This window comes from Cyanistes caeruleus, chromosome 8, assembly GCF_971803275.1.
Source record: "Cyanistes caeruleus chromosome 8, bCyaCae1.hap1.1, whole genome shotgun sequence".
Classification (NCBI taxonomy): domain Eukaryota; kingdom Metazoa; phylum Chordata; class Aves; order Passeriformes; family Paridae; genus Cyanistes; species Cyanistes caeruleus.
The window spans coordinates 23,221,043-23,509,400 of NC_141708.1; the positions used below are offsets into that span (position 1 = coordinate 23,221,043).

Below are 288,358 nucleotides of genomic sequence, written 5' to 3' on the forward strand. Positions count from 1 at the left end.
CATCTAAAATTAAGATGATGTAGAAAACAACTACTCTTATGAAAGCTTGTAAGGAATTGCTTGTTAAAACAGAGATGAACAATTCCAGATTAAGCTGGTACTTTCACCCTTAAGTAATAGGTTCCCCTATTCACCTGGTTTTTGGATTCATGCTTGCATCATTCATGTTGTGTTAGCAAAAGCATCTTAGCATCCTGCTATTCAAAGAGAATACTATTTCCAAGTATTCAAAGAGAGAAAGAAGACAAATTGAATAGCTAAAAGGTTTACTACCAAATGTTATCAAAAATGTACTTTTTCAGTGAAGAACATCAAAATATTTTCTAAACAAAATCACACAGAGTTCCCATTGGAAAAAAAAAAAACCACAACCAAACGAGTAAGAAATTCTCACACTCATGGGCACAACAGCCTAAGAAAATTTACAAGAAGAGGCCAAGCACCTTTCTTCTGCTGTTCAGCTTCAACTTCAGTTGCAGTTCTAGAACCTTCACTAGTTGCTGCACAAGACAAAAGTCTGCTCCATTGGGTATCTGTACTTTTCACAGTATTCTCTTTAGCTTCCAAGCCAGTGCATATTTTCCCAATGTCAGTCTATTTTAACAGAAACTGTCTATGTGAAGTGTAGGCACAGAATTGTAGAAATTACACGGAGCCTTAAACATAAGTCTAGAAAAGATTACAGGATTGTATTTTAACCATGAATACATCCATCAGAGACAGCCCTAGGAGAGCTGTTCAAGACTGCTTAAGGCAATGTTTGCATTCACTACAAAGGATTAGGATAGGGCCTCCAAATTTATCAGGCACTGAAAAAGAACCCTTGTCTGAGGTGGAGAGGTTGGCAGCTGTCACAGTGTAATTTTGGATCAGGCAAACACTTGCCCTGCAATTCAGGTCAATGTGAACACAATGCAAAGGTTTGAAAGCAAGCAGATGTTTGTCAACATATTAACAACAAATCATATATATGGGCTGCAGTATCTTCAACCATTTTGTGTCAGTTTAGCTGTGGAGAAATAAAGCTCAAATATTTTGGTTTCTAGTTAACTTTACCTGCAGACACACATGCTCAATTGTGGCTTGTAAGCATAAGGGCGAAATTTTCGGACTTCTTGTTTCTTACATTACTGCTTTGAAACTATCTTTAAAATTCCCACATAACTACATTCTTTATTTAAACACCTGGACAAAATTACTTGTTCCAGAACAAGGGCTAAATCTATCTCTGGCATGTAATCCTATAAAAGAAAATGGTATATCAGGAAACACCTGATCAGAGCTAAAGGCATCTCTTCCTGTAGTGTTCAATCACAACCTCAGTTCCACTTTGTTGTGATCAGAAGATGTGCAATGTGTGGCTGTTACTGACATGCCAGAACCTGCCTATTCTCATTTTCTTCGTGCCCTATTAGACGATGTTAGCACAGTGTGATTTTTTCAAGGGCAGGTAAGGTATAAGTCCTCTCTTATGTGCAGATTACAAGACCAGTCCATTCACCAGCTGGGTTCATGCAGAAGCTGACTATTTGGCATCTGAGAATAAAGAAACTGATAAAGCAGAATAATAAAGTACATAACAATTATCTTCCCTAAGCTTTTGGATAACTCAGTGAACAAAGGAGGCTGGACTGTCTGAAGTGTAAAAACTCAGAGCATTCCACAATGTGCCTTTGAGCTAATATTCTCACTTTTCCCTTGAAAATATCACTTTTTTCAAAGTGACACTTTTTCAAGTGACACTCCCTTGAAAATATCAGTGATGAACTCATTCTTCAGTTAAAGCCTCCATCCAATCAACTGCATTTCCATTTGAAACCCTTAACACCAATGGGCCAGAACATTAAAAATGTGAACACAAACAAACATCTAACTTCTCGTGTCCTACAGTTTGTGAGCATCTCTGGTATTTATGCATCAAAGGATAGGCACGAGCACAAAACAAACTCATTCTTCTCAGGGTGGGTATTTGGAGCTATCAGGTGGATATGCCAATTTCAGCCAGAAATTAAAACCTTATATGAGGACTCAACAGAGTCAAGAAGAGCATGAGCTCTACGCACCCATTACACACAAGTGAAGTTACAGAAATTGACCTTTATTTAGTAATCAGTTTCTTTAACTTTTTCTGATACAAAGTGACATTTTCATTTAGTACAGAAAAATCCATGTCAGAACAGTACCTGTCTGTTTCAGTTGTACCACTGGAGTCTACTCTGATCTCAAACTTTATAAAACAAACAAAACAAACAAAAAAATAGAGATAAACAAAAAACAACTTCTGTCCCTCACCATGAGAAGTTCTTGGACTACCAATTCATCCATATCATTTCATAATTATTAATTTATATATACAGTATTGTAATAGTATGGTATAATACTATATAAAATACTATATATATATTTTTGATGCTTTTATAGTTCAGAATACTCTATATAGTGTATAACCATATAAATACTATAAAAAGTATTTTGAACTGTAAAATAGCAACTGTAAAACAGAATTTAAATTTAGGACCAGATCTTTCTTGAAGAACTGTGCAAGAAGTATCCCTTTTTTTTTTAATTATAAAAGCTGCAAACAGAAGCAAAATTACAGCCTGTAGTGTAAAACTAGAAACCCTACATAATGAAATGTTAGAAACAGTGACTGAGAAGCAGGTCTATTCAAATATTTTAAAAACAATTAAAATACAGTACCCAGGAAACATGGCACAAGAGACAGAAGAAACAGGTACAAAACCTGTGTTAGGAACACAGAGTCAGAAGTGCAAAAAACCAAAAAAGGAACTGATATAATAGAGTTTGGTACAACAGGTAAATAAGTATTGCAACCAAAACTAAACAATCACTTATTTTTTGACAGTGAAAACACTAACAATTTAGTACCTTTCTAAAGGCTTTTAATCAAAGCCCTAAAACTGTGTCTGCTCTTAAATAAAAACAGTCTATGTGAATGCTACACACTGAAGTACAAAGCTTAAGAATTACCCTGCAAAATTGCACCAACATAAGCTTTCCATATTTACAGTATCTAAAAGTGACAGAACACAGCATGCTAGGCCTAGTTTATGACTCTACCCCACCAGTATTTAATCCAGGCCCAACAAACAAAAATTATTATTTGTCAACACGTTAAGCTCGGATTGCTTAGATACATTATGACGTTTAAATATTAGCTTCATGCATAAAACAAGAAACTATATCTTTGACAGACAAGCATTGACAGGATACAAACAGTGGTCTGCCCTGTGTAGGAGTGTACTTCCTTTTGAGCTTACTCCCAAGACGTACCGATTCAATCCCATGTTATTACCTGGTTGTCAAGTCAACAATGTGCTTAGAAATGGTAAAAATTGTAACTAAGCGCATAAACTGTCCGCTCATACTCAGAAATTTCACTCCATTTTGAAGAGTTACCTCATTAAGTGGAAGGACACAGAGTTAAAAAAAGAACAAAAAACAAACCAAAAAGACATTCAAGTAAACAGCAAGAACCAAATACTTTGAAAAGGTTTTTGTAAACGTGTCATTCTACAGGGTTTTGCAGCATTGTTAAATTCATTACTCATGGACAAGTACACGCAGGTCACACCCCTCGTGACAACCTGTCACGTGTACACGTACGACGTAAGAGACAAGCTCGGTGAAGTGATCTACCCCTTCCCACATGCCTTGTCAGGTCCTCATGTGTTCAGTGTTATCATTCCCCTTCATGAAACAGAAATCACTCATGGATATCTTTATAAAGACAGAAATGAACTGAGTCCATCGGATAGAAATTTAGTTGGTTATTTACATCTGGAAAGTAGTTTCACAGCAAAATAAGTCTACAGTGGGCCAGCTGGGATCCACAGGACCTTGTTCTGTTCTTGGTCGACAGTTGTCATAATCTGAGTGCAAATGCTTGAAAGGGCTCCTCCCTGGACAATGCCTGGAGAAGAAAAAATCCCAGATACAAATGAGACTGAGATAAACAATTATGAGTAATTACCAGGAGCAGTCTTCTGCATTTATCTGCAAAGTGTTTATCAACAGGTAAGAATTAAGCAACTCAACTTAGTATCTGACAGAAGAATGTCTCTATTAAAAAAAAAAAATAAACAAAGAGGTCAGGCATTCAATACACAGTTTCTTCTGCTAGCTCCTAAAACAATCCAGGAAAGTCAAGGAACTGATGGCTATAATCAACTAAGACAACTGTTTTGTAAGTGGCCTCCATGTACTATTTTAAGCGGCATCAGGTGGCAAAGTTTAAGTCTAAAGATGGTCAGAACCTGCTATAATAAACCTTCTCTGTTCAACATGTGGTGTTAAGAGTTTCATATTTACGGGGTAATATACATAGAGACTATAGCTGTAGCAACTAGACACTATTTACAAATATTAGAAGTAAATTATGAGCAGCTCACAGATCGCTGAGCTAAATAAAACAGCAGCGGTTGCTACTCCAATTCTTATTGTCAACTACATTCAAGGAACAAAAGGCCAACAGCAAGCAACTCCCTGAAAAATCAATTCACAAGATAAATGAACACCTTTTATTCTACCCTTGCTAAACATAAAACATAAAATGCCACCACTGACACATGAGAGAACATACTGTCTTCAATACTTAAAATCTGAGGAACTTCATGACTTAGGAAATATGTCAGCCAGCAAAGCCTCTGGCTACAGCCACCTCTAATGCTGAAAAAGTATGGAAAGTCTTACACAGCTTAAGGCATCATTTTTCTTTTTGAAAAGAGAAAATATGATGCCACATAAATCTATAATATTTGGCTCTGCAATATATACTACAGTTAATGATGTATAGTGACTTTGGATACAGAACACAGTAACTGAAAAGGTCTATGGAAAGTGATAAATGGCAGCGAAGAAGTGATTCAGATTACACACTGTGTTCACAACTTGGTAGAGGAAACAAAGCCAACCTGAAAGTCATTAGCCAAAAAGTGAACTCCATGAAGTAGTTAAAGAGCTCTTAGTAGTAGCTCTTACTAATTAAAGAGAAAGTGTTACCTATAGCTCCACGACTGACCTATCAGGTACAACATGCTTACATCTACCTACAGGCTTATTTTATGAACAATATTACAACTTCAACAGCCTTCAATGTCAGTGCAATTTGAACACCAACCCTCTCTGACTACCAGCATCTGGAAGTGTTGATGACAGCTGGAGTCCACTGCACACTGGCACCAACAGAAGGAGGCCCTTCCCACGGGGCATTTGAGAAGATACACATCAGACTCTCTTGGACTGAGTGCCCCTTCCACTGCCAGGGTGAAACTAAAATGCCACGAATGACTAAACAAGAAGCAGAAGACAACATGTGGTGATGCAATCTGGCCATGTGCATGTCAAGTTCTCCGTAGGTTCAGTATGTACCATGTAAAAAACATTTGTAAGGTTATTACATAACATTTTATTGAGAACACAGGGTTTCTCTCAGGATGCACTGAGAAAGCTCTAAACTAAATACACCCCTGGGTCTCTCTGCACTTGGCACTTATGCCTCAAAAATATTTCTGCAAGAATCTCATTGTTCAAGGGCTGAAAAGTTAAATTTTGGCTAGTTTAGGGTGTTTGTTCTTCTATTTAAATTTTATTGCTATGCACATCAAGATACATTCAAACGAGTGGGGATAAAATTCTAGGTATGTGGAACCACATGGAAATAAACTCTGAAATGAACAGTCTCCAAACACTGGTTTTTTTCCTCTAGTAAAAATACTGCAATCCAAGAATAATTTCATAATTTTATGAAGTTAAAAAGCCTTCTAAAGTTGAACTTAATTATTCCAAATTACAATGCATGCTGCTCAAGAAACCTTGGACTTTTTTTTTCCATTGTTGAAACATTTAAAGTATGTCTCACAAATCACAAAAACACACAGAATTACAGAAGGGTTGAGGTTGGAACAGACCCTTGGAAATCATTACTTGTTAGTTTAAACAACAAGGGGTTTCTGTTGTTTTGTTTGATTTATACAGTTAAAAAAACCCTTCTACTTCTTACATGGTATAACACTGACAACACTGTCAAATTGTCAAATCTTGACCACACTTTCTATACTATTGGCTAGTAATAAAACCTTCTCAGAACCATTTTAGATCATAAAATTGTAACATTCAGAACAAAGGAGATTTCTCTCTTGACATTTCCTCTCCTGGTAAAATAAAGTAACAGAACATGAGTATGTCAAAAGGGAAGGCAGAATGAAAAAAACCAAGGTGCTTATTGAAGGGACACTGATCTTTTGAATTAAAATGCAAATGGATTAAATAACCACTGTGTTCCTACTGAAAATATGATTAAATACTAACCTGTAAAGTACTTGCTATACTCCTGTTCTATTTTTTGAGCTGTCTCAAATTGTTCTTTGGAATGCTTCTGTGTAACTTTGTCCCTCAGGAAGATTGGGTCTTTTTGCTCTCTGAAAAAAACCCAAAAAACAAGCAAAAGAGAAAAAAAAGAATGAAACACCTTGTATAAGAGTAGGTTTTTTTAATGGACTTGAAAAGAGTGCCTCTAGCTGGGTGAGTACCAAAGGCTAATTCACATGCAAGCAGACTCCTAGGCCCAGAGTGCCATCTACTGTGTTTCAGCAGTATCAGCAGAGTCATCAGGATCACTTCAGTGCCAACAAAATTTATTTGATTTCAGACCAAGATAGTATTTATTTAAAGTTTCAGAGACTGGGGGGCAATTGATGAAGAAAGAACATAAGTTTTTAATATTGGGTCATCATGTCATATACATGCCAGTACTCCATACACAAAGCTGGGCACAAGTACTGCTCTTCTAAGGGCTTGTAAAATATCAAGCATCAAGTAAATGCAGTATTTCCATGTTATCATATCTATGACATATTTTTGAGATGCCTCTTTTTCTATTACACAAGCTCTTGAAAATAAAATATGAAAAAACATAGAGAAATACAAATGCTAAAATAATTATTTAAAAGCATCATTACTAAACTAACCTATTATTGCTGTGGAGCATTTCAGAGAAAGCCAAAAGAACTTGCCAATATCAAAAAGGGAGTTTGTACAAACTTTTGGTCCACACAACAGGCAGACACACTACAGCTTATACTTATGACTGCCAGAAATCCCTGCTTGACTAGTCTGACCTTTGTCACTTCCCAAAAAAAGCAAAAAGCTGTAATGGTCACCATTTCCTTTCCAAAGGGGGTCAAGACATGACAGTTCCATGTAGCATTTAAGTGCACAGTCCTACAGTGGTAATGAAATACACCTCATTGCTCTATATCCCGTTTCTACTTTAAAGCAGTGATACTTATCTTCTTTATTAAATAATAGTAATCAAATTAACCTACAGATCAAGAAGATAAGAAGTCTTCAACTTTAAATATGAAGATAGAACCAGTATTAGATCTCATAGTAAAAGTGTTTCTCAATATTCATGTTAGAAGATTATGTTCCTTCTTGCCAAATCCATCTATCAAAATGTGTGAAGGCCTTCTCAAACATCAGGGGAGGGACTGGCATTTGCACGTCCTGTGTTCTGTTCCTGGCTGTATTCAAACAGGAATTTCACAATTACTGAAAGAACACAGCCTGAGAAGACAGTACATGTACTATGTGGCAAAAAGGGACTTCCCTTGCTTTGTTTACTGGAGAATGAAGGTGGGGAAGCTGAGGTTATGAATCAATTGGCACTGCATCCATCCCTTGGACCTTCTAAGATGAAGAACAGCTCTTTGTCATGGTCAACACTTAATCCTCATTGGATCTCACCCATATCAGTCTCACACTGTACCACAAAGGTTAGCAGGAAAGATCCTCCTGAAGGACATTCAGTCTGGTCTCCATGGATTTCTTTGAAAGATTCACTTAATTGCCATGCAACCTAAATGAAGTTAAGACCATATACCTCACAGTGGGTTTTCTGAGGATTAATTTCCCCATTTTACAGAATCACAGAATGTTCTGAGTTGGAAGGGACCCAGAAGGATCATTCTTCAGTGAGTGGCCCATACAGGGACAGAACCCACAACCTTGGTGTTATTAGCACCAGGCTCAGACCAACTCAGCCATTCTCAGTGGCTGTTACAGAAGAATTAAGATGCCTAAGATAAAATAAACAATAAAGGTAAAACAGACTTATTTTAAGCTAGAATAAACATCCCTGAACTATACCCCTCACAGACTTACTTGATTTGTTTAGCATTTTTGTAGCGAATAAAAATGACAATAGGGTAGATATGAACACTGTGGAGCCGTTCGATGGCATGAGGAGCGATGTCAAGCAGACAATGACAATCCTAAGATCAAACGTAAATGCAAAACACTCATTCAGTTAAAGAGCACAAGCACACATGCAAATCCCCCGTTTCTTCCCCTAATTAAATCATAGCAACCCAACAGAATTTTGCCATACATGTAGCATTTTGGGACTACTGAGTAATTTGTACCCAAAGGATTTATAACAAAAGACAGAAGATGATAAACTGCAATAAATTGCATTCATAGTACCAAAAGATACCATGCATTGATAGAAAAAAAAGGTACTTGAAGAACTAATGAAATGAAAACTCAGAGTGAAATATATGCAATACATTTTTTCAAAGTTTAAATATTCCTATTAATTTTCTCTTTCAGAAATCATAAGCAAAGACAAGCATTAATAGGACTTTCCATGTGGTTTGATTGAAAACTGTAAGCAATGAACAGACTTGAGGTAACATCTGTCTCCAGGTTTATATAGTTATATTCTATATGACTGCCTTAAATGGAATAGGTAAAAAAATTAAATCCTTTTTTGGAGGGGGTACAGGATGAAACTTAAGAAAATTATTTATACTTTATTTAGGAATACTGTAGAAGAATATGTACATTTCTAGTTTCTATAAAGGTGAGCTCATTTTAAACAGTCACATGCAAAAGTAAGGTAAGTTTTATTTAGCAGCCTGGGGAACAGTTCTCTGAATGTCTTAAAGGATGACACTGTTAACATAATTTCCATCCCCCAACACAAGTATGTAAATTGTGGCAAGAACTACAGCATTAAAATTGACTCACCTTTTCTGTTATCTCTTTTATTGAAGCTACAGTTGTCACATCGAAGTGCCCACTCCTCCGTTTGTAATCGATAAACAGACAATCCTTCACACCTCGTTCAATGGCTTGCTGGGAAGCTTTCATAACCTCTGTTGCATAGAAGAGATCCCCTTTCATTACTACTCCTTAGGCACAAAACCAGGCTAAGAAGACAATGGCTGCAAATTCAGATTCTTGGGGTGTTATCCATCTTTGTGTTGCCATTTTGTGAATTTATACAGATGTTGCTATCATGTACTCTAAAGCATGAATAAGTTAGCTATATTTGCATACTTACCAAGAGGACATCTGCAAAATTTCCCAGGGGATTCTTTGACCAACATGTCTTTCACAGCATCAAGTAAAGGTCCTAGAATAAGGACAGGCCTAGGGGAGGTACAGTCCACTTTCTGGACACGCTGATAAGCCAAACTTGCAGAATCTACACACACAGAAGATACTTATTTGTTAAAGCATACTTTTCCTAGCATTCCTAAAATAAGCAGAAGCATCTTTATAGGAAATATGAGAGGACCTTCTCTGCAAGGGCAAAGGGCCCTTGACAAATACAAAATACAGTCAGTCATTATTTTTCCACTTGACAGCTGAAACTAGACATTTTTTTAACTGAACCTATTGTTCAATTAAAAAAAAATAAACTCCTCAACTTTCCTAATCATCCCTAAAAGTGCAAACAATACACAATATTCGATATCTCTGGCTTGATTTGTTGAGCTATTGCAAGGAAGTAAGCATTGTAACCAACATGATTTTTCTAAAGGAGTGAAGAAATAAAAGTGAAGATTTTAAGTGGTGCACAAGATTTCTGTCTAGACTAAGCAACCTGGACAGAAATTAAATAGTTGAAAGGAAGATCAAAACCATGCATCAAAAAGAGTCTCCCTCTCCAAATGAAATAGTAATGGTAATACGTCTAGGAAGAAATTATGAAAATATTATTTTGAAACACACTGGTTTGTAATTTAATACAAAACAAAAGTTGTTATTAGAGGTAATGATCACTATTTGTATTCAGAGCAATTAGAGAGTAACATCATTTGTTGTGCTGTGCTGCACCTGATTAAAAACAAAAGAGAAGCAAAGGCAAAGCCCTCCCAGGTATAACAGAGGTACTTGCCATCCAAGAAAGGAATTGAGTCTGTACTGATTGTATCTAGAGCCAATAAATCTTTTCCATCTTTGGAACCACTTCTCTTATGTTTATGTTTTCTTCTGAAGAATGACCTCCTTGCTGCTGCTGACAAAGTCTTAGATGAACTATTCTCATCTTTAGCCTCCGACATGCTGTGTCTCCTGTAGAATTCCTGATCCATCCTAGAATAAAGCAGACAAAAAGGCTGGTATTTAAAGTTAAATTTTTTTAATTTTTTGACAGTATCACAGCTGGTGATGCTGTGCCTGATGCACCCCAGGACATTGTCACTTCTAGTTTACTATTTAGCAGCATTAAACTTGATAGAGCAATATTTAATTCAATGTATGTTAAAATATGCCATCCCTAAAATGACAAATCTAAGAACTACTATCTCCCAGAAAGAACAGAAGCAAACAAGTCTTTTATACCACATCTCACTCATCAGTCACTATTTTAAAAACAAACACTTTTCAAAGATGAATACTGTAACTGAGGTTACTTACATATATTTACTGGGAATCTGTCCTCTTTCCAGCTTCTGAGCATTCTCATCCAGCTGCCAAGCCATCCAGCAGCCAAAATTTCCCTGTGGTAGAGTGTCATCTACATATAAAATGTCATCTTTCTTAAAGCTTAAATCCTGTTCCATCTCTGCCACACGGTCATAAAGTGCTCTGGAAAGGAAGACAAACAGGCTCTGCAACGGGTCTCCACCAACTCCAGGGAAGAACACACCTTTTCTGAAAAATGTTAGCACATCAGTGGCATTCTCTACATCTCAAGAACACATGAGTGAAAAGTGAAGACTTGCTATACTAGACTGTGTACTCACTCTCAGAGAATAGCTGGATAAATTCATAAATTTCAACTTAAAAAAGCATGGAAAAATTTGTGTTCTCTCATATGATGGACAGCATATTATCCTAACAGCCTTATGCTGCCATTACCAATCATACTCAAATACCTGATGTAGAATCCATCTCCAGGAAGCTCTTTTATCTTATTAAACTCTTCTATTCTGTATTGAGTCTTTATTTTGATGTTTTCTCCAGGCTTCAGCATTTCAAGATAAGCTTCCTCAGCTGTTTTATTTCGCATGTCAATGGACCCATACTGCAAAACACAAAAATAAACCTTTAGATGTGAAATTGTACTTTAACAAGCAGTAGAACTAGGTGAGTTTGTAAAACATGCAAAATGAGCTTGCTTTTCTCACTTGCAGGGTTTATATATAAGTCTTGTCACTTAACAGTAGAGTTTGCACCTTAAGAAAGTCTAGCAGGAGACTAAGACATTACAGTGGAAAACAAGTGCAAATAGCAGACAAGTACTGTGAGAAAGCACCTCTAGAAAGTTTTCCAAGTGTAATCTGAGAATCATAAAATTCACACTGAAAAAAGTTAATATTTTTAAGGATAGCAAGTGGTCTGAAGGAAGTCAAACATGATTACAAAGCAAAAATCTGGATACTAGAAGTTCAATGGAAGAGTCTCAGTGCTCACTTGTATCTGAAAAGCTCATAAAGATGTGTGTTTATCACCTGAACAGTCTTGACAAGTAGATAAATATTCTCATTTCAGATACAGAAAGCAGAGTCAAAGACACAATATATGGCTTTCCCTAAACTCTCTTTAGAATTTCACAGTGGTAAAAATCATTATTTTTCTCTCTTTTATAATACCTTTCATATCCTTGTCTTTCTCCTACATACAGCAACTGGATTCAAAGCTTCCCATTTAGATGAAGGGAGCAGGTGTTAGTAATTACAGGTATGTAAAATATCTATATTTGAGTCCTTCAAACTTTGGGGCATCTTGTGCTATCAACATTCACAGTTCTCCAGGTTGAAATCATCCAGCTCCTTGTGTGCTGCAGCTAAAATGCAAGTCTGCTTCCTGAACATTCTTACCCAGGCTTTGTGGCAAGAGCTCAACACTCACAGAACATTCCACACTGTGGGACAGCACAGCACTTGCCACCTCCCTCTTTATACCATCCCAGCCATTTCTCAGTACACTGCAGACATTTCTGAAGTGCTTACCTCAAGTATCATGTCACCCAAGACTAGTCCATCAGGTCCTTTTGCTGGGCTGTCATCATCAACATCCGAGACAAATATTCCATACAGATTTCCACCACATATCTGGATCCCAAGATCGACTTGGGATTTTTTAACAACAACAATTCTAGGTTCAGGGGTCCTTTTGTTTGTGTCCACAGGGCCCCTTTTGACAGAAAGAAATAACACGCATACTAGAATTGAAAAACTTGCTGTGCATAAAATCAGCTTGCCATCTGAAGAATATATATTTATAAAAATATTATTCAGAATAGGTCACCTACAGACAAAGTCTTAAATGACAAGCATCACCTTTCCAACTAAACCAATCTTGCAGAAAACTTCCTTCACTCCTTGCAGACATCATGTTTCAGCAGGTCTGAAAACATGTACATTTATATCCTGGGGTCCACTTGTCTGCTGACTTATTTCATTCAGACTCAGCATTCATAGAAGTACACTTCCTTTTTTCATACCCTCCATACCCACCCCTGACCATTTATTTTCCTTTAAGACAGAAGTTTCACTCTCTACCTTAAGGAATTCCGGGGACTGGTAGTTGGAGTGGTTTGTTTGGATGGGGGTGTCATTGTTCCTTCATCCTGTTCACTCACAGTGTCGATTACGGAATGATTGTCAGGCGTTGCAGCTCCGCTGCCTTGAGGGGTGGAATGATTACTCACAGGTTCCAAGCGAGAACTATGACAGGGAAAAAAACAGAAGAAAAGACTGGTGGGTTAATGCCAAATATCTTCCACTCAAAATTTTTAATTTGGCTTTAAGTCAATTTTAGAGTAAGAGAGATGAAACACAAATTCTGTAACTCGAATGGGCATACAAAAAAACATGCTCATCTTAAGTCTATGAAAAAGACAAAGCTCTGTTTTGAAGTGTGATCATGCATCAAAATAGGATGGGTAATTTCACCAGGTCATATGGTTCTATATTTAAAATTGGAAATTCAGATTTTGGAAAAAAAATAAAAAAATATTTAAAAATAAAAGACATATGTTAAAATGTTATTATCCTAGAAGAAGTCATCTTTGATTCTAGTTTAATATATTTAGTATATTTAGTTTAGTATATTTGGGGATTATGCCCAAATAGAAGAGAATATAAAATATATATATATATAAAATATATATATATATAAATATATAGATGCATCAAGCACTCTTCTTCTGACAAACACATATGCACACATTACTTTTCAAAGCAATCACACTTAACAGCACACATGTGCTCATGTTTGCAAACATATTAAGTGTACAGAAGTTAGATACTAGCTAAACAGTTGTGTGGACAGGAGAGCTGTCTTTTTCCAGGTCCAGCCAGCCTTACCTTGACCGTGAGTGATTGCCAAGCTGATACATGTGCGGGTTATACTGAGCCAGAATAGTGATGGTGTCGCACTGCTGCCCAATGATTAGTCGAGCCTGTTGCTCTGTAGCATTTCTCAAATTTATTCCATTAAACTATGGAAAAATTGCACAAACCAGAATGTCAAGTTTTCAAATGGAAGCTAGCAAGCTCATTCTTTCAGTGTCCTAATTAGTGTGATGTCTAAATGCTCACTTATTCTCACTGGAGAAAATAGGAGAATGAAAATGTTTCTATACAGTAGTTTCTAGGGTTTACTTCCTTGGAAGGAATCAGCATAATTTTCAAGTATTTTGTAACCTGACAAGGAGTTTAACAATATTTTCACTGTTGAAAGACATATGTATTCTGAGCTGTGCTATGAATATCACTGATTAAATATAGGTTGGTTCAGACCAACAATATAAGAAAATTCAGAACTGAAAGGAAAATTCAGAATTGAAAGATAAATTCAGACCTATTCAGGTCTATTTTAGTATCAGAAACACACTGTGCAACAGGTGTTTTAACATGATGTTACGTTTACAAAGCAGCTCTGTACTTTACAAAATGCTATTCCATGTGTTTATCTAACACAGTAGGCACAAACATCACTGAGCCTACATGTGTAATTTTTTAACCTGTTATCTTAGCTAAGAATATGGCACAGTAACAACAGCATGAAACTTGGTAAAAGCCAGCTGCTTGAAAATATACTCTTCTTACCAGGCAGAGTATGGGATTGGGACTATTTTAAGTACTGAAACAAACTAGTTTAAAATTTAATTGTACCTATATAAGACAGGATGCAGATATACCATCTATATATACATACACCAGATATATAATTATGGAATATTACAACAGAGGGTACTCTGTTACATCTCACAGTGCACAAACTATCACAACATAGTCTTTTTGGGGAAAGCAGTTCTGACTGCAGTCTGAAACTGATTTATTAAACCTTAGCAATAGTAAACAATTACCTCCAGTAACTGATCACCATATTCAAGGCCAGCTTGATGGGCAATGCTCCCACCTGTTACTTTAGAAACAAATATTCCACCATTTTCTCCGCTCACTATGGAAATCCCAAGTGGCTCAGAGCCCTTCTGCACTTTCACATGGCGTGGCTCTTCCATGTAGGGCCTTTTAAAGAGATAGTTAAAACTGAGTTGGAAAAAATTGCACTTGAACCATCACAAGATCAAAGTTTCATGCAGTATTTATGTCTGTCTGAACAGTAACAATAAAATAGCTTTGAACAGTTACTTTAAAAACCCCACTAATTGTCAATGGTCTTAAATGCATTCCTTTAACACCATGCAATGTACAGTGGCAGAAGTAAATGTACACCAGGTACATGACTGCTCCAAAAATGATGGTAAATATGAATTATGAATAGAATGGTCATGAAGTTGATAGGAAAGAAGCTTCTAGACGCATATTATATGAAAGTAATTGAACCACTGTATATAATATGTCATTGCCAAACCATATTCCAGAAGGGTATGTTACAAATACAAATGCTGGGAGTCTTCATGGCCAGTGAAAATAAACATAATGAATACCAAAGCGGTAAACCAAAGGACAACAAAGCACAAATATAATATTTGATATTTGTATGCTGGAAAACACAAATTAGTAATGAAAACTAAGCAGTTGCAAACTCAAGCCATTAAGACAGCAGTTTGCATGGTAGCATTACAATTACCATGCAAATTCTCCTCAGGGCAATTATCCAAACGTAAAAAAAGCACAAAGTGCGCAATACTGCTCGAGAAGGACAACCTTAGATCAGGCCAACCTCAAACTCCTTAGTGATGAGAACCTAGGCCTAGGAGCAACAGGGATTCTCAGAAAAGACCTATTACGGAACAGATATCTGAAAGATGTAGAAGATTTGAGAAGACAAGAACACTTAGAACAGGACAAACAGTAGTATGACACTAGTAAGTATAACAAGAAAAAGGCATATACAGAAGAAAACCCTGATCCATTCCCCTTTCCTCCCCCCACATTTGGGATGTATCCACCTGTACACATGGGGCTGGTCCATTCATAACCTGTATAAACAAACAGTAGACTTCTAAAAAGTCCTGGTTTTCATCACTATAAACTTAAGAATGTCTACACAGCAAGAGGCATCACCAGGTGTTGATGTTGAGCTCACTGTGAACGAAACATCTTGGGCACCTGATGTGGTGTATTTTTTATTTTAATACCATTATACTGCATTTGACATGCACTAATTTGAATGTTTTCTCTCCTAACATTTCATTATGCCATACAGATGTTCCCTAAACTGCACTAAATGCTTAAACTATTTTATTGTGCTGTTCAGAGACCTGAAGTTAACTGGACTTCACTCACAACCACTGAAGTGAGTAAGGCTGAGGAAGGGTATTTTTGGGAAAAGCAGGATTTGGGGCTGGGGACAGAGGGAAGGGGACATTGTTTCACAATTATGCATATTGCCAGTCTTTGAAGGGATCCTTTTGGTGGCCTTCTGCAGCAGAGGAATAATAGTTTGCCAGCTTATTAATGCATATGAGATAAAAACTGTTGGCTGCTGACATGAACGCAAGCCTGGAACTCAGCCATCTCACATCACTGTTAGAGGTAATGCCCTCTGCAACTGCTTACCAATGTAATGAACCTGTTCCTGATGCTCACATTTTTTGCATGTAACCTAAATTAAATAAATTCTGATAACTTGCAGAAAACATTATTTTATCACTTACTTATGTGCGTGTAAGTAATATTATATGAAGTTTCTTCATATCACAAAATTTACCAAGGTATATTTCTGCATCAAAAACTAAAACTGCATTTTTCAGAGCTTTTTTTATTGTACCTTTCTGCCTTTTCATCTACCATGACCATTTTTAATTTGTTTCATATTAAAGTAAGAAAGAATGAAACCTATACAAAGCACACAGGATCCTATCTGAGAATTCTAGTAAGTACAGAATGACAGAAAACTATTCCTGTAGAGCAAATCAGTAATAAAGTAAAAAAGAATGATAACATTAAAAAGGTGTTTTATTTGATAAGCAGTTTTATCAAAATCAAGTGAAGCACTTTTCTATAATATTCAGACTGCCTGCCAGAATCACTAGACATGGAGTAGAGAAAAAGTCTTAATTTATGAGATCTTTTAATTTTCATTTAAATTAAAATAAACATAACAAACAGAAACACTGAATTTTTCTTCATCTATGTAATTATTAATTTTATCTGAAGAAAGGCCAAGTGAATTCTTTGTATTTTGTGGGAAACAAAGTTTATAAAACCCCCCAAAATTAAACATTTCTTAGGATAGATTTAAGTAGCTACTTTCTTAAACTGAGAACTGTTTAACAGTTTGTTTTGCTTTAAAAGCCCATCACCAAACCTTAGAATTATACTCTTTTTAGAAAGTCAGTTCAGACTATGATTTACACATAAGCACAGCAAGAGCGATGGGGCTGGAATCTGGATGTACTTCAATAACATGATCAGCATTAACAAAAATTGTTATTTCCCAGAGATCAGAACATGTATCTTGTGCTCAAAGACACAAAGGTAGAGACTGCCAAAACCCCAGCTTGCTCAGCTGAACACTCACATCATTAGTCATGTGAAAGAGAAAAGACACTCTGACTTGGAATTTGCAAGTGACAATCAGAGGAACATTTATACGAGAACACGAGCTGAGTACATGCAGTACAAGTGTCACACTGAAGTAAGAAAGAATGGAAATTCACAAAAACCTCTTTACATTTCCTTTCAAAATAACACTGTTCATTGTATACAAGACATTCTATAATTGCTACAATAACTTAGTCACAAATTCTTCAAACAAGACAGAAGTTTCATGTAACATTTTATGAACAACTTTTTATTACTACCAGAAAAGTTAGAATACAGAATATCCTCATAATTTTATCATTCACATTTTTGTGGTCAGTTTTTTACATAAATTAAGCACACAAAGGGGTCTTGAAGTGGACATAAATGTAATCTAATTCAACACATCAGAGCTCCTTTACACTGCCAGAATGGCATTTAGCTGCCTTATTGGAAATAAAAGCGTGATTCAAATTTGTGTCTTACTGTTCTATGCTTTGAATTTGTGTAAACCTTTTCATATATTCAGTCTAGCCAAATCATGATAAAATGAAAACAGATGTCCAAGACTGATACTATAAGCAATGTATCTTTGAAATATTCATGATGAGATACAAAGTCATTAAACACAAAGCACATGTTTTTAAGAAAGCTATCACGTTAGATTCAAATTCTGCAAGCAGCTACACATACACTGAATGCTATTTCTAGCAGTGGTCCAGGTACAGCCAAAGGGATCAGTCAGAGCAGTAAAATTGCATCTGTACATGTTCTGTACTGTTTGCAATAAAACTGCATCTGTACATTCCTCCACAGTTATGTGCTCAATTTTTTATGTTATCTGGTTATATGGAATCAAGGCACAGTGGTTGGAGCACATATTCTGCAATGCTAAGGCACCTGATATTCAGCTATCAGATGTTACTAGGTCTTAATTTTGTCTAGATTTCCAGAGTACAGAACAAGGCTATCAAAAAGAAGCATGTGAGGTAGCTGAACTTGAAGGGTATATTCCAATTTAGACTGCTCTTACTCGGCGTAACCACTAGTCTGACATGGAAGAAACAAAACCTTAATGAAATCACTTATTCTTAAAATCCACAAAAAGATTTCTTACATACTTTCTAAAGAAAAAAAACATTCAGTAACAGGACCTGAGATGCACCTCTGCACCTACATATTTTTCATTTAAATTAAATGTTCATATTACTTCAACCTAATAAAAAAGAAACACAAAAAATTTCCTCAGACCATTTTTATTAAAAACAAAAAATGTGAGGACCTTACCTATCTTTTCTACGCTCTCCAACAGATACAGGGCTAATGGAAATCCTAGGTAATGTAGAAAGGGAGTTCTGAGACTGGCTGCTGGTGAAGGAAGACGTTTCCAAGTTAAGAGGTGACTGGGGAGGAGTTATCAAGCTGGGACTGCTACATTCTGAGTGTGACAAGGAGCCTAGGAAAAGTCAACAGTTGAGTTTTAGTATCCTGCATCTGTCATAGGTGGCAGATGTACCCAGACACAGTAAAAGACACCACACACATCTGAGACCAGAAAGAGGACTGTTCAATATCTATTAGTCATGTAAGGGGCGTAGGAAGACCAGGTAACTCATTTCAGACAGTGCAAACTTACTGTCCTCAATGACTCTGAGTTAAATCCACCCTCTCTAAGTGTGCAAACAATTACTGCCATTTTCAACAGGAGACAAGGTTACAGACAAGCTACACCATAAGCATGTCTGAAAAGCACATTAAAGAAAAATAAAAGTCAGGATAGAAGTAAAATAAAAATCTAATATATAGGTTTGTTTTCAAATAAAATATTTATGTGCAGGCCTTTCCTTTTATATAGGAGGTATATTATGCAACACCTGAAAAAAATAACAGAAGCCAATCATGAATCCTACACACAGAGACAGGAAAGCTCTAAAATTTCAAACAAGCTTGACATGTTTAGTTTGCATCTTTACCCTGGTTGTACCCTTCCTATGTAATCTACAGAACAAGTGCCCTGACACAGTTTGCTTCCTTTGAAAAGCTAGAGAAAATAAACCTCAAATTATTAATCACAAATGAAAGCTATTTTTCAGAACTGTATTTGCCCAGTTAGGATAAGCACAGCACACAATACATTAAAGCTGCAGAACATTTGAGTGATGATGGCAGTGAAGAGTTGCTGATTGCTGTCAGCAAACTCCTGATTCTACAGCACTCCAACTACTGCTTGTCTTTAAATATCTTCCACTAAGCAATTTTGAGTGAAGTACTGAAATATTTTCACTGCATTTCAAAGTAAAAGTTACAATCCATGATACAACAATACACAAATATACCTAAAGAATGAAAAAAAAAATCCAAGTCAGCTCACTGTTAAAATTTTCAAGGCATCAAGAAACAACAACTGTAAAACATACAGCAATGCTTATTTTTATTTTTATCTGCACTTTTACTCAGTGTGCCAGTACTTGAGCCAACTATCTGAAAAAACAACTTTCACTAGAAATTTTCTTTTTTTTTTTAACATTTCTCTGGCAAAATGCAGATTTTGTAACCTTATCAAAATTGTCCTACTTAGACTGTGGCACAACCAGATTTAACAACTGCAAGGGCTTTGATTTGATTATACTGAAAAAGTATGACTAAAATTACTTATTAAATAATTCACCTCTGTCAGAGCCCATCATGGACCTTGGATATCTTGGTGTTAAAGGGATCTTAATTCGTTCTGTTCTGTATTGCAAGTTACTTGAAGAACCTATTTTTAAAACAAGGAAAAATTAAAAATTTTTAATTTTAATTTTTTTTTTAAAAAATAAAATTAAAAAGACAGAAATAAAAGCAACTACAGTTAACAAAAAAGTCTGTTTAGATTGTACTTCTTAAATGACCATTAAAGTGGCCTCTAAATGATCAAGGCCAAAGACTTCACGATTACCCCCGTAATTGTGAATATCATAATTATAGCAAATTATCTTGATTAAACAGTCAGTATAAAGAGAAGACAATGCAGCTACACAGTAAACATGCACTGTTCATTCTTGTATGAAAAAATATTTTTAGTATTTTCCAACAAAATCAAACTTTACTCCAAGTCCAGGCAAGAACCTAACATCTCTGTTCACTAAGAATCCATGGGACTTTGCAAAGGGCATTTAAAATACTCTGATTATATTCTGCTTGGATGAATACATCATCACTGATAGTGGTTGCAAACTGCTATGCCCCTTTATGCTGTGCTTATAAAGCTACCATGCTCTACTGAATCTTTGATGGAACACAGGAACACAAACACATATAAAACCCCCAGTTATTACATAATTTAAAATTTAAATAAATCTAAAATAAAATAAAACATCACTGCTACAAAGCATGCATTTGCTTTGGTATCATTAGGCTAGGCATAAAAACATATTTACATGTCAATGGACTAAATGTAAGTATAATTTATTTTCCAAGAATACAGTTTACATTTGGCCATTAATCATCCTTGTCTTTTTGCTCAGGAGTTCTCTCCTTTTCTTTCTTCTCACCAGCTCACTGAACCTCAACCTTTGGCCCTGCTCCCCATCTCTCTAAGGATACTTGCAAAGAGTAACAGGCATGGAAAGGAGAACTCCTCAGATCACACACAGATCATTTCAAAAAAGCTGTAAAGAACAAATTAAACACAGCAACTTCCAGGGAACACCTTTAGTCATAAACCCACAAGAAATGCAGCAAAGGAACACCAGAAGCCTTTTGGCTTTGCCAGCCATGACAATCCTGTAACATGGGTGCTTAAGGAGTTTCCCATTTATAATTTTCTCCAATATACAGGAATCCCCACAGAAAATAAATCAGAAAAGCTGGTTACCAAGTCTGGCACTAGATGGCAACGAATTTGAGCCATGAGATGCTCTTGTACGTGAATTTTCAGAGTAGTCATTGGAGTGTTTATGACTTAGGTCCAAACTCAGGCGACCTTGATGCTGGGAACTACATCAAAAGAAAAGCAGAATAGGGCAACAGTTAGAACTGGGCAAAGAACCTCAGCAAACAGAAACTGGCCAACAAAAAGTTTTGGTTAGCCCATGTGCTGAATGAAATGAATGCTTCTCTCATTTCCACTTTCACATTGTCCCATCATTTTATGAATTGTTAGAAGCTAGAAGAAAAATAGCCTCAAAGTACTATAAAAAAGGAGAAAGCTTTGATTGTTTTGGCAATGACAGAAAAAAAAGATTAGAAATCAGTTAATTAAAAAAATAATTTCTTTGTCAGTATCAGTCAGTGGGCCAGAGGAAAACCTAATCCATCAGTTACTGAAAGACATGAAAGCAACTGGCACGTGATTTATATGCAATAAGGTTTTGAGACCCCTGGATCAAAATAACACACAACTGTAGCATGTTTCACCCTGCACTCTACAAAAACTAGAAACAATTTTATCCTAATGAAAACAAAATTTTAGGGAGATATAAATGTTAAAACACCTGGGATGCAGATGCTGATGACATATTTGGCTGGCAACTGATGGGCAATTGCTGGTGTGAACTCTATGGCTCCAGGCAGTATAGATTGGATTTCGCATCACAGCAGTCACTGCAGGACATGGTGCTAAGCTTCTTGGTACTGTTCCTGCTTCAGATGATAAAAGTATATTCTTATCAACATTATTAGCATATAAAGTCCAGATTTCAAATATACTTTAATATTTAAAATCATGTATTTTAACATTTCCATGTATGATAAATAAAAATATTAGCATACAAATACATTATTGAGCACCATACAACAACTTTTTGATAACACATGCATGTTTAAAATCTTGTTTATAATTCTGTAATGAGTCAGTAATAAAGTGGATTATGTTACCAAAAATGAAGCCATTCACAGCATATGATTTTAATATGAGCTAATAAATAAAAGATTTTCTGTTTTCAAGTACAGAAATTTTTTAACCATGAATGAAAATTCTGCATTTAGTCATTCAACCAGCATGCAAAATTTTATTTGGCACTTGAACTGACTGCAGCTATAATTATTTTGGTTCCTTTCTTCTCAAAGAGAGAATTCTCACTCTTCCTTCTCTCTCAGTGTCCCACTTCTAGTGTGACTTTAAATTAAAATATTTATTTCTGAAACTTATTACTCAAGCTGCCTTTTCAAGTATATTTATCCTTTAGTACTAAACCAAAGTCTATCTTAAAATTTCCTCTTGAATGAGTTGGTAGCATAGAACACAGTAGAAAAATCTAGCTCTCATTTCAAGACATGGACTCATGTTGTCTAATATAGTCTAAAGTAGCTTTGACTTGCCTCAGTTATTGTGCAAAAGTATCATGCAAAGATAAAAGTTAACTACAAGGTTAGAAATAATACTTTTTATATTTTTTCTACTGACATTAAGAGAGAAAGTGAGATAAGAGTAAAAGAAATCAAAGAATAGCAAAAGCTTCTTGGTCTGAGCTGCTCTCGTGCATGTCTTTTCAACAGACTGGGGCACCATTGCTTGAAGATGTCCATTGTTCTGGATACACAAAGCATTACCTTCATGTTCTCCAGTAAGAATAAAATCTTCCATAACACTTACAGGAGTTTGGGACTTTACAAGAAGAGAGGATAAACTCATAAAAATCAATATAATCTGATTCAAAATGTAAGATTAATATACAACTGCTGAAAACTGAAATCTACAACAAGACACTAAAGACGGAGCAATCTATCTGACAACACATTTCCCAAATGCTTCCTGACTATTTCAAATTAACTAGCATACAATATCCTAATTATCTCCCTAAGCACACCATTTAGTCTGTGCCAATTCAAAACCTGCTAACATGAACTTCAATACCAAGAACTGTTTGATCAACTGAGACAAAATGCTGTTTTATGTTCCACCTGATTATACTGATATATGTTGAGCTTCTTGTGAGTCCCCTCTTCAATATCTTAGTATCTCAAACACACATTTAACCTTTCACTTAGATTAAGATCACAGCCAATTTGGGCACTCAACGTCACCCCAAATGTTTCCAACAGGTAGAACTTAATATGTTTCACTTCCTGAATATCAGATTTTTTCCTTGGAAGAATTTCAGAAATGAAGCAGCTAAAGCCTGGGATACCTCCATTTACCTTCAAAAATACTGAAAATATTTTCCTCCTAAAGGACAGGCTACACCTTTTTCCACACTAATGTATTGAGAATTTCTCTGCACAGAAACTGATGAAACACAAATTCTTCAGCCAGAAGTTGCTCAGCTTCCTTAGTGATTCTTAAACAGGATTCATTCCTTTACAGTCCAAAAGCTGAGCACACCATGTTCAAACAACAACAGACCATGGAAATGGGTTTTGTGAGCTGTGTTTAACACCACTAATCCCCAATATTGTCCAATGTGGACAAGTGCCTTGGGGCATTCCTAGAAAGCAGTTTGGAGTTCTGTCACTCACCTGCTGACATGCTGCCAGGGTATAAGGCAGCAGGCACAAAGCCATCACTGTGCCTGGCAGAACGTTTTGGGGAATATGGTGCCCATTCCTGTAGCTCTGGAGACAGATGCTCCTCACTAGCTGGAGCATATTTCTGCACCTACAAGAACACAGAAATTTGATTACAGGAAATTGGTGATTCAAAAGAGTAAACCAGTCAAACTGTGGAACAATAAGCAACATCAAACTGCCAAGTATCTGTTCCAGAATGTGCCACCACAGCGCTTCTTACACATTGTCTTTCAATGATGTCCTTTATATCCATTCTTCCTTCATCCTACATTGTTACTAATTTTATTATTTGTAATCTTCTTAGGCCAATATTTGCAATTTAACTGATACCTTTTTATCAATGAAACATCCAGGATATAGTTACATTTGTTCTTTAAAATAAGGCTTTCACAGGGTATTTCAGCCGCTATTGTCGCAAGTGTTCGCTATAGAAAATCTGGCTAAAAAGCCAGAAAGCATTTTCCTCTAACCTGCATTTTCAGATACATGTGGAGTAACCTCTCTTCAACAAGCAAGTAAGGTTTTAGAACCTCACAACTGCTGTTCTGTATATAACAAGTAGACATGGTGAGATAAGAACATGAGAATAGCTCAGACATTGACAGTGATGCAGGAGAGCTGCGACTGCAGGGCTCAGCACATGGCGTTCACACATTTGAAATGTACAGCACAAAATACGTGACTGATGCACTTAAAAAGTGAAAAATAATTATTGAAATGTACTTACAGATTTCATGATAGCAGTACTTTAATTAAATGAAGAGTTACTGAGAGCACAAAGACTCTAAAAGGCAGAGGTGCCTTCTTAGAACCAGTACTTGACAATTTTCATGTCTGTACTAATAATTGTTCCACCTACTACTCAGGAATTACAGCGCACCTGAATGTATCAACTTATCAAAGTACACAAAATTTACTGTGTATATACATATCTAAGTAAAATGGCAACAGCCAATATGGCTACAAATTAAATACACTGTGTTTTGCTATCACAAATAGGAGTGAATCACTTCAGGAGTGAATGCATGCAGACTGGGCACTACTGCCACAACAGCCTGATGTAGTTGCAAAGGACAAGGACAGTTTCACCAGAAAAAAAATGTTCAGAGTGACTGATGTCCCCATTTTGAGGCACAGCATCACTTGTGCTCTCTAGCCAACAACTCCAGAGTTACAAAGCTCTGCCTATTTTCTGGGTGGACAGGGGAAAGAGAAGAGAAATAAAAAAGAACCACAGAGCCTAGTTTTAATTTAATCCTGGAAACAAAAATTAACTAATACATAAAGTAACCTTAGAAAAACAAAACAAAAGAAAAGTCATTGTAAATCTATTATATAATTTTCTTTGCTGCAAACCAACACCTACTTGCCACCTGTAACACAGATTGGGCAATGTGTCCCCATATATCCTTTGGTCTCCTCAACAGTGAGTGCCAAAACCACCCACTCTGTTCCAGCTAACAAATCTCCTGGGCATAAGTTCCCACCTACATGTGTCCTTGTTCCAACTGGCAATTCTTTACTCATTTCTCACTGTACAAATATTACTACAATTATGAGCAGGGTGGTGCATATGCTCATGACAATGCACTACAATGAAGAATGGAACTCTCACTGCTAATGGATCAACTTGACATTCTATATAAAGCAAACACCCCCTATTCCAATGTTCAATATCTTGTTGTTATATACATGCTAACATATGACATCGGAATATGCCCCCCTTCACTTCTTGCAGTGCAGCTCTTATGACCTTTCTCTTGGCCATACTGCTCCCCAGACCAAATCTGCTGATTATAGCTACAAAATTAAACTCCTGTGCTTTTCTGTCATTTGTTGTGCTGGTTTTGGCTGGGACAGAGTTAATGATCTTCATAGGAGCTAGTATGGACTATGGTTTTTTGAGTGTGCTGGAAGCAATGCTGATAGAAAGGTATGTTTTCATCTTTTGCTGAGCAGCGCTTACACAGAGGCCTAAAGCTCTCCATAACTATTTTTCCCAAAAAATGTTTGGGAATGCATAAGGAATGGAAGCAGAAAAAACAAAATGGGACCAGACAAGAAAAAGAAAACAAAAGGCATAAAAGCCTGCCAGTTGTTCTCTTACTCTAGTATTTTTGCAGGATATGGCTCTAATCCTGCACTACTTCCAATTCAGCTCTGCCATCTCTTTTGCTTCTCAAACTCTCTGAACAGGGTGGGATTCTCCAGGTATAAACAAGTACGGGAAAAGAATATGAAAATCTAAGTCATTATGATGTAATTACATTTAAAAAAATAACACTCCTATAAGTTCTGGTTTTCAGTTGGAAAATTAAAACAAAACAAAACAAAACTCTATCTGCTCTCTATCAGAGCAAATCTGAGCCAGTGGATGTGAAATAACACTATTGATTGTGTCACTTTATATAATGCACTCATCGAAATAGATCCTTCCCAGAGCACAAAAATTTTTCTTCTATCCACTCTGTCAAGATATGATCCACCATCTTCTCAGAAGGATTGTTTATTCTAACAAACTACATGCTGATTTTGAACTTGCATCTTATTCTAATAAACAGCTCACCTTTATAGTGTGAACACCCTTTCAGATAAGATGCACAGAATTATTTTGACACATAGAAAGACTTAAAAAGCCAACACTATGGGTGGTACATCTTCTTCCATTAAATTGTACAGTGACCTGGACAACCAATCTGATTTTTGTGAAACTTCAGAGACCCTATTTTCAGTTTTTCTAAAGCTGATGCTTTTCATTTTTATTTATGTCTTTTCAGGTTGTCAAAAACATACAAGAGCCCAGATGTTCCAACAAGCAGCATTAAAACCCAGGTATGGAAGCTAAGTAGAACACTATCTTTCTGTTTGGTGGCCACCACTTCCAGTTAAATACTGGAACTCCACATATTGGTTTTGTATTTTGTGATACTGCCAAGTGGCAACTGATCCCGACTTCAGAGGACCTGAATTCTGAGGATGGGCTATGCTTCTCCTGCTCTGGTACGTAACTGGGCACCCAAAACCACACTGCTAATACACTTCAAGGTTTCTAGTTTTGTGCTTCAATATACCAAGCTTCTACCTGAAGTGCAGGATTAGGAATGGGCACAGGGGTCATTTTATGTCTCAGAGCAGGAGCCGATTTTGGCCGCGGTCTTTTAATCTCTGGCTCTTCGACTCTTTGAAAGCCAATGTCATCTTCACAGGATTTCCTTGAAGATAGGTGAGTGCAGTCAATTCCCTCCTCCCGATAATAATGCCCAGCGTTCCTGCTGCGCCCCTTGAGAGTAGCAGAGTCCTGTTTAAGTGCCAAGGAAACTGGAGCTTGGGCAGTGGCTGGGCTGGTGGGTGGTGATCCTGTTGTTACCGTGGACTCTGATGCAGAGCTTGCCTGCTGTTTATGTTTAAATTTGATGGAGTCACTTCTCTTAGGAGGAGTTGGAGGAGTTGAAGCCACTTCAGCTTTTGATGGCTGAGGTGAATGGCCTGTCACCTGATTAGGCGAAAGGTAGTCCAGTTTTGGAGGAGTTGGTGGCCTTTTGAAAGTATCAGGGTCAAAGATAGATTTCCTTTGTTTTGGCTTTTTATACACAGAGAACTTTTCCGCTTCTGTTGCTGAGATATTAACCACGACTTTTGGCCAGGTACCGCCACTATGCTTAGTTCCATGTCCTTTGTCAAATGCTGTCTCAACCACCATACAGTCTGTTCCTGTAGGTTCATAAGGCAGCCTCCTGTTGTCCAAGTCAACAGCCCCATAGCTTTGGTCCCCATATGTCTCTGGGCTGAAGGAGCTGAGACTGTGTTCTGAGTTACTGTGGCAACTGTGCACCGTGTTCCTCCGAGAGTCTACTCGCAATGTGTTACTAGGGAAAGGTTTGTGATCGCAGAATGAAGTGCTGCCCTGATCGCCCTGGTCCTTCTTGCCATCCATGATGTCTGGATTAAAGATATCGGTCTGGGTTGAGCTGTTGAGTTTCAGATTTCTTTTATTTTGTGCTTGTATCTCTGATGCATGAACTCTACAGTTTGGTATTTTTTCTGAATCCTTCAAATTTTCAAATATATTCTGACCACTCCAAGATGAACTCTGAGGAAAAACCTAAAACAAAAACCACAAGTGATCACCTTATTATTGTGTCTCATTTCTGTTTAGTATGAGTCATATCCTAGCCTCCTTGATTTATCTATACCTGAATATACACTTAATAATCTCACAATTCAAATCACAGAACATCAGATGAAATGAAGCTAGAAAAATTCTTGTAACGTTTTCAGAACAATTCCAAAAGGGCAATCCCACATGGTGGCAGAAGTACTCAACTGTAAGTGAAGGGACATGCATTCTACTTCTGCCTCTGACAAATGATGCCAATAAGATAACTTTCATTGCCCATTTCCCCTCAAACATTTCATCTTCTTACTTTCTTAAAACCTCAAGCTCTCTAGATCTGAAGTCACAACTCAAAATCCATGTGACAGGCCCAGAACAACGGGATCCTAAACTCAAAAAGCAAAAGAGAATAAATATAGATAAAAATAGATGAAATAAATTAATAGAAATAAGCCTGAAAATCAAAGCCTTGTACTTAGTCTTCATGATAGCAAGAGTTCAGTTTTCTCCACAACTCTCTCCTGAGTAAAAGCTAACTTTCTTCAGCCAGTAGGCAGTTTATCTTTCATGTACAAAAGTGCTGCAGTTCTGAAGCAAAACCCAAGAAGCATCAAGCAATTGTGATAGCATTCATTTCATCTGATCAGCAAACAAATGGGAAAGAAGACAGTAAGTTAGTCTCATATCCTACTAGATGGCACAAGAGCCTTACTTTGGAAATAACTGTTGAAGAAGTGTACCACCAGAGAAATGCATCCAGATGGTTGTCTTTTTCCCATTTTGATATACTCATTTTTTTCCATATACTCCTCCTCAAACAACTAGAATAATTCTGCATAAGTTCAAGAGAATTCTGCAAATTTAGCTTCTGCTACTCACCTTCATGAGTGACAGAGTAAGGGAATCCCTACAGTTTCGTAGCAGAGCTTCACATTCAGTAAGCGATTTATTATCTAGTGCAATGCCATTGATCTGCAGACAAAAGAAACCACAACAGACATCTGTAAGTCAAGGGTAACAGGCAGGGAGGATTTAAGGTAGATTCTCTCTGAGACAGGGAAAACACCAGTCTACACATGTGTATGTGGCTGAAGTCTGGTTGATGCTTGTGCATTTTCAAGAGTGGAGAATGGAAGACTCCTAAGTCCAACCTGTGGCTCCTGCAGGACACAGGGTAACACCAGCAGCTCTCTCCCCCCGCCGTGCAGCTGTACCAGCAGTGCACAAAGCACACCCATCCCTGGCTGCAGACACACCCAGGGACACACTCCTTCCCCAGAACAGATGACAGCTGTGGAGCCAACAGTTACAGACAAGGAACCTCTCATCCAATGAAGGCATGCCTTTTTGGAACTGACCATTCCTAGTCAATATAAGAATCACAGATATCATTAAATATATGTTTATACATATAAATTCCAAGTGTGAAGAATAAGCTAATGCTTCTGACAAAAATTCTGAAATGAACTCAGGAAATAAGCTGCACATTATATTCATTGCTTAGCATACAAAAACATTAATTTAGAATAAATATTCAGTGAGTTTACAAAAAGAACTTAACATTGTGAAAGTGAAAAATTAATTGGAATGGTTGGCATCTTAAAGAGTAGCATTAATGATAACACTTCAAAATAAATAAAAATTTAAAAAGGCAAATGCATTTTTAAGACTTACAGCAATTATTCTATCTCCTACAGTAAGGGAACCCTCTTTGGCAGCTGGGCTTCCAGGCACAACAGCAGCAACAAATACGCCATTTTCTAGACTGACCCCACTATCTGAAATACACAGAAAATAATTTTATTTAATTCAAATATATATGAATGCTCAAATGTATTTCTGATATATGCTCAAATATATTATTGCTCAAATGGCATGTCTGACCTGCCTGCACAAGAAAGAAATATGACTACCAATCCAGTTGAATTTCAATTTCTGAAAACCTTTTCAAAGAAATAACAAGACAGGGAAAACAAGGATTTTGAATATCCCAAAAATTAATATAATCACATGAAGATGGGGTTTAACAGACTTGCTTACACTCCCATGACCTTTCCAAACAGGCAGTTAAAGAGACAAGTATTTAAGAAAAAAAAAATTAACGAAAACCCACCCAAGGACAAAAGGAAAACTTGTACTTACAAGATAAAGCTATTATTAATAACAGCATTCTTGGTTTGTTTAAAAAAAATTAATGAAAACTCCTCTCTAGGAGGCCACTAACATGTAAATGTGATTTAAGCAAAGGCCCAGAGAACATGCACCTTTATGTCAAGCCTTATTTGGCTAAACAAACATGTGCCATTTACAGCCATCCTTTATAGTCATTACCTTTATGTCCAGAAACATTGATGTGAAGAGGAGTTATCACTCGCCCACCTAAAGACTTCCTTCGTCGAACCACCATATTAATGACACCTCCTCCATTTAGAACAGCTTTTATAACTTGCTTTTTATCCTTATTGGTAAGATCCACATCATTTATCTTCAGCAGCCAATCATTCACTCTGGTAGATACACAGAATTAGGAAGGTCAGTTATAAGCACACTTTGCTGGACACAGCACATGAATAACATTCCATGAAAAGGCATGTAACAGAGCTGATCTCAATTTCATCCTTCATTACCTGGAGTCATCCGTTCCTGAAAAAGCTTTAAATAGCAGCTAAATTAAAAACAGGACTGCTAGTCTGCACTTCACTAGGAAAAGTATATCCTCAAATCACTGATGACTACTTCTTGTTTAAAAGCAATGCTTTGTACTGAGAAGAGTTACTAAAAAGCTTCTGTCAACACCAAGAACAGCAGATGTTCCAAATGATCCCTTGCTCTACTCTCCTTATCTCTTGCCCTCCCTCAGTAAATTACTCTCACATCTTTCCCAAAATTTAAATAAATAGATCTAGGTTTGAGGAGACAATAATGGAGTAAATAGGGCAACAAAAGAACATTTCAAATTCTTTGGATTTTAAGTGCTGAGTCAAACAGTGTTTAATTTCTGCAATGCTTTCAGGCATCGGTCTTCTCAGTGCGATTTCCTAACCAACATTAATAATACACACATGGCAAATGATAAAGAAAAAAGGACTCCAAAAAGTGAAAGTAACAAAGACTATGTCCAATATGCTCATATTTAGTTTATTATGATCAAAAAACCAACAGGTATCTTCCAAAGTCAAAGCCTACCTTAACCGACCATCAGCAATACTTCCTTTGTCTACTTTGGTAACAAAGATCCCGCAGTCTCCAGGGAGGTACGGCTCATTCACACCTTCTGCCACATCAAAGCCAAGGGCTTTCAAGTCCATATCATCCTAGTAAATATTAATAACAAATGATTCCACTGCACTGGCAAACAGTGTCTGTTAGCAAGAGGCATTTCTGCATGTTTGCACTATGTACTTGTATTTACAGGGTTCCTGCCTCAGGTAGGTTTGTATTTTTTTGGTACGTAAATATATAAACTCCCATTTCTATTAGTCTTCTGGCATTAGAATGATCCTTCTCTCTCAGATTAAGGCTTAAATAATACAAATGGGGAACTTCACCAAAGAGAAACAGAAAAGCAGCTGAGCATGTGAAAAAGCCCATTCAGACCCATATAACCCAATTCAAGGTACAATGTTGGTTGTGTAACGACAAAACAAGATCGTGTCTCGCAAGAAAGGGGGAAAAAACAATTGCCAAGGTAAGAAAACAGCACTGGGTCTTAGTGGTGAACTCAGACAGACCTCTGTGGTATGACTAGAGACCAGAAGTAAACAGGAAAGACAGCTCTAACATTATGGGGAACAATTTCTAAATACAGATTTAGAGGTGATATTCTACCAAGCTTGACCCAAACCAGACCATTCTTGATGTGAAAAGCGACAAAAGTCTTTAAGAGATCATCCATTGAACAAAACATGGAATTTTAATGTAGTGCTTGCTTTGGTAAATTATAAGGTCACTGTAAAGAAAAAACTGATCCAAAAAATAGTAATTTGGTATCAACTGACCACAGATTGATTTATTATTGCTATTTGCACTGTTAAATAATACACTCCTAAAAATTAGAGAACTCTGCTTGAAGCTGTCCACTGGATCAACCATCTCAGCATGCTAAAGGGTGATCATACTTGAAATTTAAATCCAACATAAAAAAAATTAGTGTCTAAAGCAGATTGTGAGTACAGTTCAAGTTTCCTTCTCAAAATCAGAAGAACATAATGCCTTCAGGGAGTACAAAAGATGCCTGATAAAAGCTGAGGATAAAACATGCAAAAAGATCAACAGATTGGATTTACAGAAAATAAATTGAGCTAAAGCTGACAAAATTGTATTAAAATCCTTATGATTCTTCGAAATGCCCTGTGTAAGACAACAATTTCACAGGGAAGAGCATGAGGCTGCCATAAAATAGGGACCAAGTAGAGATCACAGTATCATTACACAGCATCAGAATTAAAAAGTGAGTATCATTTCTCTCAGTTTTGAGCTGAGTGATTACGTATAGCACAAGTTTAATCAGACAGATGAAGTTTAAGCAAAAATAAAAGGACTGAAATATATACAACTCTATAATCTTGACCCTGGAATTCAAGTGCTGGTAGGTCAGCAAAGATTTTTCCCTATATTTGATCAAGGTTGGCACAATATTATTACTATAATTTGACAGCAGCAAGTGTAGTCCCTGTGTTTAGAAAAGGGAAACACATTCAAATGACAAAGTGCACATATATGATCTCAGTGATGCAGACATGTAGAGCAATCTTTGGAGCAAAGAAAAATTCAATAACTGCACATGAATGGAAAATTCATCAGGCTGCAATGTTGTTTGTAACAGGCATATCATATGCTAGACTTGCTAATTAAATTAACAGACAATGGAAAAGCAAAATTTTTAGTTTTCAGTTAAAACAGAGGAGATGGCAAGGAACAAAACTGTTGGAGTTAATCAGAGGTGCTGAAAAAGCTTGGTGAAAGGGGAATTATTATTTCAGAAAGAATTTGCAGATGGTGATTCTGTTGGATCAACACTGGTAGTCAGTTCATACTTTCATTATGTATTTCAAATATAATAATGCTAAATAATATTTTTGTGTCAAAAAAGAAACATATTAGTGATTTTGTAGGGATGCACTGTCAGAACACAGATTGGAAGAGCATAAAAAAAGATGGCCCCTGAATACTGCAGTAAAATAAAAGGGATTTAATTTGACAGTATTTAATCACTAGAGGTTGTCATTCAGGAATGACAAAGAAATCCTGGTATATACAGAAGCTGTTATAAAAGAATCACAAACTGGAAGACTACCTGTGTATTTTATGTGTTAAAAAAAGTTACCATTAACAATGGGATGTACCAACCAAACATTTCATATAGAAGAGCATACAAGAATTACATACATTGCAGCAAATTAAAAATTTTAGACTACAATGAAAAAAAGTGAAATTATATGGAGAAAAATACTAGTAAGATAATGAGAGGAAGGAGCTGTTATCTGGATTGCTAAACTTAAGAACTTTACTTAATATGCCAAAATAGAAAAGGGATTTATTTTTCTCTAGAGACAAGCAAGAGATTAGCATCTCCTTTCATCCCAGATTTTCAAACTGATCAGTAATGTTGCCCTAAAATACATGTTCACCATGAATAAGTACTTTTAATACTTTAAATTTCAAACCAGCAGATCTGAGCAAAAGTAGGAGAAATAGCTTGGTGTAAAACATTAACTATTTTATGTATAGATTTTAAGTGTTGTTGCCAGTAAAATATGGGCCTCTAATATCACTGTTTCCTTCATATTTTAAGTTTTGACTGCCTTAGCACTGCAATGAACAAACTTAAAGACCACTATACTCCATGGACCTGGGTAACCTGCAACATTAGATGTAGAAGCTATTTCTATTTATGAAGCATATGAAGAAAATGATAAAGCTTGTATATAACAACTTGGTTTTACCAACTACTTTCATGTTGCTGTAACTTCACGTGGTGCTTTCATGTGCACCTACACAGTTCCTTGCCAAACAACAAAGAATTAAAAAGACAAAAATCATATTTTTAATCTTACCTAGTATTTAAAGACTATAATTAGCTTCAGAGTTATCCAATACACAAGACAATGCAGTGTGTGATTTTACTTACTCTGTCTTTTTCAAATTCTACCACTTCTGTTTCCCATTCCAGAGAATCTGTATCTATGGCTGAGTCATGGGAACTATGGGCCATCAATTGACGAAATCTGGCCTCCTTTTCCAATTGATTTTCCATCTTTTCTCTAGGCAAAGAAAATTATTACTTGCAGACACAGACAACCCCCTTTTAAATAAACTGAAAAATAATGTTATGACTGTGATAGATATTATATTTGGTTTTCTAAATCAAAAATCCAAGCTGGGTTGAAAATTTCCTTCAGCTTCTGTCCTTTTGGTATTATTGGTCTGCTATCAAATTGACTTTCCATTTTTATATATTGTCTTAACATAATCTCATATTTTTGCAATACTTTTAAATGGCTAAGTGCACGACTAGGTTTCTCACATCTTCTAAAATGCATTTAATTTACCCTCAGATGATCTCTATCAGTATGTAGGGCATGATAAATACCAATGGCAAAACCTCTCCCATAAACCAGTGAGTAAACAGCTGAGAGGAATTGAGCTGCAGTTAATATGATTTCAGTGAAAGCATCCCAATACTGCTTAAGTGCATCTCCACAGCACAAAGCTTACCCTGAGTCTCAATAATAAGATAAAACTGACACTGTCCAGCATAATAATTTCCATGATAACTAAAAAAATAGGCAATGCTTCCACACACGATAACATGAAAGCCTGCTGCCTACAGCTGTAACAACATATGGTACACTTAAGAACACAGCTAACAAAACACAGTGTTCATCACAAACTTTCATTTGTTTCATTTCAGTTTGGTCATTTCTCTAACATACTTCAGTTCCTTCAGTTCACGAACAGCATCGTTTTTCTGCTTTCTCATGTCATCCAGATTGCGAAGAGCTTCAGCCAAGTCACTCACAGCTCTGTCTCTCTCCCTCCTTAAGTTGTCACACAAAGTTCTTCAAAAGAAAAAGGTTTCAATCTAGTTACTTAAAACCTTATTAAAGTAAACTGGTTTTATCACATTGTATAGTTAATATAAAATTTCAAAGAAGAAGGATAAGGAAGAAAAAATAGAAAAAAGACATATGCTAGGTCTTAATTCTTCATCCCTTCATCCCTTTCAGAACTTTATTTCTACTTATCCTCTTTAAACTAGCAGAAAAAAAAATTATTTAAGTATTTTTCTTAGTTCTTTAGATATATTCAGTAACAAATACGGTGGATACTTTTTATGCATGTCCCCACAGGCAAAGAATTATGTGCAGGACTAGAGCTACAGCAGGATTATTAGTATAGCATGGCTAAAAGATGGCACGATTGGTTTTCCTACACAGCAGTGCTGTTAGACTCAAGGGTATTTACTAGAGACACTCTGGTTATGAAAGCACAGAAAACAACAAAGACCTTGTAAGGTGCCCTCAACATTTTTTTAAAAATGTCACATGGTGATGTGACAGCTAATGCAGAGGAAGTGCTGGCAAAACCCAGCCATGCTAGAACCGCATCAGCTGTGCAGCAGGTGTTACAGAGATCACTCAGGTATCATCCAGCAGTTGTTTACCGTATGCTTTCCCTTTCTGCAACAATCTTATCCCGCTCTTGAAAGGCCCAATCCCTCCTACACTTGGCTACTTCTGCTTCCTGGACAGCTTCCTTTAGTTCTTGTGACATTGCCTCATATTGCTTCCGAAGCATTTCAATTTCTTTGTTTGCTCTTTCTATGTCCAGGGTAGCAGAATCTTGTATCTAGGAATTAAGAAACACAGATAAGTATTTTAGGCACAATTTTTAGGTACATATGCACAAACAGCTTTTACTATCTGTATGTTGCCTGATGTATTCAATTATTAAGATTTCATGAAAAATACTCATTTATTTTAGCTGCAACTTTGGAGGGTGGGGGTGGGAGGAAAGATAAAACCTACTGTAATGCATTTCATCCAGTAGCACACAAATTTGTTCAACTACATGAATAAGAATCCTCACTTCAAAATAACATCAGTGAATGTTTCATATTTCAGACATGACATTCTGTGCTTCAATCTTGTTCTGCTTAGCAGACAGAAAAAATCTTCAAGTGTACTTAGAAATCAGATGCATATAGAATATATAGACCACACATATTTCCTGCATTAACATCTGTTATTTACCCTGAGACAACAATCCCAAGACTTGGGATTCATACAGGTCCCTTAATTCCAAAGCAGTGAAATTGAAGAGCAATGGAATTGAAAGAAAATTTTTATTTAATGCTTCCTGTTTTAGATAAGAATTACTTCATTCTTAAGTTAACTTGGCCCTCCAAAATTCCCTATTTTGAACAAGAGCGATGGTGACAACAGTAAGACAAATACACAAAGAAAACTCCAAGCTTGCAGCACAATAACATAAGCCAACTACAACAGTACAGCTCACTAGAAGCTGTGGGCCTGCAAAAACTGCGTGTGGTTAATTCCAAGAGTATAAATGAAACTAATTATTCTAGACTCACGGTTTTACAATTTGATTAAAATGCCAACTTTCTCTATTTGTATTTACAATCAGAATCTCAATATGAAGCACAACTGCATTTCCTCCAAACAAGAATTTCTGTCAGTATGTCTTGAAGAACATACATGCATGTGTTTATATTTTAGAGTGACTTGAGGAAAAGAGGGGAGACTCCCAATGTGCCCAGATCTTTAATCTCTTGCAAGTTACTGACCAAACTAAGCTAAGAAAGGAAAAGGCATCAGTAAAGACCTGCAATACCTGACGGGCTTGATAATATTCCCTTAGCAGATGGTCTCTCTGGATGATAGCTTCTGTTCTCTCTTTCCTGGCAACATCTCTTTCTTCCTTCACTGTCTCTATATCCTTGCAAGCTTGATCAAGTTCCTTCTGGGCCTCAGCTTTGTCCTTCACTTCATGACAGTATTTTTCCAGTAACTCATTCCTCTCACAAATGGCTCGATCTCTTTCCACTAGAGCAGAGTTCAGTTCCTAAAACAAGATCCATTGTTTGCAGTGGGTTAACTTCAGAAGGGAATAGTTCATTTTTCCAACTGAAGACATGTCATGACACCTTAAAAGGCTAGAGTTTACCACTAAGTTCTGAAAAATGGGGGCAGATCACATTACATACAAGTACTAGCAAAGAATATTAAGTGTGTTATTAAAAACATCACACAATCACATGAGCACAGTGCTTTGTCAAAAGTAAGCAAGATTTTGGGAGCACTGATAACGCTGAGGAACCTAAGTGAGAAAAAGTTATCAACCCGACTTGGTGTCTAAAAAAACAAAAAAAGTTTTCAAATATGGCAAAGGGTAAAACTATATTGCAAATATTTTCAAACAACTGCTTCAATTGTACAGGACTGAAATAATTTATACAACCCAGCTACATAAGCATATTACAGCTTCTCCATAAGTTTTAAAGTAACATTAAAGTTATATGCCATTAAAATACCAAGGTGCAATAGAATGTTGAAGATAAAACTACAATATTCTATAAAACACAATGACAGTACATCTACAGTGGAATTCAACAGCATTGTAATAAAAACAATAAGGCAAACGTAGAAGTGTTCTAAAATAAAATCTGCCCTTCTAAAATAATTTAAATTAGACTTCCTATTAGAAGAATGGGTCATTGGAACAATCCAGTTTCATGCCACTACATTTTCAGATGGCTCAGGTCTCTAGAAGCATTCAGTCAATGGCTACAAAGAAGTCCTCTTAAACACAGGCACTCCAAGCTGGAAAATACTGATGTTTTGATTGCTAAAAGCTCACCAGAGACAGCTGACATCTCAAAAGCAAAAGAAAGAAAGGGTTGAAGTGCTTAAGGATAGAAAGACACCATGTCATTAACTTGATTTTCATTCTATTTACCTTTATAGTTTGCAAAGAATAAAATTGAATATTTAAAGCACAGATGACAATTGCATTTTGCTGTACTAACAGAATCATTTGTGAGATGTGTATCTAATTAAGGCTATTAACAATGACATCAAGAGTGCCATTTTTGCTGTAGAGTAGCAGACAAGCACTGAATTAATGACTCAGTAAGTGAATCTCAATTACCATCCAAGTGCTTTCAACATCAGTAAGACCTTCCTTGCTCAGTAACTCTGAAGAGAGAAAAATCCCTGAACAATCTGTTGGTGCAGACAAGTTTTAGTACTGAAAACAGCATTTTGCACAGTTTAACTACAGTTTGTATAAAATGTGCATTCAAATGTGTGCATAAAACTTACACAAAAATATTAAGTCTTTTCCCACAAGCACCTGAGATGAAAATCTCCAAGGCAGAGGGAAAGTTCTCAGCATGACCTTCACTAAACAAGAATTTACAGTCCTTTAAAGTGATTGGAAAAAATACACACTACCACAGTTTAATTCAGCATGCTCAATATAAACCATCTGAACAGGAGCAGCAATTGCCTCCTGTGGTCAGTGGTAAAATTTCACCTCTTTTTCCTACAACATTTGCACAAAATTACAACTACACAGCACAGGGGAACGTGCCATTTGGTACTGACTAGAATAGCTTCTGTTTGAAAACAGTAGAGCAGTTTGAGTTGAATGATTCTGAATTTGTGAATTATTTTTATGTTTTAAGGAAGTTCTCACATCTGAAGATAACATAAGGACAAAACAGAACAGATCTGTTAAACTGAGGGGAAAACCGACTACCACTGAGATGAAACATAACATTCTAAGTATTTCCCAGAGTAAAAGATTATGCCAAACAAAAAATCCACCATTGGAGAAAGGAGAGGGGGAAATCTCTAACATCCAGTCCCAGTGGGTTAATGAGAACTTACTCCAAAATTGTCCTATAGTGCAATATAGTGCAAAATTAGTGCAAAAGTAATGAGATTTCTTCTATCATTTATAAATACCAGAAAAATTGTACATTTTAGATGTCTACTGAACCAATAAGTTTGGGCACGTGTGACCAATAAAAGCTTACATGTCTAACTTGGAAATGAACTGTCTGACCTCATCAGTAGCTGCTCAGATATAATGCTTTAAAAAATCAACCTCTTCTCCATTTCAGTTGCTTTACAATTTCTCTAGGACAGCAAAGGTACACTAGCAAACACAAGCTTCAGGGAAGGAACTGCATTTAAAATTATGTAAATGGATTCAGTGCTGTTTTTAAGCAATCAATGAGCACTGCAAAATTGGGCACTTAAAAGTGCCATATATCCCATGGAAAGTGAGAGCCACTAAGTTGCCTTTTCAGAGAGCACCAGAACAGCTATGCACTGAGAGGACAAGCCCATTTACAGGAGACATATTTCAGGATACTGTTTCAAGTGAATTGATACATTGGTCAATACATTTTTTTTTAATGTTTCAAACATTTTTCCCAACAAACCTACAAAATCCTTTATGCACTGAACAGGGCTGCAGCAAGCCAGCACTATGTGACATAAGAACATACCTCTTCACAAGCAAAAGAGCCATAGCTACAGGAAAGAAAAATGGGAACAAAAAGACAACTCAGGTATGGCTGTTTTACACCTTTTAGAATATTACAGCAGCAGGTATTTCTGCTTTCTGAAGGGCCAGTTCTGGGGGTGAAGAAAAGTACATGTCTCTGCCTTGTCAGCACCACACTCCCCAGTCCTAGGCTCTTGCTGATTCTTGTTCAAACACCCTTTAAGACAATACCCATGTATTTAGAATTTTAATTCCCTGCCCCTTAAGGCACTTTGGCAAATTACTCACAGTGCCACAATGACAGATATAACAAATTGGAGAAGAATGACTAATTGTGGCCATTTCCGTGAGTATTCCTAACTAACCCTGATCCCACTGAAATCAATAGACATTTCAATTGGCTTAAAAGCTTTGATAAAAGTAGAAGAGGTATGAAACATACTAAAACCTCACTCACTGTAGAGCTGAATTACTGAGCTGACAAATATGAAGGGCTGGAAAATATGACTTCTTAAGACCAGAATTTAGTCATACTTTGAAGCTCTGATGCCACATGTCACAGTCCACTTATGTTCCTCAAAAAATGGTGTTATTTATTTAAAAGAAAGCTCCACCCTTAATTTTTTGTAAGAATATTTTGTTCAGATGTAATGCTGTGAAAAGAGTAAAGTAAGATTTATAGGCAATGAATACATTTGCTTGTAGCTATTTCATGCTGAATTAAGTATTTGTAAACCAAATAGTCAAGTGAATGCATGTCAGCGGAAATGAAAGTGAGCAGAAAACTGTGTTCTGCAAATCATAACAGCTTCATTCTGGCAGGGCTGTGACATAAGCATTTCAAGAACATACTGCTGAAAAATAGAAAGTTCTGGTTTCACACACTTTAAGGCATGCCTGAATTCTAAAGAAAAAGTCTTCAATATATCCTCTTTAACTTAGAGGCAGTAGAAGGGCAAATGAGTAAGAGCATGCATGTCAGCACAGGCTTTGCATAAGTGTTTGAGATGACTTGATCATGTGCCATCCTAAGCCACAGCAGATAGTATCCAGTGGTTCCTGTAGAGGTTAAAAGTTTAAAATAATGAATATTTAGAGCTATATTATTATAGAGAGCATTACTTAAGAAGATATAAAAGACTAACACAGCAAAGGAAAGGATTTATAATATGCAGGACAGAATTAAGTCAAGTGTATAGCACATTTCAACTGGCAGGTACTCTGTTCAAACATGGAAATTGACAGTAAAAAGAACTGGTATAGGAAAACATCAGAATACAATTTCCTCTTTGCAATGCATTCTTATTTTCCACTAATCAGTCATACATTCCTGATCCCAGCATCAAGAACATATACTCATTTCCTTTCCCCACTAAAACAGTAGCTTCATACCTGTCTTAAAGCTTCCAGCTCTTCACTGGCCACTCGCTTCTCAGAAGAAGTGTTCTTCAGCTTGGACTCGGCGAGCTCCAGCTCTGTTTGAAGCTTATCTACCTCTTTGATTACTTGATCTCTCTCACTCATTATGAGGCGGTACTCATTGAAAACCGAATCCCTTTCTTCCTTGTATTTTTCTGCATCCTTGGCTGCTTTCAGCTGCATTGTTTTGAACCTTGTCACCTCTGACTGTAATCGCTCCATCTCTCTCTGCAACTCTTTGTTTTGTGCTGTGGCGTTGCTTAGCTCCTGCTGTACCGATTCAAACCTAAAACCAAGCGGAAACACCAGTAAGACACTTGTTACTCATTTTCATACATTAAGGATTTGGCTGTGTAAACAAATGTGTCCATTGGTAAAACATAACCACAGAAGACTTGTTAGGAAATGTATTCTTTGTGCTGCAAAATACCCATTGCTTTAGGAATGTCAGTGAACCTTAAGGAATGTTACAGAATCTCTTAAAGGACTGAACCGTAACAGTTACAAGGAACCATTTATGAACGTGGAGAAAACCATTTTTTGTCTTTGGTCTGTGGGAGTTGTGTATCCCCCCTAACAGTCAATGAAAACATTAACACACCCACAGATGCTCTTTGCAGTCCTTGTGTGTGCTGATGTGCTCCCTACCCCATGTGGTTAATGGTGTAGGCTGGGTGTCAAGGAGCAGAGAGGGGTAGGTGTGCTATGAGTGTCCGTGCCCTGCTGTTTTAACACATGTTCTGCTTGTAGCTCCCTCTCAGTGAAACAAGACTCCCAAATACCTGCAGCCAGAGAACTCTGCTGCCAGCCCAAAGCCCTGTCTCACAGCCCCCCACAGTCTCCAATTCTAACACCATGAAAAGTTAACTTAAGCTTGAGATGATCTTCGTTTGCAAACATTCCCTTATTGATTTGCACTTAGTATTTAAATAAAGAGATATATATGCGGGCTCACCATGAGTTAAAGAGTTTGTTTGGAACAAAGTCTGAGGTTTAACAAAATTCTGATTGCATTTGACTTCTGTGCCTACAACTAAAAATAAACATAGGTCCCTTTCTCACACGAGTTAAACAATGGTTAAAATTTCTCATACAACTCCAAAACTGTAAACGGGAAACCCTTTTCGTAAGAAAATGCACCATTTCTCTAAATTAGCACCCCCATCACACATTCCAGAACCTTCCAGAAATTTTTATACAAATACACATGCTTACTCATCACAGCAAGATTACATACACTAGAGGAAAATTTTAGAAAAAAGATTAGGAAGGTATTTGTGATTCTAGCACAATGGAAATAAGATGCTACATTAGAACGGATTAATCAAAGGTATCAGAATTCAGTTATACCTCCTAAGAGAAGATGAATATTGCTGTTGGAAATGAATTGCTGTGTCCCTTTGCTTCATTAGCATGTCAATCTGTTTCTGAAGACGTCTGTTCTCCTCCTCAGCCTGTTCCAGACGGCTCAGATCTGTGTTGTGACTCGCGATCTTCTCGTTGTACCGTTTCCTCAGGGCATCGTAGTCCTTCTTCACACCCTCCAGCTTGTCCATTGCGGTATCATAAAGTTTATTTAGTATCTCTGATGATCCATTTTGCTTCATAACCTTAAAAAAATGCCAGAAACTCTATCAATAACATTTATTATTAACCAGTTCAAGAAGTCTGATTTAAAAATATATACATATGAAACAAAATTAGAACAAAAAAAAAATATAGTGACTTGATGACCAAGATGGTAGTGGCAATTTAGGAGATGCCCACGAGGTGGCATTCATGATAGGTTCCCTGTATCCTCTGAATGAATTAAATAATTAAAACTTAATGAGAATAAAATCTGCCCAAAATGTTATACACTCAGGCATATTATTTTAATATTCATACAATATTTCATCTGAGAACTTCCCACAGAGGTTTGTGTTTCAAAAAGCATACATAAAAGATGAACAGGAAGAGAAAAATCCATTTAAACATGAATAAAGCCTGACCTGAATCTTAGTTTTAAATTAAATTTACATCAATGTAGGAATCTTGCTGTAAATTGCAACACTGATGATACATGACCAGCAACAGCATAAGAAAGCCCTAATGAGTGTCAGCAAATCTAGTTCTTATTCATTCTCAAAAGGCAAAAAATATGCCTGAAAGAAAGCCTAAAGCTTTTTTTTCTTTTTTTTTAATTCTATGCTCCTTTTTTTCTGGTTTTGTCTTTTAAATTGAAATCTGGCTCTGATGGAGCAGTGGGAAGAAACAGGAATGCTCTCTATACAGAGAGGTGTCAGGGATTATATAATACTAACATTAGCCTACAGAGGTATATCCCTAACTATCTCAAAATAAAAAGCATTCAAAAACTAGAAGGAAACACGAGCTCTATAAAAATTTGAAACCCAACATGCAGCAGCTATCCTGCACAAATTAGGTCCTCATCTTTTGTGTCTTATATTCAGAGTAGGGAGCAGTTCCTGAGCATGGAGGAACCTGGGTGGCAGCTGACCAGATGGGAAGGGGAGAGCAAGAGGCTGCCTGCCCACTCTTCATTGCCCAGAGGTAGAGGCTAACTCCTGTCATTGTTAATAAACCACTTGGCTACCCAGGCAAGAGCAGAGACAGAAGTTCTGCAGCCTGATCCTGGTCTCCTTTAACTAAGCAGGATAGATAAAAGTGGCCCTGGAGCAAGACTGCACTTGGGCTATTTCCATGCACATCCCAATCCTCAGTGGATTCAGCAGCACGACCTGCACAGAGCTGGGCACATGATTAGCCAGCATGCTTCAGTGAACCATTTCAGATAAGCTAAGCACGTGGTAAACTGTAGGCATACGTAACATGTAAATACTCAAGAAAGCCATTTTCCTGAACACTACTTCCCAAATGAGTTTAAGAGCAGGTTTGAGAACAAATTATTTAGGAATTCAAACAGAAACAAACCACTTCTCACTGTCTAAAGCATATGAGGAATGTATTTATGTCGACAACACACAAAATAATGAAAGAAAAGCAGGACTAACACACAAGACATTGGATGGAATTTAGCATTAACTTGTTAACACAGATTTGCCAGGGGAAGATGGACACACCAGTAGAATAAACATCTCCCATTCAAAACCCCAAAGAAAGAAAGTAAATAGTCCCAGCTGGCCCAAGGAAGACAGCCATGGCAACATGAAACTCCATATGTGAGCAGCAGAAACTTAAGCTGGTCAGCTGCTACACAGCAAATCCATGACAATCCCACACAAAGAGTAATTTGATCAAAAGCTTTTACTCTCTGAGGCCAAGATGTATTTTGTTATGGCCTGACAACGAAACAACACGTCAGAGGGATCAACACAGAGTTAGACTAACTCATAGGAGAAATTACAGGAACAAGATAAGACTTTTGGCACCACGTCAAGACACCATGAATCACTCTGACAAGCTGAGAAATAGAGTTACACGATTTTCCCACTAAGAGTCACATACATAATTTTCTTTAAAGGTTTAATCATGATGTTGACATGAGACTGGATTTCTTTAAATCAGTCCTGACAATGACACTTCAGCCTCCTCCTATGCTTCCAGATAATTCCAAACTTCAGGTCAGAATGGCAAAATAGAATAGCCTTCACTCAGAGGTCTTGCATCCCTGCTTTGCAGACTGGGAAACTGAGGCACAGACCAACTATTTGCCCAGGCTGACACAGCAAACCATTTCTGTTATCTTCTGAACCAAACCACTACGTAGTTTCACAGCAGAACTTGCAAGACAGTGTTAGAAAAATGGATAAAAAGAAAGAACAAACTTTCACTCCTCTTTGCACTACCTTCAAGCACCTCCTAAAGCACCATTCAGCACATCCAGCTTGCTTTGACCTTTGCCCCTCTTACCCTAGCAAATAATTATTTTGGCTCGCATAGATTTCTTCTGAAGCCTAATGTTTGACTTGCAAGTTTGCCCTGTGAATCAGCCTACACAGTGAACCCAGATACTCTGTTTAACCATTCCACATGTCACTGTAACAATTCTAACTAAAGGAACAGACTTTTTCCTAGGTGAACAGCGGACCTGATACAACCAGTTGCTCCCTAGCATTACTCTTCTTCTGATTTTCAGAGTATGTGAACAAAACTAGCCTGGAGACAGCCTGTGATATAAAGCTCTGAAATGTCCAACCCCTCCTTTCCTGAAAATTCTGTCATTTTGTTTCAATTTCAAAAACATTAATCAACCATTTGTGATTCTTCCCAAAAAATCAACAACCATAGCATGCAAGCTTAAAGTAAGCCCTGCTCCCTAAAATACCCTAGGAAAAGTCATATTTTCAATCACTTTGCAGCTTCAAGTTAGATTTCTGATGCCTTTCTACCCATTTTTTATAAAATATCATGCAAATACCATCTTCATGTATACTTTTTCACCTCTGCATTTAAATACTCCTTATTCATTTCTTCCAGCTAGACAAAGAAAATCAATTAATAACCAAGATGTCATGGTCTCCCCTAACACTGTCCAAGGTGAAGAGGCTTTTTGGGAATGAGTGAGACACTAAAGGCAGCAATGCTGCACACTCAGGTCTCTCTGGGGAAGGAAGAAGCCCCGATCCCCTCCAGCACAGGCGCTCCAGGCCGCGGCTCACCTGCTGCTGCTGGCTGCGCAGGTCTGTTATCTCCTTCTGATCCTCGTCGTGCAGCCTCTTCATCTCCTCACAGGACTGCTGCAGGTGATTGTGCTCCCGCACCAGCTGCGTGTTCTTCCTCTTCAGGGTATCCATGTCCTCCTTCAGCTGGGACTGGTCGCTCAGCAGCCGACTGTGCAACGTGCTGTCGCGGCACACAAAAAATGCTCTTAGGGTCCAACTTGCAAGGACAAAGTCCTGGAGTAATTCATTTCAAGCACGAGTTTCCTACCAAGAAAGCAACTAACTAATTCAATTCTGCATATCTGTGTATTGCAAGCATCAGGAAGCAAAACCAAACCCAGAAACAAACAGGGATGTAAGTATGAAAATACATGGATGTACACAGCACTCTTAAACCTCATCAGAAGAGATGATGGATTTATGGCACATGTCAATGCAATTTCCTAGCCATTAAAAGCAGGCAGACAAACAAAAACAGAATAATATGATGATCCTTGAGATAATAAGAATTATCCCACCAGTAATTTCTACTTTCTGCTGAGCTCCTCAGCTGAGCAGTAGCTAAACAAAACACAGATGAAAATGACAAAATTCTGTTGTGTGATACTGTTGTAAAAACAACAACAAAAAAAAAAAAAAACCCCACCAAACTACCAAAAAACCTCCACAACCAGAAAAACACACTATGTATGTTTCAACTACACTCAAGATAAAAATTTTCTCCAAAGTTCATTGTGCCAGCTATAATTACTGAAAGAAATACACTCTTACTTAAACAACTGAAAGCCACATGAGGAGGCAATCATTCAGATTAAAATTCAAACTACAAGCCTAAAATTAGACTACAGCAATGCTGAAAAAGAGCAGATAAGTCAACGGGACGTATTTTACTACTGCAGATCAAAAAAGTAACTTTTGGATACTGACAGGTATTCCTATTGTTGAAACAGAATGATTCTACATAAACTCTCATACTTGCTGGTAAATATTAGAACACGTATTTATATAGAAAAAATTTGCATCTAAGATATGTTACATTTCTTCCTTATGAAGAGAAATACCAACGTTTCCTGCACTGAATGAACAAAGCATAAAAAAAATTTCCTTAAAATTAAAACAACCTGTTAAAATAAAAGCATTTTCATAAATTATATTGCCACAATTAAGCATATGTAATCTTCACATGTAGGTTATTAATCTGCTGTCATTCAGATTTCAGTGGAAGTGATAAATTCTTTAGAAGGCAAATTTTATATTTTAAAAAGAACACAGGTTTTTAGCAACTATTGCAGGAAAAAATAACAGTAGAATTAAACCTGTGTTAAAACTTCCACAGACTGTCACAAGAGCTATCACAATCACAATATAAGAGAATAAGGAATTCCATTCTCTTGGATTATATTCTGTTCTCTAGCCTGACAGTAAAATTGTTAGATTGCAACTTCAAATGAGTAATCAGACTTTCTTTTTTCCCAGGAAGACACTGGGAACTTCTGTCTCAAATTCCTAAAAGTAAAACAGGCAGTCCATACTTGATCATTTCAAATGGCCAGAAATATTTTATCTGATGCAAACATCGATCTTACAATTTAAGAGGAAAAACAGCATTAAAAAATTACTTGATTACCATGTTCTAATGCTATTTGATCTAGCACTGGTACTGGTGAACTCTTACCTTGTACAGCTTTACTAATACTTACTGATAAAAATCTGCCTCTTTTGCTGCTTCTTCACACCTTTTCAGTGTCTTGGTGTGTTGGTTCTGCAGAGACTGTAGGTCTGACATGGCCTTCATACACTGAATCTTCAGCCTTTCATAATCATGATTTGGTTTTGGACTAGGCCTAGCATGGGAAAAGAGTATGAGGTCAAACATCAAGTACTAAAGTGAATGGGAAATTATTATCCAATAAAAAATGCTATCACACAACTGTTGATATTTAGGTTATAATATTTATTGATTTAAATATTGACCAGTTCCCATTAAGATGCAACCACTAATAAAAAGTCACTGACTTGAACTTATATTAGTTTTATATTGAGGTGTAACATATAATAATTTTGTCTAATTATCACTAACATGGCCAAAAATAGCACTGAACCTGCATGCCCCTCTCTTCTGAGCAGCAACACTAGCCCAGAACAGAACTCCCACTGACACAAGGACGGGTCCATCACAGCAGACTCGCTTTCCTGTGCCACCACAGTCCAGTCCCAGTGACAAAGCCCAGAGCTGCAGTGAGGACAGAGCTGGAAGAGGCTGCCCCAGTCAGCTGGGCGTGCTGGGAGGCCTGGGCTAAACAAAGCTTCTCACAGGCAGCAGCTGGAGGACCTTGTTCAACTCCCTAGGAAAACATGCTTGAGAGAAAGACTTCCAATGGGATATCAAACACACACTTCTGTGCTGGCAGAGTTTGACTTGTTTGACCAAGTCATTGTGCTGAATTACACACCTGATTGTGTGCTACCATATTCTTTTAAGCTACTATAAATAATGAGAAATCATGTCAGACTCTACCTTACATTTTCATAAGATAATTATTTTTTAAAAATTTGGGTTATTAGAAATCTCCAATGCAACATAATCTCCAACAAGCATTTTTCAGTAAACTGAACAAAATAAAAGCCAAAATGAGTCAAAATAAATTTTTTACTCAAATTTCCTTTGGATGATAGGGAGAGAAATTTTCTAAAATAGTCTACGTGGTCAAACAATTGACAAGCATAGATTATATCTAGAATATAATCTATGTATGGTGCTTGTACATGATACCTTTATTTGTAGATTAGAGTTAATTAGATTTGGATATTCTACTAGAAATTAAATTAGCAGGATTATATCTTCTTTCTTTGTAGCACTAAGCATCTAAAAGAGACTCTGAACTGAACTGTTTCTCCTCTGTACAGTCATTGGATTTTTGCTCCATTGAATTTTCTAGTTTCAAAATGAAGCTTCTGACATCTGTCCCTGTATCATCTCCTGGGTTTCTTATAACCCCATAGGCAATGTGAAAAAAACCAAGCAAACCACCAAAAGAGAAAACTAATGGCTCCAAAAGAAAACAATTGTTTTCTAATTTAACTCTGCTTGTTCTCATATCAGATTTGCTCCACTGCTGCACAGATGACTCTTCCTCCCTCAAACCTCAAACTCCCCCAAATGGCTTCTCTGGAAGCACAGCCTGAAAAGCAATCAGAATTTTCTTTGCTTCATACAAAAAATAGCAACATGGGTTCTGGAACTGAAATGCAGCTGGCAATTGAATCAAAATGAAAATGGCTTTGCACTACTGCAGTGGTGAGAGTTGTTAAAAAAATAATAATAATAAAAGAACAAAACTTCAAAAAAAGAAATGCCAGCCACATCTGTTTCAGATTTTCAGGGGTGGGGGAGGTATGATATAAGGTACTTTTTGGCAACTCAGTTGCATCTGGGTTGCTGAATAGTGAGACCTTCGATTGTAATTCCTCCTTCTCTCCTTTCTCTACAGAAGTGCTTCGGGGGAAAAACAAAACAAAAGCCTCTTCCTTGATTAATAAACTTTACCAACAAATAAAACCTAAAATCATGTAAAGTTACCAAATGCTCAAGTCATGTCTAAAGGGGTCTCTTTTAGGGTATTTTTAAATTAATTCTTGAGAGGTACCAAAAGTAATGTATTACTCACACACTATTACAGACATCACCACAACTAGTGAAGGGCTATTCCTTTAAAACACAGACGTAGTTAGCAAAAGTTAAACTTGATTTGAAATGTTTACACCCTTGACAGGATCATTAAAACACAAGTTATTGATTTAAATTAGACCTTAGGGTGAAATGATTGAAAGTAGATACCATCTGTCCACCACAGTCTTAAATGACAGCATTAATTGGAGTACAGTTTAGCTCTCAGCTGTAACATTTCGTTTACTGAGATCTATTAACAGATGTTCATAATTAAACTATTAGGGCAGTCTGAAAGCTATGGTGAAACTTGTTCTACAAGTCTAACATCTATCACATGTGTTTCATATATTGCTCAAGTAACACTGACACTATTTTTAAAAAATAAAACAAACAAAAAACCCAAAACAAAACCAAGCAACCAAAAAAAAGAAACAAAAAAACCCCACAACCAAAACCAACCATTCAAATTGCAAAGCAACATTTAAAAACCCAACAAACCATCTAAAAACATGTGGAGACCATGTTTATTAGTTTATATACAGAAAAAAATATTTATTTATAATAATAATTTCTTTCTTATTTAGTTTTTTTATTTAGGGATTTTTTTCTCCATTTTTTAGACCGTATGGAGACAAGTTAGCCAACCTACACAATGAGGAAGGACCAACAATACCACCAATAACATTCTGCATTCTACCTCATCTACATGAAATAAAAGCCACATGGATACCCAAGGCCATATGTTCCACACTGGTGTTCCAAGGCTTTATTGTCTCAGCAAGAAAAACAGGAGTAAGGGAAGGAATATTGGTCAGAAGTCAAGAATCAAAACTGTTGCAAGACAACAGTTCAACTGCATGCAGTAGCTGACTCTTGTTTAAGCAAGACCACCAAACTTTTATGCTAAAATGCCCCAGAAAATACCAAAAATTATGATTTCAATAAAGGAGAAATATCAGTTACTACTTTGGAAGCACTTGTTCAAACATTAACAAAATTTAAAATGCTAGTGTCAAAGGCCCAACTGTTTTTCTGGTATTTGTATAAGAACTTCAAAAATCCTTTATGCTATAGTGGAATTACCCTGGCCATAAAACAAGGTCACGGCAAGACTGACATTTATCTGATGCTCACAGAAAAACTAATGCCAACCACGGGTCCAATTTTATGGGCAATCCTACCTAACAGCTTCCAAGGACTTATCATTTACTATTATAATTGCAATAACTAAAGATTACACAAAAAACAGCCTCTTATGGAAGACAATTTTCAGGATATTAATTTGTGTTGTGGTTCTCTTTTACTGTTACTATTATGTGAGTAATAACAGCAGGTTTGAGTCCATAACATGCAACTTGAGCATGCTAAATTATTTTTAATTAATTGCTCATTAATTATGTGCTTAATCTCCAGCACACATGCACACACACAGCCACTGTCAATCCACAGGCACAGCATGAGCAATCCTACTCATGTCCAGCAGGATGGCACATGCTGATCTGATTCAGCACATCACAATCCACTGCTGTGGCTCCTCTGCCACTGCTCTACACTTAGTCAACATTTGCTTGGAAAACAGCTCTCTGTTTTGCAACCTCCTCAGCCAGCACAGCCCAGACTGCAAATGTGCTGTGAGCTGTTGTGAAGCATCCAAGGTGACATGTCAAGGTCTGCCTCTGCACCACCTGTGCTTGGTACAGCCATAGTTACAGCAGCACACACAGCCAGGAAAATAAAGCCAGGGTAGCAAAAGTCACCATCCACATCATTATCTCCCAGCTTGGACACTTCAGTATTAAAGTTTACCAGGCTTTGACTCCTGGAAGGATGAAGATTATAGTTTTAGAAGAGGAAAGAATTCAAAAAGTAAAACAAATTCCAGTAAGATTTCAAAAACCATAAATGTGTATGCAGATGGGACCAGTGGTTGCTTTCACACTGAAGGAAAAGAATGTCAATAATCTTCATTCATTTCTCACTCTTCAAATACTTGATTGTTTGGAAGTCAGCATTCTCCATCTAATATGTATTGTCCAGGGACTTCCCAAATACAAGGTTTATTTTGATGGGTTGTTCTTGGAGCTGTAAACATTCATGCTTTATACAACACACAAATCCTACACTGAAAGCAAAGGATTGATTTGACAAAGAGAAAACTAGGGCAGTCTAGAGGACAGCTCATCAGAACTTTATTAATAGCATCCTGGATTATGCAGAAGATTGTGAGCTATAAAATCCTCCATGCCTAAGCTCCAGTAACTTCAAAGAAGAAATCCTTCTATTTAACTAAGTAACTGGAAGCTGTGCAAAAGATGTTGACATTTGACAATTTTTTCCTTTCCCATCCCCACAATGCTTTGAGGTGGTTACATAGAACATGATGCTCTTAAAGGAGCCCTCAGAACTCAAGGAGGGAGGAAGGGGGCATTAAGAAGCTACTGAGTTTATAAAATCCCCAGGTTCTAAAAATGTCAGTTCACTGGTTCAAATCTTAAATACAGACAAAAAGTTTAATTAACCACCTGATCACATACAGACACAGCTGATGAAGTAACAACAAAACATTAAAGTTCATAAAAGGTACATGATGGCAACACCTCCCAGAAAAACTGGTCTTTGCTCTTATTCCAGATTCAGTGACATAATTTTTTTTCCAAGGTACTATACATATACAGACAAAAAGTGCTCAGCGTACCCAGACAGACTGAAACATTAGCAGATCTTTAACCCTTCAAAATAAACTAATTCTATTGCCTACTCAATAAAACCCTTTTTTACAATTAACTCATACTCTGAGTACTGTCTTCCTCATAACATCAGCCCCCAAACTGGAATGAGCTAGCCAAGCCTGCTGGCTGTTAAATGACTGAAAAAGCATGCTCGGTGAAGAATTCCTTATTCTTAACATATTTCTGCTACAAGTTTCCCTGCATATGTATACCAGAAAGCTGATTTTCCAAAAAACACTTACTCCACTCAGTGTAAATCCAAACCCCTCTCTCCTTGCAGAAGCATAAAAATAGCTGAGATATTTTTCCTCTCCTCATTTCTGTTCTCCAGCCAAGTATTCAGAGCTATTTCTCTTTCTTCTCTCTTGTTTTCCAAACACCAAATACTTCATCCACTGTCTTTTTTCTCTTCCCACAACAAAACCCATGAAGTCTTAAGCAACTTCTTTGCTTTCTTTTCTCAACACAGAGATGAGACCTTCATCCCTCAGTCCCACAGAAAAATTGCTGGACAAAGTGGGAATAGGCACTCAACAGGAAGCTCTGAAACATGGATGTGGGCACTTCACCAGGATGCAAGTAGGTTACAAGCAACATATAGACACTGCAAGCTCCTTACTGTTTTCCAGGCAAGCAGGTGTCAAGACACTTGAAAACACTATTGAAGACTAAATGAAAATGCTACATTTCCTTTCTGTTTACCTGCAGTCATCAAAAGTTGACCCTGGAGATGAAAGTGCAAGTTGCTTGCGCAGCTCGTCCCTCTCTCGAGTCACCTGACGGAGCTGGTACAAAATAGTCTCCAGCTTCTCGCTCATTTGTCTCGTGTCTATCACGGGTGGTGGAGATGATGCTTTACCAGTCGTACCTGATGAAGAGACACATACTTGGCAGTGAGCAAATGCCTCAAAACAACAACTCAACTTCATTAAAGAAATTAATGTTAATTTTAAAAAAATCCTGTATGTCTGTCTGCAGAATCCTGTTCAAAAAGAAAGCAATTCATCTAAGTTTTCATCAGTGAGTTGAAAGAAGAATAGCTCCAGTCATATCCCATGCTAGCAGAATGGCCCTGTGTTGCACGTTCAGTTTGCATGGGTAGGTTCCTTTCTTAGTCAGGAATTTACAAGCAGCTTAAAAGGCAAGTTAGCAGCAACAACTGCAAAGACCTCAGAAACTGACATACTGACAGGAGTCATAGGTAAAAAAGTTATTTAAAATAAAGAACAATGTCCATGCTTAAAAAAACCCCAAAAAAACATGTAAAATTCACCCACATCAACTTATTCCAGTGATAGCAAAGAAACTGCTACAGCACAGGGGCTCTTTTTCTAGCAGCACAGAAATACCATTCTGTCATGGGTTACAGACAACTTTTAATGCAATTCTATGCTTTCACATGTCACAATTTTTCAGTCTAGTATGTGAAGTTAAGGATTTCACTGACCAATAAATCATGAAAACTGGGCTTCGTTTTTAACAACACTGGCTAACACAAGCACATTATAATCACTGCAACTGGACTACACATCATATTTCCTCTAAGGGGCAGTCATACATTTAAAAGAGACTTTTCAATTCTCAGCTTTCCTAATATCAGAGCTGAACAATGATGGCTACTGTCCTCTCAGACAACTGTGAGAGCACAACAATGTTTCTTTCCCAAGAGAGGAGAGGCTGGTATATCACTTCCTAACAACTGCTGACAAATAATTCAACTCTAATTTTAGTTCTGCTCATTTAAAATTAAGCTGTAAATGTAGTTTTGCTCACATGTCTCACAGACACATATGAGCAGACTCAAAGATCCAAGTCACAGATGTGAAAGTTAAAGGCTTAAACATATGCAGGTGATTATTTTCTACCCAAAAGAGAAATTTTAGAAATAGTTTGCAAAATTATACAACTGAAACAAGTTGCTGACATATGCATTAACTTGTTAGGATGCATCTTTATTAGGCCTATTTTTACTTAATTAAGCAACAAAAGAAAATGCTCTCCATTCATTGTCTTTCAAAGAAAGAAACTCCAAATTATTTCACTGGATCAAATGCTAATGAATTGCAAGGATTGCCTTTTAATCCCTAAACACAGTTCATGAAGGTATTACAGAATGTAAAAACCCACTCCAACTTTTCAGCAAAACTACCTGAGCTTTGAAGTTCCCACACCAAAATAACTGCAGCGTCAGGGCTATCCCATGTACAGCATCTACAATAACAGGATCCCTCCTTTTATACCTTCCAGCTGCTACTGCCATGAGAATTTATGAGCACAGACTGTTCTTTTTAATCTGTTGCCTAATAATGGATGGAAATGCTCTAATAGCAAACTGAAAAAACAGAAATTGCAGGAAGAACGTGCATTCTGGAAAAAGACACAAACTCACGTCACTCTGAAGAATTTTCAATGGAGGCTGCTTTTCCTACTATTTTGTTTCACTCCTGCATCCAGACAAAGCCCTTTCATCCATAAGGACACAGATTTCACACTTCCAACATGGAGTTATCCTTTCTTTTACATGAGAAATATTCTAGATATTTTTATGGCAAGAAACCAGTAATACATATGGTACAGGGGATACAGAGAATAAATGAAGGAAATAACTAAATAGATCCAAAAAGTCAGAATATGTATTCATCTGAAAGAGTTTGGACTCATCAATGAAAAAGGAATTTCATAAACAAACTAAAAGGTAAAAGCAGGCAAATCAAATTCAGGTACCTGGAAGCTGCATGGTCTTTGATAAATTCAGTGGCAACCTGCACATCATCTCACTTGAGCTGACACATCAGAGGATGTGCAACATGGAAAAAATCCCTTTCTCATCCTTACAGAGAAGTTCAAAAGCTTATGTCATCCTGGGGCTGCTTGCAAGCAAAACAGATGGACAGGATGCAAGAGGTCAAGAGGAAGGAGGAAATGAATCAGGAAGGCTGCTGTGCTTTCCAGGAGGAAAGGGCACTGGATCTACAATGTCCATCTCCGTGCTAACCCCGCAGCAGTCCCATTGACCATGTCTGCAACACAAGACCTAGACAGGCACGCAGCAGCTGCCCTGGGGATCTTTAAGCACTGTAAAAGCAGGCCAGAGATCTACCTCTGCTCCTCAGCCTCCCTCAACAGCTTTAACAACATCCAAGTGACAATATTCTCCAGGCAAGAACATTTGTGCACAGCCCCAAAACTGTGCCAAGAAAGAAAAGTCAGCTTTAAATAAAGATGGGCTAATTAGCCTTAGGAAAGAAGCTTGTTTCACAATTGTGAAACCATTTGTCTTAGTACCAAAAGGGGTTATTTTTCATTAACTTGTCAATTTTTACATCAACTTTCATCTCTAATGCAATCAGATTTTTGACACATGTACACCTGTTAAGTGCTGTAAAAACACGGATCAATATGATCCAGTTCTGCCCACCCCTATCCTTAGTAGAAGACCAAAAATTTACCTCTGCTTTACTTCCTAACAGATTTTCATTTTCAATAGCTGTACAAAAGGTCTTATAAAGCTTAAATCAGATTTCTGAATGCTCAAAAAATAAGCACACACATTCAGTAAAACCCTTTTTCACCAGAAAAATTCCTGTCTTGGTTTCTTTTAAAGGAGCTTTTATAGCTGAATGCTAAAATCCTTTTATTGCATCTGACATCTTGATGCAGCAGAAGGAAAGTGACCTGTGCTTCCAGCTCCGTATTCTTTTTCCATCTGACTGCATATTTTACACAAAAGCACTTCCTTTTTGTACTTCAACCAGTCAAATGGATCTTAAAATGCACAAGCCCAAAGGCTAAACCTCCATCACCCAAATTATGCCACTTTTCAGTAACTCATCTTCTTTCTCAGACAACCTGGATTTCTGAAAAGGCATTTATTGCAGCATCTGCTTTGATAAGCTTCACAACTGATTTCTGAAGTGAGCTGCAGTTGTGTTGTGAGGACTGGGCAGGCTCCAGGTGAGCAGCCCACAGCAGGGATGTGTCGTGTGGAGAGAACGCACCTCACCCCTCACGCAGCACAGTCCCTAGGTCCTCAATGTGCACTGACTCAATCCTAAGTGAGGTTTTACAGGATTTCCATCACAGGTTGTATAAAATAAATGCCTTAAAAACAGAAGCTGGAGCAATCGTATTTCCCTGTTATAGCCCAAATGCTGGACTTCACAGAAACCACAATAATCTACTCCTGTAGCACATACTGAATATAATCCTTGATGATTACTCTAATCAACAATGACTGCAGAGATAATATGTCCATCCAGAAACTACTGCTGAAGAAGTTAACTCCATATGTGGGGAAGGGGTAGTATATTTCTTTGAAGAATAACAGAACATTTTAACAGAAAAAGGGCTCCAAAACTTATTAACCTGACCAAAATGTACTATAATGCCAAATGAGAATATTGTTGAGATAAGAAAATGGGCACCAAGCCATAAACAGCCAATTTTAAGAAATATCATTAACATATTTTGAGTTATAATAAACTCCTTGGTCTTTGAGAAATACACTTCTATGACAGATTCAACTAATTCAGAAGGCAATCTGTCATACAAGCTAACAGAAGGCCTTAATTTTACAATTATTTTTCTTAAACTCAAATTTGTGGTCCTTTCTGCTTGAAAACAAACAGGAGACTACTCTTTGTACAGTCAAGCCTTTTACGTTGTTTTCTTTCATAAAAAAGAAAATCAGCAGAGATATGCAGGATATTCTTTCTTCATGGCCTCAGAAGTCATGACATAAAATGTTAAAAAATACTTGCATGTCATATTGCAAAGCATGATCAACAGGGTTTCTCCCTAAGCTAGGGAAGGTGTCCAGAGTAAAGACTTATGCCTGATGTAGGAAAATGCATTCTAAAATATTTACTTTCTTTCAATAATTTATGAGCACAAGAAGAGGGTTACATTCTAAATTACATTCTAGTTGTCATTTAGATACATTTCTTCAGATGTATCTTTTGAAGTGATCACGAAACAGCAGAGAGCACAGAACAGAGCTGCAGGTGAAATAAAACATGAGGAAAAAAAAGCAGCAGTACACTGAGGAAAGAAAAATGAGAGGTAGAATAATGTACTGTAGAAACTGTTTCATCTGATGGACAGAAAAGCTAATAGATTATGAAAGCAGTGACAACCATGTAACATGCAAGGACAAAAGGATGGGTATAACATTTCAGTATATTGTTTTAATTCAGAATATAAAAACCTAAACAAAGCCATCAGCATCTAAAATAAACTTTCAACTTCAGTTAATTTAAAACTATAGAAGGAACTGAGCAGTGGTTCTAGGAAGGTCTACATAAAAAGAAATCTTGAGCCTAATATTGAAAAATAGCAGAGGAGATGTGGGACAGCGGGGAAAGGGCAGACTCATCATTTTGAGAAGTCCCTGCAGAAGTTTGCTGAGCAGAAATACAACTGAGTAAAATCTGTTACCATGACCAAGGCATGTACAGCTGGAGCCTCTGGGTTCGAATCTACAGAAGCTCCCTGGCTCAAACCCTACTTTAGTCAGGCTTAAAACTGTGCACAGAAAGTACAACCCACATTGAAGTGTCCACACTGAACCCAAAGGGGACAGTGACTATGGGCACCAGCTGCACACCAACCAAGGGGACGAGCCTCCTCCAGCACTCCATCCTTCACATCCTCTCCTGTAGGTGTTGTGGGCACTAACTCATCACATCAACTTCACAGCTCCAGCAGAAAAACCACTGTCACCAAAAGGATTCCTTAAGTGCACAGACTGATACAGGGGCTCAAGGAGCAGTGACAGATCCCATGCTCCAGAGGGGCTCTCTGGAGTGCAGGAGATGGGCATTCACATACGCTATTTCCATTCTAATCACTGCACACCAACCAAATCATCACAAATTCCTACACAAAGCTGCCAAGTGTTAAGAAGATACCATAACAAGCAAAATACTATGAAGTGGTTGGCTCTTATTACTGGTTCTCTCACCCCCAAAACCCCATTGTCCCTTCTTCAAAACTGTATCAGTATAAATGAGCAAAGTTAACTCTTTTATTGTTATGTTCCTTTGTTTTTGAAACAGCATGATGTCCATGGAGTAAACTCAAGTACCTTTGAAGAGAAAGAACCCTGTGCATGACTAATGCAGAACTGCAACTGCCTGAAAATGGACACCAAAGAAGACAGCAATAACACATCAAAGTCATTCAGAATGCTTATTACTTAAGAGGAGATGTTTATTAACAAGCACACTGAAAATCACCTAGAGATTAAGGATCAATCCTAGAGAATTACATGATTCACAGACAGTAAAATCAGAGAACAAAGTTTACTCTAAGTGTGTGGAAGAGCATTTATTTCCAAGTTAAAAGTCTTGTTTCAAGCAAACTAAATGGATAGTTTACTACATAGGAAATAAAGCTAGATGAAGAGTTTTAATTGAATCATTCAGACCAAATTTTACAGGAAGATGACTTCTGAATAGAAAGAGTGATTGGTGAGGAGGCAGAACATGGAAGACAATTACTGCTGTAGAGAAAAGGACTATATGTGTCCTTTTATAGGATCCTTTCACTAGTACTAGGAACACTACCAGTACACCACATCCTTTTATAGGACCTTTCCTTATTCATTCATGGCCTTTCAGCAAGTGTGATATTGTCACTTCTTCCTTGGGCAAGAAATACAATGAGAGACTACCAGAGGCTGTCAGGGTAAAATAAATAACTCTTTCAGACAAGGATAGAGTGTTTATTTTTGACTGAAAGAGCATCATAAACCACACCTGCAACTAAACAGTTCCTTCGAACAGTGAAAACAATTACTTTGTTACATCCAGCTGCAGAAAGTATGAAGCAATAAATTGAAATCACAACAACATGAAAGGACATAGTCAAAATGGCCAACATGAAAATGAGGAGTGAAAGACTAACATTGTTGGGAAGGAACTGATGAAGGGTGGGAATGTTTGCTTTGGAGCAAGAATTAAGGCTCTCAGATTAAGCAACCTGAAATGTAATTAGTGAAAAACTATCTGTAAAGAGCCTGTCAAGCTGATAAGCTAAAGAAGTGTTAAACAAGGAAATACTGTCAGCTGAAGTCAAAGTTGGACAGCTTGGTAAAGACAGATCTATGACCACCTGATGGCTGCAAGGAAAGGCATAAAACTGTAGAGCCAGTGCTCATTACAGACTGCTGTCCATGGCATGGGGCTTCAAACTAGATGATGTGTAACATCCCTTCCAGCCCAAACCATTCTATGGTTCTGTGTAAGCTCCCACAGCAAAATGTAGCAAAGTGATATGAACAGAGAAGAATAAGAAAAACACTCTGGATGAAGAAGTGATACCATTTGCAAAGAACTGAACAGTAATAGCCTGTTAAAAGAGAAAGGTTTCTCTGCTAATACACAATGCGGAATGAAGATGCTACAAGATTGACAGCTATAATCAAAACAATGCAAAGAGGTCTTTCTCTGGAAAGAAGAAATTTATACACTTGAAAAAATAGAAGGTCTTTTCCATTCCAAAATTCATCTAATTAGGAACTCAGTATACTTTAAAAGAATGGAAGAGTATGCAATGCCTTCCTGTTAAAGGAATCCTATTGTGGAGGATCTTCTCAGTGTCACAGCTTGTCACCTGCATGCAAGCTGCTGCGTTCCATTAAAAAACATTTCCTAAAACCAAACCAGAACAAAATCCAAACATCTGTGCATTGAGAAGGGGAGGAAAAACCATTTTTAAAGCACTAAAGAAAAACTCTGAAGCTTCATTATGATACTAGGATAGGTGAAAAAATGGCTTGATTCTAGAAACCATAATCCTGTCACGACATCAAATGTCAAATTATTAAGTGCTCTATACAAACTGACACTTTTAAAAATAATTTTTTAAGAAGGAGTCTTGATTCTGTGTTCTAGTCCTCTCTGTTATCATGACTGGTCAAGTGGGAGGGAGACTTGCCAGGGACTGTCACATATAGCTGTGTTACTGGTTTCTATCCAATTCCTAAGTGACACTGTTGTTCCGTGCTTGGCACGACAGGCACTGAATATCCATAAATAATTGTTCTGATATCAGAGACACAGCACTATAGTTCCGTTCAGAGAGTTTGCTGGGCACAGGGAGTGGGCAGATGAAGGATGCTTTTATTTACACACAAAAATCTTTGTCATTGGCCAAGAGCAAAGAGAAAGGAAATACAGAGAAAGACCATGACAGTTTAATGAGGATTTGTTCCTCTGAGGGGACAAAGCTGGGGCTGACGGACAATGGTGTTATTACACCATTACAGCAGTTTATATTCTACCTCTTTTGGAAATAAATTGTGAATATTTGCTCTCCATACTCTCAAAACTACCTGTTTTAACATGCATGGCATGAATTTTATTAATACATCAGAAAGAAATGGGGGCAAGCAAAAGAAAAAAAAAAAATATTGCCATCTAAATTAATTTTGAACAATGAGGAAAATACACAAGAAAAACCTGCTGTCACTCTGTATTTTTATTTACATATAGAAATATGTATACATATACAGATACAAATGAATAAAAAGGCAGTTTCTCCTCCAAGGCTGCTAACCTGCCATTACACAGGGGGAAAACTGGCTTCCACTCAACTGCGTATGCTATCACATGCCCTTGAGGATGGAAGTTCATTCTTCTTGCATCCCTCAGGCTCTGCCAGCCCCACAGAGGCAGGGAAAGAGAAAAAAAGCTTAGATGACAACACAGTACTCAGAATAGACTAGCCCTAAGTTCATCTCTCAGTCACATTATGTAAATTGCATCACTCCTTGCTCTGCTCTTATATTGACATTACTGAAGACTGGGAGAACCCCAGAATATCCATCTGTTCCCCATACAGAAGCTGCTGGATAACTGTTCATTCATCCATGCTGCTGCTCTCCATGCTTGTTGGACTCTTGGCTTTCAATGACAGAATCAGAACTGCAAATACACCCAAGACTTGGGTACACCATGGGTTTATATAGTGATCAAATGATGTTGTATGATCTCTCTTTCCAAAATCCTCACACTATGTTTTATTCATTGCACTGAGGCTGAGCCCATATTTTCTCAGAACTATCTTTTAACAACAAGCTTAGTTCTATTTAAGATTAGTTCTTAGATCAGTCTTTTTCTGGAAAATAAGGCCATTGTTCTACATCTTAGCTTCATAAATTTACTCAAACCCAGGATAGCTGTAAAAAAGTATAGCAGCATCTCCATTTCACAACTTCCTGACTTACTTGGAAGTATTTCAGAAAAAGATCATTTAATTAAAAATGCTGGCAGCAGAAACCATCTCTAACAATAGCTAGGGTAATTAAGGTTTAGGAAGAAAAGAAGAAGCACATGGACATACGAGTCTCTAGTTACATTTATGAACTATGGAGTCTAAAGACTACATATGAAAGATGGTATTATCTCTCCTAATTAGACGATGCTAAGCTTAATTATCTGAAGATTTATCTGGGCGTAATTAGTGGCCCCAAAACCTTTTGCATTTCCCCTAAAGAGTCAAATGTGCCAATCTGTTTCTGAGCTACTCAACAAATAGAATCAAAACCAGTGTTTTGAACACAGCTATAATAAAATAGATCCCTTCTCTTTCCTGTGAGGAAGGTCCATGTGAGTGGGGAACTAAAAATACTCCTTTATATAGATGTGTGTGCACATATAACCATCCATGTCAAACTGAACATATTTGAAAGCTTGTGCTGTCTCCAGACCATGATGTGTTTACCCTTTTTCACAGCTGCATTCATTTCATAGGTTAAACTCACCATTTCTACTGCACAGAATTACCCTTGTGGAAATTATCTCAGTGAGATGGGGCAGAGTTGGGGGGAAGATGCATGTGAAATTCCTCAAATGCTACAGCATTGCAGAATTTGTTAGGATTCCATTCAAACAAGTCATATGAAGCCTTAGGGGAGCTGGCATGCTGGCAGACTTAGTTATGATAGTTTGTCATTCAAGGAATCAGTCAGTATTAAAATAATCTTTGAAGTGACTTGCAGAGATGTCTATTAGTATATGTCAGTTATTAAGCAATTTTTCTACTGATACTGGATCACAAAAAATATTGTCTCTTGTAGAACAAGACGTGAGGCTGAGAAACAGTTGGAGCAAAAATCAGACTCATTAATAGTAAGTCTGTAATCATACCATAAAATAAACATGCCAGCTTCAAACAAAGAATTCCCCTGGCTGATACCCTCTTAAATATTAAATACCAAGCTCACATGAATAATTTGAATAAAACAAAATTACAGAGAATAGTAGATCACAATTTTTGTTTAATAGCAGGGCACTTAATTTTCAGGTCATAAAATAACTTTGATCACTGCAAACTCCGAAGACGTAAATCAATTCTGAGGACAGCCTCTTATGTCAAGTGCACAGATCCAAATTCAGTATAAACTTCAGGATCTTAAAATACGAACAAAATGTAGTTTATGGCAAGGAATGTAAAAAAAAAAAAAAAAAAAGGTTAAACAAAATTAAGATTTAAGTGTGCCACTTCTTTTTAAAATGAGAAACATGGAACTAGACAGGACCACCTGCATTTCTCCTATCTGAGCCATCACTTCATCCAATTATCCCACAAATTAACTGGATTTCATTTTAGAATAATTACCTTCTTTAGAAGATGCAGACTCATCTGGTTGTTCTAAAAACTTAGGAACTTTTTTCTTTCTATTTCCAGTCCCCAGTTTATTCACAGCAAATTAAATCTACCCTTCCTTCAGGAAGCAGCATACAAGTGCGGTTTTGAATAAAATCAAACTAATTCACAGCTTCCAGTATTTTCAGTAGATAGTTCATTCAGGCCTAAAATCTTGTTCCTGCTTGCTGGAGTTAAAAGTTCAACTCAGTGACTACAACAGATGTCTACCCACATCCTTAAAAAGACAACTGACTTGCCTGATGCTGTTGGGGAAGTCTGCAGATGCCTGACACAACATTGGAACTTTAAATATGCAAGAGGCTGCATTCCCTGTCCAGGGAAAATGACTTTTACAGGGACTTCACAACAGAAGTAAAAGTAAAGATGAGGAAAACTGACAGCTAATAGAGCTGCTCCATGATCACCTTGTGGTCAAAACACCTCTAATAATGCTTCTTATACCTCCCAAACTTTTTCTGAGTATTTTGTCTTTCACAAGTATTTTAAAACCAGAGAAAATGAAGCAATTAATGGAACACAGGAAAAAAATGCTAAAGCTTCCAGCCACTGTCAAAGGTTTAGAAGGCTATGGCCTTGGCTAACATCATTTATAACTTCTATGGTGCTTTTGACTCTGACCACAATTTTCAAATTTACATAAATATATACTTACTCATATACACATGCTTATATTTTTTTTCTTATGTCCAGACTCGTGTAAACACAATGTTGCCAAGTTTACATCATTTTACTAAGTAACACAAAGCATAGATACATCATTTAATATATCCAAATGCAGCAGATTTTACATGCAGCAGCTGCAGCCAGCCCTGAAAAGGCTTAGCTTGCACTGCACAAAAGAACACTGGTTCCTGGTAAAGATGGATGGTTACATCTTATAGTTCAACTTCTTTGATTTTACGACCAGGATCCCTCTATCCTTCCCAGAGGCAACCTTAAAAACTTGTTCTCCCAGTTCCCAAAAGACACACTCATCAAGTTCTTATATTAATACTTTACTCACCAATGCTGCTCAGAGAACTGCTGCTTTCAGAGTCAGAAGGCATTATGGACAACACACTGTAAGTAGACCCTAGAATCAGGAAAATAAACAGTATTAATTCTTCTCCCCCTTTTCCTCTCTCCAAACAAAGCAATGAATAATATCCTAGATATTGTAGATGCCAAATAAATTTACTAAAATTATTCAAATTACTAAATTAGAGAGAACACACATCACTGAAACATAAAAATCTAGCAGGCGAAGTAGAATTTGTAAATGAACATTGCACTGTGCACTAGGTAGAAAACCATTTTGGATAACATGGTAAAAATGAGCTCTGCAAAATATTAAATACATTGGCTATTTCACACAGACTGAAAATACAGAGTTTCAAGTCTATAACAAGAAGATTAGGAGTAATACTTGGGACAAGCAGCAATCTATTTTGGTTTCTCATGTCTTTACATGTACCAGCTCCTAATTCATTGTGTAGCTGATTTGTATTCTTATTCTCAGACTTCATTCAGACTTAAAGATTTCATTTAATTTGTAAATACAATTTGCTTACATCAATTTTCAACTTTCAGTATCTGGTCTTAAAAGCAGCAAGTTTTCTCATTTATTAAGAGATCATAGTGAAGCCCTTCATTTTAGCTATTTTAGAAGTACACAAGGTTTTAGTTACCAGAAGAACTAGAAGGACAGGTCCTACTTCAAAACATTAACTAAACAGCTCCAGCATCCTTCAGAGACATGATAAACACACCATAGTAAAGGCAGGGAATGATTATGTACGAATCCATTAGAAATCCAGCCTGTTTTCAGCACTTGCCAGGATGTGAGAGCTGTGCTCACAACAGCCAAGCTCTAAGGCAGTTTCAATACTTCCAGGAGCTCACTTTCCTATAGTCCCTCCTTCTTATATTCCAGTATTTCTTTCTTCTAGTTTCTTTGAAATTCAGAAATAAAAGCTGAGAAGCAGCAGGAGTAACTGCACAGAACAGACTGAAGGAAGGATAGGCTAGAAAATAAGAAAAAATAGTTTTTGTTCACCTCCTCTGCCTCTTACTAGAGAAAAGCATGACGTGTAACTACTATGGTGTTAGATGGATGAAAGAAAAGATGTAATAAAACAACTCTACTAACACAAGTAATAACAGAAAAATCAATTTAAAAAAGAAAAAAATTGAAAATAAGAAGAATTGCCTCTTGAAGTAGACTGTTTAATCTGATAAATCTCTGTGAAAAATTATTTAAAATATATTGGTTAAAAATAATTCTATTCAGTTGTAGAGGATGTAATTTTTTTGTTCAGATCTTTAAACAAAACAGACAATGAGTATGTCACTGACTGGCTTCAGAAAAAACCTGCTGCACATTTTTGCTTCTATTTCAGACATTTTAAAATAATAATAGTTTTATCTGCATTCCTATTTAATTAAAACTTATTACAAGCAAAATAATTCCACATTAGCTATATTTAACCTCCTTGCATATTCTAAACTCATACGGACTTGCAGTATTTCTTGCAGTCTGGACATAGGCTGATTAGAATCAAAAGGAAAGTTGGAAAAAAACCAAATCAATATATTAAACAAAGTAGGACATCTTTATGACAGACAATGTGCACTGAGATTGTATCAAAACTGTGTGGGACACAGGCACAACAAAATCTTGTGCCAGGAAGTGACACTTAATTATGCTCAGCAATTTAAGGCAAAATCACCCAGTTCCTCTAAAAGATTACACAGGAGTTCCACACCTAAAGAAACTTGTAGTCATTGTTAGCTGCTTTTGCTTTTAAGAGTAAAGAAATAAAAGACTCTAAATCTCATCATCTTGACTGATCTTCATTTTATTTATCTTCGCGATACTGATCCTCTCTGTCTCCTTGTCCTGCATTACAAACCAGAGACAGGACTTAGAATGAGTTAAATTCTACTCTCTGCACTGGACAGAAAGGGTCTGTGAAGCTGACTTCATGAATGGAGAAATATGACTCCCCACAGCAATGTTCTTAAAACATTAGCTCATATTTGTAGACGCAAGATCCGGTATGCATGGCATGCTATCAAGAAAACCTACAATTGTGAAGAGGGGAGGAATCATCTGACCCGTTCATAATTAATTCCTCATTCCCAACAACAACAACAACCTGCTAACGTTGTTTGGTTTTGTTTTGTTTTCAAACTACACAGGGTACAAATTCATTATCTGTAACAAGTGCCACCTTTGTCATCAGAAGCAGCATTAGTAAGCATCAGAAACAACAAGCAGAGGTCTCAACACAGCTGCCACAGTATTAAAATGCATCTTTAGCTACTGTACTGACACCCATCCTTGTATTAAATCCTGGCTGAAGTGGCATTGTGCTCGGCGTATTTTGCTTGCTCGAATTAGCAATACGTCATTGGTACCTGCAAATGCTCCAAGAAATATTTCCCCACTCATTAGGATGCCTCCTAACACAAATGAAAACACTCAAAATCATCCCAACAGCAATTCAGATATAGGTAAAAAACCAAATAAATAGAAAAAGGCACAGGCTAGTTTCTACAACCAAAGGCACTAGAACACCCTGCTTATTTGTGAGCTGCACAACCATGGTATTCTAATAAACTTGTTGAAAAATCACACTCCCCCAAAAGAATTTTCTACTTTATTTCCTTTTTTTTATTTATTCTTTTTTTCTGACTGTACATCTTGTCAAATTGCATGAAAAAAAAATAAGATCAGAACACCAAACCCAGTAAGAAGCCATAAATACCTTCTTAGATAAATATTGAAAGTGCTTCACATCTAGTTCACATGCCTTTCACCACACTTTTCCCAATAGTTGACTTCAATATTTTTCACTTTGCATACTGAAATCCCCCAGTGGTAAAACTTGCTACATTTGATTTCAACAAATCAATTTATAAAAATAGATGACATGTTACTAAAGTTCAAAATTACACCTTGCAATGACAGGATTCTGAGAAACACAGTAGAACCTGTGTTTCCTTAAAAATAAAAATAAGAAAAAACCCCAAACCAAACAATTACATGAACAAAAAAAAACCCAAACCAAACCAACAAACAAACAAAAAAAAAAACCAAAAGCAGAAGCAAACCAAAAATCAAGCATATCTTTTACAGATACACATTCATATGGAGAGCAAAAATACATAACCAACAAGGCAGACTTGCTTTCTCTTTTACTCATCCAGACATAAGCTTTGGATCAGCTCCTGGCTGTATTAAACAGCTTTGGCAGAGCACAGGGATTTAGAAACTGCTACAGTATATACTTGAGAACCTTAAGAATCTCATTTCCTTCTGTTTTCAATAACTAGAGCAAGTAAAATTTCTTTAAGTTATTACTGTCTGTATTAATCAGATTACAGGAAGGCCACTTAAGAACTCACAAATTCAGGAAAGGAACTCATTGCTTAAGTGTGGAAACCACCTCCAGGGACAGCAAAGAACTGTGTTCCAGTTTGCCTTCATCTTTCACACAACAGCCACACAGAAAGAGTGATGTGTATTTTATTTTCTAAAAAGACAATGATGGAAGAAAGAGAAAAAAACCAAAACAAAACAAAAAACAAGCAAACAAAAACAATCAGAGAAGAGTCCTAATAAGGCAGCAACTGTCTAAACCAGCAATATTGTCATCAGCAGTACCAAATCAAGACTGGTGGAATTAAACTAGTCACACAAAATTAAAACAAAACATTTCTCTCTTCTGTCTAACTTCTGAATTGTGAAACACCACATAACACTGGGACAGTCACCTGTTCTTCAAGGAGAAACTAAAAAAAGCCAAGTCAGCTAACCTCCAAAACAAACTTACACTTGGCACCTCCTGTAGGAAAGTAGTATGAAGGATCAAGTATGATGTCTTCTATGACATTATTGAACGATTTGTGAAAAAAAAATACAGTGTTCAGATTCAGAAAGATAAGCTGCCAATTGCCAGTACAACATAGACGCTTCTCATCCTCCTCAATACAAATACAAATACGCAGGCTCTGCTCATAGCTCTAAAGCATAGTGTATCCAAGGGGACTGGAGTGGCAAGAGAAGGGATAGGGATTCACCTTTACAAAACTCATTGCACATATGCTTTCAATCCTCTCTTTTTTTCTCCCCTCTTATCTATAATTTGACTCAGAGAAGGCTGTTTCATCTTCCAAACTTCATTATATGAACTCAACTGTGCTGGAATAGCTCTTCTCTCAGATAAACACCCTCAGCACAGAGCCAGAGAGACAAGTATACTGAACCTGCTTCAGTGTGTGAAGAACAAGGGGTTTATTCAAGGAGCACGAGCTGCTTTATCCCACAAGATGGGGATTGCTCAGGTCTTGGCTGCACAGCTCTTGGGAGGTCATCCATCTTTGAGGACTGCATTAAGATCTGCAGTATGGCTGACTCCTAAATTAAGCATGTTTTCTAACTAGGAACATGTAGCTTATCGTAGGACCAAGACTAGAAGGAGCATGCAAATTTCTTTTGCTACTTCTCTGTGTTTAAGGATGATGTTATAAAACCCTCCATGCTCCTCAGCTGCAAATTTCCATTGTTAATTAAATTCTGCTCTTCCCCACACTTCCCTTTGCAGTGCAGCGACTGCCAGATGATTCAACTTCTTGTCAGCAAATGATTTTTCTGATGGAAATCCAATGCACTGGATGAGAGGGCAGCACAACAAACATTGCTTTATCCACATCTCCATGCACCAAACTAAACTGACATTGGCAGGACTCCCACGTGCTGGGGGGGAGCAGTTGTTTGATTACAACTGGCAACGACCCAGAATTCAGTGTTCCCTTTGCCTTTACAACAACAAAAGTGCCCAAGGAGCTCCAGACCGCATGGATCTGCCATGCTCTGTCTCTGAAGCTACTCCTTCCTTGGCAGCCTGTGTGGCCAGCTTTGTCACAAACCACAAGACATGGTCACTGCTTGCAAGCTGTGTGACATTCAGACCCTGAATCCTCATCTCATACAAAACCTTCAATTGCTTACTTGCTTCCCTCTGTGTCACACTTATTTCAGACATTTCACAGTCATTTACCTTGGAGGTTATGAGCAACTCCAAGAGCAAAGGTACAAACTTAGCAGTAAAGCTCAAATAAAAGTAGTTGCCATTTTGACAAAAGTTTGCTGTTTCTTCCCCATCTGCTTTTAAACACGGCTTTGTAATTTATATTCTGTATATCTATTTTTAGGACACCATGAAAACTAAATGAACATGAAATGCCTTTTTAAATAATTAAGAAGCTAAAAAATCACATTTTTTATTTCCTAAATAGCTGAGTATGTAAAAGTTCTACAGAAATGGTGAGGGTCAAGAAGTTTATTTTCCTTTTCAATAAAAAAAGCTTTTTGTAATGAACTATTAATGAAATATTTAGATATTAATATTAAAAGCGCTGTTTGGAAAAATATAAATGCTTTATTGTTTAAGTCAGTCTTGAATTCTAAGTGATTAAAAATACACTCTTGTTAAGGACAGAACGCTCCACACATGAAAAAGGACTGAGGCACCTTTCTCTGGAACATTTAGTAAAAATGAACCTAAAGTCATATTTCAGTGATAATTATGATTTAATATGACAATTTATGTTAAGGCCTAGATTAAAAAAGATTAAGTAACCTGCCAGAGGCCAGAGACATCAGCAAAGATGCCCTGAATTCAGGTCCTAGCTGTCAGTCAGTAGAGCATCAGATCTTCAGGTACTGAAAACAACACTATAAAAATACCTGCAAAATTCCTATTTTCTTAACATCTGAACAAAATAAATAGTCACTTTTATAGGCTCATACACAAAAAGCAAAGAAAAGAATAATTGATTATGGATTCTTCAATCTCAGTATTTAGTACAGATGGGAAAAATTTACATTTAAAATCAATTTTTAGTAAAAATGCAGTGCAGGTAGATGAAACAAATTGTCCCACATTCCAGCTCATGTGGATTGCACAGGTTATACAGCTTATTGTCAATGCAGCAGTGCCGTCCCCTGTTCTAAAACATGATGTGGCATTACAGCTGACTATCTTTTCTAACAACTACAGATATTTTTATGAATTATTTTTAACACAGATGCTTTAACAATTCCCATTAATGTATTTGGAGGAATCCATTCCACTTCACTGGTAAAAAGGCAAAGGTAACCATTTTTTCTTCCTTCCAGCTATCAGGAACATTTTAGTTGTTTGCTGGATTATGTATGATAAGCCAAAGATAAAAAAATAAAGAGAAAAATGATAAAACATAATAAAAAAAAGGCTTTTTTTACTCTCTGCTGATACTATTTACATTTTCTAAACTCACCTGAATACAGGTTAATCTCATAAAGCTATCTATCTGCTCTGAATACCCTGATTTCTACAACCCTAGCACACTGACATGGGCCAAACTTCTTTTTCTAACAAGAACCAGAAGAAAGTATTTGGATCTGCTCTCAGAAAGCAGCCCATTACTACTGAAGAACCAAACCAGCAACTGATTGAAGGAGTTACTTACACAATCCCTCCTCATCCGAGCCTCTTGGGAATCCCTGTTCTGCTACAAGTTACAAAGCAGTTCACATCTACTCCTCTCAGGACTGCATGAGATATATCAACACAACCCATCAAATCTGAACTATGTGGGAGTCACTGCTGAATGTGCCTCCTTGGAAATTACAGTCATGTTGGGAGATTCGACTTTTCCAAATCATACATCTCTCAAAAAGGTGGTTCATGTTACTTGATGTGAAATCTGGCATAATGCTGAAGAAACTTACTTGCAACCTTGAAAGGGGATACACACTCCACTCCCCAACTAAGCCCTAAAAAAATGAACTCTCTTTATACTGCTCTTCATAGCATGCTTCAATATTAAACCCTCAGTCAGAAAAAAACAAGGGGAAAAAATGTCCCAAGATGGTTTCATTAAGGTATGTTACAGAAGGGTTTTAAACTCAGCTTTGTATTGTTACAATGGAAAAAAACTATACACACTTTCATACAGAAGAGCACTCATATCCAAGCTTCTCCTGTCTCTGTTTACAATTGTTACTAAAAATGCTAAGAGAAAATACATATCTAAGCTAAATAATTTAATTTAAATCTTCTCGCCACCTTGGCAAGGTAATTTTACTCCTCAACATGCAACTTCATTTAAGATAGCAAAAGTAAGGAAGAACAAAAAACAAAGCTTTTTTTCCCTCCTAGTGCTGTAGATCAGGAAATCCTACTGCCAGCAGTAATTCCATATTAAATACATATATATTTATTCTATAGGCACAAAGTACAAGACTATGCTCAGTAAAAGAGGTGTCAGCCCTTGTTACCTACAGACTTCAGGCCCAAGTCCTTTTCAGGATATCTGCAGTTACAGGAAGGTCATCAGAACTGTGTGAATGCTACTTGCACACACCAAGTACCACGGACAGGAAATGTCCAACTCATGGCAAAGTGACCAAGAGCCCTCTCTAAACCCAGACAGATTGGAGCAATCATTCTGTGTGCAGCTATACAGGATCCTTCCAGAAATGGATTCGTTTTCACAAAGCTAATAGCTTAACCAGACAACTCTTGCAAGTTCCAAGCACTGCTATGACTTAAGAAGGAGGGGTAGAGAAAGAAACAATATCAATTAAGAATATATTCCACAGACTACTTTTTCAGAAGACAAAAACACAGATATAAAAAAGAAATTGCACATATGCTCTCATCCAAACAACACAATGAAATATGTCCTTAATTGCTCTATTGTACTGAGTGATTATTACAGGAGTCTATTACCTATGAACTATTTCCAAAAACAGTTTGCTGCAGAAATCCCCAGGCTGAACTTCATGCCTCTTCTGGTTACAGCTGCAGCAGCCACAGGAACTTCCCATCCCTCACCAGAGGTAACCTTAGGCTGTGACGAGGCAGTAACACCACAATAACCTCGTCCACTGGCACAGGCACCGCCAGGCTGTGGGAGAGCAGACCTCTCCCTGACACACACAGGGAATACACAGAAAAACAGCACTTAAGCCTCCTAAAGGCAAAAGTAACACATGTAACTAAACAGAGCAAAAAGTCATCTTCCCCCAAGTACCAACTACAGTGCTCATGCATAAAATGTTCACTCTACCTGGGAGCTAAGAGCTGAGAAGGCTGGAAAAAAAAAAGGAACTCATCTGGAAGCAATTATAGCTCAAATTCCCGCTTTTTGCCTCTTCTCTGGAGGAAACAAGTGCTGCTACTTTTCCTTCTCTCTCGGTCATGGCAGGACAAGGAGGAGACAATGTTCTCAGCCTCTGCTGTGGCTTGAGAGAGCGGGGAGGCAGCAGCCACCTGGTGCTTTGCAATGCCAGACGAGTTTCCTTGCTAAGACATAGATATTCCTAGTGGCTTCTTCTTGTCTTAATGACAAGACCCTGTTTGGACACTAAATTAATTTGCGTGTCTAGAGAGGATTTGCCTACATAGCAAGGGTATCAATGTGCTAGATGGGCCTCTGAGCTTTTTTTTTTTATTATTTTGGGAGAAAGCAACTCTAAGTGCAGCAAGTGCATCAAGTCACCCATGGCTAATGACTTAGGACCTTTTAAACCAACAGGTTTGGGGTACCAAGCAAGCAGCTGCAGTGCACTTACAAGGAACAGGTGGGAACTTGAGGTCTTAGTGACAGGCAGGCAGATCTCACTAAGGGGAGGATTTTTAATTTTCACCCAAATTTTCACCATAAGAACAACTATAAGGGGGCAAGGGTGAAAGGTGGGAGGCAGTGCCTGCAAAACAGGCAGCCAAGTGCTATTGGCTTTATCAACTCTGGCAAAAATTCTAAAGCTTATTGCACTGGCAATGTAATGATAAAAGCCTGACATTGCACTCTGACAGGAAGCAGTAGCATTAGCATTACGTGATAGCACACACTGAGCTGTATGGAGTGGAGTGCAGCTGACTGCCTCAGAGCCTCTGCAAGAGACACAGGCTAAAAATGCAGCAAATGCATTAGATGTCCAGCATGCTACTCCAAATGCAAATATAATGCCCTAGTCCACTAAGATAGCAACTGGGGAGAAGAAAGAAAGAAAACAAGACTACAACACAGAAGAAGTAGAACATGGCATATTGGATGGCTCAAGTCAGAGCTGTTGAGGGGAGAAAGAGTGGCCTCTCACCCAAGAGAGGTGACTAAGACAATAAATAAGTCAAGGCTTGTCATGACTGGGAAGTCACCTGCCTGTCAGAAAGATCCTGGTTTCTCCTTAACCATCTCTCACCTTCATTTTGGAGCAGAGGAACAAACAAAGATGCCTCCCCATCAGCACCACTTGTCAAGCATGAAGATTGAATGGGGACAGTTTTAACATTCAGGTTCACCTACTGATGGAAGCAGAAACATGCCCTAAATAAACATGCCAGGTGGTTGAGCATAGCAGACTGCAACACTTTGCAACCTCTTCACTTAACCAAATAAACATCCATATTTCACTGATTCCACATCAGCAACAGAAGAGGCAGTAAATACTGTGTCTCCAAAGGTAGCCTTGAACAGGCTTTGCTGTGCAGACTTCATGGCTGGCTTTGACACCCCTTTCTTCATAATACTGGCATTCCCTTACATCTTTTTCCTTGAACAGGTTCTGTAGATATTGGGGATTTTCCTAAAGGAGATGGTATCAATAAAACCAGCTGCCATCAGGATCGAGTGTTCATTCCAGTGTGATTCCCATTTCAACAATAGCTATGAGAATAGTGATGTCAAGGGTGTGCAGAGGACAGAGAAAACATGAGGAGAATGGTAGTGGGTTTAAGGAAAAAAAAGGCTAAACATTCATTACATCCATTGTTTTCCTCTTATACACAGTTTCCAGCATGAAACACTGACATACAGTTAAACACAGACTAAACTATAATCAAAACCAAGTTCTATAAACTAAGAAAAGGTTTCTCCCTAAACAAAACCACCAAAAGCCATAAGTGGGATGAATTACAGTGCTACTGTACCCATACTACATCCATAACTACCAAATATTTGAAAGATACTACAATAAAGATGAAACTCAACTACTCTGTAACATGAAAAACTGCTTAGGAAATGACAATGAAGACACAGGTTGAGAAGGATCACTGTTTACCGCAGGATTAAAATTTCCTGTCATGAATTACAGCCATCTTCCACACTGCAACTCTTCTCTACAAGACCTATTCACTGCTTTTTTTCTTTATTCTCTCATAGTACTGCTGCTGTTACAGAGATATTCTTATTCTACATTGCCAATAGATAAGTCAAGAACATTCAAGATATTTAAATCACGAACAATTAGGTTACATTCAATCACAATTTTTTCCACATCCACCTATTCTTATGTTGCTGCACAATTTTTAAGAATACAAAGTAGGGGAAAAAAAAAAAAGAAGTCTAATTGAGTAAACTGAAGTATGTAAAAGCAAAAAGATGACTGGAGCTCAGCTCAACAGTTCCACGCTTTCCTAAGAGTGCTATAAACTACAAATTCCTCGTGGGAAATACTACATCTTCTCTCTCTGCTTGGATAATATCTTCCAAAAATCGACATTTTGAGTACATTAGAAGATATGTCAAAAACAACTGTGAATATTAGTTTGGAACCATTAAAAAGTAGTTCACATTTCAAAATCCACAATGCAACAAATCCCAAAAGGGTTTTAATTTGTACAAAAGCATATAAGCATCTATTCTCTTTCACAAATAACATCATAGGAAGACTTCAAAGAAAATTTAAATTCTTCAACTGAAAAGAAGATTGATAGCATGTAGCTCTTTAAATCATTGCTTTCCCTTCCTGTGCTACCCTTTATCCTGATGGGAAAATAAATCCTGCAGCTTTTCAGTTAAGGGCTAAATTTCCTTTTTAATTAGAGATGCTTGTGCTGATTCTGTTTTATTTAAAATGCAGAGATCCTTCTAGAAATACTTAATAAATCAGTACTTAAAGGAAAAAAAGAATGCACAAAATTAAGATAATTGAAATAAGTGGGGGACAAGAAACCCAAGTTTCTGAAAGTAAAAAAAAAAAAAAACCCAAACAAAAAAAGCCAAACAACCAACAACTTATTTCCAGCCAGAGGAAACATTTACAACTTCACAGACTTTTACAGAGGTCCAGACTTTTTTGATTAAGAGCAAAGTCAGATTACCTACATCGTCAGTATGAGAACAATGGGATGAACCAGAAATATTTCATCCCATGATCACTCTTATTTTTGACATGTTCTCTGTAGGTATCCAGTTACATATCCTGACAGGTGAGAGTTTCAGGTTGATCATATTTATTTATCTTTTAGCTTCATAAAGCATGCTTTTCTCCATTCTAAACAGATTGTGAGAGGGAAGGGTCTCAATGCACAAATGTACATTAGCACTTGAGAAAACAAAAATAAAACCCCACACAAACCCTCTTCAGCCACCCAAAGAGAGCTCCTGTCTCAGCCCCTTGCACTATTAAAAGCTCCAAGCATCAGAGTCCTATAATATTATAAGCAATGCAACAAAGCTGTTGCCTTCAGGTAGGTGAACAGGGAAAAATATAAAGCTGGTGACTTGCCACCAGCTCCACATATGTAAAAAGCTGATCAATATTTGCAACTATCCAAGACACACTGGGCAGAAACACCCTCCCAGGCATAAGAGAAAAGCTTTACAATTCAAAACTGAGCTCAGTTTGTGTATAAGAACCTGTTCATTCTACACCAAGAAGTCTGCCCATCAAAAAGCACAACTTTGAGTGCTTTTTGGTGATGCCATCAGACAGCAATTATGACATGTCAAGAGCAACCATCAGGAAAGTTTTGAAAAATTAAACCCTGAATATCTGAGCTACCATGGCCCTTTGAAGAGATGAGTAACACTACTTTACTAAAAATCTGCATCAGGGAAGTCTGTTGTTTTGAACAAGTCAGAACAAGTCCTGCCTGGTTACAGAACTTACCTCCCTCCTGCTACTTTTAGGCTCAACCCCTGTAATCATTCCTAGAAGTGCAAATACTAAGCACTACTATTAATCACTTGACATTTGGGCACAGCAGATCAGCATCATCTGGTTTTCAAGGCAGGATGATTCTAGTCACAACTTAAGTGTTTTTAGAATGTCACCTCTCCCGTTCCTCAGCTCGAGCAAAAAAAGACAAGCATTTGCACAGATTAAATGATCACTCACTGATTCATGCCTGCATGGCAAGTAGTGCTCTCTGGCCAGAATTCATCAGAAACAAAGTGTTGGCAGACTGGGAATTGGGATGCTTTGTCACACACAGAAACACAATTTCACATTTATCACCTACACAAATAAAGAGAAGATACAAATAAAAGCAGTATCCAGCAAATAAATACCAGTGATAATGGACAGCTAAGAAGAACATAAGACACAAAACAATTCAAAGAAATTGTGGAGCTAAACATCCAAACTGAAAGACTATACACAAAACAACCATTATATTTTACTGGCACATCTAGTGAGGCACTGGAATTTGCTTTGTGTTTTCAAAAGTACAATGGCTCTTCCAAAGCATTCCCCTTCTATTGGATGGGGAAAAAAAAACAACTACTAGAACTAGTAGAAACAGGATAAGGAAATCCACGCTGGCACCAGCAAAGTTATTCTTGGTCTATTAGGACAATGGAAAGCAACAACCACACTCCATGCTTCCCCTACCAGTAGAAATCAGAGCCCTAAGGAACTTGCTGACCCCGGTACTATTCTCATCCCTCTGAAATAAAGGCGTATTCTGTCTCCTTACATCTCACTGCAGAAACAGATCTCTCCTAGCTCTTCATCATCATCTTACACAGCTTTCTGAGACACAGTTCATCTTTTTACTGAAGCCAACCTCTAGAATTTTCCTACCTTTAATTTTTAGTTTGAATTAGCACAAAAAAGCCAAGAATTTTCATTACTGCGGGGAGAGGGAGCTCTTACAATTTGTATTTTTGGAGACAATAAAGAAAAGTTGTATTCTGCAAACAGAAACAAACAGACCAACTTTCATAGGACCAGAAACACCCTGTCATGTCCTTGGCTCCAAACACATGTATGATAATCTTTCAAAGCACCCATCACCTCACCAATAACCCCGTTTCCTACCTAGAAATCCTGTATTCTATTTTCAAAACCAGAAATCATGCCTATCTTTTCTACTTTTCAAGCAATGAGGTAAGGAAAACACTTGCATACTTTTGGTTTGTTGATTGTTTTTCTTAATATAGAATACTGTACCTGGAGGATGTATGTTCATTAATTGGAAAAACTGAAGTATTAACTGGCAGTACCAAGACAGGTGGATTGCATGTTTAATTAAATTTACCAAGGTGGTTTTTCTGTGTTATGAGTGAAACAAAGAGATGGCACTTGGAACAAATGACAACAATTTTCTGATGCAAACCTTGGCACAGAACAATAAGGTAGCTTGATTAATTTCTTTAAAATTAAATTTAAAAAACCATTAGGAGTGTCACTCTTGATACACAGAAGCAAGATTATGTTTAGGCTTACCTTCCCAAAACTATGAACTGATAAAAACCATTCTAACCTCCATGCCTGAGGTCAAGATCAACAGTATCTTATGCCAAGAGCTGTAGCCTACGTTTATAAGACCATGAATACGGATCTAGTAATGACTGAAAGTATTATTACTGGTTTTAAAATTTCAGATTAAAATTTGTTAAAACACACTATATCCCATAGACTATACATGCATTGTTCTTCCCATAAACAATGAAAATAAAGAAGAGAGACAACAGATGGGTTTCAACAGCCAAAAGTTTAAGCCAGCAATATTAAACATGAAAAGAATAGAAATCAACCTTAGCAACTGTTAAATTACTGTGTATTTTTCCCAAAATTAATGGGAAGCAGAAAGCTTTCTGAGAAACAGAATCACTCATAGTAGCTCAGTCTGTTCTCTAGTGGCTATCCATAAACCATTGCATTTTAGTGAGTGACACAGGCATGGAAAAAGAGGATAAAAAAAAATGGGAAATAGAATATTTGCAATACTACATGCTAATTAGCAGCAGGAATAGGTCTGGAGAAAATGCTGTGGTGTGCAAGGAAATGTTCAGCTATTGAGGAGTAACACCAATGTTAACACATTCTTTAGTGTTTTGCTCCCTATGCCAAACTTCCAGGGCACTTGACGGAACCTCCTGTGTCCCTGTGAATAGAAGGTCTAGGCACAGATGGCACGAAGTGAAAACAATGCAAAGAACAAGGGCAGGAGGGATGAGTGGGGAAGTTTTCTCAACTGCACCCTGAATTGTGCTGTGGCACAAGAGCTCTCCTGCCACTGTGACTGCTGTTGTCATTGCGACAGCTCCGCCTGAAACACAGCTCCCAGCTTCACACATCCAAAACAAGAAGCAGGTATAGCATAAGAAAAATCCAGACACCAAACCATAGTCATTTAAGGCATGATAAATCTTTAAATGGTTGTCACCTTTTTCATGTAGTTTGGTATTAAGCTAAATTATGTTAACACCCAGACAATAAAACACCTGTCTGAAATCCAAAAACTGGTCAAATACATTGACTTTTTTCTACCAAAAAACTTCCAGCAAGTCTAAACAAAAACATATCCCGGATAGAACAGCCTGCAGTTGCAATGTAGCATGCATAAGCTCTCTATGGATCTCGTCAAGCAACATTGAAGCTCTAACAGTGTTCTAAGAGGAAAAAGATTCATGACCCAGAAGCCCTAAAGAACAAACCACAACTTCTGTTTTAAAAAGTCCTGTTGCCTCTGTGTTTAGTTGTGAACAGCAGAAAATCTGTCAGCATGGCTCATACATACAAAGAAAACTGGAATGATAAAACCCATTCTTGTTACCAGGACAGACACTCCAGTATGGCAGTATTGTGGTTGTTAAAAAGGCAGGCCAATAAAATTTTGCTTATTGCCTGAATAGAAATACTACAGAGGAAGTTGCAAAAATTTTCTGAGAAGGATATTTAAAAGTGCTTTTAAATTGCTGGACAAAGGGATGAATTTGAGAACCTGGAGAAACCTGAGCTACAACTGGAACCAATGTTCATTTGTCTCAATATTCCTGTTTCTGCTCAAACAACAAATGCTGTAATGTGAAACATAGCAAAGGCAAAATTTACTTCCCACATAAATTGTATGTCTCACATAAATTAAGTTCTAAGTCAGTGAAGCAAAGGCACATTATCCCTGTCTCTGCATTTCCCTGCAGGCTGAAAAAGCTGCTGACCTCAAATCTTAGTCTTCACACCAAGGTGACAGAGATCCTCATTCTGTTTATTTTTCATCAAAACAGACAGAAGACCTCTTTATAACTTGTAGGAGACAAAGGATCCTCAGAAGCTGAGCCTCAGCACAGCACCAGGAGAAGACAAACACTGTGCACCATCTAATGCTTATTTTCATCCTTAGTGATTTTTTTTTTGGTGTGGAATAAGAAGCAAATATGCAGGATGAAATGCTACTCATGTTTCCAAAACTTTGAACCTTGTTAATTTATTGCAATTTGCTCATTTTGAAATCTGTTCTCACTACCGAAATACAATTTCAGCAATTATTGCACCAGTGAAAGAACTGAGAATGGGTATTACTTCAGTTTCATACATCCATTAAAAGCATCATTTCCTTGGTCTGAATGTCTCGCATTGGTGTGTACATTACAGATGTGTCAAGGAACCTGTGTGTGTACACATAGGTACAAAAAGCCCTGGAAAATGCTTCAAGCAACTACACATCTCACTTTTCTCATTAGAAGTATTTTTTTTTTTAAAAAAAGTTCAATTATGAATGACGGTTTCATAAAAAAACAACAGCTCAGAACTGCATCCACATTTATGCCTTCAATAGACCAAGTCTTCTAGAAAGGCTTGACAAGCTTCAGAATTGATGCTTTCAGCCATCCCCCACTTCTGCACTCTGTGCAGAACCAGCATTGTGACAATAAATTAAGTTCCACAACAAAAGCTATGCCCCTCACTTCATCCAAAATATAGGCTGCAGCATGTCCAAAACACAGCCGCTTCCACCTGATTCTACAGCTGCAAGCCCAAGAGTTCCTTACATACACTGCCAATACAAACTCTCCCATGGGATTTCCAGGAAAAGTTTCACAAGATTTTAAAACAAGGAATAAAATAATCGAGGGTGTGGGAATGATGATACAGAAAAGAAAAGACTGTGTCTCAGGAAAGTGAGTCACAAGACCTCTGCTTACATACAAGTCGCTTGCAGATAGCCCTGATGTCAAAGCCAGGTTTGCAATGCTTTTATTTTCCAGCCTCTCCTGCTGCTAAGACCATCCTCCATACATGATCATAAATGGAGGAAGGTATAAATTGATGTATCACAGTTGCACACTCAGGACTTCAGCATCACACTTGGAAGGATCTTTCTATCAAATTCTATATGACACACATGCAGACCAATTACATGCTTGATATTTTTTCGCCATGCCATTTTAGTTATTGGCAACCTGTTACCAGAAATCACTTAGTTTGTCTCTAGAAAAGCTGACTGCCTGGGAACCCACCTAAGACCTGAAAAGCTATCCAATTGCTCCAGGTTCTGTACAAAACCAAAAAAGTAATGTGGTTCAAGAAGAAATTACTTCACAGCACATATATGACTCTATAACATGTACCTCGGATTGGTGATGGCATGAACACAACAAAACCACAAATATTTGTCTTGGAAGAAAAAAAAAAATAGGTCTTTTCCCCCACATTTTGCTTTTAATTAGTATACACATAAATACAGGATGCCCAGGTTGTTGGGACTTCAGCTGAAGAGCTTCCCATGCTGCTGAACGCTGAAAGAGGGAAGTAGGTTATGACACAACCACAATGAAACCACTAGGAAACTCTGATTTTGGCCACAGAATGTTTCACTTCCTCATGATGCACAATTCTTAGCTGGAACCTTATAAAGTAAAGGCTAGATTGAACATTCGACTTTGATTTGCCTGACAAAATGTTTTTCCTTCTTTAAAGGAATTTTGGCAATTTATTTCCATTAGTTTCTGCTTGTAAACAGCAATTTGCTGTATTTCACAGCCAACTTACTCAAAAGAACGGCTGAAATAAATCTATTCACTGTTCATCTAACCACAGATCAATGCTATGAAAAATCAAATCCCTCAGAAAAGGAGTAATATAAAGGAATTACAAAAAAGGAAAAAAGAAATACTACCCCAAATTTTTCACAACCTTTAACCATTTCATTTCCAAAACCAAGCAGAAAGCCAGAGGAATACTGACAAAGAGCCCGTAAAGATACTCAACACCAATGCAACCACTCCACTTTCCAATACCTTTCAGTGAAGCTCTACAGTAATCCATTTCTGCTTCTGCTCTCTTCCAACTCATCTTCCTTCTCAGCCCCAAAGATTACAGGTTGATTGTACAGACAGTATCTCATATAGGCTGCTCCCAAATCCTCCCAACCCGGCTAAGCTTTGTCATTATCACGTTGTTATTGTCTCATCAAGTCCATGTTCCACAAACAGGTCTCTGATTAAAGACAGACAAGTTTGCTTAATAGCCATAGCTATTATCACCTGGTTTCAGGTGCTGCCTGCACAACACTTCATTTTCCTTATTTCTACTATGTTATAGCTATAATTGTACTTGTTGCCCTCTTCAACATTGCTTTCGGGATGAATGAGATCAGCAGGCAAGCTCATAACATGAAATAAATCTTAAGCTTAAATTAATGCAAGCTTGAAAACAAAAGGTTGGAATAAGAAACTGTGAAAAAAAAAAAAAAAAAAGCTACAGGAAGCGTTATTACAAGCAACTATATTACTTTTGCCAAGCACTGTATATGGACCAGCATATATTCTGTGACTGTGACCAAACAATTGAGCTCAGCCCCTGTGGTTTGAAAATATAAGCTAATGCTGTGGGGTGGGGGTGGAGGGGCTAAAGAAATTATACTTCTGTATGCTCAACAACCAAGTATTACTGGAACACTGCTAGTCAAGCTGCAGAATGAATTTATATTAAAGTTATACAATCAGCACTAACAATCCTAAGAGCAGTGTCTGAATAAATGAAACACAAATTCATGTCTTGCATGCCAATCAGTTTAGATACAGGTTCAAAATACTTCATGTGCTTCCTGGCATGGCAATATTCTTCTAAAGCAACATCTCTGTAACCACCCAGATTTTTGGTTTTCCAAATACTTGGAATCATAAGACAGTGTGCACATATCAACATTTTTCTGTTTAAAATTTTATTCTTGATAATAGAACATTTATCAGCTCAGGTCTGGAGAAGACATTCCAGTATTAGCTTTAACTATAAATGTTAAATATAAATGAGTAGAAGCCTTTGTCCGAAGAGAAGCAGTAAAAAACAAAAAACACAAACAAAAAACAAACAACCCCCCACAAAAAAAAACCAAACAAAAAAACCCACAAAAACAAAAAAACCCACAAAAATCTCCAAAGAAAGAAACAAAACCCCCACCCTAACTAACTAACCAAACCCAAACCACTTTCTAATCAGCTTTTACAAGAAACCCCACTGGTATAAACTCAAACACAGCAGATTTCCTGCAATAACACAGACTGAAAGGTCTGCTAACTCGCCCAGAAACTCCTGCCACATTTCAGGGACACATTTCTGTGCACAGAGCAGACGCTTTCCCAGCCAAAAGCAGAGAACAGGCTGCGAACATTGCCTGGCCTTTGCGGCGGGGCTGGGAAGGAGAGGCGGGGCTGGGAAGGAAGGTGAGGCGGGGCTGGGAAGGAAGGAGAGGCAGGGCTGGGAAGGAAGGTGAGGAGGGGATGGGAAGGAAGGTGAGGCGGGGCTGGGAAGGAAGGAGAGGCGGGGATGGGAAGGAAGGTGAGGCAGGGCTGGGAGGGAAGGAGAGGCGGGGCTGGGAAGGAAGGTGAGGAGGGGATGGGAAGGAAGGTGAGGCGGGGCTGGGAAGGAGAGGCAGGGCTGGGAGGGAAGGAGAGGCGGGGCTGGGAAGGAAGGTGAGGAGGGGATGGGAAGGAAGGTGAGGCGGGGCTGGGAAGGAAGGTGAGGAGGGGATGGGAAGGAAGGAGAGGCAGGGCTGGGAAGGAAGGAGAGGCAGGGCTGGGAGGGAAGGAGAGGCGGGGCTGGGAAGGAAGGTGAGGAGGGGATGGGAAGGAAGGTGAGGCGGGGCTGGGAAGGAAGGTGAGGAGGGGATGGGAAGGAAGGAGAGGCAGGGCTGGGAGGGAAGGAGAGGCAGGGCTGGGAAGGAAGGAGAGGCAGGGATGGGAAGGAAGGAGAGGCAGGGATGGGAAGGAAGGAGAGGCGGGGCTGGGAAGGAAGGTGAGACAGGGCTGGGAAGGTGAGGCAGGGCTGGGAAGGAAGGAGAGGCGGGGATGGGAAGGAAGGTGAGGCGGGGATGGGAAGGAAGGTGAGGCGGGGCTGGGAAGGAAGGTGAGGCGGGGCTGGGAAGGAAGGTGAGGCGGGGCTGGGAAGGTGAGGCAGGGCTGGGAAGGAAGGAGAGGCGGGGATGGGAAGGAAGGTGAGGCGGGGATGGGAAGGAAGGTGAGGCGGGGCTGGGAAGGTGAGGCAGGGCTGGGAAGGAAGGAGAGGCGGGGATGGGAAGGAAGGTGAGGCGGGGATGGGAAGGAAGGTGAGGCGGGGCTGGGAAGGAAGGTGAGGCGGGGCTGGGAAGGAAGGTGAGGCGGGGCTGGGAAGGAAGGTGAGGCGGGGCTGGGAAGGAAGGTGAGGCGGGGCTGGGAAGGAAGGTGAGGCGGGGCTGGGAAGGAAGGTGAGGCGGGGCTGGGAAGGAAGGTGAGGCGGGGCTGGGAAGGAAGGTGAGGCGGGGCTGGGAAGGAAGGTGAGGCGGGGCTGGGAAGGAAGGTGAGGCGGGGCTGGGAAGGAAGGTGAGGCGGGGCTGGGAAGGAAGGTGAGGCGGGGCTGGGAAGGAAGGTGAGGCGGGGCTGGGAAGGAAGGTGAGGCGGGGCTGGGAAGGAAGGTGAGGCAGGGCTGCGGACCCGGCGGTCCCTGAGCAGCGCCACAGCCCGGGCACAACAAAGGGCTCTTGTTCCACGGCAGCGGCAGGCGGCAGCTGAACCAGTTGGCCCGGTACCCCACCGTGGTCTGTGGGACATCAAAGGCTGCCTGTGACCTAAGCAGACAATTAGGATGTGTGGGTGTAGAGTTACAGAGTTGCAAGAGGTCACTCACGGATGAATTTTAGCGCTGCAGCACAGCCCCTTTATAAAGCAGTATTACTGGCTTTGCGCAACCAGCCTTCGGGCTGACCCCACATCTAGGCAAGGGACTGCAACGCGGCTTTATTTTTTTTTTTTCTGTATAAAGTTTACTGCAAAATTAAGGCGCAAATCATGAGACGAGCTAAGTAACTTAAACATATGTGTAACAATTTGAGTTTGCAAAGTATAGATACTGTGTTACCTTCTCTTACAGAACCTTGTAACCAAGTTCACCGAGACCCTGCCGAGGGAAGGAGGAACAGCCGCAGAGCAATTAGCAAGGACAGCAATCACACCCTAGTGACAGACACTCAGGACGCAGCAATAAGGTGCAACACGCCAGCACAAAGTAAGGCTTGTCAGTTCTCTCCGGTGCAAACATAAATTCAAGAGACACCTCCTTACAGAGAAACTCAGCTGTGCTTTGTCCTCTGTTGAAGACATCACCAGCATCAACACCATCGATCCCACCCCACAGCACTGCCCTTCTCACCACCTCAGTCCCAAGGTGCTGTCACAGGACCATTTCCTCTCTCAGTGCTGCTGCTCCCCAAGACACAACTCTCCTGATTTAAACACCAGTTCCAAATGTGCATGCCAAACTAATAAAGACAGACCTGAAGCAAGAAAAACCTGGGCCAAGATCACAACACCTCTATACCATACCAGTCATTTAATCACATAAAGATGAAATGTTCCTAGATGATGCAGTAATAAAAATATCAGAACATATTTCTTTCTTCTCACTCTCTTGGCTCCAGCACTACAGCTAAAGATCACTTTCTGATCAGAGATTAGTTTGAGCCAGGTACTCTGAACAGTCACACAGATAATAGAACATTTGTGGCAGACCTTCATGCAATCCTGTACTTGGGGACTCACAGTGACAACAATCGGTATGCTAATCTGCATAGTTTTGTATTTTCAAAATATATTATGTCTGGGGTAAAAAACAACTTAATTTTCCCAATTTTTAAAGGTTCTTAAAAATTATTATCCCATTATTCAGGTGCTTAACAAAACTTTTAAATAAGAACACTGAAATCTTGAGGTTTGAAAAACATCTTCATGCTTTTGCTTCAGTCCAGCATCTTCTATCACATTTAAGATGATTTCCCTGTAGGATATTCAATAGCAGCAAGGAATCACCAAGCCAGGGCATTTAACTTTCAAATGCTGCCAAACTGGAATGCAACTGACACTATGAGAAAGCAAATTTTGTTTGCAAATTATCGCATCAGGAACTCAGGCACTGGTTTAACAACATCAGGGTCATACTTAATCATCTTAACTCATGCAAGCAGCAAGAGCTGAATACAACCCAAGAGACAAAGTGTTCTCTTGCTAAAGAGGAGCATATGCTTATTCACCTTGTTAAACTGGACTGAATCTTTCAAGTGATGCTCTTTGAGGAAGGTCTTTAGGATTTCCTCTTTTTTTTTCCTTCCTCCTCTTTTCTTAAGACCTAAGAGGTTATCTTGCTGAAACTCACTTCAGCTGAAGAAAAATCTCCAGGTACCAAACCACTATTGTTACAAGTTGAAAAAAAAGCAGCAAAGAAATCAAACAAAAAAAACCCCAAAGTTACAATGTACTGCTTGACACAAAATTAATCAAAATTAAATGTAAGTGTGTACTTTTCTCTTTTTCTCTTTTTACACCACTCATTGAACAGTCAGAATTTTCTCTGTTTTCATCAAAATGCATCCTGAGAGCTTCCAGAATGTTGCAATTGTTAATTCCTGCACATTTAATTAAATACTTCCAAACCACAACTTAGTGGAACAGATCTATTTCAGTCAGGACACTATCAGAACAAGAGTTAAATGTAACAACCTCACCGTGGATAGTTCAATCTCCGTATGTTAGTTCAAGAACTGAACCATATATTTCTGAAAAACATTCTATTTTGCAGAATAAAATTTGATTAATTACACTAATTAGAATATTACACACCCAACTCAAAGGGATTATGTCAGAGCTATGTTCAACAGCAGTAAATCTCAAAAGATAGAACAGCACTATTTTTCATAGCATTTAATAACCTTTGAAATGTTACTGTGATCACAAAAGTAATTTCTACTGCTTTTTCCTTTAATTAAAAAGCCAAAGAGCAATAAGCAAGATGACAGAAGCCAAGAGTAAGATGAAGAAAGAAATAAACCAGATGGCATGGAAATATATTTATATATACTTAAGTTATTCACAAATTATGAAAAAAGAAATATCAAAATCTTTTCATTTGCCCTCTAATCAGTGTTCTTTTCTAGAAGAGTTTTCAGATATTTTTATGCAAAGAGGATTGTGAATTCTAATTAAGATATAGCTGTAAGCCAGGATCCTCCATCACACAATTAACCTTAAATCCAGCCTCCAGCCGAGCTGGGTACAGATGGAGATAGACAGATGTAATTACAAAGTCCGTCAGCAGTAAGCCACTGGGAGAGGTTGCAGGCTTTCCTGTATTTCTACTTTGTGCAGGGTGGTAGGCTATTTTTATCAAAATATACCAGGAAGACACAGCTACTGTGACATAGTCACAGCACTTTTATATTTGCTTGAGCTTGCATTGTATACTTTAAGGAACTAATTTCTTAAAAAAATTACAACTGCATTCTCATTTCTGCAGGCTGCACTGTCTCACAGAGTGCTGGAGTAGGTATTGCATTCCCAGCTTCATTTCTGTCCTTCAGGATCAGCTCCTCCCTTCTGTTTCAAACCTCTCCAACTGTAAAACTCTATTTTACCACCATTCTGAACCTGTAAAGTGAGATTAGTTGTTGAAAAAAAAAAAAAAAAAATTAACCTAAATTCTAAAAAACCAACCAACCAAACCCAAAAAATCCATGCATTCACGGAAATTCACAATTTTTCTAAATTTTGAGATGAGACAATAATATCATGATCCATCTATGAATTAACTTTTCACAGGAATTTTGTAATCCTATGTCTAAACATGGTAAACAAGTAGAACTAACTATCCTTCTATAATTTCTTACAGCAGGAGTATTGGAGAGGAATACCAAACAGCAAGGTGCAAGATGTAGTTTGGCATATTCCACTAATCACAAAACCATGAAGAGTTTCTGCTTAGTGTCTGAAAACAGTAGTAAGATTGCACATTTTGAATGTTATTAAGTTTCCATTTAAGATCTGCAAGTAGCATTTAAGCATAGCAAAAAAAGAATATCTTATCTTCATATAATGCAGTCAATTCACATCCCACCATCATACGTGAACCATTTGCTTATCTGAAAGCAGCAGCAAAGATTAAATTTGCATTAACCATTTTACCAGTTATCCCATCCAAGCTGGGGAAATCAGCTACACCTCCCATGCACTACAAAGGGCTTTCTTTAGGAGTTTTACACAGGAATTGAGAAAGGAATGACAAAATTGACGGATGTAATGGCAAAATGTTCAGACCCAAACTCTTAACTCTAGGGTCAAGAAGTGACAAATTTAAAAACGTGAGAGTTAAGGTATTCATGCACATTTTTAATTACGAATCACTGAATATCTGATCATGCCAAAGACCTGGACAACCAACATCCTGACCTTTATGTTCAAAATGATATGCCAAAACCAGATGTACTTCACTAGAGTGGCAACTACAACAGCAAGTAAACAGCTTTTTTAAACATTTATTATTATGTGTGGAAAGGAATTCTTCGTGCAAACTAACTTTTAGCGAAGACAGTCTCAGCTATTTTACTGACTCGATATCAAAGCACCCCAGAAAAGCTCACAGCCACTATGGCAGAGGAATTTCAACAAGTTTGCTCAGCCACCTTCTCCACATCACAGCCCTGAATCTCTAGGAAGATCATCATCACTCCACCCATGCCACAAAGCTGAGAGACCCCAATCCCAGGCTGGCTGGTGTGTTCTCCTCTGACCCTGAGCTCATGGAACACTTGATCTGCATGGCAAGTTGAAAACCCCTAAATCTCACCTCAGCCTGAGCCCATGAAAGGTCACTTAGGTCTCCCAACAAACTCAGGGCCTAAGCAAGCACATATAATTTCCCATTATGCATTTTTTCTCCCCCTTAGAGAACTCCACCTGATTTTCATCATGAAAGTAGTCCTTGCAATCAATTGCCTCATACTTCATTAACAATGCATTATTCACATCCTGCTCTGAATAGACACCCTTTCCTTCTTCCCCATGGCAGAGAAGTCCTTTGGAGATGATCATCCTGAGAACAACATTCTCACACTTACCTCCATGATGTTTGTTCCTTACTTTTGCACTAGGAAACTAATGCAGAGCAATTACCATCAGTAATGCTGGATGTTCAGCTTAGACATCCACAAAATGGCTGAAAAAAAATCATCAGAAGGCAGCTGGCAAAGAAAGCTTCTCTCTGAAGCTTTTTTTTCCTCTCTGCCATTTTTAAAGAGCATTACTTGATGCTGAAATTGGTTTTTATACTAAGATGAAATGAGCATTTTTAGCTTAAGCATGATCAGGTTCACTCTTAATGAAGCTCCTAATGAACACAGATGTAGAGCTCTTTCAAACACTCAGAATGGCATTGTTTCCCCATGATGCCACTTCCAGACAAAAATGCAGATAGACACTATATCTTGTAGTGCATACAGAATGAAACTTTCCAAGGCTCCACATTACTTTATTTAAATCCTAATCTTGATCTGAAGAAAAAAAAAAAATTACAGGGAGAATGATATATATTTCATTGTTTTAATTATGATAATTAGTCTATTCTTACTGAAAATTAGTCTTTGGGTAATTTGTGTTTAGGAAGAAGTATGTAAATTTCTTGATGCTGATATAAAATTAAGACAAAAAAGCACTACAAAGCATTTTCTTTGAATTGTTTTAAAAAAGAAGGAAAAAAAACTCCTGTAAGTTCAGCAAGATCCATGATAGGAATAAACACTTCGGGAAACTTAAATTTTACATTCAGAATGCTGCAGATATTAAGATGCACTTATTAAAACACCCACACAACACAAAAAAACTGGTGGAGCAGAAAGACTAACTTCCATCATTCACTTCTGTTCTCTTATAAGAGAACTCAAGAGAAATTTTATTTCTTCAAGGACTTTCAAAAAACCTTTCAGGAAATGCCTAGCTCCTTGTGTACCCTGCAATCCAATATCAGACACAGACAATTTGTTTCCCCTTCCCAACGTACCACACCATTTACTACCTTTATTTATAAATGTTCAGAACAACTTCATTAACTAAAACAAGTCTGCAACATGAACATCAGAAATTGGTGTTTTATGTAATTTTTGCAGGTCAAAACTGCTGTAATTTACAGAAAATTATAATTTCTGAGTCTCACTGAAGAAGCTGTGCTTAACATAAGGATCTCTCTTAAGGTAATACAGAGTTACTTGTCCTATTAGTCTCTTTCTTATACGTTTATTTTCCACAAAGCATATAGGTAACAAAGATAACATGTCCTCTACCACAGCCATCATGAACAGATGCTGAGTTCTCAGTGGGAAAGCTGAGAAGCCTGTCTTCACAATACACCACATGTGAACTGAAAAACACATGAGGACAGCAGAAAATGGAGAACAGAGATTAGCCAGCCAAATGAGACTCTGCTCCATAAGCTATCAATGTTCTGTTGAAATCAAGCAAATGAAGCACTCTTTTGGTTATTTTCTGAAACAGATCACATAAAATGCAGATACTAGCTATATTAGACACTACTTAGAATTAAATCAAAGACCAAGGCCTCATGATCTAATCCATAAGGTCAGAAATCCTACAGCCTCAGTGATCCAAATTCACCTCTTCTCACTGTCATAAGACCAGGGAATTATTCTGAACATTTATTATCTCTCACAAGATACTATTCCACCACAATGGTTTAGAATGGTTTTAGCTATTGCTGTGCATTTGCATTTTACACAGTAACAAAAACGTATGCAACCATACTTCAGCAAAGCCTAATTTAGGGGTGCACTTAAAGAACACATAAAAATATTTTGATAGGGATAAACTAGTTTTTAAAAGTCTTATCTACTTTCAATATATTTTTTTTTTTTTAAAAAGCATTTCTCATTAAAAAAGGAGCACGTATTTAAAATTTCCACACATGAATGTACATATACAATGCAATTGGTGAGATGAATTAATAGAACTTTTTATGTGGATTTCCTCCATCGGCTACTACAACCCTGAGACAGGATCTGGCTCATGTGCCCATGAGAAAGCTAAACAGACACAGGGCAAAGCCAATAAACTCCACACTGTATTGTTGCAATGCAGAGTTGCAGAAGAAGAAAAAAAACTTTCCAGAGATGCTGAGCAAGGTGCTGTGTAGCACCCTGAAATTCCTCACAGGAGAGCACAGTGCAACAAAGTGCTCCTTGCTGTAGCTGGGCAATAGCCACTGCTATTCCTCCAGTTCCACCAGTCTGCTTTTAGCTTCTGCTTATCACTGGTACGGAGGAAATCAAGGGCCCCAAAAGAAAAGCTCAGTATCAAAACCATACTAACAACCTGGCATTTTGCACCACTTAAGAAATTTGCTATAGTTGGCTCCAAAATTAAGTTGAGATTTGACATTCTAGACAATATAATGAGGTACTCCCTGACAAATGAAATTTTATGCAAGTCATGTATGCACAGCATATCACTGAAGATCAACTCAGCCAGAGATAGAAAAACAGCTCAGCATTTGCACTGTGTTTTCTTCCAGTCCAGCACACACTACACAAGGGTTTCAGCCTAACAGTGCTGTACAGAACAGGACTGCCACCAGCCTTGACAGAGAAGTTTTTCTTGTATCTTTTTACTGATTTTCATATTAATACAAATGCTTCTGACTCCTACCAAGTCCCAAAATCCTGAGGCAGAAAGTACCTCTGACCTTAGTAGCTGACACTACTACTCCATGTTATCAAGGAACGTTCTGCCCAGCCAAAACACTGCTCTGACACTTGTAGCAGCACAGCCACCCTTGAAATCAACTCCTGATTACCTCAAAGGTGCCAGGAAAATAGGAAAGGTTCATGAACCAGGATAACAAATGAATGTATCTGAAATACAGCATACTTTTAAAGTGCTGGCCTACACATTTTCAAGGCCAGAAATTTAGAAAAATATCTCACAATATATCTCTCAAAGTTCATGTCTGCAGTCTATGCCTAAGTCAGCCTTGGGTTACTCAGTAGGGAGGGAGGCAGGGTTAACCCACTAAGGCAAACTAATCAGACCCTTAACCAAAAGTAGTCAATGTTACATGTTACAGAAAGAGTCCCTTCCCAATATGCTTGAAAGTTAACTAGAAGCCTCAAAACTTTAGATTTCCCCATCAAAAAAAGCAAGGACTGCTTGTGCACTGTCAGAGCAGCAAAGGAATCTGTGGCAGCATATCTAAATAGAGAGAGGGAAATAGGCAACCTGAGCATCCTGAGGTTGATTGCCACAGAAAGCAGAAAGAGATTGAACAAGTTAGATTTTTAGTACACACTTCATTAAAAGAGGGGAAAAAATACCAATACCTCAAGGTAAAACTAATATAATTGAAAGTGAATGCCCTCTTGAGAATACTTCTTTTGTGATCTTAAGAGGGTTTAGTACTGTTTTTTCTGCTTTCATTATTACTAAAATTCAGGTACCTACAGAGTTTATTCAGAGGCCAGCTCTACATCAGAAGTACATGATGGAAAAACTGATGACAATAACAAAACAGTTCATCAATTACAAAGGAAAGCCTACTTTTACTTTTTTTGTTTGTTGGGGAGTTTTTGTTTGTTTTGCTTTTCTTTAAGACCTTAGCATTTTATATTATTTTTAACCACACCTACTTAAGTTAAAGGGCCCTTAAACTGAAAGAGCAAAAACACGCCCTACATTCAATTAAAGCTTAAGCAAGCTCTCAAATAACATCGCTCTTTCTCATAAAAGAGTTCAGGAAAGAAAAACCAGGCTGGAAATTCATGACTACTTTGAGTATTGAGAAGTGAAGTTAATAACTGGGTATTTTTGTTGTGCTGATGCACTTAGCCTCAAATAAAACCTTTAGATAACCTGATGTCACCACCACTAAACACACACACTTGCTCATCACCTGAAAACAAATCATCATGACCTAAATTAGACTTAGACTTTCTTAAAAATCACTGCAAGTGTTCACAAGATTATGCATGAAGTGTTTAAGAGAACTTTAAAACTGAATATCAAAATTTACTGAAAGAATTCATTAGAACAACATCTGTCAATCTTCTGTCAACTTCTAGTTGAAGAACTCCCAACAATTCAATCAACTCCTCTTTCTGCAAGAGGATCGTAACTCTGGAAGGCAAACTCAGATTATATAAGATTATATAAGTGCTCCAAAAAGAGCTTGATCACATGGATACCCAAGTCTCAAAATTCCCCCTACAGTGATTTTTCCACAAAAGCATGCAACAGAGGAAAGCTATCCACAAGAAAACCAAATACAAACAAGAAACAGAAACAATAAAGAAGATAAATACAGTTTTATGCTGATTAAAAACCCCTATGAACATCTATGTAACAATTTAGACAGCTTGGTAATTTTGATAAGGATACGTTCTACACCAGCTTTATTTCCCCAACCCAAAAGTTCTGATTCCTCTACAGAAAACCATACTCATGCTTGTCACCTGGTCTGTTTCAGAAAAAGAGAATTTATTTGAAAAGGGATTTTGGTGCACCAGCATTGAAAGAACACAGTTCACTTAGACCAAAGGTGAGTTCACAATTCCCACTACATTTCACATCCATCCTCAAGGGAAGCACCTTTCTTCCTACACCACAGCTACCTCTTCCCACACAAACTCCATTTTGAGCACTACTGAGCAGCAAACAACCATCAGCCTCACTTTCTGAGGTACAAGAGGTACTTTACTGATGACATTGTTCAACCCAGAGAGCTCAGTATGCAACACCTGGATTCTGCCAACATTTGTGCATGCCCGACCTGATACATATAAACAGGGATTACTCACATGCTGGAAGGTAAGTACAGGAGTAATAAACATGTTCGTGAATCAGCAATTATGTGCAGGTAGAATAAAAAGCCAAAGCAAAAGGAAATTTTTAGGAAAGCTAGCTCTGAAATAAATATAAAGAATGTTGTCTTTGAGGGTTTGGAGGTGGGGAAGAAGAGTTTCTTGGTTTATCATCCAATACATAATAAATTGTCAACTACATAAAAAGTCTGCAAAAAACCAACCGCTCAACTCTCCAGTTGAAACACTTAATGATTTTACATTCACACTTGCTTTTTTTCTCCAGCTGCAGGTCAGCAAATCTTAATCAGGGTGATACAGCCTATTTAAAATACAATGCCTTCACCAGACAAGTAGAAAAAACCCCATGATTTTCTAAAATACAATGAGCAGCTCTCCAGAGCAAACATATTAATGCTGTGAACAAGCAAACTGCTGAGCAGCTCAGCCCATGAACTGTGAAATTAGAGTTTTTGGAAGCTGTGAGGAAGATGAAGGTGGCATTGTATATATGAAATAGGCTGCCTGTAACTTCCTCTGACACAGGTTTGGGCAAGAAGGACCTTCCAACTCTCCTATGTTATCCTGTACTGCCCGGTTATCACACATTGTCGAGAAAAATATTGTTCAGTGTTCACCCCAAGTGGCCAAGTGCTTCCATCATCTTCAAGGGCCATCAATTCTCACTATCACCAGCTTCTGAAGCCTGGAAAGGGTGCCCCAAGGAGATCAGACTCTCTTGAAAAGGGATTTTGGTGCACCAAAATGTTCTCTTGAACAACAGCTGACAACAGGAGTTGATGGTGGTATTACCCCATCAGCACCAACACACCTGCTAGTGCACCACAACCTGTGGTAAGCATATAAATACACCTATTGCACATCACATGTTGTGCTCTGGCTATTTTGAATTGTTTTTTAAGTAACAGCATTATGGTCCTTCTTCAATATTTTAGTAATTATGTTTTCCATTGACAAGATTTAATATACCAGAGTATCACTGAGAAGTCCAAAAAATGGCCCTTTCAGAAGAGCCAGGCTCCAATATTTGGGGCAGACTAACACTGGTCTCTTGATAGGACAGCATCCTTCTTGTCTGCTTCTATTAGAAAAGCACTGCTAGCCTCAAGCCAAAGCTCAGCCACTGCAAACTTGCCAGCTCCTACATCAGAATGATTCAGTTCTAAATTGCCACCGCTCACAAAAAAGCAGCCAACAAGACTCTCATCTTGAAGGTCACAGGTAATGTTTCACCATGAACTGCTCAATATAGCTCAGTAGCCCAGATGTCTCAACTACATGCCTACAGCTCTTTCCACAAAAAGCTGTATCTACAAACATGTTTTTCTGTCTGCATCAATCCTATGAACAGCTTACATGAAGAAAAGTTTTAGCATTACTATATGTACAGCATTTTACGATTCTTCTTATGAAAAAAAATCCACAACAGAAACTAATTGCTTCACACTAACACCCAATATGTGCTGGTAATTTATCATGGCTTAACCCCAGCCAAAAGCAGGACAGCACTGAACAGCTCTGAAAGATGCCTCTGTCCTTGGGATTTTACAGCGTAAGGAATTGTTACAAGTAATTTATTTAGACTTAGAATTTATCTTTCTAACGACTGAAGTTTTGAGTAAGGAATTTTAATGCCAGAAAATAATAATTAAAGTAACAATTAACAGGAGAGCAAGGAAAACTAAGAAGCAAAAACTAGGAAATGAAGGTTAAAAAAATCCAGAAAGTGGTAAAAGAAAGCAGCAAATGGGGGGGAAAAAAAAAAGAATACTTAGCACATACTTAGCTCATATTACAGACTGCTGAGAGAACTGGAAAGCCCAAAGTCTCTACCCTGTGTGGTGGCTTGGTTTTCAATAGCTAGACAAGGGGTCCAAAAAATCTGGCAAACCAGGACTGGTTACAACTGCAGGAGAACAGTGAGACTGAGAACGGTAGTTAAGCTAAAGATCTGAAACCTCTGAGACAGGCAATCTCTAAGTTACAGAAAGCTGTTGGCTTTCTTTAGTGATCATGTCTAATTTTGTAAGACACCAAGTCCTGCATGTGTCCAAAGCAACTTGATAGTTGGATGCACCAACACCACAAAAATGATTATTATTCCCTTGACTTGATGAAAACAATGTCCCCGGGAGTTTACTGTGGCCAGCTTTCCTTCCACTCCCTGCCTGAGCACAGCAAAAATGTAATTGAGAACTACCACCCTTGGGATTTATGAACTACTAAAACATGCATTTCCTTCTTTGGAATTGAGAGCCTACTTCCATGAACTTACTATTAGACATTTCATTGGGAATACCCATTTGGACACTTGCCAGAATCTTCCTGAGTTTTTTCAGCCTGGCAATTCCATGAGATACCAAAAATCTGAGATCATCAGAAGACACAGGTACTGCTAAACAACCACTGAGTATTTTATCGAGTTTAATTACTGCTCAGTGCTGCTGAGGAGCTGCACTCCTCCAAAGGTGACTTCTGAACGCTGCCTGCTTTTTCATCAACACGACTTAAGAAATCCTGCAACAAGACTTGCGTAGCTACCCTGGGAACTAATAACAGGTCTGGAAAAACCCAAACATACTGCTCTACTTCTCCCACTCTCCAATTTTCAGTGACAGAAGGGAGTATAAATTGTACTTAATTGCAAAATTGTCAGTTCAGTCCTTGAGTCAGTAAATCGTGATTTTACAATTTTTCCCCATTCTCCCCTCTGTCCTTCCCCAGGGAACGCACTAATTCTCATCCCCTTGAAAAGGGTGTCTTCTCCCCTTACCTCACCCACAGCCTCCTGAGCTCCCCTTTCTTCCACCTTGCTCCTACAGGAGAGCACATCCTGCCTCCCCATCTCACACCCCTCCTCCAGAGTCTCTCAGCTCCTCACTAGCACAAACTCTCCTTTAGCCACCCACCGGCCGATGCTTTGCAGGGCCCAGGCAAAACTATGTGAGAGATGGGAAAGAGGAAACAAAATGTGGATGTCCCAGCACCAGGTCCAAGCAATCATGATTCCAGCTCTTCAAGGTCAACCCTGGAATTATTGCATTTCCTGTGGGTCTCCTGTGATGATGTCAGAGAAGCAGGTCCCAGCTGTTATCTCCTATCTCCTAAATTCATACTTACAGAGCTTGCCTTTTGTGTTTGGTTTTAAACATGCTGAAAGACTTCGAAGTATTTAAAACTCTGTGATTTCAAATCCCATAGTTTGAAACAACTCAGTTCATTTTTTTAATATACAAAGCAGACAGAGGAAGTTGAGATAATCCCTCTAAAAAGAGGAAAAAGCTGAAACTTTCTTCCCTGCTCTTAAACATGCTCACATTTACTTTTTGACTCAGAATTAACACTTTATGTCTGACCAAACACAGAAAAAAATAAGTCTTAATAAATAATATAAGAAAACTTTTCAAAGTCAATCTACAACCATCTTCTTCCTTTCTTTCCTGCCCCTTTTAAGATCTTTTTAATTATGCAGTCAATTTTGAGCTCTAGAACTTAAATTCTCATCTTGAAACTGTTAAAGAAAACACATTTAAAGCCTAACACATGCTAGGCTGACTGCAGCTGGAGGGGTACAGGAGACAAACTACTAATACAAAAAAAAACCTGTGAACCTAAAATTTTGTTAACTGTGCAAGCTGTAACGAAGCTTTTGAGTTCCTCAATCTACTCAGTTTCAAGATAAAGTGCACCTCTGTAGCCCCACAAGCTCATCTCAAAAACAAATTCCAAGCTCAACGACCAAGCCTGCCTTTTTCCCATCTTTGTAGTATCATAAAAATGCAAGTACAAAGCTCTACATTATCTGAAGAAATTTGAAGACTTCATAGGTTCCTCAGATTTCTATTCTGGTCTTTTAATTACATTTAAAGAAAACACATCTTCATAGCACTTGTCACAATGAAGTACCTTCCACTGCATTATTGTCATGGACACTTTTTATGAGACAAACTCACAGCAATAGTAAGAACGAAACATTTTCTGGTTAGCTAGATATCTAAGAGACAACTGAATGCTCAGAAGTAATTGATTTTCATATTAAAAAGGATATGCAATTCCACTGGGATAAGGATTTCCCAGATGCATGATGGAGGTCATTTGCCAAATCAAGTATTTAATGGTAATCTATAAGTTCAGCCCCAAGTAAATAAACAAAAGCAGTTAGCACATTATTTAAAGAATTTATCCATGTGCAAAATAGGAGGAGATTTTAAATCAGCCAAGCAACCACTCTCACATGAGCAGAGTCAATTTCTCTCAAATGTTTACAAAGAAGTGCAATGTAGTAATCAAAGGTTTTACTCAAGGAAGAACTAAAGTCTCCAAACATGATTAAATGAAACAGAAAACCCCACTTGGTTTTAGCTTCTGCTTTACAGAAGGCAATTTCCTGTTTGATTTTGCACTTTTAACTAACACTGTTGGCCATATTATGCTTTATTTCTAATCTGAGAAAACTTAAAAAATATACATTTTAGTGTAGAAACTATACAGTTTTCAGTTTAAAATCTGCAATTAGAAGCCCCTATAGAAGTTAAACACATTTAAATGGTGTCTGAGCAGGAGGAAACTCTATAAAGATAAAAAAGCTCCTTGTAAAGTAGAGACAGAGTGAAAAAATCTTTCAGCAGCTACCGGGACCCCAGTTATTTCCCTTGAGCAGTCTGCCCAGCTGTTTACTTCCCTCTGTGTGGCACAGATAAATACTTATAAAAGTGTCAGCTCTACATTGTGCAGCCAGTCACAAGAACTGCTGGTATAAATAACAACCTGAGTTCCCATCAGAGTTCACACATCGACTTTAAAAAACAAAAGGAGTAAAACATTTAAACAGAGAAGGAAAAAACCAAAGTAATGGTACAGCTTGCACACGTTAAAATGGATGAAGAAACACTCAACCTACTTTAGTGAGTGGTCTGTATCCTGATTTCTGAAGCTTTGAACAAGATTATGTTTCTAAATTACCTTCTCACTTCCCTCACAACAGCAGCATGCTGGAAAAAAAAATTAGCAAACTCCACTACAAGACATCACTGATTAAATAATTTTCATCTCCAGCAAGCATTCAGGTGATGTGCATTTTATTAGCCTCCTCTTCCAAACAATACTAAAATTACATGTACCACTGTAAGCTACCATCTTTACATACACTATTGGTAATATAAAAAACTTATTCAACTCTATAGGTTCAATCAAAGGGATGTTTGATATACATATTTTTTGCTTTTAAGAATCAAGACATTTTATGTAACATGGACTGTTTCAATTGGGTATTTCAAATATATAATCCAACACTTCTCACTGCCACATGTACATCTTGCTTCTTGCCAAAAAACAAAAAGTGTCTTGACTCATCCACCTACAGTATCTCCAGTGTAGAGGAGTAAAACTCCCAAATGGCATGAGAAGAGCAGAGGGGTATCTCCTACAGGGAGATATCAGAATAAAACTGATTACAATAAAATAGCTGAATACATGTTCAAACAAGAACCTTTCTATCAGTTACCCTCAAGCATTAACTCTTTGTAAAACACATCCAGGAAAAACTCACACAAAGACCAGGAATTACCAGAGTGGACACACAAGCAGTCTCATTATTAATTACCCTAACACTTCTTCAGGGGGGTGCTGGAATACATACAACAGTATTTGAAGGTTCAGATTCATTACCTTTCTATGGTTTTCTATTAATTAGGCTCATTGTCAGCAATCTCTTGTAAACTAATTTTAAAACATGTTTATCACAAGGAAAACAAATCCATAAGTCTCAAAGCTGGCTCTTTATTACCACTGATAAACGAAAGCAATAACATTTAAAAACTCATCACATCAGAGAAACACCCTTCCCCACAGAGATGTTAGTTTAACTCAGATTAAGCCTCCTGAACACAGTCAAAGAGGATACAGCTCACTTTGACAAGCAAACTATTTTTCCTTCTAGAACTCAGTGTTGTGAGACATTCTTCAATTCCAACTTGCATTTTAAAAATGAAGACTATTACTACATCCAGCATATACTTTATTTTTTTCTACCTTTCCCGTTTCACACCTTGGATTCTAAGCCCGGGGAGTGCTGGAAGTCTAGCACCATTAATCCATCCTCTCAACAAGACAAGAATGTGCTTTACTCTAACCATACAAAGCCATCATGGGCGCCATTCTGGAAGGCAGTGAGTGCCCTCACCTCCCATTGATGTCAGACCACATAATGTTTCAAGTATTGAGGTCTATTGTTCCGTCCATTTCTCCCCCATCTTGTGAGGTCCTGCCATATAGAAAAGGCCATACACAACAGTACACTGAAATAAAACAAAACCTAAGACCCCCAAGCATTTGTGTTTACAGAACTCTTACTATCCACAGCATAATTCAAGTAAGGGCAGAGTACACAGTGCAAGCACACACGCAAGGGCTATTTTCCAGACAGAAGCAGCTCTTAAATGGCTTTGTTTTCTTAAAGAAATTGTATGGTTTGCAAGAGTCGAGAAGCCCTCCCAATGCATTTCCTTACATAAATAGGTAGTGACACTGAAAATCCCAAATCCAGTAACAACACCAAAGAGAGACCCCACATCTCTGGATTAGTCAACTTGGTGGCACTGCATAAGAATGCCCACACATCACTACAATACAGAATTACCATTTACTCCAATTTCTCATTTAGAAACAAAGCTGCACTTGCAAGGCCTTGTGTACCGTCACCTATTGTTATTTTAAAGCTTTGGTTTGTACACATGAAAGTAGGCTGCGACTTGTTTTGGAGGAAGGAGAAGAGGGAAAGACCTGTGGATCTAAGCCCAACTTTCATAAGGAGGTGTTTCACACCCAAAATCTTCTCGTCCGGATTTGCAGTTAAATCAATGTTCTAACCTGTTCTAGTCAACGATCTTCCCTGTTCTAACCATCAAGAAGAGTTACAACAATATAGTCTCAAACAAACACGCGGCTATCCCGAGAAAAACAGTTACAGTATTTACTCCAAGGCACATCTGCTGGAGCCCTGCCAGGCGGCCAGCTCCGGCAGAGTGGCTGCACGGGGGAGGTTCGCTATTGCCCGGTCAAGAAGCGCCTGTGTAACACCTCCGGCGTTGGTGCTCAAGGAAGAAAAGCCCCTTCGGGTTCGCTTTTCCGAGTCCCCAGGCGACACGCCACTCCGGGGAACGGCAGCGGCCGCAAGAAGCCGGCTAGGCTGGCCTCTCCAAAGGGCAAGGCGCAGCATCCGCGGCGCCTCTCGGGGACCAGCACCAGCGCTCCCGCCAGAAGAAAAAGCGAAAGGGTCGGAAGCACAAAACAAGCATCGAGAGCCCGAGAGCAAACACGGGAGAGTTTTATTCTCCACCGGAAAAGGAGGACCCCCGCCCGCTCCCTTCCCACCTTGGGGCGGGGGGCCCCGAGGGGCCCGCGCTGCCCCGGCGGGGGTGGGCGGGCGCAGCCGCTGCCCTCCTCCTGCTCCCGGCCCGGCCCCGGCCCCGGCCCCGCTCACCGGCCGTCTCGGCCGCGGCCGGCGTCCCCGCCACGCCGTTCAGGTAGAGGATGGAGAGCAGGTGGGGCTGCGTCTTCTCCAGGGCCACCCGCAGGTCCTGGAAGTGGTCCCGTTCCTTGCCCAGCAGCAGGGCGATGAGCAGCTCGGCCTTCCCGCCGCCCGCCGCCTCCAGGTCGCGCAGGTCGCGGGGGCCGAGGGCGCCGGCGGCCTCCAGCAGCTCCACCACCTTGTCCACCTCGGTCATGGCCTGCGCCAGGCTCTGCCGGCACTGGGCGAGCAGCTCCTTGTGCTTCGGCTCCATGGCCGCTGCAGGGCCGCCGCCGCCGCCGGCCAAACTTCGCCCGCCCCCGGCCCCGCCGCTCCGCCACCGCCGCCCCCGGGGAGGCGCGGGCCGAGGCGGGGCGGGCGCCGCCGGCCGCCCTCCTCCGGCAGCCGGCGCCCCCGCAGCGGCCCCCGGCGAAACTTCGTCCGGAGAGGAGGAGCGGAGCTGGGACAGGACCCGGGCCGAGGGCGGCTTTGCTTTCTCCTCTTCCTCCTCCTCCTCCTCCTCCTCCAGCAGGCGGGGGGCGAGCCGCCGTCAGGGGCTGCTGCTCCTCTTCCTCCTCCGTCTGGCGCCCCGCTCGCCTCCTTTCCGCCCCCCCGGGCGGAGAAACAACTTCTCCTCCTCCTGCTCTCTCCCGCCCGCGGGAGGGGACGGCCGGGAGCAGGATCCTGCCGGGAGCAGGAGCCGCGGGGAGCGCCGCCGCCTCCCGGCACCCCGCACCCCCGCGGGGCGGTCGGGATAACTTCTGTCCGCCGCTCGCCGCAGCCACACGGCCGGGAGGGGGTGCGGGGAGACGGGCTCAGCTCCAGGCGCCTCCTTTCATCGGCGGGCGCACGCAGCCATATTGGCTACACAAAGCTGCCGCCTGCGCCGAGACGGGGCTGCGGCATCGCATCGTCAGTCAGGGCCGCCCGCCCGCCGCTTCCCCGGCCCGCCGAGGCCCGGCCCGGCTGCCGCCCGCCCCCCCCGGCCGTCAGTCAGGGCCGCCCGCCGGCCCCCGTGCGGCGCGGAGCGGAGCGGAGCGGGGCGGGCCGGGGGATGGAGCCGCGGCGCGGCCTGCGGGAGGCTCTGCCGCTCCTCCCTCCGGGGCTCCGCCGGGCCGGGCCGGGCCGGGGTGCCCAGTCCGGGTGTCTCGGCGGCGAGACAAAGGCGGCGCTGCCGCGTTGGGGCCGGGCCGGGGCCGGGGCAGGGCGGGCCGTGCCGCTGCCCTCTCCCGAAGCCTGTTGAGCCTGGCGGGGCCGGACTCGGAGCCTGCGGCGGGCGGCAGCTTCGGCCGACAAGATTCACTTCGTTCTAAACCGGGAAAAGCTAAACATCAAAATAATAACAGACTGCTTAGGGGCTTTGTCCATTAGAATTTGCAAAAGCGAAAGTTTGCAAACGAGATCGAAGCAGTAGTAAGAGCTGTTGGCTCATCTTCCTTGTAAATTTCTTCAGCGTTTCATGAATGACCAGAGACCAGGTATTTACAAATACAGTACAGATGTATCCGTACTCAGCCGTAGCAGGAGGACGCAATTGTTCAGCAAAGAAACAGGAGAGTTGCAACTTCTCTGTCTGAAAGTAAATGGGCTGCCGACATCACTTGTACCAAATGTTACCTTAATTTGCAGACTGCACAAAGGCCACAAGTAGTTCTCTTAAATTTTATAAATTCTTAATAAATCTTAAATTCACATTTCATACGTTTCAATTACACTGAAAGGGTTTTACTGGTAGTGGTGTTAACCAAGAAGGAACCCCAATTATCCGACAGTCTCCGGTCGAACCAACTCCGTGGTTTATTTAGTGTCTAGAGATCTGGACTCAGTAAGGTACAAGGGAAAGCCTTTGTTCTTTAAAATTTCCTGTTAACACACCCATTGGGAGAACTCAGGTCCTGAACTGAGTTTCAAGCTACTTCATGTAGCTCAGTAGTTGTGATTTCTTGCATGTGAAAACACTTTGGGTTACATGCATAATTGTGCTATGCATTCTACTTCTGGTGAAGGCAGATAGAGAATAAGAGGAGTTAGGGACTATTCTCAACCTTAAGTTATTATTTACAACAATACTTGGAACTATGGGGTGATTTTGAATCAAGTATTTTCACAGTTGGTCCATTCATTTTTATTTCATATTCTTGTAGACTAATTCTAATTTTGCATCCATGTTTTTTTCAACAACTTTCTTTGCTATACAAAATACACGGAGATCACCTTTATTGTCTAATGACTAATGTTACAAATTCCTGCAAACTATGTTAGTTCTAGTCTATTTGAATTTATCAGAAAATCTGCCTATTTCTCTCTAGGTAAGTTGGGCAGCTGAACCGGTCAAGTAATTGTACATTCTGCAAGTACTAGTTAATCAGTGTGCATTAATTGTTGGCTTCACAGCACGGGTAAGAAGTGAAAGCTGCCTGGCATCACCCACTCGAGCAGACCAAGGCAGGTCCCTCTGTGCCTGCCACAGGACAATGTGCAATGGAAATCTTTTGGAAGGCACATGCACAGGAAGACTGAAGAAAGATTGCACAAGTTATTCAAATATGTCCTTTTTAAAAAGGCTTTCTAATCTCAGCTAATCTCCTTTAACAACATTATTTTATTGTGTATGTGCTTAAACAGTTTCCTGTAAAGGAAAGGAAACATGCCATCAAATTTCATTACGAGGAATTATGTTAAGAGCTCTCCTTTAGGTTGATGCAGCAGTTCCCTGCTGTTTGAAATAATAAAGACAATCTTGGTTTCTGTCTTCTGCCTGCTTGAGCACTGAAGTGCACCTTTCTGCAGGGATTGCAGTAACACAGGAATGGCATCATCCAGGCAGGGCATAACCTGACTATCTCAAGTCTCATTTGAAAATCTAGACGGAAGTGCTGGCTTTAGGTGCTCTACTCCCACCTCCCCCAGAGGTGAGACTTAGTCCTTTGCCTTCTCTTCTCTTCTCTGCCCCACCTTTTGCCTGCAGATCCACATTGCCTGTTGCCCTTCTCAGGCAGTGCCAGGTAGCAGGTTGATTGGTAGCAATCCCCCTTGTACCAGGTTCCTTTCTGGCAATGCGGTTTCTGCCTTTTTGTCATATCTGAGTCTCTAACACTCCATTTGTCTTGCAAATAGCAAGTCTCCTCTCAGAAAAACTCAAATTTCTCATTGCACAAATGTCTCTTCCATGGGTCCAGCTGTCAGACCCTTGCCTGTCTAAGAGAGGGACCTTGCTGTTACCTCGGTTACTTAACTCAGTGCAGACCTTCTCTAGCAAGCGCAGGGAAAATCATCATGAGACACAGGTGTACTTTGAAGACTCAAATTATGAAATGGATGAAAATTCATTATGCCAAACTTTTATACAGTGACCCAAATTCAGATCACTGCAGTACCCCAGAATGATGATATTTTCTGATAAGACACCCTTTAGACATATCTAGGCTTTAAAGCAGGCTTCTTAAACTCATTTTAATGAAACTTCTTATTGGACAATAGTTTTTTGTGCAAAATTAGTTGTCACTCCTCTGCACCTGCCTGCTTATTGCTGCCCAAGTTGCAGCAGCAGCTCTGGTGCTGTAGGTTTCCTGGTAAATCCCCTCCTTAAAATCATCAGTTTGAACCAGATTCTAATAGCCAAAAGTAGAGGGTTTTCTTTAAGATTAAAATATTTTTTAAATTAATTTTAAACACATGGGAGACATTTTGCTTTTTGGTATTGGAGCCCTTAGGATACAGGTTTTCAGGCTCCAGTGGCAGTCATGTAGCCTAGAAATGGTGGTGTAACAAAAGCTATGCTTCTCATGTAATCATATGAATCAAACAACTGTGGTTTAGAGAAAAATATTGAGAGATTTACCATAAGTTAATGGAAGGAAGGTTATGCAATCTCCAAGACAGGCATTATGAAAAATACAAGTCATCACCAAGTTAAGATTAGAGCTCTTTAGGTACAGCATGAACACCACAGGGACTTCATCATAGGTGGAACACAAAGCACTAGCAGCTAAGCAGTTCTCAACAGCAGCTCATTTTTTCACATTAATGTAACTGATAGACAATCAATTAGCACTTGCAGGATAGGAAGGTGCTGGTTTAATGTTCCAGCAGATCAAAGGATCTCATTTAGCCATTAAAAACACCCAAAACCATAATGTGAGCAGTCTGAGCTGTGCCCAGAGAAAATATTTCACCTGGCAGTATCGTATCCAGGAATGGGCTATGCCCATAAATTCTGAAATCCTCAGAGCTCCTGCTGAAGCTGCAGACTGAGGGAGCTGCCGTTGGACAGTCACAGAAGTACTAGGATAATTTGTCTTCCAAAATATGTGTAACAGTGAACTTCAGGAAATGGTTTAGCTCTTTCTTCACTGAACTTCTGAGACATGCTGTATGAGGGAAAGCAGACCAGAGGATTATATTGCCACTTTTTGCCTTCTTTTTTTTTTATGTAGCCATAAAACCTACTAGCCACTTCATCTTGTACTGCACTAGGCAGTTTTCAGATAAAAATTATTATGGTCTTTTCCCACTCTGGGCAAATTAAAATGAAGGAGACAGTTATTTCAGTCAGTTTCAACAAGCTTCAAGGGAAAAAAAAAACTCTTTTGCAGAAGTTTTCAGATTCTCCCCCCCACCCCAGGCTGTTCAAAAAGCAAATAAAAAAATTGTTTTACTTAATCAACTTGTTAAAAGAGAAGGAAAAATCCTTCATCAAGGGCAGAATAGCTGGCAGGAAGGGTGGTTGTTTGTTTGTTTGGGGTGAGGAGGGGGAAAAGAAAAGAGTAGGTAAATCTCTCCTCCTGGAGCTAGGAATACACACAATCACTTCTGCTTCTCAGACAACTGCTTCCAAAAACAGGCAGCAAAAGAAAACAAGAAACCCTATGGAGGCACATTGGTGGTGGTCCTGCAGGGGCATAAGAATTTGAGCTTTTGTAGTGAAGACACTCTGCAAGCAAACCCCAAGTACTCATCTGCATAGAACAGACCAGGGGCGTGATTTGATTTTCTCTGGGAGACTGGGCTGGCTTGTGATGTGGTTAACTTCTATAAGCAAGCAGATGTTAAACAGTCCCTTTCAAAGCTGCTGCTTGCAGTTTGTTATTGGTTCAGTTTCTAGGCCACTTTTCAAGTCAAGGCAAGAGTTTATTTACACCAATCATTTGCTTTTACTTCTTTTAGCGCTAATGTAACGGGGAGATAAAAGCAAATGGGTGCCCTAAACATCCATGGGCAACTTCTATAAACAAGCCATGCACAAACAGGGAGCTTGTAAGAAGAAAACCCAAACTACAGTTGAAGAAGATGGTCAAATATAATAGTAAAGATTCCAGAGAATGCCTCAGCACATTTTCACCAGCTTCATTGGTTTTCTGTTAGCAATGAGTATTTTTCAAACTGGATTTGAATTTAAAGGCTCTTGAAGAAGCAAAGGTATTTCCTTATGTTCCATCTCTCAGCTCTGCTAAGAATTACATATGCACTCTTAACATCAAGTAGTTCCCCTGCTCACTGCCATACAAGGGTTTAAGAGTTGCATCCATGTCAAGTACAAGGTAAGTTTTCCAGGGACTCCAGGGACAGTGCTTTGATGGTGGCACAGCTGAACTCAAACAAAATGGCTCCAGAAAAGTCCATATTCCTCAAAAATTCCAGAGTAGTACAAGTATCTCTAGTCCAAGCCCAAAGAGCTCCCTGAAGAAATGGAGACAAGTGTGCATGCAAGTGTGCTTCTCTAGATACCAAACAACACCAGTCTTTCCTCACAAGCGTGAAAAGCTCATCCCACAGCTCATCTATTTTGCAATGTTTAAGCCAAGGGGCTAACAGAGGTGGCAGCCCATTTCCTAAAAAGCCCCAGAACCCAGCAGATCCATATTTGAGAACAGACCAATACTCAGATGTGGTTGGACTGGAAAAGCTCCTCATGCATGGCATATCCATCATGGAAAAAGATAAACACTATTGTAGGGAGCTGGAGGGGATTATTATTGCTTCATAATAAATGTTCCAGCATTCTGAATTCATCTGGATTATGATACAGGAGAAGCATTCCTAGTGTACTTCCATAAATTTTGAGGAGTTTTACAAATGCCTGTGAAAACCAGATAAAGGTAGATGGTCAGAACATTGAAAAATATGCTGGACTTGGAGCAAATCGTGTGTCATAGCTAAGACTTCAACATGTATCACTTGACAGTGATACATGGATTTCTGTTTACATAAACACTGCATAAATTTGATATGCTTCTGATTGGAGGAGAAATTTTTACTTTTAATATTGCAGGATATTCCTTGGACAGGAGAGGAAAATTATTTTTGTAGGAAGAAAACACAGCACTGGGATGACAGTGAGAGCAAAGCCAAAGAGAAACCCTTGTACAGCTTGCTGTAGTCAACTTGCTCAGATAAAGCAGACCATGGATCAAGATGAAACATGAAACTGAAGGGTGTTTAAAATGACAAAAATACTGGACTTAACTGAAATCAGTTCTGTTAACAATAACAAATGTGAAATGAAGTAACTCCTAAATTATACTCTCATTTGAAAGGCAAAAGTACCACAGTCTCTGCTTCAGCCTACATGCCTTGGAGGGATGGGAAAGCCATCAGAGAGTTCCAGAATGAAATAATGTCTCAGCTTGGCACAGTCACAGCTGCATTACCAGCTTCCACAAGGTTTGATCATCCAGTTTAAAACGGACTACAGATCTTCAACTTATCTGTATTTTTCCCCCATGTAACACAAACGTAAAAATTAAACATTCAACAGTTCAAGTTAGTATTTTTACAAGAAAAATAGCGCTAAAATAATTTAGAACTTAAATTTTTATAAATTCCAAGATTTGTCAGAATTGAACAACAAACAAACAACTCCCAAAACAAATAGAAAATCCCCACCTCGATACTATATGGAAAAGAGCATATCCAGCATGGCCCAGAATAAGGAGAAACATCTGAGACAAAGTCCTGAGTGGCATGGAAGTCTTAAAAAGGATTGAGGTTAAAATGATTCTTCTTTAGTCAAGTCTACAGCAATGATATTTAGAGAAGAGTTGTTCAGCTGTTTGAAACTTATAAAGATGCAGTAACTGGTGGGAGTTTGATGGATAGAAATATTTAATATAATGCATATATCAAAGCTCATCCAGTTCTGCTGAGTTCTCTAATTGGTTTCCAGGGGATTTGGATTAAGCCCCAGTTTGGTAATAAAAAGACTGTGCAAAAGAATAACCAAAATAAAGTCTCCAAATCTGCTAGGGATATTCCATGAAGGATAAGTACACTTCATCAGCAAGGCAAGCCAAATATTATCCTTTTTACCATGGGCTATTTGTACTTTTAGATTTTTTTTCCCTTAACTCACTTTCAGAGCTGCCACCCTTCCCTTCCAAGATCATTAATGGCAGCCAAGAGCTTCATTTCTTTACCCTCTCCTTTTCCAGCTGAAGTCACTGTCTGTCTTGCAGCTGACTTCAAGAGCACCAACTACTAGCCTTTTTGGCTTTTTTTTGAAGATGAAAGAATGAAAAGAACTATACACATCAGATGCTAATCACATTCTTTAATCCCCATATTCTGGCAATGTTGTTTACTAAGTACTCCTTACATGTATGTTTCCACAAGCATAGTTCCTTCACTCACCTTGATGATGCTATCAACTTTCACAACCATACTGCTCAGGAGAGACTATTCTAATTTCAAAGTCTTTAAGAGAATCTAAAATACAGAGAGTGTAAAGATTTCCCCAGGTCTTGTAAGTCTGTGGCAGCAACAGTTAACTGATTCTACATTTGCCAGCTACCTCCCAAGCTGCTGTGCTGCTCATCCTTCCCCAAGCTTATTTTCAACAGAATAGGTAAGCAAGGGAGAAGACATTTGCACCAGCTAAGTAGGAAGGCTGAAGAAGAAAGCAGAAACAGGCTAAAGACAAAAGTAAGTGGAGATCTAAAGGCCTGAATACAGTTTTAGTTCTTGCAAAGAGCCACATGAAAGAGGGATGCCTTTCATTTCAGTTTAAAGTACAAATATATTACCTTATATAACAAAGTCATTTTTTTTTCAAAAGTTATTTGACCATATCTGTAATTTTGATGGCAGTAAATTTCCACATCCAGATGTGCTGAGGAGATGTTTCTTCCTTGAGTGGTTTAATTATCCTCCAGGCAAGTGTTCACGGTAACCTTGCATGGCTGAGCTGAGTCCAGCCAGTGGCACAGTATGGTTGACACAGCACTGCTGCAGGGAAGCAGTGTCACCAGCAGTGACAGTCACTACGGGTCCAGAAGGGAGGAATCTGGGAGAAACAAGGACAAGGAGACAGAAATAAATGCACAGGGAACTAGAAAATGCACAGCAGTAGTATAAGTCAGAAGAACTGTGTATCTTCTGAAAAATAAAAGTTTGTAACTGGAAAATACCTGCAGGAGTGGAAAATCTGGAAGAATGGCATAATGGAAAGGGAGCAAGTTACTCTGGGGGATTGTCAAGGTGCCTACATATACAGCAGACATTTTAGCATCATTGAATTGGAGAAGAGCAGGGATCAGGGCAGAGTAAGGGGTGAGGTGTGTCCTTCCATCCCATGAGAGAGATTCCCTACAGAAATGAGGCACATACTGTCTCTGCTTCAAGCCTGCACCATGACAGGGCCAGAGCCATCCTCATCTCTCCTCATCACTCCAAACACCAGCATCAGCAGTTTACCATGGGGGTGCTGTCAATCAACCTGAGCCAAAGAATCCCCTGCCTGTGACACATCAGGATGAATCACACCACACTAATCAATTCCCAGAAACCAACAAATCCTGGAATAGTAAATCAGGAAACAAGTAAAGTCGCACAACTGATTCTGACATTTTCTGTGACTCCGGAAGTTTAGCAGCACAATTTCACTATTGCTTTTGCATTTTTTGGCAGTTAATTTTCTTAATTTTGCTTTTAAAAATCTACAGAATTTACCATTTAAAAGGGATGCCCACTGAGAAAATTATCATAAGTGTTAAAAGATTAAGCAACCAACCTACACTTTCACAAAAAAGAGAGTAACATGCCTGTGATTAATAATCCAGGTACCTGCTCCTTTTCCAACAGCTTCATTTCTGGCCAACACTGTCTCCACCTGAAAAAACACCTCTATCATGAAGGACAACTTGGTATGAAATCTTGAGGGGTATCCTAGCTTTCTGTGGACCCTGAAAGCCACAGTGAGAGAGGCACCTGCATGTCCTCTTTCTCCCATGGACTAAGATTCCTCTGCACTATCTGGTTCCAAAACCAACATAAAAATTAAGACAGTTTGCAATGAGTATCTGCCAGCACAGTGCTACCATCAACAGCAACATCAGAAAAACCTACATAGAATAGCTTTCCTTCCCAGACTTCCTTGAATTACCGGTCTGCTCTTCATAGATGTTGTCACCTCTTCTGGGAAGAGACACAACAAAAGGAATGTACTGGATGCAATTTCTGTCTCTTGTCCCAGTAGCATGACTTACATATTATTAAAACCACCTCAGGTAAGGATTTTCTAGGAGTATTTCTGATCTAACTGCAGGCATCAAGACATTTTAAAGGATTCCTACTTGCCTGCTAATTATTGCTACAATCTTCCACATGAGCGGTACCAGAACCCACCAGGAACAGCAGTTTTTACACTTAACAGTAACAATCACTGCAGTTCAGCAGCTGTAATTATGCACAGTTGGTTGAAAGAGCTTTATAACTAAACAGATAGAATACCTGAAGGAATTAATTCAGAGTTATTGCTCATTATTAACAGTCATCTACAAAATGAATAATGATTTAACTATCATTTGTCACAGCCACTAAGAGCAATCCCCAGGACAAAATGACAAAATCTTACTTCTCAGGAATAAATGAATACCTGTCCTTTCCCCAGCTATTTCCATTACTTCACTAGGACTCCTTAAAGAGATTATGTTTATCTGTGTCACTTTACCCAGCTGCCATCTCCGCTTCTTCTCCAAGCAGATCTGAATTTCTCCTCTGCTTCCAAACACATTTGCTGATTTCTGCATTTCCTCTTTTCAGCCTTCTTCCCTTTATCCTCGACACCTGCAGAACCCATCATATTCCTGCACAAGATCAGGCCTATCTGCTGTCCTTGCTTCCAAAAAAGTGTGCAATTATTCCTGATCCTGAAGGCTTAGACTCACAGGACAGACTGTTTGGATGAAGAACCATCACCTTTTACCACGTGACACAGAAATAACGGTGGTGGTTAAGGCAATTCAGCGTCAGAGCAGCTCAAGGCCCACAGAACCCTAAGCACAGCCAGCTGATGCCACGTTCTCACCACTGTCAACTGAGTCACAAATCCAACAGGAACCAACAAACCACAGACACCCTGTAGCTTTCAGACATTCAAGTGGAAGTCATCTTTCATAAACCTTGCTGGTTTCAGCTGTCTATACACAAAGAAGACCACCTGTTTCATATTATTTCCAGTCCTAACCATTGGTCTCTTGCATTCATCAGCATCACCTTCAAATGTTTTTAATGCAGCCTTGCCTTGGAGTTCTCTAGCAGCTGAAGGATGCGAGACACTCCTGAGCCAGCTGCCAGAACTTCACGCTTCAGAGCAGCTCTCAGAGCTGGATTTCAGCTGGAGAGACTGAATGCAGATTGGAACAATCTCGACTGCATGGAAAATGCAGAAGACATGTCCCCACTCACTGCAGATTTGCTGTTCTATCACTTTCCAGGAGCAACTCATGACATTCTTTTAGAAATTACTACAGCCTGTACTTAAGTACTGCTTTTTGTTTGTTTGTTTCAAAGCCAGATAGACAAAAGATATGCAAGTGAAAATTTTACTAATTAATGACAGAATTTGACAACAGAATGACTAGGTTGGAAGAGACCTCCAAGATCATTGAGTCCAACCCATGCCCTAAGACCACAACTAGATCATGGCACTGAGTACCACACCATGCTTTTTCAGGCATTTTTTAGGCTTTTTTAGTCACCATCCAGGGATGGTGACTCCACTATCTCTCAGTGGAGGGGCAGACCATTCCAGTACTTTATTATTCTGAAAAATTTTGAAAATTATTCTGACAATTAATGAAAAAACATATGTGGACTCTGCTTTCTCCTAAGAAAATACAGTCCCTTTATCTCCTTCCTCATGTATGTAATTTTAACAGGTAACTTTTCCTCTCATAGTTACATTTCAGTCCTGATACTGCAAAAAACTGCATTTTTAATTTAAAAAAAAAAAGAAGCTATCCAATACCTCTTTTCTCAAAAGAAAACGCTGCTCTCTAGTGGAAGATGACAATATGTTCTAATTCCATTCGAATTAGAAGGAATGTTATAAATTTTTCATTTTATCAGTTACAAGAAACATTGATTCATTTTCACAAGCACTGGAACACAAAAGTAGCAGGTTTGTTTTCTATGAGTCTTTCAGATTGGCCTGTGAGATTTTGGTATTCATTCTTCAAGATAAACTTGCTATGCATTTATATCAGCACCATACTCCCGTGCAAATAACTTGCCAAGTATTGGTGCATTAAAATATTAACATATCTTAGAATTTGGTCCCTTTTAGTTTTTGAGTTCTTAAGACAATACTATAATAGGCAAATTTTTTCTTTTTTTTCTTCCAACATATTACCAACAGACTTTCCTAGGTCTGAATATAAAGCTTAGCCAACCATTTCAAAGATAGATTAGCTACCTGCACAGAATAACTTAGGCAAATATTCAAATACTGCAAATATGAAACTCTGTATCCTGTTTGCTATGGGTTTCTAAAGACATTCCTGTCTACAAGCACAGTGATACAAAATTGAGGAATTCCTGTTGAAGTGGTTCCTTCAACTTGTACTGAAACAGTGACAAATGGTCAGACATCAAGGATTATCTGTCCTGAAACAGCCCAATTTTATCCTACATTTAGTTAATTTATAAAACACAGCACTCATATGACTTTTGCTTTTTCTTTAAGCACAGATAAGCAAAAAGAGGAATAGCCCTCTCTACTAAATTTCTTCAAGTTAGGGACCAAAGCAGCACTATTCTGGATTTACTTCCAACTTTCTGTAGTCATAACAGGAAATCTATATAGAACGTGCAGCCCTTTTCTTCTCTCTCTGCAGATGAGAGATGTGCAAAGCAGTTTCCTCATAAACACACCAACAAAGTATTTCATTTAATGAGAAGTTTGAATTTGTTTTAAAACAGATGGAAAAAAAATGATGAGAAAGCAGGATATGGAAAATATTTGAAAACTAACTTATTTCTTGAAAATTTCCACTTAACTGATTTTAATTATCACACTAATTAGAAAACAAAAATGTGAAGAACAGTGTTTATTAAAAAAAAATTAAACCCAAGCTAACGCTAAAAAAATTAATAAAAATGTTAATTCCAAAAATTCCATTTCTTGACTGTTAAAATTGACCCTTAAAAAAAACTGCTTATGAGTGAAATCCAACAGCTAATTTGTTTACTGACTGTACAGGGAGCTCAAACAATAATTACTAATTCAGAGTGCTCTTGTAAACAATCTATTTTTGGTTGAAACACTCATGAGGCTCAGAGCATGCTATGAGGACACTACATAGTGACTTTAAGCAATATAGGTTTTATATAACTTATTCATTTATGTTGTAAATACCTGAGATTTAAGCTCAATAATTCTCTGCTGTTACTAACTAAGCAAATAAAAGAAATGGAGGTTAGCTTATCCATGAATTAATTATGCAGAAATATAATAAATCCATAAATAAACACAAGGTTCACATATTCTTTACCTCTGCCTCTTTTTATTGTTATAATTAAGACAATGATAAAAGATGTAATTTTATTCTTAATTTTAAAACATACAAGAGTGAACCCAGCTTTTAAATAGGTAATTTTTCTAGATTTACAAAAAAACAAAACCAAACCAACAAAAAAAAAACCCCAAACTGAACAACCAAATAAAAAACCCAACCAACCAACAAAAGGAAAAGGAAAGACATGGTTATTTGTTCCAATACAAACTCCACCCATTTGGACCATGAGAAGAATCTTTATTCACAAAAATGTCAAACACTATCAGTAGGATTTCCCATGATAAAACATAGTACTTAACCACAGGAAAGGCTCATGGGCTTTCTCTCCATGAAGCCCCTACCCATGTTAAATGTGCATCTTGAAAAACAAATAGACAAATCAGTAAGTGGTAATCTCACTGAGATCACAAAAAAAACTTTAATTTATTCTGAAATTTCTATTGCTAAAACAGAGATAGCAAAATATATGTAGCTTTTACAGCAGATAATAAATGCACTAGATTCTCCACCTTCACCCTGCCAAAATCTAGGCATACATAAATCTTAGCATCACACTGAAAATACAAAATAATTTGAGAATAGCTGTGTTGAATTTGACATGAGATGTTGTCTGCATGGAGGATGAATTAAAAAACAGACACAGTGGCACCTTAAGACTTAAACCAATAGATTCATCTGAATGCAGCCTTACACTTTTGGTGGACATAAAGACAAACTGCAGCACAAACTTGTTCATCTTCAAATGCCAGAATACTCAGCAGCCTGCTTCTACTTCATGAGGGCACAACTGCAGCTTTTTTCTCTACTCCATTTCTCTCCAACCATGTCGTGAGCACACATCCAAACACTGCTAACTAAACACTGAGACACTTTCCCTCCACAGCACCACAGTAAATTGAAATGTACTACACTGAAATTATTTGAGATCTATATTCATTCTGGAAACTGCTTTAATGGACAACAGCTAAAGCTGCTACCAAATTATTTCATGGAATGCATAAAAACAGCATTCCCTTCAATTTCTACTTTATATAATAAAATAAAACTAGGTTGTTCAGATGATCCTGCTCAACTATAAAACCTCCCCAAAACTACAACTGCTGTCAGTTACGGATTCCAACAGTTCAACAGTTGCTGTCATACAAAAAGCTATCTATAATTTGCAATATTCTTCTCAGAATTTAGCAGCATCCACAATGTACAGTTTCTTGTAGATATGGTCCCAAAACAGAATCCCAGGGAGGCAAATAATTTACTGGATAATAACTTGGGATAAAGAAAAACCAATTAAAACAACCAGAAGCCAAGAGCAAATATTTCAAACACTTTGAACAGCACTCCTGAATTCACTATGAATTAATCACAGGCTTAGTTCCAGCTTTCTGAAGTTCCTTTTCTTAACAGCTGCAGAGCTCTGCAGCTCCTGTTGAGAAGACATTTCCAAGAGCAGTCTGGGAAAACTCACAGAACTCTTGCAATTTTTCTTTAATTTAATTTTTTAATAAAATCTGAATACACGTGTAATAAATACTGAGTTAAAACCAGCTTCCATCCATTAACTGTAACAGAAAAAGTGAGAATTATCACACAAAATAGAAAATGTTATCAGGTGAAATCCACTGGAAATTTGTTTCCACTCTCTGGTGCACTCTCCTTTCAGGGTCTGTACTAACAACAGGTGGTGAACAATTGGGGGAATTCTTTTCATATTATTTCACCTACCAATTTGCTCCTATTAAAACACACAGAACTGATAATACACTCCTTTTAATTTAAATTACGTTTGCTTACTATTTCTTGTTTTGTTATCTTGTTTTATGTCCAAGTTCTATGTAACAATGGGAATATGAAATTCATTATGATCAAATATCAGAGGCCGCTTGGGAGGGGTTGAGTCTTTGTCCGCTTTGTGTAACAGTTTAAAAAGTCCTGTTCCAATATTCATTGGAATTCCCATGATGATGCACTCAGAAACACCTAGGAAAAAACCAAACAAACACGATGAACATTTGAACAGTAAGGATTTACAAAACTATTTTCATTTACCCATTCTGTTTTGTGTTGCCTACAAAATATTGAACTTCACATGTAAGGACCAAAGCCTGTTTAATAGACAAAGTTAAATGTTATGGCCATCCAACCAGTATGTTACTTAAACAGTGTTAAATTCTATGGCAAAAACTCCACCTAACCTAAACATCTTCTCTAGTAATGAAAGCACTTGAGGTTTGTTTTTAGAGAAGACATGTTCTCTGCAGTGCCCATAGCATAGAAGATGCAAGGCAAACTTACTTCATGTTCATTCTCTGACTCAGTACTAAGGCTTCAGTCAAACCTGGCAGGGTTCCCTTGAAACCTCCCCAAGTTCCCAGTGAGAAAGGCACAGAACTACTTGAGCTGTAACACTCCTGGCATTTTCACCACTCAAAAAGTGCTCATTTTGAAGTGAAATATTGAGTCTCTCCCAATGAATTTTGATGGTTATAACATTTTCACTCCAATGTGCTGGCACTTTTGCACTCCAGATCTACCATGGTGAACAACTGTTCCAAAGAACATTCCACACACAAATCAAGCTCTCAGATACCAGTATTTCTCAGCATACATTTTTGCACATTCTCAGGAGTATAACTAGATTGTCTTTCACATAAATGTTTAAGAAGGTAACAATAAATAGCTGTACCTTTGAATGCACAAAGGATGAAATCAATTTGCTTAAAATTCTTACTTGATTCACAATTTGAATGTGTACGAATGAAGATTTAGAAAATACTGTGCACAAAGTACTGTTTAAAACTGGCTACACTAAGGTCACCTTGACATACACACAAACTAGTTAACTTTAACATAACACATGCATATTTCTGTATTTCATTAGCACCCAGAAACTCCCAATGAGCAATTCCAGCTCCACGAGGGTAGCCATTGCATAAACAGATCTTGAAAAGGGTGAAACCTGCTTTACTTATTTTCTCCATTTAATCTATTAGATTTTTTAACAATTCAGTCCCAAAATATATGTAGCTTAAAAGAGAAGAAAATCTGAAATGAATGGGGCTAAAGGCACTAAAAAAAAACCCCAAAATTATTTCAATTCCAAATATTAGAGCACATGGCTAAAATACAAAATAAAGAGACAAACAGAATGCCAGGACTCATTTACTGAGCTTTCTGTTTGCTGTATGTATATGGACATGCATACACTTGTGCATATGTAGCCATGTATTTTTAAAATTTAACAGGTTCTTTCATGAACTCAGTAAGATGATTATGCTGCTAATGCACTTAAATTTAAAACTCAACAACAGATACACTTAAAAAGAAATTTATGACAATAGGTATCCTGTCTGCTGTTAACAAACTAAATATGGATAAACAAGGCTTCTAATTAAGACCCACAATTTTAATTTGTTTAGATTAGAACTAAATAAAGAAGTGAAGAACTTGACCTTTATTTCTAGGTACAAGTGCCAAGTGACCTAAGCAATCAGGTAAGAGTGTCATGTTGATAATCTTCAGCTAGGCTGAGATGTACCTGTCTTTCTACTTAGCAGGAATGAAAATGAAACCTGAAAACTGAGTAAGGTACTACATCTATTCAACAGCTCTAAGTATTGAAAATACACAAACTTTCACAACTGAAAAAACAGAACTATTGATAGTGGGACAAATTTCCTAGCATTTCACTGAAATGTAAGGTGAGAAGTAAAATCAAATCACTCAAAGTCTACTTTAAGATACATCAAATATCCAACTGACTTCAAGACCTCAGTCAGAGATCAGAAGTAGAGCATACAACAAATTTTTAGGATGAATTAGCTTCAGACCTGAAGTTTTTGACATACCAGCTGAACAGAAAGCTTAACAAAGACAAAACTCGAATGCTTTGAAGAGGTTTTACAGATGCTAGCTAAAGATCACAAAGTGAAACAGACTTTGCAATACCTACCACAAACAGAATCCTTCTGTCCAAAGTAGGCAGCATCAAAGAGATGGTCTGCAGTCTTTTCAAAAGAAGCCAGCATCAATACACTTTCCTTCATTTTCGCCAGCCCAAACCTGGTAATGCCCAGCACTTCACCCTTGATTGATGGAAAAACCCAAAGAGTAAGCCTGAGTAAATAAATATACTATTTACAATTCAGTATTGCCATAATACACATAATGCACATGATTCACAGATAAATATCTGGAAGGTTAATAGTTTGGTAATCATCAATATTTACATAACATATAAGTCATTATTCATATACAAGATAAGCTGATATAAATGGTTAATAGATCTTGAATATTGAATAGATCTTGAGTACTGAAAAAATTAAAAGAAGCATGGCCACAAACTACCACAATTATAACTGGCTGCTGAGCTACAAACTTCAGCATGATCTGAGAGCACTATGCTGAGTCTACTGCCTATTATCTACAGGTAAATCTGACCTCATCTGCCAGGAGATTAGAAAAGATGCTAAATCTGCATTTTTTCACTCTCCAGAAAAAAAGGTAATTAGTTTTTTCTACTAATTTGACTTGTTTGTGCCTATGTTTGTTAGAAACATTCTGATTATACCAGATTGCACACTGAAGCCTAAGTCAAAAGTACAGGCAAAAGAATGCATGTAGGAGTTCACCAAGTTTGAATCATAGCACTCTGATGCCCTTTTCTACTGCTGTGCTGCAGCTTCACAGGGTCAGCCCTTGTTACTGGTGCAGCTCAGTACAACAAAGCTCTTCAGTTTTGGAACAAATCAGAACTCCATCCATTTCACCCAAATTAAACCCTTGCACTCTGGCAGGCAAATTGCAAAATCTTACTTCACTAAGTGCACTGAACTTCAAAGGAAGTAAATCAGTAAAGACCAGATATGATTTTGTATTAACACATTGTATAAGACTGTTCACATCATCTGATTATATTTGAAATGTCTGTATCCCTTGCCTCTCACACATGGTGCAGCTGTTACAAACCACTCCCCGTGGGGTTTTCTGCACAGCAAACCTTGAACTGCATGCATGGCTACCCAGACAGTTGTTTTTCACACCATCATTTTTAGGATTCCTATTTTCAGTATGAAATTATCATTCTCTACTCATTATATCAATTTGTTTTCAGTCAAAATAGATCCTCCTCCCCCAAAGAATTAGAGTAATTAAGCATTTTGCATAAAATACAGATAACAGTATTAGGTCAGTACAACTTTGAATTCTTTAAGCCCAGAATTAATTTCCATCTCCTGAGCTCACCCACCCTTCTCAAACATGATAAAATTAATTTTTATAAACCGGCTAATGTAACACTTAGAAAAAACATAGTACAAACCTTGTAAGTCATTAGATCAGACAATAACATAACGTGTCTCCTGTCAATGCTCATGCCATGGTTCACCATTGTATATTGAATCTCATTGATAATAGTAGTTCGAGCAGCTTCAATTCCCAGAGTTTTCTCCACCTACACAAGAGATTGTTACATGATTGTTGCATGTTAATGAATGAAGAACCAAGAGCTTGGAGCAAGTATATTCCTGGAATAAATACTATCTGATAGCATATTGATATTCCATATCTTTGACTACCCTTTTAAAGTTCTCCATTTGAAAAATATTTATAGAAACAGCTTATTTGAAGTGAACAGTGCTGCCAGTGATTTATTCTCTTGTGTTAATTCATTCTGACACGTATTAGTGAAATCAGGCTTCATTCCATAACAACTGCTGCATCTGATCATAAACAAGCACTTGCATTAAAGATGCTATGGGGAAAAACCCACAGCACCCATTCAGACATTACCTCATAAGTGTTGTTAGAGGATGTTTTTGTTCCTTTCACTCCATGAGTGGCCATAACAGCTCGCAGATTATCACCTTCAACCAGAAGTTTATATCTTTCCTTTCCACTTTGTTCATCAACATGAATGACAGCTCGGGAAACCTCTGGTATGCCTTGCACTACAACCTTCAGAAAACAAAAAACCCTAGTAACTTTGATGTATACAGTAACACAATATAAAAAGCTAACACCAGCAGTTAAACCTGTGCAGAAGGTCTAGTAAGTAGAGTAAAGGCTCATTCAAAAGAGGTATGAGTAAGACTTCCTGCTCTTAAATACACTAGTGCAAAACTGACACTGTATTATAAACCTTACTCACTATCTACATTTTATATTTTATGTCAGATATTCCCACACTCAGGTTGGGTGTCTGAATGGTGGCAGACCCATACAAATAAAAAGGTGAGCTGCTAACAAGAAAGATTCACTCATCTCTGTTTTTCAAGTCCAGAGTAGACAGTCTCCTCACAGAAAGCTGAAAAAATGACAGATACTGTCATGTGGTCCAATTCTAGGAGTAGCTGGAAGCAGATGTAACTATTTCATTCATACAACTGCTGCACTTGGAGTGCTTGTTGTAAGGGAAATATCAAAGCTTCCATTTTATTTGCAAGTATTAGTAAATGATGGGTTGGTTCCAACAGCAAGGCAATACCACTACAATCTAAGAGTTACTGACCCAGCCTGTCTTCACTGTCAATACTGACAAGAATTTTTTCATCTTGCCACCATGGGACAAATTATTACTACTGATTACCTCCCACAAAAGCATGAAACAGCCTTTGCTTTTACCTTAGGTAGCTCTTCCTTGAGGGACTGCAATACATAATACATGGAACTCTTGCTATTTTCACGAGGGGTCACACACACAACTGCTTCTCCATGGACAGCAACATCCCCAGGCTTCACTCTGAGTTTAGAGATGCAAATCGAGTAGCGCACAGTCTCTGCGTTCACCTGTGGCAAAAGGCAACCAGCAAACATCAGAGTGATTGCAGCAGATATCAATGTGTGCAAATAAATGCAGAAATCTTTCAACAGATTATAGAAAGGAAAAAGATAGTAAAAAAAAAAATCCCCAAATACTTTCTTCTAAATTAGTCTTATAAATTGCATGAAATAGTATCCTATGCTGAGGGTAGCAGCCTGTACATTAACCAATGGATGGAAATGGCATCCCTGTGTTTAGCAAGACATAAATGTATTTTCTCTCATTTCCAAATAAAGGGGCAATTATCCACTTTGCCAGGAAGAAAAGAAGATGTAATGTAGCCACACAACATCCATCCTTTACTTCCTTTTTTCTAGCTTCCCCTAGTGTGATTACTGACACAGGATTAAGAGACCCTTCGTAACATATCAAAAGTATAATCTGTGTAAGAACTGAACAACTCACCTCTAATCTCAGTAGTCTAATGCGCTCTAAAGACAGCTTCACTAGGATGAAACAGTCATCTGGAAGAAACACTTCCTCAATATATTCAGAAATCTTTAAGAGACAAGGACAAAACAGTTAGCGTGCAAAAACGGCTAAAAGACCCCATAGCAATTGGCTAATGCTTATATTTAAAGCATCAGCAATAATACAATTTTTTTTACCTCTCCTAACAAAGTTTTCTCAATTCTTCCTTTAACCAGACGGGCAAAATCAGGATCATCATCTTTGTCCAACTGTGCTGTTATAATAGGGGTGCTACAAGAATAAACACACACACAAAAACCCAGCTAAGAAATTGCTCAGTTGGAGTACAGATGGCAACTTGAATTACAGCCTGCCTCATGGAATTTTTCTCTTATCCAGAGCAGTATTTAGTAAGATAAAGAGATCTTCAGCTTCCTCAGGTATATATAAGAAAAATTACTTAGGTTCTTCAGGCTGGTAAAAACAAGCAAACACAAAAGTACTAGCAATTATTTCCATGGCATATTTTATTCCAGTATTATTTAAGCATGGCTCCCATGCATTCCTAGAAATAGGTATGCTTCAAGTACTGCTAAGCACCAGAGCCCTTCACAACAGATGAGACATCTAAGGAAATATCATACTTAATGAATAATCACTTTCCTTTATTTGCTTTTCTCTCTGGGCTTAAGTATCACAGTTGGGCAGACATCAGATTTTTCTTGTTTGAGTATTTGCACTGAATGATGCCTAGTACATTGTTGAAGACAGGGAAATGTTATCATGTATTGCAAATTTATCCATCAGGTTTAATTTGTGCAAAGGAAAAAAAAACCAACAAAAAAACCAAACAAATCAAAATAATGTTAGTACCTAATAGCCTTAGAAGCATTAATGATTTCTTTGATCCTTGGCACACCCAAAGTAATGTTCATTGAAGCAACACCAGCAAAATGGAAAGTCTTCAGAGTCATCTGTGTGCCAGGCTCACCAATACTCTGTGCACAGAGAGCTCCTACGGCAGAACCAGGCTCCATCTGTGCCCTGATAAAAATATAGAAAGAGATATGGAACTGAATAAGGTATAAGATCCTAAGCAAACAATAACAAACTATTCTGGTATGTATGAGAAGCTTGTTAATACATTATTTCAGTAAACATACAAGAGAGAGGTTGAAAGGTCACCAATACTTTAAGGCTGATCTCATACAAAGCAAGAAGATGACCTGTTATATAAGCATTCCACAGATGCAGTATAACTCCCATAACAAATTACAAAATGCTTCTCCTCTTCCTCCTAAGCATCAATCACTAGATCCAGGATTCTCCCTTCAGGGAAACCCCACATGCTAAATGTAAACAAGTACTCCTAATAAGGTAAAGCAAAAACCTGGTAATTGCTTTAAATTGTAAAGAATCTAACACATTCATGAATTTTCTAGAAGAATAAAACATTAGGAAACAATTGATGCAGGTAGACCAACAAAGGAGAGATCACTCATGGCTGCATGTGAATGTCCAAATCCGAGAAGTAAATGAAATAAATCTCAATGGATAAAGAGACTAGAACATCCACACTAGCATTATCCTGGTAAAAACCAAGAATAGCAAACAAAGGATCCTCTGAGTGCATAACAGATCAAAGAACATTTTAGAACAAAGAGCAATATAACTCCTCAGACTGTGTAGATAAGAATAGCTATCAAGACTCATATGAATTTGAAACTCATCTATTCAGGCTTTGTTCTGTATGGACTTATTGAAGGTTTTCAAAAACCTTCTGCAAGAGGGGGAGGAAGGAAACATGTCTGACAGTGGGTGTAAGATTGTGAAGTGTTTAAACAATATCCTCCCTTACTCTGAATCCTATCACTTTTGGCTTTTACCAGAATCTGCTGTCAAAACACAGTCTGTGGATACAAGTAATAAGCAGCTAAAGGCTGAAACTGTGCTTGTTGGTATGATTACTATTACTTCAGAAGGAAGGTGCTTAAACACAAGCAGATAGCTTTGCATGCTCAAGAAATATAAAATGAAACAAAGAATTATTTTACAGTATAAAAGGATATCAAAGTCTGTTAATGAAAGGATCTGATTTTGATTCAAGATAAATGTAGGAACTCCACCTGTTAGACCTCTAGAACTTTTGTACAAGACTTACAAGACAACTCTGCCTTAACAAGTACATCTGTAGACAGCGATTTTTTTTTTTTTTTATCCTACCTTTGCCTTGCAATGTTTATGTCATTGGAACCAATTGTTTCTAAGTCTTTGTACTGCATTCACAACAGAACCAACACTCATACAGTAAAAATAGCAAAATACACCCATAAGTCACCAGCAGAACAGCAGCACTGAGAACACTGCAGGGCAAACACTCACCTCATGTATTTGTCTCTACAAGTCTCTAGAAACTTCTCTAGTTGTGTTGGAGTAATCCTATCCAACTGATATAAAACTCTTGGCTGAAAAGAAAATGGAATAGTTGGAAAAACAACAACTTATATAGACTGAAAAGAAGTACATCATTACCCCATTGAAACTATTTACCTCTGTTGTGCCATTGTCATTAATTCCATACTTGTCCCTAGTTTTTTTAATCTTCTCAGAAACACCTTTGATGAATTTTTTAATTTCCTGAAATCACATTAAAACCACAGTAAGCAAAGACATTGCCTCCATTGGAAGTCGTCAACAGTAAATTATTTACTTAACCCTCCAAATATTTACAATAAATTAATAATGCACAATATGAAAAGAAGAACATAAAAATTTAGACAAGCACATACATTAGAATTTAGCAAACCAGATCAACTTTCATGTAGCCACAAATCAGTAGCAGTACATGAGGACTATGGTCCATGCTGAATAAAAAGCATCCTTCCTAAGCACACACTGACATTTAAAGATACCTGACTTGATACCTGGGCTGATCCTTCCTTCCTACCCACCACTTACTGAAAGTGATTTAAAAAGCTTAAAAAAAACCAAACTCAAAATTCTTATTTTTTTGGCAATACTGACACAAATACATTCTTACTCATATCTCAGTATTCAAAATAGTTGAAATGGAAAGACTGTGGTGAGAGAGGAAGTATACAATATATATCTGCTGGATAGATTTGAGGAACACTTTATTTGTGAGAAAAAACCTCAAAACTATCATATACATGTCAGCCTTTACCTAATATAACTCAAATAACTTCTCTATGCTGTGGAGTGGTCCTGCAGATAATTGCATTTAACATATCATAGTACACAGACCTTTCACTATCTTACCAGGCTTACCCAAAATAAGTTCTAATGGTCTTTACTGGAACATAATAACACTGAAACAACATTGTTAAAAAATATCCAACATTTATTCTACAAAAGATCATTCAGTCATTCCACTTGGGATATAGACATCTATACATTTCATGACACAAGAAGTCATGAAATATGAGATCCGTGATTAAACTCCTCCACAAGCGTAGACTCAGTGCAAGTCATTACCATAACACAAAGTCATGAAAACCAAAATACAAACAAAAAGCAAAAGGAAGTCCTTCCCATCTATTTTAACCATGATTTAGGAAAACCTCCATTGAGAAACAAACACTTTGATTTTTTAGAGTCTTTTTAAACCCCTTCTACCCCATTACTTCTACTTAACAAACAGAGTGACGGTTACACAGTATCACCTCTTCTGCACTAGGTACCGGACTCCTTGCAACCACCACAGTCAGATGAGCACTGACAATTACTTGCAAAACTAAGTATCTGAGGGACTGTCTTTTTATTTTTCTTCACAGCCAAGTTCATAGAATCATTATGAAAACACTTCTGTTATATTCTAACAGAATTCCCACTCTCAAAATAACAACATTCTTATTGGCATTCAAGGTCTTTCCAGAGAGTACATTACTTTCACTGAATACCAGAACTGAGTTCAAAAGGAAGAACAGACAACCGAAGTGCTGTTGGAATGGATGCTTCAAAGCTGCTTCCCCACTTGGATGACAGGATGAATACTTATGCTTTTGCCCCTTTCTTTTACCCTGCAGTAAGTAGCATTATTCACAAATAATTATATTTGGACATTTTAAAGGCTTTTGACCCCAAAATATTTGCAAAAATTGATAATGTGATTTATTTCCTAAAATAAGTGTTTAGGCAATAATATGGTATTAAAGAAGTTTATCTTTTTATTACAGGTGCATAAAAAAAGGAATGTTGCAGAACTTGAAGACTTTTCCTCTTTGACAGTGCTCAAGTTCCAAAGTCCTTTAAAAAAACATCCAAACAACTCCAGCACAATAAATCCATCATTATATGCAATTCTGAATAAAGTACTCAAATTAGATGTTATTTCCATACACCAGAGTCAAAAAAGGTGGAAGATAAATCTATGAAGACTTATATTTCATTGTCAAATTTTTATTCATGCAGAACACCTAAAAGAGGAAATTACTCATTCTTCTTGGATTTCTGGCATCTAAACTATGGATTAATTTTTTGCTACAAATGGAATGAAAATAGCTCATCTTTGCTGAGCCTATCTCTCTCTATGGATTTATAATCTTTAGTGCAACACTGTACTCTATGAGCACAGCTATTAAACTTCCAGAGTGGATTCAAAAAAACATAGATTTTTTTCACAACTTCCAAATCCATGAAGTCTTTGTCTGGACCAGATGAACAAAAAGGCACCACAGGGGTTCAGTAAGATGTGGTTCAACACAGGCCTTGTCAGCTCCTACGGAGCTGCTGTTTAGCCAAAAGAACAGTTCAGGGTGCAAACCTCGTGCTCACAGGGCTTGCATCAGGTGTCCCAGCAGCCAGCTTAGTGGGACCATTTACACACCAGGAGCACTGCTCACACTGCAGTCCTTGCAGTGAAGAAGACACTGGAATGCACAGTGGCACAGACAATGCCACAAGATTCAGCCAAAAGCTGCTCCAGTTCGGGCAGATCCAGTAGGTCAACTCTGAATATGGCAGCACTGACTGGCTGTGTGCTGAGCTTTTTCTGTGTTTGCACCACACTCCCAGCACTCCCAATTCCATCATTTCAAAAAAAAAAAAAAAAGCACAGAAAAATGACTGATTTCTTTTAATTGTGAGGGCTTCTAAGAAAAAAAATTCCTTTCACCTATACCTTAATATACTCAAATATGTTAAAATATTACTATAATTAACTGTGCCAGCCAATAGTCTGCTTTCTCATCAGCTGAATTTCCTCCAGCAAGGGCATACTGCAGGAAGAAAGAATGCTGCCCATTTGGACAAGGCTATTTAGACATGTGTAAGCTATTTTACATATGTAGAACATACTATGTTCTGGACTGGATAAGCCCATTATAGGAACCTCCTACTAAAATAACAGCACTAAGAAGCATCTCTGTTCTGGAATGGAAAAGCAGAGGAAGGAAAGGTAAACACCAGAAAAACATGCTCATATCCCTAGAGACTGAAGGAATGACTTTTAGAAAGAAGTGTCAAGTACTGAAAGAAAGCTTCCTCAAAATCCTTGAATTTAGCAATGGGTATTAATTCATGTATCACAGTTTCCACATTAAGAAAGTTAAATAATTGTGATGAACACCTATGTCATAATTAAACAAGCAGTAATGTATATATGCTAATCAATTACTTTAGCACTATACACACATCTTTAGCTAAAAAGCACTAACATTAATGCTCACACAATGCACACACATGCTACAATTACCTCATTATATTTTTCATAACCTGTCTCAGTTAAAGCCTTCAAGGATGAACAGAAAAAAAAAAAGGAAAGAAGAAAATGTAACTATCTAAAACTTAAAAATCTTAATCTAATTATCACTAAGGTGAGGTAGCCATATGTGTGTTTCTGAAATTAATAGCATTTATTTAAACTTTCATGATATGACTTAGAAGATGCATACCTCAAATAACAGCTTTATCCCCAAACTGATATTAAATTAGTTGATTTCTTTTCCTTGCATTTAAGATTTACAGCATATTTCAAATATGGGTATAACTATTTTTTCAACTTGACTCTATCAATGGAAATGCAATTCAGGTTTACCTTGTACTCTGAAGAACTCTGATCTATTAAAAAGAAACCCTTCAAACACAGGTCATTAAATTCATCCTGTTCTCATCACTGCCAGTAATCAGAAGGTTCATAAAGATAACAGCTTTATATGGAGGTAAGGTTAATTCTACAGGCAGGTTAATTCTACAGTTTTGATCAGTGATTCTCAAGGAAATCTTGAGAGTGGCTGCTCTCATAAATATTAAAATTGCCCAATACTCTTTCAAACAAATTGAATTTTACAATTCAAAGTGCAAGCAGTCATGTGAACCTTCACTCACCCTTAAAACCCAAGTAGTCTCCAAGACAGGCTAAAGTCCTGTCCTTAATTCATAAGGAAAAGTTAATGACAGTGTGATAAGGAAGCGAGATAATTACCTGCAGAAAACTTTCTTGGCAGCAAAGAAATTCATTCTTCTTCATGATGGACTCAGATGTTAACACCAATTCATTTTTGCTAAGGGCTGGTTCACTTCGGCATGGATAGACAGCCTTCACAGGAAAAAACACGACTTCTTCACAGACAGCACATGCACAAAAACTCCATTGCAAAGACACAGAACACATATGTAGAACTGAATAACAGCATTCTTTATTTCTGGTTGTGTCTTTTCGTAGTTTGCTTAATGGAGACTATTTTTTGGTTGGTTTGGTTTACTATACTATAGTATATTAGACTATATTATACTATATTAGACTACTGTGTAAAGAAGAGCCACATCCACTCCTACTTATTTCTGAAAACCTGAAGGTACACACCCAGACATTTCTAGTTCTACCCATTTGTTATACTCATATTACAGAAATTGAAACAGTTATCTCAGCAAAAGGCTTTTCTCTGGGGGAAAGGGATCACAACACACCAACCAACCAGAAAACTAAAACTAAACAATACAGGTCTTCAAACATCACAATATTACTGAATAACCACCAGCCAGTTCAACTCAAGAACATCCACATCTCAATTTAATAGAAAATTAATCTATGCAGTGTACCAAACTAGTACTCAAATAAGCCAGTAGCAATTTATCCAGTGAGTTAGATATTAGGCCCTAAAACTATGTTCAAGCACAGAAAGAAATTTTACTTTTCACAGCTTATACATGGTTTGGTTTCTGTACACAAACTGGAAAAAATATCTACTACTCTTAGAACACACATGCTGAAAGACTGACCAAGTCCATTCAAAAAGGCAGTTTGAAAATAAATACTGCCTGAAACAGTTTTCCCCATAATTTACTACTTTCTTCTCCATGCTTAACAGTATTTTCACACTTTCAAAAAGGATTTCAGTAATCCTTACCCTGATATTGTCTAGAACTCGCTTGAATTCCAGTGGTTCATCCTTCCCTTCCATAGCAGCAGGATCCAAGCCATCTCCTCCATAAATAAACTGTATAATGTCACCAGTAGAACTTCTTACTGTTAAATCATACTGTGAGCAAAGATCTTCAAGGGATTTCACCAGACGTCTCTGAAAGGAAAAAAAAATACAAGTAAAGTAAAACGGATCTTTTTAAAAATAACTGTTGATTTGCAATACAAGAAGTACAGGAACTAGACTCAGGAAATAAATCTGACAGTGATGAGCAGGCATGAAAACCTATTTAAAATCATGCATTACACCCCTCAGGATTTACTGTACATTGCACAGAACATGAAAGTCAACAAAATTTCACGCAACAATACAATATTCCACATTTAGAATTGCACTATATAGAAAACCTAATGCTAAGCTGCAAAAACCTATTGTAGTTCGAGGGATTTATTTGGGTGGGTTTTTCTGGCATAACATTCATATTCTTCCAAGCAGATTTATTTCTCAAGGGATACAATACTCTTTGTATATGAAAGCAGAACTACTTGTTTTCACTGAGAAAAACCAAAGAGCTCACCTGCCAAAGCCATTTTTCTGTCTGGGTTATTTGCCTCTCCTACATTAACTCCTTATATTGGGAAGTCCCTGAACTATCATATTCCTTTGCATTCCCAAAAAGAAAGTATACTATGAAACATTTTAGGTTAAAAACATTTTTACTTGAAATATGGACTTCATTGTTCCTTGAAAGTAAATTAGATCACCTCAAGTAGACTATAAATTGGTATTTTTTTCTCAAGCATGAGAAAAAAGGTAAGATAAAATAAATGCCAAGATTTTTTTTTTAATTTCAAAGTCCAAGTGTTAAAATTCATTGATATTGGAAGAAAGTTGAAGAGGAAAAGTATTTTGCAGGTTGCTTATTATATTTATATACATCTGTAAATACTTGCACACATGCCAAGATTACTCCATTAGTTTTGGAGACAAATGGTCTAATTAGTCACCCACCCCAAAAGGTGGTTTTTTGTTGTCTTTGTACAGTTACTTGTGTATCTTGGAATGTGTTCCCAGCCCCAAATTATCTTGGCTTTTCTACTGACTGTTACATTGGGAAGCGGGCTATAATTTAAGTACTACTTAAATGTTGGAACAGAAATCTTGAGACTGCACATAACAGCAAGAAGCTTTGTTGGAGGGACATTTATTTACAGCCAGAGACACTAAAGTCTTACAGAACCACTCTAAGTCTATATGGTCAAGGTGCCTCCTACCAAGAGAGAACAGACATTGAAAGGGAGCTTTAGCTGTATTTCTGTAATCACTCCAGGTTTAGGAACACACTACACAGAAAGCAGTCCTCAACAGCTGCACAGAACAAGGACTTTTACAACCCATATCCAAGAGGAAATAGCTTAATACAAGCATGTTATTGTACCATTGGCTGAGGTCTCACAACTCCTCACCTCCTGAAGAACCATGACCAAGCCATGTATTTCACAGTATAAACTTTTCTGTTACATTGAAAACACACAATGTTTGCACTTCTCCCTGATCCATCACCTCGACATGCACATAAGAAATAGCCACATTTTCCAAGACTGATAAAACCCTCACTCTGCTGACAGTTACCTGCATATACCCAGTTTCAGCTGTTTTTACAGCTGTATCAACCAGACCTTCTCGACCAGCCATTGTGTGGAAAAAAAATTCAGTGGGAGTCAACCCAGAGTAGAAGCTGTTTGCAACAAAGCCTTTTGCTGCAGGGAGCTGCAGGGAAGAGTGGGAAAAACACAGTTAAAATGCAACAAGCATTCTGTATGTTACAGAAAGACATGGTGCATGTCATCGAAATTCTATCCCAAGGTTAGCCAATACCCCCACCAACACAGGACAATGATCTCAGCTCTGCTTAGCTCTCAAGTTCCATATTTGTATTTTAGATCTGAATAAAGGTTTCAGAAACCCTTGCCTAGTTCTTCCAAACTAATTTAATAGTTTCTCCTTCCTCCTACAAACTTTGTCACACTTTGAGCTATTCCTTCCCCAACACTATACCAACATTCCATTAAACTTGAAAAAACTGAAAACACAAGTAGGAATGTTCAGTTTGCTATGGTAGTTCAAAGGTATTTGCTGAAGACTAAGGAATCCAGGAAAAATCTAACTGGGGATATGTATATAATTAATTTTTTGGAATGTTTTGCCCTCACTCACGAGGATAGTTCTTGGCCAGTGAAATTTATACAGGCATCTCTTTAAGTCAAAAATCACTTTTTGTTGTTATTTAACAAGTAATGCTTTCTAAATCAGAAAAAAAGCTAGAGCTAATTTTTTTTTCTTTTTATTTAATCCATTAAATATTGTTTCTTTTTCTACTTGTTCAGTATGTTACAGAACTCAGAAGCTGAATTTAGACATTTCATCACATATGCCAGTGTCATAGATACCATCTGACACTTAGCTAACACACTAGCTAGACTATGGGCTTATACCTAGAACCTTTGTAGTGTTCAGTAGATTTCAAATAGCACTTAAAAAGAAATTAATCTCTGCATGAGAGTCATTATTGCTTCATGTGGAACCAAACTGAGACATGAAACACTGAGAATAACCCTCTGTACCTATCCTGGTGGAAAAGGAGAAAAACCAGAAGGGTTTATCTGGCATGTCTCACCTATTTATAAAGACACCAACACACATTCAGCAGTTTTCCTGGAAAGTATTAGTGCAGTCAAATATAACACCAGCAAGAAACTTGAACAAATTATTTTTAGGAATCTCAAGAGAACCAAAAATGTATCATCACCTCACTTTAATTTTACTAAATTAGAAAGGTCAAAGCAAGGCTTAGCTGTAAAAAGTCAAGCTAACTAGATACGCTACAGCAATTCAGAACACTGTTGTTAGCTCTCAAATCACACAAAACACTTTATATTGACCATATATGATCCTTTTCCTTCAGCATGTCATGACAACACATTTTATCATGCTTTCTTCTCAAAATGGCTTAAGCAAACTTGGTTCACTTCCCTTCACAGTCCGTTGTAAACATCCAGAATTACCTTAGAATGCTTCTCAAAGTGAGGCAAGGACCTGTTCTCAAACCCATCAGGAACACGGGACCCACTGATAGCCTGCTGCCCCACACAAGCAATCATCTGGGATATGTTAATGAAGGAGCCTGAAAAACAAAGGAAAAGAAAGCCCCTCACTCACAAATGAGGGATATGCTGCTTCCCTGATGAGCTATCTTCACTTCCATGAAAATCAAATACTTAGCTTCATAACTGCTCAACAAAACAGAACTGTAAGTTAGAGAAGTTTTTCTGTAACTCATCCTGTTCATTTCAGCATTTATGCAAAGGCTGGGAATTAAGTTTATGATACAGCCAACAATATTTAACTTTTTTAAAATTTGGGTCAAAGACACTCATGCCATAATTTGGCTCCAGTCCTTATATTATCCTGGAGTGTATTACAGATTGTGTTTTACACAGTCCATGATCCTAACCTATGTATTTTGCTTCACAATTTCTTTAATAAACATACTTCCACCAATATTTTTCATATAGCTTTCAGTGTCTACCAGGACTCCTAGAACAAACTAAGTCCCAGAGAATGAAGTCACTAATTCAGAAGGTTTATTTGCTTAGTATGTTGGCAAGCAACGCCTCCCCATCATCCCCACAAAAGAAGGTGTCCCAACCCATGGCAGGGGGGGTTGGAACTAGATGATCTTTAAAGTCTCTTGCAAATAATTCCACAATTCTAGGAAATGTTAGGTTCAATTCTGAATGTATCATTTACAGTTGATTTTTCTATGTGATATAAATACTTCAAATAGAAACATAACTGAAAACTTTTTACTGACTAATTAGTTCAAGTCCTAAGAACATCTAAAGTTCCAACAAGATGTTTTGCAATTGTTACTAAAAATTAAATTAAGACCTGAGAATATCAGAACATCAGCTTGATTCTAACTAACTATACCCAACCTGTACTTACTGAGCCACTTAAAGCAGCTATGACATGAACTTGCACAACTGACAGTATAGAACAAGCTATAAGAATGGAACAAGTAAGTTTCATATAAGTGAAGGAGTGAGCAACCTACATGCCAAGTTCAGCTGTCCCTACCTTTAGAACCACAGAGAGCCATGATCAGGGGACTGTTGCTCTTGTCCAGTTCTCTAAGACAGGCACTGCCAGCATGATCTCTGATAACAGATAGTTCCTTAAGGATTAAGGCCTGAAATACAGTATTTCAGAAGTTCAGAATTTGCTAAAAAACACTAACACAAACCATTCTATTACTCCCAGCAACAGCTTCAGTAGTCACAGGGAATTTAAAATACAGTCAAGACAAAGAAACCCAGTTTTTGCTACAAGTAAAACTGTTTAAATTTCAGCTTGCCTAACTTCCAGTTTGCTGAAGAAGATGTCTCTGCTGGGGTAAGACAGGGGGATCCAGGAACATGACAATCTCTAATCAGCATCAAAAACATCAGCTAAATTGAGCACTGCACTAAATGCTAAGTAACACTGTGCTACATGGAAGATAACCATGAAAATCTTGATCAATGCAATCAACTCCATTACAATTACCTGTGTAATTCTATTCTCTTCTATCACCCCATTCCACCCTGGAGGATTTCAGCTGTTCTGTGTTTAGCTAACATTTTTAGATGCACACAAACATCTTAAGTCTATACAGACTCAGCTCAAGTTACATGCCTAGGGACTGTATATGCTTGCATTTTTAAGTTTCAGAAGACAACTTTAGACTTTGCAATGTACAAGAATGTATTTGTGAAGCCTCTACTCCAAGTGCATAGTGAATTAAATTTAAAATTTTACCTCTAGTGTCTCTTCTGCAGTACAACCAGGCTGCTGCTGCAGCTTGCCAGTGTTCAGAGCTTCAATATACTCGTCACACTTCTTATAGCCAGCATTCAGGAGCTCATACTTAGCTTTTAGCAGGCCCTGCCCAGGGGTTACATCACCAATCCCAATTGAAAAGCCACGATTAGCTATTAGTAAAAAGAAAATAAATTATTTTGATAGCTCAATCTCATATAGAGAAAACAAACCCAGGAAATATTATTGGCAACTTTCAATTTTGCCTCCCATCATGTGACCATCACAAGCACTTCATACCCACAATAAATTCCCTGTCTATCAGCTTCAAAACAAGCTTATTTTTTTAAAAGCACAACATGTCGTATTCAAAGCAAAAATCTGGCTTGCTCTTTATTTCAGCATTAAAGTACTATTTTACAAGGAAATGTACTTACAAAGATAGACTGGAGCAAGTCTGGCCAGACGTGACATGGCATCCGCAGCTTCCACCTGGCCCCAGTCTCTCAGCAAGATGTAGAAGATGTTGTTCTTGGATCCTGAGCCCAGTGTTCCTTTGTCCATACTGCCGCTCATTAACTCGCTGTTTTGAATTGTGACATCTAGAAATGAAAAGGCAAAAAGAATCCACCAGTTTTCTAAAACATTCACTAAGCACTACTAATCATTTATGGAGAGAATTTTGAAATAAAAGCTTTGTCCATGCTCAATATTTTCAACGTGCATTTAGGTATCATCTTCTTGAAGCACAAATCCCTGCTCTATCACTTATATCGCATGAAAACATGATATTGGGTTTTCTTGAGACTAGTAAGAATTTGCAGAGAACTTTCTGAAGAGAATCACTATGCCTTCAGATATGATTTTTTTTCAGAGAACTGAACACAGCCAACAACAAAATCTGTAAGTTTTCCACATCATGTGCTCCTGTTAAACTCAGAAAAAGGAAACTCTTCCCATATTTTCTAAAATTAATAGACTGTGAAATAAAGATGTCTTGCGTTCACAGGAGTGTGAGCAGGATTGCTTTGTGACCTTTTATCCTACAGTATTTAGAAGCTGAAAAATATTGTTCCACCATGTTTACAACCAACTTCATAGCACAGAGTGTTATTTTCATCTACAGAAATCACTCTTATCTCTAGAGCAGACTTGAGGGCCAACTAGGATATTCTTTCTCAAGGCAATATTGCATAACAGAATTAGTGTAAATCAATGGCTCCTCAACTTAAAACTTGTGAGCAGCAAGGAACCAGCCTAACTTTGCCTGTTTAAGTTCCTTTTCAACGGTCACCACATGAATGATCAATTAATTCTAAGCAAAGTCTTGCTCATCTCCTACAGCCTTTTCAACCACAGGGCTTTGCATTCCATCTGCCACTGATGTCCCTAACCAGAAGGACATGGATGGCTTGATATCCTAGGGATTCATCTTCTCTGCACATTCTAACTCTTTTCAGTGTTTGACTTGTAATTCCTGCATTACTATCCCCCATCAGTAGACTAAATTTTTCCGTTTGCCCTCTGAACAATCACTTCCCTAAGCTTTGCTTTCTTCTCTCTCACCTTCAAACACTAAGTTAGCATCATGACAAGCTGAGCATCATACAAAAGACATTTCAGTTTAAGAAAACATGTTTAGCATGACTTCAACTCTCAAGAAAAACTGCAAGATTTTATTTTTCATTTCAAGAACACTTATGTCAAGTACTGCTTCAATGCCTACAGTGAGCTCAATAATTTCTATGACTTCTTTGAAGACTTCCAAAACATGGCTTTAGAAGTGTCACTCACAGGAATCATTGTAACACAGGTCCTCTCCTTTGCCACAATACTGCTTGCCCTTTGTTCTTAGGTTGGCTTTTACAGGACAATCATCACTGGGTTTGAGAATGAGGCTGAAAACCTGTTTTCCTGTCCAGAGCGTTACAGGCTGAGAGAAACAGAAGAATAAAGATTACAAGTTTACGCTACAGTTACAGAAAAAGAGCAAGCAAGAATTGTAAAATTGCTTTATATACAGAACATGTCTGCAGAGATTCATACCTGTAGAAATGCATAGCAGCATTCCTTTGAAAAATATTATCCACTTTCATAGATTTAAACCCCCTGAGTGCTGAATGGTTATCCTTCACAATTATTTCTTTATGAAGAACCTTTGATTTAAAACTTTAGGAGCTTAAAGTTTGATGTAATGTCGCACTATATTTGGAACAGCAAGAAGCACAACACAGACTCTCTTGTGAGTTGAACAGGAGAGCAAGGTTTATTACCCCAGATTTTCTTTTACAGACAAATACATGAAGGTCTGGAAAGGTAAAACCCTTATTGGTCAATGAACTAACACAACACCATCATTCGTCAGTGGGGTACACCACCCCTCCACCTTCTCTTGCAAGAAAACAAGAAACTGACAAACAACACCTGCAAGGCTGTCTTCTATCTCTAAGGATTATTTTGATTCCTCCTTATGATTTCCCAGGCCACTTTCTCAGGCTAGTCTGAGAAAGTTATGTGACTTGCTTTTCCACAGACACTGCTTGCATTTAGCATCCATAATGTAGCATCACCATGGGTCAAGATCACACAATAGAGAAAATCTTAGTAACATGAAAAAAATAGTTTGACACACCTTCAGAATTGCTGGGGGTGGAAGACGAACTTTGATCTTTTCATCCTTGCCAACCAGGATAGAAGCAATAATTTGACAGGCTTTGGCTCGATCAAAAAAGGTGTCTTTCAGTGTTAGAAGATAGGCACCTGGAATGAAAAAAGTAGCATGACAGACTAAATTTAGATTCAATTTAAAAGCTATTGCATACTCAGTGTCAATTATTTCACTCTAATACTAATCAGCTACTTACTATACAAAACTACAATAGTTTAGAAAGCTTTAGTTGTAAATCCTTTCCAGAATATTTTTTAATTGCACCACACTAAATATCTAAAAACTAGGAACAGTCTATTTCTATAACTTATTCTCTTGCTCTCAGACTTGATTTCATAAGTGAAATAAAGCCTTGGCATTTGTTTTTGTATGTTTTCTTTCTTATGTTCATCACACATTTCCCAAAGAATTAAAGACATTGAAGGTACATACTGTAGGTCAAAGCTAATGTTTATTGACTGAAATCAACTTCTCTACCATAATCATAAACAGTTTACTTTGTCTACTGAACACAGACAAAGATTTCAAACACTCATTTGCAGAAAAACACAGCAAAATACACTCAAAGGTAATAATAACTGCAGCTACAAAGATAGAGAGCATCAGAAATTACTCTGAGAGCATCCTTGTATTTCAGGAAAAAAGGGCCTTTTTAATTAATATTTATTTTTATTTAATAATTAATAGCTTTTAATTAATATAGAAAAATTCTGAAAAAGCAAAGTGATTCTGAAGGAACAACTGTTAGATCACACAGCTCTGAAATAAGCTCATACACACCTGTGAGGAAATCTTGAATAGCAGCAATAAGAGGTTCTCCATTTCTTGGTGTTACCAAGTTTGCTTTAGTCTGTGTGACACAAAAAGATACGCATTTGAAGACACTGATATTCCACTTGCTATTCAAAATGGAACCTACCATTTAAGAAATTTATTTTATGGTGAAATAAAGCTTATTCTAAATTGAACTACAGCTTTCTTCAAAAAGATAGAAAAAATAAGCCAGAAGTTTCAGTTCACTTCAGTCTATGCATATCTATTAACAGCTAAAGAATAGTTTGAGAAAAGTTACCAGAAATTACAATTTACATATTCTGTTTCCAAAGCAGAAGTGGCAAACAACTTGACATGTTTTGGTAGGACAGGGAACAAAGACAACTATAGGGATCTACTGGAAAACTAGAAGTTGTGTGGTCCCTTCTGATGGGTAACAATCAAGCTACCTCTGGCCCCACGATCTTATGCTCTACTCAAACTACTGCTCCAGTTAATCACCCCCTCCTGTGGAGCGGTTTTGCCAGAACCCATTCCCACATAGACCTGAATCAAACACTGGGGGTGTTCTTTTTAAGCTCACAAGTCAGTTCAGTGAGCTCCTACAGGCTGCAGCCAACAACTGTATGGGCACTTCTGAAGCAGGAGTTACCTTTAAGTAACCCTAAAGGAGCAATGGATTGGTAAACCCTCACCTTGGTGCTACTAACTCACAGCACAGATAAAGCTTGCAACCATCAGGTCCCTATTTATCTCCCCTCCCTTCTCCCTTTCTGACCCTGCCTTACGAGCCTATTCTCTCCTGCCATCTTTGGGAAGCTGCCTTCTCCAGTACAAGCCCAGGATTGCCACCTCATTTCCAGCTGGCCCATCTGCAATTCCCAGGCTGTCAGAGCAGAAAAAAATAGATGGATCTGCTGGTAACAGAGCCACCCTAGTCCGGTAGCAATCTCTAAGGACAGTCAGGCAGAAACCTACTGGTGCCATCTACTTACACTGCATTTTCCCTAGATGTTAAACCTCAGGCTATTAGATTACCAGGATGTAACAGTCCTAATTTATTCTGAAGTCCTTTTTGCAAAGTTATAAATTATCCACACTCAGTAATCTCGATAGTATTTCAGATTTCACAAGCAAGTTAAGAACTAAAGGGCTCAGCCCATTTGTGACCAGCAAAATCCCAATATGAGCATTTTATCTACCCACCCCCATTAAAACAAGTGCTTCTGCTTTTGCTTCTTCTGTCTGAGGAAGGTGAAGGTTCATCTCATCTCCATCAAAGTCTGCATTGTACGGTGTACAGACACATTCATTGAACCTGAATGTCCTATGTGGCTTTACTCTGGCCTGGAAGAGGAAAAAATAAATAAATTAATGCACACACAGTCAAGCATGACTAAAAAAAAGCCATGCCCAAGTCCTTCCCTGAAGACTTCCTTTTTATATTACAAATATGAGTCAAAATTCCTGATTATAGGATTTAACCGGGAACTGACAGAAATTGCACTCACATTTTTTTATAGAAATGCAGCTAATAATAATAATTTTCATTATGAAGAATTTATAAAAAGCCCAGAAGACAACATGCTTTGTAGAGATCACATCAACTCCACAAAAATGAAATGCTCACACAAGAGATAGCGAGGTCAATTATGGCTCTTGGCAGAAGTGTGCACACAGCATCCTGCCTGGGTACACATCAATTCCCACGCACAGGCACAACAGCACTGCATTCATCCTTGCTCCACACACAGTTTCAGCAGGAGCCGTTTATTTTTGCTTGTGTGAGACAGAAACACCATAGAGGTCAAGTGCCTAATATTCCAGGCTGTAGTTCCAGTGCCAGCCTGTGTGCACTCACAATGTGAGCCATGATGCTCAGCTTGTGCAGAGAGGGCTGCCGGTTGAACAGGACAATGTCGCCATCTATCAGATGTCGCTCCACAATATCACCAAATTTCAGCTCCTGGGCCATCTTCTCTCGGTTCCCATATTTCAAAAATCTTCATGGGAACAAGTAATAATGCAGTCAGAAGATACACAGACAGTAGACAGAAAGACAACTAAAAATCCTTTCTGATTTTTATAATGCAAACTTTTCCATTAAATGCTGGAGTATTTGTATTACAATAACTAGAAGATGAAACTAGCGTGGACTGAACATCAATTGCTGCTATTTTAAGCAATGAATGTATTTTGACATTAGTCAACAAAGCTACAGTGATTAGAACATTAAGAAAAAAGTCCATTTGTAAATACACAGAATTTATTTCCATAGTATCAGAGCATAGGAAGTTTCACTCATGTATAACCCCTTCTCCCTACCCATAAACTGACTGCAGATTAGGTTCCACATAAAAACAGCCAGTACAACTTGCCCAAAACCATCTGTTTTCACTCACGTCTGTACTACACCCTCTCTTACAACTAAGATAGACTCAGTCATAAAAGAATATAAATCTAATTGCAATTCAACATCATTAGTATGTGCACTTTAGTTTAATTGCAAAAGACTACTTAAAAAAACTGTACACTATACATGAGAACAGAAGACAATTCTTTTTCTACTGCCCCTTATGAAAGATTCTGCAGATATAACTGCCTTCACATAGTAACAAGAACAAGTAGATGGGGAGAAATGAAAAGGGAATCATTACAGATAAGCATGATACCTTTTCATCTGGGTGTGCCTTTGCTGTATGAAGTTTGCTCCAGGATGAACATCAGGACCATTACAGACAAGTTTCCTCATAAAATTAATATTTGCTTTGTTCACCTGTTGCATAAAGACTTAAATCAGAAACAAACAGAACATGTTTCAGGATCTTGTTTTTACTGGTGGCGTTTGTGTTCTCAAATTTTAGGCTCAAGTGACAATCCTCCTACACAGCCTCTAGCTGCTGAGGGGAACTTGAAGGAAGGAACAGAGGAGGAGAATGTCAGCCTATCAAAATATCAGAGGGAAATTAAATTAAAAATCTGGGGGGAAACTTAGAAATAAAAATACCCAACCACTCCTTCATACAAATCTATGAATGAGTTGAAAAAATATGAAGCAAAACTCTTAGTTCCAGAGATGTCACTCCTTATACCACATCCTGTCAGCACTTACCTATATCCAACACTACAGATCTTTATTTGCCAGCAGCAACTGGCATAGCATCACTAAATGGCATTTCAAACACAATGTAATACATTCATTCCTTTTTAGAGTGAGTAAAGAAACAACACTGAGGTCTGACGTGGGGAAAAAAAAGGAATAGAAAAAGCTTTTGAGTTCTATGCTACTTACCTTTTCAGGAAATGTCAATATTTTAGCAACATGAATAGGCACTGCTACTTCATCTATTCTTAAGTTAGGATCAGGTGAAATGACTGTTCTGCCAGAAAAATCCACTCTCTTTCCAGACAGATTGCCTCTAAACCGACCTAACAAAACAAATCAGTTAAAACTCTTTCAATAAAAATAGTTTTTAGTGTTAATAGTGTTAAAACAGCACATTAGAACAATCTTTTAAGGTATAGCACTGAAGTGCAACACAACAGTAGCAGAGAGACACTTGGCAATAGCAAAGATTTGTGGTTAAATTACAAAAAAATAATTAAAGCAATTTTTTAGACAAACCTTGCTTTCCCTTAAGTCTCTGAACAAAACCTCTGGTCCACTTTTTAGGTGCCATGTTGAGGGGTATTCCAGAGAGCTCACTATTAATATACAGGGCACACTGCAGTTGAAGAAAATCCCAGTCCTCCATAATCATCTGTGTTTTGGCTCCTGATATCCTATGCTAAACAAAATAGTCATCCAATTCAGAAAATAAATATAACAACACATATCAAACTAGCCAAGAATTTTACTGTTATGAGTGCAACTCTACCTTTGTAAATAATATCATGAAACTTCCATTGATTGGAATGAAAAAGGGAAAATTACTTTGTAACTGGATGCATATTCCTATAGCATAAGGCACATCACAAGGGAACCCAGCAAAAAAAACCAAAAGACAAACCTTTTGACTAATATGGGCTTTGAACAAATGCTCGGAAAATCAGGTATTTATTTAAATTACATTTTTCCCAATACACTTAAGCTAATATAACTTGACAGGAAAAACAGTAGTTAATAATTTTTCAATCATCAAAGAGTTAGTACTCAATTCATTTTGTCTGCCTGGCAAAGGAACAGTTTTGAAAAGCGTGAAAAAGTATTTTCTGGTAGAAATATAAACAAATGATAAAATATCAAATCATCTTTTAGTATCAATTTGATGACTAAGCTAAATTAAACCTGATTTCTTAAGAACAGATGGTGGAATAAATAAAGCACAAAGCTGTAAATAAAAGAGGAAAGTCTACAAGACAAAAAAGGATGTAATATTTTCATTGTGACTACTCAAAAGGTGTGACAGTCCTAGGAAGAGAAGAAAAAAAGAAAAATAAGAAAGAGTTAACAGACCAGAGCTGAAATGACAAACCATTTCCCGTAAGAATCCCAGCAGACCTTCAGCAGGTCCTACACCACAAGCAGCCAGTCAGCCAGCTCCATCTGAAGTGAGCTTCTCCTATATTTCAGTAAAATGTCCAATGACACAGAAATATGGCACCAGACTGCAAGCACTAAGCCCCCTTGTTACATTCAATTCTACACAAATCTTTCTGAAGTCAAGTCTCAGAGTGTGAAGGCTGACTCACCTTTTTTATTACGTCATTGAGGAAAATGATCTCTGTCAGCTTCATTGTCAAATCATCCTCATTGGTGCCAGACTTCAAATCGCTCACAACAGAGGGTCTGATGCACAGTGGAGGCACCAGGAGTCGTGTGAGGATCAAATCTGAAGGTTTACCTGCTTGTGGGTTCATCAGAAGTAGAGGGATGTCTTCCACTGGGATTCTTTTAAAGAGGTTCAATACTACCAAAGGATTCAAGTTTTCCTACAAAATCCATTGGGAAAATGGGGAGAAGAAGCCATCATGTCAAGCTGCAATGCTTCCCTCCTCCCCTTTACTGAAGTTCAGAAATACCCTTTTTCAGCAGCAAATAGAGAACTGTTCATGCAAACAAAACTATGTTTTGGTTTATTTATTCTGAACCAATGCTTTTGGCATTTCAAATGTTAACCTGCTATACATTCTTTTCCTCAATTTTTCCCCTATATATGTGTGTTTATTTCTTATCATGTTTTTCTCTTGCCTCAAGAGTTAATGGAGAGTATTTCATTATTAATAGACAAAGCAACTCAATTAACATCCTACAACAAACTTACAAAGTGCATTTTTTTGAAATGTAAAATGAAACAAAGTTTTCATTTTATTAGTAAAAAATCAGTACTCTAGGAAGTATCAATACTCTAGGAAGTATTACAGTACTTCCTAGGTATTTTTCAAAACTTAATTTCTCTCGTCTTAGTACAGCTACTGCTGTATTCACTGTTTTTTCTGTCCAAGTAGTACCTGGAGATCTTTCCAGCTTGCAAAGAACAGACAGAAAACTCCATACAATGAAAAACTAATGAAACAAAAAAGTTAGCAAATTAAGCTTCCTCTCTCCTTCTCAACATTAAGAACTTCTGAAGAAAAAAAAAAATTGTGTATTGGAATAAATACCAGAGTTACAGTGAATCTATGTATACATTCAAATTTTATATGAACCTGTGTTTCTTCTTCCTTGTCTAGTTTACTGAAGCATAACACACCAAGAACATCCCTTTCTTTACAAGCAGGTAATGGTGTATCAGAACATGGTAATATACTAATTTTCTCAAAGTTATTGCATTGGATACAAACATTCTTCATGTATCTTCCGGCATACAAAATTCTTGGATCACCACAAGACTTTAGCTGATACATTGCAAACGTTTAAGGAGTTTTATTTCATGCACAAAAACTAGCAAAAAATTTAGGTTATAACAAAATTCACCTGAGCTCTTCCCAGTAAGGGTTCTACTTCTTTGTTATATTCAATGGCAGTTTCGAAGGACTGGAGAAAAGTAGATACTATTGGATCTACGACTTTCTTATTTGTCTTGTACTTTTCATGTATTATTTTCAACAAGCCACACTTCTTCACAGTTCCTGCAAGGGATTAAATATTGATTATCTTGGGATTTTATTTCAAAACAACAAAAACACTGAACAAAACAAAACACCACCAAACCCTAAGCAAGTTACAGTTTCAAAACAAGCTAAACCTTTAGTGAACACAAGAATAAAATAAAACTTTATCAGCTTTATTAACCAGTTTCCTAAACTCAGAGAAGAACAAAAGGACAATCAAGTTGTACTTTTTTATATTTTTATATGGATGGCTTGGTGTATCTACATGATGGTGCAGCTCCTGAGGCTGAAGGAAGGTGGTTTAGCCCACACGTTAATTCAGCTTTCCCTCATTCACAGCAGATATTTCTAAAGTAGAAGTTCCTACACTAAAAATAGGACTAAGGAGTGCCATTTGTGAATCATACCAGTATCTTCTGAAGTAATTTTGGAAGTTAATTATCAGAAAAATCTGATAAATATTTTCACGTCATGCAGGTAACATTATTCATGAAACTTCCATAGACTAGTCCAAATGCTCAATTTTTTTTACTGAAGTATTCTGACCCATCATGTAACTTTTCTAAATGCCTCCTATGTGTAGATAGGGCACTTATGATAAAGCAGCTCTCCTTTTGTTGAGTGGGTGACCATTTCAACAAAGAACCCACAATTTCCATGAGTTACAAGTGTTAAGTTATGGATTAATCATCTACTATAAATTTGCAATACTCCAAGTCCTTAAACAGCAGTAACTCATTATCTCTGTAGATGAAAAAACACCAAGACATATTTTGAAAACCAGATACAAACTCTTACAAAAATACTGAAAAAAAATGCCCTGAAGAAAGAATAATCTTAAGAAAGGTAATCTAATACGTTGAAAAATTATGCTCACTCAAAATTACAAATGCTATCAGTGCTTTTATGTGAACGTATTGATCACTGCCAATAGGTCACAATATTTTTAAAAACAGATTAAAAGGGGTTTTTTTTTGTCATTATTCAAGTATCAAATATTGGTTACTACCATGAAACAAGCAACTAGGAAAATGTCTATATCCACACAATTGAGATGTGAACAGGTGTGTGTCTGGCCCTAAAAATGCAATTACCTGTTTCTTTAACAAAGGTCAGAGAGAATACCCATTAGCAGTACAATGAATGAGCATATTCAAGATTTGGATACTATCACAGCCATTAAGGTAAAAACCATCAGAGCAGATAACTTCACAAACTGCTCATGTCAATACTCACCATTAAAGGCCCCACAGTAAGGACAAGTGGTTTTTTTCCGGCACTTCTCAGACACTTTCTTTTTTAGCCCTCTCTTTTGAAGATATGTCAGGCCAGGTCGTTTTAGGTAATCTAAAAATTGCTTTTTTTCTTCCACTGACAGCATGATGTGGCAACAGGTTTTACAGATCATCTTAAATGTAAACATGTATAAACACAGTTGTTTGAGGGACACATTCAAAGATGCAACCTCTTGAACTATAGCTTAAGTTCTTCAAAACAGTGAATTTTTTTTGAATGACATACATCATGATTGATTGAAAGACCAATTCACATATTAGAATACACACTAAAAAGCACATGAGAAAAAGAAAAATACAGTCAGTGAAGCAAATCTTTAGCTAAGCTCCACAGGGTTGTAAAAATTCAAATAGAGCAAACAGAGCTTTGACTTACTGGGGTGTTCTACAAGGGAAATTATCCTTTATATATTTAATTCAATTTAATTCAAACTGCATAAAAATTATAGATTAAATTTACTGGTCTGAAATTACATATGACATCACTAAAATTGGTCTTCAAATACATGTATTTTACAAAAGAAAATGTACATAAAGATAATTAGCCAAAATAAGGTTGCATTATTTTCTCAATTACTTTCAAGCATCACCTTTCCTTTTTTAGACTAGAAACTGACAACAAGTCACGATCATGTTTACCTGCAAGATGCCTATCACAGCTTTGAAGTACCCAACATGAAAACAAGGTAGTTCTAAGTCAATGTATCCATAATGCCCTAAACAATCAGCCAGACTTTTCCCACAGGTTTCACAGGGACGGTCTTTTTCACTGGTTCCCTTTGGGAGAAGGAAAACACACACATAGAGAAAAAAAGTCAGCTGTAATTGACAGGATAGATACAAAATACAACAGTTTATAAGCTAGTTAAGAATGCTAGTAGCAGAGCCACTCCTTCTCCCCAGCATCAGAAGCATGTCAGTGGCATTACAGTCACTCTGACCCTTAAGGAAAATGGTTTTTACACACAGCCCCTGCTCACACCAGCGACCTGGACTTACACAGCTCTTGCAACTGATCTACAGCCCATTAACCTACACTGTGGCATTTTGGTGACACATGTCTCTGCATGTCCCAGCAGTTTAGCAGAAAAATAACTTCCTGCCTCAAGAGAATGCATTCCTGCCCTCCAAAAGCATGAAAAAAGTAGCTGGCACTGTAGCTAATAGTTTATGAAATTCAAGTAAAGACTCATTTGAACTTACTTTGGACAAACAGTACGTTTCAGTGACCCCAACCTTTTTTTAACCACTCCAGCAACTCCCCAGAAAAGGTTTGGAAAACAAAAGAAAGGTTCTCACCATGCGATGGTCCAGCACTCCATACTGCAGTGGAGAGTGATGATTGTCCTGACTATACAGATTTTTGCTGACCACTTGAATGTGAGCTTGCTGACGCATCTCTTCTGGAGATTTCATGCCAAAACAGATGTGGCTTCTAGGACAGGAAATTTCAGATGTATGTACGGGCATATATACAAGTATACATATATACATATATATGCAAAACCACTTATAATGACAAGTATACATGCAAGCATCACAGAACTACACAACCAATTAGGCTGAGAAAGACCTCGAACATCACAGAACCCAACCCATGACCAAACACCACCTTAGCACTGAATGCCACATCCAGCTTTTCTTTAAACAAGGGACAGTGACTCTACCACCTCCCTGGGCAGACCATTCAATGCCTAACCACCCTTTCTGTGAAGAAATTCTCCCTGATACCCAGCCTAAATTAAGTTGCACTTCCCTAGTGCAACTTAAGGCTATGCCTTCTCACCTTATCACTGGCTTCCTGGGAGAAGAAACCAATTCCCAGCTGGCTACACTCTCCTTTCGGGTGGTTTTAGAGAGTGAGGTCTCCCCTGAGCCTATTTTCTCCAAGCTGAACATCCCAGCTTCCCCAGACGGTCCCCCTCCCCCCCGGGCTTGTGTCCTAGACCCTTCACCAGCTTCATTGCCCCTTCTCAGGACCCCAAAGTACTCGAAAACAATGCAAAAGTGGCTAGAATGAGTCAGAACATTGTTGAAACAGGTTCTTGCAGATAACTATAAATCATAAAGCTGCTTTACGGTGAGCTGGTGGCTTTTATCTGAGGGATTTATCGACCTTCCTGGGTATCCCCACAGCTGGACACAGGCATAGCTATTCGTGTGGGACAAGCCCTGTCCCAGCTCTCCTAAAAGCAGAGCAGCCGTGCCATGAGCTGCCCACCGCGGCCCTCCACGCCAACACTCTCCCAGCTCCGGCGGTTCTGCCCCGCCGCAATTCTGCTGCTCCCCGCCTCAGCCCGCGGGCACCGCAAGCCCCCACTCACATTTTCTTGGCCACATCCGTCTCCCTGAACTGCTCCTTCACCATGGCGGCGGCGGGGCCCGCGCGGCTGCACGCGGAGCCTGGGCCGGGCCGGTGAGCGCGGCCTCCTCCCGCAGCGCCCCTGCCGGCACCGCGGCTGCGGGGGTACCTGCACGGAGGAGCCTCCCCCGCTCTCCGGCAGCCTATTCCCGTGCGCCGTCAGCGCGCAGCAAAGGATTCGCTTCTCACGTGCAGGTGGAACTTCCTGAGCACCGCCCGCCCATCACCCCTTGGCCTATTACCCGGCCTCACGGAGCCGAGCCTGGCCCCGCTCTGTGACACCCCTCCCTGTCTATGCACATGAACGCGGGCCCCTCTCAGTCGTCTCTTCTCGAGGCTGAAGAGGCGCAACTCGCTCAGCCCTAAGCAACTCCTCAGCCAGGGCAGCGCCGCCACGTCCAGTCCGTGGCTCTGCGCGTCCCCACAGCAGCCCTGGGTGACCCGCGGCGGGACCCTCAGGGCGCACGGCGGCGGCGGCACACGGCAGGGCTGACTCGGGCTGGTGTCGCCGCACGGCGGTCACGGAGCTGGCCCTTCCCCCGGCAGGACACGGTGCCACCACCGCCCCGGCTCCCCTCGGGCTCACAACGCCACGCCCGCCGCTCCTTGCCGCCAGGTCCGGCTCTGGAGCGGACAGCCCCACGCACAACCCCGCCCTTTCCCCATCCCAGGGAGGCCCCCGCGCCGCTTTATGATTGGCCGCGGGGTAACACCGCTCCTTTTCTCTTCCGGTCGCAGGAGCTGCTGCTGCCGCCATGGTGAGTGCCGGGCCCGGGCCCCGCCATCCGCCCCGCGCCGCCGCCATCCGGGCCCCGCCGCGCCCCCGCACCACCGTGCCCCGCCGGCCCGGCCCGGCCGCACCCGCTCGCGGGACTATGGCGGACACCGAGCCCGGGCTCCTGCGGGCGGGCGTCCGTGCCCGCTGATAGCAGCGAGCTGCGGGGTGAGGGCCGCGCCGTGCGTTCGGCTGCACCGTGTCCCCGCTCGGTCAGAGCAGCGCCGGGCTCTGATCACTGTCACACCGGGGTGCAGCTCTGGGGCTGCTAGGGGGCTGCTGTGGGTCACCCCAACCTTTATCGCGGCTGCTTCTGGCTGAAAGCCCTGTGGAAGTAGCGGCGTGCAGGATTTTAGGAAAAACTTCCACATTGCATTAGGAAGAGCATGGCCAGCAGCTCGAGGGGGCTGAACGTTTTCAGCTCCAGAAAAGATGATAGAAAGACGACCTTACTAGTGTCTGTCAGTATTTGAAGGGAGGTATCAGAGGATGGTGGCAGGCAATAGCACTCGAGGCGAGAGCAGAGGCTGATGCACAGGAAATGCTACCTGTACATAAGAAATAGCTTCTTTAATGTTTCAGTGCATGGTCACTCGTTCTCTTCTATATCCTCACTTCCCTTTCACCCTCCCCTTTACCCCCAACCCGCTGCCGTGTCCTTATTCTGAGGTCAGGTACTAACACACCGAGTACCATGGTAAGTGTGTAATTTACTGGGAAGATTTAGAAAGCCTTTGTGGACCCACTGAGCTGTTTTTCCTTTCAACCAGGAGCATCCAGGAATCTTGGGTGCTCCCTTGTCCTTAGAGGGTGGGAGGCTGTAGAGGTGGTAACATTTAGTGCTTAGAAGGAAACTTCTGTTGCATTGTATTTGGACTTGAGATCCATGTCTTTTATTAAAAAAGCTGCTTCAGCTTTTCATGATAGTGAAGGTGTATATGTTGGAAACTGGGAATGAGTTTGTCAGTTTCTCACTGTATTACCTAAAGGTGTTTTCTGTAGTCCAGGACCAGCCCATTTAGGTTATGAACTCACTGTCAGTATCTGAGGCTCCTGGCTGTTGCTGTAGCTACTGTGCAATATTTATCCATGTATCAAGTTTTGGTTTCATTTGTAGCTATTGTTTAGTTTTATTTAATGTTTTCTCTTGCAGAATGACACAGTGACCATCAGAACCAGGAAGTTCATGACCAACAGACTTCTGCAGCGTAAGCAGATGGTAAAAGACAGCAGAAAATTGCCTTTATTTGTTTGGTGGTTCTGAGCTGGGAGAAGGTTTAGCCACTATAAATATGGTACCATTAAAATCTCCAAGGTTTTTAAATTAAGAATTGTAAGAATGTATGGGTTTAAGTGTTTTGGTGTATGCTCAAGGTAAATCTGCATGGTGAAGTTGTACCAGTTTGAGACTGGATTTTTGGGAAAATTTCTGCACCAAAAGCATTATTGAGCATTGCAGTAGGCTGCCCTAGGAAGTGGTTAAGTCATTCTTCCTGGAAGTATTCAAAATATATGGTTTAGTGCTATTGAAATACTAGACAGGATTTGATTTACTATTTGATTTAATAATTTTAAAGGTATTTTTCAGTCTAAATGACTCATTGAAGCAAGAAACTTTTGAATGGTTTTGTATGAAATGAATAGTAATCTCTGCTGCTGAAGTGGGTTAGTTTAAGCGTTGAGCTCATGGTGGGACTGTAGCACCTGGTGGGGCTTTGTACTGGATATTGACCTTTTATCAACTTGTTAAAATTCTTCTTTAGGTGATTGATGTTCTTCATCCTGGGAAGGCCACAGTCCCCAAAACAGAAATCAGGGAAAAGCTGGCAAAAATGTACAAGACAACCCCTGATGTAATTTTCGTCTTTGGCTTCAGAACTCACTTTGGTGGTGGCAAGACAACTGGTTTTGGCATGATCTATGATTCCCTGGACTATGCAAAGAAAAATGAACCAAAGCACAGGCTTGCCAGGGTATGTTGTTTTCTGGTATCTTGAAAGCAGGATAGGTTGGAAGTGTTCAGTTACTCAGGATTTGCATCTGTAAAAACTCAAGTTTTGTGAAAGTACAGTTGTATGAGAGCTCCTAAAATAGCATATGTTAACTTCTGCATTTGCAAAATAGGCTAAGTGTGTTTTTATTCTATATTACAAGGGAATTGGGAAGGCAAAACTGATAATACCAGAGGTGTTTAACAGTAACTTTTAACAAAACACTGATAGATGTCTAGAATAAGCATAAGAAATGGGGCTAATCCATGTGCTACTTCAATGTTTATGTTCTGTGTTGAATCATTCATTAGTTAATGATCTTGCTTTTTAGTTAATATTTCAAATCGAAACTGTATTTGAACGTTTCAGAAAGCACAGAACTTAAATTCAAGAATTGTTAGCAGAAGAAACAATGTTAAAAGCAACTTTCAACTGTTTTTAATAGCACGGCTTGTATGAAAAGAAAAAGACTTCCAGGAAGCAGCGAAAAGAGCGTAAGAACAGAATGAAGAAAGTCAGGGGCACAGCCAAGGCAAATGTTGGTGCTGGCAAGAAGGTAGGATGAGAATATCTTTTAAGCTAGAATGAGCATATGCCTTTGAAATGTTGATTAGGAATTCTTCATCAGAATAACGTTGTTTTTCTTCCATTTTTTTTCCTGTTCTACTGGATAACAGAAGGTAAACTGTGTGTTGTATATCTTGTCATCAGCTCAGTAGCTTAGTTTTGCTCCTCTCTGCTGCCAGCCTAGCTGATATGACATGAAACAATGCTTCCTAAATTACTGTTTCCTATGTGTCACTTGAACTAAAGTTAAATTCCGTAAATCTAACAGTATTGCTCTAATCACATAACGCAGTCTCGCAGTACACACAGTAGATAATCTTAACGCTTGTCACTCAGGCTGCCTAAACCCCTAATGCTTACTCCACCAAATTACTGTTGGTACACTGTTACTTGCCCAGGTAAGTTTGTTAAGGGTGTGTGGTGTAGGCAGTGAGGACAGGGTGTAAGTAGAAATAAGGTAGAATGCCTTGGGGTTTGAGGGACTGATGCCCAAGGTAGTGGAGTCCTTCTGTGGTGAGGCTAGTCTAATGCAGCCCTCCTGGGCTGTAGCTAGGACTTGATATAAGCAGGTTAGAGGTAGGCAGATTTCCTCTATCATGAAACAGAACCAAAGCTGAGGAATAGGTTGGGTAGGAAGCCAGACACTTTTTTTCACAGTATTCAGTCTTGTGATAAATATTGAATAAGCTGTGCAGGCAAGTGTTTTGGTGGTTTGTTTTTTTTTTTCAGGTGTTTTAGCAAGGGGAGAGAGAGTAATGGGTTTTGATGCTTATTTCTGTAGCTGTGAAAATACCTTGATATCTTGAACTTTAGTAATCTTCACTTTTGCTTTTTTTCCTACTTTCTTGGAACTCTCCATCAGAAATGAAGTATCTGCAGGTACTGGAAATGAGCATGGATTTGGTGCCTGAATTATTCATCACTGAAATGGGTCTTTTGTTTTAATTGAAGCACTGTACTGCCTTGAATGCATGTTTGATTTAAACTTAGATCTGTCATGTGAGGGTTCACTTAATTACATAATGAATTTCAGTTGTGTGACTTGGAAGTAAAATTTGGCTAGTAGCAAACCAGACTTTTTGAAACAAGTGAATCAACTTTACAATAATGGTCAGTGAGAAGAAATCCAAGAAACCCGATGTTGTTGACTTACGGCATTGGTTCAGTCACTGCAGGATCTGATTCAAAGTAGTACAGTGCAATTGCATGTGTAACTTGACCACTGTGTGAAAGTAGTGGTGTATATGAAAGCTAAGTCACATCAAACTTGGTGCATTTGAGATGGTGCCTGGAAATGGCACAGTTGTCAGCATTAAACTGTATTTAATTATTGCCCTGCAGTATTCCAAGACACAAATTATAGTGGAATTGGAAATCTCAGTGAAACTCAATATTGCAGTTGGTATGGAAGTGAAGTTCCTGTTATCCCTGGGTGGAAAGGAACCAGTGTTACTGACAGTTACTAGAGCAGGGAACTGCTCTACTAGAAAACATTAGAAAACAATCTAGCACACTTCCTTTGTGCTTTAATGTGGTTTTAATAATGAAGTCCTACAATGATTTATGGCACAAAATTAGCATTTGGTATAGTAGAGACAACTAATGTACACTCTTCAGTCAGTGGCAGAGTCATTTTGTGTTGCACCAATCCCTGTAGTTTGGAGGAACTTCTTCCTTTTAAGACTTTTTGAAGGTAGCTGTTGTTGAGTGTTAATGAAAAGTGATCAAATGACTCACTTGAATTATTAATGATGTCCAGTTCATAGAAGCTCTCGTAGAGCATATCAACAGTTCAGAAATGGAAGGCAAGGATCATGCCCTGTGGTAATTATGTATGAGACATGACTTCTGTATCAAGTGCTTGTCAAACTGATGTGCAATATTAATCATAGGTGAACTGTGGTTTTGATAAGAGATATTTTGATGTCTTTTAAAATGATCTTACAGTTGATAAGTATGCATGGGTTAGATGTGACTTGTGTACCAGATCTGTTAAACTTTGTCTTGTCACTTAAGATAAATTTTTTTGTGCACTACCTGAACAACTTGAGAAGAATTCTATGCTGTATTATAGAAAAACCTTTGTGAAATTCACTAAGCTTTGTCTTCAGAAATCCATGTTCAAAGATCATGATGTGGTATGGTTCATCATCCTTATCACACAGTTTTGTGGAGGAATTTTTAGTAGGAGCTCTGGAATACGTTTTTGAGTCCACCTACAGAATCTGTGAGAATTATTTTGTCTTGTAAATGAGTCAATACTTGATTCTGAGGAATGTTCAGGCAAGTGTATGTTGTTCTGAAAGTTACATGTGATGTAGTTATGAAAAACTCAGACATAACTATGCTGATGTCTTATTTTCTTTGATGCTTCCTTTCACTTCTCACTCCATTAGAATTCCCATTCTTTTCCCTGCAGTTTCAAGAGAAGTATTCTAAAATATTTTGTGTTATTTAATATATTCTTTGGCTCTAGAGCTTGCTTAGCATGCTAAAATTTGAAACAAGTATATGTGGATGTGCCTCACCTGGTCTTTGCATGCAAAACAGTGATACTGAAATGCAGAAAAAGCCCCACCCTCCTTTTTAATGTCACAGCTGTAGCTGTGAGAGCCTTTGACAGGTGAGGCTGTCAAAACAGAAGTGTGGATGGATAAGCACATTGTAGCCTGTAGGTATAATTGAACAGGCCTTGCATTCTGAGCATTAGTTAAGCTCTAAATAGCTGTTGAGTTTAAGGCAGTAAGTGAAATCTAAGTTTTCAATCTCTTCAGTAGTCAAAACTTTGAGGGTTTCTTATTACATTTCAGTGTGGTTAATTGAGAAAAACAAGTTGTAGTGTCAGTAAAAACCCTCAAAGTTCAATTTTCTACAGTAGTAGAATTTAGATAAAATTCTTACTAATTGATGCTTTCTCTTTTTCAGTAAATGAACATTGTTTGGGTGGAAAACGGATAACAGGTATGTCTTCAGAATGCTTTGTAAGGGCTGGCATTCAGGAGTGCTGTCATTATGATAACAAATCTGAGGTTGATTTATGCAGAGTCTCAAGTGCAGACAATAGAACCCAGTGCAAGAGTTGAGGCTAAGAATATTTACAAATCACTTTTGCACTTACTACTGAGTTGGTAGCTTATGTGACTTCGACTTGCATGAAATACCTGATTAGTATTAAGACTGAAATAATACATCAGGTACTTAACATTTACTGTTATTGAAGTTGCTGATTGTTTAGTCTTACTGTAAACCAAGCTTATATTTTTCATTTATAGGTATGCTAAAGAGAGGATAGACATTTGAGTTTTATTGTCCAAAATAGATTAAAGTAGCATGAGACCTATTTTTTGAACAGACATATGTTGTTTTTTTTACAGGTACTTATTTCAAGTAAAATACAAACAAACAAACAGGATACTCTTACAGACAAGTCAGACTACATTTTTATATCTTTCCTGCAGAAACCTAAGTGCTGTAGTCTATAACTGCTCCAGAAAAAACTGGTTTTATTACAAATGATCTGAGTGACTCAGTTGGAAGGAACTTAACCAGTCTGTCTGGGAGCTGATAATAGTGAGTGTGATGTCTTAAACAGAAAGCTGTCAAAGCAGTTGTAGCTTGTTGATCTCTTCTACAGAATTGCTATAATTTAAGCTCATTTATTGCCATGGCAATGCTGGGAAATTTTGAACTTTATGCTCTTACAAGAAGAGCAGTTTGGTTCACCTGACTTGTTTGGGAAACAGTTTTTCAGGCTTTATAAAAGTACAAGTGTAAGAATTGTTTCAATTGTGTGTTAGTGATCTATTTTTTCCTTTACAGGCAGCATCATTCTATGGAGAAGTGTAGAATGAATTACTCTGGAAAGCAGAAGCTGCTCATCTGACATCGAATAACAACATCTGTCATTTGATTTAACATCAAATAAACTCTGTCAATAAAATACTGGTTTGACTTTTAATTTTGATTCAGAAGCTAACATTTTGTAAAGTTTCAGAAATTCAGTATAGGTGTACTGTTTGCACTGGATTAAAATCTTTTCATAATTAAACAAATCTTGTTTTGAGTATCAGTTTGAAGTGAACCACTCCTTCCTACACATGGTAGTAGGAGCCAGTTCAAAGCAGGCAGTGTTGGAGCTAAACATGCTTTTGGTCAAACTGTGGTTTGCAGAGTCCTTTTGTTTGGCTGCCTGTTTTATATAGACCTGTAGAACACAGTGGAAAGGAGAACAAAACATGCAGACGGAGACACTTAGAGCTGCCTGCTTCCACAGTTACGATTTTTACTAATGAAGGCATTAGGAATGATTTGTCTTTGGTTCCTGAGTTGTCAGGACAGGCTCTGGGGTCTGTCACTGGCCTGCAATCTATGTGGCACATCTCTAATTTTTCATCTGGTAGTGTTAAAGGAGCCATTTAAGAGAAGTGTGGGCAGTCTGTTGCAGGTGTTTTGAGGAGTATGGAAAGCAGAAATTCTTTGCTTTAAACAGGAATAAAACAGACTGGTCAGCTCTAACAACTGTGTTAAATAAGGCTCTGATTTTTTTACCTAAATGCACTATTTTTGAGTTGCACTACCTTTGTACTGGGCGGCACATTGTAACAGGTAAAGCACCTCTAGTGTTTGAGGGAGAAAACCAGCCCTACTGCAGCTAAGAGTTGTTAAAGGGTTCAAAAGGGACATTTTACAAGATCTGCTAAGTATAGATGAAGCACTTAATGCCTCTTGTAGTACCTTCAGTTTGAGTCTTGAACTGTCTGTTCAGCAGCGTCACACTGTTAGCTGTGCAGCTCATAGCTGTGGTAAACCCCATATGGAATGTTCAGCACAAAAGGAGAGAGGAGTGATGCTATTTAGTGTAATTGAACAATCACTAGGGGGTGGTGTGAACACAGCAATGCAAATACAAGGGAAGACATGTGGCAATTTTTCATAGAATAGGCTGAAAGGAGGCCAAATTGTCCCCTGCCAAAGAGGTCAATTTCTTTGAAAACATGCATTTAAAATAGTTGTGTGAAGAAGCTGAGACTTGAAGTAATATGCTTGTTTCACTCTTGGTTTGAATTCAATGGAAACCATCTGTTTCAGTGAAGACCATAGAGTTAGTGTTTTCCAAATGCTTACTGCTTGGAGGCTGTAGAGTGCTGGCACAAATTCTAGTTGCTCTTTTCAGAAGCCTTACCTTAGTTCTATTCAATCAAGAAAGGACCTAAAACAGGTGCTTGCATAAAGGTATGTGGTATAAAGTGCCTTGTGTAGGATTAATGTTTTGAGTTTCCACAGTAAACAGCATTGTTCCAGGGGGGTCTGCCTCTAGAAGAAATTATTTGGAGTACTGAAGGTTAGCTTCTTCACCTTTGTAATGTCTTACATTTTATTTGATACAAATTTGTGTATGTGGGTAGTACAGTAACTGCAAAGCAGATGGATTGAAACAGTCACAGCTTGGTGCTGTATTTTGGTATTTAATGCCCCATTTTGATTGAAGATTGACAGCAAAAACGTAGTAAATCCAATGAACAGCTGACTCTTGTTGCATGGTTGGGTTATAACCTCATATCTATAAGCTGTCCTCTGGTCTTGCAATGTGAGGCAATAAGCCCTAAAATTAGGGAAGGGGTCAAAATGATACAGAATTAACTGATCAAATCACATCAGACTGCTGGAGTTTTTCTCCCCTATTCTGCAGCATTCTGTGTTGACAAGGCTGTCCTTTTCTCCTATCATTCTACCTGGAAAATGTCAACCAACCAAAGAGCTGTCACAGGAATCTTAGTGCTTCAGCAGCTGGGAGTTGTACACAGCTTCATGTAAGGTTTGCTCTGCCAATGTTTTGCCTCTGCACTCCCGTCTCAGCAAGGTGTAGCAGGTGTTCTGTAATTCATTTTAAAGCATGCGTTGTGCTGCAAACACTAGGTTAATCCCCTTTCCTGTGGGAGGTAAAACAATTAAGTGGAGCAAGAATCTTCACTTTTTTCCCTTCTGTGTGCTGAAGGAACCTTTTTATTTCCTGCTGATCTTGGCACATCCCATAGAGGTAGTGCCAAACTAGAGGTAGTTTTGTCACTGTTACCTATTTGGCCTGGCCCTCATATTTCAGTGTCTTAAAAATTTTATCTATTTAACAAGTCTGGAATCCAGATTAGAAGATGAAGGAATTTTGGAGAACAACTTCTAAATTAATCTGGTGGTGAGCAATCTCAAATTTATGTATGTGGAAAGTCTTGTATTAATCACCATTTATAATGGCTAGGGCCTATTGGAGTTGCCCACACAGAAAATGTCAGTGTTTTCCTGTAGGAAGGACTCAAAGTTGTATAGCAGCCCAGGAAGAGGAGTGATGCAGAGTCTGGTGGGAGGAGCACAGGTTACTGTCCTGGCTGAACAGAAAAAGAGAGCTTTGATAAAGATGAAGGACAGCAAAATTTGGCACCACCTGAGTGCAATGAGGTGGTTTTGTCTAGGGCCCAGCTTGTAACAAGTTTGAGAACAAATATTGGGGGGAAGAAATGAAGCTAATACCAGCAGTGGCTTGAAATAAATGAGGCATAGTATGCTTTGAGAGGACTGCAGTAGCAACAGTCAGCAGAATGGGCAATGTGAGTTCTTTCTATTGAGAGAAGATGTGTCATTTAAGGACTGAAGTATGTAGGTCACTATAAAATCTGCTTGCAGCAGGCAAAATAAATCAACTTGTTCATATTATTCTGGTCAGTTCCTATAAAAAAAAAGAGTTTCAATGTTGTTGTTTCTTACACATAATGTTGTCCAGTAGCAGCTGTTGATGATACTAGATTCATACAATGAGTTTGAAACTCCTTTTGTGAATGCTTCCTGCTCCTGTGCTTCTATTTGAGCAAAATGAGATCTAGTAAACCATATTTTTTTTGGATGGGTATTCTGGTACTGGTAAGAGAAAGATAAGAGTAGTTAATTATTTTTTTCTATGAACGCTGGCAAAATTTCACCTGAGCAGGTGAATTTTCCAATATAGGTGGCAAAAGTTTCTTTTGTTCATCAATGTCCCTAACAGAATAGCAATAGGATTAAATTATTCCTATGAACATATTTGTGGTAATGCATCTAAGATGTAAAAGGGAAAGATTTAAGTGAACTTTTTACAAATCAGCGAGAGGAGCAGGCACATCCAAGTACATTCATGTCTTCGGACACCTTCATTATAAAGGGATTAAATGGAAAATTTGGTTTGTTGCTAACATTTTTGAATTCTAGTTACATCTTAAAAACATGTGGAATTTTGTCCACATCTCAAATTCCTTAAGTTTCTTCTTAATTTTTTCCTCCCTGTAAAGGCTGTGGCTAATGAAAGAGCTGCAGAAGTGGCTGAAAGGCATCCTGTGTGCTAGAAGGTAACTGTGATTTCCAAGAGCTGGCCATTGGCAGCCAGTACTTCTGACAAAGCTCCATCTCCTTTCTGTGGCTGCTGTTTGTACAGGGAGAGCTGAGGTAAAGGCAGGTAATGTGCTGGGGCAGAGCATTCAGAGCACCTGTGCCTTCTCTTAACACAGTAGATGTTGCAGCAAAAGTGATGAGTGCAGTGCTTCATTGGGGTGGATGATAGCAGTTTGTACTCGTGTTCATTGGGTTAAAATACAGCTGTTATTTAATGAAGCTGGCCAGGCTGCACACTGACCCCCATTAGGAGAAACATGCTTCGCTGCCTTTCATGATGATCTGATTTGATTGTACTGGAGCTGCTGCCCTGCTATCATTTTCTGTCAATTTTTGCTAGCCTGTTTGTTAAGCCAGGCATCATTTGTGTTGATTTGATAACAGGTTTCAATCACTGATAATAAAACTTTTCTGTGACAGATGACCTCAGATCCATATCTCCTGCACAGTGTTGGCTGTAAGTAGAAAATTGGGACTGACACTTGGCTTTTTCAATGTTTTTTGTCTTGTTTAATGTCCAATGTAAAAAACCAATCAAACCAGCTTAATATTTTTAAATAAAAAGAGTGGAAGCAGTTTATTTTGAAAATGTTGAAATGTTTTTTGAAACATTTGAAAGCATTTTGAAATGTTGGTCAGTAGTTCTTGCATAGCTTGTTTCGCTGTTGTCTTCATAGTGTGATGTATCCTGCCACAGCCAAGAGGTGAAATTAAGCTTTTTTTTTTTTAATTTTTTTTGTTAGGCAAATGATAGGGTACTAGAAAATACAAGAACTGAGAGATTTCATGTTTTAAGTACTTGTTTTAATTGATCAGTTCTGGTTGTTGTAGAGAGGTTGATTTAGGCCCTACATCAGGGCTTTAGAAAAGGAAAGAATAATGTAAGGAGAACCTAGGACTGGGAGAAACTGCCTCCTATTCACACACTAATATTTTACTTATATGTTTTTTGAGCAGTTAATTAAACTGAAAATTTATTATTCCCAGCAATGAACTGCATACTGCTTGTAAAAACAAACACAGAAGGGCTGTACTCATGCATAAACAACAGAAAACAGGGTGAAATTGAATTGTCCAGAGTCAAAAAAATGCTGAAAAATAAACATCTGTCATTAAACAGTAAGTGCAGTATGCATATTTTATTTTTTCATTGTCATTAAACATGAAAATCTTCATGTGTGTTGATGTCTGTTAGTTGCCTTTTGTGCTTCTGACTTGGGCTTTTGAAAAAAAATAAATCTCCCCTCAGCATGGTGAATGATTGCTCTAAAATCCTTTATTTTGGTTCAACAATGTTTTGGCTCCTGGCAATTCTTTGTTGGTATGGAGTGTCTGATGACCTGGGTGAAAACCTCAGTGTAGGACTAAAAAATGCTTTTACAGAAGCTTTAACATGGTGTGCTGCACAGACAGACCTTGGGGAGCCTCCTTAGCAAAACCTGTCCTGCTGAAGACAGGTGAGGCGCTCCTACAGTCCTGGCAGGATGTCATTGGACAACCTTACAATTCCCTGGACAGTGCCCTTCATACCTGCTTTCAGGCCAGCCCTGACTCACATCATTGGACAAGATGATAATTGTAATTCCCTTCCAACTGAAATAGTCTACTCTATGTGTTTGTACAGAAGTGTATTTGCACTTATGCCTTTAAAACAGTGAGGCACTTAAAAAAATATCCTCCTTCTTTATTCTTCTGTGCTTTGTGTGTGAAGTGGGAACGCTGGAACAGTCCAGACTTACCGTGTGGGGGGATTAACTTTTGTCAGTGATGATAGAGAAACATAGTTTTGTGCCCTTTTAGTATCACAGCTCAGCTGTTCCTATATCTGGCTGCCTAACTAGGGGCATTCTTCTCTGAGGTTTATAACTTGTATCCCTGTGTTCATTGGTGAAGTTCATTGGCCCATAGCATAAACATCTTGTCCTTTAATTGCTTTGTGTGATTACTACTGATTTTAATGGTTTAGAAGTGGGAGAAGCTAGTTAGTTCTTCAATCTTTGATCTTTCGCTGTTCCCCTAAAGACTCCTGAGGTTTCTTTAACCCACAAGCCTGCTTAGCCAAGAGAATATCTTGTCTTTGTTCAAGCTGCATATGGACCCAGTGGCTTTTTGCTTCATTTGTTCTGCTTGCAGGTGCTTTTTCTATCTTTACATTCCCATAGACCATGTAAGAATGATAATAATCACAAAACTCATATAAAGCAATTTAATTATCAGTGTCTTTCCTAGTGGTTCATCAGTGCTCCATTGGAACCTCTGTGGGTACAAGCACCAAAAAACCCAGCAGAAACCTGAGGCTGCTGTCTGCAGGGCTGAGGGAAGTTTGTAAAGCATTTTGTGCTGCTATCATGGGGATAAAAGGAGACAGACTCTATCAAGGTCTATCAAGATACTACTCTTCTTCAGTCCTACATTAACTGTATTATTTAGTAAAGATAAAAAATAATTTCTGATGTAGTGAAGCTTCTCTTGCTTCAGCTTAGTTCTCCCAGACTTTTTGTTTTCTTTTCCTTTTTTTTCAATTCTTTTCTTACTTAAGTACCTATCTTGGGATATAAAGTGCAGGAGCATGTGTAGAATTTTTTCATGGGGCTTGCTGAGGAATCAAAATGTTTTTATCCAGCCATTTTTAATTTACACAAAATTCAAGAGCAAACGCCTTGCTTTTCAGCAAAGGCACATACAAAAAAAATCCTTGATTTCGAAAGAGGTGGTGCAAAGTAACCCTTTAGCCAGCAGGGGACTGTAGAACCACGTATCACACAGTTATGCAAAAATGTTCCTTCACAAAGAGTAGGGATAAAACCCATGTACCAAACTACGTAGTCGAGATAGTCTCTTAAATATGGTAAAATACTGAAAAGGGAGGGCTCTTTTCATTGTTTGTTTCTCATTAAGGAATTTAATTTGCCTCAGGTTCCCCTTGTCGATGAAAATCTATGGGAATTTTGTTTACATTTTGAAGCACATTGCCAAGAATAGTACTTCATATGGTAAGTATACTGAACCTTTTGGGGAATGACAACTCTACAGAAATGGTGGTGCATTCCCTAAAGGAAAATATACTTCATTTGTAATGAACATTATGTCTGCAGAAACTAATGGCACAACCTCCTATTCAGCTTATGTAAAATAAAACAGGCCCATATGTTGCTGCTTTTAGGGTTTGGGTGTTTAAATTAAATGTTGTTTAATGAATATTCAAGTCCATTTGCTCAGAAGTTGTGCACAGCGTAGCATCTTTTTCCTCTGTCTTTGGTCTTACCTAGAGTATTAAGCCATTACAAGAGGGTGCTAAAACTGAGGCATCTGCTTCTAACTAAAACTTGGATATTTAAAACACCAGAGCAGATGAGAGGGTAAAGAAAGACATACAGTAAGAGGATCATATTATTTTTTGTTTTGTAATTAAGACTGGGAATGGTTTGATATACATGGCAGCCTCGGAGAAGCGGGAACATTCACTGTGCTATTACAGCAGCTGCAGTTTGGGTATGTTATTGTGGCGTACTCACTCCACTCCCACTTCCCACAGCAGTTCATTCAGCTTCTTCTGTAGGTGTGGGCTGATGCCTGAGCTGTGCTGGGATGTCTCAGCAAGCTGCTTTCCTGGGACATTTGTGTCCATGTGGGGCTGAAGGGCTCCACGCCTGGGGTGTGCAGATTGACCAGAGCACTCCATAAAAGGTGGAGCTCCCGTACTGGCAGTAACAAGGTCTCACCTTTGATCATCTCTCCCCTGCTCAAAGTCAAGTATAAATATTAGTAGTCTGGAAGAATTCCTCTGGAAGCCAGATCTGTCCTTTTGACTGCCCTGACATACATTTGGCATTGATCATCAAAGGTGAGCAGTTACTTTGAGTGGGGAAGGAACGACAGCTATAAATGGGTGGTGAATTCACTCTCATTGTGCATTTACTTGCTTCTATTTAATCGATTTTTTAATTCATGGAGGCACTCCTGGATATGTTTAAATTAATATCTTTTCAGGAAAATGTCTCAATAAGACAAAACGTGAAATAGATACTTAAATGTTTTCATGAACTTTATCTCTGAGTCCAGAAATTGACAGCACTCTCCTCTTTTTTAAGTGGCATGGAAAAAAATCTCATTAGAAGACAGCTGGAATGTAAACACAAATCACAATAATTGGCTTTTATGTATTTTCATGAGGGTTCTTCAGATGCTTGTTTTTACTGCACAAGTGCAATATTGTAGATATACAGTGAAGCCCTCTTCAGAGAATAATTGATACATGGATAAAATACTTAAAAATATTCCCTAATGCTGTAAATCTAAATGAAGGCTGAGACTATTACATGAGAAAAACAAATCCACAAACTCTCAGATTCTTTAAAATTCTCTTATTTGTTACATCTTCCCTGGCCTAAGGAATTCCAAGGTGTCCCCTGAGCTGGGTTGTTCAGCATTAGTGCAAAAGAAAACAAGAAATTGCCTGTCCAAGGAGATGACACCCGAAGATAGTTAACCTGTTCTGGGGATGTTTGTACACAAAAATTCGCCACTTACCTGTCTCTTTTAGAGTATTTGTTAGGGATCTCCAATTAAAAAAAGAAATCTCTACATAGATTAAAAAAAAAAAAATGGAGTTAACAATACCATCACTTGTTACATTTTCACAAAAAATGTGAATTTTTGAGATGAACCATACTTTAATTTCTATTTAATTTCTAATTTCAACAGGAAATTACTCTGTTCTGGCTACTGCACAAAAAGCAGTGAGACACAGTTCTACCTTGAAACACTGATTTTATTTTGCGTCTCAATTCTGAACTCTTAAAGCTTGAAGTACATAGAAAAATACCTTTCTCTTTTGAAAACTTGATATGGTAAGGAAAGCCTTAGTAGGATAAGCACTTATTTTTAAAATGTATCTATATGTTAAATATTTTTCTTATACAGTCTTTCTATGTATATTCAGTGAGTATATTGAGTCACTGCAGTGAAAGAGTTCTTTCTGATTTCAGCAGCTGTTATGCCTTTGGAGCCACCCCAGGACCACAAAGGGAAATTAACTGTCCCACATTTGTCATCAGTGGGGCTGTTCAGGGGTTGCCATCAGCTACTCTCCTCTAAACCCTCTATGAGCACAGGGGTAACCAAGAAATCCCCAGAATGCTGGGATATTTTTTGACCCAAACTGCGCTGCAGGTGGGTATATGTGTGCATGTTGAAATTTCAGGTAATCTGCTCCTTTTCACTGTAAGATGAATACAGTCTGGGCCATTCTATATTATATTGATAGGATCATGAAGTACACATGGCCTGAAATCACTAGCAAATGGCTTTCCAAGTTGCCAGTGTCTGTTTGACTTCAAGTGTCTATACCCCCTCTACCCCACACCATCCTGGTGAATTCAGATTCAGGATTTAACTGACAATTCCCATTTTGTTTTCCTATGTTTCTTCTGAAGGACTCCCACTCTTCACCAGTTACAGTCTGTTTAAATTGCAGAGCAAAATATTCTCCAAACACCAGGAAAATACGAAAGACTTGCCTTTTTTTTTTTCCCTTCTCCTATCACACTTTAAAACAGACTAGCTCTTTCTTCTTCACCTTTCTTCTTGTCAGCTATAGCAAACACAAACTGTCCCTAAGGAGAAAACAAACACTTGCTGTGGTATGCAAACACTCCATGACTTCATGACACCAGTGCTAACATGGCTTGTTTCAGCACCAATTTAAAACTCATCCTCCTGCACCTTATGTCATCTCTTCCTGGCTATCTATCCAGCTTCTTCCAGGTTTGTCATATTAATCTGGCACCCACCCCTTTGAATGCTAAAATGAGTTATCCCCCCTTTTCTACAGTAGTCTGCATGTTAAAACATTGGAATATTTCTGCATCCTCCTTTGCGCTCGGTAGGAAAGATGAAAGAGGCCGTGGAGAACAACTGTACACCATGGATCCAGCCCTCAGGATAGGAATGGTACTGATGACAACCTGTCAAAATGCTGAACTTGTGTTGTTGTTTGGATGAAAGAGAGAATGCAAATGAGGGATAAGGAGAAAATGAAAGCTTCAGGATAGGCAAGGGGGATTTTCCAGCAACAGAATAGCAAACACTGTCAGAACACTTGTGATTACAAGTCATATAGCCCTCCACGGTTGGGAGCCAGAAATGTCTCCTCCTCATTTACACTTCTTCCCAAAGACTTTATAATGCCTGAAAGAAAATAAATCTAGACAGATTCCACAAGCTACAGAAGGAAGATCTGCTTTTGAAAGTCTTAGAAACGGCTCTTAGACCCTGCTGTGTACTACCTGCCAGGAACTCTCTGGTGTAGACTTTGAAAGTTCATGAATTTCCAAAACGTTTTGGGTTTGTATATATGGAAAATTGGCATTATTAAAAAAAATAAATAATTTGGCACATAGTTGAAAAAATTAATAAATTGGTGGAGAGGTGCAACACCATGTTGGTGCTCTCACTCGCTTTCAGTTCAGCTTCTAACAAGTTCTGTTAGCTAGATTAGACAGTTAAATCAACACTGTTTTCTGTAATAATTGACCTTCAGGACCATAACTGACAGTAGTAGTAAGGCTTCACTTGACTGCTTTGTGAGACTAAAAGATGTAATAATGTCTAAATTTGTTACATGTATTTTCATGCTTTACTGTAGACAAGAACAAATATGCTGTAAAACCTATAATGTTTTCTGAAATGCTGTCAGTAATTATGCTATGTATGAAGAAACCCATTCCCTCACATCTCATGGGTGTTTTTAGGGAGGCAAGAATTCTGTTTCCCACCCAGGTTTTAGACATCACAGAGCAAACACAATCAAAAAAGAGTAAGCAGCACTAGGTAGAATCACTAGAAAATAAAAGCTGATTCTCTCCAGTCCTGTCTTTTTCTGTGCTATTTCTCCCCACTGCCTTGCAGGTAGGACATTAAAAAAAGCTGTATACAAGGAATTGAGAATAATCAGAGCACAGCAGTCTTTCTTGATTTATTACTTCATTCATTAATCCATATATAAAAAGCAATCTAGGACAAGGTTCAGAAATCCTCAGTCCTGACAGGTTCTCACATATTTGATAAATGATTTTGCTGTAAGAGACTTGTAGGGCATCTGCAGTAAGTTCTGCTAAGATCTATTTCCCAAAACATTTTTACGGTTTCATATCAAATTAGAGGATATCTCATAAATGGGTGATTGAATTTCTATCACTTGGATACAGGTGGAGGAGCATAAACAGCCAGCACCAAAAGAAACCCTCAGCTTCAGGACAGCCCATTTGAAAATGATCCTTGGAATAGTTTCCTCTTTCAGCCCAAGTAAGTTAAATGCCATTGAGAGGTTTGAAGGCACTGATATAAATATTACTTTCTCTAACTGTTAAAAAGGAAGAAGCACTGCGAGATATGCATTCCATTTGAGAATGTGGATTCTTAATATTAATTTGAGAGAGCTGAACCAAACTTTTGTGGCAGTCATACAATCTGAGTGGAAGAAGCTGCTTAAAGAAGCTGTGGATGTCCCATCACTGGAAGTGTTCAAGGCCAGGCTGGGTGGGAATCTAAGCAACCAGGTCTAGTGGAAGGTGTCCCTCTCCATGGTAGGGGTGCTGGAATAAGATGATGTTTAAAGTTCCTTCCAACCCAAAGTATTCTATGATAATTCTAAAATTTGAACTTTAAAAACAAGTGTTACATTAATCTTCTAAGTATATAATACCCAGAAGCTCAATCTTCTGTTTTGTTGAGACAGTTACAGTTAAATTTGACAACACCAATGACTGATTCTTTTTCTTATTCTTGGCAACCTTTTAGTTCTACATCCTTTGTTGATTTCTCCAAAAATTTAATATAAAATATCTTGCTGAAGATGAGATGGAAATTCAGGGGTGCTGGTTTCTAATGCAAGCTTAGCTGCAACATCACCTCTATCTCTGCAGTGAGTATGGTGTGCTGTAGATCTCCAGCATGTGTTTAAATTCTCTCTGGATATACAGATTATTGCTGCTGTGCAAAGGAAATCCTTTTACTCCCCTTGAGTAATATCCCCCAGCCTTATGCAGCCAGGCAGTATTTATCAGAAAGTCATTACAGCTGTTTTGTTTGCATATAGCTTTCATTCCTCATATTTTAATGTCTGGACAGTATTAGCTCAATTAGTCTAATGAACAAGTAGGTCTTCTGATATTTACTATCTAATTAGTTTATTGGCCTTGATGTAACATGCTAGGTCTATCTGTGCAATGTGTCTAGCCAAGTCTCTTCTGATGAACTTTTCTATTTTGGCTTAGCACTTTTTGGAAAATAAAGAATGGGCTACGTTCTGCATCTGTTTTCCTAAAGGATGACAAAACAATAAACTCCCCTAGAAAAGATGATATTCTTAGCCTTCCAAACTCCCAACCAGACAACTCAGAATCCCTTCATGTAGGGCAATCTGTATGTGTTGGATTACACCTGAGAGAGAAACTAAAATATAGAGCCATCTTTTGATTTTTTCCTTTTTTTGATACATGGCATGCAACAGCAGAAGTGGAGGACAGCACCGTTGAATGTATACCAAGAATCATAAAATACTTTACTGTATGCTCTTCTGTCTCCAAATGGAATAAAAGAATTAATGCTTAATCAATGTTAGTTGTATAATTTATTATCTACTTGAAAGTGCTGAGATCTTACCAAAAGGAGCTCATATCAAGACACATGCTCTGTGTATGGAAACAATGAGAAAAACTGTGCTAATGAAACTAGAGTACCTCATACTGTCTCTTAACAAGTAGAACAACAAATTCAATCGCACCTTTTTTCCCCTCCCTAACTGTTCTATGAAAAGAAAAGGTAGGTATTTCATCAAAAGCCTCCTCCTCCTCCTCCCAGCAGGCTGAGGAGCCTCACAGGTTGGCCCTAAGGAGAGGGGTGGTAACTCCATGCAGCTGCAGGTGCTGGTTCTGTCCAGGCCCAGCTGCTGCCCCTTCCCTGTGCCCCAGGGGTTGGGAGGGCAGGGATGCAGCACAGCTCCTCTTCATCAGAGCCAGGTGGGACAGGGAGATTTTCCTGCTGCCAGCCGGGGGGGCCTGGCCTTCCTACCCCGATGGCTGCTCAGATCCTGCAAGCCCAAAGGAAGGGGGAGCAGGAGTGGGTGGCTGAACATTCACCAGTTCACTTCTGGATGAGAAGGTGGAAGAGTGACTGCCTAACTGAGATCTTTCTGAGTGCTCTGGGGATCGATCTCTTATCCTGAAATTCAAGGAGAGCAGCCCTAAGAAGCCCTGAGTGCAAATGTAGGAAAACTTTGGGATTTCTGTTTAAGACTGCAAGAGCTTCGTTGCTTGTATTCAGAAGTTGGAAATGCTTAAAATAAAGAGCAAAAAAGTTAAATGTGTCAGTACAATAGTGTCTCTCCTTTTAAATTAAAAGAGGCAGCTTGCCTTGCCTCTAAACTTCAAGTTGTCCTTTGCAATGTCAAAAATGAGTAAATCAGGATATAGTAAAGTAAAAAGGACTTGATGTTAAATGGGTGAAGCAAATACATTAGGAAAAAATATTTGTAAGTAAGGCTGCTTTTTTGTCATTGTTTCTAGTTATTCATCCCATATGTTTTTCCCATGAATATTTCCCATATTCATCCCATGAGTTTTTACTCAAAAGGTGGCTTTGTAAAAAGGTCGTCTTTGGTTCAGTCAGTATTGAAAACTAAAATTTGAGCTAGTGAAATTTCTTTAGTAAGTTGTTATTAAATTGTGAGCATATCTCACAATTTGGAGGCTGTATAGCTCTGCTTCTTTCAAGTTGTTTTACTTGGTGATGCCCTGCACAGCTGTAGGGTATAAACTGAAGACATGTAAGAATTGATGGTTTAGTGCACATGTGACTATAAAATTACTGGTCCTTTCCTTTTTTATTTTTTCCTCAGTGTTACAAGAAGTGTTGTGAATTCCAGGGAAATCTCAGGGTTTGCTATATATCAGTGCTAATGGTTTAAGGAGTTTGCCTTAAAGAAAACTTCCATTGCTTTCTGGTCCCGATTTACTCAAACAGTATAAGATATCAAGACTTCTGAAGATAGACACTGGATATTCTTTTTAGTGAGATGATGTGGTCATAGGAGCTGAAGTTATGGTCAGGCCCTATAATAAGTACAAGAATCTGTTCACAGAGCTTGGTAGTGTACCTGAAAGGTGCTCTGAGCAAGGGATGCTCTGTACATTTTCCTATTGAAATATTTGCTGGAGCAATTCAGTGACCCATCCTTAAGAGGAATTGGGCACAATGGGCTATTTTAGCTTTGGGGCCTTTTGCTGCTCTCCAGCAGCATCACTGCTAATGATGCTAAATGGGCCATCCCAGATAACTAGCTACTGGAAGCTAAAGCAATTTGTGAAGCTTCTCAGAAATGTTTGTGGAAACCTTGGGTAGATGCACAAATAGATATGAGAGAAAAAACAGCCTCTTATTATTTCATATTTTATTTACATTTGTAGTATACAAAATTGATTAGTGTGTTGTCATAATTACTTGTTTGTGCTGCATTCATTAAATGAAACAATGCACAACTGAAGTGAAAAGACGGGAGATAATCCTTGGGTAACACTGTTGCTTCCTGGCTTTTGGGTAGTTATTTTATTTTATTTATTTATTTATTTAATTTTTTTGGGGCAGGAGACTGGAGAAAGACCTGGCCTTTCCTATTACCAAGTCTGAGAAGTCTTGACATTAATTATAAGTAAGGTATCTGATTCATTAAATTGTTAACTGCTGTTGTATTTCACAAAAATGAAAAGAAAAATGTACCGAATGCCTCTGTGCTTATGGGTAGGAATATGACACTGTTACTGGTGTTCAAATAGTCATTGCTGTGCTTCAGGATTAAGATAAGAAAACCCAAACCCCGCTTTTCTTACAATATTTCAGAGTACTAATTCTATCATGCGACACAGTTGTAAAGTTCAAACAGTGAATTGAACCTTTGTAAACAGATACACAGGAGGGAAAGATTTATCCTGATGATTAAACTTTTTGAAGCTGTGTGATGTTCTGAAGAGGACAGTCTGTATTGTTAGGCACTTCTGAAATACTTGAAAATGTGGTGCTGTGTTTCATTCTTGTACAAGTATTCGTTTCTGAGGCGTGCCAGCGTGTTAGTGTGTTGGAAAGCTGCTCTGATTGCTGTACTGGTAGTATTGACTGACTGGATCAATAATGGTACAATCAAATATAGTATAAGCACTGCTTATCCTTCAGCTTTGCATCTGGCTTTGGCAAAATGAGAGCATTCCTCTTTCTGAAATTTTCACTTTTGGTGCCTTTCATTCTCAGCTAATGCTGCTTCTGCTGTATTCCTGGAGTTCTATGTCAGCTACAATGATACACCTCTAAACCAAGTTTGGATCCTGCTTTGTAAACATTTATAGGTGTTTATAAATTTGCCCCAACATTTCTTGTTGTCTCTGTGTGTTAATAGAGTAATTTTTGATCCCTTCTACTTCATCAATATACACTCACATAAATTCATGTGGCAGTTTAGAACCAATTAAAATTTATAAGCCACAAATAGTGAGTGAAATTCTGAGGATTAATTTACTCACTGAAGTATTAATCTGTGTAATGTAGTAGGTTATCCTTCAGTAAACCTGGTTATATGGAGATAGGGAGATAGATTTCCTTGCATGTTTTACTGTAAATGCAGTAATTGGTCCCACTGGGCTGTTGAGCTTGAATGGTTACAGCCAGCAGTACCACTGCAGTCTTGGTATGAGCCCTGGGAATGAGTACCAGGTTGTGTTTATCTAGCAGCAACCATCTTGCTTTTCTTTCCCTTCTCAGACTTGGAGATCAGGAAAAAAAAAATAAAATCAAATTAATAGAATTAATTAAACTTGAAAACAAAGAAAGTCTTTGATGTGAATATCAGGAAGTACAACCTATTATCTTTACCTGTCCCAAATCTCTGCTTTTAAAGAAGCAATGGGGAAGGGATTGGAAAAGTGCAGCAGTGACCCAAAATTGCATAATACATTTGGCAGAAGCAAGTTCCTCCATAAGGCTTGTGAGTTAGGATCCTTTTACACTTGGAAAACCTAATTGATCAAGCCTAGCAAATCTGACTTTTGTTAATGGGTTTTTAACTATCATTTATTCAGCTAATGATCTTGCTGATAGGGAGCAGGGACAGAAAAAGATTGTAGCTTATGAAGGCCCACAGGAAAAGCTAGTGCCTGATCCAATGGTTTAATTTAGATCCCGTCCTTTCTGCTTCAATATGTGCTTCCTTTCATCAGCTTCTGCCTTCTTCCTGAGTTATTAACTGTGAGCTTGCAATGGTAAACCCACTGGAACTCATGTGTGCTTAAAAAAATATATAAGCTGGGGAAAAAAATGTGACAAGGGAGTCTGGAAAGGTATTTTTTTTTTTCTTCTGGAAAGACTCGGTTGGGGAAAGCAAATAAATAAATAAATAAATAAATATGATGTAGGAACTCGTATCTTGGGAGGTTTCAGGATTGGCTTGCAGTAAAAGTTCCCCTCATAAAAGAGGATAAGCCTCATGTTCAGCCTGTCTTCATTGCTGTTTCTGGCTGTGATTTGGAATGCCAGCATCCCTGTTGTCTCACTTTATTGGGTTTACCTGCCATATTCACTCTGACAGGGATAATGCTGAAAGACCAAAACCTGCTGAACTGCCTTTATCTGGCTGGCATGTGAGTTATCCCTGTCCAATCCCATAGTTCTGTGTGGTGTGTGTCAGTTCATGTGGAACAGAAATACATGTGTAAAGAAGGGTAGAATGGCTTTCTGCAGGTAACTCCATGTCATCTGGGAACAAGTTCACAAGTTCTTGGTGGGCCCTGCCCTGTTTCCTAAGCTGTGCCTCTCTCCAAACCCTCCTTCCCAGGCCCCAAATGTCAGGTCCTTGGGGAACTCTGTCCCTTGAACAACTTGAATCTCAAAGGAGGCAAAAATCACAGTCTGGGTACTGAGCTTACCAGGTCCTCACTGTCAGATGAAAAAGCCTTGTTAATGATGCATATCAAGGAAGTGGGCAAGAACTTGTTGGTTTGACATCTTCAGGACCCATACTGGAACAGAGCCCACAATAAAGGTTTAGGATTTAGAAGGGTTTCTTTAACTGAAGATCATGACACTGTACACTCACTGGAAGACCCTTGATAATGCTGTCCAACTCTAAAAAGTTTTAAGAATTATGAAAATAGGGTCATATATAACAGAGGTGATTTTGAGCTGAAAAACAGCAGCTTGAAAAGGTGCAACACAGAATCTGCTGTTAAGAATGGACATTACCTATTGGGTTTCATATATATATGGTAGAATTGGTAAATTCTGTGCTAATCAGAGTCTGGTTTTTAAGAACACTTTGTTTTGTACTGTAGTGGATTGATCCTGGCTGAATGCCAAATGCCCTCCAAAGCTGCTCTCTCTTCCCTACTCTGCTGGAAAGGAGAGAAAATACAACAAAAGTTCATGGGTTGGGATAATCACTCAGTGACTGCTGTTATGGAGAAAACAGACCCAGCTTGGGGAAAACTGATTTATTATAATCAGAGTAGGGTAATGAAAAAATAAAACCTAAATATTCAAATGCCTTCCCTCACCTGCCATCTTCCTGGGCCCAGCATTACTTCTGATTTCCTCTGCCTCTAAAGTGAATTGTTTTTCTCACATACTCTTGCTGCCCTTTCCATCTGCATTGTCCATTTCCCCTCTCTCTATTTTTGGGTATGCTAATTCAGGGGTGCTACCCGGTGATGTCTTGGAGCTGCCTGGCCTTGGCTCTGTCAGGCATGGGAAGCTTCTCACAGCTTCTTAGGGAAGCCACCTCTGGAGTCTCCCTGTGACCAAAGCCTTGCCACATAAACCACATAAATTGTCATACATTTTCAAGTAATTTGGGGGAGAAAGCTACCTTGTTTCACACTAAATTGTTGATAGTAATTTTTTCTCCCACCTTCTTTGTCTCCAGTTACTGAAACTTGCACATATAATATTTTTGTGTGTGCTGCTTTCTAATTACCTGCTATGAGGTATTGCTATTATATTCCTGCAGAGAATAATAGAAGTTGGTAGAGATTCATAAAATGCATTTAAAAACCCTCTAATGAACTTGTGAGTGTGGGGAGAACAGTGAATTTTTTTGTTTTAGCTTTCTAGATGTCTACCTCCATTTAAACAGTGGCATTCAGGAGGAGGGGATTTGATTAGTATAGTTCTGTTCCATGGCATTACTTTCATGGGAGGGAGTTTGGTAAGAGTTGTCTCCTCCAAAGATCCCCATCATAAACACTAATGCTTGTTCTAACACTTGGTGATTTCTTTGTAATTGTTGTTGGTTTTCTATTTTAGTTACTCAAATTAAGTCGCTTATATAGATTTTTTTTATTGAGTATCAAAAAAGAATTCTCACTTGCTGGAAATAAAAATGGAAGGAAATGGCAAGTATGCAAATGTAACTGTGAATACTGTGGACTTAATTTTCTCTTGCAATTACTTCCTACAGTCACTTTGTATTTGAATGAATCATGTTTTTTTCTTGATGACCTGAACTGAAATATTCTCTTACCAAAGACTCTCTGTGACTTTTACTATGAAGTAAACTACGAAATGAAGATTCTTGCACTTCTAACATTGAGCCTGAGTGGCTGGTTGGATTCTTCATTGGTGAATAACTTCCTTTTATTTGGTTTAGATTTTCACTCAGATGTAACAGGGTAAGGGACCATGACTCTGAAAGCCTTGTCTGGCCTTAAAGGTATTTGCTGTGGATTAAGATGCAGGATGAGCTGGCTGATATCACTCTTGGCAAACATTGCTCTAGTTGCCAGGATGGGGAACACATGGAATAATGAGCTTTAATCCTTGTTAATAATACAAATGAAAGATGCAGGTCAGCCAGCCTTGCTTGTTAGAAGAGCCTGATTAATCGAGCCTTACCTTTTTTGAAAGCAAGTGTTGAAGACTGATTACTGCTTTTTGACCAATGATGTTTGATTCCCACCTATTTTGTCTTGACCTTCATTCCCCATGAGCTTCATTACATGTCAGCAGACCTCCATGTTTTTTGCATGTCAGAGAACTGGGTTGTCAGGCAGTATTTCTTCCTTTCTGCTAGCCTGTAATTGCTGTTTGTGCCCCTGCACTTAGTCTGTGCTTAGCTTTGTGGAAGGAGGCATTTGTTGCAGATGTGTGTCTGTGTGTGGGCACACAACTGGTGCCCACAGTGTGAGCCATGTGCTCCCCTCCCTCGTGGCAGACTCAGACAGGGGGGTTTGCCTGTAGCCATTGGTCAGTGGAAGCTGATATGCCAGGCTTCCTTCTACAACCCTGGCTGGGTGCCAGAATGAAGGTCCTGACTTGGAAATGTCATATATGCTTTCTTTTTGATGAGGGAGTTGCTGTAGGTCATGTGGGGCCCCCTCACCTTGCCCCAGGCCCCGTTCCAGCTGGCTTGTGCCTCCCAGCTGCAGGCTGGTGTTGAAGTAGTGGGAGCAGAACACGCCAATGCCTGAAGCTCCAGCAGTCAATTATCATCATGATGCTTTTGCTGCTGTGTCCTTTGCTCTCCTGGGATGGGGAAGATGGTGCATTAACCAGCTGTTTGGGGCTCCTCTGCTGTCCCTTGGCTCTGCCTCGCTCAGCTGCTGCTCACGGGTTTGCTGTGAGGCATGAGAGAAACCCTCCCCAGCACTGTCAGACTCTGTGTGGTTCTGTGTTCCTGCAGTTTGGCTCCTCTGCCATCTGCTGTAGGATACAAATGAAGATCATACAGTACTTTGTACTGTGATAACAAATGTCTTCCGGTATTTCACATCTACCAAAGAAATTTAGGTGTGTGCACATGGGAAAATGTGTTTTAATGGAGTTTTCCATGCAGCATCCACATAATTATCTTAATAAAAAATGTCTTTTTACAGGCTTTTTAATGAGATTTTATAATATTTTCAAAGTATTCAAGCTCAGTGGTCTTCATCTTTTGCAAATGGAGTACATACAGCAGTATGTTCTGCTACCAGACTTGTAGTGAAGGGGAGGCAAGGCCAGCTTTGCTTTTAGCACTTGTTTTTCAAGCTAGAGCTGCTTCTATTTATAGCCACCTCAGAGTCTAAAGGCAGGCTTATTTTACAGGCTGGGTCATGAACTGCTGTGCTAGATAGACCCAGAGCTGCTGCTATTGGTGATATTTCCCTGGTCCTAATTTCTTGTGTCATAGAGATCTAGCCAGCTTTACACTTTTCCTAATTGTCTAGGTGACTTCTGGGAAAAAGAAAAACCACCACCACCAAAAAACTCCAAACCAAAAATCAGCCAAAAAAACCCTAATAAAACAAGCCCCAACCTAAAACCGGTTTGGGAAAAAGAAACAATGAACTTCTAAAGCTTTTGTTCTTGATGAATGATAATTGAATTGCATATTTAATGTGAACAAATGACTTGGATTTGCTGCGTTAAGTCTGCATGCAGGGATGAAATGAATATATTGCAGTGGGATTACTTCAGAAGTTTTGCTTTAACAAAACCCAACTTGTATGTACCAATGAGTGTATCCTAAGTTCTACCACAAGGCTCTGCATAAGGCCTTTCAAAACCATTGTTAACTTGAGTAAGACTCTGGGTTTTTAGTTAAATTCCTGTACTGCATGTAAAGCATAAGTACAAATATGACTACTGTAGAATTGAAGGCTACTTTGTCTTCTGTAGGGACTTATGTATTTAGCTACTGTCAGCTTATATCACTCTTATCAGAATAAAGTACAATAAAGGTCTGGCACCTGGGCAAGTGCAGAATTCACTACAGTTGAGCCTCAGGCTGCTAGTAGCCTCAGGCTCAAATGTCTTGCAATTGAAACAGTTTATAGATTTATTTGTTTTGGTACATGCATATGTAAGGGTAAAAGAGACCTAATTTACTTTTGACTTTTTAAATAAGATGATGGAGAGGCCTGATGGCAAAACACTGAAAGCTGTTTTCCATGGAAAGCAAGGCATGGGTGTAGGCTTTTCCAGGCTCCTTGGGAAGGCCAAAGCCTGGTGACCCTGACTGCCACCATCTAGGAGCTCTAAGGGGTCAGTGGGCTGCTGGCACACCTGTGCTGTAGGTTGCATGCTCCAGCAAGTCTTAGCCATGCCAGCTCTGTAATCCAGTTGGCTCGGGGGAAATCGTGTCCTGAGTAAGAAAAATGAGTGTGTGCGTTCTGGAGAGGCCACAGCACAGTGAAGTCTTAGGAACAGTTTAAGCTGGTGGTTTTCAGTGGGATTGTGTATTATCAGTAAGTAGCTTCTATATTTGAGTAATTATTTATGTATATAAATTGATATCATTGCGTTTGACCAGGTACTATGAATATGCTCGAGGGATAGTTGTTAGGGAAGGAATGAAGGATGCAGAGCTTCACAAAGCTCAGGCTCATGCTCTAGACACATCCCTCACAAATAGAAATATATTTGGGTAATGTATACAACTGTCTTGTTCATTGATTGCTCCATGAGACCTTCAAGGAATCAGTCACACATGCAACACAGGAGAACTGTACCACTCTGAGTCCTTACAAGTTAACTCTGTGCTGAGCAAAGGCCCCAGAGATCCTCTGGCATCCAGCTTTCAATGATTCTTTAAACTCTGCAAGTTGAAATTCTGCCCACCAGAGCTGGAGTTCCCTGTGCATTTCATTTCAGGTGAATCTTGGGTGCAATTTGAGCTTGAGAAACGAGATGTGTCCTTTCCTGAGCTGCCTGTTGCGTGTCCCAGTGCTAGCCATGATTTCTTAGCTAAATCCTCTGTGGAGAGAATCACCACCCCATCTGCTCTTCAAGCTGCTTGTTTATTTTTAGGTTCATGCTGCACTTGGGCCCCTTCCCCTGTGGCAGGAACACGCTTTGCCTCTGTGACAGAGGCTTAAAACACGAGAATGACAGTACTGGTTCACACCAGGCAACGGCGGCATCGCTCTTTCCCCCGACTGCTCGGTGTATTCTGATGGCCTGAAACACTGCCTTGTCCAGACAAAATAAATATGTGCTCACGTGTAGATCATGGTAAATACTTTGATTTGTCCTTATTCAGGGAAACCCAGATTGGTACCAGCCAGAAAGGCTTAGTTTTTTAACTTTTTTAAACCTTATGTTGTGAGCAGACATAAGTGGACAACTTTCAATCTACTAGAAAAATTAATTAATATATTTTTGTTCTTGATATAGTGGCAAATCACAGGACTATATTTGTCTGCCTTTTCAATTCACTTTTTTAAAACAGTAATATGGTATGCTATTCTGATGCTCTACTTTTACAGCTTGTTGCATAAGAAAATAAATACAAATGTGTTGTAATAATAAGGATTCATCATGTTCATTATAGGTGTCAAATGATTGTCCAGTCTTTATGTCTCTGGATGTATGTTAAAAACCAGAAAATTCACACAGTCGTACTTCTTGGATTCATTATTGTTTTAGCATTATTATAGAGGGGCTAATTCACTCTTTGGAACAACCTTAAGGAAACTGTGATGTAAATGTTAATTGTTTTTAACTCCCTATTACATGATTTGGTAACATTAATATTTAATGGAGTCATAAGATTAATGCCAGTGTTTATTTCTAAAAAGGCAGAGATGCTGCAGGACAGCCTTTAACTTTGCTACTTCAGAAAATATCACTAAGGAAAATATTCATGCTTACAAATATGCCTTTCCTTTCCCTTGCCTCTCCTGAAATCTTTCTATTCTCTCATTCCTTATTCCTAAAAATAAGCCATAGGGCTCTAATAGCGACACTGATTAAATATGCTGCTCTGTAATTTATGCAAAAGTGAATCCCAACAGGAATCAGAGACTCTGAAAATCTGTTGTGAAATAATTATCCTGAATGACATTGTAGAAATGGTCCATGAAGATGTTGTCAATAATGCATTACATAAAATTTGTTTGAAATAAACCTTGAAAATTACATGATATTCATAGGAACCCGAAAGAATTATCAGTAAACAAATTTAATCAGCCTGATGTTATGCATACCACTCAACCTCTTATTATCTGATCATCTAGGTTTTAGAATACTATGGGGAATTGAATGACAATTAATACTGAGAGCTGTAGGAGCTCATGTGGTGGTTGCGGAACTACCTTATTTTCTCAATTTTTGCTCATCACTGTTGATCTGCATTAATTTCTTTCTGCCAGAGTCTTCAGTGATGCCCACTGATAGTGTCCTGGTTGCACCTGTTCCCCTAACAAGAAGGCACTTGTAAACAAAGAATGAACCCACTTGACAATGAAATTCTAATTTTTCCCACTTACGCAGAAGTGTTTATACCAATGTCTAGGCACTTCTGGTTGTGATATCAAAACTGCATGTGAAAATGGAACTTGGACTCTGAAGTCAAGTGCAAGATAAACTATGCACTAGATCATGTAGAGATTTATTGATGCTTCTTTCAGGAAAACACAGGACTGATCAGCACCACTGCACATCAGCTCAGAAGAGGGGATGTCCACTTTTGTTTGCTGAAGTCAGCAGGAATTTTGCCACTGACTTCACAAGGAGAAACAGGACTAGAACTGGATTTGCATGAACTCTGTTGTATCAAGCTACTTCTTACATCTAGCAAGTTTTTCTGTAAGGCAAAAAATAGGCAGGAGGACTTTTTAGGAGCTTCAAAACTTCCTTTCAGTAAATGGGAATACACGCAGAATTCTTTAGCCTGTCTTTCCTATTTAATAATATTAATTACACATGTGCTAGCCTCTAGGACAGAGCTGTGGTATCCACTTTTGGTTTTGGTGTGCATTGCTTAAAGGGATTTTTTGTGAATGTGTTTGGATGAGATCATTTGATATTAGAACTGTGCAATGATGTACCTGTTCAAGGTAGTGCTTCACTTAATCCATGAGTTTGGAATATGCAGGTGAGAATGCTGCTAAGGAAAGCAGCATCCTTTCACAGAGACGCTGTAAGATTTTAATGAGAATTTATTCCTTCAGACTGCTTTATGTCAAGACAGCAGAAATGCAGCCACATGCAACTGTAAAAGACCTTGAAGATCAACAGTAGGCAAACAAGCTATTACACAATATTTTCTAGCTTTGGCCAAAGGCTGTCTAATGTTTAGGCAAGTCACAATAGAAATGACTTCTTTAAGTCATTCATTTAAGGCAACTTCAAATGATGAATTTGTGATTTCTAAAATATACTTTATTATTGATGTTAGCAAGATGTGTTCTAGTAATTCTTTTGGCTCTTGAAATGTATTTCTGAGTCATTAAGATCACCAGAGTTTACAGACTATCTTGTATTTAGAAGCTGTCATATGATAGACATATTTTTCTTGATGGTAGGGTTGTGAAGGAACTTGAATGGAAATACCTTTAGCTGTGATGCTTAGCATGCTGAAGGAGGACAGTATATGTTAAACGTGGCACCTGTCCATAATGCATTTAAGTGTGTACCACTCTGGATGAATATTGGTCAAAACAATATCTTTAACAAAATGCTTCACAGAATTTTATTTCAGGTCTTTTATTCAGTTCTATTTTTGTTTCCCATGTTCAGTAGTTTTACTTGTGCATCACCTTAGCTGAGTCATGGAAACTTAGAATGAAAGTTAAATACTCCAGGAAAATACTTATTTTTCTGTTCTTAGAACACTGAAAAAAATCATGATGTCATATTAACTAAAAAAAATACATTACGTCAGGCCTGAAATCAGTTAAATTGTGAGGGACAAGATAACATTACCCAGATAAAAATGTCTTAACCTATCTCTGAGGGATGATGACAGAGGCCAACCAGCTGGTATCAGGAGGAGATGTTATTTAGGTCTAGTATAACTGTATCTATTTGAAGTGATGTCTTTGCTTAAGTGACACAGATTCATATTAATAGAGATAATATTTAGTGCAGTCCAATTCCTGGTTTTGCTAAGAAAACCTTTATGTTAGTAAAAAGGGAGAGATAGGATAGGATAGCATTTAGGACTAGGCACTAATTTACTATCACCAGGATGCCTTGCTAGGTTTTGGGGAATCCTTTTGAGTTTTATTATTTATTTATGGAGAAGAAAGTTAAAACACATTTAGACTCAAGAGCGCTAGATGTCACCCAAAATGGATAAACTTAACTTTGAAGAAGAGAAAAACTGTGGTTTGAATTACAAGGCTTTTATTTTATATGTACCAAAATCAAACAGCAAATTAGTGCTGGGTTGTTTTGATTCCAAGCTATGGGTGATCCACATGCTTGGAGTTCAAAGATGTTTGTAGCTCTTAGCTTTTGCCAGAAATATCAGTTGATGTTTGCTGGTATCCTTGCAGTACAAAGTTGCACAGAAGCTTCTGTTGATGCACGGACTGCACTGTTGAAGCTAGCAAGGAAATCTCTAAAACTCCCTTTATTCAAGTGTTTTAATGAAACAATTGGTCAAAGCCCCTTCTATGATGATTGGGGTTGACAGATCAGTACTTTGCAGATGGTGAGGGACACAGTTTTCAAGTCATTTGTATGACTTAAAATATCTACCATTCTTTTTTTTTTTTACCAGCTGAACTGAAGTGCTGTGTATAGAAATAATGTGAAATTAGGTGCTCCTATCTTGTTGCCATTAATTTTTTGTGATGTGCTGTTAAGATCAGCTCCCTTGATGGAAAAGTAACTACGCTAAACTGCTTCATTAACTATGCTCTCTTCTACATACTAAAATTTGAAAAAAAATTATTGACTGTGAGTATAGATAGATGAAGTTCCTTTATTTTTCCACATCAGTAGGAGAAACTGATTTTAATCCCAAATAAGATTTGGGACAGGCCATTTAGCAAAGTTGTTCCATGTAAAGTGCTCAGAATTGAAGCTCCTCCCATTAGGGGCCATTTAGAAATATCTTGTCTGGTGATTAACATTTTAATTGTCCAGTATTGTTAGAGAACACAAGTCTTAGACTGGGTACCAGACTCTTCTCACCCTGAAAGTACTTTGCTTGTCAGAGACACTTTTATTGCCTTGTTAGCTTCATGAAGTTAATGAGACTTGGCAGCTGTGGCACAATGGTGAATGAGAAGAACCTACTATCAAGGTCATGGTTCACTACTGCGTGAAACCTGAACAGGACATCCTATTGCAGTGTGTATTAAACATAGCTGAAATATTTGGTTTTGGTAAGGGAGGCATGTGGAAATACTGTCTTGAGCAGAACAATGTCATCTTTCAGTTTTAAAAATTAAACTTCCATTTCTTTAATTTTTTCCCCCTTTCTTTCCACTGTGTTAGCAAGTGCCACCTTCATCAAATTTTATGCATGCTTCCTATATACACATTTTGCCAGACATCAAAAGGGAGCAAAAGAATTTCAGATACTGACAGGCATTTGGGTATTCTGTTCTTCAGTTTTTCTGGACTTAACTAAACCCTTTTGTCTCCCTGTCTTTAGTGCCACTGTCAGCTGGCCTTCCTGCTCTGCTACCTTCTATTTGACATCCTGAAGCTTCCTCCCTCCTTCAAACTTTCCTTAGTCTTTCCTGTAATTTCTGCCTGACCTTCCCTTTGGGAAATAATTGAATCCAACAATATGTCTTCTGAGTGAATATGTCAGTTTTTCAAGGCATATCTGTCATTACCTTTGGTATCATTCAAGTACAAGGCCTTTGCTCATCTTGGATTTTTGTTTCTCTCTCTTCTGTAATTGTTCTAATTACCATTGCCAGGATTGGCTTCAGTTGAAGAACCAGGAGCCAGGTTTTGTGTGTCATAGCCTCAGAAGGGCTGTTAGCTTGGTGTGCTCTGCCTGTCAGTTACCAGCTTGTGCAACTCCCCACGAACACGCTCTGCTCACCTTCGGATCTGAGGCTCACCCACGTGCCAGGTTAGGTCCTGACACGTGGGCCTTTGGGGGCAGGCTGCTGTTATGGCTGAAGTCAAATTACAAACCCAGGGGATGAGTGAATCTGCCTTTTCAAAAGCCAGACTTTCAGGCTGTGAGGTAGTGCCATCACTTGGGATGTGATGAGAGTTTGTCTAGTTAAGCAGATTTACTTGTTGCTTATCTAATTCTGTGTTTGTTCATATGTGTTTGTTCTTGTTTTAATCTAATAAAAAAATATGTGAAATTGGAAGTGGTTTTGTGCTTTACACCTTTATCAGACCTATTTATGCACATCTTTCAGTGATCAACTGAAACTTAATGCATTTGCAATGACATAGTCAAGGAAAGCATTGTCCTTTTCATGCAATGTACTTGGGAGCCCAAAGTAAATAGTATTCAGGCAGTCGTAGCTGATGCACTCCAGGAAAGCTATGATGGTCAAACCTATTGATGAAGGCCTAAACTATTCAGCAAATTCTTGTTATTAACAGACCTCTGAACAGAAGAACAAGCCAAAAATGTATGTAAATTCATAGAAAAGCTATCCATGATTACTCAGCCACTTGTACTCAGCCTAATATTTCTACAGCAACTGTGTTGTTGCTTCTTCTGTTCCCTGACCCAAATAGCTAAAGTCATAGTATTCTCTGTCTGCCTTAAAATAAATACTGCAGTAAGCTGTGAGGTGACTACTTTTGAGCAGTGAGTAGAAAAAGTGTTTTATGTATACATACTGATCATTAGCATTTAATTTGTATGTCTGAATGACAGACTACATGCACACACATTTAGGTAATAAATGTAAATATATGTAAAATTGGACACACTGACATGAAACCTAGTCCTATAAGCACTTACTAATGCTCCAGTTTATCTGTGAAATTAATGTGAATAAAATCTCATAGTAGTAAAAATATAATTTTTTTTTTTATGGAGGCTTGCAGCATCTCCCCATGAGTTTGAGGAAATGCTTCATGCTCTTGAGGGATGACTGTGTTGAACGAGGGAAGTTAATACAGCCTGTGGTAGTAAGTGCCACAATTTGCTCTTGTCTCCATTATCACTGAAACAAGGTTTTGTACCTTTCACAAATGTGTATATTCAGTTAAAAGTAGCCATAGATAGATAAGAACAAGCATCCCAATCCTTCCACCTTGGTTTGCCATGATTGCTGTTTGGTAACTCAGAAGCAGATGCCATGACCATTGATGTCATCTGAACTTGTGGACTACAAGCAGAAATACTGTAGCAGAGCTGGCATGTTTTACTCCAGGTTCACTTTTGGTTCTTTTGTAAAAACATTGCCTATGTGTCAGTTGTATCATGCTGCATTTTAGTAAGAGACGACTAAAGGCATCTAAGTGCTTCAACCAAGTACTCAAGTAGTGAGGATTTTCCTACTGTCACCGGCAGTAGCTCTATGAGAGAACTTCAGGGATGAGAGCTGTGTTCTCAGTCAAAACTGAGCTTCTGTACTTGGACTTATAGTCCTGTGTAAGAATTCAATCTTTTTCTTTGGGAGAACAGAAACTTGCTAGTGGGCTCAAGTGTCACTTGAGGAAAACATGATGGTATTGTATGTGGCAATGTCAGGGTGTTTTTATTGGCAATTGAATTTAAACTGGTGGAGATGTATGAAGCCTCAGTTACGAGACAAGTGTTGTTCCAATGCCAACTGTCAACAGTTTTCTCTTTATGCTGCAAAACGTGTACCTTTGGAAAAATAAGGGAATAGGAGTGGAGGTAAAGCACAGCACAGTTTATTCCTGTTTTTGACACATTTCTCATTTGTGGAGTTTGCGATACAAACGCCTGCCTTTGCAGAAGCTCACAATGCTGCCTGGTCCTTGTGATACATTGTGAGAATAAGAAATATGTACTTCTTGAGATATTTTTTGACCTGAAAATGCTTGTGAAACATGATATATGTATAAAAATGTGTCCATAATACCTCTGAATGATTGGCTGTGGTAAATAATGTCTTGTAAATATACAGAATAATTTAGATTGGAGGAGACCTTTAAGATCAGCTGTTAACTCAGCATGAACCCATGTCCCTAAGTGCATGGCTGCATGTTTTCCCCTCCAGGGGTGGTGATTCTACCACTTCCCTGGATTCTACTTTTCCCTGAAGAGTTATCCCATGTTGATAACTCTTCTGGTGAAGAAATGTTCCCCAATATCCAATCTAAACCTCTCCTGATGTAACTTGAGGTCATTTCCTCTTGTTCTGTCACTTGTTGAATGAATGGTATAAAGCAACCCTACCAGTATGAAGATTTTATAAATTATTATGGAAATTCTTGCAAGGGTTTGGCCAGTTACCAGGTTAGGTAACTGTATTAAGATTATTTATGATCACTCTATTTATTGCTATTGCTTTTAGTACCTGAGAAATTTGCTACCAGCTTAAACTTCTGGTAACATACTTTTTCCACTGATGGATAGTATCTGGTTTCCCCTACTAGGTGTAGGATGCTCAAGCTACAAAAAAATAGCATACTTGTTAAGGTGAAACAAGACAAAGGTACCTTGGTAAAAGGTGCAACAGCCAGGAAAGTGGATGCAGACACACAGCATATCTTGCCTCTAATTTCAGATCACAACTGTGAGGTGAAATGTCCAGGGAGTTCCACCCAATTTGAATTCTTACTGTAAATAGAACTTGTAAGATGTATTTTATTCTGGCACAATGAAAGCAATGTCTTCTAGAAATTAGGACTCTGTACTTTGGGGAAAAATAAATATGCTAGAGAGGAATGAAAACCCTGCCAAAGTGATTGGAGATAGTACCAGTCTGATTCTGATCTGCAACTCAGTTCTTAAGTGAATATTTTGCAAATCCTTTCAGACTTGTTTTTTCTTGTACAGATTCAAAATCAGGGACAGATTGTGTATAGTCTTTATTAAACCCCAAAAGCTGAGAGTCCCATATCTCATTGTGATATTGATGAAATCTGTGCTTTATCCATGTTCTTATAGGAGGAAAGAGAAACTTAGTTATGTACCTGCAAAAGAAAGAATGTAAGGAGAAAGTCACCAACATCCTCTGAAATGTAGACTCCAAGGGCTTTAGAGGATGGTATGTGATTGAATGGTGTTTTTATAATCTAGCTTGCTGTTCTGTGTGAAAAATGTTCCTGTATATAAAGTGTATTACATACTCAAATATACATAGGCACACATCTCAATAGATATTTATATGAACTTGTTTGAGCTGTTAATGATAGTAACTATATTTTTAATTAAATTAAACCCAGTCTGTATAATTAGTGGGTTTTGCTAGGACTTTCTATACCTGATATCAGGATTGAGAAATACTGGAGGTAAAACATGCACAAAGATGTAATTTTTTCTTCGAATTCCCATATCATATATCCTTTCCAGACATCCTCTCAAACATGAACTGTAATTGGATTCCTTGGTTGTGCCTTTTGGGGGAAGAAATATGTTAGATTAATGGCACTTTTTAAAGTAGTGTGCATCAGGAGAAACTCTGAAGACTTTCAAATGCAACACCCTTTAGTGAAAACAGTGGCTGGGTGGCAGAACAACTAGATTTGCTAGTGTGTGTTTGCTCATCTCTTTCAACTTGAATTATAATTGCACTGATCTGTTTTGTTCCTTTCCCCCCACTCTTTTAAATAGCACTAAGCAGTTGTTTTTATTTCAAGAAGCATTTGAGAAACTGACAATCCTATATCTTCAGTCACAAGCCACAAGTTAAAGCAGATGAAGGTTGGGTCATGCTAACTTGACCTCCCTCAATAAAACATGTTAAAACTGGGAAACAGAATGGAGTGTGAGTCATCAACAACAAACACAGCCCAATGGAGAATATAGGAACTGCAGAAAAAAAAATTATCAGTAAAAGGATAAGAAAGCTGCTGAGGCACAAAAAAAAAAAAAGAGTTGTAAATGAGTATTTAGGATGGGTGGGGTTTTAGAATAAAAAATGCTTAAAAATGATTTGATTTATTTTCAGTTACTAAATCCAAAGTAATTGAATTACTTTGTGTGGTGTGTGTAGGATGGTAGAAAAATAGAAATAACAAGTGTTGTCTGATTTCCAATTGTTATTACGTGTTCTGACTATTTCCCACAATTCATCAAGCTCTTGACTAGTCCATTACACTGCCATTAAAAATAGTTGAAGATTTCTTCTGTTTCCCACTAGGTATAAGGGGTAACCGTTTTTACCTTCAGAATTGCTTAGAAGCACTTTCTTTGGAAATAAGTCTCTACTTCTCAGGACTGGCTGTGGAGGAAAGTCGTTCATGAATCTAACAATGCTTTGGGAATTGTGTGGGCCCCCACACAGACTGTACACATCACCATGGACTTCACGATCTCACTGACTGAGAATTCTGCAAAACAAGAGAATTCTGATACTTAAAACTCTGTGTATTTCAGCATCTTGCTGACCCAGCATTCTGGTTCATTCCTACAGGTTGTTCTGATTCACTAAGCAAAGAAAATTGGAAGGTGAATAGCAGAGCAAAGTAAATAGTTCTCACATCTTGGTGTTGTCAATGTATACAACAAAGCTGCAGGAGAAATAAATCCTTTATGGAAAAGATATTAGTAATTCTAAGGTCCAGAAGTCTGTAATGCCTGGGAAAATGAGTTGGTTAAATAGGAAATGAAAAAATAGTTGGTAGTTGAAGTCCACTCTTGCCTCTGAAATCTCAGGTTTGATGCTTACTGCTACTAACAGTTCTGGCTTTATTTTGTAATTAAAAAAGCTGCGAGCCTGAACTTTTTATATAAACATAAGCTTTTTGTTTCTAAAATTTTGTAATAAAAGTGAAAAAAATTGTGCATCTTAAAAGAGGAAATGTAAGCTGACAAATTGAACCACAATGTTGTCAAAATCAGTCTTGGGAATCTTTGATCTTGATCTGGATTGAAGGTTTTGAAATGTGGGATCTTCCAATCAAACCCGACAGGGAAACCTTTTTATGCACCTGTGGCTCACTTAACAAATAAGAACCTTTTCAGTGAAATATGCTATTTCTGATGCATATTCTGAATAGAAATGGAATGAGAATGTAACTGAGAATGGCCCTCTTGTCTCCCTCTCCATATCCATATCTGTTTAGCCCACTGGTCTGGGCTGCGTGTTCAAGCTCTGCTCTGTGTTTGAGTCAAATTATTGGAAGGCTGAGAAAGGTACATTTTTGTCAACCCCAATTGTATTAAATGATTCTATAATGTTAATCAAAGAAAAGCTGAAAGACACTATTCCAGTGGTTAAGACCTTGCCTGATATAGGGAGAACATGAATTCAGCTCCAGAACTGGTATATATACTACATCCACAGAAAACTAGCTGCTGATCTGCTTGTTATCCACAGATGATTCTGTCTGTCCCTGTTACTGTCTGTAAAAATACTTCAAAAGGTCCTGGAGCTGATCAAAGACTGAAGAAATCAAGTGAAAGGGGCCCAGAATTTTTGTCAAAATGCACTGTTATCACAGTTAGCCCTTCTGGCAATGCTGGATTTCCTGGTTTAAACCATACTGGACTTGCTGTTCCCATCACTGCTGATAAATGCGTTGTTCCTGAGGGCCACCAGCTTGCTATCTCTCATGATTATTTTATTCTCCATTGAGTTTTTCAAGATTATTTAGATATGCATACCAATTCTAATAAGTCATTAATCTATGTACTTGCATTCCTCCGTAAATTTTCTACATGAATGTTTATTGTGTAGCTGTGAAAGTATTTGTTTACCTATGAGTTAAGACTCATTCTCTTGTCTCTGCTGCTAAATTGCTGCGAGTGATAACTCAGATGATGTATGGATTTAAATAAAAGGGGGAAAAGTGACAATATGTTACAATGGGGCACAAGTTGATTTTATCTGTTTTGCAAATGCCCACAGAGGTTGGTTCAGTGCTGCTGCCCAGAAGCTGTGTGGGATGGGGGCTGCAGCTGAGCTGCCAGACTAGTCTATTCATCCTCTCGGGGCAAACCTCAGACTTGTTTGCTGTCTTGAAGCCGATGCTTTAAATTGCTAAAACCCTACAAGTCAGTTGTGGACTGTGTCCTGCATCCAAGATGCACCAAAGTGGAGCTTAATCTTGAGTTTCACCATAGTTCATGTCCTGGAGAAGAATTTCTGTGCCTCACATAGTGGAAGGCCAGTCTTTTTTTCTGTGAGATGTAGAGGTTTTTGCCACTTGGTATATAGCAAGTGAGATGGTAAAACCTGGGGGAGGGTATTAAGATAAAGAGAGAAAAAGCTTCCAAGTAGCTCTTGACAGATGGTGCTTGAAAATGAGTATCTCTTTGGCACCATGAATGCTCCCTGAGGGGTTCTTCATTCTCCAGTTCTTTCCCCTTTCTTTTTTCCCTTCGCTTGCTCCCTGACACTTCCCTTCATTTGCTGTAATTTAAATGAAAGCACAGAAAAGGCATATTTGGTTTTAATATGTAAAGAGCTACTCCTGAGTTTGAAGCAGCCATTTAACATGCAGGTTGAGTGAAAATAGAAATGGAGGCTGGGGCTGCTGGCTGTCAGTTCCTGCCACAGCAGTCGCTGCCATTGCTTGGCTGCTATCAAAGATTCATCAGGGGGGAAGTCTCTGCTTTGCAGACAAAAATAACAGATGGTCGTTCGTGTTTGCCTTACTCCGGGGGCCTCGCCACAATACACGAGGTCCAAGAGAATTTGAATTACTGGGGGTGGCTGCTTTCTCTGTGTGTGTTCATGCATATTTGAACAGATTTTTTGTTTTTGGATTTTATAAACTTGCTAATGAATTTAATGATGGACCTATAGATTTCCTGAGATGCTTACACGATGTGTTGGTTTTGAAGTGAGTTTTAATTAAATTTTCCAGCACTCATCCACAATTTAGCACTGTTCTGTTGCAAAACAAGCTTCTTTCCACAGGTGGCAGGGCATGGATGTGACTCAGAAAAAAACCTCTCCCTGCTGCCAACCCAAATAAACATGGTTCATTTTGGAAAACTACTGATCACATTTTTGTCTTCAGAAAACTAAATACTGTATAGGCAAAATAAATGTCAGTTTCAGCATAAGGTAAGTAGAACAGAATAGGATAATTAAGTTTTGAAATATCTTACTTTTATCTCTTTAAATTTGGATAATTTTTTTTCTTAAAACTAGCTGGCTTTATCTTTACAGAGAAGTTCTGTTATGTAAAATTTAACATTAAACTCCTCAAAAAGGTACTTCAAATACTGTGTATGACCAAAGAATGTGACCTTTCACCTTTTTGTCTTTAAGTTTTTTAAGCATTATTGCTTCCAATTAAGTGACTTATTTGGTATTCAGACTTAGGATTTTAAACCTATCATTGTTAGAGTGTATATGTGAGCGTGCAGTCATTGTTATGTTGATCAAGTTTATGAATTACAGGAGCACTGATGGGAAGTCAACCCCAGATCTAGACCCAGCCTATTGCTTGTTTCCAGAAGGATTCTGTCTGAGACTCAAGTACTGGCTATGTGTATTGGGTCAGCTTGTGGGCTGGCAGTTCGTGTTTGGTATACCCACACAGGTGGGTGTGGTGGTCACGTGTGGACACACCTTATACTGAGGAGCTGTGTGCCATGGCAGCAGCTCTTCTTGCTTAACTTCATACTTAAAGAACACTGAGCAATGGCTGGTAATCCCAGGATACGCCGAGTTTGAAGGAGTGAGTTCAACTCATGGCCCTGCACAGAACCGTGCTCAAGAGTCACATCATGGGCCTGGGCGTGTTGTCCAGACACTCCTTGAGCTCTGTCAGGCTTGGTTAAAACCCTCTACTAAAAAATTCAATTTGTTGTTTCCAAACAACAGCAATAAGGCTTGGTAGTCTGTTTGGATTCTGTGGGTCCTGACTCCATTTGTCTGCTTTTGCAGTCACCTGGTCTGCAATCATACAGAGTTGTGTGAGCAAGTCCAATATATAACCCACTGCAGGATTTTGAGATGTTTTCTTCTCTCAAATGGCTGGTGTGGCCTCAACTGGGCACTCCACTTGCTTTCTTCATGGCAGAAGAGGAGATAGATGTATAGATAACTAGGTGGTGGTTGGCTTGCTTGATTTTAGGAGTGATTTTTATGCTAATATAGTGGCTATTCAAGCATGACTTAAAAATGCATGTAATTTGGCTTAGATTCTTTAACATGGTTGGCTGATTCTAAAGTTAATTTTGCTAGATGAACTGTGTAATCAAGTTGTACTCTACTATGAGATGTGTACTCTGTGTATAGGTGTTTGGTAAATGAAAGTTATTACTGTAATTTTGAACTATGTAGACCTTTTAATGTCAGAAGGAGAAAGAAGCTGGTTTTGCTTTGGTTGTTGTGATGATGGCCAAGAAAACCTGTCAACAAAGATCTTGGGGTTTTAATTTTAGATTTGCAGAAGCATAGCCAATTGGTGAAATGTTTGTTTTGTTAGTCAAGCTTTTTAAAATCTGTGAACAGACAAATTAGAAGACAACACAAAATAGCAAAGTTGAAGGCTTGTTTGCTCAGTGATGAAATTACATACTCTTTATAACAATGCTGATATGCAGAGTTTTCTCAGTAATCCTGCTCTAAATCCTGCTTCTGGCTCACACACAGTGATGGTCAAATGGAAAAATCTGATTAACAATTAGACTGATGCTTTGTACCAGTTGTAAAGTTTAATATTTCAACAAGTATTTTCTGGCAAAATACTAGCTTTGATTTTCAGATGACTACTAAGAAACTTTCCTAACTCTTATGCAGATGAAAAAAAAAATTACTAACAACCCAAATAAGTTCAAGTAACCTTGAGTGTCAGTACTTATTTAATCCAAATATGATGACAAAACACTCCACAGCAGACAAGAACATGGATACAATTTAGAATTCAGACACCTGAATTCATGCCTCCGTTCAAATAATGCAAATTTCCTTTTTTTTGTGTGTGTGTGTAAATGTTTCGAAGGAAATATATGGGTTTTAGTTATTGATTTTTAAAAAAAAAAAATCCTCTCCAATTGGAAGATATACTAAAACCATCTGCACACAGATGATAATTCTTCAGGCATTTCATTGTCCTTATCAAAGTAGTGTTGACTGTCTTAGTATTTAAATGCTTGTAGAATATCTTGTGACCCTGAGATGAGAGGACTGTAAGAGTAGTTTGGAGTAACTTGGCCACTTACGCTGTGGTTGGAGAGCAATCCTCCAGGAGTTTACAGCTATCACTGGTTTACTATTTAATTTTTTTCTTATCCTACATAGAAAACAAACAACCCCAAACATAACAAAATCCCAACCCAACAAGTTGATCTGTTCACAGAATTCAAACCAGAAAAAAGTATTTGGGGATAGGAAAACGCTTTATTGTTCATCTACTTTCATCTGCCAGCTCTATAATTTCTGTCTTTTGAGAACCCTGTAGGTGGTGTTTGTGTATTGGTGACAGACTGCTCTGGGTCCCAGCACCAGTGAGCAGTATTCATTGATCTGTTATTTGGAGATGGTATTTGACACAGTGTATTTTGAGAAGTTCAGTTTATTGTGTTTATGACCTGAATGCATGGTGGTGAAAGGGTTTGGCAGAAATAGTTAAAGGCTATTAGGTTCCTCACTAAACCACCAGATGATTTCCAATTCGCTAATAAGGATGGGTAGATTAGCAGGTAGTTCATGCAGGAAAGCTGAAAAGGTTCTTTGGCAATTGGGGAGAGCAGAACAGGGAGGACAGCAATATTGAAAAGAATTTTGTAGATGTAGCAGCTTTTACTTGGAGACAGAATGAAAATTTAAGTCATAAGAGAGTCATAAGATGTGCTGGTCTATCGAGCTGACGTACAAACAAATATCTGATATGGATAAAACTGTACCGTCTGCTGTATTTGCATTTGTTCAGATTACCAGGCATATTGTCTTAAAAGTTCTCTGAATCATCTAATATGTAAAAGAGTATGTTTTGAAATAAACAATGGTAATAAAGAACGACAGTTTCTCTTCGAATTCAGCCATAAATATTATTCTTAGCCTCAATCTGCTGTACTGGGACAAAGTCAATTACTGGACTTAGCTTTCCTCCTCTTTTAACCAATTATGTTAAACTGCCTATATGAAAGTGGTCCTGTTTGTTTACAAACTAATGGGCTGTTATTAAATTTTGGGAGTTAAGAAAATAGAAAAGAATAAATTGCTAAAAGATGAAGAAAAACAGCAGTAGGTAAACCCAAGAATAGGACTTGAAACACCTTTGTGTGCAAAACACTTGTGGTGTAATTATCTACTGTGTGTGAGCATATATCCCCTCTGACTGCAGAGAAACCTGTCACTCTCCCACCAGTGGGACAGGGGAGAGAACTGGAAGATGAAATCCAGAGAACTCATGGGCTGATATAAAGACAGTTTGACAGGGAAAGCAAAACCACAAACAGAATAATCAATTCTCCACTTCCTATGGGCCAACAGGTGCTCAGCCACCTCCAGGGGAGCAGAGCCCCATCCCACTAAAGTTGTGAAGACAAACACCATCATTCTACATTCCCCCTTCATACTTCCATTTCCTTTATATACAGAGCATGATGTCCCATGGTCTGGAATATCCCTTTGGTCATTTTGGATCACCTGTCCCAGCTGTGTCTCCTCCCAACTTCCCGTGCACCCTCATCTTCCTCACCAGTGTGTCAATGTGAAAAGCAGAAAGGCCTTGGCTCTGTGCAAGCCCTGCTCAGCAACAACAAAAACATCTCATATTATTAACCCTCTGCTCTGCATAAAGCCAAAACACAGAACAGACACTGAACAAAACACACCAGACACTGAAGAAAATTAACTGTATGCCAGCTGAAACTAGCAAAGATGTCTTCCAGGAAAAAAAATATTGTTCAAATTGGGCTATGGTTCCTCAGACCCAGGTCTAGAGATGTGAAGTCTTATAGAGCTTTGTGATTACTGTTGAGATACATAAGGTCCTTGGGTTAGTCTGAAGTCTTGTTGGATTTTTAAGATGTTCTAGAATGGGCAGTTATCTAGGCTAGGATTTAATGCAGCTATCTGCTTCTGGGCCAGAGTTTGCTGGGTGGTTCAGATTACTGAGATGAGCCAAAAGGATGGGAGTTAGCAATGTGGAGGAAATAAAGATGACGTATGTGACCCATCTGGTTCAAGTGACTGGTACCTCTGTGCTGCATGGCCTGAATATAGAAACTGTGTAGATGTATAAGGTTGATGATGTTAATGAAAAGTGGCAGTTCCACATCTCTAGTGCCAAGTGCATTACTGAATAATTCAGTCCCTTGTACTGTACATTTCACTTTATTTCCCTTATAAAGAGATTTATTATTTGGCACAATAATCCTACTGCTGTCCTTGTCACAGTTTGGCCATAGGAATGCAATAAGGTGTGCATGGAAGCAGGAAAGAGATTTATAGGAGATTAAAGCTACACTGTTCTCAACTATTGTAGACTTTATAGATCCTTGGAGCTAGTCTAGTTTATAGATGAGAAGGGAAGAAGTGAGAATGCCTGTTCAAATCAACACCTCACACAGCAGTTCTTCTTAATGCATGTTATTCAGATTGTGAATTTTTGTAAGGAGAAGTTCTTTTGAGTGTGAAAAATTATTTCCCCAGGAGTTTTTCTTGGTATTGAATATGAGCTCAAATTTCCACCTACCCAACTCTTTCTGTGATCTTCAGCTTCTGCACTAAATTTGGGCTAATTAGTATGAGAACCAGGTGTCTGAATGCAAAATAATCTAACAGTTCTTTTGAAGCACAGTTGACAGTTTAAACTTACTGGGTTCCAACTTGGGAAAAAGCATAGTAGATCCCATAGTTGAAAATGTCATGCAGGAAGTTTTAAGACCTATCAGGTGCTTCTTCCAAGTCCTGAACACCTATTGGAAATATTGTTTTTCTCTTCAACATAACTTACTGACATCCTTTGGTATCAGGGAGGAAAGCAGTGTTTGTGCTGAAGGTCATGGCTTTAATTCTTATCCTGCATTGGCCATGGACTTAAACGCAGCAGATAATGGGATCTTTTTTGTACTCTATTGCACTTCACAGAGGGCTTTTGCAAGGAACATGTTCATTTAACTGTATTATGAAAGTACAGGCTGTTGCTTTAGATGGTGTTGGTGCATTGCTGTTTTGCACAGTAAGCTCAAATTATAGTTAAAATTGGTGGAAGGAGGTCTAGGGGAGCAGTTCAAGGTGCTTGTGACCATAGTACTGAGATAATATTGTCTTGCAGTAATCCTTAGGCTTTACCAAAAGTTAATCAAGTTATGGTAATATTTTGATACTTGAGCACTTGCAAGTAGGGAAGCAGTGTTATTTCTTTTTGTTTTCTTTGTAAATAGTGATAGGCTGTTACATGCCTTTTGCACTGCTGATGGCAGTGCTTTATCTGTAAGTATATAGGTCTCTACAATTAATTTGATGGATTGACACCATAAGTGCTCAAATTTCCCTCAATTTTTTTTTTCTATTCCTGCCTTTTCAATTGGCTCCATATATCCAACTTTGAGGTTGTATCTCTGTTTAGTAAACAAGCGAGGAGATTAATTTGAGTTATCCAGGGTGGCATTCAGCCATCTGTTCAACAGAATCCCTGGCTTGCAGAGTTGCTCTTCGATTATATGGGTGGTTTGTTTTTCAGATGAATTTTTTTGATAATATGGAGCATTTAGTAGGCAGTCTCATGTTTTTCCTAATATTACAGAGCTTGGAGGGAAGGGTATGGCAATATGTATAAGGGAGTCAAGGCAGCACACGAAATGGCTGTAAGAACTTATAAGATGCAGAAGCAGGAGGAAAAGGGAACAGGATTTCTTCAGAGGCTGATGGAAAGTGGCTGAGGACTGAAGAGAAGGGTTATATTACTCAGCTATAATCCTCAGCTGGACTCCCTACAGCTAGGATCAGAGTAGTGCGTCTTATGTGGGAAAGAACTTTAAATCTTGCTGTGTTCACTTGCTGCTGGTTTCTGGGGAGAGCAGAGGTAACCTGCTAGTTTTGAGTGAGTGAGCTCAGGTATAGGAAGCAATTGAGGCACAGAAGCACAGAGCCTCAGACCTGCGGAGAATAACCTTGTTTCTGGTACTAAAATGAAATACAGCTTCTTAAATGCAAGTTCATGTGTTTCCCCACTCAAGGACATTTTGTAGTTTAGACTAATACTCAAGCACATGCTTAATTATCTATCTGCATAAGGGACAATCAGCATAATGAACAGTCAAGAAGAAAGGAAAGCATTCTCGACTATTTGACATCATGTGGTGACCCATGCCTGTTCAAATAACTGTTTTGTTAATGCTGCTAGCAAAGTCAGATATTGAGGTTAGCTAACCCATGGTTAGTGAATTGGGAGCTGTATCCTGGACAGCAGTGATTCTGTGGTCTTGGTAATGGATTAGTGACTTGGTATGAGCTCCAAGTGCACTGCAGTGAAAGATGTCCAATCTGAACCTTGAATAGGGGAGAAAATCAATTAGGGATGACTCTGTGCCTTTGATGCAGTTTGCCAGTACTGGAATGTTTTGCACTCAATCCAAATTTGCAATATACCGAGGGGAGGAAGGAGAAAAAAAACCCCACGATTTATTTGAAATCTATTCTTCAGTGATTGACTTAAGGATTTGTTTGGGTGGTCAGAAGGATTAAACAGTACCTTGGTGGCTGTGTGTGGTACCTTCACTTAAAGGAAATTTTTCTAGAAAATTCCCATTTCATCTAAATAAGCACAGATATCTGAAAGCTGAACCCAGAAAAATTCAAATTAAATGGGGAATTTTTGCTGGGTGAAGTTGATTAACTGTTGAATCAAAGTGTCAAGGGAACTGTAGAGTCTGTTTGCCTTAATTCCCTCAGGTAGGGACTAGAAAGTATAATTTGATCAAACAAGTTTCTGGCTTAAACACACAGGCAATTGGTTAACGTTTTAAGTGCTATCTCAAGCAGGAAATTATATTACTCTGTAATGGCATTCTTTGGTTTTAATATGTCTGATCAGCTGGTGGAAAAAAGAGCAGAACATTTTTCTCTGTCACAGAAAAATTAAAATTCATTAGAATTTGATCTAGAGAATAAAATAATTTTTGTAGCTTTTCATGTAGCATTTTTTTGCTGAAGAAAAACAGAATTTCTGTATTTCTGCAGAGACAATCCTATTTCATCAAAAGCTAATGTATCTTGTGTGTGTGTGTGCATACTCTGTATTTTGAAAATGCATTTCAAAAACAATGTTGTAACAGTGGATTGTTGCATATCTGATAGCTTAAGATCAGGAAGAGATGACTGAAGCTACTTGGTGAAAGGTGTATGGTGTTTGTTTACCACCCACTGCTGTTCTTTTGAAACACATCTGTGAGCAGAATATTCTCAAGGGATGTTTACAAAATAAGCCAGGAGCCTGTCAGCCACTCAGCCTTTTCTCTGTGTTCTGGTGAATAAGTTAAATTTCCTCTGTGTTTTTCTATCCCTCTTGTAACATAAAAAAAAAAATCTGAAATCCACAGCAATGCAGACAGCTGGGAACCTGGCAGCCCAAGTATTCCTTTAGGAAGAAAATTGGCCTGGAAAAAATCTTCTCATGCTGGGAAACTGTGCTGTCTTGCTGGAATGCTGGGAGCCTCTTACAATGCTTTCCCAAGCAACTCCTAGATAACATCTGCTTATTGCTAGAGTTCTTCCTGAAGTTCTCAGCTTTGTGCAGAGGGGATTTTTTGTAATGTGTTTCATCTTGCTGGCCTTAGAGGTTTTCATTGACTCTGTCTTTATTGAAGCACACAATGAGCAAACTGCTTCTGCTTACATGTGATTCCTTCCTTGCTATCGCTGCTTTCAGGAGCTTTTCTGTTCCTGCTTCAGGAACAGTCCCTGTTTTGAAGATCAACAGTGCAATTCTTCATTGGAAATGAAAAAGCTGTTACTTAAAAAGAAAATAATGTATCAAACCATCTTCTGATACCTTTTGTGATGCCAGCTTTAATGGCATCTCCTGCCTGATTGAAATAACATTAATTATGGGCATTTGAGTTTAAAAATATCAGTCTAGAGATCACTTTTCAGCTCTGGACTTAGTTAAATGTTGGCTTTATATTGCATTTAATTTGAATTTCATTTTGTTAGTAAATTTCTGTTTGAAAATTATAAATTACTCAAAGCATTGTATTGTCTCTGAACTTCTGAATTACTCCAGTTTTAAACATGGATTGTCTGCTTTAATATAACCTTTATTATTGAAAGGTGACAACAAATGATCTGTTTCCTTCATTGTAAATAAAATGGAAGTAGGTGCAATAATTTTCATATAGTGTTCTCTTAGGCAAATGATAAATTTAATTTACCCATATTGTTTATCAGTGCCATTTTTTAACTTGCTGAGTATTTTCTGCATCAAGGGTACAAAAAAGGGGAAACAAAAAGCTATAAGAATGAAATTAAAAAACCTGCAACAATCCCCTAGCCAAACAAACAAGCAAAAATTTTGAAAGCCTTGTCCTAGACTAGAAACACTAAAACTTACCTAAGTTCTGTGAGAAGTGGAAGATACAAACCCAAAGGAGTGCAATTTCAGCCATTTGATGTCTAAAGTCAGTACAGGGCTATGGTTTTAAAAAAAACCTGGAAACATCCCAACCAAACAAGTAAATGATGTGAAATAAGCCCCAAAGCAAACAAAGAAAACCCCCAGCACAACAGAACCAGCTGGCTCCACACAAGTGTCTGTTGGGTGCTGTCTGTGGCTCGCTCTGACCATTTGTGGTCCCTGGGCTGGACTGGGCAGCTCCCGTGTCCTGCTCTGGCCTGAGGGCAGCGGTGCCTGCAGGCCAGTGCCCCGTGGAGCCTGTGCCAGCCTGGGCAGGCCATGCCAGGAGAAAAAGGAGCAGAGATGAGCAATGGAGGAGCAGAGATGAGCAATGGAGGAGCAGAGATGAACAATGGAGGAGCAGAGATGAACAATGGAGGACAGGTGCGCTCCATCCCCACAGGGGCAGTGGAGGGTGGATGAGGCTCCCTCCTCCCTCCAGCGCTTGGGTGGTGGAAGGCCTGGAGCAGATGGGGGCTGGGGAGGCTGATGGGGGCAGTCTGGGCCTGCTGGTGGGCTCAGGGCTGTGCAAGGGTCTGCTGTGTACGTGGGGTTGTGCTGACAAAAGTAGGCTGAGCTGCTCTGGAGAGATGGAATGGGGCCAAAGTGTGATGTCCCCATGAGCTGGGTGGGCTGGGGTGGCTTGACGCTGCTTTGTACTGTGGCAGAGCCTGCCTGGCCTCACCTGCGCCCTGCTGACAGCAGCTGGAGCAGCTCTGACTTTCCACTTGCTGTAAACAGGAACATTAACCACGAGTATCTTTGGCTGTGCAAGTAAGTTTGATCATACTTCTTTTATGCTTGTTAATGTATAATCCTATCTTGGGATGCCCTAGAGTTTTCCAATGATCTGGGAAAGGATGAGCATGCTCAAGTTCTTCATACGTGTGGATTGAAAATGTGTCCTTGTTTGCCTGACCTTGTTAGCACAGATAGGGTTCATGAATCAGGTTTCAACCACTGCAGATGTAAAGCTAGCTTTCATCAGAAAAACAAGGCAAATACAGGTATTAACAGTGTTTTACAGAATGTAGTGCTATTAATTAACTTCTGAGCATTTCTGTGACAGTTTTTTGCAAAGGCTTGATGGGATTCTGTCTCGTGGCAACTGTCGTGTGAAGCTTCATCCTGCAGTTGTCCATGTGAATGAATGTTGTATTTAGTGTCATGAGTCCCAGCTAGGTACTTACTGGACAGTGAACAGTACCAGCACTAACTGAGATGTCACACTTCATGAAGCAGTTATTTATTGCATTGATATCAGAGTTTTTTTGTTCCGTTTCTTTTGTAATAACACATTAGCAGCAACTCAAATAAAATGGCCAAACTCTCAAGTTCTGCAGAAGTTCTGAGGCAAAACCACAGATATGTTATTACCTTTATCCCCCACCCCAAAAAAATATGTAGACTATAAAGCATTCAGAATCTAGGAGGAAAGAATGACCTGTGACTGCAGGGTCATTAAAAATTTTATGAGGGACCTTTTACAAGAAACCTTGGGTGCAATGACACTATCAGTGGCCTTAGACTTCCCTGCATCTCAGTTACTTCTAATTTATTCACCTAGGACCTTGGTTTTGTGCAACTAAAGAATTTCAGGACTGGGTAAAGGTGGTGTATCTAAACTACAGGTTGAGCATGACCTTCAGGGTTGTTTTTTTTGGTTTTTTTTTTTTTTTTGCAGGCTGGCAAATACTGAAGGCAGGTATATAATTTTACAAAGGTTCACTTGGAAGGAAGCAGTGCCTCAGTCCCAGGTTTGCTGTCTTAGCCAGGCCCTGATGCTTCCTTGCAGATACTAACCACTTTACCATGCCCTAACCTTTGATAGGGTAGAAAACCACATGATGCAGCTTTTACCATTGGAGTATGAAGAACATCGTTTCTGAGACCTTCAGAAGGTTTGTACTAGCGGTACACACTTGGAACAATGAGACTCTGATTTATGTTCTGCACATGTACCTGCTATTCCTATTTGTGTACAGAAAAGCTCCAAACAGAAATTGCATAGGCAATGTACAGATGGTGATTTGTGAGAAAAATTGAGATCAGAGATTTTCCAGGAGAGAATTTGATTGGGAAATGAATTATTAACTTAGTGTATTAGGAAATTTCTGTTGTGTAGGATTAAAAGGAAGATTTGATTCTGTGTAAATGAAAGAATATATGGTACTTTTTCCTTTTGAAGATGCTACCTGAACTGGTGAATCAACTCACAGTTGCATTGTCTATTCATCATTTTTTGAATGAAAAGGTACTATGCAGTCTAAAAATATTCTAGTGATTAATTTCCTATAGATTAATTACTGTTTCAGTATGCAGTTGTTGCCTATTATGTTGCTGCAGTTTAAGAATACTTTAAATGACACTAAATATTTAAAGTTACAGCTCTTAGTGAGTTGTTTTCTTTTGGTTTGAAGTGCTTGTAAAACGACTTTTATGTGGTTTTATTTGACATATAGTATAGAAAATTCTCTTTTACTGTATAGGAAAAATTATATCAAACCAGCAAAAATAATTTCAAGAACACAAGCACTTTCAGGAGTTGATTTTGATGAACACTGAGTTTTTTCTCCCTGTGCTTTTGGCCATAGTATATCTGAATTGTTGACAGTTAAGTATGAACTTCAGTACATGAAGTTTAAGATTGATATTTCTTTTCCTGCAACTCATCTATCCACTGAAGATGCAGTGTACTGCAAAAGGGTAGTCTTCATCTTCAGTCCTTACTGACTTTTTTTAAATTAATGAGTTGAACTGCTGGTGCTCCTTGGACAACAGTGTCTGCATCTAGTGGCAGAACTAGCCTGGCATAACTAAGAAACAGCTTATTTCTGTTCAGCAACAGAGAATGCATGGCAGCTAAAGTTCCCAGTACTTTAAGTCTTGCAATTCAAAAACAAGTGCAGTGGTAATCTGGATCTGAATGTGTTAACAGGAAAAATGGATCTGCCTGCCCTGAGCTGATGCCTGCCATCTCACTGCTGTTGGCTACTAAGAGCATCATAGTCACACACACACTCTCCTCCAATCCCAAAAGGATCTTAATGGTACATTTCTATCATATTTTCCCCACTGTACTTAATCTGTAATTTCCATCCACTTATTATTGCCTCTTCACATACAAGACCATTCTATGTATATCTATGTGACTTTAATTTCTGTTACTGAAGATATATTTTAATCAAAACCTGGTGATATTTGTTAACTGCCAAAGACAGCGGGGGCGGGGGGCATAAATCTTCTCTCTTTAGAGCAAAATGTTAATGTGGTAGCTAGTAAATATTCCAAAACATCCTTTGATCAGAGGGAATAACCTGTGAATTTCAAAAGGTGGCATTTAATCTTTCCTATGTGCCCTACATCTTTACCTCTCCTGGTCACAGCAAAGTCATGCCATCAACTCTGAGATTATTATTTGCTGGCAGATAATGATGTTCAAACCAAGTATACAAAGTGGCTTTGTAAATCAGTGAGCAGACTTTATTGCTTGGGATTGTTGCTCCTGCACACAATGGCATTCCCTGGGGTTCCCTAGAGCAGGGCCTCCTCCATATGTTCTTGCAGGCTGCAGGAGCCATCCTTGCAGTGAAAGGGCTGTGCTCTTGACTGGAGACCCAGATGGAGGGCTAAGGCAGAAGTTACCATTGCAGTCAATGTCAGTTCTGCTGGAAAGAACTTGGATCAATGACTTTTCCTATTTTGAGATTACTCCAGCCAATCATTTGTTGTGAACACAAACACTCAGAATCTTGAGAGTATAAAAATGAAACATTTTAGCATAACAGTCTTGGAGTGGAACAGAGAGTAGGCAGTTTGCTCATACTTGAAGGACCTCAACCCAAAGGCTGTGGTATTGCAGTGCTATTTTGATAGCTTCTTTGACATAAGGAAGTGTGGGTCAGTCTTTAATTTGCCTCTGGATGGAGAAGTACTCCTGCTGGGTATAGCTAAGATGGGAGCTGGTTCCAGGAGGCTGCAACTAGGGAGGTGAGGTTACCCTCTGTGTCACAGGTTCTGAGATAAAGGCATGTTTCAGCACATCTGAATCAGGACAACTTCTGACCAACTTAGTATACAATCCACCACCCCCCCCACCCCCCCACCCCCTTTTTTTTTTTTTTTCCTGACTCGGAAGCTTTCTTTACTAGTCTGCTTCTAAGATAGATGTAAGTCTGTGTGAATTAAACAAAACAAGCAAACCTCCTTGGGGAAGACTCATCATGCACTTGCCTGCTCCAGTCCCTCCTAATGGGTGAAGTCCTTCAGGAGCTTCTTGGAGCATGGGTCCTTCCTGCAGGCTGCAGCTCTTCACAAACTGCTGCAAGTCCTGCCAGCAAGCCTGCTCCAGTGGTGGGCTTCTCTCTCAACATACTTTTAGTGGATCGAGTATGTCATTATGTCAAAGTCCTCAAACATGTAGGTTTCCAGTAGAATATTAATCTTATTAATTAATAATAATTAATTATTATTAATCTTAATAAAGGAAAGCTTAAGTCCAAAGATGAGAGTCTAATTTCTTTGTTTTACTTATTTTGCATGGGTAGAACTCTGACTTTATGGCTTGAAATGGTCAGAAATCTGCTGTCACTGCCTGTTTTGTATGCCTGTTGATATTGCTGCCCTGCAGTCTGTTTGGTCTCCCATCTTAGAAATCAGAAATGGAAACTGGTGAAGTACCTTTACTGGAGTGGTGGAAGATCATCTGTAATTGGTAGACATAAGCTTAAAAAAACCCTTGCTCTCAGTGAAAATAAAGCTTTTCTCTTTGGGGAGGAACAGTTGTTCCAGCAGGCTTGTATAGAGTTATCAGAGTAAATAGATGTCAAATGTATTTTCTATAGAAGGGTGGTCATGGCAGGTAATATTTTCTGTGTTCATATACTATACTGAAGATGACTTTGAGGTCAAGAAAACACCACCATCCTTGTTTCCCATGCAGCTGCTGTGCTGTTTGGTTCCTGTTAGAAGACTGGTGAGTCAAATGTGTTAAATAGCAGTAGCACTGCTGTGGCTGCTTTGGGGGAGTGTGTGTTCTCTTTGTACCTCCCAACTGAAGTGGTTATCTGTGGAGAGTCTGCATCTCACTAGCTGAGAAAGAAAAGTGTCTAGTGTAGGTTAGGCTCACAATAAAAATGCTAATTATTTCACTTTTACTAATTTCTTTTTATTTTTCCCCACTTTGTTTTTCAAATTCAACTCAATGTTCATTTTTCCCGGTTAAAAACAATAAAGACAAAAGCCACAAAGGAATCATCTCTCAGGTGAAAAAAAAAGTTACTTGTTTCTAAACTACCAATGCATACATTTAATCCCAAATTGTGAGAGAGAAATCTGGGCAAAATAAAATAAAATGGGATGAGGGAATTTAAAACAATGCCTTCTGCAGTACTTGTAGCTCTCCTCCAATACTTGTCTGACAATACTTCAGTTTGCTGCTGCTTCAATATATTGTCCTGCTGAGTGTATTCAAGAAGTACATCATGTGAGGATTGTTCTGTGGCACTAACACTTCTGTTGGGATTCTAGGACAATAAAACTAATATGTAGACTTAATATCCTCATGGATTAACTGTTTAATTTGTTACTTGCAAGTTACGTACACACTTGTACGTAATTTATCAAGATTTTTATGTATATGAAACACGAAAAAACCCAGAAATATCTGCTGAATGCAGTAGAAGTTATTTTTTGAGCAGTAATCAGTTTAAGCATGTTTGACAAACCTTTTCTTTAAATTCAGTGCTTCAAGGCTATTAGGCAAGTTTTCACATGGTGGCAAAGACGATGAGAAAACCCATCACTTGCAGTAAGAAGGAGTGCCACAGTACTGGAAGCACAGCAGCAACGTAGTGATTAAATAGCATTTGTTCCCACAACTCCTGCTTTGCAGCACTCTTTCATTTATTTATTTAATGTGTCACACAATGCCATTGCTCAGCTAGAGGCTAAGAGGGAATGTAGGTAGACTGCATACCTGCAAGAGAAGCAAGAGGGCTGGAATGCTCCATCTGGAAAGCAGTATTTGTAATACAAAGACAGGATCCTGCGTCTTGTGGCCCTGGTGTCCTTGTATTTGCATCAAGGCAGCAGCATGGATCAGTTCACTGCGGCAGCAGTCCAGCTGATGTGACTTGCATTATTATCAGATACCTGATTGCAGTCTCTGGGTGGATGGAGGGTGGGACGTGAGGAGCATAACAATGTGTGTGCTGCTGCTGCTGCTGCTGCTGCTGCTGCTGTGTGATAGTAATCTGTGATGAGGACAGAGGCTCGCTCAGCACTGCAGAAAAGTTTTATAAGGACATGATGGAACTGCTTTGTGAAATTCTGATTGTTACGGGGATTTTGAACTCTGATGTACTGGCAGCTTGTCCGGAAGGTGTTTTGACAAACATATTTAGGCTGTGCAAAACCAAGAAGGTACAGAGCTTCAGTTCTGAAATGGAAGGTTTTTTCTGACAGAGCCTTAACATATAATTTGAGACAAACATTGAGATTCCAAGGCTGAGGTAATCCAAGTGTTGGATTCCAATGTGGTATTTAATGATTTTTCTTTTCAAAACATTTAAAATTTCTTGCATAACTGTGCCAATAAAATCTGTGACTTTTTACATGCTGTGGTAAACTGTTCAGACGTAGAATCTTGATTTTCTGTTTATTGATCACAAATCTCTGTGGTCTTACTGTTTTCAGTGGAGCAATTCCTGGCCCATACTGACTGCAGACTGTGCAGTGTGGTACTCAGAAAAATACTTTTATAAATGGAATGTAATCGCCAAAACATATTTTTGGAACACTTAGGGGTTAGTAGAAGAAAAATCCTGACATGAGGTCTTTGCCTTGATAATTCCATCTAGAAATGAAGACAACTGTATGAACAAAGAAAACTAACAGAAAGAGAAGGAAAATAGAAGAAATTGTGTCATGGCCTTTATATTCAGAGCAGAAGAAGCTTTTCAGATATATAAAGCAGCAGATCAATGCCTCAAACTCAGACGTGTAGAAGTCCTTTCTATAGTGGAGTGCTGCATGTACTCTATTGGCCTGGGGGAGCCAATCAGGGAAGGATATTGCTGGCTTCTAAATTGGTCCCTCAAACACCTATTTAAATCAGAAATAACTCACTTAGCAGAGAGAGGACAAAAAAAACCCCTTGCAGTTCCAAACCACTTGAAAAATTTATCTGAGCGGCTAAATTTGCATTGCAAATCCCCTTGTATCTCTTGTGTGAGTTGATACAAGAAATTATGTTAGATATTCAGAACGTGGTACAGTCATCTGGTAGGAGGAAATAAACTTTTTAATGTTTTGTTTTACTGTCTTAGACGTCTGTAAATTATTGAAATGCATTTTTTGGAATGATATGCTCTAGGACAGTTTTATTGCTGTTTGAGTAGAGCAGAATATAGGTGACAAGTTTTCATCTTCTTTACCTTGTTAAAACTTTTTTTTTTTTACATTATGTGAAAGTGCTGTCTGGGCCTGTGTACCCAAGAGCAGTGTCTTACCTGTTAGCTTGAAAATGTCAAAGAGAAAGAGAATTGCTTCTAAGGAGAATATGCAACAAATTGCGTGGATCATGAGTTAGGACATTGTCAAAGACAGTAAGTGTTGAAGATGACATGTGCTAATGAACAAGACTTAGTCATAGCCATTATATTGCGATGAAAACATTGGAATGGGACTATGAAGTTAGTGGTCATACTACAAATGTTCCTTGTTGGGCTTATAATCAATTTCTTACTGTTATTCTAAGCAAGAGGTTTTTTTCCTGACTCATTTTCCCTCAGGTGTTTTCAATTCTATCATTTTCATGAAGACTTCGTAGTTGCTGCTTGATGAACATTTCCAGTGTTACAGCAGGAAAAGGAGAAAGCAGTCATGTAAAGATGCTTCTGTCATGATAACTAAATGACTGGTTTGTTCTACAGTATAAAGTTTACATGTTGTTTTGATAATATATATTTAACATTGGTTTTGTTTCATTTTTCTCTGATAAAACTTGACTGTTCACTCTTAGAGGAGGAACAGAAGAGAGTGAATCCATACCCTTTAGGAAAGAGGTTTTCCTCTGAGACTTAGGTTGGTTTGTTTTGTTTTTCAGAATTGCATAGACTGTAGATTTGAGTCTGAGCAAAACTTCACTTAATTCTGGAGGAGTTATTTTCAGGTTTTTTTTCAAATGCAAGTTCTGTAAGACTACAATGGCCATATTTTTGAACTCATGCGATTATTGATTGTACTGTATTTTGAGTAGTTTGTAGTAAACACAAAGTTATGTTCCTTTGAACAGGTGCAGAGCTAGTACACCTTTTCCACTTGTGCACTGTATTGCAGTCAGCTCCCTGGATCATCCATTCTCTGAACTGTCCTTTGTGAGCAACCCTCTGATTCTTTGCTGAATTATTTATATCTTGATTTCAGCATCCCCCTTAGACAAGACACTGTAAACTCCATTACTTCTGTTGCATTCATAGTAACAAAGTGCAGGGTAAAACTAAGTGAATATTTCATAGTAGAATTTGAATTTGCATTCTAGTAAAGGAAAGAGAGAAATGTCAAGGTATTAGGGATATGAAGAAGAAAACCACATTCCATGAAAGAAATTTTTAATTTCTCTGTGTTGGGTGGAGCCCGATTTTATTTGTAAAAACCATCTAGTTTGTGAAGGTAGTGTTTCAGCAGAATGTCTTATTCAAAAGTAGGGATGGGACATTCAAACACTTCCTAGTGTTTGCTCTTTCTCAGTTTTTACCAAGTAAACTATTTGTGCTGGATCTCAATGTTTCTGTCTATGCTGATAAGGCAGTGTTTAAAAATAATAAATAATAATTTAAAAATGTATAATAAAAAATAATAAAAGCTAATAAATGCCTTCAAATGCAATGAAAATATATCCAGGTCTAGTGAAGTTTTCAAAATTCCCAAGCATAGGCACAGATTTAACCTTAGATCTAAATTCAACTGGTAATCAGTAGATATATCAAGGTGATAGCTGATAAGAAACCAGGTGCAATTGATTGTTTTGCTTTGTCAATGTAGACTCAACACACTCTGTTCTTAACTTACATGCAAAGGGAATTTGTCTGTGGTAAGAGTAAAGCCTTGATATTTCAAAAACTCAATGCTATGCTTGATCCGTTAGATGCTTATGAGTATGGCACTCCTATTGTTTCAATATCTGTGTTATTTGCAGAGTGTTTTGAGAGTACATTACTTTTGTTGCAATGTACATTAACTTCCTATATTTTAAAAAAAGTTACTGATTAGTACAATTTGATAAAATCCTATTTATTTAGCTAGCGTGATAATAAGTACCTTTTTGTAACTCACTTCAACTGACAGGCAGAAAGCAAGAATTCACCAAGTAACTGAAACATTTTTCAGTTGCAAAGTAATTTTTAATGAGGTACATTTTGTCTGCTAGGAAGAGGAGTGAGGAAGGAAAAATAGCAAGTACAATATACAAAAGGTTCTTTGTGTTCCTAATACTGGCTGACACGAGAAGCTTGCAAAACAAAACCAAATCTTTTGCAATGGAAATGAAGTGCATGTACAAAGAAGGGACCAAGGGTGAAAGGGAAAGCAAATGAAGTCGGTCATGTAGTTTCGTTTGTACCTGCTAAAAATGAATCCTTTTAGTTGAGAGTTAGTAACAAGTTGTATGCTTCAAGAATTATAACTAAACTGATGTGGTCTGTTTGCATTGGGAAAGCAAAGAGTAGAAAAGCCATCTCATCAGTACTACTCTTTTTCAAAGCTGGGTGTTAGCTGGGATCTTTGGCAGTTTGTTCTTTGGCAGGGCAAGCCAAGCTGTAGCACAACAAATAAAGAGCAGTAGAACTGGCTCCTTGCAGGGATTAGAACAGATTTGTCTGCTATCACACTGCAGATACTCTTCTAACAGCTGCAGCTTTGCTAAATTGTGGATAGTTCTCCAGTGTCTTCATGGTGTTCCTAACATAGCCGTTGTACAGAAAAACTAAGAAAAGCCAGTGTCCCTAAAGGGGACAGAGGAGTCCTCCAGCTTCATTTGAATAAAGGGAGAGAGTTTGCTGGGGTACATTCCTGCAGGGTTTTCTTGCTGGAGATTTTGGGGGGTGTAGCCTCCATTTCTCCTAAACTCCCAGCTGCATGTTGCCCTCTTCCTTTCCCCTTTGGCTGAGGTACCTGGAAGGTACAGCCTTCCCAAACTGCCTACCACATATGCCCCCTTCAGCCTGTCCTTTTACCCCAAAGTTCCAAAATTCAGGCTTGTGCAGACTCATTTGTCTGTTTCAGAAGTCAGACTGCTGCTTGAAGTTAGTAGAGACATTAAGCCCCATTTCAAAGACATTCACACCCATACCTTCACCTTAGAATTATTTGTAAAGACTTTATCACACATCTTCTCTATCACAGTGAACAAGGACTGTTCAGTGGTTTGTTACTTTGCTGTTTCTTTGGCTTTGAGACAGAGATGAGGCTGTGTGTGTTTTGTTTGAAAAAACAGTTTCAAATTTCTGCAAAAAGAGGCTGTGTAAGTTCTTGGTTCGTATCACTTGCTTTTAGATAGTGTACTAGAGAAAGACTACTCCCAGCTGTGGTCCTGTATTTTCCCTTGAATTGAGCAGTCCTTTCTGTAGCAGTTACCTAATTTTTGGGAAAGCATTCTGTCTTTGTGTGCATATGTAGCATTCATGCTTGATTTGGGATTTTAAATGATGCTGGTCTTGACAGCAAATTAGTGTGACAGATACACATCCTGGTTTATGAAGAAATAAACCTGTTAAATTTAGCTGTACTGGATTTTAGAAGCTCTTAATTTCTTTTGGACAAAAAAAAAGTAATTGGGTCAACTGAAGAGTGGCTTAGATGTGTGTTTTTTTCAGGTGCAAAGTCTTTTATTAACACAAGGTAAGATTTTTGAAGCAACTTCAGTAATTCAGTCAAGCAGTATCTACATAATCTGTTTTAGTGGTTTCAGGTCTTCTGTGACCCAGTTTTCTTGCATTAAAATTCTATGAGTACTGATGAAGCTCAGTGTTCTTATTTTGGCACAACTGTACCTTCTTGAAATTGCTCTTTTTATCTCTTCGTAGTAATAACATGGATATTTGTGTGGTATATCTGGATTCGTTTGCACTGGCTCTGTTTTGAATGTTGTTTTCCTTTTTGTGTGCTGTGCTTTTTGGAAGCTGCAGCTGCTGGCCTTTCCTGAAGTTCTGCATTTTAATTCCTCTTTGTCACATAATGACCTCTAACGCAGCCGTCGCTAGGTTCTTTAGCCAAGTTGCAAGAATGAACGGGTTCTTTGTACAATTTGTCTTGTATGCTTACCAGAAACTAAGTATGTCGTAGCCTTTTCTGTTTCTTGTTTTGTACTTGTGCTTCAGTGTGCTGTGTTTTTCTGGTGGGGCATTCATTTTGGTTTAGTTTGGGGTTTTTTGTTCTAAAACCTGTTCTACTGAGCAATGTCTGCCATTCTAAATGAGGGTTCTAAAGTTGGATAGTCTCTCATACTTACTATATTTCAAAGTGATTAATTTTTGCAAATGATTTTGCTCAGACAACAGCAGCCGGTTCCTATGTCTCAGAACGTTAGTTTCTGACTGCTGAGCTCAAATTCATTGAGTAGAAATATTAAAGCTTTCTGAAGCTGGCTTTGAACTGGAAGCTTAAATTTGCAGATGAGAGTTTAGTAGGAATCCCAAAGGGTAAGGTTTATTTTTAAAGCATATTTGAGAAAATAAAAACCATCAGAAAATGAATTTAAAGTATTTCCTTCAAGATAACAGTGTATTAATTGATGATGTTTCATGATATGAATTGCTACTTAAAATCAAATTTCTTTTTTCTATAAATGATTCCATTCCTGTGCTCTAGGCCCAGACTGCTCTTCACAGAATTTCTACCTGGCCTTTAAAGGCCCACTTGTTGACCAAGCTCTTAAACCCCATGCCTTAGATTGTAACTGAGGTTTCTTGGGCCGCAAGTAGATACTCAAGAAACACTTTGTGTCACCTTACAACAGGATATCTAGATCTGATTCTGTCTTGTAACTGGTCAGTTAAGAAAAATGCTTATAGAACCCTGCTTTGAAAAGCCTTAGATCATTGAAATTAGTTTTGGAAAGGGAGCTAATATGGCACTGAAAACTCTGAAGCTTTCCAATTTAAAACTTGATGTTTTAGAACATTAGACAGCTGTGTCTGTCTAATTCTAGTCTGCTGCATTTAGGGTTTTTTTGATGGTTTGTTTTTTAAATTGCAAACAGCATATTGTTTGCTTGGACAGGAGCATTTCATGGCAAGTAGAGATGATGTCTCCAGAAGATATGAGCTAAACAAGTGTGGTAGATACTTGTTTACTTGTAGTTGTGAATGCATGAAAATAAATAGTCAACACAGTGGGAGAAAATCTTAGAAAGTATTAAAGACATTGCAAGATACAATAACTTAAAATAGGAATAATTTAAGGTTGTATTAAAAAATATTATTTCAGCTGCGTAAACACATTTGAAGAAACTACCACGAAATATTTCCAACAAACTTCATGCTGAGGTTTTCCTGAGTTGAAGAGAGACGATTTTTAGTGGTTTTATTTTCAAAGAGAAATGTCTTCATGGTGAAAAAAACTTTTTTTCTGAGACTATGGCACGTTACAATAGATGTTAGGCTTGCCTTGAAGCAGAAGTAAATAACCCTAAATAGAGAACATAAAGCATTAAATTGTTGACTGTCAGTCCAGTGCCTTCACCACAAGAACTCAAAAATTCATCTTGCATGCTGTAGATAAAATAGTGAAGCAATAAGCTGGCCTTTTTTGGACATGTGCACACCAGACTGAACTGGAAATAAAGAATACTTCAGAGTTGTTTTATTGTTTATCTTGGGGAACAAATAATTCACTGCAGAGGAGAATGAACTTCAGATAAGGGCCCTGACAGTGATATAGTATGATATAGAGTATTACCACTTTATTTTATAGCATCTTTGGTGAAAATGATATCTCAAAGTCTTTGTGTGGTTAGATAATAGAGATATAAAGTTAAATGGTAGCAAGGAGAGAGGAATTAAGACTTTTAAGGAAAGAGGGGACAATTGGTTTCCAGACAGCATTTAGAAGATAGATGGTATATCAGTATGGTAGAGACTCTTTTTTTTTAAAAGAAATGTTTTTCTAGATCTGGCAGGTAGAGTGGGAAAATATTTATTTAAAGAATGGCAGGTAGAGATGTGCATGTGTAAACAGACTGCTGAAGTTTGCTCTTGCTTTCCAGTACCCACTTGGTAATGCACAAGCTGACTTTGGCAGTTATATGCCTAAGTTTTTTCCCTTAGACCTAATTTCATTGGATTATATTTGTGCTTATGAGAGTTAAATAATGCCTGACCCATGCTGATTTAAGTGAAGTAAAAGCAGACTGTTTTATTCATGTACCTCACTCTTCATGGTGAGTTTCAGCTTTTGCTTCCCTTCCTAAGCTTTTTGGTAAATTTCCCTACAAGACTATCCTGGACAAAACAGTCTTGAAGAATATTATTTTTTACTCAATTTGTTACTGGTTAACATCATCTGCACTTGACACCTGATACAGACTATTCAATTCCTGACCTGGAGATGTTTTTCAGAAGCTTTTGCTCAGCATGACATTGCACTGCATATCAGAGAGCCTCTTCAAAACTGAAGGTGGATTGAGCTGTGAAGTCTGACTTGGAGAAAAATGCGAACACGTTAGAGAGAAATTTATATAACCTGCTGTTTCTTGTCCCTTTAATTTGATCCTAACTGAGAGTATACACAACAAAGGCCACAGTAAACATAATAATAGCCTTTCAAGCTGTGCAAATGTGTGAAGTAAATGCAATGCGTGTGCTGTCAGGATGTGCACAGTATTGCCTTCTGTGGTGTAGTCAGCTGGTCTGTGGCTGCAACTGCCCAGATATCTGCTGCTCACTTAGGTACAGAGTTTAGGTCATGTGGGGTACCCTCAGTATTCTATGTCTATTTCCATGTTTTGTACTGGGTAGGAGCTTTCCTGCTTCTGCCCATAAACTTCCATTTGGAAGACTTGTCCCAGAACGGGTTCTTTCACCCAGTGCACAAGAGGCCAATCCCCACGCATTCGAGATATTTGAACAGAGATTAACCAGTCTTTGCTTATGAGGTACCAGTGTCTTTGTAAACCTGCTTGCACGAGCTGCAGCCTTGCTGTTAACACAAGTATTTGGAATGGATTCTTACTTGAAAAAAAATTTCAAGGAAAGTTTTTCTTCTCTGTATCTTAATGTACCAGCTGCTCACTTCTTCAGTGTTTGATGAGAATGTCAGGGCTTTGCACTTCAACACCATAAGGAATTCTCATGTGATTTAGCAGTAGGGAGAGTGAAGTCCAGGACTAGGGTGTATGAAAGAAAATTATTGTCTCTGCTATTTTAAGCAGTAGAAGTATGATATTGTGCTATTTCAAAGCTGTAAATCACTGTTAAATATCCATGGACACACATTACTTAATTTACAGCTGTTCATTGCTCACTGAAGGCTCAGTGATGCTAATTTGGTGTCAAAAATTGTTAATATAGAAATTTAGTTCCTAAAATAAGAAGACAGTGTTATGACTGTTTCCCAGTTTTCTAATATCTTAATAATGCAAAGGATATAGCTAATATTGTTTGTTTATTTTCCTGTATATACTAAATCCAATTCCTACTGAACCATCGGGAAATTTACTAGCATGTCAGCCTTGACCTAAAAACTTATTCACCAGGTTCTATTTGAATATGAATATCCCATTCACTCAAATTCAGTAATAGTACAGTTCCTGCTTCAAAATGAATCCCCAAAGCCAAGCTAGCAAAGGATACCTGGAAAACATGAAACCAGGCTCTAAATTGGGCTGATTTAACCACATCTGCACTCTTTGACTGACATTCTATTTCCACAGCAGTTGGGAGATACTGACAACAGGATGAACATGGCACATGTTTTGTGGAGATGATTAAATCAAACGTTTTGATAACGGTCGTGACAAACTAATAATGTGAGAAAAAGAGATCTTTTTCCTTTACCTCTTATTTTATAATATGGCTGTCTAGATTTGAAAAGCAGAATGCAGTTTAAAAATTAAATTACTGGTAAAATAGTTTTCTTCTGCAATTTCTTTCCAAGAATAAAAACTTAGGATAGAGTTGAAATTAATCTTTAATGGCAAATGGATAGAAATGACACCAAGATCTTCTCATAACTAAAGGATATCTATCCAGTGTTTAGCTATAAATCTTCAGTGCTCCTTGGTTCTTTTCAGGAAATCAGCTGTTAATCTATCTAAACTTTAGCATTCTAGTGATGGCTGGATAGAAGGGAACCAGGTCACTGAGAAACCATTAAGAAAAGATAAAAATAGCAGATTGTGTATATTCTGTTGAGTATTTTCTGATTTGAATAACACAAGACAGACAAGGTTTAAGCGCTTTACCAAAATGAGTGAACATTTATAACTTTTTTTTGGTAGTGCCTGATGAATATACTTTGAATATGTGATTCCCTTTATACCCTTTATATATTAGTACCATTCATACTGTGCAGTCCGGATCACGTAGCAAACTTTTAGATGATCTGTCACTGTTGTGGTAGCTCTGCTGATGCTGGCATCAGTGTGAGAAATGAATGTGTTAGCTGTTGGCACTATTGTGCTTCTTAGAGCCATCTCCAAGTGCTGTAGTGTGTTTATTTAATTTTGCTAAAAGTCGTTAAAACTTGTTGGTATGTTCTTGTTTCCCCCCATTGATTATATTGGTATGGTCCCAGTTGTCGATTATGTAAACCCCTCCTATTTTTCCTGAATGTTCCCTGCCAGTCACTTTAGCCCTGCCCCTACTCCTTATCCATCATTGTAAACCCCACCCCTTCTTCCAGACCCTTCTGTGTCAATCATTTGTCCCTCAAAGCCCCACTGGTTAGTGTATCTTGCTCCCTCCCTTTGTGTATTCCTATTGGTCCTGAATCTGTCATTTCCCCCCCCCCCTTACTCCTCCCCTTGGGATTCCCTATTGGTCCACAGTTTGTACCCTGCCTTGGAGATTGGGCTGTACTTAACCCCCTGCCCGGCAGCGCTCAAGGCTCTTTTGGACCTGGTTCCTTCTGGCTTGCATCTCTTTTTTCCCCGTGCTAATAAAACTGTTGCTGGGAATTTCAATCTGAGAGAGATTTCTCTACTTTCTTGCCTCCATACCTGACGCTGTGCACCACAGAGCTTGGGGTGGCCCAAGACTCTGGAGGTTTCACTGAGGGACAAGCCTACTCCCCAGTGATTCCCCTCTCTTGGTGCTCGCCTGCGCCAGAGTGCAAAAGAACACCGTGGAGCTAGCCAGAGCTCCAGTGCAGTGTCGCGTCCTCCAAGCATCAGTGGGGCACTGGAATTACATTAACTCATGTACACATCTTTATGGACTCTGCAGTTGTACCAATAAGGCTAGTACAGCCTCAGGAAGTTTGTCTGCAAATGTCAGGGATTGAGCATGTGTCATTCCATGTGGGATACAATAAGGGATGCTTTTTGCAATTTGCCCACAGGGGAGTTCACTATTAATATAATAAAAAAATATCTATTTAATATAGAGAAAATACTTAATACTTCACAGAGCTAAACATCTAGAGGAGATTAAAATACCTTCATGCACTTTAATGCACTTTCAAACAGTTAATTTGAAGATTTTTAAATGTTCTGCAAAGAGAAAAACTCTCGATGTCCTTGATGTAATTAGTCCTTTGCCGTAAGTGCCTACATGTAATACTCTTAACTTGAGAAAACGTACCTCTTTTTGCCAGGTTCTCGTATGAATGATGCAAGTTCATCCCAAATTATTGTAGCTTTGTATATGAAATGTTAAATCAATTTATCTTAGCACAGTGTATAAACACAAGCTACTTCTAAATGTCTACTATAATAATAAAGCTATGTTGAGGTCTGAAATGGCTGAGGTCTAACTTGACAACCATATTTCTGGTGTGATGACACCTGTGCTCTGGAAAACAGTCAAAATAATGAGCATATTGTTGGTATCCTTGTGCAGGGTTTATCATTTCGTTGAAAAACTGTTCTTGGGGCTGGTTTTATTGTGCTGATAAATGGTTTCAGATGTCAAAACAGGATCCATATGAGAAAGTAATGGCTTAGCAGTCTCATTCTAGATCACTCCAAACAGTTTTCAAAATGCTGAAGTGTTTGAAATAGCAGAGTATGATGATTGAAAAACAACCTCAGCTTGGTGTATATACTGAAATGCAGCATTACGTGACAGTGAGAGTGGTTCATATGTATCTGTGTATTTGTTTAGCATTTTTATTCCTATTCCTAAATGCTAAGTAAGTGTGGCAATCAAAACTTCTGTCTATAGATTCAGAAGGCAGAAGTTGAAATGTGTAATTGATAAGGATAGCTGGACAGATAGTGAAATTTAGGGTAATTTTTGTGCATGTTCCTGTGCATCATTTGGAAGGGTCTTTTTCTGGTTCTCTTGAAATGGAAATAATATAGTTAGTTCAATAATTATTTTCAAGACTTACTAATTATTTGTAATGCAGAGACTTAACTGGCATCTTCATTGATAGTGTTAAAAAAATAAGATATGGCTACTGCAAACAGTGTTTCATCCAATTTGATGAACCATTAGGGAATCCCTTGAAATAGTATTTTTATGGTGTTGATTTAACTCGTAACAAATTCTAGAAGCAGATGTGTGTTCTACATAGAAAAACAGCTGCTCCCAGTGTTTGTAAGAATACAGTCTACCTGCACATCTTGTATTAGAGTTACCTTAATTATCTTTTTCAAGTTCTTACTGTCTCCTGGATTTCATGCAGACAAATGAATCAAGCTTCTAAAGACTGGAAGGTGACAACATTCCTCAAGGATGTAGAGAGAAACAGAAAAGGAATGGTTGAGAGGAGCCAACTTGGAGTAGAATGCAGAGGAAGTTTTGTTAGGGGAAAAGAACGGTAAGTTTTGATTACAGGGATGATAAATATGAAAGATAACGTCTTAAGTGAGCCCAGAGAGAAAGATGGACTTCTAGTATAGAGGTACTATAGAGTAGAACAGGTTTGCCTGTAAGTCAATAAGGCATTGTTGGAATGGCTTGATTATACATTATTTCAAACATGCCATTCACTATTTCCCTTAATAAATTAAATTAATAATAGTTGGCTGACATAAGCCTTGTAGCCATAAAACTCAAGATTCCCCCTTAATAGGCATATGAGGGACTCAGAAACAGCATGAAGCCCTTCTTAATTTGTGACCTTACATCTAAACAAAGACCAGGTAAAAGGAGAAGGGGAGTAGGCACTTTGGGACACTAATTCAACTTAATGCTGAGTAAGATTGAAGCTGTCTCTGTTGGCAGTAAAGTATATTCTCCATAAGGTCTAGGAATAATGACATGTTGCAAATTCATTTAATTTTAAAAGCTTGATGAAAGGTAGAATTACTAGAAGCACTTCAGGTCTAGTGTGGATCTTGGGTCTGCATTTTTTTTTTTTCTTAACCTACAGACTCACCAGGCAGCAGTTACTCTAAATTAGAGCTTTTGCTTTAAATGTATAACAACCTGAGTACAGATTGTGTTACTCATGTGGAATCACCCAGAGAAGAAAGCACATTAATTATTTTACTGGTTTGTAATTTTCCTTCATAATAATTCTGGGTTAAAAAAACTTCAATTTTAAGAAAAATGAATAGTCCTGTGCACTTACATTTCTTTCGTGTGGAGACAAAATTTTACCCATACAATGGGTGTATAGGGCAGTAGTAGAAAAATGAAATGTAACCCATTGTCATAGCAGGCATGAGCTCACAGCCTGTGTAATAACCTATCTCTAGCCAGGCTGAAAAAAACCGCTGTAACCTCAGAGTGAGCTCTAGTCCTGGACATCTACACTAAGAGTGGAGAAATGCCATGCTCCAGGAGTCACTTACATGAAACACAACATCAGAATATACTCTCATAGGCTGATTTCCTCCTGAAGGCATGGACATTGGTTCTTAACTTATATTGGAAATGTAGTTTTCTACAGATTAGTTTTCTCAATGGATTCCTCAAGGCTTTAGAAAGTATTATTATGCTATTTAAAAAAAAAACAAAATTGAAGTATAATTTGCTATTAAAGGCAATTATGATTTCTGCTGTATAAGAACAGTCATTCTTGGAGCCTACCAGCACATTAGATATTGCTGTTAATGAATTTCCACTATCAGAACTCTTAGTCATCCTATTTGTGCTGCATCCCAGTCTCATGTATGTTCCTCTATGCTGTTTTGATACAGATACTATAAAATCTTTGCTATCAACTTTGCTTTGGCTTTGGGTACACCTTTGTGCATCTTGTTTCTGTAGCAGACTCCAGTGGTCATTAACTTTGACTAGTGACAAAATAATTTTCCCCATTCATTGATCAAACCTTTCTATTCTGTGCAGTGTTCCTAAGGTGTGAAGTGGTCAAGATGTAGCAGTAAATAATTCTTTGGATTTTCATACATGACCAAATGTGCAACTAGGCATGTTTGCCACCAGCAGTGGCCTCTGCTATATAGAGAAATTTGGGTACCCTCAACCAAAAGGGAGACACTTGTCCACCTTCCACCAGGGATGGGTTTCTTAGGACCTTCTCTGTGTGAGCCATAATGTTGGAGAGGCTATGAGTCTGTTTTTGTCAGTTCTTGCTGTTCAACTGGGTGTTTGCCCAAGAGATGGCATGGAACCCTCAGGTTTAAGGCTATAGAGATTTGGGATGGCTCCTCTTGGGCTCTGCCTGCCTTTTGACCTTATCACTTGTAAGCCACCTTTGCTTGCACTCAGGAAAATGCAAATATTTGCTGAACTTCCATGGTCTTTACATAACACTGAGTTAATTTTTTGAAAGTAATAGAATGTCATGGGAAAGTAATTATTATTTACCTGATTTACTCCAGATAAGGCCTTTAATTAGCACTTATAGAGTGTTTTTTGTACAGATATTCTTAGAACAAAAAACATTGCATGAGTTTTCACACAACCCGTTTACATTCAGTCTGATGTACAACTGTGATTACAGTTAATTGTGAACTCTGTTTAAAGGAGTAAGCTATATAGGCCAAGTTTTATGACTGATAAATGCTGAATGTTAAAATAGCAGAAAATCCATGTACAAGTGACAGCTCACTGTACCTACCATGGAGAGAAGTAGTGATGATTAGATATCTCACATACTAAGTACTTATGTATTTAACATGTTTCCTGAACAGAGATCAACTTATTCATGCACTTCTGCTAACCATCCAAGGGGACGAGTATATCACAATGAATGTAGTTTTAATGGTGACATATAAAGCTTTTTGTTCAGGAAGGACCAAGGGGCAGCTTGTCTTCAAATGCAGGAGACTCTGCAGTAAGGAAATGTATCTGAATGTAATTCAATAGCTCTTTTACTTCTAGCACCAATGCACTGCTGGGATGTAGAAGGTTGGGGTTTTTTTACAAGGCATTGGTTAAAATATTGTTTTATGTTAGGATTTTGATGTTGTTATACACTGGTAGATCTTTCCTGTAATGTGCTCCAAATGAAGAAAGAAGAACATTTTGCATTCATTAGCAGTTAGAATTTAAAAGCTGGTAAGAATAAGTTCTGTTAGTCTCTCAAACAAAACCACTGCAACTCCAAGAGCTTGGAAAAGTATTCAGACCAGACTTGCATTTTAATGGGAGCTATGCTCCTATTCTGCTTCATTAGCCTGCCCCTTGCCATACAAACACAGTGTATTGGCTGCTGTCTGGGAAACGTACCTGTCACCTATGGAGAGAGAGAAGCAACCATAGATAGCTGGGGAGGGGTAGTTGGTATATGTGTCATTCTATGCCAAGATGTGATTCTGTTTTTCATTAAAAGCTATTTCAAGACCCGCAAGTGGCTCTTGTTTTTCTTTTTGCAAAAAGACAAAGAGATCTTTTGTTGTACAAGTTTAGCCTAAGAGCAACGCATTGAACACACCTACTTTGTCCTAAAAGTCATAATTAATTGCGTGGTTGGAAATTGTGTTACTGGAAATATCTTTGTGTAGTTTTGTTCCTTGAGCAGAAAATCCTTGCTTCTCTGTTTAAAATATCAGTCCCTACTGAGGCCTAATGACTCCATAATGAGCAAGTCGTCTTTTTTTTTTTTTGGTCCTGTCTGAATAGCTGTCAAGAGTAACTACACGTACACCGTTCCACAGCATGTCTTTCATAGAAGTGACTCAGCAGGGATGTTCAATTCTTTGACCTCTGACAATCCCTTAAACTTGTGTAAAAGAAGAAAAATTTCCAAATACGAATGTTCTCGTGATGGATTTTTATAGCTGCTACTCTATGTGTTTCAAACTGGTAAGTTCAGTTCTTAATTCTAAGGAGAGGATCAAGTGACAAGAGAAGTGAACTCTGTACTTAACTCACAGCTACCTTCTGGAATAGTTTTTCCACAGCTTGACGTTTCCCTTATTGTAAAATATATCACTCCTCATGCATTAGGCTCTTTTAATTTCAGAAGCCTGCTGGGATTGATGTTTCGTAAATCCATCTACATGTGTAATCCTTTCCTATTACTTGGATAAATACTTTGACTCTCCTGCTCCAAGCCAGAGAACTAGAAAAAAATGGATCAGTTCTTTCACAGGAAAGGAAAAAGTCTGTCTACAGACAGAATCAGTCATCTCTTTCTAATCTTTTGAAACTATACAACTGAGTAATATGTTTGGGTTTGTTTGGGTTTTTTCAGCATAACCAAAACAGAATTGGGAAATTATTTCTTGGAAAACCCCCAGCCTATAAAGTTACAGGGTATTTTGCTCCAGCTTCAAGCGATTTTAGGTCTGTAGTGCAATTTTAATATGCAGACATCCTTGTCTACTCATCCCATTGTTGCTACAGGGTGTTCTATGCTTTCATCAGAAAGCTAACATCATTTACACCTGTCTGAGCTAGTACATTTGAATTTCAGAGTGACTTTGGGGTAGCTATGTATACAGGTTGCCAACCGATGTACCAAAGCTGTGGTAAATAGTTTTCTCTGTAAGTGCTCACTAATTTGTCCTTATGTAAATATGAACTGGAAGCAGTCCTATAACGTGTTGGAGTATAATTTGCATGACCATTTTGTTCACAGCTATTGTAATATGATGTATTCTAAAAATCCTGTCCTTCTCAGTACTGCTTTCTACATAACATGTTTGCGTGAGCCCTACCCTAGATAAAAAATGCCAGAGACAAAACAGACTACTCCATCACCTTCTTAACATGTTTATATAGTTAGAATTTGTCCTCAAATAATTAGTAGGGATTAAAAGTATATTTTCTGTTTGTGCCTTCTTTATCTTAACCCATACATGTCCAAATTGGGTTTGTCCCAGGAAAACTTAATAATTTGCATGCTAATCGATATGGAGCTGGAACCTCTCTGCTAGGCTCTGTACAAGCCTATATTAGAAAACTATTGGTGCCACAGCTGGAAAAAATCCACCATTAGACCCATCAACCTAATTTTTCAAGTAAAAGGCTCAGGTGGCCCCTTTCTCCTTGTCGGGTGGCACCAAATACTTCCTGCACTTGCAGTGTGATGTGTTGAGTTCTACCTGGGGAGAAGTACAGGAGTGCTAGAGGCCAGTTAAGTCAGAACTTCCCAGAGAACACTAAAATATAAAGGATCTTACTGCAGGACGTGTTTCAGATGTGTTTATGAAAACCATATAAATGGCAAAGGAAATGGGGAGATTTATGCAAACACTCATAGACAAGGGGGTCATGTCTCTTTCCCAGTCAACACCATCTAGTGTCTGATGTGCTTGAATGATGTGGTGTGTCCACAAGTTGATTGTGTGCTGGTTTATATGAACACACAGGTCTGAAAAGGGATTTTATTTTTCTAGATTCTAGTTTTCACCTGTATTTACCTTTGGGCTGGTTTTTTTCCTGGGGTAGAATTAATTTTCTTCATAGCTATTAGTATTAGCTGTGTTTTGGATTTGTGCTGGAAATGGTGTTGACAGTATAAGAATATTTTTTGTTACTGCTGAACAGCAATTCCTCAGAGTCCTTTCCTGCTTCTCACCCCACCCCACCAGAAAGAAGGCTGAAGGGGCACAAGAAGTTGTGAGGCCACAACAGCTAACCCCACTTGATCAAAGAAATATTCATTCCATATAGTGTCATGCTCAACGTATGAAGCTGAGGGGAGAGGAGGAAGGAGAGACATTCAGAGTGATGGAGTTTGTTTTCCCAAGTCCTCATTGTGTATGATGGAGCCCTGCTTGCACAGGGATGGCTGAACACCTGCCTGCCCATGGGAACTGGTGAATCAATTCCTTGCTCTGCTTTGCTCACACGTGTGGCTGTTTCTTTTTTCTAACTTTTTTATTGAACTTGCTTTGTCTCTACCCACAAGCTTTCTTACTTTTACTCTTTGATTTTTCTCCCTGTCCCATTGTGTAAGGGAGTAGATGAGTGACTGGGTGGTGTTTAGTGTCCTGTTGGGTTTAAACCACAACATTTTATGAAACAAAAAAACCCCAAACATTAGTAATTAGAGGGAGGGCACAGTTTTTTTGCTGAAGGATGATACATTCAATCTATTCTTAAGAGATGTTATAAACCAAAGAAAACACAAGATGAACAAAGGTTTTTTTTATATACTTTTTATATTTATGGTGTATAACACTCTTGCCAAAAGTTGCTGCTTCTCTCATTGACCTTCTATGCCTCAAACTGACAGTCATTAGGATTACTGTAATAAAGGGGACCCTGAAGAATATTAAAATGAAGCTTGTGCTAAAATATGCCTAAGCTTTTTAGATCAGACCTAGCTAGCACTTTGAATATCCTTTTGGAATGAGAAGAGTCCTGTAATATATAAAGCATCAGCTTAAAAATTGCCCTCTGGGGAGAGAATAAGCTTGGATGTTTTGGTTTGGATTTTGATTTCTGTAAAGCAAAAATGCTGTGGGCAAATATGAAATCTGAAATGCTGCTCTGGGAGATAACACTGTGCTATTTTATCAAAAATTGGTTTTGCTTTTTTGTCGGTTGTGTTCACACCCCACAGCCCCCTGCCCATTACACTTGGAGTTTGGTAAGGATGTTGTTCCAGAATTCATGAAATTGGAAGCAGAGATTTCAAGATGTGGCTTTATCACAGAAGAATTATTCATCTCAAGGTTGCTGATGTTTTTCTCTTGCAAACAAGGGGTTAAACTTCATAGGAAGTTTGGCTGTGAATTTGGACGCTGTAGTCTAATTGGATTTCATTCCATGTGCACATTAACATAAGCTCTAAGTGGGTCTGAAGCAGTCTAGCTGATGGATGGCTTTTCTTCCAAAGGTGGCACACTGCCACTGGTGCCAGAGACTCCTTAATGCACTAGAGGAGATGTAGCAGGTGTGATGTTCTCTCCAAAGGCTTGGAATTCCTGCTCTGTGTGGCTGAAAAAGAATGGATGTATCCATGTTATGTCTTGTGGTTTCTAGCATGAGTCCTGTGACAGTTATGTTTTTAAAATATGACATACAAAATAAAATTTTTTACCAGGTACTGATTTTTCCTCTAAAGTACAACTAATGGCTGAAACTACTCATTCCTGTGTATATTTTACTTGCTATCAGCATTTTCCACTTGGCTGGCTTAGTCAAAAAATAGGCAGACAGAATAAAGCCAGGAAATTGTGGCCAAATTGGCAATATCCTGAATCCACTGCCTGCATCTTTTATATCTGCCTTGAACTTTCATGGCATCAAAACTTGTATGTGTGCTTTCTGAAGAATTATGCCATTTTCAAAGAATAAAAAAGATTAAAAATGTCCTGGAATTTATTGGAAGGAATGTGCTTATAAAAGGTCCTTGGGCATGACTTGATACCACTGCAGTTTGAAAACAAAACCACAAACACACTCCTCCTCCCAAAAACAAACTGGTCAACCATCCTCCCCCATCTCTCAACCCCCAGTTTGTTTTTCTCTGCTAATTTAGACATATTTATATGGCATCAGTTGCCAGTGTTCAGTATTTTCAGGAGTACGAAGGCAAAACTGTAAAAATTGTCAAATTTCATCTTACCATCACTCTTGGCTGTTTCTAACACTAGCTGCTGATAACTGAATTTCCACTTCTGGTAATTTACTCAAACTGCTTACTAATGCAAAACCAGCGAGTCCCTAAGTTTATTGATCTGTTGGAGTAAACCTCTTATCTAAACATGGAAAACATAATGTAATGCTAATTTTTGCATCCTGTTCTCTAGTGTACATAAGGTTAACATAATTTTCCTTGTTGCTAACTGTTGAACATAGAGGGAGAATACTAGAGATGTGGTTAGGCATTCATAGCTAATGTAGATGTATTACAGTTACAGCTTTTAATCTGAGTATCTGTGCACTTCTGGCTTGAAGATGTGCTGATGTTTTTTTCAAGGAATGGGTGTGGGGTTTTTTTTTGTCTGTGTCCATAGACAGTGAAGTGGTGAAGGGCTCTGCCTGTTTGCTAATGATTTGGACTTTAGACTAACAATGTCTCCTTGTATTTTCTGGGTCATTTGGCTGAACAGAGGAATGAGATCTTTGTGGGTTCCTACCTTCAGAGGATACACAAATCTCATTGCATGAAAAATATGAAGATGAAGGGCTTGGCATGGTTGGAAGGAAGAGAATGGGTGAGTGAATTGAGATAGATATGTTAAGCTAGAAAGTTAGGGAAAGGTGAAGGGTGAGAAAAAATTAAAATAGGAAGAGGAAAAAAAGAGAAGAATTGACACAAGAGTACCAAAGGGACAAGGAGGATTGACAAGAAAAAGATGTGTTTGTGCTCAGTACTACCAGTCTCTGCCCCAGGCAGAGAGCAAGGCAGCAGTGTGGTGATGTAAATTAAGCCTCGTACTTCTCTGGTACAGGAATACTGAATGCTATTTCTTAAACTTTTTATATCCATTGTCTTAAAACACAGTAAGTGGTCAGAATGTGCTTTTTAGAACTTCCTTTGGAGTGATGTTGCTTCTTTCATAATCTTGGAAGTTGTTTTCCAAGTAGTTTGAAGAAGCATATAGAGCCTTGCAAAGGATACATAAACCCTCATAGTCTTTCTTTCTTTTTGTTTTTGTTTTGAGAAAGCACAATTACTGCTTCATTCTTTTTCTTTTTACTTGTGCCTTTCGAGAAAGCAGCTGTTGGAGTATGTGTTCTTAAGCTGCTTTGTAAAGAGTCAGGAATCAAAGTAGCTCCTTTTGACATGCATAAAAGCATTCATGAGTGTTCAGTAATCATCACTGTTGTAACATAAAAGTAAAAATTAACAGTTCATTTGTATTTTTAAGACCGTAATCTGAAATACTGATTTGTAGAAACTGAATATGAGTTTGCAATTAAAATCAACTACTCTAACACTACATTTGTATCTGGAAACATATATTTGTGTTTGTTAATAAACTGATTTCTTTGAACTGCTGTTTACAGTCAGGATGAACATTTTTAACAATTATGATTCGCATTTGTGACTTGTATTATGGCTTCAATGGTGGTTTACTGCAGTTGGTGATACCCCTTTGCTGCCAATTACCCAACTGCAAACTCACAGGATTTTAGATTTATTTTTCACATAGTGCCTCAGCAGTGAGAGAAAGAAGCTTAGTCACAAACAAATCGAAGGGGCTTAGACAAACACTGTACATTTTTTTGCTGTGAGAATTCTGGAGGTAGTTCACCAACTGAAGGCAAGAATTATTTCACCTGATAGCTGTCTTTGAAGTTACCTGCCAGGTGATTTCCCTACTAGACCATGGACATCTTGTAGAATTGACTGTGCAAAAAGGACCTGCTCCATAACCACTCTCTACTTGTAAGTTGACTATTGAATAAATAAGCAAGTTTTGGGAAGGACTTTCAGACTGGCTTTCCAAGTGGCTGACTAGTAATTTTAACATGGACATCTAGTAGAGAGGAATCCACAGAGTATCTTTTGCACACATAGATACCTATATATACATAAATACATGCATATTGCCATATGATATAGCAGTAACAAATATTTTATCAAAACTTTAAATATGTCTGTGTATGTAAGACATAGAAGGGCAATAGCATATGTCAGTGATCCTGTAGTGACAATGGGGTTCAATGGGTTTATTAATTTAGTTACTGGATGATTATTTGGATTGTAGCACTATAAAAGTAAGAATAACAAAAAACCCACCAAACAACAACAATCTCCAAAGTGCAAGTTCTGCAAATATAATCTTGACAAAGAATATTATAGATACAATGATATATACAATGATACAATAGATAAATTAAATTTTAGCTGTAAGAGGAATATGTTACCATCATTAAAGGCATCAGTACCCAAATTTTTAATGAGCTGCAGGCAGTTTCTCCTTGCTCAGAAGAAGTGGTTTTCTTCTCTTATGCTTTTAGGCAGAATTGAAGCTGTGCTGACTGGGGGAAATGTGTATCCTCTCCAGGTTTCTGTAGGTAGCCATTACTGTCCTGATGCAGGGGATTCATAGGTGCAACAATAATGAAAAAGAAACAATGATCAGTCTAGCTGCATTTTAGGTGCTCTCTTTCAGAGGCCATATCAAATACACATGGATTCAAAACAAAGATTGTTTCTGTCTTCATCTTAAAAGCAGTGTTAGATTTCTTGTCCTAGCTACTCTGAAAGTGTTCTCTTGCAGGACTAGTTGTGATAATATTTGTGACTAAAGTAAAGCCATTTGATCTGTAATCTGTCTGAAGTGGTTTTTATCCCTCCTTGATATTCATATTATGAAGTCAGATAATCTTTCTCAGCATTTATTTTTCTAGTAAAATAAAGCTGTTCACTCTCTACTCTTTGCTGACACTCCCTTTTTCCTAATCACTGTAAGAGATCCTCTTTGCATTTCTTCCAATTTAAATTGTTTTTTCATGAATAAATGTGACAAAAACTATGTACTATTTTAAGTGACATGTTACTGAAGATGTATATAGATGTGTTCATTGGATAGGTCCTAAAGTCAGAGTATCAACCTGCATAACTCAGAGCCAGCTTTATTCCTAGTCTGCAAATGAATACATTAAGATTGATCCTAGGTAGCATCCAAGAATCTGTTGTATTTAGTTGTTGAATACAAGTGGATATTTTTAAAAGTGGTGTAGAGATGGTGTCAATGAGGATTATAGGCAGCTGTATAGCTTTTAGGTCTATGTTCTCTCTGCTGATAAAGGAGTTAAGTGTGTGGTTTATGCTACTGTGGGTGGTGGCTCAATGAAAATACTCAGAAATTTTAGCACAATTTTTTTTTGTTCTTAGTCTTGGATGTATCTGGTATATGTTTATAAAAAGGGGTCAGTCTTTCAATATTATTTTCAACTTTGGGGGCCTGTAACACTCAGAAAAAACTTCTGCTACTTATGCCAATAGTAATTTTGTTTAATTGGAAGTTGCAAAATTTATTGTAGTTTGGAACTTCTTCCTTGAAACCCAGTTACCCTTGTATAGTAAGAATTAATATGTTTTCATTACAACTTGCAGATTTTGACAACTAAGCCTTTCTAAGTAACATTGTTTTCAACACACACATACAATTTCATTCCCTTCTACACGCCATAGAAAGCAGCCTTTTCTATAAATACTCTCCAGGTTTTTTGCTTTCTTCTAGGTGTCTGGATGGAGGTAACTTTAGTGTGCCAATGAAGGTACCAATAAACTTTTATATACAGGGTGAGACCCTGAGCAAATATTCTAAGCAGAACTTTGTATTTGTTCTGTCAAGTAGGGGCAAGGAAGGATTTACATACCCATATCTGTTTCAGTCCTGTTGGCACACACACTAAGCAGGAGGAAAACACTGTAAGTTTCTCTACTGGGTTTGTACAAGCATACTTATATTGGCATATGTAATAATATATGCTAATTTAAACTAGTGGTCTGTCATGGACAGTTTTATTAATTGCATTGGAATACACTTTAGCACTCCTGAATATGGGAGGCTGTGGTAATTGCCAAGTGAGTTCTCTTTGGCTACAGCATTGTGTGATTTCTGGGTCACTAGTGCAGTCAAAAATAAAAACAAGACTTGATGTTTAGCTTTTCAAGATAACCTGAAAGCTAGAATTAGGAACTGTATTCTTTGGCTGTTTCTTATAATTACTTCCATTTTATTGATGCTTCAAAGAGAATGTTCAAATGTTTTTTAATTGGGGATTTGAAACAGCACTGGATTTAGAAACTTTCACCACATTCTGATCTGTAAGGCCACGTGTTCAGTCCCTCTTTAAAGGCAGCTATTTCCTCAAATGTGTGAGTTTGTACTCTTCACCTTACCTAAGGTTAAGGATGTTGCCATTAAAGTTTCAGTGCCTCATCAGTTCATTCATCTGTATTAAGACATTAGAACTTTCTTCTTTTACTAGGAAGTTTTCAGATTTGATTCCTTTAATATCTACAAAATACTTCCATAATCTTATATGAAGGAGCTAATCAGTGCCAAGTGTTAACAAGCCCAAATGCTCTGAAATTGTCTAGTACTGAACTCCAGGTATGAACAATGCACTCTTTTTAACACATGAGTTTCCAAGGAAATAGTTTACCTGGAATTGTAGTACGTTGGGATTTTTTAATGTTAGTGGGAAGGCTAATTTCTGTGCAAACATGAACTTTTGTATCATAACAGCATGAAGTTTTATACTCAGTCACAGCAATAGGGCTTGAAAGAGTGCAGAGGCATGGAAAGCCTGAAGGCTTAGATCTCACCTAGTGAAAAGATATGAGAGCTTAGAGCTTAGTTATTCAGAATATGAATAACTGTGCAGGGGATATTGTAGCAGCCTTCAGTTCAGTATCTACCTGATTTAGAGTTCCTTTGCAGTGAGCCAGCGAGAAGGGCTCCTTAGGGATATATGAAAATCTGGCCCTCCAGTATTTTCAGCTGATCTATCTTTTTGAGTGAAGTCAGTTCACAAGATGGAAAAGTAGTGCCTTAAAATAAAAAAAAATAAGGGGGAAAAATTGCATGGTAGATGTACAAGTAATTAATGGATGGTTTTTTCATTACTGTCATTACTGCTGTGGCTTTTCACAGCTTTACCTGTGACATGACACGTTGAACTGCAATTTCATCTTGATTTAGGAAATACCAATCAATCAGCATTTAATCTGTTTTTACAAAATTAAAGCCATTTAGAGGTGTGCTTCAAAAATTAGTGATAGTAGTGGCACAGAAATATCCTTGGTTCTGTTAATAACAATTTACATTTATGCAGCATTTTCCATTTATTTTTGCTCATTTCATTCACATTGTATTTTAACTGCTAGGCTGACATGCTTACATTGGGCAAGCTGATTCACCTCTTAGGCAGATCTGGTGACCAAATGGCTTGCAGCAATTGCACAGCTTGGTGGAGGTGGAACTTTTAGCCCCAGGTAAAGGATCCAAATGGTGAACGCAGATGCTGAGAGCTACTCAGTTGTGATTAGATGGGATATCAACCTGATGCATTTGGTCAGCTTCAACTTTAAGACATTTATGGAAGGGTAGAAAGCTTGTTCTATCCAGATGTGGGGTGACTATGTTGTTTCAATATATTTAGCTCACTTATGTTGAGGTGGATTTTATCATCATGGACATGAAGAAACCTAGATTTGTTTTTAACTCTGTGTGTGAATTCAAATGCATCAGTTCATCTTTCACTGTGTGAAGTTCTATGCTCTTTTCTCAGAATCCTGTGAAAATTGTAGGAAGACCACCTTAAAAATGTCCTGTGTTTCTCATCTGAGCTGTGGCTATTTTAGGAATCAATATTGTCTTTTGGACACACTCCTGAACATATAGGTAGGTATCTCCTGTACATATTTTGAAATGTTTTGACTAGTTATTTGTCTCATTCTCATCACCACAAAATGTAAATGCCAGGGTAAAGTTTCCTACCACCCTGACTTACAGTTTACAGTGGGATTTTCTTAGTTGTTTTTAAGTACTGTAGAAGCATCTTGGGAATTTTGCAGTTGATTTCTGTGACACACAGGTTGTGGCAGTGCAATTTATTCTGTTTCTTCAACTGCAAACCCATCAATCTGGAAACTGTAGGAGGTTCTTGTTAGAGTTGCAATAGTAACATAGCACAGTTGTTAATGAGCTGTTCATAAATTAAGCTCCTAAAGGCATTCACATGTGAGCCTATCAGTATCATCCTATGAGGATCAGTGTTTGTATTTTTAAACACAGATTGCTGCCTATTCACTGATCTGGGTGGCACTACAAAAGCAGATAGACACTAGTTCCAGCGTCTGGTTCAATCAGACTATTTGTGTCACTCTGAATCCAGTAGAGCTCTGTTAAATGATGTTTGTTTGTTTCTTTGTTCCATTCTCTCTATAGCTCTTCAGTCTCTCCTTTGGATGAAGGTGTTTGGCTGTGCAGTAGTTGATTTTGGGAGGTGGAGAACGGGGCTGCTGGCTGGCACTGTTGGGCAGGTTACAGCAGGTGGCACTATTTGGTGACTTTTGCTTAACACCGTTCATTCTTTCAGTGCACATGTGTATGTTGATATATGATCATTTTTTCAATTGGATTTTTATGGAAACACTAAATAAGATAGCTAGTCTGAAGAAGCAGATACATATGTCCTTACTCCTAAGGAATAGTAACAGCTCCAGTATACATCAGTGTAGATCAAATGCATCTAAGACTGTTCTGTGTTGTATTGTTAATAAAGAAAAAACCTATGGAAATAATTTTTGGACTGATGCTTGGACTGGGTGTGTTTGACTCTAATGAAAAATTCTGAAGGAGTAATCATGTTTAACTTCTATGTATCAAGGGTTAATAATTTTTAAAGGGCTTAGAGGTCTCTACAAAAAGAAAGAAATGGTTTTTAACACATAGCTTTGTTTTTAGGTTCACTTTAATTTTGTTATCATGTCATGTGAGGTAAAGCAAAGCCTGGTCTTGCGAAAATGATATCTCTGTTTATAATGGAGGGGAGATTTGTTGTTACATTGCTTTTCCAATGTGGAAACTTACATAATAAATGTATATTCTTATTAAATACACAGATTAAAAAATGTGTCTAGGTGTGTGCACATATGTATTAATTTTTAAAGTCTCTCTATCCTCACTAGTTTTGCAGCTGGAAGATTTCTTTCAGCCACTTGACTAACAGGAATGTCATTAAAATAGAACTGATCTGATTAGAATTGCAGAAAAAAAAATAAATGCAATTTTCAGCTTATTTCATATTAAGTATGAATTTAACATTTAACAGTTAAAAGTGTCTGAAAATCTACAGATAATTCTTTCTATCAAAAATAAGAAAATGGTGTGTCTGGGGGAGAGAAAGCATTTTGCCAGCAAGCACTGGTTTCTGCCACTGCTCTTTTTTCTAATGTAACAGAGTTATTTTTAGCACCAGAAAGTGCAAAACATGTTTAAGAGAAATAGGCTGGAAAATGTGACATTGCACAACCCATCTTTGTGGGTGGATGAGGTTTCTCTATCTGGATTGTGCTGTTTGCTCTCATTTGCATCCTCTTGCTGAGTGTCATGCTCTTATGAATTACACATGTGTTTGTGGCTTGGAAGCCCTCTGCAAGCATAGTGGTATGACAGGAAAATATATTTAGATGGTATAACATACAAGCCAGTGATGTTGTTGGGATCAATTTTGTAAGAAAAAATTCTTCATGATTTGACTCAATAGTTATATTTTGTTTATCAACCTTACACTAATAGCAGAGTTAGACTGGGAAGGATGCATTTAACATGGTATTAAATTAACTTTATATTTAACAGGAGTGGGGAAAAAAAGCAAGTACTTGATGTTTACTTCTAAGGATGAACAGAATCATTCAGTACAGAACAGGGAAAGGGGGACTGGAGATGTGTATTTCCTTGCTCCCTCTATTCTCAGTTCTGCCACTGGCCTCTTGGGATAAGTGTTTTCATTTCTGTATGAGTTACATGCCTTAACCTTTAAAATGGGAATAGTGGTTATGAACTTTTTGTTTACCCACTTGTACATGTTTGGATGAAAAGCATTGTGTAATGGTTTATTAATTTTCATGTGTTTTGCTTCTGCCATCTGCCTATTTGCTGGCCTGCTTATTCAAATGGAAGGACCTGGGCTACACCCTGAATTTTTTTCATCTTCTCTTCAATGTGTCCAAAATTGAGAGCTTGGATGATGCTGATGAACTTGTGATTGGGCAACGTAATCTTAGGCAGAAGGAAGCGGTTTCACCAAGGACTATGTATTTAGTAGTGGCCAGAAGACTGGGGAGTACACAGAAGGTCTCTACTTCTCCAAACACAGTAAAAAGGAAGTTGAGGGGGAAGATTTGCATGTATATGGCATCTGCAGCTCCTATGATCTTCTGGTCAGAAAGGGAGCATTTACCTCCTACTTGCAAATACAGCTGTTTTCCTCACTTACTGATTCACCCCCAATTAATTTGCATGTCTTCTAGGTTATTCTTATGGTTATTCTTAGAAGTTAGAAAATGGATTCCAAATTTGAGCAAGATACTGTCAGTATTTTTCTTGTCACACCATTGGTTACTGTGACAACTTTAGTTCATTCTGCCTCCCTTCCCTGTCCCCATGAATTCCTGAATTAAGGATTTTTGACCTCAGTAACCTTAGTTATATTTGACCATAGTAGTGAGCTATTAAGTGCTTCTAGTCCAATCACATCTCCATCAGATGTTTTCTGTTCAGCTGTTACAAATGTATAGTACAGAAAATTTCTAAAATTCTTTCTAAAATAAGATTTTACTTTCCTTCCTCTCTGTTCTTTTTTGTCTACACACACTTTTCCTTTTTGGAGTTTTTTTGTGGGGAGCAGGGAAGGAATAGTAATCTCTCTACTGGGAAAAGAATCAACATGGCTAATTTCATTCTTTCCTTGAGAGAGTTCACAAATAGGAAAGTGACCTTTGGAAGCAAGCTTTACTTTCCTTGATCAGGAATATAGATGATTTACCATAACAGTATTTAAGAAGACCCAAGCAACACCCATACATAGACACATGCCAGATGCTTAGCAGTTGAAATTATTTGCTCAGGCTGCCTTCATGCCTTGATGGGTGAATGCAGGGATTCACAAAGCATCTCCACGAAGAACTCTGTTGTTATTTTGCTTCTTAGCTCTGATGGAGGTCAACCTAGAATATGAAGAGACATAGAAAATGTAAACCATTGGTTCCTGTCCTATATCTGTTCACACTTGGGAGAAGTCCTGTTTTTGCAGTCTTTTCCAGTAAGTGGAGTTGTCCAGATGCTGCCTTACGTTTAGTGTAGCTAGCTAAAATCAGAACAGAAGTATCTGTGAGGGAACTGAGCAAACAAAGGTAAAACAAAAACAAATTCCAAACCCCAGAAGATAAAAATTATTTTTTGAATTTAAATTCACACCATATTACCTCTTTTAACGTGCAGGCTGTTGGGTTTTTTTTTTTAAAGTGTTTTGTTTTGTCAGCTTTGGGTGCCCTAATACCCACCATTGCCAGTTTCTCAAGGACAGATATTTAAATCCTCCTGCAATATTAGTGTCTCCAGTTGGGTGCTCAGACATGCTTTTAAATGCACAGGCCAGGTAATATTGCTCACTGGCCATTATTCAGTTTCCTATTTTCACAGCTTTTATGAGAGTATGAATGATTAAATCTCAAAAGAATAAACTGACAGAAGTTTGTTATCTTAGAGCCATTTGCAAAATAACCACTTTGAGATGCTTTATGGTTTACATAGCATTGTGAATATTAGTATGAATTTCTCTTTGCTTCTGCAGGTGCTGGTTTGCAGAGACAAATATAACCTCCAATTCCCAGCACACTGATCTGTCTAAACACAATTTGACATGCATTGCTATTAGCTTAGCACCTTATCAAATAATGTGCCCTGATAGAGATAAAAGGTTTTACAACCTTACCGCCTTTGTTTCTGTGTGCGTTCACCCACAGAGACAGCTCTGCAGCAGCTAATAATTAACACAAAAGACAAAGACAAATCTATATGGCTCAGTCTTGGAGGGTCCAATGTGCATGTTAAGCAGCTAGGGAAGTGAAATCTACAGCAAGAGGGTCTAAAATGGGATCTTCAAACGAGGCTTTAAAATGAATTGAAGTTGGGCTTTGTAAGTCTCATTTTTACATGATGGAGCAGATGTCAGAGTGTTGTCTGGAAATCAGCATGGTTCTGTGTGTCAGAGCATTTACTCAAGTCTTCAGAGAGGCTCTCACTGCTCTGTTAGCTGTAACTCTGTGCTGCTTTGCATTCCAAGTGTAAGCAAAGTATCTGAGGAAGGAATTAAGTGTTCTGAAAAAAAAAAATCACCAGGGTGATGATATAAAATGTTCACTGAACTGAACCTTTCCTTCCTTGCTAACTTTTGTGTCTTTGTGGGTATACACAGCTTTAAGTGGTGGCTTCGGGGACTAAACACAAGGCCATGCTGGCTTTTTCTATTTTCCATTCAGAGGCCAGTGAGGGACCCTCTCATTTTCTTGAGTCATCCAGCATCTTTAACCTCCCTGGCAACAGAACTGTCATCTTAGCCAGACTAGATATTCAAAATAGGAGCTGTTTTGGCACGAACAAGGTAACTGTATAACTGGTCCAGCATTATACAGGATTCTGAAACTGTTTGGTTCCACTCTACTTCCAAAATCTATGCAAGTACCTCAAAATTAAGAATCTTGCTCATGACAGCTAAAGCTCTCTTTCATCATCTGAATAAGTCTTCAGGCCCAGTTAACTGAAAACAATGGCATTTTTTTGTCATTTTAAAAATCAGAACAAAATTCTAGCTACCTGTAAATATTTTTATATTTTTTCAGTAAAATCAATTCAAGACAGACTTTCAGAGATATTTTACAATGCAAGTACAAATAGATGCCATGAGGGATTTTCAGAATTGAGTGTCTTCAGGTGCTTTTGAAACTCAATAATAATTCATCTATGTTTTAATTCTTATGACTGTCTCTACAGTTTGAATCTGGGTTCAGTTCAAAATTTGCTTGATGATGAATTCAGAGGCATGTTATTCTTGTTCCTATTAAATGTGAGCTATCAAAGAAAATGATCCTTAAGTTGAGAGGATAATGCTGAAGTGAAAATATTTAGGAACAAGAGAAACATGGAAATATGTGACTTTTTTCCTAACAAAATGATTAGGAGAAACTTAAGTTTATTATCAGTTGTATTGCTACACTGAGTTTTAATTTATCACTGCATCAAAATAATAAAAGGAAGCCAGAAGATTCAAATGAGTTCAAGCTGTAAGTGGCCCACAGAGAGAGTAGGAAGTGTAAGTCAGGCAGGAAACAGTGATACTTGAAGGATGTCTATGGAATGGATGTTTCACTTGGAAACATTATGGTGTCATGTTGATCCCAACATCCAAATCAGATTTGCATAATTATAATCTGAATATAATTGGCTGAAATTTTTGTAGGAAGGCCATGGAATTTTGGTATTCGTTTTCCACTGATTTTCATTAAGACTTTGTAGTCCTTTGGAAGTCTTACTGGTGCTGTTTTTTAATTCAAATTTTCCTGTAACACATCTCTGAACATCTTGTTAAGGTAAATTTGCATGCTGTCTCTTTGCTTCCTGACGTAGCTTTCCAAAGAGAGGATTTTCCCTGGTGTTTAGAGTTTGATGTCTGAGGAAGCTGCTTAGAGATGTCTCATCTTATGTCCTGACTTGACTGACAGTGGTGACAATTAGTTTAAATTTTGTGAACCAGCACAGTATCAAGCACATTTTGTGTGCTGTAGATGTGTAATGGTAGGACCCAATCCTAATTTCTGTGGCTCTGACACAGTGCAGTGGAAGCAGGCTGTGCTGCTGCTCATGGCCTGATTAAAACTTTGGTTTTAGTTGTGTGTATATGTGAAAGCCTTAGTAGTACAACAAATGTGTCAAGCCTTATAAATTCCCCATCCCAGCAAGTGCAGAGGTCTGTGTTTATCAGCAAGACTAGGCAAAATGGTGAAAAAACCCCTTCTTACCAAGTTCTTTTTACCTGTCTGAAATACAGCAGTTTGGCCTCTTTTTGCTTCCTAAACCATTGAACAAGATTCAAAAGCTCCATTCAAAAAAACCCCAAAAACCAGCTACCAAAGCTGACATATTAATCTTGCCTGAGTTAAAAAGAAAAATGGTAGAAGACTATATGGGCGTGAGTAGCTGCTTGCCTGTGATTTGTGTGTTCAGCAGCTGTCTCTTCTGAAGCAACAATGTCAGGGAATGAAGATCCCCCCACAAGGTCAAGGTACAACACAATCTGTGCCCCTGTTCTTTGAGCATGCTGATAAAACCAAGTAAGGGAAGAGGATGGAGAGCAGGAAGAGACCTGCAAGAGCAGTGGCTGGGCTGATGACAGGCTACTGTCCTGAACCTTCTTGGTGTAATTTCTTAACTTCAGCTTCAGACTTCAATCACTAAAATTTTCCAAACTGTACAGCAGTGTACAAATTCTGAAGTTTCTGCAGCTTCAACAACTATTATTTTCAGTCACTTTATTTGCAAAGAAAAATTATAGACTTTATACAATCTTAAAAATAATTATATTAATATTCATTATCAAGATGGTTATGCACCTAAATTAATATTTTATTAATATGATGTAATTTTGTTTTAATATTTTCTGTTCTATTAGCTGGTAAAAAACTGTGAATTTTTCCATTTCTGTCATGACCAGCCTGAGAACCTCCTCATCTTTCTTCCAGATTTATAGCTCATGGAATGAGGAAAGATAAGTCACTGAGTTAGGATAGTTCCTCTGCCTGACCCTGCTCTGGCAACTTAGCTTTGTTTCAAGGCTTTTATTTTGTGTGTGAAGCTTTTTGGAAGCAAGGTGTAGCATGACATGCTTGTAACTCCGGTGGTCCTCTCACGTGATTTCACACTGCAGGGCAAGCTGTGCATTGGAAGCATTCAGTCCTAGAGCATTAAGTCCCTGAAGAGAAGATTAATATTAACATCAGTTTCTACTTGCATTTTAACAACTTAGAATTGTTGTTCAAGTGCAGGAGCCCTTTTGTGAACTGCCCATATGTAATAAAAGAGTAACTCCAGCATCTGATGATAGATTGAGGCCAAAGTAGGTGAGTGCAAAGTGCTAGAAGCGAAATGCAACATAAACCAGAGGTGATAAAAACTAGCGTAACAGCAAGGTAGAGTGAATCTTATTGGCTAGAAGGTAGCAAGCAGTAAGAACAGAAATAGAGCCTCAAGACCCTCCCTGGAAACTACAAAATGAAATCTGAAGCAACAGCTGTGTTGCTGTCTCATGGAAAGTACAGATGAGGGCTGATGCAGAGGAACATCATGTAGCTTTTGACATCGTCTTTTTTGGCCAACAACCAGATCAAATACATATGGGTCTGTCCCCTGAGCTATTCAGGTTCTTCTGTGACTTTTAAAAACTCCCTGGAGGATGTTGGGATATTTCTTACTTTGAAGAACTAAGGGAGGAAATTTCACACACTATAGCTTTTTTTCTTCTTTTGTCACTCAAATTTTGTTTTGTTTTGTTTTTTATTGAGGAATTATGATTTTTATCTTGTGAGCTTTTTGGTGGATGCCCAGTGCCATCTTGAGCAGTGAAATTTTGGCTGTTAAAAGTAATTGTATTAAGGTAGCACACAAACAGAGGTGAAATAATAGGAACTAATGGTAACTCTAACTTGGATGTTCCTGCTAAGTTTTAAAAACTATTATGTTAAGCAAGGAAGCTTTTGATTAAATTATGAAAGACATGATCTCTGTGAAAATTTTATGATTTGTTGCATTTCAAATCAAGTTAATTCATTCCTATGAATGCTTCTTCCTTTAGTGTCTTGGAGTTTCACAGACATAGTTTTGTGACCATTTGCATAATTATTTAAATGGGCAACTCTTTGTCCTCCATCCTACTTTCCCCCTCAGGATTTCTTGATTTTTTTTATTTTTTTTTTATTTTCTGCAATCTTTTGAAGTCCAGCCCAGGATTTCTGGGGTGTAGGTATTGGCTTGATTAACTTCAAAGCGACACACCGCTGACTATCACATTAGCTTGTCACTTGGCCTCCAGCAGACACTGCAATTGTGAATGGAATTGAGTAGCTCTACTGGAGCTGTATTTTCCCTTTTTTTCTTCCAGAGAAATAGGAAAATAATTAAATATGAAGGTTCAATGATGTCACTCAAGTATATGTTAGCTAATACTGTCTGCTACCATGTTAAATGTAGAGAGGTATATGATGCCAAAATATTTTTTTGTCTCATGTTTACTCTTTTGCTGCCCCAAAAAGAACCCCAAAGAATGTGGAACTTGGCAGAATTGTAATCAAATCCCCTTCCCAGGACTTTGGGGTTTGAAATAGCATGATGCAGATTTATTTTTTTAATTTTAAATTTTTTTGGTAAACTGAATTGATTGACATCTAATAAGCATCTGTCCCTGTTTTCTGTGCAGTACTAAAGATCCAAAGGTCAATGTAGTGTATGACTGTAAATCATCAGTCACATAAAATCATTTTTATAAACATCCTCCTAATGTCAGCTGTATGATACAATTACATTTCTTGCTGTACTAGTTTCCCTACCTTATTGTTGTAATTAGAGATCTCAAGATATCATCTGGCCCTGGTAATAGATGTCTCCTAATGTTTAAATAGGAATAGAAGTAATCTGTAGGATGTGAAAAATTTTCCTGATATGTTGACAAAGATAGCTGTGAGTTTTTAGGGAATGAAGACATTTTCTTGATAGAGACTATCTCAGTATGCTGTTTTGGGATGATATGGCTGTATCTTATTTTACCGAAGAAACCCCTTTTTCTGTCTTTAATTTTTGTATGCAAATGAAAGCTCATTTAAACAAGACTAGATCAAAGGTCAGAATGCACAGGCTGTGAAAAAGATTTATCTTTCTGAGATCCAAAGCAGACTTGATAGTGAGCAGCATTATTTTTAATTAATCTTCGTAATGTGAATTATATAAAGACAATAAGGGAAAACATGTACTTTGAGTTCCATGAAACTGAATACATAGTGTGCTTGTTTGGATGGTAAATACAGAAGCCTTTAGAAGTACTGTATATGTTGAACAAGAGACATGGTACTCTCAGAAGTGTTTCTTTTGTTGGTATTTAGAAATTAATGGAAACTGAGCTAATTTCCATTAACAAATGATCTCATGACATGAACAAATTTGGCCAATGAGTTTTTACAGGTCACTTTAGGTATTTTGATGATACAGATATACCATGAGTGCCTGTGTCAGCCTGTTACTCATTTGATATATTTCAGTTGTTTTAGAAAGGCTGTCTCTTGCAATGCAGTTCCATGTCCTCCATCTTTTGTGGTTTTCTGTACAAATGAAACGGTTCATGTTATGTAATAAAGCCCTGTAACTGACATCCTTAATGAAAGGGGAAATGAGAAATTAAGAATTCAGTCCTAGGAAAGCACTTGCATGTGTCATTCCAGAAACCAGGGCTAACATAAAACATTCCAATTAATACTGAATACTGCATATTATTTGATTACAATTCAGAAAACTTTTTTTGGTATGTCGCAGTAGGGTGGCTTGATTTAAATCACCAATTTTAATCATGATTTAAGTCAGCAGGCAGGAGCCCTGTATTTAGACAATTAATTTTAATCTGTTCTTAATTATTTTCCTAAAGAAATTTCAGTCCTGTTGGTAGGTATCAACAATTAAAACACACTGATTTGCAAACAGATGCAATCTTGTGGTAATAATTAGTAATATATTTTGTTAATAAAGAAGGTATATTAAAATACATATGTGAGTAATAACATCGCATACATTTATTCATATTGTTAGTTTTTGCATTTTCTAGTATTAGGGAATGGTGAACTATATTTGTTGTCTGCTTTGAGGATACTTTTTTAACTGGTTTTTTCCCAAGAAGCATACCTTGGTTCATGAAATGTAAATTAAATGATGGGTTAAGTTACTTAAGGAAAAAACATAAGGAGATCTACATGATTTAACAAAGTACATACTAAAGAGGTGTGACTTAGTTCTCTTGTTCAGTAACTATTGAGTATGCACTAGTTGTAGTGAATATCTATTCTCAGCACACTGTATTTTCGAAAGTGTAGATACTGAAAAAAAATCCATCAACCTATCTTTAGATGTCTAAACAACTTCCAGTGTCTTTACCCATATATTTCAGAATTTTAGAGCTTGCAGTCTTATAGTCTTGTGTATCTTTTATTAAATTTACAGATGAAAGAGACCACCATCTCTTTTGAAAGTAAAATTGACTTACTCAATAAGTTTAACCCAGTGAAAAAAGCATTATTTCTATTTTTAGTAAATAAAAAAAGATGTGACATTAATATGACTGATAAAGAAGGTTGAAATTATTTAACCCTGCTTATTAGAAAAAAAATAAAATCAGGGACATCAAGAAAACAGAATGTTTTTGGAAGAATAAAACAAAAAATGACAAAAGTTCCTTTGAGAAAACAGCTCTCCTGCAGCTGTGTTTCTCATGGCAGTAGCTAAATGGATATGGTAAAAAAGTTTCTAAGGGGAGCTTATACTGTATTATATCAACAACCTATGAAATAAAGATTCCTGTTTGCAAGTGAGACAGTGGCACCTAAAACCTTGTCATGGATAGACTGGTTTAATTATCTACTTGGCAGCAATACTGTGTAGTTTAATGAGGAAAGAATACACTTTTTCTAAAGTCTGAATTTATGCATTTATCGCATGTGTAATTAAGGAAATTTCAAGATATGTATAATATACTGTAAAAAGCTTTAAATTAAATAGTCTGTGCTTATTTAATAACCAATGTTAGATTAGCAACCACTAAAGCAAAGAAACGAAATAGGTTTTAAATCCAAGTTTTGCTGTAGATCACAGCTTTGAAGAAAAGTAATGGGAGAATCTGTAACAGAGAGATGTGCTATATTAGGTAGGCTGAACGGAGTGATGAAATGCTTTTTTTGATCTTTTTAGATGATATTTTTTGAAAAAAAAATAAATTCTTATTGCACTGATCTTGATGAGAGAGCAGTAGTTGAGTTCCTTCTAGACCTAGATCCTAGGGAGAGCTGCACTGAGATGGCACGGAATTTCCAGTAGCTGTGCACTTTCTCTGCAGCAGTTGGCTCCAAGAGAAGTCCTTCCTACCCATACCCAGGAGGAAGGGTTTGTGTCATTCCGATTGGGAACGGCTTTAAAGAATGACACTGGACTCTCAAGGGAGTCACAACATGAGAATTCCTTAGTTTATTGCTTCAGGCCTGTCTTATAGACAGATACGTGGAAAGTACAGAAAAGAAACTCTTATTGGTTAGCAAAGTGCTACATTACCATCATTGGTCAGGGGCACTCTACCCCCCTGACCCTCTCTTGCAAGAGGAAACAAGAGGACAGATAAACAGCACCTGGCAGTTGTTTTCTGTCTCTGAGGATTGTTTTGAAATCCTCCTTTGAATTCTCAGGCTAGCTTCTCAGGCAGGACTGAGAGGCCATGGGCCTGCAGTCTCTGCAGCTCTCTGCAGCCTGTTCCAAAGCTAGCATCCATAGGTTTGTATCGGGGCTCACTGCTGCCACCCATCATGTCTGCACTTGGACCTTCCCCATCTCGGCAGCCTCGGACGGAATGAAGCGGATCCATGACACACAGCTAACCCTTCCAGTATCACTCACTGCCCTCTCCCCAGCCCAGCTTTATCACTGCTACCTGCTAAACAGCATGCCTGGGGGCTTTGAGCAAAGCTGTGCATCTTCACGGTAAGGGAGCCTTTCTTTAGGTTGGTGGCATTTACCATCCCAAAGGAATTGCACCTTTTTCCATGAAGTAGTGTACCTGAAGGGGGTGGGGTGGGAATATTTTCATCCTTTTTCCCTATGACTTCATGAGAAACCATACCACCTTATGCTGATTTGAACAGTCTTGTGAGGTGGGGAGGAAGGCAAATCTGCATTCCTTGCACTAAGACCCAGGAAATGATCTCAGCTGTCATGTCAGATGAAAATTCATGAGTCTATTCTATCACAATGTGAGACAGCATAATAGAATATGGGCTCATTCGTAAAAATTTCTGTTTTCTTCCCCAGCTACTTGTCTTTTTAGCTATTAAACAGGGTTAAGGGTCCTCTTGTCACTTTTATTAATACAGAGAATCTACATCAAGGAGATTTTTTGCCCTTCTATTCCTTGAAATTTTTCTCACAATGCTAGAATTAGAAGTGAAGATGAAAGCAGAAAAAAAATAGACATTGAGAAAAGGATAGATACTCAGCAGCTCTTTTTCAGGAAAGAAAACTCAATGGAGATGATATATGTCAGCAGATAGTTTAGAGACACTTCTCCTTCCTGCTGATTGAAGAGAGGGAAGTGAGATGTAAACAGTAGATCAGTGGCCTAACCATGGAGCATGTTAGAATAGACTACAGCCTAAATCCTTATCAAATGATCTTGAATATTAGGAACTTGTTGATTTCAGGAGCTAAAGGATTGCTGTTATTACAGGGATTTGCTCTTTAGATTTCCTAGCTCAGGGAGCTGAACTTTCCCTTCATGAGGATTACCATTAGGTCTATAGGACCTAATCAGCATAAACCTTCAGCCCAGCAGGCAGGTGTCACAGTAGCTGTTCGTTTGCAAGGTAAGTAGGTACAAGATGTGAGAAGTTCAGAATTAGTAATGCAAGTCTTCTGTCATTTTTATCATTGGACCCTGCAGGGAGGATCTGATTAAATGGATATTCAACTCTTTGCATTAATACGAACCCAATTTTAATTTGCATATAATTAACAGCACAAAAGTATAATTTTATTATTTGCTGTTGGAAAGCAGGTCTGTGGAAGCTACAGTCAGTTGTTGAAGTGTGATATAAATGACTTAATCTCATACCTCTTCTTTTTTTCTTCATATTTCTGCTTCCTGCAGCATATTAATTTCAACATCTCTTTTTCTTGGTATGAAAGGCAACATTCAGATTTTTCCTGAACTAAGTTGCCTCATGTGTTTCTTTGTTTTGTAGGTCCTCAATGTAAAAATAAGAATTCTGTAGACCTGCAAATTTTCAAATGCCCTGTGTAGTTTCACAGAGATATGCTTCAAGTTCTGTGGTACCAAACACAGCCAAGCAATGTGATTTGGATTTCAAAGGGCATTAATTCTGTCCACAGCTTCATGCATTTGGGAGTGACAGGGAGCAGCAAATCAGTTCACCTCACTGCACATTGGTTTTCTGTCTTACAGTGGCCTAGCTGGTCTGTTTAGACTCTTTAGAGCAGAGCAAGGATAAGAAAGGAGGAATAGTTCCACTTACATGTTCACTAGATGGACCTCTGGCTTTTGTTGAGCATAAAATGTAGTAATTGAGAATTCAGTTTTCTATTAAAAGGGTTTTGTACAAATCAATAAGTTACACTTGAATCTAAATGTGAAATATGCCTTTTTTTTTTTTTTTAAATGTTTACAGTGCATACTCCGGTACCTGCCCTGGCTAAGATAGAGCTTTGTTTTGATCTAGTATGGCAGTTTTCATAATTTTTATATTAACAGCTATAGGTCCTTCTACTTGCTGACTCATGGACATGACCTTTCTGTTCAAAAATCATGCTCTAGAAATCCATACCATCAAGATTTCTTTAATGGACCAGCTGTATTTGTGCTTCTGTCTACCAGTAGCTGGAAATGCTGTATTTTGTCAGGTAGCTGATGAAATGTAGTACCAATGTAAAATCATTGGTGTATGCTGACTAGGTGTGAAAAACAGGACATCACATATGTACTGATATGTTAAACTGATATGTACACATATGTTGAACCGACACATGAACCAATTATAGCACTGGTTCAGAGAACTGGACCTGTTAGGAATCAAAGGCTTACTGCATTGGATATATTATAGAAAAACTATAACTTAATTTAATTTTCTAGAAGAAAACTCTTCCACTAAAGTTTATTGGAACTGATTTGCACCAGAAATTTAGTCAAAGATTTATATGTTGAATGTCATGTTCACCTAGATTCAGTAAAATGCAGCACAAGAGGTATCTTCCTGTAAGACTGTGTTGAACTGAACCATCTGGGGAGTGAAATACACAAATACATGGAATAAATAAATAATAATTAAATAAATAAAAAATAAATAAAAATTATTAAATAAATAAAAATAATAAATAAATCAATGCTAATCACTGAACTGCACAAGTTTGAGTTCAAGCTTACACTTTTCTTCTCCCCAATTTGAACAATGCTTATGGATGTACTTTTCCTTTGCATACACTTGAAAGTCATATGGAAGGGAGTAGATTCTAGTCCAGTAATTAGCACTTAAAACAGCATTTAGAGTCCGGAATCTTATGATCAAGTATTCTTTTTAGCTGACTCTGAATAAAATATAGGTACCTAGTGTCTCTTAGCTCTATTCTTTTGTCACTATTTTCCTAAGAGAGTAAGATGGATACAAACCATGTGAATACCATACAGCCATATGAATGTTTTGCCATGAGACTGGAACACTTATAGTTGCCAAAAGGTAAGTTTTGCAGTGTCTGAGAAGCTGAAAAGCCTTAAGCCATCCACTTTCTAGGCAGTTAGAAGTCAAAAAGCTCGTTGGAAGGCTCAGCGGTTAGTTGAGCAGCTGTTGCTTATGTAATTGTACCAGGATGCTGAAGCTAATTATGGCACTGTGATGTGAAACTGTTCTAATCTGGTCGCTTTGATTATTTTAAGAAAGATCTGAAACACCATAAAGAATTTTTTAAAATTGCTGAAGCACTTGCAGTTTTAATTTGAGCTGTCTCTCCCCAGTTTGGGTACCCAGGACATCTTTATTAGCGTATGGTCATGGTATCCCGTTCAGTGTATCTTTCCTTGGGCCTGTGTGTGTGCCAGGCTCTAAGCAGAAGCAGCAGATCACTGCTGGAAAGGAATTACAGTAATTGACTTGTGGGGTCACAAACAGTTAACTCTGTGGGAGAGGTGTTAATGCTAAACGATGCTATAATGACATTTCTGCTCGAATAAATGATACCAGCATTGCAAGGTTTAGAAGTACTTTCCAAATGACCAGGAAAAGTGAGTAAGCAAGACGTAAACTAAAATGTACATTCTCTGAGCAACAAAAAAAGCTGTGTCATGTGCTGCCAGTGGGGCTTCATCAGTGAGAAAAGGCTATGGCTGGATTTACGAGGGATGCAAGTTTCAAACTTACTGAGAAGGGACACAAGAGGCAAAAGTTGAATTCCAGGGCTTTGCTAAGCCATATACATATGAGGACTTCTATATACATGAAAGAATATACATATACAGAAGAGAGGACTTCTGTGTGTGCAGTGTGCTTCTAATATATTGGTCCTGCTACAGGCAACAAAGGGTGACTCTGATTAAACTGACATTTAACTGTTCCTTTGATGGTTTTTTCCAGCAGGTCCAGATCCCAATACTTTTCCTCATCCAAATCCCGAGTGCTTCTTATTATTGGTATAATAAGATTTATTATAGACAATGTTGGCTCTGTGTGTCTCATTCCGATATAAGTATGTGTTTTATATCCATTGGTGCAGCCCACAGAGAGATTCTCTTGCAGGGAAGGGAATGGGGCACAACTGGAGAATTTTTCTTGTGTGAATGTTCATGGATGCTGTATTATTTCATCCAAGTAATTTCCATGTATCTCTGTAAACTAAAGAAAGTTTTCTAGTTCTGTGCACTGCTACTCCTGGGTTGCAGCTGTATATGAAACTGAAGGTGGAAGAGGTAGAAATTGATAATTGCCTGTTGTCTTAACTAGCTCATTACCTTTTCTGATGTGACTAGGATCAAGCTGGAACTGGACATGCTGGACATGACAGCATTTTCTTTGTCTAGTTTTGGTAAGATACTGGCAAATTCACGTACCCAAGACTTGTCTGGTTCATGACTTATTAACTGTAATTTGAACCTAAGTGATTAATAGTTGGTAGTAATTAGCATATTAGACTGGTATTCAGAAAGTATTTCTTTCCTGAGGCACATAGAAAGCTGCAGAATGTAATGAACACAAATTATAATATAATAAAAAGGTAACCCTCCTATCCTTTTGTCCAAGAAGTAGTTGGGGTGGGCTGAATGTTCATACTAATATACTGTTTTAATGTATTTCTGAGTAAGTTGTAACTAAATAATGTAAGAGTATCATAATGGCTGGCTACACTGAATAAAATCAAGATCATAATGAGTAATTAACACCATTATAGGACAGAATATATTACAAATTGGTAGGTGTACTTCGTATCTGAGAGATTAATTGTAAACTTCCAATCTCCTGTAGGCACTTGGAAACCTGTAGGATCCCAGGAAGATAAGATTTATGAACAGGACTTTATTGGCTTTGCCTGTATGCATTGTGCAAAAATTGGGAATGCTGTATTCCTCAGTGATGCCTGATCAAATATTCACTGTGTCCTTGAGGTTTCTTGCTTTCCTCTGCTGGCGCACTGAGCTGATACTTTTGGTCTGTTGTTACCAATCAAAAATTTGTTAGCTTCTTGGAAGTATTTTGTGTCTCAGATTGTAGCACATGTGATAAGAATGTTCTTTGGACTCTGCTAGCAAAAAAAGGGAACGTGTTTGTTTGTGGCAAAGGATGGCCTGGGCAAATGCTCCCAGGCATACATTCTTTAGCTGTATGTGACACAGGACTTGCATAAAAGTTTAGTTGAAGGTGTGTTTCTTGGAACACAGGACCTCTTTGGAAATGTTTGTAATGGCTGGAAATTTATTTTCCTTAATAACAGGTTCTTATGTATAGCTTTATTTAAAAAAGCTATTTGTTGAAACATGCAAAAAATATTTGTTTTATATATGTTTGCTGTATGTAGAATATCTGTAGCCAGTGGCAAATTCAGTCCATTCAAATATCTGCAGCTTTATTTGATCAAGAAACAAATGCATTAAATTTGGAAATCAATATAAGTCAAATACTACAAAAGTTCTATGTATCAGAACTTTGAAGGTACAATGGATAAAGCAGGTGAAGTTTAACTGCAAAAAGTCTAAGGCTCTGAAAAATCAACAAATGATATATAATAACTTATTTTCAAGATCTGACTGAGAAAAAACATATTTTCTCCAATAGTCACTATTCTAATTCAGTAGAAGGAAGCTTTTATATGGTTGTTGTTGCCAAGGCAACCACTTAGTTCACATCCATGTGTTGAGCATATGCGTATCACTTTATCTCAGCTCTCAGAGGCAATATCAGTGCGCTGCATTTGGGAAATGATATTTTTTTTAAAGCGTATAAAACTTCTTAACATCTAGAAGATTCATTAAATGTTCTCATTCAAAACAGACTTAAATTACTCTTTTGGGGTTCTTTTATGCTAAAGTTCTGAATGTGACTGAGTCTTGTTATAGCTTCAAACTCCACACAGATGAAATTCAAAAAGTAAACAAGTTGTCAGTATTAAATTTCAAATGCATATGTACTATGATTTATGGATTATATGTACATACAAGCATATATATAAATGGATTGTATTTATATTTGTGTGCAGGAAGGACTGACAAAAAGGAACCTAAAGAACTCTCACCATCTTAATTTTGCTTATGGTTGATATATGTTGGAACTAGTTTTTATTAACTGTGTAGCCACCTGGATCCACCTGAGACTGAGTCACTCTGGCCATTGATATTAAACAGAAATACTCATGACATGAGTATTTGTGGTGCTGTAGCGATTTTAGGGAAACTATTTAAGATTTTTTTATTGTGTAGATTGCATCCTGACCAGCAAAGAATGAGTGCTTTTGCAAATTTTGGTATTTGCTGGTAATCTCCAAAGGGCCTGGCAACAGACTTAATGTAGAAGTTAAAAAACCAGACAAGGGTGGGGAGGAAAAGACAGACTGAAAATTATGGCCTACACAGGTGTATTATACACCTCATTTGAAGAATCAACAGTATCATTTTTAGTCAAGTAATGCTGGCTCCTAGATACATAGTAGATGTCCTTTTGCTTCTGTGTAGTATACTGGGAAAACTGTGCCAAATGGGAATGTAAATTTGCTGTATGATACTGCCTGTGGTTTTTACCGCTGTCCAATACTGAAACGATGTCAATTTTTGTATGACTAAAAGCACTTATGTGGAAGCTTTTACTTATGTTTAGCTTTTGAATAAATTTCCCATCCTTAAAATAGTCTTCTTTTAGTAAAGACGACCATGTTGTAGCGTCTTTGAAAGTGGTCAAGGTGCCTACTTGGATTATGGTTGGGTTTATTGCTTGGGGAAGTTAAACCAACTTGAAGTACATTTGCTGGAAGATGTCTGTCAGAGCCTCAAATTTTTGGGACTTTTCTTAAAGGCCAGAAGAAGGATAGGACTTTAGGTCTTTGCTAGAGCCTAAAAATATTGGTAAAATATTCAAAAATTCTTCTGATGAACACAAACTCAGCAATTGGTAAATTGCACAAAGTGGGTTGGTTTTTTCCCTGCTGCTGTTTTGAGATTTGGAGAAAAAAGAAACCCACTCTGGACAGATCTTCTAACTGAACAAGACAATGAAGGGAAATCAGTTGTTTATTTTCCTGTAAAATACTATTTCTAATGTATTTCAGTAATCTTTTTATATTTGGAATGTGTGCCATCAGAACAGTCTTTTAACTCCAAAGATATCAACTGGAAGGAAATTTGCATTGCAAGGAAAGATGAAAGGAAAAAACTATGAAAGCTTTTATTTCAGAAATATCTTGTTGCTATCTTTTGTTTAAAACAAGCAGTGTTCACAATTATATACATGCCAATGTAAAAGTAAGCCACCACTTTTTTATAATGACTGCTGGCTTGGTACTTCACAGTTTGGCTCTCACAGTTAATTCCAGACCAGCTTCCCCCACCCTTTCCCTATTCAGCAGGTGCTTGACAACTTGTTGAATTGCAGGGCTGGCATTCAGAAGCCTCAGCAATTCTTACTCTGCCACCACCACCCAGCTTATGCTCAATGTGCCCTCTGAAGTCAGAAGAGCTCTTCCCAATCTCACATGACGGTGTGGCCTTTTGTCTGCAACGTTCAGTACCTGGTCTGAGGTTTATTTGCACATGAAAGAGTGTGAGATCCCTGTTCCACCTACAGATCCTTTAATAAAGAGAATATTCAGGGGGATGACAATGTATTCTCTTATGGAAGTGGGAATAGGATATCCTGGTATAAAGCAAGATTGCACTGACATAACTTCAGCTACAGAGGGGACAATGGCTGCAGAGTGAAATAATTCAAACAGAGATATTGGTACAGGAGCTGTGTCCAGACAACAGTTATGGACCCAGATCTCAATGCAATGATCTAAGTGCAGCCATATGAATGGGGAATTTCCACTGACTTGTACAGATTTGGGCTTCAGAACTTGTGCAAAGCTCTGGGCATACAAACACACAAAAAATTGCAAAGACCAAACAAATGTTTATTTTTAAAGGAAGATGAACACAGCCATCTGCTTGGGGGTTTATTGGTTTTATTTTTTATGATGATGCTCTTTGGAGTTGCACATTTTCCCCAAAGCTGCCTCAGCATTGTAAATCATTACATACAGATGATTCTGTTTTGTTTTTCTTTTATATTTCAAGTTTTTTAGGGCATTTGCTGTAACAGCAAAAATCCCTCTACTGGGTAATCCCAGACTTGTGTTCTAATACAGTTAGCTAAATAACTCAAGATGTTTCTATAGTTTTAATTAACTAAGATAATAAGTATTTATTAGCTTAAAACTACTACCACTTGAGATAAAGAATTTGAAAATGGGGATCCTTAAGGCCAATATGTAAGTACATAACCCTTAGTCCCTAGTCATATCTCCTTACCTGCCACTTCATCATAGACGAGTCCCCAGAGGATCTCTGAGGAGCTCTCATCAGGCGTCTGCACAGTTCTACCTGCAGTACAAAGGGTGGTAGTCAAGTTTAGGCAAACAGTTTGGAAGTAACTTAGTGAATGCATTTCTCTTCCCTCAACTTTCTTTCCTCCTTCTTTAATAATTCTTGAATAATACAGAGATTTCCGTAGCATTTTATATTTAAGAAAATTTTGCTTGGTATTTCTGTGGAGCAAGTTTAGAATACACTCAAAGTTAAACTCTTTGCATTGAGTAGTCATTTGAATGTTTCTATTTTAATTGGCAGTTTAACATTTTGGATGGAAAACTTAGTACATTTGATGACAGTGGAAGTCCCTGATCTAAATTTCTTTTACCACTGGGAATTTGATAAGCAGGAGATTGTAGTGGTTCCTCACTAGTGGAATAACAGGAAAAAATAATTTAATTTCAGCCTTGTGAAGGGCATTTCAAGATAGCTAGAAATGTCCTTATACAGTGATTCTCTGTATCATGAAACTTTGGGTTTCCACCAATGCTATCTAAAATGAAACCAGGTGTATTGAGATGACTGTAGTATTTGGAGCAATGTTGCATCATACCTGGGAGACTAGAGAGCCCTTCAATTTTTCAGGTCCTTTAAAGGACTTATTTTGTTTCCCTATTTCTTTTTTTTTGTCTGTGGACTTATAAAAAGTACAATTTAGCAGCAAAGGCGTTGAGTGGAATGGGATGGAAATAGTGATGCTCTGATTTTTACTATGATCTGCTGGAGCACGGAAATTTTTGTCTGACAAATCAAGCTTTCCAAAAAATGTAACATTTCCTAAGATGTAATTCTAGAGTCAACCAGCCATTAACAGTGTTCCATATTTGGATTGTTGTAAGTATTTGCATCTTGACTTGCTTGTTCAGGAGGGATGCATTAGTTTTTTTTAAAGTAATGTCAGGCTGTGTTTGCCTAAGCTGCATGGAAATTGTAAGGTTTTAGTACAAATAGGTTCTATATTTGATAAACACTGATATATGTGGGTTTGGAAAAAATAATATGGTCTCAGCAGCAAAAATATTGATCATTGAAGGTTGTTCTTTTCTTTTCTACTTAACAGATTTCCTTTGAATTTTAGTTTAGTCTAAGAACCTCATGCATTAATTGAAGAGGTTAGATTTGTACCTGCTCACTTCATTAACAGCTGTTACTAATTAGTAGAGCTTAGTCATTAAGGAACCTGCTGGGGTTTGAGGAGAACAATTTATATTTTTTCATGGCATTTAAGCACACAATATGCTTGTGAGTGGAAAAGTTTCATTTGGGAGCACTCAGTTTTAGCAGCATTAGCATATCTATGGTGGGCTAGACTTGGGCTAATATCTCTGGGGCAGGGGGGCACAGGAGAGCCCCACTACTTGAGCAGGTGCTCTGGGAGGGGTTCAGAGCAGCCTTTTGGGTTGTAGCTGTGCCTGTGACAGGAGGAGCCATCGGGCCTGTGCTGTTTGTGCATGGTGAAGCTGCATCACTGCAAGCCTTAGCCTCAAGCAGACTTTGAACAACAGTTTTCATTAAGCCTCAGTATATGGACAACATGATGTCTCATAAGAGTATGGGGGAAGAGAATTGTCTCTTCATGGGTTGTTCAGGGCATGGCAGGCTGGGCACACATGCTGTAATCCATTAGAAAGGTGTAGGTTGATTTCCCTAATTAATTATTTTTGTTATGTGAAGCGGAACCATTTTCTCCCCTACCTTAATCTAGCCCCTGCTTCCCATAGGTAGTGGTATGCTTTGTGTCTGTTTCCAGAGCCTGTTTTGTTAACAAATCCCGGTATTAATTCCAGGAGCTTGGAGATTTTTGTGGTGTATGTTGCTGTCATGCTTTTCTGTACAATTTCTGTTGTAAGTTAGTGTGTGAAGTGTGAGGACAGCAGTTTTGATTAGTTTCTCTGCTGGGGAGAGATGAAAGAGGAAGCCTTCCTGCTCCTTCCTCCCCATGAGCAGCTGTGTAGGACAAGTCCTCCACTATTGGGCTGATGTCAAGATTAATGTTTTGCTCTTATGAGGTCTCCAATGTCACTCTTTAATGTGCTACATTACATTACAGGGTCAGTCTTCAAGCTTTTGCTGATGGACTCCCAGCTCTATCTGGCTACAGGAGATTTAAACTTTAAATGCATTCCTAATGTATGCTGTTGCATGTGTTTGCTGGTGGTATGCATGCAATACCTTGGTTGAGTTTTTCATTGTACAGTTTTGTTTAATTAGAAGCTGCCCGTTGTTCTATTGAAGTATTTCAGCTCCATTTAATATATATGTACTGCAGTTAGGTACAGCTCCTAGATGAATACTGACATTCTCTCTGGGTAGAGGCAGTATTCATATACCCAGTTACCTAGTTATGCTTTAAACTACCAATTAAAAAAAAAAAAAAAAAAAGAAATCAAAATAACCAGAGTTGATCTTGTGATTGAACACACACCCATTAACAAAAAAAGTAATTGAAGAAGGAATTAACACTTTTGTGATTGTGCCTCTACTACTAGCAGCAGATGACCCCAGTTTTCTCCTCTGCCCCAACTTGACAATCAAAATAATCTCTTCCTAGCTAAGTCTCTGCAGTGTGTGGCCATGTGTGTGTTGTGAGAAGTGACAGCTTGCTGCTGCTTCTTGCCTTGCATGAGGGCTGCTGGAGGTCACAACACGATGAGTCCAGTGCCATTCCGTAAGCTGCAGGAGGGTAAAGCTGGACAGTAGAGAGCATTCCTGTTTAGAGAAGCATTCAAAGCAAACTGAAAATAGAAGGTTGTTGCTAACTAAAAATTTGACCTTATTCAGTCTGGAATATGTCAAAATATTTTGACAGCATGGGAAAATCCGCTTCTCCCCTCTCTGCAGGGTGTTCCAAAAAAACCCCTTCTGACTAAAGGGAATTGATTTTGCCAATTATTTCAGCTTTTATGGGAAGCCACAGAAGCTGTTTAAATTTCTGAAACTGGCTCTTCTGGGAAGTAAGTTGGGGCAGAGGAGCAAAAGGATAATAGGATTTACCAACAGTGAGAAAAAATCGGTGTCTGTCCTCATTTGTTCACATTTCTGAGTGCCACATGAACCCCCAGCCCCTTGTCTCCAGCCACTCGGGTCAGGTGGAGTGACAGGTAATTGCTGGGAGTAGGGCCTGTGGACTTACCCTTCTGTAATTATCTTCTCTTGCATCTCCTTAAGGGTTACCTTGTATGTCTTGGAGAGAACCTCAGCTGTCAGGAGTTTCAGATTTGCTACAAACTGCATGCTGGCCATTCTGATAAGGATGCCTTGGCACGAGCCTTTCCTTTGGGAATTAAACTCCCTTGAGCAAGGACTGAATTGGTTTCATTGGCTGTTAAACCTGGATGTCAGACTGTTTTAGAAATGGAATATAGAAAGGAACTTTATTTCTCTATGCTATTTTATGTTGCTGAGTCTGAGAGTATTGTTTGGCTCTCACAATTTGCATCTTAGAGGGGCAGTCAGAGAAACATTGGTGCTTTCTAGAATGTTGATTTTTGTTTTTTGTTTTTCTATTTTATTAAGAAGTATTGCAAGTGTAAAGTTAATTGTATGAATAAACACCTGATCTTCTGGAAATCAATGTAAACTTTGTCTTTATGGGCAGACTTTCCCAGAGTTTTTTCTAAAATAATGTGTTTTGCACTCAGTTATCTCTGGAGGATTGTGCAAGGTTGCAAAGTATACTTCCCATACATTAAATACAAACAAAAAACCTGAAGAAAACCCAAACCCCTTCATCAGAACTATCAACAACAATTCAAGCATGAATCCTCAACTGAAGCAGTAGTACTTGCCCTTGTCTTTGTAGACTCACTGACAACATAGCAGCAGCTCAAGTTAACCTAGTGGATGCACTAGAGATGAGAGGTTCTTCACATGCTGTATAGCACTTAAAAATGCTAAGTACTTCCATATTTAGAAGTACTTATCTTCTATTTTCTACAATATCTTAATTTTTTTAAAATGCCACAGAAATAATATTAGGTTCTCATAAGTGTTTGCTTTTATATTAATAAATCTTCAGAAAAACACATAATTTTTCTGATTGATTTTATAATTTGACACCTGCTTCTTATGAATTGATTTTAAACATTTAAAAAGAGTACTAAGCCATCTCTTTCATTTCTACTATTGTGTGACAGTAACAGAGATCTAGTGCCTGCTAATAATTTCATTAACATTTCAAGTTAAAGACTATAAGGACACACACTTTATAACAGAATTTTTTTTCTGGTATTCTTTTCTTCCTTTCCCTTTAAGGGTACTCTAAAAGTAATTTGTAAGTTATAATGTTGCTAATCTTCCTGTTATGGAGGTGAACTTCCTTTTCAGGAGTTCAGAAAGGAAATGACTGCTGATGAAATGTGCAAGATTCACAGAAATCTAAATAAAACAATGGTACTGGATGATAGAATAAGCAAACCAGAGGCATCAGAAGTACAGAATTTGCTTTTAATTCTGGCAAATTTGCCTTGGTCTGATATGATGGGGAAAAGGAGTTAGCTGAGCCTCCTCTTGGTTCAAACTCTTGGCTCTTTGTTGAAGCTGATAGTACAGAAATGATCTCACAGCAGATTTGACAGAGTGTTTTGTGTGCAGTGTGACTTGTGCTCAATTCACTCCAAGTCCTCCACCAGCAGCCTCCAGAGGTCTTCAGTCTTTGTACTCTGAAGTAGTCATAAATCTTAGAGCTGTTTCTTTGCAGCTGAGTAATGCAATGTTAATAATAATAATGTTAATAATGTTACACTGAACACACATCAGTACATTGACACTTGAGAATTTACAGATATGTGATACAGAACTTGGAAAAAACAGTTGAACACTCAAAATTTCCTTAAACAGACTGAGTGGGTACACTCAAGTACCTGCTGCTCACAATTCTGTTCTGGAATCAGCTGAGACTTTCTGGCAACTTCAGTGCTCTGTGAGTTCTCACATAGTGATATGAGGATTTAAAATGTATGAATGTGGTTTGAATCAGCTGAGAGCTGATCTGGTTAGTGTTTTAACTTTAAAATGAGCCAAGTTCGTTAAGTTCAGATTTTGGCATTCCTTTTCCTAGGCCATGCATTGTCTTTACTCTTTTTTTTTTTTTTTTCAGTAAAGACTTGCAAAAGAAAAATATGCACCCTTCACCTGCTTTTCTCAGACTTTGTATTTTAGGGTTACAAATTACTTTTGGGATATTTACAGTAAAAAAAGTCACCTTAAATATACACTAAACATAACTGTGACAGAAAAATACATCTGCCTTATTGATGTGTCACTGCAATTAGCATGTAGGAAAAGCCCAAAAGAAAACCAGAGTTTAGTGCAATGCAATTGTTCTATTAACTAATTGGACAAAGGCTTGGTTTAAAAATACCTTTTTATAAGAAATGGTGTGTGCAGTGTTGTAAGATCTTATTTACCAAATGTATATGAACTGTTGAGCTGTGTAGGGAGGAAAGGAAAAAAACACAAGTGCAGTCAAATTTCATGCCAAATGATTGTCTTCAAATGAATTTTATCAAGTGTTTATTCTGTTTTACTGTGGTAAAATTATCCTTAACAATCATAGCTCAGCAAATATCCATCTATTCCAGCAGAACTGCAGATTTTTCTGACTTTGCTCTTGAAACACTTCATCTAAAAGGATTTTCTTTAAGTGGTGCACTACTCCCCAGGTTTCCATATCTTTAAAGATTACTGGCATATTTTCTAGTTAAAAAAAAAAGCTTCTCGATTTAGCTGAACAGTGATCACAGCTAATGAATCCATTTAAAAGGAGTGAGATAATTCTGAGTTCAGACCAGTGTTTTGATTGTAAATAATCTGGAAATGGTGTTTAAAGGAGATGTAAATAACTCTTTGAGGGAAAATTCCTTATTTTTATGCTAAACTAAGTAATATTTAAGAAATACCCTAAAACAGGTAAGTGTAATAGAAATAAATATTCTTTGAATGTGAATGCTTTTGAATTCTTTCACAAGGTTAAAAATTAAGCTCTTTTAGAGATTTGTAGCAAGTTATTGCATCAGTTATACTACTCAGGCCATGCTCTTTCTACCTTTACTTTTAGTCCTGTCAAAATTCTTTAAATGTAAGAGGTAGCAGTGTGCTGGGATTATCACTCATCCCCTTGGAAAAGCCCTGTAGGATCCCAGCAGAGCCAAGCATGAGGAGGAGCTGTATAATGCTTCCTCTGACACAAACAGTTAAAGAGTCCTAAGAGATGGTTCCACATGTGCTTGCTTATGTGGGTTTTCATTTCTGAGGCATTTACTGAAATAAGCTAAGAATGAAATAGCACCTGTTCTGACCAGATGGTAAATTTGTGGGATTTTATCAGATGCTGAAGCTGCGTGAGTGTTTTGTACAAACAGAGATGGAGATGATCACTTTTACTCCCTGTCTCACTCCTACAGCATAAATATTGCATGGGGTTGAGGAGCTTATAAAGTGTATGCATAGCATATTATTGAGTTTTTTTCACTCAGTCTGGTCAGTTACATGTCAGGATTGCTGTTAATCTATGTGGTCTGGTCTCTGTGTTTGACTTACTTTGTAAAATTCATGGATAAGGGGATGGAATTTGAATTAGATGCATTACCATGACTTTATAGCCTTGTACTGTTTTTGACTAATGGGATGCTTATGTAGCCAATCTGTCTCATCTCTGGCAGTGGCCAAAAGTCCATGCCCTGGGATGAGTAAGAACGTGGCAAGTGAATGTTGTATGTCATAGGTACTTCTGATCTTTTAACTTATTCAGTTGTTTTGTATTGGTATTTTCCCTCTCAAGTTGTGTAGTTTTCCCCTGAATTGGATCTCTTGGTTCCTCTTTGTCTAGGAGTCACATTTGCTAGTAATTTTCAAGTGTTATAAGTTTTAAGCAAAACAGTTAGCTGTTATTTTTAATGGTTAAACTTCCACTCTGAGTTCCTTTTGAATCCTTGGTTGAGTATGACCTAGTCCTGGGAATTTGACACTTGGTCTAGTTTTTCCTTATTTTCTTTAGAAGTGTTTTAATTTTAGGGAGACCCTTAGAATTCCTCCAAAATTAAGGACCACAGCATAGGAATCTCTCATCTTTTCCATGGTCAGCACTGATTCAAACCTTCATATGAAACCACATTGAAACTTTCATATGCACTGTGATTATCACCTGACCTTCAGATCATCTGTTATTATTTGTGTTCCTACAGTTTTCCTTATAATATTAATGTTTCTTATGTATGTGGAGAGTAATTTATTTGCAGTTATGAGTCCTTCTGATAATCTATCTTTAAATTTGTTTTCAGTATACCTTGGAGTGGGGGGGTTAGTTTAACTTCTTTAATCCTGTAAGGGTTTTTTAAATTGATGATAGCCCCAGCTTTTGAATGATGAATGAAAGAGGCTTCCTTACTCTTCTGGTGAGTCGTGCTGGCTTCATTCTGTCATTTTGATTTGCTGATAGTGATATTCTTCATTGGTAAGGTTTTGAACCACACTAAGCCTTTTGAATTTGCTACAACATGAGGTTTGCAACTCTGATTTTTAGGGAGACCTCTAACTAGCAGGCCCATGAAATATTTCTTTATGAGACTTGAATTTTATCTCTGAATTCTATCCTGATATATTCCTGAAGTATTTTCCTGTTCACCACAAAATGGATCTGTAGTATTCCAAGGGCAAAGGAATTTGATTCTATGCAGTTCCTCTAGAATGCTGGAAAGATATGTAGGGGCTGTTAGCAATGAATTTTCCCTGCTGATTTAGAACTCAGATTCTCAGCCTCAGTTTCCAGTTTCATGAGAAAGACATGATGCATTTGGTTAGAGATGAACTCCGCTATACTCACCTCCTAAGAGTTCTAGGATGCAGCCTTTGGTGTCCAGGCTGTTTCTATTTGCGGTGTCTTAGGTGCAAAGACTTGGGACAATCTGCCTCCTGATGTGCTCAGTTCCACATTTCCTGTTGCTCCTGTACAGAGGAGGGAAAAAGAAAATTCCATAAGAAGACATGTAGTTGCAACACATGAAAGTGCTCATTATTTAGGTAGGAATGACTTGCATGCCAGATGGTTACCCTAGTATCCTGGTATGATTTTATAAATAAAAGATAACTTTAATATTTTTCCTGGAATGCTTAAAAGGATATATAATTCATTTTGTACCCTTTCAAGACATGATATTCTTTCTCTCTTCATCCTTGAGAAATTCCATAAACCCTCAAAACTAGAAGTAAAATTACCTCATGGTGATCTCTTTCTTTTCTAGGCATGAAGTTATGAAGTTGCTAATCCAGTCTTTTATCTTGAATTCACCATTATAATGTCAAGATTGAATAATCTGCCTTTATCTCCAGGGTGACAGCTACGTAGAAACTTCAAAAGGGATAGTTTTGCCAGCATCTGAAGACTCTTGTTAATTACTACATCTTGAAGTAAAGTGAAATAAAGGAGGATGAAAAATTATATTTCTCTTTGACAACCTTGTAAAAATATCAGTGATGAAGCAGTACATTATAAGTACTTTAAAAATGCATTTACTGAGATCAAGACTATTCTGATCGTGGTTTAGGTTAATGTCTACAAGATACATTATAGGAAGATGTGTATGTGTTACTGATGGTTTAGAAATCTCTCAACTGGAAATTAAATATGTTTCTTCTATTTTGTTATTTAAATTGGTTGAGATGATTTAGTAATGGTGTTGCTTTATAGCAGGCAGAAGGACTTGTATTGTGTCTTCCAAGTAGAAATAAACCTGTTTTTCCATTTCATATCCCAGCTTTACCCTGTAAAGGCTGCTGGCCTAACATGACCTTATTACGTAAAGGCAGATAGAGTGTAACATAGACCTATACAAGCACTGTGTTGTCAGCAGGGAGTGCTAACAGTGAAGTCACTACATGTGTTTTCAGGAGTGGGGTTTGAGGTGTTCCTCTTTGTGCCAGTTTGTCTATGCCCTCCTTCTGGAGCTGAATGGAGCTGTGTGGGTCAGTCAGTGGAGGGATATTTGCTCCATAAGAAAGAAGTCTTCACATCAAACCTGTAGGCCAGGCAGGAGAAGATGTGGATCAGTTCTTTTCTTTTAAAGGGTTGTTATAATAGTGATCTCTGAAAATCTGAGGAAAGTTCATGCAAATAAGAAACCAGTTAATCCCTTGTTAATTCCAAGTTGAAAGTAAATACTTCATACAGACTCATGAGAAATAAAATCAGCTCAGGTTTGCAGAAAATTTGTAGTGTTTTCTATTCTCTCTTTTTTTATATATGCAGTTTAGTATGCAGCAGTTTATATCACAAAATACATAGTATAAACCACTGTGGGTTTATGTGGGTATAACTAAGTGGGCTGAGCTGATGGTGCTAGAAAACTGCTTCTTTCATTAATTTTAACTAATTGAGGAATTGTAGCACTGTGAATTTAGCACTACATCAACAATGGCTTTGAGTGATACTCAAGTAACAACTGTTACATTGGATTACTGGTTGTCAATCCAATGTCCTCACATTACTGGTTGCCACTAGATGATGTTTCTAAGGAAGGAAAATCTTACCAGTAGTGTAAAGGTTTAAGTAATTCTAGAAGCTTTGGCTGGCTAAGGGGATTGGACAACCCTCTTTGGTCACCACAATTCATATCCTAAAAATATTTTTCTTAAGGGAGCTATAATGCAATATGAGAATTCTCATTGTATTAGGTGGTCATTCCTACTAACATTTGATTTCAGCAGTGATGTTTGCCATGAGTATTTACCTATTTGTACTGTATTCATTCATTGTGACATTATTAAAATAAAAAATAATGATAAATAAAGGAAAACTATACTTCTTTGCAATATAAAGCAAACAAATGCAATGTTCCTTTTGTTAGCGTAAGTTTCCAATGGTCTCAACGATAAAAAACTGCAGTTATAAAATCCCTAATCCAGGGTTTCAGTCTGGGTCTCTCCCCGTGTAACAGAAGGGAATGCACTGTGTGTGGCTTTGTCCTTGTATATAGATTTCCTTACTCCTTTTACTTGTGTAAGAGACAGCCATCTAAAGTAGAAGTTGAGTAACTGGATAATTGTGGCTAAATGAGTAGCCCTGAGGGTTTTAGGACTGTTTTAAGGAATTACCATGGTGCCATCAGGAAATACACAGAGTTAAAATGAGCCAAATGTGGTAACAGGGACATGGCAGTGTTTGCACATTTCAGAAAGGAAAGGTGTCCATTAGTGTGGATGTTGTAATATATAAAGCAGGATTTCATGTCAAACATAATGTGATCTGTGGGATGTGTTTCGGTAATATCTGAAACTGAGAATCTTGGTTATTGCTTTAGGTTGGGATAAAGTTATCATTTACTTTGTTATTACCAGCCTCTCTTTTAAAAATGCTGAGAAGGTTTCAATGAGGTGCTAAAGCCCAGGGGGTTTTCAGGTAGTTCTAGTACCTGAACAGCTTTCAAAAGTGAAAGTTTGTACCTGCAGGACATCAGCTTTGTAGTGCAAGTGTCCTTTCTGAAAGTAGATGTGGAAACTTAAATCACTTGACATATCCACAGCGGTGTCATCACATTGAAAATCTTGTAAAGCTAGTCCTGGGACTAATCTGTGTGAAGTCAGCGTGAGTATATCTGTGCTAACCTGCAGCAAAAGCAGTCCCTGCAGTATTTCCAATGATATTTATGGTTGGAAGCGTTTTAAGATTTCTGTTATTACAAAAATTGTCATAATATATCAGTAACAAATCTAAAAGGTATTGTTAATATGTCTTCAACAAGTTCAACATTTAAAATGCTTGATATCCTGTACTTTTCTGAACCAAAACACAGTCTAGTCACTGCTGAACACTACAGTGTATTACTGGTGCAAAAATGACAGTAGTGACTTGAACAGATTTCTCTACAGACACCTTTTCTGGGACTTTTCAAACAAGTTTATCTCATTCTAGGGAGAAGAAAAAAATGTTCTATTATCTTTTCTGAAATTTCATTCAGCTCTTAAATTAATGAGCAGAATATAAGCTTATTTCTGAGCAGAAGTCTGGGAGGGATAGTGAGTGAAGCATGAAAAACAATCAAATAATATGAATGGAAGCAATTCCCAGAGTATGCATTAATAATTAATAATACTGCGTTTTGAGAAAAATCTGTGGGTTTTCAGTTGCTGTACTTTTGGGTCATCTGAAACAGGAGGCTGGTAACAGCACTGTATTTTCACTCAGTCGTGCCTCCAGGTCTGGAGTGGTTCAGCTGAAAATTTTAGGGAGGAATTTGCTTGTTGTGTGGTCCTGTGTAAAATTATATCTGCTGTAAATATCCAGGCACCTAATAAATCCAAAGAGCAAGACTGTGTTTTTTTGGGTTTTTTTGTTCTCTTTCATTCCTTTGTCTGTATGCATTGATTCATAGTTCTAACTAACCTGATTTTTTTAACCAAAAATACTCTCTTGAAAAGAAAATATAAATATTTACAAGATCCTTTTTAGCTAGGTGCATCCTTTGGTGTCTAAAATTTTCCTGATATATATGTTTCCTTTCCTCTAGAAACGCTGTGAGCTCATTGAGACTTTCTAAATGTAAAATTACCAAAAGAGCCTGTTTCTAAACTATTGGGGGTTGGGTATGCTCTGTAAAGGGAAGTATTTTCTTTCAAAATCAGTCTCTCACTTTCTTTTTAAGCATCTCAGGAGAAGATCTGTGTAGAGAGCTCTGTGTATTTCAGACTCCAAATGCATGGTAAACATTTGTCAACTCAGTTCTGCTCATCTGCTACCAGAAAATATGTTGCAAGCTTATTGTTTCTCTTGTACAGTTCAGCAAAAACTATTGTACTGGCAAGTCCTAGCCTGAATATTTAAATTCTGAAATGTTTATTGTAGTAATTAACACATAGTAATGAGATCAGTTCAACAGTGCTGGCTATATATAAATTTAGTCCATGGATACTCAAATCCAGCACAACAGCTCCATGTAATCCCATTGGAGTCAATGGAATTGAAGTTACATACATCCTTAAGTGCTTTTTTGGATTAGGGCCTAAATATTTTTATTATGAAAGAAAATGCTGTCCAGCTCCTGGATCTTAGATGTTCTTGCTCATAAAAATAAAAGTTGTAAACTAAATTAGTAAATAATAATGAGGAGGTCACTACTCCCAGCCATTTGTGAAGCTGGGACTTGCCTAAGCACGTGTGTCTTGGGTCAAGGTGCACATGATGATAGGGCTGAGAGTCTGGGGAGAAGATGAGACAGGTACTGGTGGGAGAACAGACAGCTTTACTTGACAGAAAGAAGTACAAATCAACTGTGTACACACAAGTTTTAGGTAAATACATGTCATTTTAGAGTAACTTGTATTTTACCTTCCTTTTTTTGTCTGATATTTGTTGCAGTTAAGTCTCAGCAAATCTTTACTTTTCCTGAAGGAAAATGCTTCCAACTTGGCCATGAACAGCTATTCTGGAAATTGAAATGGAAATGAAAAAATAGGGAATTAAACACCACTCCTCTCTTGAAAGCAGTACTGTGGGTGTGATGCTATCACAGCTGAGAGTGTGTGTCCTACTCTGGAAAGAGGTTCCTGAATAAGGAAAGCACTACCAAGGATAGTAGCTGAGGATAGAATGTTGTGTGGATTACAGGGATTAGACAGCAGACAAATGAGATTTCTTTTGTATTTTTACATGCTTATTCTTGATATTTTTCTCATTTTCCTCCTAAATCTCTCCTTTTTATGTAGATTACTTAAGAATTTAATGTGAATTCCAAAAAGAAAGTGCTTTGGAACTCTGGAAATTTACTTTTAGACCTTTGTATTCTACTTGGTATGTACAAGGGACTCTAACTAGATTGTTGTCACTGTAGATCACAGGATCTTGCAGAAATATTAAAGCATAAGGAAAGACAAATATAATAAATGTAGTTGATGGTCTCCAAGATGTATTTCACCTCAAGCATTTTGCATTCAATTCATTAGAAGTAGCTGCTTTGCCTGCAGGACAATGTATTTAGCATTAATGTCCTGTTCCCTCTATCCAAAATATTTTTATCTCTTTGGTAAAAAACCAGAAGTATTTTCCACTTACATAAGATTCCATTACACAATTGCGTTGGTCTGCTAGGTTTTTTCCTGTATTTTCTTTCATCTTTGCATTTTGCACGAGCAGCTCTTCTGTACAGCTACTACTGCTACATTTCACAGTATCCAAGGTGCTTCAAGGACAGGGATTTTGTCATCTCTGATATTGTTTTTCTGTGTAGCATCCCTGAAAATTCCCAGGTGTAGAAGCAGGAACATTACAATTTTCTGATAAAATTTAAGATGAAACATAATGCAAAGCTCTTGACATTGAGGAAGGGCTAACATGACTAAATCCAGATTTAAGAGCATTCTGCAGCAGCACTGGAATCACAGTTAATGACTGTACTCAGCTTGGATGGAGGCACAGTGCTGTCAGTGTGTCACTCCTGTATTCATGACTCAAATAGCAAAGCCTGTCCTAAAGAGCTGGCACTGCTGGATCTATGGCAGCTGCTGTAATGCATAATTGATGCAGCCCTGGGATACAGTTTCAAACACTCCGTGTCAGTGCATGCAGGAAGCCTGCAAAATGGGCACTACTTTCAATAGTCAAATATTTATTTTTAACTAACTTTATAATGGCATACACGCTTCCACAAAATTGGGTGAAAAGAGGAAGGGTTCCCAAATTGTGCTTGAGAGATTCCAGTGGAAATTAATGTCAATTTCATTCCCTACAAACAGCAAAGAAAAAATGAATTAGTATTTACTTACTCAGTTTTGGGCAATGTACAGCATAAACACTAAAATGAATAAAGAAAGAAACTTCTAGTTGGTTGTTTTAGATATAAGTAGGTCAAAAAAAGATACTGGATGAAGTAAAAATTATATCAATATTTGGGTAATGTGGTCAGAGATGGTTTTGAAGCAAGCTGATATGTGAAGGGTTTTGAAGGAAACACTTCAGTCAGCAAAGTGTGTAATTTTTATATTGACAAATCCTTTTTTGAAAGGTTGACAAAAGCAAAAATGGCTGTTTAACAACATTTCCTTCTCTACGTGCTGAAAGCCTTTGCCATCTGATGGGATGAGAGTCTTGTCCTTCAGCTGCGGCTGACTCCCCAGGCCAAGGATGGAGCGTGTGCTTGCTGGTTGTGTTCTCACCTGAGCACCTTTGGTTAGCTGAGAAAAGCTGCTGCAATGAGCAATTCTGCAGAGAAAATGTTTGAAAAGAAGCTGTATAAAACTGATCCAAGTATGTGTTGTGCTTGTTGTGCTGTGCATTTGAGTACCTTGTGCAGTGCTGTGTAGCAGTATCAGAGAATCTCTGGGCAGGGTAGTAACAATATTGTGTATACTTCTTTCTGGTTTGATGTGCCTAGGAAAATATAAACTACTGCTTTTTGGAAGATCCAAGCGTAATATCTCTGATCTTAAACTTCATTCCTTCACTGCATGTGTTTTTGTAAGACCATCCCTTGTTGCATATGAGTTATGTAAATGACTTGAATTATATTCCCAATACCCAAAGTGGAAAACCTGCTTCATGTGTGAAATGTTAACAGATGAGAAGTAGAAATTGATTTTGAAATTCTGATCTTACTCCACCAGTTTTAGCACTTTGATTCAATTAGTGAAGTTCTATGAATTTCAAGCAGCTGAAAAGTTTTAGTATCTTCTTATAGATAAGGACATCTAAATGTACTTTTAAGTAGAATCTAAGAAATTCAGGAAATGTTTCTTGAAATTATTTGAATTTAATTCAAATATGAAAACGAAACCTGAAAAAAAAATTGATTGCATCTAAAATACATAAGTTTGGGTTTTTAATTTTAAGTAGAGGTCTTTGAGAGATGTAAAGGTCATTATCATTTAATTCTTTCTTTAGAATATAAAAGAGCATGACTAGGGACAGCAGCCCAACCTTAATGCCTTTCTCTCCACAAACGATCCTCAGCTGTCCTAATAGGGGACAAATTTTCTTCAATTTGCTATGTGCTACCTTACCTTTAAAAAACCAAGACACTGTATGTGAAAACTTATGGTAGTCATAGAAAGAAATTAGCTAAGAAAACCACTGTGTGGTTATGGTGAACTTAGGTTCTTCCTGATGATAATGATTGGTTTCTGCACCTGTGTAATTAAATGGTTGGTTTCTCCAAAAACATTCAGCCCAGTTCTGAAAGACTCTTTTGCACAGGTATTTGTAACTAGTGGAATTAGTAACCAGGTGTGGCAGAGAACTCTTTAGCTCTGAAAGATCTGGAACAGTGAACTATAAATGCTAGTAGGCAACTTTTTAAATAATGGTTATGAAAAACCTGGATAAATATTATGAGGACTACAAAGGCTCTGGTAAACAAACTGCCCCTTCTGTAAGGGAATGATGGCTAATGGACTTGTGCTGAAATGTGTATTCTGAATCTGGCTAATGGTTTCTGCCTCTGGATTGTGAAACAAAGAAATCATGCATCAAATGAAACAGCTGCAATTTTGCCACACAAAAAAGCAAATATGTATAATAGATGTCTGCTGTAACTAATTTATGTATATACATATCTAATTTATTTCTTAGGAGATTGAGACACATTTAAACAAGAGCTAATTTGATATAGAAAAAATCTGAAGGGAGGTGGACTGCTTTTAAAGTACAACCCTTGCCTCAAACCAAAACCAAAAAGAGGGAAGAACTCTATTAATTTTTTTTCTGAATTTTAGAAGACATTTTTGTGTTAATTCTTTGCTCTTTTCCATAACTCTTGCAGACAAGTGTATGGTTCCCTTGCTTACAGAGACTGCACACTGTTGAGCAATATCTGCCCCATTTCTACGAAATAGACTTGTTTTAATTGACTATACTTGAGCTGGATAACATAACTTGGAGGGAAAAGAGGAAATTGTTTTTCTGCAGAGAATGATCCCTAGTTAATAGATGGAATTTTATTAATAGTTATGAGGGAATAACAAAATGCAGTATTTTTGCCACAGACAAACATGACCTGAGAGTCACTTAAAATAGGTAGGGCACTCCCCACCACAGAGGAAAATTAAGGGCCTCATGCCATGTTATGGTCCTGAGTGATGCTTAAATGGGCCAGAACAAAGAATCTATTTGGAAAGAAGTTACATTAGGATTTGGTCCAGTTGCTTCATTTGTGTCTCCTTTTGTTGTCAGCCACAGAAGGCGATCCCATAATGGGTGGCCCTGTCAGTGACCATTTAGGTATAACACAGTCTCTTAGTAGAATTGCAAGTAAATTTTTCATCTACCAGCAACAATGAGCTGAAATGCCTGAAACGAGGAAAAACAGACTAGTTTATTTCATTTATTTATTTATTTTGTCTGAAAGGCTTGGAACAATTTGACAGTGTAGTTCTGACCCTTTCATACACAGAACTAAGCAGTAAGGGAAGCTAGGCTTCCTGTCAGCCCTTACAAGCTGCTATTCCTCTCTTTTTTTCTTGTGGTCAATACTTGGCTTTTCAGTAATGCCTTGCTTGATTGTTATTTCAGTTAGAACATAAAGACCCTCACCTGCCACTGCCAACGTGTTTCCTAGCAGAAATAGTTTATCTCAAATGACAGAGTCTAAGCAAGAGTTCTATTTTAATGTCTGATGCCTTATAGAAAACTAGCAGCACGCAATACATGACTTAGCTGCATTGCACCATCAATATATGCTTTATTCAAGATTTGCTTCACCTTTCCTTAGAAATAATTTTAAATGCAGAGATAAAATAGAACCTATTTTGTGAAAGGGAAATATATTTCTTGCTTGATTTAGAGTGAGATGACAGGAAAGGGAAAAAGAAAAGTATGGGAACGTGACATAAAATAAAAGAAGTGAAAAGGATCTATTCAATGTAACAATCTGATTCGTGAAATTTATAGAATTAGACACATTTCAAAGCTGAAAAGGAAAGTTATGTATTGAGACTGACTTGTGGGGGCTCAGATAATAAATAAACTTGTGTGAAACCTTTTTTAAACTAGTACAATTCTTCACATGTGAAATTTCAAATGGGAAATTAGTTTAAAATTTTGAGGAAAAGGGACTGTGTTCTGTAAAATGCTTAATTATAGGTTTAGTGGTCATTACTTGGAGTGAAAATAAGGACTTAGTTTGAAAACTGTGATTTAAAACTGTGTTGTAATAAAGCAACATGAATATAAATATAAAGATGAGCCATTGAAAGTACTGGTGTGTTCTGTGACTTGTAATATGCAGCTCTCTCTCTACATGTGTGATACTGTAATCAAGAAAAATAATTTACCAAGGGGAGGCCTTGTTTAGACTAATTCTGGTAATAAAAGGGGCTAAAATAGATAGTCTTCCATATTCTGAGTTTATCTATGAAAAACCTTTTGAAAGATGAACAACAAAAGCAAAGATTTATTGGGGGCTGAAGTGTCAGGATGTCAAAAGTCTTCACATGAAGAACAGGTAGAGAATTCTGGCATAATTTGGAAAAAAAAAAAAAAAATTAAATATTTGGGGCCAAAGATTGATTTGGGACCAAAGACTGATCCTCTGTCTTTGACATACTGTTTTGTGAGAAACACAGCATTTTATTATTTCTGGAAAAGGTGCTTTAGGGAATACCAGCTTTGGGAACATGGTCTTACTAAAGGTTCTGTGAAGATAAATGGTGAAAAAATCTCTTTCCTGTAGAGCACATTCAGCTCATATGACAGAAAAGGATAAGAAGTTGCATTTAGATAAGACACAGTGTAAAAACTGCTATAGTGCACTGTTCTATGGCAAACTACTATACTTAGGTGGTACCCCCTGCCATCCCAAGTGCTCCTGATGAATAAAATGATCAGCTGGGATGCAGGAAATGTGATTCTGATATTTAAAATATATATGTGTGTGTTTATACATGTGCATCTGTACATATTTATCATAGATATGTAAAAAATCAAGAGCCCAAACTGAAGGGATTATAGTCTCTAAGGCAACCTGTTGGGCACAGATCACTAGCTTTGGATTCACAGGAGAAAAAATCCACACGGCCAAAATGTGACAGGCAAGTGGCTGGGAAGATGTAGAGCAATGGAAATTTTAGGGCTCCTTGTGTTGAAGAGATGTAGCTTTCCAGTACAGAGAAGGATCAGAGAAGCTGCTCCAGGCCCTTTTTGTCTGGTCAGGACTGGCTGGTGGTTTGATCATGTTTACTCTCCCTACAGTTTTCATTTTCTGCTGCTATAGTCATTACTCATTGACACTATCCTGCAGGCTGGTGGGAATCACTGGAAGGCCAGGTCAAGGATATGGGCAGCAGATACTCCACTGAGAAGTCAGGACAAAGCAGCTGAAAAGACCTGAGCAGTGAGTGTGAGAAGATGCTGCAATGGAAAGTGATCTAGTGGAAAAGTACTCTGTAGTGAGCTCTATTTAAAGGTATAGCCACAGCTTGTGCTGTCCCACATGAATTCCTCCAGGCCCTACTGAATGGCTTGACTGCTTTTCACAGATTGAGCTGTCCTTGTGAAGAAAATGTTTTGAGAGAAAGGGCTTGGATCAGACCGGGTCTGTTACACCGAAGGGTGTGCAAAAGAAGTGGTACTCAATGTCTTTTGTTCAGTCTTTACTGGTAAGGCTAATGTTCAGGACACAGGTCCTTCAAAGTCTGGAGGAAGGCAGACTTTCCCTAGAATGGAAGAGGAGCATGCAATGGAATTCTTAAATTAACTGGATGTCTGTAAATCCATGGGACTTGATGGGATACAGCCCCAGTTGGTGAGGAAGCTGGCTGCTGTCATTGTGAAACTGTTCTTGGCTGAGGTCATGGCTTGCTTGGACTACACAACACTCAAAGCTTTTTCTTTAACCTCAGCCACTCTATGATTTGATTATATCAAGCCTTTACTGAAGGTTGAATGGAACTTTATACCACACCAGTACCTGAAGTCTCACTGTTGGAGAGATATATGAAGTAAGGTGTTACTGGAGTGATAAGCTTCTTGCTGACAAGGACATAAAGCATTTTGTTTGAAAACTTGTCTACAGGGCTGCTTCTTAGATGACATAGATATGAGATGCTCTGTGGCTTATCCTGTACTTCATAAAATAGTGATTAAATTTCCACTGGGAATAGGATGTTACTGGTGAGCATAGGGAGGGCTACAATATCATAAATATAGTTGTTGTCCTGTCAGGAGTGCCTCAGGGAACAGGGTATTTAAAGTGAAAATCTGTTTCCTGCTTGCCCTCTGTGTTGTAACTCCTCCTAAAAGCTGCTAGACTTTGCTGATCCTTGGGGGGCAGCTGCTGAAATTGCAGTGGAATGCCCACAGATAAGGGATGCTGTCATGACAGAGAGTGATTCAAATTCCTACTTTCTTTTATTTTTCTGCACTGAGTGACTCAATTACATAGGGATGCCTTATATTATCTGCCAGATATTCTGTTGTTCTGTACTCACAATGTCTAAATAGATGTTTTCTTTCCAATTTCACTTGTTCTGGTACAGATATTCAATAAATCTGTATAGTCTTATTGTGTTGAAGTTTTCCTTCTGATTTCCTGCTTGTCTAGCTCGGTTGAATGACAAGGTATTGAAAGCAGTTGCTTTCTTCTGTATGTATGAGGGCTCCTACAAACCAGTGGTGGTCTCTACATACTGATGTAAGAATAAGGAAAGAACATGAAGAGATAAATGATACCTGTCAGCATAAGATGCTTCCATAATGTGTGATTGGGTGAAATGCTGGGGAATAGCAGCCAGTCTACTGTGTTGTAGATGGTTGCTCTGTTAGTTAAGCTACACTTCCATAAACTGATTGCTGTGTGCTTCTTCATATTGGCCTATATCTTACCTCCTACACTAAATAGTTTGTATCTTTGACAAAAGGGTACTGGGAGTGGAGGAAGACTTTTTAAGGGAAGTAAAAATCAGTGAGACTGAGTTGTTTTTTCTCACTGGAATTTTGTAGATGGTTGTGTTCTTTTTTTGTATTTGTAAGAGTAATCACTATAAACATGTGCATTGCTGAGTGTGTTTGGTCAGAAAAATTTGCTGTTATTATTCAGTTTGATTTTCCCCTCATTTTCAAGTGTTTAGTTGTGGAAAAATGACAGAATTGTTTTGATGTTACAGCAACACCAAATTGATATTAGAAGTTTTTTTAACAAGGGAGTACTTTGCACATTATATTGAATAGTTGTCAGAGAGGAATTCTCTTGCAATCTTGTCTCTAGACAGGAGGAGTTCTCATAGCAGACATCACATTCATGCTCAGACCTTGTTTACAGTTCCTAATGAGAATGAATGTTTGTATTTTTCTGTTTAGTCACTTTGCTTATCCTTAATTTGTTTATGAAGAAGGACTGAATGTTCTGCAGCATGTGTGAAATATTAACAATTATTTCCCAATTACATCACTGCTAAACAGAACACTGGTTTTATTGCTGAGATATTTGTGAATCTCTGAAGAAAGGAAAAGTTGAGTTGCTTTTATTTTTAATGAAACACCTGTACATGCAGACAGGTTTAATATTCTTAACTATGGTTTTAAACAAATGCTTTATCCTTTGAAAACCTCAACTGCATATTCTCATGTTTGAATTAGCCAGAAGTAAACAGGATGAGTGCAAAGAGACGTGGAGATGTTTAATTTGGCTGAAAACTTGAGAGCAGCCCACCAACTAAATTTTGTATTTGACATAAATGGGTCAGGTTGTTGCCATGCATTCTCATGCTGGCTACAGTGGTGCTACCTGAGGAGAACAGGAAATCAATGGTGACTGACAGATGCTAGTTGTGGGTACAAATTGCTGCTTTTCTCATTCATTGCTCTGACATGAAAGAAACCTGCGACAGTTTTTCTGCTAGTATAAAATTGCTTCTCAGTGTGTCACTTCTGAGGTTTGCTTTAGCTTACAAAGGACCAAACAAACTTGCTTTTCCCCCAAAAATCTTCCCATGCCCCACATGCCTCCAAAGGGTGGCATGTGACAATTTAGTGGTGGTTTCTTTTCCCATTGCTAGTTTTGGTGGTACAAGCAGTTTGTGTACAGAAAACAAACTTGAATTGATTGAAGGTTTGATACAGCCAAACACAAGACAGCAAATAAAAGTGTAAACTTACTTCTGGGGAAGCACTGAGCCTAGCAGGCTAATTTGCTGGATGAAATGTCTGTGACAGTGCAGCTAAGCTGGACTTAAGCAAGTGGGTAACCAAAATGATGCAAATAGATACACACAAAACTTCTTTTTCAGAGCTGTAATTTTGCCAGGAACGAGCTTTGAGAAAATTAGGTTCTCCTAATTAAAGACTCTTAATATCATTGTATGCAGTGAAATGGACAAGTCTTTTTCATTACTTGGTTGATAGTTCAATATAAAAGAAAATATTGTGGCTTACAGGATTAAGAGATCAGTTTGTTGTTTTGTTGTTTGGGGTGACTTATTTTTAGTTGTTTTTTTATTTTTTTTTTCTGAGACACTAAAGCTAAATTTGGCTGGAAAACCTTAGACTATTGATATTCTACTACTAGAAATACAGATATGTAGATTAATTTGCTATGATGCATGTGTGGAACAGTGAGTCTTGGGCAATGAATGCATCAAGAATTTGACTGTTAAGATTGCATTTGCTTTGGGGTTTGTCCTAGAGTTTGGGAAATAAAGTGTATCTATCCACTTGACACAGAATAATGTTAGCTTAGCAGTGGAACATAATGGGAGATTTCACAGGGTACAAGTTTGTTCATCCACGTTGCAGAAAGATGAACTCAAACTATAACAGGTACACAGAATTACTATGGGCTTCATGAAAAGCCTTTGTGAGAAAAGACTGAAAAAAAATTGCTCGTTTAACTTTGGACAATGAAGCTGACTGGACATCAAACAAAGTGTAGGTAGTTTAAACAGAGGGAAAAGAGATGAGCTACTTAATGGAAAGCACAGGCACAGGAACAAACGGTTATAAAGTAGTCAGCCATGAATAAATTTTAGGTTGGAAAAAAATGAAGGATCCTTGCCATGGAAAGATTCAGACTTTGAAGTAGCCTTTTATTTAGAGCAGCAAGGGCAAGAAATTACCAAGGAGTCTGTGATATGGTGCTGCTGATAGGGAACTGGAATTGATAATAAGGTGATCAATTTCAGGCTTACTTCCTACATGCTTTATGTTCTTTTCTAGGAAGGTTAATATAAGATAGTTTCCTTTTCAAAAGACAGGAGTAAAATCCATGATGTAGCAAAATATTATGGGTTTGAGACCTCCTATAGAGAGCAGAATGGTCTTAGGGATGAGAGTAACAGTTGATAAGCTCATTGCCAGCCTGTGCCCTTTGGTTCCTAAAACAATGCTGTGCTATCCCAAATGGATAATTTGGTTATATTTCAGTTTATGACAATTAGCAAGAAATATGCAAAAAAGTAGCATTAGGTGAATTTATATTATGGCACAAATCAAAACTAGTTTACATTTTCACTTTAAATATTGAATTGGTTATGTTTTCTGAAATAAAAACGATGCCACTTAGCCTCGTAATAAGTGCTTAAGTGTTCAGGGAGGGATGGGTTTGTGAAGTAATAAGCACTTAGCATGTTTCCCAGGCCTCACTTTCAGCTTGGCCTGGTGTGAGCTCAGGCTTTGACCTTGGGTGACCCAGTGAGGCTGCAGACACTCTGCCACCAGGCTCTTCTGTTAGCACCGAGCCACGACAGGCAATGTGTCACCAGGCACAGCTGAGGAATTCCACAAACCACTTCTGACCACCACTACTGCTTTTCAAATGAGACTGCTGTTCCCACTGCATGAGTGCCCATCTCTGTTCTTGGGAGGTGGGAGCAAAAGGTGCTCATTACAAGCTGAAACCACAGCCTGCCACCTCCTTGAGATAGAAGTCAAAGAAAGAAAATCTGTGCACTGGGCTTGTCTCAGCTGGAAAGGGATTTAAGTCCTGCCTCTCAGCTGAGATGGGCTTTGAGTGAGTCCTTGCCAGCTCTGCTACCGGTGCATGTCAGTGTAAATAACAAGTACTGATCATAAGTGCACATTTTGTCTATATTTAGGTATATCAGATCCCAATCTCTAAAATTAATTTTTATTGCAACAAGGTAAGAAAATGTGGCAACAAATTTTGTGAGCTCTTTCAAGTTGTTGACACATTACTGGGACCCTAACAAGTGCACCTACACAACTTACATCACAGCACTTCTGCTGAAAGCCTTTCATAAGGCAAAACACCATAATTGTATGGTAAATATTTAGCTTTTAATAGCATTAATGACCTTGATGGAAGTAGTTGTAGGGATTAATGAGCACCTGAGGTTAATGGAATCAGCTCCACCCAACTGATCATTAATTCAGAGACTGTGCCCTAGATTTTGATCATTAGTGCTAAAAAACAGAATCAATTTTACATGGTTTGGGGCACCTTTTGACCAGCAACATCAACAATCCAGATTCTTAATTTTGAAAATGACCTTCCTGCTAGATTTCTCTCTTTTTCCTCCTTACATTGCCCTCTGTTCAATAACATGTAAGCACTAAATGAAAATGCCAAATTTCAGCATGCTGTGCTTTGAAATGCCTGCTTTATTAAATCCTGAGGCGTGTTGATAATAGAAACATAACAGCTTTTTACATGAAGCACTTGCAGATTCCAAAGTCTTACAAATGGCAGTTTTTAATGGTTTGAAAGTATTTTCTAAACACTCTGGACACTGTTTGAATTAATAACTTTGGAGTTCAACATAGTATTAAGTACGTTGTGTGCGTGCCCTGCACCAGTAGGTGGTGGTTAAGGATCTGTGTTCATAAACACTTGTGCTAATGGCTGTTTTTAGAAACAAACCTTGAACTTCTGGGAATTTTGAAAATACTAAGGTATATTTCAGAAAGATTCCAGTAACTTCAGGTGTTTCACTGCAGATCACATTTAATAATAGTATTCAGCCTCAGACTGAGCAGACAAAAGGGATGCCTCAGAGTTGCTCTGGTATGGGATAAACAGGCACAGGAAACAAACATCAAAAACCTCCTGAACCATGTAACCTGAATACTCTTGAACCTGTGTCAGAATATGTAATTGATAAATTTAAACTTTGCAGTTCATCTCTGTGATAATGTGGATGCTAAGCCTCCACCCCTCAAAAAAAGAAAACAAATATTCTATAATTTAACCCCCTGATACATGCAAATCAGATTATGAAGTATAAGAGTTAAAGGACATTACGAAGAACAGTCCAATTTTTAAAGTGAAACATGGGAAATAGGGTTTTGTGTCTCAGTACCACAAGGTATCTGATCTTATTGCAGCAATACATGCAGAAGCAACAGGAATCTCACAGGATAAGTAAATCTAAATCCTACTATTTAGACCTCATTGTGAAATATCCCAGATATACAGATAAAGTGTATTTGTTTCTATGTATACATATAGTTAAAATATAAGAAAGGCATTTTCAAAAATTAGTATTTTGCCAAAATGGCATTACTACAAGGTAAAAAAAAAGAGCTATTTTTGTGTTTGATACAAAATTTTACTGCAGAATACGTTTCTGCTTAATTCCCTATATTTTGTTCAAAGTGTAGGAGTGGATTATTAGCCCATTCAATACAGTGGCCAAATGTCCTTTATTTTTTGTGTCATCATAATTAAATGTGAAAATTTGTATCAGATTAAAAAAAAACCAACATGGCCACCACAATCCCAAAGTGTAAAGAAAGGAGAGGAAATTACCTTACAGAAAATCTGTAAAAAATGCTTCTATCTGGCTCAGTGTCAAGGTGTATGAGCAAAGAAATTAAAAATATTTTTCTTGCATTTTGAAAAAAATCAGCATTATGCGGTGTTATATCACATTAGAACATGTAATTAACTTACATTTATGGTTGGCTTGAAAAATCTGTGGGTCTCACACCTCTCTAGTAGATTTTACCTTAAATATCCTCTAAATTTCATCTTCCATATGTATGTTGATAGCATGATTTGTTTCTAATCAGAAGCACCTAAAGATTTCAATTGACCTCTGTTTTGTGTGGGCTTTTTAGTTGTTGGATTCACCTTAGAAATACTTGAACAATTACTCAAGTATAGTGACATTAGTGTTGTTCTCTGAGCAAATTTCCAACCAGTTTTTGATTGTGGAGTATAACACTCTTACACAACTCCAGGTACACCCCCCACACACACACTTCATTCAGCTGACTCTTATTAATGTTATTTTTTTATAGCACTGTTAGTTTTCATAGATGTTTCTCTGCGGGATTTTGTTTACCGTTTAAAATACACCTGAAAATCTTATTCTAATCCATGCTCGATCCTTCCCAGTGAAATGCTGGGGGAGGCTGGTGAGGCTGTAAAAGGAATGGTGAATGCAGGGAAGGTGCAGAGAAGCCTTTGCCCTGCGCTCTGCAGCCCCATAAACAGCTTGCTAACGAGCACCGGCTAATGGCTGTGGATGCTAAATAATCTCTTTCCCTGCCATTGAGCGGACATGTTTAAAATATGGCAGTTTTTAAAAATTAGTCTTTCTAGGGGAAAACAGATAATTTTCTGTTTGATGCACACCACCTTTTTAATAACGTTTTATGGTATCACACAGAGGAGAAAACAAAATAAATTCAGCAAATGTAGAAATCGATAGAGAAACCGGTATTTCCTCCGGTGAATGAAATCAATTACATCTTCAGAAGAGGTGTATCTTTCGAATAAATGGAGGCCCCCGAGGAGCGCGGGCGGCGGGAGAGGCGAGGCGGCCCCCGCGGGCTGTAGGTGTCACTGTCACCATGGCTCACAGGGTCGGGCCGCCGCTCGCCCGTTCAGCGTGCTCGGGACATTGTGTGGCGGGCTGTGGGAGGCGCTGGCAGCAGGAGGTGACATCTGGTGACTAATGGGCTCAGATGCGGCCGCCGTTCCCAGCGCTCCGTCGGCGGCAGCTGCGGCAGCGCCGCGCGGGATGCGGGGTGCGGGGTGCGGGATGCGGGATGCGGGGTGCGGGATGAGGGGTGCGGGATGAGGGATGCGGGATGAGGGGTGCGGGGTGCGGGGTGCGGGATGCGGGATGCGGGATGCGGGATGCGGGATGCGGGATGAGGGGTGCGGGATGAGGGATGCGGGATGAGGGATGCGGGATGAGGGGTGCGGGGTGCGGGGTGCGGGATGCGGGATGCGGGATGCGGGATGCGGGGTGCGGGATGCGGGGTGCGGGATGAGGGATGCGGGGTGCGGGATGAGGGATGCGGGATGCGGAGTGCGGGATGCGGGGTGCGGGATGCGGGGTGCGGGATGAGGGATGCGGGATGCGGGATGCGGAGTGCGGGATGCGGGGTGCGGGATGCGGGATGCGGGGTGCGGGATGCGGGGTGCGGGATGCGGGATGCGGGAGCGGCCGGCCGGAGACGATCGATGCCTTCTGATTTCCAGCCAGAGCCACAAGCCCAGCATGGCCCCAGCGCAGACATCTCCCCAGCCCAGGGCTCCTGCTGAATGCACAGACCACCCAGCCACCGCGCTCTCCTCTTTCGCTTAGCGAAACCCACCTACTTTTAAGGCAATGGCTCCACCTTACGAAACAAAGATGGAGCCTTTCCAGGCAGAGTCCGGGCTCTGCGGGGCTCCCGTGTGACACGGGGCTGTGGCAGAGGCAAAGCGCTCGCAGCTGCCGCTGCTGCCCCTGGGCGCTGGGCTCGCACCTGAGCCGGCTCCCGGCGCTCCCGCTGATGCGCCTTAGGAGCCGCGCATCTGGCATTGAAACTCCCCCAAACAAAGACCGAGCCGGAATGCGCGGCCCGTGTTTCTCTCGTTTGATCTGCTGATGAAATGTGATTTATTTGTCACATTCTTAGAAGCGGCAGAGAGAAACCACAGGAAGAGCTCGATGTTGCAGATGGTGGTAGAAACTCTGTTATTAGCAGATGACAGTGCAAGCCACAGAGTGGAAAGCAAAGAGGAATTCATAGCTGGACGTCAGTGTTTGCAGCAGAACAGGGATTTTAAGAAGGATTTTCCGGTGTGTGTGGAGGAGGGAAAAGGGAAGTGGACTGCGAGGTGGTAAAGGAGCATTGCTTAGTCGTTTTGCCACTAAAGGAGAGTGTTTGGTGTTAGGGAGCAAAGAGCCGACAGAAGAAAGGAAAAAGAATCCGAGAACAGAAATATTTTGCTGTGCGTGCATACTCACACACACACGCACAGATAATTGCTTGGTTTTCTCTCATCCAAGCCTCTAGTGTGACAGAGGGAGGGAGGATAGCCACATGCATCAGCCCCATAAAATCTGCAAAAGCACTGCTCCTTATTCAGCCATCGGCTGTTCCGAGACCTCACGCAGAGAATTACAACGAAATTCTCTTTTCAGACTGACAACCCTAATGCTGCTGTGTCCTTATGTTTACTTCGGTTAACTGTCAGCCCTGATAACATGCACTGTACCACAGCTGCTGCTGTGGAAAAGAAAACCCTCAGAGTAGCTGCTTTGGGGTGAGGTATTTGAGAGAAATGAAAATAGAAAAAGCAGGGGGGGAAAAAAAGGCAAGAAAATCTGCTTGTGTATCTACACAATGTGACACTCAAAACAGAGATCATTCAGCTCTTGTTTTCAGCACATTTCTTGGTTTTAGTCTTGGCTGATAAAATATTTAACAGCCATCTTAGCACTCAGCATAGCAAAAACCAAGGAACCAAGCTCTCGGCCCCCACGGAGGCACAATTCCAGTGGCATGAAGTTTTCCTTTCCCCTTTTCCATATGATGTGTTGTCTAGCCCAGCTCCAGATTTAATGTAAAATAATAATAATAATAATAATAATAATAATAATAATAATAATAATAAAAGCTTCATTACAGCATGTCCTGCTCCTGAAATATACCTATGGAAGTTACAAATTGAACTGCTACATTTACTGGTCATCTTACTGTGTGTGCCTGCTTTTAAAAATATAAATGAGGTTAATTAATTTCAGTCACCAAGCAGGATGAAAATCCCCAGTTAAGATAAAATTGTGTTTTTTGTTGTTTTTTTTTCATGTGGACATAGGTCAGAATGCAGTCTCTACTCCCAGGAGTGTGTTTTCTTAAAAATAAATAATAAAAAGAAAATGGGAGGAAAAAATCAACGTGGGAATTCTGGTGAACAGAATTAAGTACCAGGTAGAAGATTCTCCCTGTCATTCATTGCTCTCAAGTCAACTGAATTAGAAAAAGTTACACTCCAGCCTGTGAATTCCGAATACTAATTTTAAGATCACTGAAAATGTTGTTCCATGTGGGAAATTTTGAAAATTATAATTAAAAAGTTGCTTTAGATCAGCTTTCCCTGTGAAGATTCATGCAGGAATAGAGTACATTAATTACTAGACCATGACATGTGATGGGATCTGGGTACTTTGTTTTTTTTTTATCTTTTGGAATCGGTAAATACAGCTCCCAGTCTGAGTGAGCAGTGTCTTTTCAACATCTTTGGAGGGTTGGCCTTCATAGCCTTTCAGTAATAGGGGGCAGTATCACTTCTTGAGATTTTTATTAGATCTGTCATGGGTTTTGTTGTTTTTTTTCCATGTGCCAGCTGTCAGAATCAGGAAATTGCACCATCCATTCAGCTGCTGTTACTAAATAAGTAAATAGGCCTAACCCTTTCTGATGGGAAACTTACAATTTGGTGAGGCTCAAAAACTGCTCATCTAATTTGGAAATGATATATCCTGGTGAATTTTGTCTAAGTTTTCATACGGAATTAATCTTAATAGTTATCAGTAAAGGTGCAATCAAGAATTTTGCTTTAAGATTACCTCTTTTTTTTCCTAGATGTTATGCATTGCATAGAGTGTCCACAGTTTCTCAGAGAGAGTTTTCTCATGCCAGGTTTTATGTATTGAGATGAGTACCTTTTTCTCCTTTTAATTCTAAATTTTAGCTTTTCCTCAGAATGATATCAGGCACTCCTGAATTCTGATTCACTAAATCTCTAGTACTTGCTCTGGAGCAGGGGCTTAAATTACAGGGAAAAAGTTGAAGGCCACTGGTAGAAAGAACAGATGAACACATAAGGAGAGGGGAAGAGAGAAGTGTTGACAGAAAACAATTATGAGATGCAGGAAGGACAGTGGAGTAGTAGCCATTAAAAGAACCCTATAGAAGAAGTAGTGCAGACTGAGACTGGTGTGGTGTGGCTCTACAAGCACGGCTTTTTATGGTGTGATGTGCTTGGTTGTGACCTTAAAACTTAGATGGAGCTTCATGAGAAATCTGTCATATTAAAAATTATTAAATTAGCTGAAAGTACACCCTTTTTCAACATCTGAGTAACAACTTATTATTATAATTGGCTAGAATAATTTTTTTTTTTTCCAACAAGTTCCTAACATTTGAATGATAATGGAAATTCTTATTGAACTATTAAACTGAGCCCTAAACCACATTTCTATGTATATAAATTACTTAGGTTTAATGGTAAATAAATTAGCATTACAACTTAGTTCCTTTCAGCACCACTGCTATATGAGGGGAACTTAACTGGTTGCTTTGCTTCCCAAGGCCTTTGTTTTTTCATCCATAACACAGTAAAAAGCTTTATCAATTTTCATTCTCTGAATGAAATCACAGGGATCTTATTTTAACAGAGGGATCTTATTTTAACAGACTGCTTAAAATTATCGTCTTTCCAAAATAATGAACAGGTTCTCTAGGAAAGTAATTTTCTCCAGATAATTCAGGAAGGCATATTAGATCCGTCCATATATTGATATTTGCCTTTCTGTAGAGCCTGGATAGCAAGCAGTCTTTCTAAATTTTCTGAAAGGAATATTGCAATATATTATAATGACCTTCAGAGATTCATGTTCTAAGTGCTGTGTGTGCTTGTTCACTAGGGCTTTGTCTGACTGGTCCTCCTGCAGTCCCTTGGGAACTTGTTACTCCTGTCTGTAAGATGTGGGAAATAGATCTGTCAGCCTCATGCTGTGTCCTCAGGTGCTGATCCTTGCATTTTCTGTTCCTTTTTCAGGGAACAAGGGCTGAGGCAGAGTGATTGTGACCATGAAAGCCAGGGTGGAAGGCATTTAGGACACAGCCAGACCTTCTGTATCTGTCAGTAACAGCTAGAGAGAGGTGGAAGAGAACATGTTCCTTCTTATATGAAATGACTGACCTTGCCATGCAAGGGTAAAAATCTTGGTAAAGAGTGCTAAACTACTTGTAGTTGAGATTTTTTTACTGGGGGCCTGGTAGGATGATAAAAAGGACTAAAAGGATTAGGAATCAAGGAGGGTTTGTACAGTTCCCTGCATGAATCTGGATCCATAGTGTGGTTTTTTGCACATGAAACCAAGTTTTCAGTGTTCAACATTATCAGTTAAATGCTGCAGTATTATTTCTGTGTTAACATTGCTAATAACCTACCCTGCTAAATGTGAAGGAAGGGTAAAATCTGGTTTGATTCTGCCTGGATTTCAAATAGCAGAGATTTTGCTTAAAAGTATTGCTGTTAGGACTACTTGATGCCTGTGCAAATCATGTGGGAGTGACAGGGACAGAGTGAAGGCAGAGCTACTCTCTCCATCAAGCAACTCAGTTTGAGGCCTACCTTAAATTAGTGTGAGGCAAAAACTTCATACCAATTTGAGAATTTGCTGTGGGAGCGGAGCCTTCTATTTATTTTGGATGAGCATGTGCTTATTTATTAGGAAGACTTGGAGAAGTTCCATTACTTCCTGGGCTCTGGCTGCTGGGATTATACAGTGAGGTGATGCTTTGAACCCTTTCACTGCAATGTGCTCTTTCGTGTGAAAGGAAGTGCTTGCTAAAGTACAGGCTGTGTTCAGTTGGGATGAAGGTAAATTTCTCTTACCTGAATTGCTTTCTGTAAAGTGTTGCTCTCCTTTATAGAGCCTCGCCACCTCTTCTGCTACTGCAACAATTATAGATTATGTATCTGAACATACAAACTCTCTACCTTGATGCAGTCATGTCTGCTGAAGATGACAGTGTTCTGAGAGGAAACCTTCAGTTTTCTAACTGAAATCTTGTTTTTAGTCCTTGTGTGAAGATAGCTATAAACAAATACAATGAATGACTTAGTTTATTGTCAGAAATGTTTGTGTTATTCTGCGGTTATGAATGCTGCACTGTGCTTTGCTAGACAAATTAACATAGTTAATAACACTACAATGATAAGGCTTTTACTGTTTACTGAAAAACATTTGGCTCTGCTGTCTCTGGGGATTCATTTGGAATATCTGTATTTTCACAGCTGCAAAATACAGGTGGCGTGGGCTGTTGTTGAATGAGTATGACATGTTTTTCAAAGGCAGAAAAATGAAGTCAACAGTCACACGACTAATTGACAATCATTAGTGAGTTGATCTTTTGCACCAATTGTTGGTTTAAGGCTTGAAAAATCTATCATTATCCCTGACAGCAAAAATTAGCCTGGTGAGATTCCAGCTCTCAGTTGACTAATTAACTTTTCTGATGCTGATAGACTTCCACCAGATACACCTAGGAAATAATAGCTGTAGTAAGAATCCTCAGATACTGCTTCATTTGAACGTAGCCCCTCTTGGGAACTACAGTGCCAGGAGATTGGTGAGCAGTCTATCAGCATTGAAGGTGTTAAGTAGAGAGTGCACTCTCTTGGTTGCCTTAGAAAAGAAGGTGTTCATGCCTAAGCAGAAATATCTTATCAGAATTCCAAAAATGCCTTCTGGATTAGGGAGTTAGCAAATACTGTTGTAAAAATGATACACAGTGTTGTAGATGCTTCTGATTTGTGGGGTATTTTTTGTTTGTTTTTGTTTCTTTTTTTTTTTCTTACAGACACTGTTTTATTGATGGTACTGATACAGCAAAATCCATTTTAAAAAAAAAATGCTGTGAATCTGCTGTGTTTGTGTTTCTACCATGGCTGAAATTTGATTTGTAATTCTGTACTATTTGACTAATTTTGGAAATCACATTTCTAATTTTTTAACAGCAAAGTTCTTACTGAGAAAAACACTGTAATTAATAGAGTTGAATGAAAGTAGTAGAGGTAGAAAGACTAATAATGAATTCTCAAGGTAATGTGACTATACCTGTATTTCTTTAAATCAGTATGACCAATTGATTGGTATTTCACAACAAGAATGTAGAGGTCTTTGAAGAAGAACCTGATGTTTATTTTCTTGATTGGGGATGATAATTGAGGATGATGCAAATGGCACATTAATAGTGGTAAATAGGGAAGTGTTACACTGTGTGACACACAGTATCAAGATATGAGGCACATCCGTTTTATTTCTTGAGATTTTTTTTTTTCTTCATCTAATTCTTCACTAAGCTAAACAAGGATATATTTTTGAATATTATCAAGTTATACAGCTTATGCTGTGCACCTTGATACATAATTTGGGCAGTCACATGGCTTTGTACTCTATTGTTATCACAGACTTTCACTGACAACCTAATGAGTTATAATCATTAGTTTTATCTTCCATTTGACCACATCTGGGTGTTCTATAGGGCTGTACTTTCACGTAACTGATCACCCTCTCACACTGTACTTGAAATAGAATTTTTACTGGAAATATTGGTATCTTATTCAAGTATGATAGTACCAGACTTTAATTTGGTTAACTGCAGAAGTTCAATTTCAAGAACAATTTAATAAATATCTGCTTGTGTTTATATGAGAGAATAATGCAAGGCTTAAGTCCTAGGGTATTTTTTCTGTTTCTTTGTGGTTGCCTCCCCAATACCAAACCAAAAGAATTAAAAAAGAAACAAAAAAAAACCACCCCAAAAAACCCTGACAACCAAACCCCTAAATCCCAAACCAAAACCCCAAAACACCCCCAACCCTAATAAAAAACCCAAACCAAGAATCAAAACCAAAAACCCAAGCTAAAACCTGAAACCCACAAACCAGTGTGATGATTGAAGGTTCAGGAGGCACCTTTAAGTGATCAGGAGTTGCTGGCCATACACACCAGAGTCCAAGCCATTACTCAGTGTGTAAATCAAGTGTGTCCCACATTGCTGGCAGGTGAAGAATGTGTCTTTCTATTTCAGAGCCTATTGCAGTGAATGAAAGGGGTTTCCTTTCAAGGACTCAGGTGATGGACAAGCTGAGAATATTTGTTTGTACTTTGACCCACAAAGCAGATTAATGAAAGGACTCTTCTGGCACAGTATAGCAAAATTATAGGTGAAAAATGGCAAGGGTCTGGACTCAACTGCCCAGGCTCCCAGAGCAGTTCAGGCGCTGCCCTCCTCAGCTGCAAAGCTGTAACAAGCTGCAATAGAAAGAGCAGGACTAGCCCAGTCACCCTGTTCAAGTACCAAAATATTCAATCCCCTATCACCTTAAAGTGTACATGTGAGTTTTTTATTAATAAGAATTGGCATGTGTGTGCTCTTAGTGTTAAATACATGGTTCAGTGCTTCTCTGAGTTGGAGTTTAAGGAGTTGAAGGAATCTGGTCTTCATGTAGTCCGAGTCATGAGCATGTAAATGGCTGGTCTGATACTGCTGAATGATTGTAGTCCTTTATCTCAGAATGCTGTAAAAGTGTTTCTTGTGCACTCAGTCTTTTCAGCTCAGTGACTTTTCCATGTGTTCAATGTATTTTCCAAAATCCTTACTGCAGGAGTGTGTTCTGCTTGTGATTGGTTCTGTCAATTTGTTCTGCAGCCCTCAGTGTGTGTATTTCTTAGCATGTGTTGGAGCAGCTGATAGGGTAATTTGGCTGCTCCTTTTGCAGACTGTGGGTAAACACAAAGTCTTTCTTATGCTGCATCCATTCCGTGAGACAGGGGAAACCAGCGTGAGACCCTCAGCAGTTACACATACATTTAACTCGCTACATGTTAAACATCGGTAAGGCACATACTCCAACACTGGTCGCATATCAAAGGCTTTTTAGAGAAACAAAATGTGCAACATGAGAACTAATCCCTCAGATAATTGCAGCTGCTACACTGCATCTTGTTTCAGTGCAAGGAGTTTCTGCACTCCAGCGCTGGATGCATCACTGACTCAAAATGTTGCGTTTTATAAACGTACCTGAAAAATCTCTGTGAAAATCTTACAATCTGTCCATTTCCTCATTTGTAATACAGGGTTTAGATGGTTTATTTCACAGGAAAGGTAGTTAATGCATAGCAAAATTTGAGCAGTTTAAATTCTCTGTAATTTAGATACTGCTATGTAACCAGAATATATGAAATAACAGTGTGCCTTAGCTCTCATGCAGTACCAATCAGCTTCTCTCTAGTCATTGTATCCCCTCCTCTCCCATTAATTAATTTCTTTCTCTGTGTGCTGGTTTAAAATTACCTAATTACCTGTAAACAAAAGGAAACATGTTTCTTGGGTTTTTAAATGGTGGAGTTCAATTTTTACTAATCTTATTAAATAATAATATTAATAAGACTTAACAGTTCTCACACAAAGAGAAAGAGTGCTCTATAGAAAACATGAATGCTTTTAGCCGATGTAAAACAGCTTGAGCCATTTTAATTTCCACTGTGTATTATGTATTTTTTTAAAAGAAAATCAGACATGGGAAAATTAATTTTAACTTAGTGATTTATGAATTATTAATTCTTCATGACTGGGATTATTTACATTCTGAATAGCAGCTAGGCAAAGAGCAATTAGAAAGGTGTAGCTTTATCAAACTTTAAGAAGCCAAAATACAAGGCTGTTGCCCATTTTTAGGGTTGTGTTTTTGCAATTGTTGGATTTTCTTTTGGGTTCTTGTTGGTTTATTTTGACAATCAAATTTCCATCAGATTTCCCATGTGGACATGTGTGCTTCTAGATGTACTCTTGGAAAGGTAGCATTTAAACTTTGATATTCCCTGCTTTATAAATTCCTCTATACCTCCCAGTAACACTTAAGCAGTTTTGTGTTTTGACTATATATTGAATATATATTCTCTTGGATCGCTGGTATCTTAAATTCAGTATCTCAAATTCAATTGCTTTCCTGTAGCTTTGCTTCCCTTTCTGTTTCTCAGAGTAGCTTCTGTGCTGCTGTAATCAACTCTTGCTCATTCTTTTCACCCTCCAGCCTGTTTGATTTTGTGTAAAATTTTATTCCATTTGTTGCTCTTTAGATTCTTAAATATCTGACTCCTTCCTTATCTGCAGTATTTATTTTCCCTTCTAGTCTGGACTGTTGCCTTGAAACTGTTTCTACAATTCTGAAACCCACCTCCTTTCTGTTCTTGGCCCTTGGCCATGTCTGGGGGAGGTTTACATTTCTCAAATTGATTCCATGGCTCAGTCAGTCTTTAGAGGGAGGAGACATGGATCTAGAACTTGGATCTGTAATATTTTACCACAGTTCTTCATTCATACTCTTAAATTAAAGTTTTATTTAAGGTATGTATATGTTTAATATATATATTTCTGGTCATTTTTGGAGCAGTGTTTGTCACAACTTGTGCCTTAAAATTACAGAGAATCATAGAATGGCTTTGATTGGAAGGGACCTTAGAGACACCTTCCACCAGAGCAGGAAGGTATTCATCCAAGCTGCCCTTGAATACTCTCAGGAGTAGGGCATTCACAACTTCTTTGGGCAACCTCTCCCTGTGCCCCACAGCCCACATGGTGAAGCATTTCTTTCTAGTACTTGATCTACACTTGCCCTCTTTCAGTTTAAAGCCATTCCCTCTTATTTGATGTGCCCTTTTTAGAAGTCCCTCTTTGGCTTTTTTCTAGGCCACCTTTAGGTGCTGGAAGGTGCTATTAAGGTCTACAAGTCTGCTTGGAGACAGAGATTCAGACTGTCCCATTTTCCCTGGTGTGGACTGCCAACTGCTTTAGGCTTTTCTTTTCTTTAGTTTTGCAAGCATTTATGCTCACTAAGGAATTTTGACAGTTTCTGGAGTTGGTGGGGAATAATGATATTGTCAAGTGCCACTGCTGTTGGAAAGGCCAAGTCTTATCTGAAGAACTTCATGCTGTAGTCAAGATATAAAAATGCTGAGACATTAGTGACACTGTAATATTTTGGAGTATTTTATGTGATATGAAAGCACCTGGGGATCTCTGATAGTAAGATCTCAAAAGCTGTTCAAGACTTGTACTGAATTGCAAAGGGAAGAATACAGGCCTGAATATTATTCTTTCCTTAATGCTAGATGGATTAGTGTTATGATAATGAATATCCAAGGAATTAAAAGTGATTTGTCACTTTTTGCAAAGGTTTGCCCAGAATAGTAATCCATCATTGCTTTTTCATGAAAGAAGCTTGATCTGTGAATGTGATCTCAGATACAATAAAAATGTGTATTGCCACTATTAACAGAAATGCAGGGTAAACCCTGGTAGTTTAGCAGGAGTTGAGACAGGACCAAACTAAAACTTGGAGTGAGATTACACAGGATTACAGTAAGGGGTTAATTTTCCTCCCAGTTGCCGTCATGCATGACTATCCTGTTCTTCCCTGCAGTGTGCAACAAGCAGATGGAATGGTCAGCAAGTCAAAATATGAAGTGTTGGAAAGGTCACTGTACTACAGGATGCCGCTGTCTTTCTCATCTGTCTTACAATTAGGGTATCTTGTTCTTGTAGTGAGAGTCATAATGAGGACTCTAGTGAATACATTGTATATCTGTTCCTCTCACCCAGAAGCTGAAAACAAAGGACAGGTGAATTTGTACTAATGAGGGACCAGGCAAGGCAGCTTTTATTTATGTGGGCAAATGTTTCTCATTCGTATAGTTGTACTTATATTTGGAATTCAGGAGAAAAAGAATTACTGGGCGAACCCTTGAATGAAGGGGGGTGTTACTTAAAGACTGTTTTTAGTCTTCAGCTTTTTAAGGTTGAAAAAATTTTGATCAATTTGCATTATTGAAAAAAGACATTTGCTCAAGATTACAATGGTTAAGGTAACGGGCTTAGGTTCATCAGACTTGGGTCCTGGCCACAGAACTCATGTAGAATTTAGAGAAGATTATTTGAAGATTGCTGATGTTGTTGGAAGATTTGAGAAAATTTCTGTTCAACTTCAGAGTTCTTCTAAATATTACGAAGCAGTTGCTCAGGGAATTCCTCAGTTACTCAGTTACTCAGTGTCTATGGGATGGTAGGGTTGGATTATGTGTCTCTGTAAGCCTGGGACAGTTGTAGGTTGTTAAAGTTAAAAAGTTACCTATTCAAGGCGATCTTCTTCAGCCACCTGCCCTTAAAGGAACGTGCAACAAAAGAAGAACAAACAAAAGACATAGTCATCATCATACCAGGACTAAAACATGGATGGGATTTGGGTGTAGTAAGAGATCAGATTAATTCATACAAAGCATTTCTGCTGTAGCCACAGCAGCGCCCTTGGGTGATCTGAGAGCAGCTGACAAATCTGTAGGCAGGGCTCTGCTGAGTGGCCACACTGTTAGAGCTGAGCTTTCAAGGTGTGCCTTCTGCAAAGCTGCAACATTATTTTGTTTTTCCACCTCCTTGCAGTTTATAGAAAAGTATGGGCAAATCTGTACATTCAGCCTTTATGATATCCCCAAGACAATGAAGCTCTGTAAGTTCACTCAGCAACTCTGGCAGTTATACTGGGAATCTCTGTTTATGAAATGGATCAACACTTCTTTCAGTGTAAATGGAAGTAATGAAACACTTCTCACGGCTTCTTTTTTGTTCTCTGTTTTGTTTCAATATCTTGGCTGTCCTTTAAACCATAGTTGCAGTAAGTTTGGATAAATTGTACCAGAGATCTATTACTACACATCCTGATGTCCAGTATAGCTGTCGGCCTGTGCAATGCTCCCATGACTTACCAGGGTGATCTTCCAGTCAGGTAATCAAAAGCATAGAAATAGTGCCATGAAGCGAAATTAAGCTTTCAAGGACCATGTTGCCTTTTAGTAGTATTAAAGGATTATGCTTGTACCTATTACCCTCCAGCAAAATTAGTAATTATTGCCTAATGCACCTAAGAAGTGAAGAAAAGCAGAAATGGAAGTAGGCAGCCATCATTATTTTCCCACAATTACATAGCAAGTGAGTGGCAGAACCAAATATTTTATCTTCTGTTTTCTTATTTTCTGCTTTGAGCTAAAGTCACTAAAGGTATCAAGCTACACTGACTTACACTGATGTAGATTTTGTTTGTGGTGTGTTCATGATTCAGTATAATTTTTTTCTTTCATTTATGGTACAAGTAGCACTAAACAATGTAAAATCATGAACTAAACTCTAATGTGTGAACAGCAAGAGATTCATATACTGGGAGTACTTTGTATGAACAGAATTAAGACAATAAACACAAAACTAAATATTAGCAAGTTGATAGTTCTAGTAAGGAAAATGTTAATTTTTGGGCTAAAACTCTTTAGATATCATTCAGTGTTGGCTGGTTTTTGTAGACACCCCTTGAGCAAAGTGCCCCATGCATCAGGGAATGCAGTGTACCTGGCTGAGGGGATGGTCTGCTGCTTTGAGACCAGAACACTGGAATGTGAGGTCTTTCCTATAACAGGATAAACGTGTGATGGAGAAAAGCTATATTTATTTAAATCTGATTCATGGCAGAGGATTTATACAGTGATATTGTAAAAAGGGTTCAAGTGTTATTTTTCTGTAGAGCTGGTAGGAATTGGAGTTATGTCAATAGCAGAAACATAGAAGTTTTCCAAATATATTTGTGAAAACTTAATTTTTGATGAAGAGGAAAAATACCAGAAATCAGTACAGAAATGTACATGGATGTTCTAGTCATATGGTGTTTATTTTGTCTGCGCAGTTCGTGGGAGGAAAAACGATGGATGATATACAAGAAAACTCACTGAGTTATGTTCTGCACTTTTTCTGAAAGCTGTAGTGTGCCAAAATTCATTCTTGGTCTTTATCTCCCTGAGCTCACAAGCTGAATTTCTGTGATTATATGTTAAGTCTTTTGCACTGTCATCAAAATCTTATAGCCAACCAGGATGTATTTCATACTGGGAATCTTTCCACTGACTTGAGTCTCACTGTAAAGCACTCTTTAGTGCATTACAAGTAGAAGGTCTGAAGGCAGGAGTGTATTTGCCTATCTCCTTAACCTCTTGAAATACTAGAGGTTGTTGAATTCTTCCAACTTTAGGCTTTCATGAGACTTTTATCCTTACCTCTCCTTTCCTCTTTTCCAATTCCACCCCTAACCCATCACTCCCCAGTCTGATTTCAGCCCCCATTCTTTTTCACCATGTTTTACATTTCTGTCTTTTTCTGTCTGATGGGAGGAGGAAAACAATCTGATTAGCTTTACAAACTATGTTTCAAAAACAAATACAGGATATGTAGAGATAAATATTTTATAAAAGAAAAATTTTGTATCTGCAAAAATGTCATTTTTTGCTGAGTGTTCCTAAGTTCAGGATTTTTTGTTAGAGCATCCTTTTTAAAATACTTAGTCGATGTAAGTCCTGTAAAAATTAATCAGAGAATCAAGCTGATATTTCAGAATACTTCATGCTGTTAAATTTAACACTGAAATGTCAAATCTCTCCAGTTTTTCAGGAGTACTAAGTGGGAATGGACTCCACTGTAAGATTTGACCCTGAGTTTACATAATCCCTGAATGGCAAGGTTTATGTTCTTAAGGTTAAATTATACAAGCTAATTTTATGTTATAATTAGACTAGCAAGAAGCCCTTAGAACTACAAAGAGTCAGTTATTTACTTAGTTGAGTTGATTGACTTTTGCTATTGCCTCAAGTGAAGGGGAAATACCAACATGTTCATGTTGATCTTTGGACACAGACAAAATGATTTCAATAAAACTTTTCCAGGTAATAATACCTATTTCTCACTATTGTAGATAGGCAAGTATTAGTGGGAAGGTATCCTGATATGAAAGGGTTGTTTTATTAGGTTACATTGTTGCTGCAAATGTTTCCTAATTATCTCTGTTATGGTAAAAATCTGAAAAAGTGTAAATTGAGTGCTTTGCATAATTTATAAAAGCTGAATGTTTCCTAATTAGTTCTGTTAGGTTAATGATACTGCAGCCTCATTTTTCCATGGCCCTAAGCAATGACCTTTACCCTCCCCATTTTTAGCACTTTCTTTTAGTTCAAAAACATGTGGTGACCTTCCTCATCTCAAATGATCTCTTGCAGACATAATGCTTTGGAAAATGTTACAAATCCTTTCTCTCTTCTCCCTTTGAAAGTAAAGAAATGGCCTGCTTTATGCAGGCAGAGTTAAAACCTGATTTATACAGATCCTCTGAAGAATGCTGCTGAAGTGCATTCCTTCAGTGTTTTCATAGAAACTGATGTGAGCTGCATTAGCAGAAGATGTGAAAATGGTGAGGTGGGGGAGAGAAAAACCTCTCTCAAAAGGATTCTAAAATAACATTTTGCATCCTCGAGTAATTCCCAGCTCTCCCTGGCAACCATTCATTTCTTCCAAACAGCAGAAGTTTGCAATATGAAAGTGGATTGGCTTGCTTTTCCCATGGGGCTCTGTATCTCTTCATCCACCGCCTAGGGTAAAAAGCAATGCATACGTTTACAATATAAATGTGATTTAATCGACCTCCCTGTCAGAGAGAAATGGCAAGCATATCAAACAAGCCCAAGATGTTAGGAAGAAAAAAATCATAAATTATTCCAGTGATGAGTTTCTGAGCAGCATTTTGGACTCCTAGATGATTCTGTGTAAAGCTGTTCCTTGAAACAATAATTAAGATAATTCTGTGTGACAAGGAGAAAAATGTTCAGCTTTGTATGAAATGTGCTATATGTTTAGGAAGCTGGATGTTCACTGTATTGATCAGAATTTCCCTTAGCTGCTGCAATGAAAAGCTAAAACTAATTGAGTGATTCACCATTTTATTTCTAGGTCTTTATTTATTTTATCCTATGCAAAATCAGTTGGCTTCTAAATCAGGGAAGTGATAAGTCTCTTTGCAGGTATGACTCTGTGAATATATACTGTGAGGTCTTCAATAATATTATCTTTTTAAGTTGTGAATATAGATTTGTGAGGAAAAAGAGTGTTAATTATTATTATTTGGATTTCTGTTGCTTGAAAGACACTTGAGTTTTCCTGAGGAGCTGAGCAGGTTTTTTAATGAGAAAGTGCTCATAGAATCACTAGGCCACTTAGTTTGTCTATAAGATCCCTTTCCAGATTTTTTTCCTATTCTTAGGCATGAAAGCATGGAGAGTGTTATATGCTTTATTTGTTAAAAATAGAGGAAAGCTAGAAAAAGGGTTCTTTTGGCAGATGGGACATTAATAAATACATTATTGAAGTATGGATCAAGCCACAGGGACCTGAGTTCATATCAGGATCCAGATCTTTTTCTGCAGAATATCTGGTCTTGTCAGTGTAGGATTACTGTAGGGATCTAACTGTGTTTAAATTCTGCATATGAGAGATGCCATGACTAAATTTTCAGGCTCCTTCACTGTCCTTACCTTGACTGGTTATTATTTTAAATGTTATGCCATTATATATATCTCTTCACTATTCATGTAACACTGAAGTAGTTGGTGAAAATTTTAGTTTTACCATATATTCTTTACACCAGAGATTTGACATTTTGCCATATTTTTGGTGTTTTTTTTTACTTAATATTTTTATTTGTGAAAAATGCTTCTTGTTGACCAGTGACCTTCATTGCACTACTTTGACTACATTGCACTACTGTGCATTGTTTATTTTTTATTTTTCTTTATTTTTCCTGTGAGGAACTTAAAACTTTATCTAAATCTCATCCCCATTATCACTTGCTTTGCATCTTTGTGTTACAGCTGATGTTTTGGTTAAAACCAGCGATGTTCTAGTAGATCTTTTCAAAGTAATTTTCCCCATTTTAATGTTTTGACCTGGTATGCTATGTCTCTTTCAAGTTCCTTTGACAGAATGTGTAGTTTTTGAACTTCACACTTAGATTCTTGGCTCTAGCACACTTTGAATTACTGCCTTTCTCCCCTTCTGGTGAATAAATTATAGTTCCCACCTCTTAGAGGACGGTCATACTACCTTTGCTGACCTCATGTTTTTAATTCACTTGAAATTTCCTGTTATTTAGCTTAGCCCCTTGTGTGGCTTTGCTTTCTTCCTCTGTGGTGCATTCCCTTTTTGTGCTCTCAGAACCTCAATATGTAATCTTCCATCTTCCTTTGTACCTGATGTTCTACCTCTTGATGGCTTTATAGCAGGCAAGACTCCAGTTTAAGTAATTACCTCTGTCTTTCTGAATTCTTCTTATCCTTTTGAATTGAATGTGATCCCTGTGTTCCTGCTCCTCACTACTGTGTAAATTCCTAAGCAGTCCCTGTGCTTCAGCCTGCAGCTTCCCTGCTAGATTATTCCATCTGCTTTGGGGCAAAGGGGATGTTTAAGGTGTTATTTATCATTATTTTAACATGTAGGCCATCCATCCTTTATGTTTTGCTTTTACTGAATTGGACATTGTTCCTAGTGCTTCTCTCTGCCATTCCAATAGGTTTAATGCCTTATTTGCTCTGCAGGACACCTCTGCAGTACTTTGGGTGTTTTGTCCAGCTCCTTTTCTCACATGTCTCACATCATGGATATTGATCTCCTCTCCCCCACCCCCAGTGTTATCCCCAGTCCTCGTGCTTTAAAATACTCTACTTCTAGTGACATTGTCTGTTCTGGACTCGGTCTGCTCACAAGAAAATGGTGTGTGCATGTGCATCCTGTTCACTTCATGATTCTACATTCATAATACTACTGCCTGTGCCTTGACAGCCAGACCAGGCTCTCTCAGGGCTCTGTGCAGACTTCAGTAGGTATAA

At 38.3% G+C, this 288,358-nt stretch overlaps 4 protein-coding genes across 14 annotated transcripts; 2 read left to right on the forward strand and 2 right to left on the reverse strand.

Annotated features, from left to right (window-relative positions):
* Window positions 1-2,077: 2,077 nt before the first annotated feature.
* DLG5 (discs large MAGUK scaffold protein 5) lies at window positions 2,078-100,546 on the reverse strand. Of its 5 annotated transcripts, none has more exons than XM_086899890.1 (34): window positions 100,164-100,546; window positions 63,520-63,588; window positions 52,545-52,710; window positions 47,144-47,287; window positions 45,441-45,624; window positions 42,169-42,428; window positions 40,792-41,104; window positions 36,715-36,945; window positions 35,525-35,709; window positions 34,794-34,919; window positions 33,989-34,121; window positions 31,045-31,172; window positions 30,190-30,365; window positions 29,533-29,636; window positions 28,738-28,830; window positions 26,827-27,846; window positions 23,694-23,832; window positions 21,731-21,878; window positions 21,112-21,233; window positions 19,924-20,013; window positions 18,543-18,711; window positions 15,451-15,528; window positions 14,630-14,792; window positions 13,626-13,759; window positions 12,819-12,983; window positions 12,267-12,450; window positions 11,190-11,338; window positions 10,729-10,899; window positions 10,208-10,404; window positions 9,368-9,511; window positions 9,052-9,179; window positions 8,185-8,294; window positions 6,331-6,440; window positions 2,078-3,934 (listed from the first exon to the last, which is right to left on the reverse strand). In XM_086899890.1, the coding sequence occupies exons 1-34, from the start codon at window positions 100,462-100,464 to the stop codon at window positions 3,831-3,833; spliced, it is 6,138 nt and encodes a 2,045-aa protein (XP_086756016.1). In that variant the 5' UTR covers window positions 100,465-100,546; the 3' UTR covers window positions 2,078-3,830. The 5 variants fall into 5 exon arrangements, with proteins under 5 accessions (XP_086756016.1, XP_086756013.1, XP_086756014.1 ...); XM_086899887.1 differs by having other exon boundaries at window positions 21,731-21,875; window positions 100,164-100,545; XM_086899888.1 differs by lacking the exon at window positions 15,451-15,528 and having other exon boundaries at window positions 100,164-100,545.
* Window positions 100,547-108,184: 7,638 nt separating this feature from the next.
* Window positions 108,185-146,303, reverse strand: POLR3A (RNA polymerase III subunit A). Of its 4 annotated transcripts, XM_086899899.1 has the most exons (33): window positions 145,570-146,228; window positions 144,545-144,680; window positions 143,885-144,022; window positions 143,187-143,358; window positions 141,814-141,968; window positions 140,589-140,828; window positions 139,522-139,684; window positions 139,189-139,325; window positions 138,569-138,672; window positions 137,758-137,899; window positions 137,103-137,243; window positions 135,903-135,972; window positions 135,087-135,214; window positions 134,249-134,387; window positions 132,892-133,056; window positions 132,455-132,627; window positions 131,735-131,846; window positions 130,660-130,778; window positions 129,227-129,364; window positions 127,580-127,750; window positions 126,655-126,768; window positions 125,926-125,961; window positions 122,763-122,849; window positions 122,595-122,677; window positions 121,086-121,256; window positions 120,410-120,503; window positions 120,207-120,299; window positions 119,603-119,767; window positions 118,772-118,936; window positions 118,302-118,433; window positions 116,934-117,066; window positions 114,776-114,961; window positions 108,185-108,471 (listed from the first exon to the last, which is right to left on the reverse strand). In XM_086899899.1, exons 1-32 carry the CDS (start codon window positions 145,611-145,613, stop codon window positions 114,813-114,815), a joined length of 4,209 nt encoding a protein of 1,402 aa, XP_086756025.1. In that variant the 5' UTR covers window positions 145,614-146,228; the 3' UTR covers window positions 108,185-108,471; window positions 114,776-114,812. The 4 variants fall into 4 exon arrangements, with proteins under 4 accessions (XP_086756025.1, XP_086756028.1, XP_086756024.1 ...); XM_086899902.1 differs by lacking the exon at window positions 125,926-125,961 and having other exon boundaries at window positions 145,570-146,303; XM_086899898.1 differs by lacking the exon at window positions 108,185-108,471 and having other exon boundaries at window positions 112,956-114,961.
* On the forward strand, window positions 146,275-152,880 carry RPS24 (ribosomal protein S24). 3 transcript variants are annotated; one of them, XM_086899903.1, is made up of 7 exons: window positions 146,275-146,365; window positions 147,536-147,601; window positions 148,146-148,355; window positions 148,819-148,929; window positions 149,803-149,819; window positions 151,866-151,901; window positions 152,760-152,880. In XM_086899903.1, exons 1-5 carry the CDS (start codon window positions 146,363-146,365, stop codon window positions 149,806-149,808), a joined length of 396 nt encoding a protein of 131 aa, XP_086756029.1. In that variant the 5' UTR covers window positions 146,275-146,362; the 3' UTR covers window positions 149,809-149,819; window positions 151,866-151,901; window positions 152,760-152,880. The 3 variants fall into 3 exon arrangements, with proteins under 3 accessions (XP_086756029.1, XP_086756030.1, XP_086756031.1); XM_086899904.1 differs by lacking the exon at window positions 149,803-149,819; XM_086899905.1 differs by lacking the exons at window positions 149,803-149,819; window positions 152,760-152,880 and adding an exon at window positions 152,399-152,510.
* A 42,038-nt stretch (window positions 152,881-194,918) lies between these two features.
* Window positions 194,919-219,584, forward strand: LOC147651924 (uncharacterized). Of its 2 annotated transcripts, XM_086899376.1 has the most exons (5): window positions 194,919-195,168; window positions 195,422-195,527; window positions 196,438-196,654; window positions 212,601-212,735; window positions 215,951-219,584. In XM_086899376.1, exons 1-3 carry the CDS (start codon window positions 195,033-195,035, stop codon window positions 196,553-196,555), a joined length of 360 nt encoding a protein of 119 aa, XP_086755502.1. In that variant the 5' UTR covers window positions 194,919-195,032; the 3' UTR covers window positions 196,556-196,654; window positions 212,601-212,735; window positions 215,951-219,584. The 2 variants fall into 2 exon arrangements, with proteins under 2 accessions (XP_086755502.1, XP_086755501.1); XM_086899375.1 differs by lacking the exon at window positions 215,951-219,584 and having other exon boundaries at window positions 212,601-215,673.
* The last annotated feature ends 68,774 nt before the right edge of the window (window positions 219,585-288,358 follow it).

What these genes read in the sequence shown, in the direction of transcription:
- RPS24 (XM_086899903.1), top strand. An exon ending in TTCTGCAGCGTAAGCAGATG is followed by an intron (nt 147,602 to 148,145) that starts GTAAAAGACAGC and finishes ATTCTTCTTTAG; the next exon opens with GTGATTGATGTTCTTCATCC. An exon ending in CAAAGCACAGGCTTGCCAGG is followed by an intron (nt 148,356 to 148,818) that starts GTATGTTGTTTT and finishes TGTTTTTAATAG; the next exon opens with CACGGCTTGTATGAAAAGAA.
- DLG5 (XM_086899890.1), bottom strand. Translation starts at nt 100,464, where the DNA reads ATGGAGCCGAAGCACAAGGAGCTGCTCGCCCAGTGCCGGCAGAGCCTG. An exon ending in TATTCATCTTCTCTTAGGAG is followed by an intron (nt 41,105 to 42,168) that starts GTATAACTGAAT and finishes GCTTGGTTTTAG; the next exon opens with GTTTGAATCGGTACAGCAGG. An exon ending in AAAAATGCTAAACAAATCAA is followed by an intron (nt 6,441 to 8,184) that starts GTAAGTCTGTGA and finishes GGTTTTTTTCAG; the next exon opens with AGAGCAAAAAGACCCAATCT.
- LOC147651924 (XM_086899376.1), top strand. Translation starts at nt 195,033, where the DNA reads ATGCCAGGAGAAAAAGGAGCAGAGATGAGCAATGGAGGAGCAGAGATG. An exon ending in CCCCACAGGGGCAGTGGAGG is followed by an intron (nt 195,169 to 195,421) that starts GTGGATGAGGCT and finishes GTACTGTGGCAG; the next exon opens with AGCCTGCCTGGCCTCACCTG. An exon ending in GAGTATCTTTGGCTGTGCAA is followed by an intron (nt 195,528 to 196,437) that starts GTAAGTTTGATC and finishes TTTTTTTTGCAG; the next exon opens with GCTGGCAAATACTGAAGGCA.
- POLR3A (XM_086899899.1), bottom strand. Translation starts at nt 145,613, where the DNA reads ATGGTGAAGGAGCAGTTCAGGGAGACGGATGTGGCCAAGAAAAT. An exon ending in TTACTGTGGGGCCTTTAATG is followed by an intron (nt 141,969 to 143,186) that starts GTGAGTATTGAC and finishes AATCCCTTGCAG; the next exon opens with GAACTGTGAAGAAGTGTGGC. An exon ending in ACTTGCTCCAGTCTATCTTT is followed by an intron (nt 132,628 to 132,891) that starts GTAAGTACATTT and finishes TTTTACTAATAG; the next exon opens with CTAATCGTGGCTTTTCAATT.